Raw genomic sequence first — 288,358 nt, 5'->3', positions numbered from 1 at the left:
TTTAAATGGTCACATAGGACCCAACCTATTTTTGAACAACTGAATCTTTTCATTCTAAAGTCTCTGCCTTTTTTGCATGTATCTGCAGTTTTCTCTTTATAGTGTTCTTGACTAAGCAAAATTCAATACTCATACAGAGTACTGAAGTTGACATTGTAGGTCTTTGTTTCAAGAGGCCATTTGTGTTGTGACAGGCTAAGAGCAGACCACAGATACACTGTTGTTCTTACTGAAGATAGGCAAAACTAGGCCAAATCCTATAGAACTTACTGAAGCAAAACTCCAAGAGAAACTTTGCCCCAATTCGTCTAAGAACAGTCAGAAATGGAGTTTAGCAGTTCTATATTTTTCACAGTGTACTCTAAAAAGCCCACATCATCCTTTTTGCAGCCGCTGCTCATGCATGGTTCTAAAATGTCTAATTCGAATGTAATGCAAATGTAGCAACTCAACTAAAAATATACATCAGAAATTCCTTCAATATAAAGTTGCAATTAAATGTGAGATAAAACCTAGTAAATAGAAGATTCCCCACTAGCTGAAATTAAGCTAATTTGTGTTAACAATGAATGGTGAATAAGATGATCTGAAAAGTGCTCTGTGCCTTGTGAACTTAATCTGCAGCAGCAATTAGATCACATCAGTCTGCCTGAATCAGCAACATATCTATTTGTCAAAAGAATTAAATCATAAAATCCAGAGTCTTTTGTTACGTGTGTTTCCTTAGTCTTTTTCTAGTTCTAGATGCTCACATAAATGAGTAGCTGACTTTTCTAATTTCTTTCTTCTATTAGGAGGCAGCATTGCTTTGTAAGGTGTGCGCTAATCCACCCATGCGCATAAACTTTTTTTGGCAATACTTCCCCATTTCTTCTGCATTTTTCAAGAACTTTAACTTATTCAAAGAACACTCAGGCTATATATGGAGCACAGCATCCATAAGGCTTTTTTTTTTTTTACCTAATTTCTAGCAGGTGAGGTCCTGGGATTATGCCAATGATTATGTTTTGAGTCAGTATGTGAAACAGGATTAATAAAAGACTTTTGCTAAGCTTTAGTCACCGCTCTGTCTGTAAATATAAATGTTTTCCAGTGAGTGATTTAGATTAAGTTCAAGTTTATAAGCTTGACTCCTTTAATTGGGTTTCCTGCACCAGAAAAATAAATTAATCGTCATTACTTACCAGGAAGGTAATGTACCTGCAAATAGTAAGGTGATCCTGCAGAGAAAGTAACATAGACTTCTCTGGACATCAAAAACATGCAATAATATTTTACTTCTCCCTTGGTAGGGAATCAAAGAGAGCCTTGGGTACTCCAGTTCAAATCACATCACAGCTGAAGTGTCCAAAGAGAATCTAAAGTTTCAGATTCAACCACTGCTATGTAAAACAATGCCACAGGAACATTCCCGTGTCAAAAGCACAATTTTTATAGCAAACTGAATAGCTCTTTCAGGCAATGACCAATCAGTTCAAATATATACCTTATTCCAACTAAAACAGAGATCCACTGTATATCTGTTCACGGAGAGTACTTAGCCTAGACTCTAATCTCTAGAAATTGGCATAATTTGAAGGCACTCAAGAGAATAAACACTCAAATTACAGACTGTTAAAATAGGAAGTATAGAGGAGTTCTACTGGCACAGTTTGTTAGACTCTTCTCCAGTTACACTGCTGTCCAAATATAACTGCTTTGTGTATTAGTTTGAAAGGCACTAAGGGTCACGTTTTCTATGCATGAACTGAGATGAGGGCTGCAGATGTAACTTGCAAAAATAAAAAAGATGGGAAGCCTCAAGAGTATGCCCCCTAATCATGTCTGTGGAAAGCTCTTCTATGGGTATACCATGATGGCTACAGGGACAGAGCTGGCTTTACGTGGAGGAGGGGTAGAGATCAGATCTCTGTCTTCTATTGATGTCTTGAGCTGCTTCCTGCTTTTCCTCCTTTTACAGCCTAATGCCTCAGGAGATTACCCAAGTTATCCCTAAAAACAGTTCAGCTCCGGATGAAGGCAAAGCAGGGCGGAATAATGGTAGTGTCTCCTTCAGTCCCTAGGAAAGTTGAGCACACGCTTACTCCTTCTTTCTCTCTTCTATTGCAAGCAGAGGGTTTTCCAGACTGTGCAAAGCAGGATGAATATCAAAGCATCCCATGATTGATGGCTCTGTCCTCCAGTTTCCTGAGTTTTGCTCACAACTGAATAGGAAAATATTTATTCTCAGGGTCCTTGCTCTACAAAGCAACTGGAGTTTCTCTTTCCAAAACTCTTCTCAATCACTAGAGCAGGCTCAAGCAGTCTACAGAGCTGAGAGTATCAAGGTGAGGAGAGAAAATAAGTTGACTTTGAAGTTCTGTGTTTTCCCCAAGACAAGCAAGAAGGGAGAAGCCCAGTTTCTCACTAGCAAATGAGATCACATTCTTCAGTACTGTGTGTTTCTTAGAAGATTATTTCTATCTGTCTCTTAGGGTTTCCAAGGACTGATTTCACTGTGAGTGAGTTTACAACACCAGGAGTATCTTAGGAACCTACCCCCTGTGTTTAGACATCCAAATGCTGTGAAAAGAAGCTGTCCTGAGTCGTGAGAGCAAAAGATTTGACTTTGTGTACTTCAGCAGCAAAATGAAGAATCATCTCCATCTAAAAGTCCTTAATTTTCTCAAGTCTTCCTTAATGGCGTCCTTGATCCCTTTTGCCACAGGACATACGAGAACTCTAGTTTTAACTTATTGTGCTATCCTCTGGAAGGCTGAAAACAAGGGATATTTTTCCACAGTTACACCAATCTAATTGTGGACTTTCCTTAAAGACATTAAATTTTAGAACAACTTTTCAGTTAGCTGTTCTAAAAATAAATGAACTAAATCAAAGAACACATTAAAAAGTAAAACAAATTACTTCCTCAGAAAGCATAAGTTGTCTTTACATCAGTTTGAATTCACATCACAGGCTGTACAGAAAAAAGTACCTTTCTTGTGTAGATAGTATATCTGAACGTAAATATCAAGCAATGATAAAAAGTATATTTTACTTTTAAAACTTTGCAGTTTGAGGAAACCTCACTGAAAATGATTAAAGGCCTTGAACTTCGGTGTCTAGCAGTTTCTGATGGAAGTCCCATGGAAGGAAACAAACATGTCCCTGTCCTTGGGGTACCAGGGAGAGGAATTTATGGGTTGACTTTCCTTCACATAAAGCTGCACTCCCAATCCTCATGCCAAAATGTCTACTGCTACAAAAAGCTGTTTGAGTGGTGTTTCAGTAATTGTGAATAATTCAGGCCTGCACATTCACCTGGACTCCAGAGCAATTTGAGGCTTGGAACTGGGATATTAGAGCTAAAATAACACAAACGGAATGACACATGTGACCTTCCAAGATCTGGAAGCCTGCTGCCCTCCAGGTCTTTAGCTTATTCAGGAAATTATCTTTTTTATAATGTTGACATTCAGATACACAAATGGAAATTGGTAGTGTTTCTGGACCTGACACGGAACCCCATACAAAAGGGAGCAGCAGACTCAGAATGAAATTAAGTTCTGAAGGAAACAAGAATAATAATCTTGAATTTCATTTATTGTTCTTCTTTAAATCTTTGTTTGGCAATGTTTCTATGAAAAGATTGAAGTTTAGTGTTTCACACATATTTAACACCTGGTTAAACATCATGTAAACCCATGGCAGTGGCCAGATACACCTCATTAAGGAAAACTTGTTACTACTGTCCTAATTAAGTCTCAGACTTTTCTGTGTAGTATCATGAATTGATTCTCTAGAAGCTTTTTCAATAAAGCATCTGTTCCAATTAAGTGTGTCCAAATTAAGTGAAATACATTTTATTGAAATAACCACCTCCAGCTGTGATTCTTTATATAATTTGAAAATGTGTTTCTAATAATGCTGTTTGCAGGACAGCAGAGGGCAAATGTTTTTACAAAGTAAAACAAAAATATTGACACTGTAAAAGAGAATTGTTCTTGACACCTGTCAGTATTTGGTGTTGCAGCTGACATGTCCCCCTTGTTTTTGACTTACTTTATGTACTAACTAACTCACCAGCATCTTGGCAACGTTTTGACTTCATATCTTCTGCAGAGTGCTATAGGCCAAGTGTCTTTTACCCCCCTCCTTTAACCCCCAGAGGTCAGAAGTTCATTTGCATGGCTTTGGAGCAGCCTGCTTCAGTAACAATTCATGAAACAAGATTGTGTTAAACAAAGCAATGTTGATTATATTAGAAACTGGAGAGAAGAATTAAATTAAACAAAAGTTGAACAGAACAAACTTTCCTGTATCTGGCAACTGCACAAAGTCTAGCTCACCAGGTTACAATCTCATAGTTATTACTGATACGTTCAAGCACACTAGAAAAATGTTATCAGTGCTTGTCTGACCTTTCTTCTCATAATACGGTCCACAGATCTGTTACAACAGGAACTTCAGCCAGCAGCAGCTTCAGGGAAGAACAGCTCTGGCCGTCATGAACAGCAGGGAAATGTTTCACCTTTTGAAGCTCCCTTCAGCTGAGAAAACTCTCCCTTGTTAGGATAACTGAAATCAAATTTTTTTTTAAGTGGCAGGTTGTGTTAGATGTATTTTGAGGACACAAAAACCAAGCAACTGTTTCACTGACTAAAGAGCATGGCTAATTCTACGCAGTAATGGCAGCATTTCCAAGCCTTTGCATGGCAATTCCAGCTTTCTGCTAGATGTGTCAGAATATGTTATCCTTATGAACTGATTAAAGGAAATCTTTAGCTTAGCCCACACACACTTTTGCATTTCACTTTATGGAAGTTCTGCTGATCTGTCACTGGAAAAATATCTTCCTCAAAGGAGAGAAACGGAATTATTCTTTCAATACAGTAATTCAAAATTAGGTATATTGTATTTAAGTATGTCTTCTGCAGGCAGACTCCTGCCAAAAGGCGGGAAACTGCACAGGCTGAGCCTGGCTTACCAATGTGCAGAATTTGATGTACTAGTTGGTATGCGGTAGTCTTTAATAGAAAAGGCAAGGATACTCTGCCTTCAGATTGTCATTGCTTTTAAAATTGGACTTTGATGCTTCACCAAGAATTCAATATTCCTTGAATTTTTTTAGTTGGTGACTGCGAGAAAGTTTGAAAAAAAATTGGTTGTCAGAATTAAGAGCATAATAGTTAGTCTTATTGTAGAAATCTGTCAACTTCAGGTTCAAAAGCCTATCACATTAAAGAAAAAGCTGTCACTCAGAAGCATAAATCATGGATGGGAAGTGAGAGGGCACCCATTGCAGTGTTTAGTTCTGCATATGGCTCAGAGTCTGTTTGAAATTCTGCAAGTTTGGAGCGAGGTTGGTAGCCTAGGAAATTCTTTAATACTGACACATGAATGAAACTGTGCAGGACAGGGAAATCCACCTCTAACACAAGGATGCGTTCATGGGCTGTGTTCATGTTCATCTTGATTATTAAATCAAACTGTCACGTCCACTGGAGGAGCTGTGTTCCAGAGCCTGTTCTCAGAATCGAATTGCAGCAATCTCTTCAAAATGTCTTACTTCTCACATGTGCCAATTCTGAGAGCACACAATACACAACTAGAACTGACAGGAAATGACAGTCATGCAGAGAAAAGTGTGAGATGGATACACAAGTGTTTTGAAAGAGGAATGGAGGGCCAGAAGCAAGAGCAAGGAAGAGCAGGCATGACAGCCTTAAGACAGCTTGAAAGAAGGGAAGAAAGCCATGCAAACAATGTCAGACAGCGAGTAGGAAAGTGAAAACAGGGAGCAGAAACTATTCACTATATTTAGGGTAGGAAGGAGGGGTTCAAAGACAGTAGAACCAGGAACTAAAGACTAAAGAATGGGAGGGTTATGAAAGTGAAGTTAGAAGTGGTATAATAGAACACCACTGCAGAGAAAGTAGAGACAGCTAGGGGAGATGAGAGACTGAGGCAAACATCACTAAATATGAAAAATGGATAAGGAAGGGTGAGTTTACTAAAGGCTTGAATTAATTGTTGATGAAACAACAAAAAAATAGAAACAGGGAATGAGGAAAATATTTGGGGAATGATAAGGAAAAGAAGAGATATGAGGACATTGAGATGTAGGGAGGAAGTGTAGAAAATAAATTATACTCTAATGGAGACAAGGAGCATAGGCAAAAATAATTGCAAACTCAAAATAAGTCCCCAAAAAAATATTTTCTTGTCTTAAGTAGTCAAAGTAGGAGGAAAAGATGAGGTGATCCATTGTTCACATATTCTTTCCTTTTGCAAAAGACTCTACAGTGTTTGCAAATTACAGAAACAGCAGAGTAACTTTTGTTACCACGGTGCATGCCGCTGCAAAGCTAATCTTCTTCTGGATGCCCATGCTAATTCCTCCAGAGATGACCTTGTCATGCACATCTACATTGACAGATCAATATAAATGCATCCAAATGTATTAGAAAATTTCCATTTATCCTTCTAATCAGCTTTAGATTAGTCCTGTACCTGAAACGATTGACTATTGCTTTGCCTGAACCTTTCCACAGTAAATCACTCCTCCAGGAAACCATTCACTAAACTTTCCTAAATACACATCAGTATTAATTGGTGCATTCATATGAAGTAATAGAGACATAAGCACAACATAATCCTTGCTATGTAATGTAATCCTCAGCGTTACAGATGAAGAAGCTGACTTAGAAAGGCATTTGGGGACAAAGATTTTCTATTGTAGCCTAGAGATTTAGGCAGATGTCTGTACTGCTTCTGATTATGATTTTGCCATCAACTGGATTCCCCAGGAAAGTTACTTTGCATTTCAGGTTAGTGGGTGTATTTTGATTTCTACATATTTTATAGGAATGCTGCAAATCTTTCCTAAATAGTAGCTTTATCCTGGAACAAGATAAGAAAATGCAACTTTTAAGTTAAGTAAGAGTAATGTTAGAGGGAGTGTTTCTATAAAGAACTCTAAAGTTTCTATATATTCACTGCATATTCAAATCTCTCAAGCTCTCTCAATTGATTTTAACAGGCATTGAATTAGACTGAAAGTTAAAGCCTGACTGAAGCATTCAGTTAGATAAATATTATGTAATCCATGGACCACTGCATTCTCAACATTGTGATCAGGCCACAAAAAATGTAGCTTGAAACAGGTGCCAGACATTTTTTGAGAAAATCGGTGCAATTTCAGATCAGTTTAATGGAGCAGACATTTCTGCAGTTAACCAGCTGCTCACAAATGCCTATTTCACTCATCTTAACAAAATTGTTCAAATATTCATAGAGTTTTCTACTACTCGTACACAGAATGACACTTTCAAATGGTCATGCTTTGTATTTAATCCATTTGTTCTTCAGCTATGCAAACATGTGATACTCATTGCAGGATACTTATTATATAGGAGGCCACAAAATGTGCAGAAAACCTGCCTGGAACCTAATCTGTCCAAACACAGTAATATTGTCTATAAAAAGTAAGTTGTAAAATGACAAATGGAAGAAAATGACTATAAACTGTGTGTAAGTATATGAACTATAAATTGGGTTAGAGGGAAAACAGGCTCAAATTTCCCCTTCTCCTTACCAAGCTACACTGAACTCAGTGAGCTAACTGAAGGTAGATTTAAATAATTTAATTCCTAACTGAAGAATCATATCTTATTGTTATTCATTCTTTCTAGGCATGGAACACATTTTTTTTTTTCCCCACTAGACAGTTTAGTAAACCACAGAGTTATCCAGTTAGTGATCAAACCTTAATTAGATTACTTACATGCCAAAATAACCCTAGTCACTTGTGTGAACCACATTAACTTCAAATAATTTAGAAGGAAATCACAGGCACTGAAATTGGCTCTCTCTCTTGTGGATGGGAGAGCAGCTGTCTGTAAGATCACGGTAGTGCCAAGGATACTTTATGCTATGCAGATGGTTCCTTTCCATCTCAAGTCTGAAGATAGAGATGTGCTGAACAAGCCTTTTGTAACATTCCTGTTGAAAAGTTAATAGCCAAGAACCAAATCTGAAAAAAAAAAAAGAACAGTAGAATATTCCCCCTAAATATAAAAATCTGTTGATGGCCTTTAACAACAGCAACTAATTTGGTATTTCCTAAACAAGGACTTGATTGATGATATTTGGAAGGGATAATGTTTTTAAATGTTAGAACTGGAATGGAATTAAATCATTGTTGATTGTAGTGCGTGACTGCTCACACCAGTTATCATCCTTTGCTTGTCTGAAGATTAATACTCTGTATATATACTATGAGGGGAGAAAGTTGGAGCAAATTCCTTTCCAGCATTTTTTTCAGTTCAGTCAGACTTTTTTTTCCCCATTAAAAAAGTTCTATTCACAGCATTTTGTATGCAGCAACTGCAAGAAAATGAGTTGAAAAAACTTAGTCCACAACAAGTAGCACGTTTAGTCACAAAAATGTGAGCGGTGAAAGCCTGATCATGTGCAGCAGAAATTTTCCGTAGTGTCAGTCAGTACACAATGAGCAGGGCTACACACTCTCTTGTGGAGGTATTTTATAGTCAGACTGCATCACTGCAGCAAGCTTAGTGTACACCTCATGCAACAGAAACCTTTTAGGGATGGTTCCCTAAAGAGTAATAAAAAGGCCTGACAACAAGATGACCTTTCCCTGAGGAACTGAAAATAATCACCCCCTGAAGGCAGAAGGAGAATTTTTAACAGCAGTTCATACAGGTCAATTTTTGTCTTCTTTTCTGATGGACATTTACAGACAATTGTCGTTGTGTAGCACAAATACTTCCTATGGCTTAAAAATTAGACTTTTTTTTTTTTTCAGCAATGAGAAACACACCACAATCATGAAATGCCACTGCACATCTTGCCAGCAAAAACAAGGAAAGAAATGTTCTTTAGCATTCTGTATCAACAACTCTCTCTCTCTGTAAACTAATTTGTGCTTTGTTTAACATTAAAATCACAGTTGGCTTTAAACAAATAGGTGGCACAAAAGAAAGGCACTGGACCATTGGTAGGGAAAGCGGCAGAATGGAGTCTGAGGAGACTCCCTGTTCTTAGTAGTTACTCCACACCACTCTCATGTGTCAACCCACAGAGAAATTAATGGAGCCTGCAAACTGCAGGACTCCCAGGCATAAAGTCCTGCTGTTAGTACTTTATTTTACACATATTGAAGTGGTATCCTGATGGGTATTCTTAGTAAGTTAAAATGGGATAACAGTTATAATGTGAAAACAAAGTAGTCTCTGCTCCTCTACAACATGTAAACCTAACTATTTGGCATTGAATGGATATAAGCAAGTGATATAGAAATGGCAGGATTTCAGTTCTTTGTTTGCTTTGCTGGTCTTTCCCAGCATTTTGTGGATATCCATTTCGTATCAGTTATCCCTCCAGTATTATTTCTGAAGAGGGCATTGCTTCTGACAGATCTGCCTGTGTACTGCAAGCTGTCATCAAACTGCCAAAATTACTTCACTCTTTACTTGAGCCTTTCCCCACTCAACTTAGGAAGAATAAAGGCATCTGTGTTCTCATCTGCATACATACATATTGATTTTTTTTCATTATTTCTAACCATGAGGAATATTTTTTGGACTAGCTTTTAAAAAAAACCTCCTTTCTATCAGACCTTAGGGCAACCACAACTGTAGATATAAACTGAAAGACGCTAACTTTTTTTTTCACATTAAAACGTAATTTAATGCTAAAATTTTAATATATTTTTGTTTTAGATTAGCCTCTTAACATCTATATATCTCATAATTTTATTAAGCCTATAAGGCTTAGTACTTGCTGAGACTCCTGTCATTGATTTTACTCAGTAATTGTCATATGCATTCCCTTCAGACAACATGAAGCTCTTCTCAGGTAAGAAAAGGGCTCTGCTTTTAAAATTTAACAATATGCAAAGCAGTATCTTGTCATAGTATCAAAAAAAAAGTATGTAAACTGCTCCCCTTCTCAGTGCCATAACATAGGATCTCCTCTAACATTTCAAAAGTCACAAGAAGGGCTTTTCCCCAAAGCAAAAGGGACATGAGAAGCATCATCTCAAATTTATGAATAAGCACCTAACATATTTTGCATGTATTTTACAGAGTAGACCTCTAAGATAGACATAAATTTTGCTTCTTCTTATTGGCTGTGATCTAGGACTGTTAATGCCACTAGTAGCCAAACACTTAATTTCTGAGTACTACTTTGTAAAGTAGCACTTGTTTCTTTAATAGTACCATTTCTTGACCCAAACTGAAATTTTGTTTCTACTTCTTTTAAAAACATTTTGGCTCTATTCCTGTGGAAGGCTTTTTCAAGTGACTGCCTTGTGAGATGTGGTCAGTGTATTTAGTGCATTAATGAGCTGCATGCCCCAGGCTTTGTAGGCAGTTATTCAACTATGTAAATCTCTCAGTTTTCCATTTCCAAAATCATAAAAAAAATACCTGGAGAAGGCAACAATGGGGGTTGCTCCATATTTACACCATTTAGACAAGATAAGATTGCTTCTGGCTTTATTCTAGACTAAGTTTCTCCATGTGTAGGATAGCACATGGCAGGGTTGCACTCTTTAGAGGACAAGGTAAAAACATCTTTTTCTTATTTGCAATTTATGTTCATGTCTCATTGGCAAAATCCCATCTCTGTGATCTTACGCAACTACATATTTCTAGTGCTTATACTGCTGAATACTGGGTAGAGCCCTCACCAAATCAGTCATCTATAAAGATACTTGGCAATCACTAAAAATCAGAATAGAACCCCCAGAGGGTGAACATACTTCAATTTAGATTAATATTTCTTATTAAAAAACACATTCTTGTTCTATTTTGGTTTTCAGGATGCCAAAGAACATGTTCTGGGCATGATTTGTACTGAAAACCAGGGAAAATTCCACTTTTTCCTATCCCATAAACCTGCTAATCATTTATAGATAAGATCATTAGAACAAGCTCAAGTTAGAGTGCAGGATCTAAATCTTTGTCATTAGTCAACCACTTATGAAAATGTTTTTAAAAGCTCTGTAGTAAATAACATAATCAATTCTAGCAGTCTGTCCTTGTTTTCTTTATTTTTTTCTTTTAAAAATGGCCAGTGGGAAGAAAGGTTAATTAAAAGTCTATTATTTATAAGACATAAAACTACTTTCCCAATAATGCTTATCACACAAGAAATATTCCAGAAAGCTGATTTTTTGATAATTCTGTAAAAGTCAATTTGTTCAGAGCTCCCTGCAATTATCAGTCCCAATCTACAGAACAACAAAAATGATTAAGTAGCTAGAGAAACTTTGCTATGAAAAACTTAGTAACTTTTGCACAAGCAAGAGATATGGATATCTGCATGCATACACACGCACAAACACAGGCATAGTGAGAGGGGTGTCCAGCATTTGTGGTCTTATCCTGTGTTTGAGATAGATAGAAATCTCTGATTTAATTTATTGTGAGTACCAGCCTAAATTTTTGAAAGTGACTAATAAGCCGAATTCAAGGCACTAAGAAGATTTTGATTTTTAGAGGGAAGTTCAGTTTGAAAATTAAGCTATGACCTTTTTTTATCAGAGCCACCTTTTTGAAGTGCAAACACTTAAAATACATCTGACTCAGGTATTAAAATCCATGACTGAAAGCTCTGATGCATAAAGACCAGAATTTTGACGTAGCGCAGGAGACAAAAAAAACACTATGGGCACTTTGCTGCCATAGAGAATTAGCAAAATTAATTTTAACCATTAAAATGTTACAAATACAAAAATAATTTTTATTCAAAATACACCTAAAATGAAAATGTAACTCTAAAAACTCTTCTACCAGGAGTCCTTGCTTCATTTTAAAAGTAATAAAGATTATCTGAAAGATCTCTAGAGTAAGAAAAAAGGGAGTAGTTTTAACCAATCAGTACCTACACAATTCTCTTTTTCATCATATCTTGTTTCATACGTTTTCTGTCCGTTAAACAAAACTTATTCTGTCTTCCTATTTCTATTCAGCAGCCAAAATAAAAACAAAATCAGAACATACAAATCAAATAATATATAGCAAGTTTCCATTCTTCAATGAGAAGAAGCCAGGCCATTCTCCAGGCTAGACCACTCCTGACAGCATGTGGTGTGAAGGTCCAGCCCTATCTGCTGCTGCAAAATAAGAGCTCAACTGCCACAAAGAAATACTTGTTGTTGCCAGAGTCTTAGATATCTTAGTGAAAAAGGGGTTTACACGTATCTCCTGAGTCTTTATTCTTAAGTAGCTTGTTGCCTGCCTGGTCCAGCAATTCAGTGTCTGTTGTGGGTACCCAGTGCTACAAATGCTGTCTTCCCCCCAAGGCTGAGGGAGAAGCTTTCATTTTTCCTTCTTCCATACTAGTGGACAAAAGGCTTTTCACTTGAAGATACCTGATTAAGAATGGTATTAAGAGAAGTTTTGTTCAAAGAAGAGCATTCAGTGTCCTCCGAATACAGTAAAATTAGTGTAGCACTCAAAGTTAATTTTCACATAGTTCCTGAGTAAAAATGGTGTGCGGTTTGGAGGATTAAAGCCAAGTTCTGATCTCACTGATGTCAGATGAGATACCCCAGTGATGAATGTGGTTCTTGGCTTCCCAAGCAGCCGTCGAAGTCAATGTGTTTCTAATAAGATGGAGACTTGGTAGGGGCCAGGTGCTCTGTTAGTTTAAATTGTTAGAGTAGCAGGAGTTGTGCAGAAGGTTAGTAGATGGAAAATGTTTTCTGCCTTCCTTAAACTTGTACTCCTGGTCCAGAAATTCAGTTACTGCAGCCCAGCATTAGTACTGACTGAGCTTCTGACTGAGGCTTAATTTATAAGCCTTTTATATAACAGTAATAAAGCAAACACTTGATGTATATTTGCTAGAGAACTCAGTTTCAAATGTTTGATTTCTTACTTGTTTTGGTTTGGGGCAGAATTCTGCCTGTTTCCCACTAAGTAATTATTTTCCTTTTATTTTCAAAAGTACTTCAAAAGTACCTACTATTTACATAAATCTTTAGTTCAAAGGTAGTTGGTGCTCGTTAAATGTACTGGTGAACAAAATATTTAATGCAAGCTAAACACAAAACTTGTGACTGGATGATAATGCTGTAATGGAACAAAATGTAGTATTTCAAGATGAAAATTAAGTGAAGCTTCACACAGTCAGACCTGAGTAATTTCTGACCACGGAGCTGTAAAGAGAATGGCAAGAAGCAGGGCGATTTACTATTGTATTGATGACTATCCTCATGGAGAGAGCCTGGTCACATCTTGTAACCATTCCACACGCACATCTGGCAGCAGCATAGCACCCCAAGGACCATTGCTGGGGTGTCTGCAACATCAGCTTCCTGGCACTGGGTTCTTTTTCCAGAATAGAGAAGCTGCTCACCAATAGCTGGACTTCTTCAGGATATGCGGTGTGTGCGCTACTTGGCACAGCAGAGCGGGGTTTTTGTTTGGACAGCACCTGCAGCATTGCTCAGCACCTCCACCTCATCAGCTATCCTCCCCAGAAAGCAATGCTGTGCGTGTAAGCAGTGCTGTGGCCCTAAGTTGCTCCTCTTGGCTTCATAAATCCTGCACATTTTCAGGGACCTCGGAGAGAGAGATGGGGGAGAAAGCTGTGAGTATACGCATAGATAACACAAATTGAAAGAGTCTCCGTTACCAGTAAATTCTGTGTCTCTCCGAGTGCTTATTTATACATGTATTCACACAGTATGTGACTTAGGCAATACCTGTGTAGCTGGAAAAGTATTCTGGTGTCCTTTAAATTAATCAAGAAAGAAGGACTCTTTTTTTTCATGACAGAGCAGTCTTCTGCCTAGAAGTATCTATATTTGTGTAGTTCAGTTACAGAGAGGGTGGATCGGCAGCTTTACAATTTGCAGAAATTGAAACAACGTACAGAGAGGTCACTCGTACCATCTGAGCTGTAATGGACATTCAAATCATACTGTGCTGCCCTGCCTTGCTGATGCTTAACAGGTTTTAACATCCCCTGTGACTCACTAAGACAGTCTATGTCTGGAGATAACTGACCCTTTATGAGCCTTGAGACACAAATTTCAAAAGGCGTGAAAAATTTTGTGTGTTTTTCCTCCTGTCCGGATTTTTTTTTCTAAAAGAAATGGATTATCTATAACATGCAAGAGTAGTTTAGGCAGAAAAAAAATCATAGATTAATTTTTCAATTAGGATGGAAACAGGACTTTCTCTCAGAGGAACACCTAGGAAGAGTCTTAAGGATGATTTTTTTCAGGAAAAAAAAAAAGGCTATTTTCACTGAGATAAAGTATGGAGCTCCATAATGACCTGTCAGGGACAGATTCAGCTCCTCCAAGGACTGGGACTGCTATCTGGCAGAGACCTTCACTAACACATCAGTGAATTCCACTGTAGCAGAGCAAGAAAGGCTAGAGCAGCCTCTTATTGAGAGAACTGGTTTTCTTACTGCTGATGGCTCTGCTGTTCAGTCCCACTTAACCATGGGTTAAGTGGTTTCACGGCAAAAATGCACCAAATTGAACATGAGATCAAGTTGGCTTTGTAGGAAAATATAAATATAATCCTTTCTACTACTGTCAACTAGAGCATTTGCCATACGAGGTGCTCATGTGCTCTACATGTGAGAACTAACTAACCTCAGTGCCATCACGTATGAGATGCAGGTGAGCAGTGAGCAGTGCAGGTGGGGGACCTGAACAGAGAAGATCTGGACCAGAGTAAGCCATCTGTGTAATAGGAGAGGATGAGGAGGGTGAATGTTCTGACTACAAATTTTGGAAACTGTGCAGCAACCCTGCTCCTACGGCAGGGAGGAAGATCCCAATGTGTATGGGCTGCACAGCGTGAGTATAAAAACAGTCAACTTCTTGAAAAAGAGGAGGGAAAAAACAGTCTCACTTGTATGACAAATTGCCAGTGTCCACCTCATTAACACATACCTTGCTTTTCTTTTGTAGTCTATTTATATTTTACATGTTTTCATTTAAATGTATTTACTCACAGTTAGTTCTATATCATGAGGGAGAAATTAGCTCCCTTCTGAAACAGTTGGCTCTTATACCAGAGAGTAAAAAGATGGGCAAAAGCAGGAGCAATATGTATATCTTTTCCGGAGGGCTTAGTAACCTTTTCTGGTCCATGAGTGTTAACACTAAAAGCAAACAGACATTTATTTTGCACATGGTATATTGATGTCCTAAATTCCAGTTCAGTATACAAACTATAAGGCTGTTTTCTTCAGTGTGTTTCTGAGCGTAGAAAAAGTAGAAAATAATTTCTTTTTTTCAAATGATATACATCTTGAAAAGTCCTAGGAACAGCCAGCCCATGTAGTGAACGAACTGCATACGCCTTTTTTAAATTGAAAAATACAACAGTAATTCCCTACTCATCATAATCTCTTTTCTGCAATAATCAGTTTTTAGATATGGCTCACAGTGGGCATTCATGATATTAAACAAAGAAATTAAAATTACTTTATTTCTGTGTATCAAGTGGCTAGTTAGGGGCAGGGAGAATACAAAATCACAAGAAAAACAATTTAAAAAAGAGATCATTAATTAGTTTTACTCAGTAAAATACTATTTGCTTTGGCAACAGAATTTCTTTTAATATCTTAGAAGCATTTATGTATAACTAGATATTTTATTATGTCTGTATGTGAACATTATTATACACTGCTGTACACTTTGCAGTTCTTCTAATCTCATACTTGCATATAAATGCTAATGTATTTTAATGATTTGAAAACAAGTTAAAATATTGCTATTTCATGATTACGTACAACTGTAGACCTTTCAAATGTGTTTTTTTCCAGTACAACTTGGTACTCTGTAAGTGGAAGGCGTAACTATTTGGTCCATTGAACCAAACTTCTAAAAATCACAAAAAAAAAAAAAAAGGCAAAGCCTCATGAACAACACTGTTATTAACTTCCATTGAAAGCCATTTTATAGAATAGTATATTTTGCCTCTGGAAAAGGGTAACACGATTATAATTTAGGAGGAAAGAAGGCCTAAATCCAAAGGAACATATCTACTCAGATAAATTTTCTTACTCAGTATGTGATTATCACACTACCAACACATTACAAAATGGGACAAATTCAATTACCCTTCCTGGAGGAACTGGTATGAAATAAGGAAAGCCTTTCTAATGTAAATGTCCAAGAAACAAATCTTATAGAAAGCAATAGCCCTGTGCTGAATGGTATTGGAGAGGTTAGGGTGCCAAAGATTTCAGAAGTAGTTGATGTTGAAAAACAAGTGCGTCTGGAGATGTTGAAGGGAGAGGTCAGCTATAGGTTTCCAGATGGCTGAAAAAAAGAGCTGAATAGGGAGAATAAGAACTGGTGTCCTTGTAAGAGGCATCACCTGAATTAATCTATCACAAACCTTTGAAAATTCAAGTTTAGCTTGGAGAAGTTGTTTAGTTCAGGGCTATTTTCCACTTTATTTAAATTATTAAGCTACAAACTTCAGAGTTTACTCTTAGGTTTTCTCTAAATCACAGAAACTGCTGTATGTCAAGATCACACACATGCTCTTTGTTGAGGAAAACCAGTTGTCCATTTGCCCAGCTGATGCGAATAAGGTCAAGGGAGTTCAACACCTGCTTTAGAAAAACACGCTCAACAGTTCCCATGTTTTGCTACAACAGGTGCTGAACTCATCTAACCTTGGTCATGCTAGAAAGATAACTGTTTTCAGTGCTATCTGATGGGAGGAGTAAGCTCTGGTATGCTTATTAGCAATATTTGTACTGCGGTTACATCTTTGCATTCTTCTGGAAATGAATAGCTAATAGATTTGGTTAGGCAATTGAATATCTTCAAAGAGACTTCTTATGGCCTAAAACCTCTGTGTTACTTCGAGATGGGTGAATGAGGCTGATGCTTGTCTGTACTCATACTTGTGGAAAATGATTCCTAGAACTATCTAAGAACCTGAGCTGCCATATGAAACAACAAAAGGTGGATCTCAGTTTGTAGCATGATGCTCTAACCCGTAGTAGCACAGCACAATAAATTGCCTGGTCCCATAAAAAACAAGACATAAAAAAAAAGACAAAAAAATTTGCAAACAAGACCACTAAATTACAGTTAAGCACTGTTACAATCAAATAGCTCATGTACAAATTCATAAACACTTCAACTGGTGTTCTTAAATTTCCAGATATATTTACTTTACTCCTCTAAAGCACATTAAAGAAAAAGTGTTCTTTGTTGTCTGGGACTATTTGGAATCTTTAGCAGTTCACTTAACACATCATAATGTCTGTCATAGGCTTTCCTAAAACACCAGGGAAAAATGCATACCTCAGGAGAGGAATAAATCTCTTAAAAGGTATTAGTGTCATTAAGCAGGTCACCCGGTACAGGTGAAGTGCCTGTTAATATCAGTAGATTTTAGTCCTGATTCAGCAGAGTGCTTAAGCAAGTTCCACTAAAATCTGTAGGCAAACATACATGCAAGTTCTTATCTGAGACATTGTCTTTAATTGCTATTATGCTGGTTCTGGGGGATTTTGCCTTTCACTTCCTGGTGGAGAGTCAGCTTTACAGCATGTGACAGAGCCAGATGTCCAAAAATAAATTATATGTCTGTCTTTCAAGTTTATTGCTCTTCTTCTCCTGAGTTGTCTTGGTGTAAACTCATCCTATCCCAAACATACACGCTTGAGAGTTGTGTTCGAACTCGTGTATATCCTGTGATAAATCTGCAAGAAAGCAGAGCAATGAGTTTAATATTTTCAAGCCTGTGGATGTTCACACAGAATAAGAGAGAAGGGTTGAGGTTGGAGGGGGCCTCTGGCAACTGTTTAGTCCAGTCCTCCCTGCTTAGAGCAAGGTCAGCTAAACCAGGTTGCTCAGGGCCATGTCCCGTTGGGTTTTCAATTACCTCCAGGGATAGAGACTCCACAATCTGTGCTGGCAAGCTGTTCCAGTGTTATACCAGTCTTATAGTGAAAACAGCTTTTTCTTATGTTTAAATGGAGTTTCCTGTATTTCAATATATGTCCTCTTGTCCTTTCATGAGGCACTACTGAGAAGCCTGTCTCTGTCATCTTTGCTCCCCATCATCATATAGTTACACACACTGAGAAGATCCCCCTGAGCCATCTCTTCCTGAGGCTGAAGAATCCCAGCACTCTCAGCCTCTCCCCGTGTGTCACTGTCAGGAATTAAGATTAGGCTATTGCTGTCCTGTAAGAGGCTGACACTGTTTGCCTGAGGGACCTTGCCCTGGAAGAGGTGGCAGTCCTGCTGAGAAAGGTTTAAGTGAAAGCTTCTGGCATGCAAAGACCAGCTCTAAGGGGAAACAGCTATTATTTTTCTAAGGAGTGCTAATTTAAAGTATGGACTAAATCATCCTGGAAGAGGTGTTCTAGGAGTGGCCATGTGAGGCTGAATATATGATCTGTCTTTTATGGTATAATCTTATTCTGGTGTGTTTTTTTAAATTAAAGACAAACACCATGAAGATGGGGAACCAGTAATTTTCACATTGTAGGAGAGCACTAGAAGATTGAGCTGTCTTTCATATACATTACTGAAGACTGAAAGATTTCTTGCAAAATATGTCTGTTTCTGAAGCATTTCATTTCAGTACAAGCTTTGGAAACAAAGCAAAGGGAAGCAAGATTCATGCAGCACATAAAGCACAGCCCATCAAAACAACTGGCTTGTGTACTACTATTTTAGCTCCTAGTTTCAAGAGTCCAAAGGATATTTGCTATTCTGACTCTGAAAGCCCTTCACATGATTCTTACAGAGTGTAACATGAGTCTCCTGTCTCTGACATTCCCTGCCGAAGTCTTCCCTCACCAGTTGCAGACCTTTATTTGCTACTTTTCATTGCTAAATCTGTATCATATTGTGGAAATTTTGAAAACGGTGAGGTAATCTGGCTCTGTCATTACAGTTGAAATTAATTTGCCTGCCCAATACTACACTACAGTGTTATTTAAAGCCATGATAGGATGTGAAGTATGCTTCCTTTACCTTTCTGTGTTCTGGCTCCTCATGGACATGGCAGGAGAATTGCTGTTTCTGATGTCTCTGTAGATAAAAATAGCCTGACATAAAAGATGGATCCCAAAGGACTGAACAAACAAACTGAATGGTCAGAGGAGCTTACAGACCAGCTGTCACTACACACAGAAACCAGTGAAGGAGAAGGTATGTGAACTCTTTATTAGGCTGAAAAATTCTCATAGCTATTCAGGCAAGGAAATTCTTTCCCCTTTTTAATCCTAAAGATTAAATCATAACCACTTAAATGCAAGCATTTTATATTTTAGTCATTCCAGAAATGGTTGAAGGACACTTTTACTCTCATGCAAGTAGGGAATCCCTTCTAAGCCTGCAGGTATTTCAATTTATGGCTCTCACAGCACCTGAGAGCCTGTTCAGGTAGGAGGAGAGATGTTTCTGTGTGCTGAGTCACCCCTTTGCAGGGTATCCTCAAAGTGCTTTGTGTGCTGGAAGCGCTTCAGTCACATAAAGGACCTCATGCAGTTGCATGTTGCAGTTGCAGTTGAGGAATGTGCCTTTTGGTGGGCCTGTTTTCCAGCAAGACCTTGCAAAGTTGAGTGAGTGAGCAAAAAAAGTATCAAATCGGTGTCAGTGTAAAAAAAAAGTGAAGTCATTAATCTTGGGGAAAAATAGTCTAAACTGTGCTTGCTTATGGAATGCTGAACTTGAAACTGGCAGTTGCTCCTCAGGGAAGAGAGCTAGCAATCATCACCAGCAGTTCTCTGAAGTCATCAACTTAAGATACAATAGCAGTCAAAAGGCCAAAAAAAAAAGATCAAACTTCATCAGAAAGGGCGCTGAGAACATAACAGGAAGCATCATTTTGCTGCAATACAAAATTTCATATTCACATCTTGGGCACTGTATGCAGTTTGATCCTGACATTACAAGGAGTCATAGTGGAGTTAGAAAAGGTGCAAAGAAAGGCAAGAAAAATTATTAAAGACGTCAGGCAACTACATTAGAAGGAGAAACTAAATGGGCTAAATCTTCAATTTTGAGTGGAGAATGCTCAGTGAGAAATGTGAAGGCACTCAGTGAAGTGAATGCAGAGCTGCTAACTCACCAAATCCTTCAGGAATAAAACTAGATGTCACCCATTAAAATTAGTGGAAAATGAGTTTAAACAGGTAAAGGTATCTATTTTGTCACACAGTAGGCACTCAAGTTCTGAAATTTGTTGCCATGAATTTTGGAGGCAAATAGTTTCAGTAGAGGATAAAAGGAAATTCCTGTCCAATAATATGTTAAAGAAAATAAATAGGAATTCCTTAATCAATGACAGTGGGCACAGGAGGAGGAGTAGGGAGATAGTGGCTAAGAGTGCATGCTCTCCCTGAACGGCATCTCCTGCTGCCACAGGTGGAGACAGAATACTGGTCCAGCACAGTAGAGTATTTCTTATATTCTTATTTTCAACACTAGGCCCTAGTGAGATGTAATTTCCATCAGCTTCACAACCTCCTAGTCTCCTCCCTTTTCCACAGCCTCGTGTACAAGAGCCAGCTGGTCTGCAGCTTACAGAGCAGTAGATCGGGGTGACGGTGGTAGAGAGACTGCAACAACATGTAGTAAGTGCATGAGAACTTCAGGCAACATCTGGAGAGTGTGAAACATTGTCAAATGATTAAGTCATCTGCTCCATATCATGCTTGGCTGTTTAAGGACTTCTGTCAATGGAAAGCATTGAGAACATCAGGCTGATGGACAGTAATAATAAAAATTAGAAATTATTCATTCTGATTTCTTCTGTTCGCCTTTTGGCTCCTACTTCAGGACTTGTTGAGAGTAGGATTATGTGAGGCCATGAACAAGCTTAAAATCTGTGCCCTACTTAACCACTTCTGATTTTGAATGTGGGAAGGAAGTGGCCTAAATCTGACCCATCTAATATATGTAATATATTCCATGGCATGTAATGTTTTGATAGCTTAAGTAGATATATGAGCACCGAATTGGTAACTCATTCAAATCAAAATTGGTATGCCTCCTATCTAAGTATTGCAAGTTCTGGTTTTATTCAGATAATTGTGTTTATTTTTTCTTTTCCAACAAGATAATTGTGCATATTACTTCAGTCTCTGGTATGTGTTAGTCTTGTCCAGGTTTTTTCTAGTGCACTGTCATGAAATTTTAGATACAGATATCAGCTGTGTCGGTAATGGGGAATGTAGGTGCTAGACAGGAGCAGTGGGTTGAGAATCTATTTTTCCTGCCTCACAAAGACATTGTTTAGGTCAGGATTTTTTTTTCCCCCAGGTACAACACTACATGGACTGTGTGAACACATCGTAAATAGGCTGATCTTTGTAATGTGCCTGTTAGGAACATGTCCATTCTATAAATCAGGACCTAAGACACAGAGAAATTTGTGTTCTGTCAGAAGTCGTCAGCGGCAGAGAGAGAAGAAATAGCTCTGGTGTGCCTTAACCACAAAGCTGCTATAAATCAGTTGAAATGATGGGCGAGGGATCTAGTCTTTTGGTGAGTTTGACACAACTGCAGAGCACTTCAGGGATACAGTCTGAAGGAGAAAGATGAGTTTTATCTGCAATGTCTGATCTCCTCTAATAATGATAATATTTGGCATACATCAGATACTTTCCTTCCAACTATTTAAAGCCCATGCCTGTAGTATGGGTAAATGGTATAACAGGAATTCTACCACTGGGAACCTGCACAGATACAAGGGGAGAGAGGCTAGGTCAGTCATTAGGAAAGCTCTCAATAGATCCCAGAAGCTTGGACCTCCACTCATTTGCTTTAGTCACACGAAAATTTGCAACTTACTTTTTTCTTCAGTGCTCCTCTCCTCTTCCCTTTTTCTCTTTCTGCATTTATATCTCAACATTGTTTTTACTTTGTCCAGTAAATGACTAGTTGCTCTTGATCACTCAGCTCCTGAGTCTTAAACCATTTTGTGCCCCTGCAGAAGTTTTTTCTGACTCCTGAACCCACGCTTGTGGACTGCCTGTCTGGGAAAACTGTATTAGCACTCAAGAATGGGGTTCTCATACTTCACAGAGAGAGAACCAAGGGGATGAAGAGTGTCTCCCAATCATGCTTTATTCATGTGGAAGTCTGACAGGAAAATAGTTGCTGCCATTGCTCACAGACAATGAATTAACATCTTGGAAATAGTGCTTCCCGTATTCTTTCATCTTGTCCTCAAGTCTGAGATCAACATGAATCATGAGCAGATGTGCTTGCAACTAGTCTATACTCATACCAATCCATGTTCTGCAACAATGCTGTAGTGTCTAATTATTTTTGGAAGAAAAATTGCTACCTGAAAAATGTTGCATATATCTCTCCATAAATTATAGCTTTCTCTTTTAAAGGACCATCAGGATTACAGGTCAACAATTTACTGTGGAGATACCAAAGGCTAGGGAAGTGGACTGTTACCTCTGTCAGTTGCTACCTCGGTGGCTTAGTGAGAAGATAAAAGATACAGACATGATTTTGCAGTACTTGATCCCAAAACTTGAGTTCAGCTGCTTAAAGGAAGATATAGATATATTCTAGATATAGTCATTGTCTGCCGTTTGCTGGATCTCATTTCCTTGCCCTTTTTCTCCTGCCTTTTACCTATATTCTCTTCTTCTTTCCCATCTGTGTTACCTCTTTTCTGAGAATTTGATAGACAGTGCTAAGGAGGTCTTCTGAGAAGCCTGAGAAGGCAAGGCGAGGTTCAAGAACCATTCTGCAACATATTTAAAACACAGATGGGGAAGCCACTGAAGGATCCCTGGACTCATTTGGTTTTAGCTTTGAAAGCTCAGTTAAGCTAGTTGTTCTTCTGGGTTGCTAGAGGTCAAAGGAGCAACAAAAGTGATTAAAAGGATAAAAAATGAAAAATTACTTTTAAAAAACAGATGTTGGCATAGGTTTCTGGAAAAATCAATCTTGCTGTTTCTGAACCCCAAGAAAAGAGGAATGGTCGAAGGAATCTTGCTCATTCACAGGCTCTAATTATGAGTGCAATTTCATATTGATTGAATGGCTGAGATAGGGTTATGTGTGCCTGTTTCTCCCATTTAATGGCTTGTGTTAGACTGGTCTGTAAACAAGCTTCCCCTTAGCTTTACGTTTTTTCCCCCCATTCTAAGGGAATAATACAACTTATAGTGAGGTGGGTTGAGTTATTTTGGCAACAGGCTAACTGAGGTACAGAATAAATCTGGCCCTGCAGCCCGTAGGCACGTCAGCATAAATTGTAACCTGGAGTTCTGGAGGCTCAAAAAAGGTCCCCTTATTTTGCAAGCAATCAAATCCTTGTCTGCATTTTTGGACACAGTATTAATACAGGCATAAAGCTGAACAGTTCAAAGATCACAAATGAAGAGATGCAGTTGCAAAATTTCTTTTTTTCTGTCAACACAAAAATGAAGGAGTAGGTCTGGTGGGAACACATTGTACGTGCATAGAGTTGAAGTGAAATGCTTAGGCATACAAATACATTTCTCATGTATTTCAAATTTTATGCCCCTTACTGGAGGCTGTTGAAGTCTTTGATTAGGAAAGCCTGGAATGAAAGACAAGAAAACACAAACGGGACTGAAAATCCCCTGTGATATGATGCAAAACTGAAGAGGAAAAATTGTAAGTCAAGACAGAGAACATTCCCTTCTCTCTGAGGATTTCTGAAGGGATGAATGAGGAACAGTAATTAAGTGCCTAAGTCTGCTTCACTGTGCACTTGCTAGGTTATCCTTGTGTTTAGATGAGCATCCCTCTATAGCCACAAAACTACAGTAAACTGTGAAGTTGACATGCTCATCAGAAAATATATCAGAGCAATTTTTGTTACATCTGGAGAAAAGCAAAACACACTATCGTTAATATTAAATCTGTCCATCTTATTTCTACACAAGTTCTCTTTAGTTGCACAGGCTAGTCTAAAAGATCCTTCTACAACTTTCATACTTAGATTCTTGGTGTGTAAGTAATGAAGTCGTGTTAGTTGTTCACATTTTTAAGATGGTCAAAGACTCATTAAATAAGTAATATGTTCCTAATAACCTTTTTCTTTCATTGTCAATTTTGAAATTGTTTTGATGTTGTTATGAGGATTTTGCTTGTTTTCTCCTACCAATGTGAGATCTTATACTATTGCCCTCCTGACTTCAGCCTGACATAACTCACTCTACTGCAGCACCATCTACGAGGATAAAGATGTAGATGTTGAATATATGCATCCTGTTCAAAAATCAACAACTGGTCTCTATCTTTCCCTTAAAAAAAAACTTCAGAGATTCAGCACATTCTTGCATCAAAGGAAGGATTATTATTTGGAAAACATTCAAGCAGAAAACTATTTAGATAGAAGATAAAACAATGTGATCATAATGATTTTTTTAGAAGTCACAATATATAGCTGGTAATTAATCTGTATGGCTTTGTTTCTTTGGTTAGTCCTTCACATCAATAATTTGAGGTGACTGGGTCTGAATCCTTGCATTCATAGACTTCCAAATGAGCTACAGCAGCACATTCAAATGCCACAAGGAAACATATAGACCTACCCACATTGTCTGTGGGGCAGAGCATCATGCTGTCTTCGAGATCAGATTCCCTGTCTATCCAGATAACGAACCTGAAAACATGGCTCCAGGTACAATGGGATAGTGCCTAGTGGAGCATGCAAGCTCCTGTGTGCCTAAGCACCCAAAGTGTGTTAAAACAACACCAGCGTATCGAGGCAGGCTGGCTGCTGGCTGGCTCCAGGTGTCCACAAGTCACCTACCTCAGTTAGAGACAGGCAGGTTGATGCGTGTTCACAGCCACTCCCAAAACTGGTTTATAGAAGAGGTGCGAACAGAGCTGCTAGGGGTGATTAATTGCTGCCGCTTTTCAGTTTATCATTGACACAGTCTCCTGTGGCAGGGAACGGGGGAGCTACTGGGTAGCATGAAGAATGAAACTGATGTTATCAGAACCATGAGAAAAAATGAATAGATAAAGGAATAAGCACATAGCACCTGTGTTTTGTAACGATGAAAAGGGGGAATCATGCAGCATGAGGCCAGCTGGGGAGTTATAAAACTCAGTATGACAAGAGACATTGAGCATCTGTACAGGGAAGACTGACTTGCACTTGTATAGGTGTTTCACACCAGGAGATGCCAGTTCATTAAGATCACACTAAGAAAGGCACTCAGACTCTGTAAAGTATTGCTTAAAATGGCAGTTATTGGGATTAACTCTACAAAGAAGAGGATAGTAAGTGACAGGGGAGTTCAGCTTTGTCAAGCACATTCAACCTCGGCTGGGCAGGCCAGGAGTGAAGGGTGTTTTCTATGTGTCTCGAACATGTAGCAGTGTCATCTGAAAAGTCTTCAGTGCAACCACCCTGACCCACCTGTGCCCTTCTGCCCCTGCCTCTGGCATTGATTCTGCCATGGCTTGGCAGGGAGCAGACAAGGGAATTTTTCAAAGGCAACCTTATGTCATTCTCCTCAGTTTCACAGAAAAAGAAACATAATGTCCCTCTTTAAAAAAAGACACAGGCTGACTGAACTTCAATTCTTGGAAAAATATCAAAACAGGTACTTAAACAATGTATTTGTAATTACTAGAAGGCCACAGGGTAATAAATAAATAGCAGAATAAACTTATTAAGAACAAGTGACGTAGCACTCATCTAACTTCCCTCTGTAACACAGTAATTGACCATGTGGATACTGGAGAAATAGTAAATGACCTATCTTAATTTGGTCTTAGATGATGTAATCAACTTGAGGATATATGGTAAAGTAAATCTAATAACACGGTGAATGGAAGACTGATTAGAAGATTGTACTCAAAGGATAGTTATTAAAGTTACTCAGTCAAAAGACATGGTTGTAATAAGTGCATTTAGAAAAGTCTTTTCCTAAATTAGTATTTTCACCGTTTTCACTGGTAACGGAGATATTTTTTAATGGAAATGCTAAATTAATAAATAAATAAATAATATTTCAATAAGGATAAGCAGAAAGTAGTACACTCTGAAATACTTGCATGATTGAAAGATAGAGAACATCAGCCAGATGACCTTTCTTGGCAAAACAGTTAGGAGATTTAGTAGATCACAAACTGAATATAATGAAGGATGCATAAAAATGTGTATGACACACCTTGAAAATATGCATCATAACTCTCCCAGTTAGCTCTGGCAAGACCTCATCTAGAGCATTATGCTCAGGCTTGGGCAACTCATTTTAAGAAATCTATGAACCAGAGCAAAGCAGCAAAGATGATCAAAAGCCTAGAAAATCTGAACTCTGAGACTGAAAGGATGAGATTTGTTTAGTGTAGGGAAGAGAGAACTGAGGAGAGATGCGAGAGCAGTCTTTAAGTACATAGAGACTGCTGTGGAAAGGATATAAACAAATTGTTCTTCATGTTTATTGGAGATCAAGAGAAAATATAATGCGCTTAAACTGCAGTGCGGGAAATTCAGGTCAGACACTAGGAAAGACTTCTCAACTGTAAGATGATTAAACACTGGAATAGATCCCTCACCAGATACAACACTTCAGGGCCCTTTGATGCTCTTTCAGCCTTCTTACGTGGCATGAAGAACCTTCCCCCAGCAGTTCAATTTGGGAAATATTTTGTGTAAGTGGAAATGAGAAATGCTAGAAGGCAAGGTGTGGAGGCAAGCTCAGATTCTGGATTAGATTGTGAGAGCTGGGTCAGAGGAAAGTTTGTACAGAAAGGATAAGATGGTGTGAGCAGATGGGGTCACTTAGAGGTAGAGAAGAAAATGGACCTAAAACCAAACAAGGTTTTGGTAGGATGTGAGCCCCACTGTGACTCCAAGTAAGGAGAGTAGGTGGCCCACTATGCTTGATACTTAAGCAACTACCAGAGAAGCAAACTGAAACTGTAAATATAACAAAAATATTTTGACTTTTCTAATTTTGTGTCATTGCCCAAATAATGCAATCTAAATGTGACATAAAGCATTTAATAAAGGCATTTTCAAACACCCACCATTTGATTAGGTGGTTGTCAACAGTGCATTACATTGTCAAGGTCAATTGCGTTATGTTTCATGAACTTGTTTGATAGAAGAGCTGCAAAAAGATTTTATGCAGGAAATGGTGTTTTAAGAACAAAGCATAGGCTTTTGAAGAAATTCTTTCCTTTTGCTGTGCAGATTATATATGCTAGTCTACATGTATGTCAACTTGTATTTCTGAAAGATTAATCTCCCATTATCTTGTATGTTGTTGAGCCTCTTTGGGAATTCATTCTTTGTGCATTTGGCTGACAAAGCAATCTTTTCCTTCAGGGTTCAGTATTTTATGCTGCTTAGTGCTAACCACAGCTGTCCAAGGCCACATGGCAATTCTGGTTAAAAGAAAAATTAACTGAATTGCATTAGTGGAATATTTTAGGGACATTTGCAATAAAATCCTAAACTTCATAAACTTCCTGGGCAAGGTTGCTTTCTGCCTAATTATTTACAGTACACTAGTACCAACATACTATTTCACTTATAAAAGTGAACTGCTAATAGAATTCTAGACACAATTATAGTGGAAAGCTACAACTGTGGCTAAGTACAGCAGTTACAATGCTTTACTCAAGTCCAGCAAGTCCAAAGATCTTCCTCCTAGATGAACATAACCCTTCTCAAAATGTGTTTATATGACTAAAACAAAAAAAAAAAAGACAAAGTAATAGAAATGGAGTTGCAACCTAACTGATGATGTGAAGGTAAGTAACCTGTACTGTGAATATGTATTTAAAAGGTTGTATTGAATGTGTATTGATGTGTGATAACTGTACCTAGAAACTCCCTTCAAAAACCTGTCCTTGGCTAAGTGTGTTTGCACAGCAAGAATAAGTTTCTGCCTCAAAGGGTTTCTGAACTAAATAAATAAGAAAGAAAAGGGATGGAAGTATGCAGAGAAATGAGCATGTTGAAGATTTTGTAGCCAGGGAGTTGGGAATGCTTTTAGCATTATTTCTGAGTCCAGTGACTCAGTGAAGCACATTGCTTGAAGAAATCTAAGTTTCACGTACAAATGCTTCTTGAAGGTCTAACTGTGCCTAACTTGCTCATAGTATTTGTCTTGTTGATTTCAAAAGGCTACTCATATGAGTAAGGTGAAGGCAGTTTAGCCCTAGAGTTTTCTAGTCTCTCGTTTATTTAGGGTGCTTATATCCCTCCTTTATTTAATAGACAGATCTGTAGATCTTCCTCATAAAGATACCTCTTCCTCTTCTCCCTTTTCTTCTTCTTACTCCTCTTCTTCTTCTTCAAAAAGATACATACATACAGACATTGCTGTGCATGTTAAAAAACATCATGTCTTGATCTGAAGAGTGTTCCTGTATTAGTCATGGCTTTTTAAGGTAAGATCACCTTAAACTAATCTGTTCTGCCAAGGATTAATATATCTCCATTTCTTTTAATTAATGCATTGGTCTGTCAGTCACAAAGTGTGCATTAACCCTTTATATTCTCACAGCCCTGAAATTATGGCTTTGTTTCTGGGTTCTTTGATGGAATTGAACATGTAAGTCTTTGCTGTGCACAGTCATAGATTGTGAAAACCTCAGCAGAATTGTAAATATTTGTATTTTGCTGAAAATAAGGCCACTAAACAATGTCTGTGGTGACTCAAATTAAGTACTAAGAGATTCACCCATGAAGTTTTAGCACTTGTGCTTCTATAAAGCTTATATAATGCCATGGAAATCAAAGTGTAGGGCTCAAAACAATGCTTGTAGTGACCTGGAGAAGAGAGTCTGATAAAAAAAAAAATCCTTTTTTCTAATGTAAAATAATCAGTTGATCTAATGTAAAATATTGCCTCTCCCTACAAGCTCTGTTTTTCTATAGGGGTTGGGAGTTTTTTCCACAGCAAATGCATTAAAACAAAACAGTATTGGGATGGGTTTATCAATAATGGAAGTCCACAGATTTCACTGGCATTACACCTCAGAGGATAGTTAACCAATGACATCATAAAATGTGTGAATTTGGATCAGATCATCAATATAGGCAAGGCTGATATAAAATGACAGCTCTTTAATTGTGTATCTCCCCAGGGGGGTGAAATAAATATCTTCCAGTAATAATATATTAACTAGTGGGAACTACAAAGTACTTGTGAATTCAGACATGTATATATCTCTGTTAGATAGAAAGCCTATAAATCTTACAGACTCCGTTATGGGAGTCACAAAATTACTGATAAAAAATGAACATGTTTACTGAAAAAGAAACCATGTTTAGACTTCAGTTTCATAAATCCTGGTCATGACATTACTCATTCTCTCCTAGGAAGAATTATCCTGAATGCAGCATGCAGAAGTTTGATCAACCAAGTGACTGGGTTTGGAGCAGATTTACGAGGAAGTTTGCATCCCTTCAGTGAAGCACCTTGGAGGATGGTAAGAGCATGTCCAGTAGATATGCATCAATGCAGAGTCCAGTTCCTTTGTCTCTTAGATATGTGGCCAAGAAATATAGAATCATAGAATCATAGAATGATTAGAGTTGGAAGGGACCTTCAAAGGTCATCTGGTCCAACCACCCTGCAAGGAGCAGGGACATCCCCAACTAGATCACGTTGCTCAGAGCCTCATCCAGCCTGGCCTTGAACATTTCCAGGGATGGGGCATCCACCACCTCTCTGGGCAACCCCCAGTGTAGAACACTCTGGGCAGTGTTCTACAACGCTCAGTGTAAAAAATTTTTTCCTATTATTCAATCCAAATCTACCTCCCTCTATTTTAAAACCATTACCCCTTGTCCTATCACAACAGGCCCTACTGAACAGCCTCTCCCCATCTTTCTTGTAGGCCCCCTTGGGGTACTGGACGACTACTATCAGGTCTCCCCCGAGCCTCCTCTTCTCCAGTCTCCTCTCTCAGCCTGTCCTCATAGGAAAGGTGCTCCAGCCCTCTTATCATCTTTGTGGCCCTCCTCTGGACCCTCTCCAGCTGGTCCATGTTCTTCTTATGTTGGGGACTCCAGAACTGGACATAGTACTGGACACAGTACTCCAGGTGGGGTCTCACCAGGGCAGAGTAGAGGGGGAGAATCACCTCCCTCCACCTGCTGCCCACACTCCTCTTGGTGCCGCCCAGGTTGGGGTTGGCCTTCTGGGCCACAAGAGCACATTGCCATCTCATGTTGAGCTTCTCATCCGCCAGCACTCCCAAGTCCTTCTCCTCAGGGCTGCTCTTGATCCATTCTCCACCCAGCCTGTATTTGTGCCTGGGATTGCCACAACCCAGGTGCAGGACCTTGCACTTGGCCTGGTTGAACTTCATGAGGTTGGCACAGGCCCACCTCTCCAGCCTGTCAAGATCCCTCCGGATGGCATCCCTCCCTTCCAGCGTGTCGACGGCACCACACAGCTTGGTGAACTTGCTGAGGGTGCACTCTATCCCACTGTCCATGTCGCTGACAAAGATGTTGAACAGGGCCGGGCCCGACACGGACCCCTGAGGCACGCCACACTTACAGCATAGGAAACTAGCTGTACAGCATTTGACATCTTGGTCAGGAAGGTAGCTTTGAACGATCTTTGCAGCTTTTAGTGACACCTCAGAGGCCAGAGAAGTGTTTGGTTTGATTTAGACAGCACTGTCTGTAATTTCCTAAGCACTGCATGGCATTTAACCCCCTTTGAACTTATTTCTTCTGTCCTCAGAGTGCTTCTTGTGCTTGGAAAGAGGTCCTAAAGGAAAAAATTTATGGTTGCCTTTCTATATTGCTCAGGCAGTCCTCTCCTAGACAAACACAGACATTTTCATCTATTTATACCATTTGGCACTTTTGTTTGTTCTGAACCTTGCATTAGAAGACTTTATCTCCTAAACATAAGGTATTGACCACATTAAAAGACGTAGTGTTTTAACTAGATTGCATATACCAGCACAGTGTAAGAGGATATGATGGAGAATGATCATCTTTTTATGCAGTATTCCTAGAAATGTTTAAAGAAGCCTATGGAGAAGGTATTCTTTGTCCTTTTTTTTTTTTTTTTGCATTTCTGTATTAGTTTTATAAAATCGTGTTTGTTTTCTGTCTTTTTAAATTTTATGTCTTTTCCACAAGTACTTCCTCAACTCTGGGAAAAATATTTCCTGGGTGTAAGTTTTCAGGTTTGTTAGAACTGTGTGGAAATATACAAGGATGTTCCACTTGGCCTCATACAACAGTCCAAAAAGTTTAAATTTAATTGTGGTCTAAAACTAGAAATCATCTGAAAAAAAACCCCAACCTTACACAAAAGGGTGACTTACTGTTAGTATTGCATCCTGTCTTCCTAAATGCTTCTACAGCCCTGTGCTTTGCTCTCCCTCTCAGCTCGCCTATAATTCTCTGTCCTATAAAAGAGGGTTTTGCTGTCATTTTCCTGTGTTTTTTCTCTCCCTTCAGCTTTAAGCGCTGCATTGCAAGCTCCAGATCAGATCCCACTTTCACGTAGCACAGTGAGGGAATTATGGCTCCCCTCACCCTTTTCCATTCACTACAGTTTTATGAGCAGTGCTTTGTTTCAGGAGAGAAGCATACTGGGACCCACGCGCTGCTACTCTGCACCAAGTTTGGTCATTTCTACCTGGGCAAGTGGCACTGTGGCCTGATGGAGTTTTACAGACTTTATATCAGTGTTACTAACAATGCAAAGGGCAAAAGGCAAGGATAAGTTGGACCCTAGCACACTGAGTTCTCTTAGTTGTATAGCATGTGAGCACACCTAAATGTCAGATTCAAGAAATATATGACGCATTTTCACAGAATATGAGAATCCACCTTAGGCATGAAATGTCCTTTCTCTTCTTGTGTTTTGTAAAATAAGCCCCTTGCAAATGCAAATGGGATGGCAGTAAATAAGATAATTCAGCAAAACCTAATTCATAAAAATGAAAATGTACACTCTCTTCCCTCTGGCAATATATTCCAATGTTTAAATCAAGCTTCACGTTTCTTTTAAATTGTCTTTAAAATTGACTCAATGGAAAAGTTATTGCAAAGTTTGAAAATATCCTCTATCATATTATTTACGAACTCAAAATATTTTTCCAGGACCATATATTATTTCTAAGCTTGTTTCCCCAGGAGTCCCATTATGAAATGAGCTTTAAAGCTACAGTTGGAAGGTGAATTTAATACCAGTCATATAAAATACAGAGTTCCATTCCTGCAAACACATCTGCGTCTAACTTTAAGCCGATGAATATTTCTACTAACTCAGTGGAAGTACTCTCACTAAAGTTAAGTACATCTATTAAGTGTTTGGAGACCTGGATTGGAAAGTACCACAATAATAATCATAAGTAAATATTTGTACAGCCTTTCCTTTCTCTAAATGTTTAATTCTCTGAGCATCTTTAAGATTCCTAGCTAAGAAGTCTGTTTTGCAATATTAAAAGTTTTGGAGCAAACCCAAAAACTAGAACTCTGCAGACCTTGCCAATTTTGATTTACAAAGGCATCAGCAATTTCTGGGTACTCCAGTTCTGTTTTCTATCCCTGCAACTTAAGATTAGTGTGTTGTGTTCAACTTCATACAGACAAAGAAAATTTAGTAACTTCAGTTGCAGCATTATGAAATATAAATATGTTTGGTTTGGTTTTGATTAAAACCAGAAACAGGACAAATAGCTGCTTATTTGGAAATTCTTAAAGGTAGGTCAAATTTAGAAAAAATAAGTTTGTTTTGGAGAGGACAATGTTTCCAACTTGTCTAGGCTAGAAAACCAGACCTTGACTGAAAGCATTTAAATTCTTCTTTAGACAGAAATTTGCAGTTAAATAAGTGTAAACACAAATTGACACCTTTTTAAGTGTGTTTGTGAGCATAAGCCCACATTTCGGTTGTTATTGCCACACTTTGTTTCAAATATGGTCTATTTTTCTTATCTCTTCCTTAACTATACATTTCACAGGCACACAAACGTACTAGCAATTCTGCTTCCTAAGATTCATTTTAAGTCAAACTGTTGCATGTTACATGTTCAGTAGATTTAGAAGTAGATATTCTTTTTATATACATATATTCTATTCCATATTCTCTTGTGTTCTGTCTGTGCACATGTGGAGGCCACGGCCCATCAGCATTAGTTTCAGAGACTGCCGGAAGTTAAGAGTAGACTATAGAATAGGCTGTAGACTATAGACTATTTCAGTTGGAAGGGACCTACAACAATCATCTAGTCCAACTGCCTGACCACTTCAGTGCTGACCAAGTTAAAACATGTTCTTAAGGGCATTGTCCAAATGCCTTTTAAACACTGACAGGCTTGGGACATCAACCACCTCTCTAGGAAGCCTGTTCTAGCGTTTGACCACCCTCTCAGTAAAGAAATCATAGAATAGTTTGGGTTGGAAGGGACCTATAAAGGTCATCTAGTCCAACCTCCCAGTGAGCAGGGACATCTCCAACTAGATCAGGTTGCTCAGAGCCTCATCCAACCTGGCCTTGAATATCTTCAGGGATGGAGCATCTACCACCTCTCTAGGGAACCTGTTCCAGTGTTTCACTACTCTCATAGTGGGTTTTTTTTTCCTTATGTCTAGTCTAAATCTACCCTCTTTTAGTTTAAGACTAGTACTCCTTGTCCTATCACTACAGGGCCTGTTGAAAAGTTTCTCCCCATCTTTCTTATAGGCCCCCTTTAAGTACTGGAAGATCGCTATAAGCTTTCCCTGGAGCCTTCTCTTCTCCAGACTGAACAACCCCAACTCTCTCAGCCTGTCCTCATAGGAGAGATGCTCCAGCCCTCTCATCATCTTCATGGACCTCCTCTAGACTCACTCCAACAGGTCCATGTCCTTCGTATGTTGAGGGCTCCAGAGCTGGACGCAGTACTCTGGGTGGAGTCTCACAAGAGCAGAGTAGAGTGGCAGAATCACCTCCCTCGACCTGCTGGCCACGCTTCTTTTGATGCAGCCCAGGATACAACTGGCCTCTGGACTACAAGCGCACATTGACAGCCCGGTCCAGCTTTTCATCCACTAGTACCCTCAAGCCTTTCCGGGCAGGACTACACTCAGTCCCACAGCAGATGTGTGTAAAGCATCTACAGCCCAGCTTTTGAGGAAGAAAAACAGCCACTTTTCAACTAAATAAAATATATGAGAATTGAAAGCAAGTACAAGCTTGCCACTTTGGTCCCAGCTGCATTCATGGGTAGATCAGTGTCAGCTTCTGTAGAAAGTGCTTTGCAAATACTGAGGTGAAGCATATTTCAAAAGTGACTTAATAGAGGGTCCACAGTTCTGTAGAAATGTCCTTTCACATGCCACAGAGAGGTGTGTGAGTGAGGGTCTGTTGTTAACACAAAAGTGGTGAGAGAAATGTGTCATTTTGCACATTTTGGGGAGAGGGAAGCAGGGAAGCATGACTGTGCCAGATAAGCCAACTCCTTTTGGCTTCTTTTGAAAGTCATCCTGATGACACCAGGATGCATTCATATACATGTGGAGACAAGTGTGACTGTCAGTGAGTGGAAGTTAGCTGTACACACCTGGGCAGGATGCACTGACCAACACCAGGGACCAGAGATGTCATTATAATAGGAATTCCACCTCAGTTTAATTTGCTGAGTGTAACTGATGGACAAATACTAGGAAGCTATGGAATTTTAATGCAAAAATTACCCATTAAAGTTTGAATAGGCTTTGCAGTGTAAACTTGTGAACATTTACAGTATATCATTAGTTGTCTTTATTTTTAAGCAAACTTGCACTTCAGCTCTCCAAAAGATCTCAGAAGTGAATAATAATGCTGATATTTTAACTGACAGTAAGAAAGTTAAACAAAACCTAAGCACATAGGAAATACTGCATGGCTCCTATTATATGATTTCCACCAGCGATTAAATCAAATTCAACTGCCACATTCAGTGTCAGTTTGGATAAATCTACATATTACTGCATTCTTTAAAAAAAAAGTAAAAAACCAAATAAAACCACATCCCACAGTTACCACGATCTTGTGACAAAAATCCTGCATCTTGAAAGGTACTCCAAAAATAGAATGAATTGTCATAAAATACTTCTACTGGAATTCCCAGCCTCTTGAAGCATACAAATGCCAGTTAATTCCACATAGCCCTGACTCTCCTAGCACAACATTGTATAGAAATCTTCTTTCCCCTGGCACACCAGTGCTTCTCCCTGCCAGAGTTCTGCACACAAGTTGACACTGAGTCTGACAGAGAGGTTGTTTGAGATGATCTTTATCATTTCATCAGGCTTCTAGAAAGAATCTTACGTTTCTATTCCCATACACAGGGTTACAGTAGTAGAAAAAAAAAGGCGGGGGGGGGGAGAAAAAACAGCATGTAAATCAGGAGAAGACAAGGTTGCCAAAAGTTTCTTCTTCACTCCTCACCTTTTCCATGCTGAGTTGTATTAGACCCTGAGATTTATTTCCTTTCCAAAAATGAGAAATAGAGGACAAACACTCAGATACCTTGCATGGCAAAGACTTACAAAAAAAAAGCTGTCAATCCTGGGAAATAGCCAGGAAAATAGCCATGGAAATATAAGTTCTCGTAGTTTTATTTCTCATGATTGAACCCAATCTGCACTGGTAACAAATTCAATCAGCTCCCTTCCTTGGAGAAAAAAAAAGCTATCTTTTATCCATCTCTCAAATTAATCTTTGCCAAGAAAGTATACATAGCTCAAAAGTTAAACAAGATATTTTTGTTCCTAGCTACCCACAAAAGAACATCCTTCAATATTGTTTTGGAAATACTGCAGCACAATTAAGAAAGAGTGTAAATCATAGAAATAACATTTCCTGTAGCCTTTGAAATGTTCTAAAGTAGCTTCAAGTGAAAGCAAAGGCCTTTACTGCTGCTTAATGCCAAGTGAATATTCTTGTCCAAGAAAGCAATTTTTGATTAAGATCTCACAAAAAAAATGTTCTCTTGTGTTTCAAAGGCAGAAAATATTACAATGCTTGCATATATACTGTTTGAAGTGAAAAAGCATCCAGAAAGTAATACCCAGTAACTGCAAAGAGGACTTCATGACCTGCTCAGAAAGTAAAAGCTTTGGGCCAAGCTCTGATCCCAGTTGTCAAAATGATTTTAAAGTGGAAAGGAAATTCTGGGGCAAAGGAAGGCGAGTCATAAGAGAACAGAGAGAAGGATAGAAAGAGTTTTAATAATTAAGGGCCTCAAAAAGAAGATTCTTTATTTCAACTATAACAAAAATGTGGAAATCCAGCAAGCCTGCATTTTGTCCCCTCTCCACCCAGTCAGGTTGTCTGAAGGAGCACTTGAAGGGGGAGGAAATTGTTCAAAGATCCTTTTGTGGAGGACCTTGATCTCCCTGACAGAGAGTGCACACTGGCTCAGCTTATTAACACAGAAGCAAAACCATGTTTGCACTAAAGTCAATAGACAAATTCCCATTTAATTCCTTGACATTATCAAAGGTACTTCAGGAGTTTATCTCAAGATGTTTGGTAGACACACAAGTTTTCCATTCAGACTCTGGAAATTCTTTCTTCTCGTCTCAGCATTTGTTCTCAGAACTGGCTTAGGAGACATGTCTATCTCCTCTTTGATAATGAAGACTTATGAAATTCCACTGGAGCTCCACATACCTACTGATGGTATTCTCATTTCTGGTCTGCATATGTGGAAGTCTGAATCTTCTTGTCTGAGGTAAGGAGATAGTATGTGAGTAAATAGCTGCATTGGATCCACAGAAAGGATGAGATCAAAGGGCAGACATACTTTTTCATAATTAGAAGGTGCCTCCACATCATTACCCCATTTTTTTTTTAGCTCAGATAATTATGGAGACCAAAATAAACTCTGTGGATAAGAGGAGTTATTTCTGAAATTAAATTAAGTTTTCAATCTATGCAAGCTGATTACCAGTGGATAGACCTTCATTTGTTAGAAATGGAGGAAAGTGAGAAAATTAGGATAGACACAGTGTTTCCTTTACTGAATATTATGCTTTTTAATAGCATCATATCAACAAGCAATAAAATGGTCAAAGTTCCAATCTTAAAAGTCATCAGTATAGAAACAACATTAATGCCACAAGGATTCTTCAAATATATTTCTAGAAATGATCAGTTTAGTAAATACAAATGCTCTAATTTAAGTGCTCCAGTGCTGGAGCACTTGGAAGCTGGACAACTGAAACATCACTTAGAAAAATATTCGTAGCTAGATTCCAGACATTTTGAAATGCAATCTGTTCTGTACTTATATTTGTGTCCAAACATTGCAAACATTGCTGCATCTTTTGAAAGATGTATAAACTGTGTAAGATTAAGTTGGTTCAAATGGAGATGGCTCACAACCCTGTAATGAAATTACCATGTTAGACACTCTCTTTCAATGTCTTACAGTGAAGTATATTTATGCAAAATGGCACATTTCTTTTCCTAATTCTTGAAGAGGATAAGTGGGCTATCAGAAAAGGTAGACTTTATGCAGTCAATGCAAATATCAATAATCTTGTCAAGGTCTTCATTAATTTATTTTAAAGGAAACAAACATTTTCTCCTTAGAAGAAGGAGAGAAAACAGGAAACAATGACATCAAGTGGAGAGCATATAATATTGGTCAGATGGACTAATCTGATAAAGAAGAAAGTTCCCAGAAGCTCTTATTAACATCATTTTCAAGAAGGTTGTACTGAGTCAAAAATGCTTATTTAGTTTGGGCCTGATATAACTGATTAACTTTGATGGACTGACTCCTGATCAACACAGCTGTGACACTAAAATCCATCTCTATACTTCTAGTTATGCATCTGAGTACTGATGACATTTAAAAATGAAGAAGAAAAGTAGGAAACTACTTTTCAGTTAGTTTGACAAATGATAGCATAGTAGAGTCCTAAACTCTTAAAAAACCCTGTAGACATTCCTATGAAGGGTAGATAACACTTTTCTTCAGATGACGTAACTGCTGTGACATCTAGTGTCAGGAGATTTCGAAACATAACCAAACCTGAACACATCTGAAATGAGTATCAGGTCAGTTATGTCTTCTGAATAAAAATAGATCAATGAGAGAGCTCTGAAATTGATTCTGCAAAATATCAAACATTGTCAGTCTAATCTAGAAAAATCTTCAGGGACGGATTTAAATAAATTATTAGGGTCACTGAAATCAACAGGGCTGATCTAATAAGGGGCAGCATGCTCAGCACCTTGCAGTTTCATATCTCCAATGAGAAATATAAATGCAAAAGTCAGTCACTTTCTAATCCCACCACTCTTTCCTTCATCTTCTCATCTTCTGCTGTATCTGAGACAAAAGTGGCTGTAGGTGTGAGTGACATTCATAAGCAACACATCTTTTCTTTATCACTGTTTCCGACTCCAAGAAAACTGAGAAATGACAGTTGCTGCCCTAGAAATTCTGTTCTGTCACAGCCACTTTCCAATACAACCCAATTTTTCTGAGTGTGATCTACTGAAGTATCCAGTGCCAGTAGCTGCCTTTATACCTTCATGTGCTTTGCAGTGTAAGAATTATGTGGAAGCTGTATGGTCTGAGAATGGAAAACAGCCTGCTCAAATAGCTCTGTGCCACTTAACTCACTGTATGTGCGGTAACTCAGCTTACCTGTGTTCTTTGTCTCTTACTTTCTCTTAACATTTTCTTTGGCAATTTCAACCTGAAGTTGAGAGCCTCCCCGCCCAAAAAAAAAAGACAGAATAAATAAATCAATGACTGGATGAAAGATGTATTTATTGCGAGTGAGAGACTTTCTATGTTCAGGTAGTCCTCAGTCACTTTTTAAAAAAAAATCGTTAAGCCTAAATGCATCTTCTCTAGCTAAAGACTGACAGGGAATTGCTTTCTCACTGAAGATATGCTCTGCATGCTAAGTCAAACAGGAAAAGAGACCTGCATGGAAGTGTTATTTTTAGCATCTATAGTACAGCAGTGAAGCACAGTCATAGTCTTCAACCTTAAGACCCAAAAGCCTCTTTTCTCTTCTGGCTCTGCACAGCTTGGTTTCTTGCCTCTTCTTGCTCGCTGGACAGACGCAAAGGAGCTGATGAGAATATCATGACCCTTTGCAGCCAGCCCTTTGAACTTATCCCATAGCTAAGTCACTAGGCTTATATTGTCGTCATTATTATCAAGAGCTTTTTTTCATCTGGGAAGAAAAGGGCTGAATTTATCCTCAAAGTCTCCTCATAAGCACTGCTCTGTAGATTATTTTTCTATTTATCAGGAAAGCAGCATTACAGGAGATGATCCCACAAACCATGAAACTGTAATTTCTTATGACTGTTTATCATAGTGCGGTGTTTTCATAACAAGTTACTTCAACACTAGCCATTTGAAAAGAGTTGCTTTTGTACTCCCCTGGGGTACAGCTGTCTCACATCAGAAATGCTATTTTGTGAGAGGTTTCAGTTGCTCTGGCAACAGCATTTGACAAGTTCTTTCTGTGAGGCTCCAAAGAAGAGAAATTACTTGGAGGAGAGGTCCATGCCCTTCTCACTGATGCTCTGACTTTGCTGTACAAACAGTACCATATTTCTGAGAGCCGCCAGTAAATACATGTCAAAGAGTACATTCCCTGGCTGTCACAGGGTATTACACTGAAAGGAACTTATGAAATAAATATGCTGGTTAAGAGTTAACTGGTTCTGATTCTACCATACACAATACATGAAGAAACAAAACTACGTAGTTATGCATACTCTTGACGGAAAATGTCTCTTCAAAAATGGTGGTAATGGAGTTGCCAGGCTGACCATGTGTCTTTGTATGAACACCATCAGAGTTGAGAGCACACAGAATTTCAATAATAACAAGATTTTGGAGCAGTGATTTCATGCATGTTTATTGTTTATAATTTTTGCTATCAGAAAATATGATGTTTCTTGCCATTTTATTTCATGTTTTTTAGGCAAGATGACAGCTATGCATCTGTGTTGCAGTATGTAAATCCAATCTAATTTATTTGCTGTTTGGGTCAGACAGATGTTCCTTTCTACCAGTTACTCTTAGCTTTGGACAGTGTCTCTATAAAGTTGTTTCTTCTGTCATGATCATGCCACAGTAGATCCCTACAAATCACCTCTTTTTCTTTGGATTTTGGATTGTCAAAAATTGTTTATTTATGGAGCTTCTTGCTACTGAAATCGAGGGAGTTTCTGGAAAGAGGCCCTTGACTTAACCCCTTCACTTGCTGTGTGGTGTGCGAGTGCAGTCCTCAGTCTTCTACAAGAGCTGCCCAAAGACCTGCTGTGACAATCCTTAAAGCTTTTTTCTTACAGAAAGGTGAGATTGTCCCAAGATCATACAAAAGCTATTTTTTAAGTGACTGTACAAACTAGAGATTTCTCTTCTCAATCTTTCTTTGTACTTCATTTGCTGACAGAGTCAGGAAGCAGATATCTTAAGAAAACCCAAGCTCTCTGGGCTTGTAGGGTATGCACAAGATTCTGGTATCACCTAGTAAAGTCAGTGACAAGATTAAGGAATATGAGGTCAGCAGTATGCTCTTGTCTGACAGCACTAAGCTGCAAAATCAGTTCTTGACTGGATGGCAAATTTGGGATCATGAAAAAATCGGATAAGTAAGGAATCTATGGATGTCTGATATCTGTCAAGTCGACTCTACTTACACTGTCAACAGCTTTATGACAGAAAGTTAAATGTAGGATATAAGTAGCTACCATTTATCATTTTGTTTGGTGATGTTGCACAGAAGGAAAATATGATAAATGAGAGAGCAATTAGCAAAAATCCTTTGCCATTTTCAAAATCTGCTGCCTACCAGACTGTAGCTCCTGTCCCATGTAATCACACAGAAGCGTTTATTTGGGATTGAAACCAGGGTGATGCTATACCAGATGTTACAGTAATCCAGATCCTGCTTCCTAAGTAATGTGATGAAAGGGGTTTTTTTTCCCCTGTTCTTCTAGGATGAATTATTTTTTCTGACTTGCAGTAACATTTTCAAATTCTTTTTGCCACTGTCTTTTGGTGAAGTTTTTTCTTCTGCCTTTAAATTGAATTTTTACCATTCAGTGCTTTATGTCTCACAATAAAAAGTCATGTATCAGACATTTTTATAAAATGTGAGGTATATCCCCCAGAACTGAGACTGGCTTTAAAATACAATTACAATACAATATTATTAATGAGTTTCTGATTTTCTTTAAATGTTTTTTGCTATCAGCATTTAAAATTTGCATTGTAAGGATTTTCCCTCAAAACTGGAATGCTAGAAATTTTTCTTTTTTTTTTTTTTTTCTGTAATGAGAACATCTGCAATCTCTAAGTATCTTTATAGTAGCAGTTGAGACTCTCGGAACAACAACTATTGCAGGACTGTTAGAAATAATTAAGAATTGAGAGCGCTGATAATTGTCCTAATTTTATTAGTGCAGAAACCTTACAAGCAAGAAAAGAAGAGGTATAACATGGACTCTTCCTGTAAATTGGCATATAAATGAATGGCACATTCACAGTATGGTGATACACGTTAGTATGAAACCCTAACATAACTAATTCTAGCACTGCTGCTGTATAATCAAAGCAGTAAAAAAGCAGCAGAAAGGAGGCCCCAACAATGGGAAAAGGTTAGTGCTGACAATGTCTTATTGCATAGCAGCTGTAATCAGTGCTGGAAAGTGTTATATGCCTTCTACCAGTAGATTTTAGGAGGCATGTGTTATTGAAGATTATATTCGTAGCTCAGCAGTGGTTTCAACAGTGAATTTGTGACAATTGAAAGTCTCAAAGAGCATGGAATTTATGGCAGGCAAAAAGCAAGATTTGCCTATTCATAAACTTAATTAGATGTAAATTGAAGGCTCCCAACAAAGATTTTGACCCCACCCTGGGCTTCAGAAGCCCATCTCACGAAGGGTTGTGCAGACTGCTGCTGTGAAAAGTCAGGAGAAATGAGCTTCCTTTCAATGGGTTCAGGTCTTGCAAGGCCAGCAAGGATCTAATGAGATTTTTAGAAAGTCACTGACAAATCTAATGATACACCATGCTGAATGAAATAGAAGTGCTGCAGGAAAAAAAAATACCACATATATCATCTCCTCGTTATTCATACTGTATGTATACAAAGGGATGGAATTAAGGATTTATGGACAATATTGTTATTCCTTATGTCTGAGGCCATTGCAATGAAACTTCAATGTTCTTTTATATAATTTTCATCTACTTCTTACAGTTCTATGTAGTAAAGTACCTTCAATCTAATAACTGTTCTATCAATGTGGAAGTGGAACTGGAAATGATACAAGAGCAGACTTGTCTTTCATTGTTAGATTGCATATGCTCATAATGGTTGTTTAATTATTCCCCTTGCAATCTTATGTGTACAGGCAGAATAAAACTGTAGGAATGGTTATAACACTGACAGAAATATCAAAACAAACCCATGTATGTTGTTTGAATAAATCTTAATGATTATTTACATATCATGACACTGGAGTGACATTTTAAACTCATTAGGACTAACACTTCCTCTTTATAGATAGTCTTACAGAAATTCACAGGGACCATATGTATACAGAGCGTTTAAATTTGTCAGTAATCACAGTGAAAAGGAACAAATCCAGCTCAAGGGTTTCTTTCAGTTACCTGTTGGTCTCTTTCTCACAGACTATGGATTATCTTCTTCCCAAGATATTTCTTCTGGACTTTCATAGCCCTGTTAGCCCTGTGCAAGTGCTAGCTATATGTCTGCTCTATCACATGGCCAGAAACCAGAAACTTCCTCCAACATTATGAACAAACAAGTGGTGCAGGAGAGGCAAGTAGACCACCTAGGTTCCTTTAAAGCCCTCTGGGTCTCAAATGTTTTGTGTTATTTCATTTTTAAAGAATGCCTTTTCATCATGAATGATGGGCCTGATGACTGATAAAGACAAGAAAGTACCAAGAATACATATGAATTTACTTACTGTCAGCACTTCTAGGGATGCAAGTTTGAATAGAGCTGTATCAGGGTTGTTACTTTTTCTTCCCACATATATATTTTCTTTTTTTTTCTACCAAGGAAGTGGACAATGAGAAATGCATTGGTGGTTTATCAAATGAAACGTCTGAGTATATGCTTTGTACCTCTAACATATTTAAGCACACAATCATTCAAGTATTGAAAAATTTGCAGCTCTCTATTACAACAGAAGAACACAGTAAGGTCTCCTATTCGACTAACAAGTTAGAACTTGCTAATACATGTCCTTATGACATGAGTTCTTGTCAATTATTTTCTTGTTTCCATGTGCTGAACATAATAAGAAGTTTTGATCAAATCAGTCAGAAGATTCTAAATGCAGTTCTGATACTGAATGGAAACTCAGTCCCACTGAAAGTATTTTGACCTTGTATCTCCTCTGATTAAATACTGCAGTTTTCCACTATTTGAGGGAACAGATTACACAAACCTTTGCCGTAAACACAAATTTGTAGCATAAATTAGCTATTCCATTTTCAGTCTTAAAAAGGGAAGCACATTGAGGAATTTTGTCTGCTTTTCCAAAATGCTTTAAGCTTATGTTTCAGCTATTTTCTTATGTGGTTTCAGTCTCCTGGTGCTAATTAGAGCAATCTTGGATGCCATCTTAAAAAAAAAAAAAAGAAAGAAAGGCTGTTTTATGGTTTTCTTTCTGAATGTAGAATCAATAGCATTAAGAGAGAGTGCCTTTTTCCATGTGGCTGAGAGGATCTCATAATAAGTTGCTATGACTTGTAATTAAGGTTGATCCTTTTACTTCTTCCTTTAATATTTCCTCTTTTCTTTGCTTGCCTAGTAACGATCCTAGAAATGTGAATCACATCAATATCTTCTATCCTAGCAAATGGAATACCAATTCAGTTGCAGAATTTATCCTAGAGATCTCAAAGCAAAAGTGCATGTAGAAACTCTGGATGACATGTTTACAATATTTCAGAGCTACTGATAAATCATTCTGTTAGTCTCATAAAGCTGTAAATGTTCAAAATAAACAAGGCATTGATAAGACATTAATCTTCTCACCAACGCAATGCTTTCATATGTAGGAGAATTTATTTTGGAAAATAAAACCTGGAACAAGTTGCCCAGAGAAGCTGTGGATGCCCCATCCCTGGAAGTGTTCAAGGCTGGGTTGGATGGGGCTTTGAGGAACCTGGTCTAGTAGAGGGTGTCCCTGCCCATGGGAAACTAGATGATCTTTAGGGTCCCTTCCAACCCAAACCATTTTATGATTCTATAATTCTATGAAAATGTCACATTATCTGTAAATGGGTTAACTCTCCAGTTCCCTGAAGAAAAATTACTTGTATTCCATTAACAGAGTTTAAGCATTTTTCTTTTACCTAAATTTACTGTTTTCTCAAATATGCCGATTTTATTCCTTACTGTTCCTTTTCCCCCTGTATATGGAATTCCTTCCTTTTGTGTCAATATACCTTGTCTGCACCAGCTGGCAAAAAAAATTCTGAAGTTTGGATTTAGATTTAAGCTACATGACCCTGCAAATAAATGTGAACCCATTTACCAGCAAAATGGCTTTCCTCCCTGCTGTATTTTTAGTATTGGAATTTAATGAAGCCTTTGAACTTCATCTTGTTCTCTTTAAATGGTAGATTCTGATGTCTGCTTTCTCCAAAACAGGCCCTCATGCACAGAAAACAGCTGAACATCAGCAGCCCTCTTGGCCAGCTGTATAGCCTGTTCCTTCTCTCAGGACCTTGGGGAGAAACAGGTAGAAGGGCTTACAAAAAGAAGATGTTGCTTGCTTTAACAAGATTGCTCATTTTAATATCCTGAGGCTTCTAGCATCTCATCAAAGTATTAGGATATCCAAATAAATAGAGACCTAATAGAGTGCTCAGTTCAGCCAAATAAAACATAACCCTGTAACGCTGTTCTCAGGGAGTCTTTTCTGATGGGTGATAGACAACTGAGCATCACCAAAACTTCCACTCTGTCTTTCCCCTCTCTCCTCTATCTCCACTTCCAAATACTGGTTAACATCTTGCTCATATCCAGCATCAGTGTCAGCACCTCTTTTCATCAGTTTGTTCAGAAATGAGAGCAGATCCTTTCCTGAGCAAACCAATGGCAGGCATAGCACAAAACATTCAGCCCTGGCTTTTCACTTGGCACCATGATGCCCAATCCCACATCCCAATTTTGTTTTGGAAGGTATGAAGGAACTATTGGGAACAAACTAGCATTCAGCTAGCAAATCAAAACAAATTAAGGAAGTCAGTTATTCAGTATTGTAGATATTCTGACCAAAAATAGGTTTAGTGGTCACTCGCACTGTCTTCCCCGAATGCCTGTTGTTACTATTGTATGGTAATTAGTCCATGGACTGAGTAATAAGCCACATTCATTGCTCTCCTTTGTATTTTGGAATAAATATTTGTATGTCCTAAGACGTTATGTGTAGATGTTTAAAACTGTTCACACCAGCCTGCAGGAGGAATTTCAATCAGGATGAGTAACTAACTCGAGATCTTCAGGATGTTGCAGTTTTCCACATAAAAATTTACATTTTGCATGTGAAAAACACAGATTATTGGTTGATTGATATGAAATATTCTCTCTCAAGTGTAATTTTATCCTTATTTGAAGGCCATTTTACACCTCTAAAACAGCATCTTGGGAAGATATGGGGAATGGGGAGGAGGATAGGGCTCACCCCTCCATCCCCAGCACACAATCCATGCTGGAACGATCTAGGCATGGATCACTGGATTACCCCCAGCACTGCATGACTGTACTAGCATGCTGCAGCCACAAGGCTCAACTCCTCTCGTCTTTTCTTCCATTATTTCCTATCAGCCATTCCTGGCATATTCTGGCATAACATTTTTCCCCATCTTCTCTCAGTCTCCTCAGAGATCCCACCAAATTGCTATTCTGGGAATAGGAAGGGTGGTGGAGTTATGGCAGGAGAACAAAGAATGAAAACTAACAGGAAGAGAAAAAAAAAACCTCTGTACTTCCTCTCTTGCCCAAGAAATTTATGCCTGCAAAGTGTAAGGCAGTCATGGCTTAAATGGGATATGGGCTGTTAGAAACTGCAAGAGTTAGTTAGGTTGTCTTTTTTCTTCTCTCTCCCCACTTAACTCTAATTTAAGCAAGCCTGTGTGTAGTATTGTCTTTGGGAACAGCATCAGTTCTGGTGAGTTCCATAAGTGGAAAATAAGAAATGGGGGTATATGGAAACTTTGATGGTAAAAATGAGAAAGGACAAGAGTGACATTTGTGTTATTAACAGAATTCCTTTTCCCAAGGATTTGTCAGTAAAGAAGGAGGTGTTTGAAAAAAAGTTTCAAGTCTAGTCTCTTTAGCAGAGGTGTTTTGCAGCAATAGAAGTTCATGCAGTATTTACAGTGGACAGAAACTGTGAAAACAGTCTTGATCTCCAAACCCAAGTACCCTTTGGCATGTTTACTTATTAAAATTATCCAAGAGTATGAGCCTATTAGAGTTTGCTTCAGCAGCTCAGAGCTTCTGGGCCCAATGCTGGTTGATTTGTAATGGAAAAATGAAGATTAATATCACAGAGGTAAATAGCATTGCTTGGACTGGAAAAGAATATCGGAACCAAAGGCATCATACAAACTGTCTGAACTTTAGCTATGCTGCATATAGGCAGGAATTTCAAGAAGGAGGTCCAGAAAGCCTACTGCCTCAAAATATTTAATCTTCAAAGTACTTAGAGATCAGAAGTTACTCAGACACCTAAAGGTAGATACCATACATATTCGGAAGCAACCTAATCTGGGAATTTAGCTGTTATCTAGCTCTTCATGCTTCTTTACCTATGACCCCTCACAGACTGTATCTGAAAAATATGCTCAAAGGCTGCCTCCTACATCACATGTTCAGTTTCTAAGGAAAGGGCTGAGTTGCCAGGCTGTGCTGGGAACTTGAGGAGGAGTAGTGCCCCTTCACTTAGAGCAAGCAAGGAGAGCTGGCAATTTCGCCACTTTGTTTAAAGCACTCAGATAAAAAAAAAAAAAGAAGTCTGTGCCTCATAAAGGATGCAATTCACAGCACATATTTATTGGATGAAAGAGAAACAATTCAAGGAAGCTGGCACTAGAGCCCATATCTGCCCGCTTTTAGGGCTGAGCACCTCTAATACTACAGCCCTGGATCAACATTGTACTTTTCTTGTGGTCTTTCTGGCTTTGGGACTCTTGCATTCTCAGATACTCAACACAAAATAAAGGCAAGACTAAGATTTTTAGGAATTTGAATGCTCTGAGCAGAGATACTTTGGCTGCATAAGGCACTAGGAAAAGTGTGTGCAAGTGTGTGTGTGCGTGCCTGTGTGCCTGAGTGTGTGTGATATGGCTCGGGGATACAAGGAGTGAGACCACACACTGGAAGGGAGAGAAAAAGCAGCTTCAGCAGTCTGAACAGCTCTCCTGTGTAGGCTTGCGGGAAGCCTGGAGAGGTGACTCTTGGATTACGGTTCTGGCAGAAAGAGTCTTTAAGGGGTAAGTGAAGAAGCTGTCATAGGTTGCTTGATTTTTTTCCTCCAGTCAAAGAGGGAGGAGTTGTACATTCCTGTAAGTCAAGTTGTGTAAAAGATATGTGACTGAATCCATTACTAAGTTTTATTCCCAACTAGCAGATCTTAGGGGATCCTGATTTAACAGCTGCTTAGATTAAAACATGCTGGTAATAGCAGTAGCATGTTTTCCTCTCTACTCATGGGGAACATGAAGATATTTTTAAGAATGTTAATATTTTTGCGTTTCAGAGCTGTGCCTACTACCTCACTATTTCTGTCCCTTTTTTGTGATATTCAAATATACTATTATTGTATAAAACCAGACTTCAGTTATAGTCCACCATTTTGATCCTTTTGTTTTGAAATAACTCAGATAACTCTGAGTTGTCCTGCTCTCACATGAAGAAGACAGAGTGGCTTCCCATGTTAGTTGTACTTCAATAAAGCTTCATCAATTGACTCTAAGTTTGAAGTGAATCTTGCAAATCAGATTCATTGAGTTACTCAAAATTCATATAAGAAATAAGAGTTTGAGTCTCAGTTGACAAGCATAGACCATAACGATTTATGTTGCCTGCCTTTTCTCACAGTCAGTGGCTTGGCAGTTCACCCATTGTCAACAAAGAGGAAGAGAGGCTGACAGGGAGATGTACAACTGCAAGTCCTAAATAGTCTGAGAGGGGCTAAAAGCTCCCATTTGTTAAAGGGAGAAGGATGATGGGGAAGTCAGTCAGCTTTCTTTTGAAAGGAGGCAGGAGGCTCCTTTCATCCTTCTGAGGAAACCCTCTGACTTGCAAGAAAGAACCTATCTACAGAAACAAAGATGTCTCAAGCTTAAGAGAAATGAATGAACTGCAGGCTGGCTGCCCTGTTGTAGTAGTGCTGGCTCATGCAGAGACAAGAGAAGTAAGTACGTACCTTCTCTCTGACCTCAACATCCCAGGAGAACTGACATCTTTTAAGATGTAAATTTAATTTATATACAAATGATGCACACACAAACGCTGCTGGAAGTGAGACACTGCTCATGATTCACATTTCCTGCTGCATGAGCATCCAGATGAAATTTCTCCCCAGTCTCTGTCAGCAGTGGCCTGGGTCAGGCTTAGGCTCCGGCTCAGGTTTGGGCTTAGGCTCAGGCTCAGCTTCCACAGCAGTTCTTGGGGCTCATCCCATCAGCTCCCAGCATTGCAGGCTGTGCTCTGCATGACTGTAAAAAGCCAACATGGAATTTAACTGAATAAATAGTTTAGCAATGAATATTACAAAGTAAGCTTTTACTTGGTCTTTTTTTTTAAACATGGGATAGATGTTTTGCTGCCAGTTTGTGTGTTTATTTTCCAGTTGCCATAGAAAATAATTGACCTATTTTCTTCCAAGAATAAATATATTTATTCAAGCTCCCTAAAAAAAACAGGCAGCCAAGACTTGCACTGAGGCCCCACCCATGCTGTCTGCTGCTACAGCCCACAGCGGACAGATTAAGCTTTACCATTTTTAGTGAGGCTTTTGAACTGTTGGATGAAAATGTGTTTCTTACAGTACATTTATCCTGCTGACTCCTACTGTTTCAGACCAGAGATATGATTCTAATGAGAAGCCTCAGGAGATGTAAAATGTAAAGGCGGCAAGACATTCAGCAGCGTCATTGCTCCAGGCTCGTTGCTGTTTCCTCGTCATTTCTTTAAATCCTCCAAACCGATAACTAAGCCACCACCTTTCAGAATGTTTATCCTGGTCATTCCTTTTTTTTCTCCCTGCTCTGTATGTATAAGGGCTTCATCTAAAGCCCACTGAATTTACAGGAATAGTTGATGGCATCAAGATTTCAGTGCTAAGGAGATTATCCTTTGTTTCTGTATAATTTTCTTTCTTTTGCTTATGGATGTAAAACAGGGAGAGAGAAGCCTTTTGGAACTCCTTATGCAGCTCCCCGCTGAGAGCCAGGCCATTTGCTCCATTACCCTCTCCGTAACCCCAGAATATGTACTCAGACACTACTCCAGTCACTTTTGCCCCTCATACGAGTCCCTGAATATTAATCTCTGTGCATATTGTTCATGTTTGTGTACTGCTGTCCACTTGAAATAATTCTAAAATTATTTCTGTCGGATAACAGGCAGTGTTTCTATTTATATATCATGAATTTCTTTTTTTCATTGCCGCTAAGCACTGCACTGAATCTTTGAGAGTTTTATCTATTGCTTTGTCCAGTAACATTACTGTTCAGTGTTCAGTGGTGTACAAGGCAAGTGAGGCAGCCTTGTCATGACTGACAGGTCTGTAGCACTCCTGACTTATTTGTTGAAAATGTGGAAGCATGTGGTAAATGCAGCACAAGACACACAACATGAAAGAACAGCCTTGCAATTCTGATTTTATTTTATGTACCTGAATAGGTAATTGTTAGGAACAGCAATGTCTGCTTCCGCTGGTTTTTTTTTTATGCAAAAGCATCGGCATCTTCACATGCATCTACTAGACAGTAAAAAATATAACCCAGAAGGAGAACTAGGTAGAAAATTCCCCAGAATCATGGGTGCATCTGTGTTGTTAATTGGACCGTGTTTGAGCCAGACTTGCTCCTTTTCCTTGTATCGATGCAAGGCCTGACTTGTCAGTGGGGTCAGGCACATACTAGGGGAGAGAGTCTGGGCGTATCCCGCACCTGAGTGCCAGTTCAAGCGCCCGGCTCCATGAACACTTTGTTCCACCCGACGGGTACCCCTCTTCCATTAGGCTGACAGGGCCAGCCCCAGGCTGCTTTCTGAGCTCCAGGGATGCAGCTGGCATGCTGCAGCGTGCACTGCAGGTATGAGCACGTGCCATGCATCAGCTTCTCCTCTGCCCCACAGACCTCCATACGGTATGTACCGTGGGGACAGCTGTATGTGGTTCCTAAGCCTGTCCGTCACATCTGGACAGGGAAATCGCTGTAATCCACACATCTTGTCTCTTACAGAACATCATGTATGCTTTAAACCAATCCAGCTTATTTGTAAATTCCTTTTTAAAATATGCAAATAAACAAAAATGCTTTTTTAGTGCACATTACAATATTGTTTCAGATATTAAATTAAAATTGAACATAGCTGGAATTCCTAAGGTAAGTAAGACTGATGACCACTGGGAAAAGGAAAGGGAAATTATTATTTACTCAGTGTTGGCTGTAACACCAAGTTTAAAAACATTTTGATCTTGTGTCTTCCCTCAAGTTTACATGTGTGTGAGTTAAGTGATCTCAAAGATGCACACAAGTCTCACCATCCCAGTGTGACAAATTTCTTCGTGTTCTCCATGGATTGACAGTCAGATAAATAGAAGCAGTGTTTACTTTACCACTCAGCAGATCTTTCAAATATTATTACTGTGGCATATTTCCTTTGTTTTATTTTATTTCAAGTGGAATTCTATTTAAGGCTTTAGGTCACTGCTTTATGCCCTTGGGCCGGGTATAGATCTTTAACCAGGACACTGTAAATAAATGGTAGTGATTTTCATGCAGTTGCAGATCATGACAATGCTGTTGGGAACATTTTCTTTAAATGCCGTGTCACTTTCACCTACTGCCTTCAGGCCAGTGCATGACATGCAGTAAGTGTCAGGCGAAATGTCACATCTGGGAGGAAGAGCTTGTGTGAACGTTAAACTGGAATGTGGAAAAATGGTGTCACATACCCTGTAATCTAATATTGTTCTGCCTTAAAAGGGATGTTTTCTCTATGGAGATATGTGTTTAACCAAAATGACTTCTGCTTGAAGTTCAACAGAAACTAAACTTATCTGTTTATCCTCAGCTTTCTTGGGAAGCTCTTGCTACAGTGGTTCAATTCCAGGTCCTTGTATATTTTGTTGACGTGATAAGAGCCTTTAACAAATAAACTCAGAAAATTGAAAGAAGAAGAATTAAATTAATTTGTCTTATGGCATGAGAATAGCAACCTTCTCCTAAGACCTGAGAACAGCATTCTACCCATAAGACTCCAAGTCTTAGGAGAGTCCCTATTCTTGGAAGAATCCAGGTATAAGAATAGGGAAGGTATCCAGTTACGCTTCCCTGGTACCTACTCAGCTCAAGGATTTAAGAACTTATGATGCATTATGTGCAATGTCTCTTTTCTCTTTGTTTTGAATCTGTCACCTGTTAGGTCTACTTGATATCCATAGTTATCATACTAGAAAAGACTAGACAACTCCTATTCATCTTTCCTTTGCTACTTTCTGCAGAAGTCTTATCACAGCATCCATCCCTTGTTTTCTCGGCTGCATGCCATTCCTCAAAGGGAAGCCATTGTTCAGCTTCAGCAGTCTTTCTTGTCCTTCCCTTTATCTTTTCTATTTTCACTATAAACTTTTTGAGATGAGGCCACTGGAAGTGCACACAGTTTTCAAGTTCCGGGACCACTATAATTCCCAGCATTTTAGGAGCTTAATCGTTCATTAGTAAGGACTTACCTTTCAAAATCTCTTCCCTGAGTGACAGAAACTATTTCTGAGTCTAACATGTATATAGGATTGTTTCTCCCGCAGGCATTTATGCATTCAGTTTCATTTGTTGTTTTATTACTCCCTTAGCATCATAAGGATCTCTTGCAAATCTTCACAGTCAGCTTTCATTTTGATTACCATGAACAATACAGTATCATCAGCAAATTTTGCCATTTCACTGTTTAACCCCTTTTCCAGCTCACTCTCTAACAGTGCTTTTATCAGTTTAGCTGGAGTTGTCAGCGGTTTTGAATTCTTATATCTGACAAATTCATGAAATTCCATTCAGTTGGTATTGAGGTGGTTTTAAACAAGAAATTATACATGACAGTTAATGGTTCAGCTATTTCAGACTTGCATTCCTTTACAGCCCTGCTCTAAACAACATCTGGGTACAATGATTTGTTACTATTCACTTTGTTGATGGTTCCAGTTCCACTGACAATTCAGTCCATAACACATCCTCAGATTCACCCACCAAGAAGAAGGAGTCTGATGGAGAAATGCTCCTAAAGTCTCCATAGAGAGCACAGCTACAGAAAAAAATTGTTTACTGTTTCTGCTCTGACCTTATGTTCTCTGAGTGCTCCCTTTTATGCTTGGCCATCAATTGCCCTGTAAACTTTCTGGCTGGCTTTTTATTCCTCATCTGTTTGAAAAATACTTTATATGACATTTTATGTCTTTTTCAAGTTGTTCCTCAAACTCTTTTCCAACCTGTCTTCATATGCATTTATATTTAACCTGTCACTTTTTATATTATTTTCCATTTTTCTCCTTTCAACATAGCTTTAAATACTTGAAAGCTGTCTTCTTACTTCAAATATCTTCTATCAGCCTGATATTAAATCATGTCAATTGATTGCTTTGCGCTTCAGGTGGAGTCTGTGTGGCAGAAGTCCTGCCACCCTTCTGCACCTTTGATATCTTGTCTATAAATAGTCTTCATGTTAATTGCAAATATTTACTCTTTTAGTTGCTCCTTTTAGGTCTTTTTTTTTTTTTGTTAAGAGTTCTCATTTTTATATAGCTCTTTTTTTTTTTAATCAGCTACTACTGAAGTAGATTTTGGAAATGTGCTGCTCCCCAAAATTTTGGTTCCCTAGATTTTAAATCTAGACACGTAATAAATAGTCAGTGGATCATTTTCACCCACAGGGAGACTCCTGTTGACAAGTTTTTTTTTCTGACACTATGCCATGAACTATCTTGTCTGCTTGCCTCTCAGTATCTTGTCCTGTGAGATAAGCTGCATATATTAGAGTTTGGAGCTCCTCGGTCTTCTTTTTGCTAAGTAGCATTTGCTTTGTCCACCTTTTGGCTGATGAGAGCTAAAACTGTTGTTGTAGGGAGTTTGAATGACTAGCAGCAAAAAGCTTAAAATCAGTATGGAGACCAAACTGCTCATTGATACCCATTGTGATCTCTCTAGCACTGGCAGAACATTCACTGGTATCAAAGGGAGCACACATGATGATGCTGTTTTACCTCCAGAGCACCTATCTCTTATTTTCCATTCCAGAGCCTCTGTCATTGCTTTTGGGACCTTGCTGCTGCCTTCTCATTTGTCTGAATACCTGACCACAACAGTTTGTCTTTCTGTGCCTCTTTCAAATACGACGAGAGAATCTGCCTGTGCCCTACTTTCAACAAAGAGGTCATGCACCAAGTAATGCGTGGCCTAATTCAGATTGGATCCTCTGCATTGCAACTGCACTTTCTTCCACTGAAATATTCCCTTCCTGGAACTATTTAACTGGATCAACATTGAACTTGCCCTTTTATTTCTAGGGAGAAGGATAATTATGCAGCATCATCCTAGACTCTGAAATGAAACTGTCAGTCATGCAACAATGTCATCACACTACATTTGATAAATCAGTCACGGTAGTGTTCATATATGCCAGTGCATCAGCATCGCTACCTCTGCCCTCAAGCTGATCATCTTCTCTATGCACACTCTTTATCTGACCTCAGAATCAAGTCTCCTAAACTCAAATTTTCCACATGATCATATAGAAAAGGGCAGTAAACTATTGAAATACATAGAGAAAGAAGGATAAAAAATGGAAACTTTACTATAAACAGAGCAAGCTTGCTGCTTGAGAGTTAAGCAGTCATCCATACTCATCTTCTAAATTATTTAACTCACTGCTCTAATTCATTAGTTTCTTCCAGTATGAAAAAAAAAATGCACTTGTTTCCATGGTAATCCTCCGAATTTACATTGAACTAAATATCTAGATAGCCCCTGATATTTTATAGGGTTTTTAATCTGTTTAACCGAAACCTATAAAATCAAGTTTACCTTTGTTTTTCAAAGATATCCTTGAGGTTAGCACTGGGTCTATATACTGATGACAGCTACAACACAGTAGAAAAATGAATAAGGGAGGTTTAAATTGGTTTCATCAGGATATTGCAGCCACAGTAACCTAGACATAAACCAGCTGCGAGCTTCTCAGGCTAAAATAGCCCTGAGATGAATCAGTTTTAATAATACTTCTGGCTTGTGCGCCATTTTAACTGTATCTAAAAATCCTCCGGGTTTATTGAGTTCCAGAGATATTGTTATTATTCAAACAGTTTTATTTGCTTGAGTCCCATAAAACTTAAACAATAAGCTTCTCACATGCTATGTACTTTAGAGGCTCCTAAGTGATCCATAAAGAAGTTTGTGGCAAATCCTGTATCTCAGACCTGGGCAGATGGGCCCAAAGTATAGCTGTGAAGCTCAGACCTAATCTTACGTCTGTGTACAAAAGGCCAGAGAAAGAAAATTCTCATTCTCAACTGCTTCCTTCACTTCTGATTGAGGGGTGGGTCTGGAAGTGCCTGATCCATCAGAAGTTGTGCCGCTACCATACTTTACAAATGGTGCAAGGTAACCCCGTCTGCCCACTACTCAGTAAAGTTCACTTTAAGGTCAGTAAAGGTACGTATTTTCAAATCAACGCACCTACAGACCTGAGTCTAGGAGTGCTTGCTATTCTGTTTATTTATTGTCTCGAGTGACCAGAAGTATGCATATTTTAACAAGTTTCCTTAGCACATACTGGACTTTTATGGCTGTCACTGTGTTTAATGTTGCTTAAGAGAGGATTAAAAAGTTTTGGCACTGAATTTGCATTACCTCTCGTTTGCATTCAGTCTCGCTTTGAAGACAAATCCAAGTGTTTTCCAGGTGAAGTCTGATGGTACCAAATTCTCATTTGATATTTCCAGAATGCTTTGCCTCTCCCTTTATAGTGAACTTCTTATTTCCTTGGCAAGGAGGCAAATCACAAATAGCCCTGCAAAGCAACCCCTGTTACATTTTTATTTTTATTGAATCAAACACTTCTGAGGCCATTTTGGATCACGATCTTTGAATCTGAATTTACCAATCACCTGAAATTTAAAGAATTAAAATCTTATTGCTGGATCTTGGTGATCCAACAATATTGCCCACAGGCCTTTTTGAAACAGGGAACACTTTACATAATTCTGAAACTCTATTCAATGCAAACCAGCAAAATCTGAGAACCTCTGCAGATGCCTCCTGGTGAAGATCCCCCTTAGCAGTATTGGACGTATCTCTAACTGCTGGATATCTGGGGACGTGTCAGGTTAATCACAACATGTGAGTTGAATGCCAGCAAACTCCTATTAGTTTTGTCGTTTCCTACCTTACCGTATTTGCCTTCAACCAAGAGACATACATCCACAGATGTTGCTTTTACATTTGCAGAATGGGGGAGAAAGAGCGTGTAAACACCCTGATTTCTTGTTATTTGGCTCAAGGTAATCATCTTAACCTTCCTTTCCAAAGAAGTCATAAACACTTGAAGTTGATTGCATTTGAATGGATGATCTCACTATAAATGTATGCCTTTGGTGTTCCTCTTAGCATCTTGTGATTTTCCATTAAAGAAAGGGAAATTTGAAATGCAAATGGCAATTTAAAGTAGTGGCGAGACCCTTTGCAAAGTAGAAACTCATAGCCTGAGAAAGGTCCTTTTATGAAACTGGATTTGCTGTCTGGCATGACTGGATGATGACCTCATTGCTGTCACCGAACCAGAATGAAGACCTGACTGGTGCTGTTCAGGAATTTGAGGACAAAATGTAATGTTGTTGGAAAATGCTGTCAAAACCAAGATATTCTTTGGCAATAGTTTGGTTTCAACTAACTTTTCCCAAATCACAGTCATATTTCCTTTAAAAACTTGCCCAGTTTTCTGAAAATTCCTGTAGCGGGCTGTTTAGGAGTTAGTGTTTCCAAGGCCTAAAGCTCTGGCCAGATCTGGCAAAGCTTAAAATAAGTTGAATTGGAAGGAGTTGAAGACTCAGTTTACAGTTTGTGAACAGAAAGGTGGTTTGCAGAAGAGAGCACTTGACAAAATATTCAGAAGAAATCCTTCTAATTGGCTGCTGGCTTCACAGCCCTGCTTCTGGGCTACAGCAGCTGATGACAGCTTCTGCAGAGAGCAAGCAACTTCCATTGCTTGGCCCTTATGACAGAAGAAGACCAGAGCAGAAATAATACAGCATCTTGGGATCCATCCCGGCAGCCAACAGGACTGCGCCTCTCATTTCCTTCTCTGCAAAACCTCACTGTGAAAGGGGAAGGGCCAAACAGTACCTGGCTCTGCTCGGTGTCAGGAGGATGAGGACGTTGCCATTATAGACTTGGGAGGAGAGGAGAAGCACCTCAGACGACAGCTCTTCATAAATCTTGCTTCCACAGGTACAGGCCTGATTTGGTGCTTGAGAAATCAAACTCATTTTTGGACTGGGGATGAGCTAATGGCAGATTGGTGGTGGCCCCACGCAGATTTACTCCATGTTTACAGAACATGGAAAGCACGGGTGCCTCCTCTTCAAGGTAGCTGATGGTTAGTGGGCCCCAGGATTTCAAGCCCCCTGCCTGTCCAGCTGGAGGATTCCCTTCTTGCTGACCCTCGGGCTGTAACACCGAGCACAGGAGCACTGGGAGCCTCAGTTCACACAGGGACTCACAAGACTTCCCCTCTCCCCCTCCGGAGGAATGGGTGCCAAATGTAAACAATCCAGTTTTTAGGCTGCCTGAGCTGGGGTTAGGAGCCGGGAAGCCAGGACACAGACGGGGGCTTTTGAGTGTCCTAGGCTCTCTGCCAGAGAGTGGAGCACAGTGCCAGGCCGCAGGGCTGCGGCAGCAAACCTGCGGGGGGTCCCCAGGAGATAAGTCAGCTTCGTCGCCTTTTGAAAAAAAAAAAAACCAAAGCAAGAAGACTGGAGAAATCTGTGGGGGATGACAATGACTGTAGTTTCCATTCCAGATTAGAGGGGAAATCTTCCATGTTTCAGAGTACAAAAAACTAAGTTTTAGGCAATTCTAGCCACGATCTCAAGGCCTCAATCTATGCAACTGCTTAAGCATCTACAGACTGACAGGGGCAGAGCTAACTCCTTACTTGCTCCAGCCCTTCACTGGGGAATGTTTCTAATGCATATTCAGACTTTGGAAGACAAAGATCACACTACACCAGTATATCAGGACACTGACCTTCCTGCCTCTCTTGCTGTGACTGATCAATTGCAATATTGTCATTGACAGCTGCCTGTCTCTCATAAATGCTTCAAATAGCTGAATGTATCACATGAATTTAACCCTAAATAAAAAAAGCACTTCACCAACACTTTCTGTCATTGTTCTGTGGTAACCATAGGAGCAAGGCTAAGGAAATATTGCATCTCATATCTTCAGGAGAACCTGCCAGTCTTAATACTTTCTGCTCATGGTGGTGTTAAGTCCACAGATGCCAGGAGATTATCACCACATCCTTCTTCTGAGCCTCGCGTATGTGGAGCTCATGACAAGACGACATGGCAGAATCGTATCAAAAAAGACTGTGAGAGGCCATCAGAGCCTTGGACCCTCCAGTGATTACTTTAAAGCATTGTGGTGAGCAGGCTCCAGATTTCTTCTTCCTCTGACAGCAGCACCTCTTTCTGCCTCGCCAGTCCTGCAACAACCCCTCAGCCCTTGCTGGCAGGAGCTCAGCACAGCTCAGCTCCAGGCTGTGGTGGTGAGGTTAGTTTTGCCGTCCCTACAAGCAGGGCATGGTAGCCCTCACTGACAACTATGCTCTGTCTTGTGAAACCTGAAAAATTGGAGAAGTATTTGAGCGGATTGGGGATAATATGTACAATGGTCTGTCCAGAGGCTAAAAGTCATCCTGGCCTTTGCTTCCTCGGTCAGAGTGAAAGCTGTTGGTGAAACAGAAGGTTAGAAACCAGAGTTTTGAGCTATTGTTTGCCATAATAAATCTTTTCGAAATATTCAGTGAAGAAAGAACTTCCTTCTGGAGCACACGTTGTTTACAGGCCGAATTCCATGCTGAAGTTGATATTTATAGCTACTATGAATCTTTTAAAGGAGAATGGCCTCTAACTGCACTAAGGTATGAGCCTTTACTAACACAACACTTGCAGAGGTTGGACAAAATGTGTAGTAGCCATTTTTTTTTTATAGCCAACTCATTGCAAACAAAGAAATAGAAAAATAATTACACTCATGCTGATGCCAGCAATCACAATTATAGATTACACAAAAAAAAAGCAAATGAAGGAGTATCTTTTTCCTAGGGCAACCTCCTATTTGGCTGCTAGTTTTCTGATCATTGGCTGTTCATTAATCCGGCTTTTTTAAGAGTTTCATGTCCACGGGAGAATAAGCCACCTGACAGTTCCATTAACAGACGGAATAACAGTATGCATTATATGCGATTGATACGCACGTGTAGCCTTAATAGAGCATCAAGCCTATTTTGGCTGTATTTGTAGAGAGACAGTGACACCCAGTGGTTGCTAATAAATATGACAGACTGACCCGTAATTTATTTGCAGCACTGGATCAGATTATTAACTAGCTCATATGCATTCCAGGGTCAGAAAAGTTCCAGCGTATGCTGTTCATTGAAAAAAAAAATGTGCTTCAGTATCTGTTTCTATTTTATTTATTTTGTTGAAGCTCCTAAACTAAAATAGAAATACACAGCGCTAATCATACTAAGCAATGAACAATAAAAATGTCACACATCTCCATCTTTTTAGGTTACATGTTGTACTTTCTTCTGAAAAATTCCTTTAAGAAAAGAAAAACCTACACCTCTGGATTCTTCGAACTTCTCACAGTAACATGAAGTTAATGCAATATTTTCTTAGAGCCCTTGCTAAATAACATCCTATTGGCTTAAATACAATTGAAATAATTAACTGTTTTCATTTCTCACAAAACTTTGCTAATCAAGTCTTTAGAGGAAATATTCTCTATTTTGTCTTTAGGGCAGGAGATAGGATTGTTAACATTCAATTTGTTATTCTATCCTTATTTTACTGTTTTGGCTAGCAAAACTGCTCTTATAGTTTAAGAAGGTGTGAAGACCACTTCATATTTTCAAGAAGAAAGCTGATTTTTCTCTACCTCTAAAGTGTACATTGAAAATTTATTGTGGATTTTTGCAGGAGCCAGGTCAGACTTCAAAATGGAAACTCAGAGCCAGGTTTAATTTAAAAAAAAATTGCTGTTGCATCATTTTGACATAAATAAAGTTTCCTGCTTGAAATGAAGCAAATACTGAGGAGTGATTCCTGATCATTGATTGTTTATTTAGAGCAGCAGCTCAGAGCTAACTTCGATCTGAAATTTCTGTTGAATCTTTGCTGAAGAATAACCTCTTCACAGAGGTTATTCTTATGTTCTTAGGGTCAGCAGAAGCAGTATAACAGTTTAGGGGTGATGCTGTGCCAGGCACAGACTGGCATTGGTACACTGCAAAAGACAACACCGTGCAAGTTCTAGAGCCAGGGGAGGGGAAGGCGCAGTGAGGCCCAGGCTCACTGAAGATCCATCCCAGTGGAGCAGTGGAGCACGACTGCCTGTGAGTGTTGGCCCAAATGACTTATCCTGTTGCAAGTCTACCAGTGAAAATCCCTCAAGGTTGGGGAAAATATATGCTTTTGAGTTTACTAAAATGCTACAAGAGTCTAACCCTGACTGTTGTGGTATATTAGTATACTGACACATTTTCCAGACTGGCTTTAATGAAATACTTGGTTTTGTTCTAAAGTCTATGGAAAAACCTCCTAGTCATTCTTACTTCTTCTCATATGGTGCTGGAAAAGGTTTGCTTCCTGTGCATGTTCTCTCTCATCTTCTAATATATTGTTCAGAACAGGGGTTGTTTTGGGCTTATCTGTGACCTGACACGCTCTCTTGCCCTGAGGGCATGAGCCCCTGCCACAGTTTTCCAGTAAGACACAATTGCTACTAGCAGTGTTGAGCTAGGTGTGCTCCACATTTGTACCTTCAAACCTTCAATTGGAAGTGGTCTGGGGTAATTTTGAGTAGAGCATCTAAGGGATCTTGAGCTCCAGAGACATCCGTGTGCCATGAAGAAGGCCTAGAAGTAACTAGGTTTCTTTCTGGAAGTGCCTCCAGGTCAATGAGAATTCTCTCTGGGTACTGGGATATTCACAGGCTTGAAGAGGAACAACCCTTTGCTATTTTCCCTATTATATTTTTGTAATTTGGAGAATATTTTCTGAGTTTTAACACTGACAAACCTATTCATATTTTCAGTCATTTGTCAAGTTGCACAATTTGATCCAAATCTATGCTACTTTTTGAGGTCCTAGTCTTAAAAAAATTTGAGCAGTTGCAGCTCCCACAGAAGTAACCTGGTCATTCCTATATCCTGGTAAAAATTTAGTTAAATACATTTTGTTAAAAATCTCTTTGTATAAAAAGATGTCAGGGGAGATTCACAGGGAAAAAAGGAACAGAAGTAGAAAGGAGTAAAGTTAAAGGACAAAAGGAAAGCAAAAGCAGAAGAGTAAGTTTAAAGGATTGCTTGCCATATGTGAAGAAATGTCTCCTGTTAGCAATAGACTCAGTCTTATTTTCCTTCCACTGGAACCCATTATGTTTTCTCACAAGAGAACTAACACAATAAAGACATTAATGCTCTTCTTGCGTGCTAGCTAGTTATTAGAGACTCACAATAAGGAAGGTGATCAGAGAATACTTGTCACATGCCCAAACTACCCTAATTCATGGAAATTGCCACCTCAGTGCATCATATGAGGCAGGTCAAGCCTAGGGTGAAGCAAGCTTTCTGTGTAAGAATTTTAATTAGCAATGAGCACAATAAAATACATAAGCTGCTGAAAGTTAACAAGTGCTACTGTTTGAGATTTATGTTCAAATCCATGCTCTGTACTTCCCTTTCCTCACCGCCATAATGGATTAGCAGTATACTGGATAGTAATCAACAACTATTACAATCATCCTTCTAATCTTATTAGCAAACTTGTAAGAAGCATTAAGGACACATTTATACCACTTGTGGGAAACAGTCCAAATACAACGAACCAAAAGCTGCTTATCTACAAGCAAAAACAGCATTATATGACTGAAGGGGGCCAGGTTAATCAGAGCTATCAAGAGACTAATTCAGGTCCAGAGGGCTGGGAAGGCAGATTAAATGATCGTTCATACATCATTGAAAGCATACACTATACAGTATTGTAACAACAACAATGATCTTCTGTAGGGTGCAGTTTCCTGCTTTGTATATATCTATGTTTTGACATTTAAAGTATCTCATCAGCATCTTTTTATCCTAAGTTGTGAATGTGTAGCAATAGCATTATAACTCAGCTTGTTAATCATCAGATCTTTAGGAAGGAAGGGGATAGACTGTAAAAACAAACCTAAAATTGTTCATGTTTACAGGCAGCACTACTGTGCTTACTACAAGCACATATGAAATATAAAAGAATATGATCCAAGATATTTTGGAGGAAAACTGGGGAAAGCAATTGAGAATGTGAAAAATCAGCTTTATATATGCCTCAGGCTCCTTTTCTTTATAGGATGGAGAGGGGGACACTGCTTAATTTTTCACTTTTAAAATATTTTATAGAAGTACTGAAGTACATCCTTGTCTTTAAACTGGAGAGACATGGATTTGGCAGGTGGACCACTTGGTGGATAAGGAATTGGCTGGATGGCCGCACTCAAAAGAGTTGCAGTCAAAGGCTCGATGTCCAAGTGGAGACTGGTAACAAGTGGCATTCCTCTGGCGTTGGTATTGGGACTGAGCCCTGTTTAACACCTTTGTCAGCAACATGGACAGTGGGATAGAGTGCACCCTCAGCAAGTTTGCCAATGACACCAAGCTGTGGGATGCGGTCGACATGCTGGAGGGAAGGGATGCCATCCAGAGGGACCTTGACAGGCTGGAGAGGCGGGTCCATACAAATATCATTAGATTAGATATAAGGAAGAAATTTTTTGCAATGAGGGTGGTGGAACACTGGAACAGGTTGCCCAGAGAGGTGGTGGATGCTCCATCCCTGGAAACGTTCAAGGCCAGGTTGGACGGGGCTCTGAGCAAACTGATCTGGTTGGAGATGTCCCTGCTCCTTGCAGGGGGGTTGGACTAGATGGCCTTTGAAGGTCCCTTCCAACCCAAACTGTTCTATGAGTCTATGAAATGCGCTGGTTTCGTGAGAACAACAGCACACCAAAACGTAGGCTTGTTCACTAACTACACTATGGAACAATCAGGGTCTGGTCTTACTATGTCTTTATTGTAGTAGGACTGAGACTATCCACAGGCTATGACTGACTTTTTAGAACTGTCTTCCAAAGTAAGAACTTGTTTGTGGCTCATAATTGCAGAATAGCTCTTTTTTACATCTCTGTTTAATTCACAGTCACTTCTGTGACCCTCCCTTTTTTTTTTGTAGAGCTAATATGCTCTAATCATACGGTTGTTATTTTAGAGGTCTAACTTTTGATTGACGTATTCTGTCTCTGCAATAAATTTTCCTGTAGTGTATTATAGAGACGTAACTATACTAGCATTGCCCTGCCAGTAGGAAAAACTTCTCTGTGCTAGGTCAGACAACTATACTATCTAATTGATAAAAAAATCACCCTGGCAGAACATGTACTTGTTATCCATCAAGTTGCAGACTTTGTTACCTTTTTATTAAGAGCTTTCCCTAATCTACACAGTTAAACTTCAAAGCTAGTAAAAATGAGCTCATAGAAAGCACACACAGTTAAAGTGGACACTCCTTGAAACCATTTAAAGACTGAGAGGCATTATCTGGGGCTAATGCAAGGTGATCTCTCTCTTGCTTTCTTTTGATCTGTTTCTCCCAGAAGAGGATGTAATACTATTCTCACTCCCGTCTCACTAGCAGGCCAGGAGATCCAAATAACCCTAGAGCTGCTGATTCAATGTGTGGTTACAGAGAAGAGCATTTCTCAGATATGAAAGATGGTAAGTGAATGTCCACTGGGAAAACTCATTCTATTTAATAATGCCCCAGCTGAAACTGTTTTCTGCAGTTTGTCTTTGCACCATTAATAAGTCCAAGATCATCACAATCAAACATCCATCCAGTCACTTTAATCTCCTTTAAATAATTCAGTGTGGTTAGTACCTGACTTAATTTGCAGACTAACAATGATGCAGGCACCCCGTCCTGTTTGCTGCTGAAATCTACAGATACCAGCTTCCTGAGAGAGATCAGTGGCTGCATGAAGGGAGCCAGCCATCGCTTCTCACACAATTCATTGCCAAGTCCAAGTGCTGGAGGTTCTGCAGGTGTTCTTTCTCAAAAAAAAAAGTTGCCTATGAACATATATTTATTTATGCATTTATTTTTGCTTCAAGCCCTGATGAAGAGAATTATTCCTGTTCAGCATATTGAAGAATTGAGTCTTACTGAATTCAGTTGAACTTCTATGCTTAAAAAAAATACCACTTGTAGTATAAAAGGATTAAAACATGTGCTTGCATATTACTTTTTTTTTCCTATATAGAACCAGGAATGTAAAATATAATGAATCCTCAGTGGTGACAAGACAACTTTAAGACACATTTGCAAAACAGAAGCAGGGCAAAGATGCCTGAATACATGGGAGATTCTTTAGTGGTTTAAGCCCTGGATACTTCAACCTCCTGCTTCACAAAACTGTTACGTTTTTCTTATTATGATAGGAAAATATATATTTTACAGGATCAGAGAATTGTGGAAAAGTGGGACTAGATGGGACCTTAGAGTCTAAACATCTGTGGTGGGGCAGGATACTGATAAGCCTAAGCCATTCATGATACATATTTATCTTGCTCTTTGAAATTTTCTGTATTCTCCCTAGGTGCTATTTTACCTTCCCAGCCTTAGGAAGTTTCTGTCAATATGCAATCTAAATACTCTTTGTGGCAAATTTAGCTACTTTTTTCTCCAGTGGACAAAACTAATAGTTTACGATAATCTCTTTGTAGTAACGTTTAAAGAGTATAAAATGTTATTGTATCTTTTTCAGACTTCTCTCTCAACCAAACCAAAACTACTTACTTGTAAGTCATATTTCCCTAACCTCTAGCTGGTTTTGGTGCTCTCTCACAATTCTCTCTGTATATTTCTTAATTATGATACTGAGGCTGGGGACAAATTTGTTGCTCAGGACTCACTAGCATATGGGGTTTTTTTTGCAATAGCATAATATTTCTGCTCTTCCACAGAAGAGCTCTGATTCTTTCCTGCTACACAAGTAAATCTCCATTTTATATGCATGAAATTGATCTCTGGTTCCCCCCTACAGCTCTTTACATCTGTCTGCACCGAATTCCATACCATTGTTTTTGGACCACCTCTTAAATATATACAATTTTATTTGTGTTTTTATATTCCAACAGGGCTTGTAAGCCTTCCAGGCTCAATATCATCTGAAATTTTATAAGCATATCCTCCATCCTGTCATTTAAGCCATCAGTTAAAATATTGTTTTGAACAAGGAAGGACTTAATTGATTGTATCAGAACGTTCTCTCACTTTGTGAAACAATTATGATAACTTTTTAAAAGTAATTTTTCAACCACTTGTGCACCCATTTTATTTAGCTTCTTGTTAAGGATGTTGCATAGGATAGTGTTAAAACCTCATTTGAGTTATGATAGATCCAGACTTATCTTTTCACAATCATATTACCCTGTTCTCTGGAAAGCTTTGATGTGATTTGCTCACACTACCTTTTATCTCTAGATTTTAAGTGCTTACAAAATGTTTGTGTGATAATCTCTCTGAGAATATTTCTTGGTATCAATGTGAGGTTGGCTTGTCTATGAGTTCCTCTGTTCAAGGAAAAGATACTGGATTTTCCACTTTCCTGCCTCCACAAATTTTCAGAGACAGTTTTCTATGGTTCAATGATTCTTTCAGCTTGTTACATACTTAACATACTTGATACTTACTTACTTACATACTTACATACTCAATTGTTATTCTCCCTAAGTTCTGCTAACCTGACTTCATGTGGTTTAGTTAAATAATTTTTATTTATCCTTATTTGTACTAATGTGACCTTGTTAAAATTATTTTAGTAGGTACCTGATCAGAATGAATCTTTTTGGTAATAATTGAAACAAAAACAACTTTGAAAACTAGTTTTGCTTGCATCATCCCTTATTTGCTTTCCTGTTTTGTTTGTTTACAGAGCCATGTAGTAGTTAGATAAACTCTAACTAACTTCTCTTTTATACAACTTTATCCTTAGGATTTATAGAAAAGCTTTATATAAACTTTCCTTATTGCATTTTACATCTCTGCTAACTGAAACTCATTGTGAACCTAAGTGTTTCTAATTTTATCCTTATATGCTTTTTCCTTCTGTCATAAATTATATTCTGATTTTCAAAAAACACATATTCAGTTTGTGACACTACTGTTACTATTCTTACCTAGAATTTCCAACCGGCACTGGAAATACAGTAGTTGATTAGTTGGATTTCTTCAAATTCACTTAGTTCATCAGAGACTGATCTTACAATGCGGGTTATGCCATCCCCAATAGCTGCCACATGATTCATGTATAATAGGCATAGCTTTCTCAAATTCCTGGTACCTTCAGCTATGAATGAAATGGGGAAAAAAAAAAAACCAAACAGGTCCCATTGTTAGGTGATTGTTTTGATATGTTTATAATGTCTTGATCACAGCAAACAGCTAGACAGAATTAGATGTTTACTGCCTGGCATACTGCTACTATCTATATTTTGATGCCATGAAATATTTGATAAGTTTCATTTGAAAAAAAAATGATAAACACAGCCTCCTGTTCAGCTACTGCAGTGTGTAATCAATATGAACTGCCCCTCAGCCAAGAGAAAGTAACTCATAGAAGATCAGATACCATCTTCCTGTGGAACAAATCCAGGAGAAGCATTTTTTTACCATGCTGTCAAAGAGAGGATGGGTAGACATATGAATTGCCATCTCGATTTCAGTTACTGGATTGTGTGGCCCTAGCAAACATTATTTAAACTTTTCAACCTTGATATCCAGTAACTGACGTGGCAGAAAGTCAGCAAAAGGTCAGGGAAGGGAACTATATGACCTTTGCAACCTCCAGACTTGCAGTTCACGCAGATTGGCCAGTCCTGCGATCGGTATGTTAGATCTGTTTGACTACAGCATGCGTTACTAACTTGAAAGGAGAACTCTCATACTTTGTGACAATCAGAACACAGAACATATAAAGACTTCAATACAAATGTATAATAAACTACTTTCGTAGTGTAAGATATACGTGGATTCTTGTTTTTTACATTTTTATCATTAACGATAGTGAATGAGGCATAGGTTACTTATTTGGTTTTACTTTGAATGATATCAAGATACATTTGGATGGAAACGGCAATTAAGGTAATAGCATGCAAACCCAACATTTAAATTCATGTATTCATTACATAAAACTAAATAAAGATACCTTAAATAAAATTACTTGCTTTTAATAGATACAACTGAGAAAATAAAGTACACTTGTGATAACATGTAGCAGGTCAAATTAAAAGTCCATCTAGCTCAGTACCCCATTTCCAGCAGTGCTCTCTGTAAGATGTTCCACTCCTTGGGATCCTTCCCATTTCCATTACATTCTTTTGGAGATGGAATGCTAGAGCAGACCGTGGTATTAAGATACCACACGGCTTTATGGCTGGACACAGTGCCACAATAATGTTCTGTCTTTCATTTTCCATTTTCTGACAGTTCCTTTCATTTGCTTTTACTGAGCGTTGAGCAGATATTTTCACAGAGCTATCAATTTTAACCCCCGGCTCTCATTTGTAAATGATAATCACTGTCCTCATGTAAACAAAACAATGATTTTTAAGAGTAGCTTAACGTATACTGAATGGAAAATACTCTTTGCTTAAACAATCTTTTAAAAAAATCCTTAAAATACTCAAATATCAAGTGTAGAAGCACTGGTTATTGACATTAACCCTCTCTAAGCCAAAACTTAAATAGTGTGGATCTTCTAGAATCCAAAATAGTCTCCAGTATTACCAGTTTTACTTAGTAATAACCTCATAATTTGTAGCACACTAAACAGTATGTTAATAGTAGTAATTAATAATAATTGCTAGTGTACTAGATTACTACTTAATCATAAGTTCCAGAAAACTATTCTGGTTTTACAATGATGAAAGACTAATTTGAACTTACTCCTGTAAAAAGTATCTACTTAAATATTACAACTTTTCCAATTTTTTCCAGTAGTTTTTCTAAGCAAATACCACACAGGCTTTTTCTTTTTTGTTTAAAGAAATAGTTAAAATAAATAGCTGCAAATTCCCCACTACCAAAGGCATGTAAAGTTTCTTAAGAGAAAAAAAAAATATAGCAAAAGATCTCTGAATTTTATTCTTTACAAATATTCAAGAAGTAAGGTGGTGGTAAGAAAGCAAGCAGGTTACCCACATCAGCATGCTGTTAAATTGAAAAGACTCAGTAACCCCTAAGTGTCGTAGTGCTTGTGAAAAACTGACTCCATATTATCTGTAGGTTCCTTCTCTGCAAGTTTCCTCCTTGTGCAACTAGTTAATATCTTGCTTGCTTAAAGAGTATGTTGTGCAATATCTTTCTGTTGCCAGAAACATATGGAACTGTTTCTTGATGTAAAGCAAGTTCCAGTTCCGAATTATGTGAAATTTCATGATACAGCAGTTACCAAAAACCTACCCTTCAGTCCAGGGTTAATGGTCAAGTTAGTAAATATTTCTCCTCCCAGTAGAAATGAGTGTACTTTACAATGCATTTACTTCATTCACTCTTGAATGGTTTCATTGAAAGACAGTAACTTTAATTCATGAGTGAGATGTTCACTGCAGGACTCGGTGATATCTAGACTAAACCATGGAGTCTTGCTGCTCCAGGAAGCCAGGGCTCAGGGCTTTCCTCACTAATTAGAGCAGCACTGACTTAAGCAACTGGATAGAGCGAGGCAGCCCCAATGAGAACGTCTAACAGCCCTAGATGCAAATGCAAAAGTAATTTCAAAGTTTTATTTATACTATCAGCATAAAGATTTGCCAAATCTGATATTACTCTGAGACATTAGGAATAAAACTCCCCAGCAACTCTGCCTACTTCCCCCATCACAGCAGTTGGCTCCAGACTTCCCCCAATAAATTGATAGATGACTCTTAACATCAATGATTCTGACTTCCTTTTCTCACAGTAAATATTACAAAATGTTCCAGTAAATTACATACTGCATGATTCTTGTATTTCTGAAATTAAAATTAAACAGGAGCCCTTCCCAAGATAACCATTTGCAGATAGATTGTATTTATGTCTATATGACAAGGCATTTGTATTTGTATGCAGCACAGCTTTCTACCGTCTTTTAAAATACTTCCTTTCCCTTTTTCCTTTCCCTGACTATTATGCAGTAAGACAGAGGACAAGCAAATTGTCCCACTGGTGGCAGGAGAGAGGCCAGCACTTGTAACCAGTTAAGATACATGGAAGGGTGGTTATGTGCAAAATGCTACAAGACAACCTAAACATCAGCAGACCAACTGGAGCAACTTATGATGGCTCACATTTTCACACGTGGACTGGGCCTTAATCAAAGAACGTCATTTCTAAAGTGCACAGAAAGGGAAAAATGCACAACATGTTAAGAAATCTAGTAGCCGCATCTGAGTGAAACAGGTTACTGAACTGATTTTGAACCCTTTTTCAGAATCCCGCCCTGAACTGAAACCCTGGGCAAGGTCTGATGTGGCAAAAGCAGTGCTAGGGTGCCCTCCGCTGGCACAGCCCAGGCAGGGGACAACGGGTTGCTCGCTTGCAGAGTCTGAAGGGGAAGGGAAAGGGGCCGAAAGGAGAGGGGAGGACAGCCAAAACCTTAATATTTGAGCAAATGCTGAGAAAAATCTAGTGTGCCTGGATCAGGTATGTTTCTCGATCCTTCGCTGCTCTTGTATGACAGGGCATCAGGAGGAGCAGCTCTTGAAAACCTACTCACTGTTCTTATTTTCAGTAAGCACAGGCTGTCGCCTTCAGCATCTCTTCTATGTGAAATTCCAGTTGGATCTCAGCTGGTCAAAAAGTCTCTAGGAAAATAAATAATTAAAACGAGTTTCCTTCTATTATCAAAATTGTGTTTAAAAAGAAGACAGTGAATGATAATTAATGAAAATTGTCTATTGAAAGCAGAGAAATAGAATTAATGACTTGCCTGTGTTCATAGAGAGATCAGTCAGAATCATAGACAATGAAGAAAATATGGAAAATATTTCCAAATAGTTAATAAGATCTCTTCTTTGCTAGGCATGCTCACTAGTGTCACGAAATTGTCTTCTTCTTCACATGAACCTACATGTGTTTTCATTTTACTTAGAAAATTATACAGCACTGTCATAGTTCAGCCCTGATTGGGACCAGACTACGCAGTCTCTCTCTCTCGCTCCCCCCACCCTCCGAGAGAATAGGGGGAGATAATGTAAGAAAAATGGCTCGAGGTTTGAGATAAGGGCAGGAAGAAATCCTTAAAGTTACTGTCACGGGCAAAACAGACTCGAGTTGGGGAAAACTATTCATTTATTTCTAAAACTAGCAGGAGAATGAGACAGGGAACAAGATAACCTCCCCCCACCCCTCCCTCTTCCCGGGCTTAACATTATCTCTACCACCTTCCCCTCCCGAGGGGCACAGGGGGGAAGAGGGAATGGGGGTCGCAGTCAGTTCATCGCGCATTGTTTCACGCTGCTACTTCGTCATCAGGGGAAGAACTCCTCGCATTCCTCCCCTGCTCCATCATGGGGTCCCTCCCACGGGCCACAGTCCTTCCTGAAACTGCTCCGGTGTGGGTCATCTCTTCCATGGGGTGCAGTCCCTCCAGAACAGCTGCCCCAGCGGGCCCTCCACGGGCCACAGCCTCCTTCAGGCCTCCACCTGCTCCAGCATGGGGTCCTCCACGGGCTGCAGGTGGAGGGCCCCTTCGTGGACCTCCATGGGCTGCAGGGGGACAACCCGCTCCACCATGGTCTTCACCACAGGATGCAGGGGAATCTTGGCCAGGAGCCGCATTACTCCTCCCCCTCCTTCTTCACTGACCTTGGCGTCTGCAGCCGTTCCTCACAACAGGCTGGCAGACGCCTCTCAGGATCCTTTTTATATCTCATTCACATCTTATCCCCTTTCCACTTCTTGCAGCCAGGCCGGGCCAAGTTGGGCCCAGTCGGCCGCCCGGCGGGAGGCCAGAGGATGAGGCCTGCAAGGCCCACAGGGCTTGCGCCTCCCTCTCTCTGCCCCCGCTCAGCTGCTTCACATCTTCTCCCCTCTTTTTTTCTTTCCTGTTTTCCCCTTCTTAAATATGTTATCGCAGAGGCGTTATTACGGGACATTCTGCTACCAATTGGCTCGGCCTTGGCCAGCAGCGGGTCCACCCTAGGCCTGGCTGAGTCCACTGAACAAAGGGGAGCAACTTCTAGCAGTTTCCTACAGAAGCTACCACCTTAGGCCCCCCCTCATCAAACAAAACCAGAACAAGCACACGCATTAGCATTTAGTCTGGTGCATGAAGCCATGAAATGAGGAGAGAAAGAACCAGTCACCCAGCCTATCATGCAACCTCATTTGTCACTTGTCCCGTTTGGCACATTAATAAAATGAGCATTTATGACTCATCTTACTGCATAATATTCTGTCATTAATTATCATTGTCCCAATTTTTCTCCTGAAAGCTGATCCAGTGTGAAACTTCACTTCTCTCTGTCTCCTCCTGCCCTTTTATAGCACCCTGAGATTTATCTAACATTTCTTTCGCTCCTCATGTTTATCAAAATATACACAACTTGTCCCACACAACTTGTCCCTCCATGTCTTGTTCTAGCAGTGTATGTTGCTGCTTTTGTTAGGAGACAGGTACCAAACTAAAAGGTTTTGAGACCCAGCTTAAAAAAAAATTACAATAAAGCAAGTGACAGATTTGCCTTAAGTGCAAGCAATTCCTTGACATGGCATTCTTCATTGTTATCCCTACATGTAGTTAAATAAAAAGAATAATATAAATAAAAACAAGCAAACAATCAAAGAACCACAAACAAAGGAGCCTAAAGGAGTCTAGGCTCTACAGAGGGGTCTGGACAGGCTAGAAAAATGGGTTGAGGCCAATTGTATGAGGTTCAACAAGGCCAAGTGCTGGGTCCTGCACTTGGGTCATAACAACTCCATGCAATATACAAGATTGGGGAAGAGTAGTTGGAAAGCTGCCTGGCGGAAAAGGACCTGGGGGTGTTGGTTGACAACCGACTGAATATGACCAGGCAGTGTCTCCGTAGCCAAGAGGGTCAATAGCATCCTGGCTTGTATCAGGAACAGTGTGCCCAGCAGGTCTAGGGATGTGATTGTCCCCTTATACTCAGGACTGGTGAGGCCACACCTCGATTACTGTGTTCAATTTCAGGCCCCTCACTAAAAGAAAGACATTGAGGTGCTGGAGTGCATCCAGAGAAGAGCAACACAGCTGGTGAAGGGTCTAGAGAGCAAGTCTTATGAGGAGAGACGGAGGGAACTGGGATTGTTTAGTCTGAAGAAGAGGAGGCTGAGGAGAGAGCTCATCGCTCTTTACAACTACCTGAAAAGAGGCTGTAGGGAGGCAGATACTGGTCTCTTCTCCCAAGTAACTAGTGATAGGACAAGAGGAAATGGCCTCAGGTTGCCCCAGGGGAGGTTTAGATTGGATCTTAGGAAAAATTTCTTCACCAAAAAGGCTGTAAAGCACTGGGACAGGCTGCACAGGGAAGTGGTTGAGCCACCATCCCTGCAGGTATTTAAAAGATGTGTTGATGTAGAGCTTAGGGACATGGTTTAGCAGGTGGACTTGGCAGTGTTAGGTTAACGGTTGAACTCTATGATCTTAAGGACCTTTTCCACCCTAAACAATTCTATGATTCTATGATTACATGATTCTAAATTTGTCCAAAAAACAGATGTGTCTGGCATCCTACGGAGGGCATAGCTTCCAGAAGCATCCAAGATATCCCAGCAATAACAGCAAAAAGCACGATCATAACAGTGTAGGTAAATATAATCATAGAATCACAGAATGTTTTGAGTTGGAAGGGACTTATAACGATGATCAAGTCCAACTCCCTTCTCCTCGCAGGAATACCTACAAATAACCCATATGACTGAAAGCATCATCCAAAAGCTCCTTGAACTCTGACAGGCTGGCTGTAACAGAGTAAAGAAGAAGAGACATCAGAAATTGAAAGAAGTCTATTGCAACCATTTTGTAACAAACAAGTTCCACGTAATAGTTAAGAAAATGAGTTACTCTTACCAGATGTCTTGATTGCTCAACTTTTTAAAGCAGAAAGCAAATTACACAAATATCTATAGGGTTGTTTTGTATTATCAAGACAGTTTCAATTAAAAAGTAGGTTACATGTGATTATAGGTGATTTTTTTTTTTTCTGCTGCTGCAAGGAAACTGATAATCACTGTAAAATGCCCACAGAAAACCAGAACCCAAGTTATAGCTGATACAAATGCAAACTTCAGTTATGGTTGGATATGGCAAAGTAGGAACTTTCCAGTCATGCTCTCTCCTTAAATATCAGATTGGCTTTTACTTGTTCAAAATTATTTGAGATGGAACTCACAGTGATTTCCTTTAATGGGATATATATGGGAAAGGAGGTTCCTCCTCCAAATCAAACCACTGCTCTAATGCAATTTCTCATCCCATAACTTTTTCAGTTTAAAATACATACATATTTATACTCCATGGCATTTAATGAGTTCTATGCATTAAGTGGAATTAAATATATGCAGCATGAATACTAAATTTAAGGCTGTTTCCCTGAGATGTCAGGGGAAAAAAGTATCCTCTCAGAATAATGGTGTTGGTGTTCAGCAGGGAGCAGAGGGAAGGAGCTAACGGCTAAGCCTAAGCAGGGCTATCTGGGAGTTTTTCTGTTAAATCCAGTAGTCATTGAACACAAAAAGGGAGATCCTGGTTCCTGATGCTTCAAAGCATAGACCACAACCAGAGCCATTGTGCTTGTCCTTTTATTAAGACAGGGACTGGCAACAGCATCTCAATTGCATTATTTTACAGCTTCTTTACAACTACATAGGTCTCTCTGCAGGTCAAAAACATGCTTCACAGCACTATCATCAACGAGATCAAAATCAGTCCATTTAGTGATGCTTTGCACGTTATCAGACTTGATATTGGGAAGCATTTATTTACACGAGGGTGGTCAAACACTGGAACAGGCTTCCCGGAGAGGTGGTTGGTGCCCCAGGCCTGTCAGTGTTTAAGAGGCATTTGGACAACACCCTTAACAACATGTTTTAACTTGGTCAGCGCTGAAGTGGTCAGGCAGTTGGACTGGATGATTGTTGTAGGTCCCTTCCAAATGAAATAGTCTATTCTGTTCTGTTCTATTCTATTCATCACAGTTGCTGCTAGCAAGACTTAGTAAAGGGACTATCTTGGATGTAGCAGCTCAAACTGTGGTTGATATGCTAATGCATTTTAATTATGAACTAAAAAGGCAGCCATTCTGGAGTGTATGCAATGTGCTGCATTCTACGTCTGATTTGTGACTATGTCAGATTTCCTTCTACACAAGGGAATTGCAGGAGAGCAGTCCAGAAACCTCAGAACTGCAGGGGACTACCAAGGATACCACTAATATACAGGGAGTGGGCATAACTTAAAAAATACCATGAAAACTGCATATAGATATCAAGAAGGAGCAAATCCAAAAGAATGGGAGAGAAAAAAGGATGTAGGGTAACAGAATAAATTTAGGATTATATATGGAAAACAATTAGCAAAAGGGTTGCAGATGACCATGATGATATTGCAAGGTGGACCATACCAAATATTGCTGGATAGTAAAGATTGAGGCAAATCCTTCCAAACCAGCCAAAAGGCAGGATGCATTTTTTCATATCCATTATGGAAGCAAAATACTTGGGATGATGCTTTTATTCAATAAAAAAAAGAAAAAGCCAGAGTCCATAGTTATATTTGAAATGCTGAGTACTTGCCAGCAGATCTTTTGATACTGAACGTTCACAATACTGATTTTAGCAGTATGCAGGAAGCAGATTACATGGGTCGAGCAGCATATAGAAAGACATGAAGAAAATATCTCACTATGAAATAAGAAGCAGATTTACAATTAAACGTGGTAACAGGCAGATGTTAGGTGGAGGCAGGCAGACCACAGGCATTGGCCATGTGGATGAACAACTTGTAGAAGAAAACCAGGAAAACCGCTGCAGGTGGCGGTGGGGGGGTGACGCTGTGGTCCTAGGGTGCGGCAGCTGCCACATTTCTGCCGATGGGAGCCCGCAGATCAGCTCCGGGAGGCCAGGCCACACTCCGAAATCCGGCCCTGTGCCCCGAGCACTGCCCATCACGCCGAGGGCCCGTCTCCCACCGGAGCAGCCGGCAGGGACAGAGCTGCCCCGGCGCCTGCGAGGGGGCTGGTTCTCAGCGTCCGCAGGGTCTGGACAGCCGGCCTTCCACGGGAACCGCTTGCTGGACGAATACTATTTTTTAGGGGGGGTTGAAAAAAAGCGAATTTGCCGGGGCTACCTTTTGGCGTGGCATGCCAGCACCGCACCGACCCGGCACACACCGGTCACCCGCGGCGCTCGGAACGCGAAGAGCGCAGGGCAGTAGGAAGGGGCCGTTGGGGACCCATCCCTGGGCTGCGGCCCCAACTCCCAATTCCCAGCCCACCACCCCCGCCGCCGCGGACGGATGCGAACAGCACCGAGGGCAAAGCCGGCAGCGCCCGCCCCTGGGGGCGAGGAGGGAGGAAGCCGCCCGGCGGGCCGCAGCGGCCGTTGACCAGACGATGACGCAAGATCCGGGTGGCGGCGGTAGAGGAAGCGACAGGGACACCGCGACAGCAGCCGCCATAGACCTGCCATTGCCCCTCCCACCGGGCCAGTCATAGCTCGTCCAATCAGGAGGAGCTTTTATAGCGGAGTCGAAGTGACCTCACTCCTCGAGACAGAGCCGGAGAGCCAATCAGCCTTGGCCGTGCGGCGACCAATCACGGTGCGCCTTGCAAGCAGCCAATCGGAGAGGCGCTGTCGCTTGTTGTTGCCCTGTGACGCGGCTGCGCGGTGGGTGTTTCGTGCTGGCCGTCGCTGCCGTAGCTGGAGGGACGCGGCGAGGCCCCAGGCCCCGGTGCCCGCTCTGCTCTCGCTGCCCCCACCGGTCCCGCCGCCCCCGCGGAGGGCGGGGAGATGCAGCCCCCGGGCCCTCAGCAGCCGCCGCTCTACGCGCCCAGCAACGGGGACTTCACCTTTGTCTCCTCGGCAGACGCCGAAGGTGAGCGCGGGGCCGCGTTTGGGGCCGCTCTCCCTTTCCCGGGATGAAGGGCTCGGCCAGGCCCCGGGGGAGCGGGCAGCTCCGGCGCCGCTGAGGCGAGAGGCGCCTTCCTTGCCCTCCTCCTCCCCGCCCGCCCCCGGGGCTGGCGGCGTGGCTGGAGGCGGAGCGGCGTGGCTGAGGTGGCCGCGGCCCGAGGGCCAGGGTGCCGGGAGCGGCCCTTAACGCGGGTGGGAGCACACGCGTGGTGGAAGCACCAGCGTGGCAGAGCCAGCCGTGGTGCGCTGTTCGTCAGATTCTCTGAAAGCTGTAGCCGAGGTTGTGCCCAGAGACCTGATATAACCCGTGACAAGCGCTGTCACGGACCGCTGCTCTTCCCCAGGCTGCTGGAAGTGCAGCTTGGTGTCCGTTGAAGATGGCACTGTACGTTTGCGTTTGCTGTGGTCTCGGTCCCGTGTCTCATTGCAGCACAGTAACGAGGTGGGGGGAGGTGGAAAGAAGCCCTGTGTGTAGTTTAGGGAGTGAAATGCGGCCTGCTGCCTGGCTGCTGCACAAATAGCTGTGGTGTGCCAGCATGCCGTGAAAATGAACACAGAAGAGTCAACACTTGCTAAATTATGTTAATGGAGGATGACCTTTTGGGCTCTACCAATTTAAACAACAGGCATTCTGCTTTATGTATGTACTTACTTACTGATGTTGTTGTGGGTTGGGGTAGAGAATCGTGTACATCCTGACTCATGTGCCCTGCCCTGGTAAAGAATTATTGAAGTAGAAAACATACCATAGCATGACTGTTATTTGGTGAACCTCCCAGTCTGTCTGACAAAGAATGCTAATCAACAGGTACAATCTCAGCTGTGAGGGTTTTTTGTTGTTGAACTTTTGTTAGTTTTGTTTTTTTTTTTTTCTCTGCCTTGGCCTGAAAAAAGATTTATGTACCTCTGAATGGAAATTTCCTGGATTCTCCCTGGAAGCACTTGTTGAGCAATGCTGAACCCAGCCTGATACAGCCACCTTTCCAGAGGATGTGCTGAATTGGACTCAGCTCTGTGTTCTTTATCAACACAAGCAAAGCGTGATCTCATCCCTGTTCAAATGTAGTCCTGTCTGCAGAGTGCTGAACAGGCCTGCTCTAACAAACAAAACAAAAGCAAAGTTAAACAGCCCTGTATTTCTAAATCAAAGTAATACACAATACATTCTGTTTTCTATTTGTTTCACAAATCTTGATCCGTATGAAGAGTAAAAGTATAAGCTATTTTATTTTACCATCTTATTTCCATGAGAGGTAAGAGCTGTTTGTGGGAGAGAATGCTGGAAAAGTGTTCTCAGTTAAGTGGATAGATTTGGTGTAAAGAACAGACTGTTTTGGGGTTGGTGGTTTTGCCTCCTGTAGTGCCTTTTCAAAATTAAGAGCAAAAAATGTCTTGAAAGCTGGTTTTCCACTATGCCTCATTGAATTAAAGCATGTGAGACACCTCAGTGTTGCTTCTGCAGTGTTCTGCCTGAAACAGTAGCGGTGAAGGCACCCTAACTCTTACTGGCGAGCATCAGAATCCTCAGCGCTTGGCAGATTCTTCAGCGCTTGGTTGGCCTGCTGTTAACCATCTCATTCATAGCAGCCTGTAGAAAAGGGAGTGGCAATTTTTTTTCCCTTGGTTTCTGCAGCTTTGTCCCACCTGGGATGTCTTGTAAAATAGACTTAAGATCATGTTAATAGGTTTCATGATTAAAAAATGTGGGTTTTGGTATCCACCAATCATCAGATACTAAAAGGAGTCTTGAGAAATAAGACTTGCATGGAAGTTTCCCTGCCTCAGGATGGATTGTCAGGTGTCACTGTGAAAGGAGAAATAAATGGTTGGCTGGACTGTTGTATTTACTTGTTTGGAATAGCAAGAGCCTCTCCTTGCAAAGCAGTCTTTTGTTGTAGGATAAACAAATATTTTTATGACCAAAGGGTCCCAGTGACAACAGAAAACTGATGCCTGGGCATTGAGAATACACTTTTCTTTTTCCCTCCCTCTGTAAACAGCAGAAGGCAACTTTGCTTGTGTCTGGTGAGAACAGTGTACGTGTGCCGATACTTACAGGAGGAAAGAGGAATTCGTTCTTTAAGTTACAGTGATCTTTACAAGGATCCTGCACAGATGGTGTTCCAAGAATCAGAGTAACGGATCATTAACTCTCATGATTATGAAACGCTTGAAAAGCATTTATGGAGAAGCTTAAATTTAAGCTTGAGTGGCCTAGCAAGCTGATTTGGGGAGAAGAATTCTGTTAAATTAACTGCACGACTGAGTAATCAGTGAACACTTCAGACATGCTGGCTGAAGACTGTCATTGTACAATATTTTTTTCTAAAAACTACATTGCATTTTTATAGAAGATGTTGGAAATGTAATCTACAAATAAGGCCTGACTTGCCTCTGTGAGTATGTGTTTCAGAAATACTTGCTATAGCCAGGTGTTTTGGGAAATTTGTGCTTAGGAACTTTTTTTGTGTGAAGAAAACACAACAATGGAAACGCAAAGTAAGACTTTCTTTGTTGAAGTGAAAAGGTGTTGGATGAGAAAAGTTTTTGTGTCTCAATATATTTGTAATAAGATTTTTACAAAAAAAATTTACATGTTTCTGTTTAGATGTTTCCTTTTTAGCAAATAATGGAAATTCATCGTTTCCTAAGGGAATAATTATTCCCCTCTTCTGTATCTTTTCTTTCTTTAAGTTGCTTTGTATATTTTCAGTCACTGTTTTGTATCTTTCATCTGTATATAACTGAATACAATGAGAGAATAAAGTTAATATTTATTGTTGACTTTGACACAGTTAGAAGATACATAAATTGCTCTTTGTTTTGCTTAGTGCTGTGGCAGAACAAGATCATAGCATACTGGAGAGAACTCTTTGTATCTCTTCTTATTGGCTGGAGCCTAAGGATCTCTGATATACTATTTTTTTCTAACAGTTTCACCTCTATTAAAGGCAGGCTACAAATGAAAACATCAAATGTTTTGCTTTCACTAAAAATTGGACATAAAAGCAGAGAATGGTTTTGGCTGAAATAATGTCACTGTGCACGAATAGGCTCCAAAAGAGGTATAGTATGGTCAGCAAAAAAAAAAAATAAATAATCCACAACTTACAGTATGATGAGACTTTCGTTAGTTAACTCCTTTTATGCCTTTAAATGCTTAATGACAAAGTACAAATTGGAGCTTTTGTGTCATACTATAACACTGTCATCAAAACAAGAGTTTTGATGGAAGCTTAAACTTGGTAATTTGAGATACAAACCAGCATTGTTATTATTGCATTAAAACCAGAAGTACCCTTTCAAACTATCTATCTATTAAAGCATAATTTTATTCTATAACTTTGAATATTTCATGGTGATGACCAGCACACATAGCTTTGTATGTCTGTTGTTTATCTTGTGGTACTTTTGAAATCAAATGGCTTTTTGCAAGACATAAAAAGGCCTATCTTTCTCTCTCTTTTTCTCTAAGATCTTAGTGGCTCCATAGCAACTCCAGATGTTAAGCTAAATCTTGGAGGAGAATTCCTCAAAGAATCTTCTGCAACTACATTCCTAAGACAGAGAGGGTATGGATGGCTTCTGGAAGTGGAGGATGATGACCCAGAAGATAACAAGCCACTCCTGTATGTCCTGATTATTTTTTTGGCATCTATCTTTATTGGCTGTGTAGGAAAAATGAATGACTCGTGGTCCCTCTAATTGTCCCACAGCTGTGACTAGAATTCTGTTTGACACATTACTTGACCAATGAGTGCAAGAATGAAAACATTATTTTTCTCATTATGGATTTTATTTTTAGTGTAAAAGAGAGGTTTGTTATTCACTGTGGGGGAGGAAGGAAGGAGGAGGTAAAATCCAATTTTATTAATCTCTGTAAGTATAAAGCTTTTATTGCTTTTCTGCTCTTACCTGTTGATCCAGTAATGGTTTAAAAAACTTGGTTGTATTCTTTCTTTTGCACTGGTGCTGTGAGTTTTTTAATACTGTCAAAGAATTAGAGGCTGAGACAATCCTGTGAAAAGATTCCCGCTGAATAAGTCTAAGTAAATTCTGTCAGTTACTCTGAAATAAATGCATTGTGAATCATGCTTATTGCAGTGGGGATGCCAGAAGCAAGGTCGTGCAAACTTCATTATCTTTGATGCTATCTGTTATTATAAAGCTAGATTAAAAGAGCATTAGTGTTGAAAGACAAAAATGTCCTTAAAACTGAAAATTTCTGCATCCCTTGTTCTGTTCACAGAAACATGGTTGGCTGAAGAAAGTTTGTACCTTAAGGTTACTACACTGTGAGTCAGGCAGCCTGGGTCTTAGTCCCTGTTCTCCACTGAAGCAACTTCGTTCTCAGTGTTTTCCAGTGTGAATTAAAGATAATGATGCTTTTAAAAATGGAGTGAGCAAGAGAGTACTCTGGAGGAATCAAATGAGGATGTTGAGAGAGATGTCTGGAGAGCTTAATAATGAAACTACTACTTGAAAAGCACTTTAAATTAAAGTGTGCAGAAGTAGCTCCTTGTGTGAATGAGTCTGTTCTGTAAATTTCTAACTTTTAGTTAAGAAACAGAATGGTGTACTGAGGTGACAACATACAAATTCTCTCCTTTGTATAACTTTTTATACACAAAATCCGAGTTTGTAATTCAAAACAGCAAGGTGTTCTAAGCTGCTGATTGCTGGAAGTCAGGAGAACATGCCAGGGAAATGATCAGTTTGTGGCAAACAGGATGAATATAATAATCCTAACAGAGAAGACCTTAATCTGACTTTCATGTAGCAGTTTTTAGGCAGTTCTGATTACTGCCAGAACATGTGCTGTAATGAAGCCCTGTAACCTGAATCCAGGTAAGGATTTAAAGAATAGGAGCCAGCTAATGGAACTTCACCAAGACAGTACTACTATGCAAGGTTTTGGGGGGTTTTTTTGGGTTTTTTTTTTGTGTTTGGTTTTTTTTTTTTTTTTTTTTTTTTGATAGACTGGGACTTTTAGTTTGTTTCTCATTGGGCAGCCTTATTCCAGACACTTGTTTCCTGTTGCAGCTACGATAACCTCTTAGGGGAGGTAGCTGTCAGCTTCATGCGAAAGACGCTGTATTCACATGAGAAATTGTCAGAAGCCCGAGGCGATGACAAAGAATTATTTCCAGACAGGAAATATTTGTGTTATAGAACCTTCAGAGTAAAACATAATGCTGCATCATGTTTAGGTAAATGGAGGAGAATAGATGCTTCTAGTGTACTCTTTAGATTCGGAGATGAAGAACAATTGTTGTTATTTAGTCACAGGTTAATAATACCATTTTTTTCAAATACTATTTTGAAATAGTGTCAGTAATAGCAATCTTGAAATTGTCTTGAGAGATTCAGTGAGCAGTATTTAATTTTTTTTAAAGAGAAAATGTGGTGAATCGTGTCTTTGCATTTATTTCTTGTGTCAGCTTTTCTGAGGAAAAAGCCATAAATCAAAGCCTTGTACAAAATTTTCATAAATGGCCTTAGGATATAATTCTACATTTTTGTCCATTGTGCTCTTAAATGTGGAGCAGAGGTATATCAGCTAGGAAGTTTCTTGCCACTCTTCAGAACTCCTCAGTCCTGACTGCATAAGGAAAACACTGGCCTACAGTTTTGTTTTAAGGTTCCACACATAAACTTAAAGAAGTAGAATTACTGATTACTTGGAAAGTCTGCTTCCTTCCCCTTATGCTAGGACTATCAGGACAAGATGTACCAGTTAAGAGCCTCCAATGCAGAATAGTTTCTGGTCTATTTTTTAGCTGCTTACAGGTACGTTGTAGCAGGGAGGGGAGAAGGTAATTAAAGAAGAGCAAGATCTGTTGACAGAATTTATTGCTAGTTTAATTGGCTTTTATTTATTTTTTCCCATATTGGATATAAGCCAGTAATCAAACAATAAACTGGTCTGTTGAAAACAACTGTTGTTGAAGCAAGTTAAACCCGATGTTATTTAAAAAAATTGGTTTTTGAATGGTTTAGAATTAGTGAATGTAAAGGTATCCTTTCTTGCAGAACGTGAAATAAAATGTTTCCATAATGAGTGTGCTCATGGCAAACTGCTCAGCATAGGAATACACAGACATCCTACTTTTGTGTGTGCATGTCTTTGAGTTTTCAGTAGTTACAGTGGTACGAACGTGTCGTGTTCCTGCATGTCAGAAAAACAGATCTACTGTTTTAATATGGACTGTTAAAGTATGTTGTGTATGTTTTCTGTTCTGAGCCATATAATTGATTTTTGAGTAGTTAAATATATCTAACTGTGTCACACGGGTTACTGAAAGCGGGATGAAGGTGTGGTGTTGCGTTGTTGTGGACGAACTGTTCCTTTGCTAGTCGTGGCTTCAGAAAGCCTTATGGGTGACAGGAGACTTGCTCTACAAACCTCCTGTTTGCCCTCAAATTTATTTTTTCTTTTCTGTTTCATTACTGTGGTGAATAGTAATGCTCTCCTGCTTTACAATTTCAGGGAAGAACTCGACATTGATCTGAAGGATATTTACTACAAAATTCGATGTGTGTTGATGCCTATGCCATCTCTTGGGTTTAATAGGCAGGTAGTGAGAGACAATCCAGACTTTTGGGGTCCTCTGGCAGTTGTCCTCTTCTTCTCAATGATTTCATTATATGGACAATTTAAGGTAGGTATAAGCCTTCTGCCTAAAAATAAATCTAAACTAAATTTGGAGACATGATTGCTAAGCAATTTGCATTCTTCTGTAGGTAGAAAGTCTTTTCTTCATATACTAATGCGGGACGTGTCAAATGCTATTTCTCAAGTTAGTATGTAGAAAGACAGCAGTAAGGAATGTATTAAATAGCCCACGATGAGTGAATCATGATGAAATGTCAGGTTTGTTTTTATACAGTAAAACAAAGGAAAGATGTGGTTTCTAGAGGAAACGGATTGATGCTAATGGGTTTATAGTCATATTAGTGAATCTTTCAATTTTAATTGTGACCTTTTGTTAACGTGCTTTTTATTACTAAAAAATGTTAGTGAGGAACATTTGTTTGCATGCCATGAATTTTAATTTCCTGACAAATAAAGCTACTTGTTTAATTCATACCATGTCACCACTGTTATCTGGTATATTTAATCTTCGTTAGTGCCATTTGCTATGTTGTCCTCCCTGTTCAATTACAATCATATAACTTTCCTCTGGTCAGTAGGCTTTTTCCATAATTGCTTTTGAAGTCTAGGGTGCATAGCTATTCAGAGGCATTGTGCAGATTTAATTGGCCTCCATAACACAGTTAGCTTTTTTTCTTGATGTTCAGATTAAAATAGAGAAATGGTATCACTTGTAGTCACAATTTTGAATGTGAGCCTAGGTGATCCTGCTTCAGAAATCTTTATGACTATACGTGTAGTTACAGTTGTTTTAAATGCAACATAGTATAGCAATAAGCCATATGTAAAGTAACAACGTACTTCTGCAAGGATTTTTGTGAATGGTGAGATAAAATCATTCCCTTTGTGCCCTTAGGCTTCCATATGGTGTACCAAATGCTGACTAAGAACTTGCTCTTGCTGTCTTGTTTCTGAGACTTGGAGTAGAGTAGACCACTGTGTTACTCAGGTAGACCACTTAGCTGTCTCCTAGGCAAAGCAAGGACCATTCCTTGATCCCCTAACAGATAAAGTACCCTCTGCAGTTCCTGTACCTACTGTACGTGAACGGTAGGTCTAGCGTTTCTTAGGAGCAGTGGATTTACCATACAGATGCAAGAGTGTTGTATATGTGTGAGGAGGGAAAGCTAGTAGCTAGCAACAGGATGATGGACAGCAGGTAGACTAGAGGAACTGAATGGTGGGCTGTAAGCTGGAGAGAGGTGTGCATTCCTGCTCGAAGACTTTAGTCTAGTCCTCTTCTTTTAAACGGTGGAAAAAAGGAGGAAGTGAAATGAGGCCATGCACTATTTTCACAAAGAGCATAAAGCAGTTATTTATCTGAGTATTTTGAAGTGGTGCTGTGCTTTTTATCTGCTTTTAAATTGAAAGACAAAAGCATCCACTATTTGATTCTTCTGTGAATCTTGAACTTTTAATTAAGCAAAAAAACTTGGATTTATTACTAACTTCTTTTTTTAAATGCAGCTATTGTACATTTGGAAATGCAGGGACTGGACTGATAGTATTGTTTCCCTCTAAAAAATGTTTCAAAAGGGAGAGTTTAATTTCTAATCCTCCCAGTGCCTCAACTCCAAATTACTTTGAACGTTCTGTTAAGCTGGAGAATTATTTTTAAGATTTCTTCTTCAGTTTAAGAGCAGACTACTGAAAGAAGCAAGAAAAAATGACAGACTTTGTCCCAGGAGTCTGGGGTTATTTCTTATGTTGTGATCATCATCAAGTTCTACTGAGAGCTAAAGTCCTATGTCATCTTCTGAGCGTTCTCAGTTTGAGTAAAGTGGTGTCTTTATGGATGAAAGAAGTAGAACTCCAACTGCTTGTATTGGTTAGGCTGACTTGTAAAAACTATCTGAGCCCACCTTTTGTAATAGGTGGGATGTGAAGTCGTTTAGCTGGGGTGGTCTTAGCTTTAGTTTTAATTAAACCCTTCCTACTCTGACACACTGTTACAATACTTACAAAACACATTGCATGTGCGTTCCATGTTTGCCAAACTTACTGTTCTTGTGATTCTGTAAATGTAACCTCTGAATTTTATTTTCAAGTTGCATTGTGATACTAAGTAAAACTATTCTTGCTGCCATTCAGAATTCAGTTTTGCATAATAAAATCCTTGGCTGCAGTGAAAGTGATTCAAAGAACTGAGTTTTCGCTTCTCACAATGAAAATAACTAATAGAAATTAATTTATCTCTTTATCTCTTAAGGTTGTTTCTTGGATTATAACTATTTGGATATTTGGATCCTTGACAATTTTTTTACTGGCCAGGGTTCTTGGAGGAGAAGTAAGTATTCGAAAATAACATAGAGGGAGGTAACATAAAGTCACTTGGCTGCATTATTCAGTAGTAGTTGGGTTTTGTTGGTGCTTGGCATTGGACCTTGTAGCCAGCCAAGAATGGATGCAGTTGGTTAAGTGTAACATCTGCATTTCAGGTTCTTGGCCTCCAAAATAAAAACTAAAATACAGAGATGGTCAGCTAATCTTTCTGTCTGATGGGTGGCACGTGGGATGTGATAAACAATCTGGAAGTTTCTACTATGAATCCCAGGAACTCTAATAGATGCCTGTGATCCAGAACTGAAGTCCATTTTTTAGGGACAAGTGCTCTCAGTTTTCAGTCACTGAGCTAAATGGGACCCTTTCTCCGCCTTTGCACTGCTCTTGCACTGCCCTTTATTTAAACGTTTTTGTTTGTTTCTAATGGGGCTAACAGTGGTTGTATAATGTCCTTGTGGGTAGAGTTCCTAGCAGTGTTTGTTTTCATCCTTAGCCTAATGCAGTTCAAACCCATCTGTCGTAGTTCTGCCCCAATGGGGACCAGACTGCGCAGTTTCTCTCCCGCTCCCCCCACCCTCCGAGAGAACAGGGGGAGATGATACAAGAAAAACGGTGCGAGGTTTGAGATAAGGATACGGAGCAATCCCCAAAGTTACTGTTACGGGCAAAACAAACTCAACTTGGGGAAAAACTATTCATTTATTTCTAAAACTAGCAGGAGAATGAGACAGGGAACAAGATAACCTCCCCCCGACCCTTCCCTCTTCCCGGGCTTAACATTATCTCTACTACCTTCCCCCACCCTGAGCAGCACAGGGGGGAAGAGGGAATGGGGGTTGCAGTCAGTTCATCACGCATTGTTTCATGCCGCTGCTTTGTTGTCCGGGGAACAACTCCTCGCATTCCTCCCCTGCTCCATCGTGGGGTCCCTCCCACGGGCCACAGTCCTTCCTGAAACTGCTCCGGCGTGGGTCATCTCTTCCACGGGGTGCAGTCCCTCCAGAACAGCTACCCCAGTGAGCCCTCCATGGGCCACAGCCTCCTTCAGGCCTCCACCTACTCCAGCATGGGGTCCTCCCCGGGCTGCAGGTGGATCTCTGCTCCTCCGTGGACCTCCATGGGCTGCAGGGGGACAACCTGCTCCACCATGGTCGTCACCACAGGCTGCAGGGGAATCTTGGCCAGGAGCCGCATTACTTCTCCCGCTCCTTCTTCACTGACCTTGGCATCTGCAGCCATTCCTCACAACAGGCTGGCAGACGCCTCTCAGGATCCTCTTTACATCTCATTCACTTCTCATCTCCTCTCCACTTCTTGCAGCCGGGCCGGGCCGATTTGGGCCCAGTCGGCCGCCTGGCGGGAGGCCAGAGGGTGAGGCCTGCAAGGCCCACAGGGCTCGCGCCTCCCCCTCTCTGCCCCCGCTCAGCTGCTTCACATCTTTTTTTTTTTTCCTCCTGTTTTCCCCTTCTTAAATATGTTATTACAGAGGCATTATCACGGGACATTCTGCTACCGATTGGCTCGGCCTTGGCCGGTAGTGGGTCCACCCTAGGCCCGGCCGAGTCCACTGAACAAAGGGGAGCGACTTCTAGCAGTTTCCTGCAGAAGCTGCCACCTTAGGCCCCCCTCACCAAACAAAACCAGAACACCATCAAAGGATGAAAGTCAGTGCATGGCCAACTGAAATTCTGGCCTACATCCCTCCCTGCAGCTGCTTGCACCAGCAGGGTTGAAATAGCTGTTTGAGCTGTTTTCAAATTGAGTCACTAAGCAATTCAGGTGTCGAAAAAAAATGATTTACAGCAAGGCCCATAGACAGCTACAGTGGAACATTCAGGAGAGTAGGAACTTCTTTAAATGGCTCTGCAGCATAAAATGCATTGAAATGTGTCGTGAAGAACGAAATATTTAGTGATACTTGATTTTTATATTTTTACTATGCATCTTGCCTTAATGATGAACCAGTGTTGCAAGCTCCCTACATTATTTACATTTACTTTAATTCTTTTAGGTTTTCCTTTTAATCATAATTGCTAGAGTTTACTTGTGTGAACGCTGTTTTGAAAGAAAAAGCTTTTTTAATGTGATTGCATGGTTTTTCTGCATACCAGAATAATTCAGGTGCCCTTAAATCAATCTGGTTTGTGACTCAAAATGTGAAATTGTCAGAATGTATAAACTGGGGAGAAGGTATTGGTCAGCACAGTTCGCTGTAAAGGATCAATGGCCACAAGAGATTGCTTGGAAGATGGTCAGTTGTCTCGCCACTGTTTTTCCTGTTAAATCCAAGAAGCCTAGCTGGGCCCAGGAATATTTCAAACTGTGGTAGGGGAAAATCAGACATCTTAATTCCCATGAAGCTAAAAACAGTTATGGAAATAGTTTGAACAAATATGTTTAAGATAATCATAATAAATTTAAACTGGAAATTGGATGATTTCTGTGCCTGAGAGGGATCTAGGTCTTCCCCTGATGCCAAAAGCATTAATTTACTGTATGAATTTATTTATGTATAATGGATATGATTATGTTAATGCAGAAAATTATATCTTTGCTGCTTGTGACAGCCAGGACTACAGCTGATGACTGAGACATCTCTTCTAGTTCTGTGCTCCTGGGTATCATTTGAAGACTCCATGGAGAGTGGCAGTTGAGAACCACTTAAGGTGGAACACAAAATTGTGAGGGCTGGGTGAAATTACGTACTTCTTGGGAAGTGATATAATTATCATGTACAGTGGTTTAAAAAAAAAAAAAAGACAATGTATTTCCAGGACAACTGAATGATTAGTTACAAAATTCTAGAGAGTAGCATGCAAAAAGAATTTTCGTACTAGCAAGCATCCTGTAGCTGAATTTTCATTAATAGCGCTCTTTATAGCTCTTTTACTGTTTACTAAATTATTGCTTTTTATACTGTTATAACAAGATCAAATTTTGTTTGGTGGCAGAGTACTAAAAAGCTTGGGTTTATGTGCTTGACAATTGCAGGTTGCTTATGGCCAAGTTCTTGGTGTGATAGGATATTCCCTACTTCCCCTCATTGTCATAGCACCTGTACTTTTGGTGGTTGGATCGTTTGAAGTTGTTTCTACCCTAATAAAAGTAAGTTTGGTATCATCTATTGAGAATTATTTACAGTTATTTTTAAGTCACTTTCCTAACACTTCAGGTATTAATCTGCTTAGGACAACATAATGATGTGTCATAATACTCAGAACTACAGCGTGAGCTCTGTCATCCTTTTGATTAGTATGACGGACATGATTGCTACGTGAATTCTGTTTAAATGTTTCTTTTGAGTACTTGGGGATATATAGTGCTGTTGATATAACACCTGTTGTTACCAGGTTAGCTTCTGTTTCTGTTTTGCTGTGCTATAATAGTTGCATTAAAATAGTATCATTGTTTTGAGAATAGGATGCATAATTAAACCTCAGAATGAAGAATCTGAAAATAAGCTGTTCTATCCCTTCCCCCATCATCCAGTTTATTTTTAGTTACTGCAGCATGAACATGACATTAGTCATTGTTCTGAAACCTTCCCATAGAGGTAGCAGTACGAAACTCTCAATACCCTTTGCAGAGAAGACGGGTATTGTTCTGATTTTACAGATGTGGAATGTAAGGCATAAAGCAAGAAGAACTTGCCTGATACCACCTGCTGTTGTACACCTTTTATGAAACTAGCAAAGTTCCCCGATAGATCCCAGGACTACATAATATTCTTCAGCACTTCCAGTACTTTTCAAAACCCTTTTAGGTAGCTTTTGAAGTTATTGCTGAACCTTTTGGAAAGGTTGACTGAGAAAATTCTGTTACTAGCTAAGCTGTATGCTTTTTGAATTCTTGTTTTGTTGACTTGATTGATTTCTGTCCTTTTAGTTTACTGGTAAACAGTATAATTGACATTCAACTGAAGTGTATGATAAATAACAAAACTGCAGTTACTATTAAGTGATACAGTCAGAAACCAAATAATTAACTTGCCAGTTAACTAATATATAACTTGAAAATAAATAGATGTTAATGAAACCCCTCTTACTTGGTTACTACTAACAGTCTTGCATCAACATCAGGGTGAATCTGTGCAAGGTTCTTACCTTTGCATGATTAGTGTGAAAATGCAGGACAAGCCCTGTATGCCAAAACTACTTACGCTGTGACAAGTACTGCTTCTTATGGCTTGAGAGCTGTGTGCTTGGGGAAATATTTCACAGTCGTAAAGTTGGGGAACTTTCAGTGAAATAGTGAAATTGCAGTCAGTTATTTTCAGTTGCAATCAGCAACATACTCAAGTAATGAACCTTGACTGTTTTAATTGCTGCAATTTTCCTAATGTATCTTTGGGAATTCAGTCATGATCTTGTTTGTCCTTCTTGTCCATCCCTGCAGTTCAAGTTAGGCAGCAAAAACAGAAGTATGCAATCATCATATGCAAATTTTCTGTTGTTTTTTACAATGGCAGTTGAACAGGCCACATAATCCCATAAGGGGCTTCAGCTCCTCTGACAGAACTGTGGAAGGCTCTTTGCTGGGGTCCTGTTACATCTGCCATCTTTGGTCTTCTGTTTTGCAGAAGATTAGTGTTCTTGCATGCCACTCAGTTTTAAGTGTTTTTCCTTTTTTTATTAATATTCAGGGTGCTGCTAGAGGATGATAAAATTACCTTTTGCTATAACCTTGTTAGTTTGAGGTTTGAGTCAAGTTCACTGACCTCAAGACATCTTTTTTCTCTTTTTAAAGTATACATGCTAACTTCATATAGTATAGTGGATATTCATAGGTAATGTTACTTTCTACCAGGTTTTTAGACTGGTTCTTTCTTAACTTAGTACGAGATACAGGTTTTGATACAGATTGTATTTTGGCAGGCTTCTCACTGCACCTGAAAGGAATAGGAATGTGAGGTTCAGTTACCTTGAGGTGGGGGTACCATAATTAAAGAAAAGCTTATGAGCCAGACAAATCCTGAAATAAAACATGGTCATTTAACCCTCTAGAATATATTGTAGGAGGAAGAGTCAAGTATAGTAACTCTTCTGCTTAAAGAAAGGGAGGAGTTAATAGTTGGGGACAGTCAAGGTGGAAAGTAAAGTTATTAATCCAGTGTATGGTGTATGTAAGCTTACGGCTTGCTTTACAGTATCTGTATGTCTTATGTTAGAGAGAACTTACTGTTGATCCTTAGCTGCTCACTTCAGTAAAAATGTCTCAAATGAAAATAACATGCTTATTTGTTAAATATTTCTCTAAAATTAAGTGAAAATGCATATTATATTTTTTGTGTGTGTGTGTGGAGAGTTCTTCCTCTCAAAATTTGTTTTTCAGGAGATTCTTCTTAATTATATTGAGAGAAGAACTGATTTTTATCTTGGTATTTGGAGAGATTTTTTTTTTTGTGGTGTCAGCTAAGACTGTTCCTCTTCTTTTTCAGTTGTTTGGAGTCTTTTGGGCTGCATACAGTGCTGCATCATTACTAGTTGGAGAAGAATTCAAGACCAAGAAACCCCTTCTAATTTATCCAATATTTTTATTATACATTTATTTTCTGTCCTTGTATACAGGAGTGTGATCTAGTGCAAGATGTGGCCAGAAAACGTATTTTATTCACTTGCAGACTGATAACGCATAAGATTAAGGAGGCTGGAGATAATAGTTAAGTGACTGTTTTGTATCCAGTTGTCAAGATGTTTTAAGATCGAAGAGCATATTTGTGTATATTATTTAATAAAGCAATTGTAGCTATATAGATTTGTATCAAAGTTCTAGGTTTGTTTAAAACTCTTCAGATTTTAATGAACAAAATAAAAAGAACCTTGTGTTTTATAAGAAAGTGTAGCAAAACCACAATTCCATACCTGTGCCAAAAGCACGAGGACCAGATTACTATATTCGAGGAGAAAAATGAGAAGTTAACTGTTAACAATCTCAAAGTGCAATTTTTCTTTTGAGCATAAACACAGCTGGCTTTTTTGGCACAGCAAATTCTGTAGATAATATATATTTATGAAACAGTCCTGATTGTTCACAGAATAGTCTGTATAATCAAGACATGAATATACTACTTTTAATTTAGTGCCTCAATTACTTTGATTTGGCTATTGAGTTTTTATAAATTCCAATTTGTTTTCAAAACATGTATATACTGTGTATTTTGTATCTATGGCTTGTGTGTTGCGTAAATACTCCTTGGTTAAGGATGTATATTGGGTTTTTAAAAATTGAAGACACAAGTATTTGAAGTCTTCATTTACTATCTCTGACCAAAGGAGCAAGATATTTACTGTGTGACATAATTAATTAAAATGCATATTTACAGAATCAAATTATTTTACTTAAAAGTATAAATTTACAGAGAAATGGGTGAACACCTTTCTCAATGGTAGTGCTGGCTTAATGTTGGAGAAAAAAGATCTATCAAATTTGTGTGATCTTTAAACGATGTTATTTTATGATGACAAAATAAAAAATAATGCTTCCTAAACTATGTTTTACAACATCTTGCTCTGTCTTGCTTTTAATAGCATGGCATTTAACATGCATCTTTTTTTATTTTTTTTTTCTCTCCCCTCGACTCTCCACAGTGCTATTAATCCCTTGTAAAGAGAAATTTAAAGAGATTTGTAAGGCCAAATTCTCTCTCCACTAAAAAAGGCAGAACTGCAGCCTTAGTAATAATTACAGTCTTGCTAATTTTGACTATCCAAGGATTATGTAATAACATGATGACATGTTAAATATTTCCTGTGTACTATGTTGGTTGCTTATGTAATGGTCCTTACGGTAATGTGTCTTCACAAGGGAAGTCCACTGAAGTTCACTTTACATGGCATTTGCAACCTTCAGTATTTAGTATTGCAAAATGGATCTTTAGGTTTGTTTTGGTTTTTGTTTGTTTGTTTGTTTTGGCAACAACAAGAAAAAGCATTCTACAGGCTTTTTTTTTTTTTTTTTTTATGTTGCAAATAAAAATCAACCATGCCTGGGTAATAGGAAGGACTGTCTTTGATTTGAGGGACATAATCCCTTGTTAGAACTGTAGGTTTTCAGCTTTTTCGACTGTGTAGCTTGCTGTTTTAGTAACTTATTTTTACCACTCGTTACTGTTGCAAAATATATATTTAAATTCCAAATTACCACAAACCTTCAGCTTATTCAGTGTGCTTTTTCTGGCTGATACTTGTGTTGGTTTTAAACAGAACTACTTTAAGTTGATGCTGGACATAAATTGTAATGTAATCTTCTAGCTTTTAATACATTAAAGGATAAAAACTTAGTAGTGTGATCGACTTTTCACCTAATTTTTGAGTTCTGTAGAAGTTCTGGTGGAATTACTGCACTAAACCAATTACACCAGCAGCTTAGTACTTACCTGCAAATGTTTTGTGAGCATTCACACCACATTAAAAAAAAAACCAAAAAAAACCAACCCAAAAAACAACAACCATGCAATTACAGCATATAAAAAAAAGCATGTTAGCTTTGGAATCTTGCATGATAATCTGGTCTTAACTCTTTTTAATGACTTACATTTCTTTTTTAACAGGAACATCCAACTAGTATTAGAAAACTGAATCCAGACCCTGTAAATAGATGTTTAACTAACATCACAAACAGTGAGGTTACTAGGCTAGTCAGGGAGCTTTAAGCTTAGCTCCTCTTTGCATAGCTGTCCATAAGGGTCCTGTGCATCTGAAAGTACTATGCATATTCAAAGGATGCAAGAATGTTCTATTTAACCTCCAAATATTTTAATTTTTGCTATGCTAATATTCTGTGAAATTTATAGTTGCAATTTTAACTGTTCCTTTCCATAGACTTGGCACATGTGTAATATGCAATGTAGATAAGCACTTAACATAGTACATATTTTGTACACAATTGCAGATTTGCACCTTTTAATCTCAGTATCCCTAGGGTTACTTTTTGCATATGCTGTGCAAGAAATATGTACAAAGAGCTCTCACATTGTTCTGATAGTTTGTAATAACTTTGCATTCAACAAACTCATATTTTTAGATGAGGTATGTGTGTAAATACAAGATGTATTTTATTAAAATTTTGAATTAAACTTGTTTACAGAATGTATGAAGCTCATTTATATTTACTGAATTAAGACACATCTATATTCCCATACGTGTCATCAGTCTCAAGCTTTGAGGCTCTAAAGTTTTGGTGATAAGATATGTACTACTTCTGTCTCAAAAGAGGAAACTTGGAGCACATCCATCTAGTAAGAAGTTCCCTTTCCAAGATGCAACACCTCATTTCAAGGTAGAGACATAGGTATCGTACCTATCGAGACATGCTCTTCAGGTCATCTTCTGTAGAGAGCAGCTAGACACCTGCATGTCTTTCTCCCCTCTTCTACTTATCAGATACTCTGCTGCTTCTCAGAAAAATTATACCTACTTGAAAAGTATATAAAATCAATTGCTTTCATGTGGAAACGACGTACAGCTTCAGATCTGCTCTTAACTTTTGTCACTACCGTTACTGGTCTCTAATGTTTTGTTTGAAGTAGTGAAGGAAGCTTAAAAGCTGCTTATTTTGCTCTCATAACAACTTTGATTAGCCTGAGTGACATATGTGCCCATGTGGTTTTGGTTTTGTTTTGCCTTTTTTTTCTTGTCTCTTTACACAGACACTGTATTTTTTAAATCATTTTCCTGCTACAGCAGCCTCTGTTGAGTCCTTTTAATAAAAGTACTTTTCTGTAGGAAACCACATTATATTTGAAACTTCATTATATTTAAGACCATTGGGAGCCTAAAAGCTTTCTCAAATATTTTGTCAGAACATGTTATTTAGATAAAAGAATGCTTACAGGTAGTCTTGGCTATACAAGCTGTTATTCCAGTGGATGGTAAGAGAAAATCTCAACAATAGAAAAGGTTTTACTATACTCAGGTCCTTTTTGAAGCATGGTGAAGACTACTTCATAACAAAATGCTTTTGTAGGAAGAATGACTCCATTCCTGCTTTGAGGGGCTAAAAAAAAAAAGGGGGGGGGTGGGTCAGGCTGGAACCACGGTGTGTATTTACACAGGGACACAGAGACACCCACCCACACGGGAGGTGGGAGCCCCGGCCCCGGGGCGGCCAGGGCCCCCCGTCTCCAAGACCACCCGAGCTGATCCCGGGAGGAGCCGCAGCAGACCGGCGCTTTGACTTTGTCACTCGGTCCCCAGCTCGCCCGCTGACCACCCCCGGTTGTGCCCGCAGCCGTAACCACACCTCAGCGACCAGGGCCAGGGGAGGACGACGGCCGGCGGGCCGCGCTCAAGCCCCGGAAGAGACAGAGCCAGAATGGAGAAGTTACGCCGGCTCCCGAGGCAGAAACCGACGGCCCAGACCCCACTCCCCGCCGCCACCCGGGCCGCGCCGCCCGCGCCGTGCCAGGCAGCCCGGCCCCGCCCCTCCCCGCGCATGCGCACGACGCCCAGAGGGAAGGCGGGCGCCCCCCGCGCGTCTCCCACCCGCCGCCGCGCGCGCACGAACAGCGGCGGTGAGGGGGGGAGGAGGATGCGCGCGCGCAGCAGAGCCCCGCCCCCTCGTCCGTGCCCCCCTCCTCGTGACCAACGGCTGACAGCTCCCCCCCCCGCCATCCTTCCCAACGGTGTCAGGCCGGCCGTCGGTTCCGCATCCGGCGCGGTTGTGTCACTTCCTTCTCACGCTGGCGCTCTCCCTTTCCCCCTCTCCCCGGACCCGGATGGTGACTGGCGGCGGCGGCGGCTCCAGGGACTGTCAGTGAGCGGCTCCCCCCGGGCCTCTTGTCCTGAGGGCAGCGGCGGCAGCGGCCGGGAAGATGGCTGCGGCGGCCTCCTGCTCTTCGGCCGCGGCGGCTGGGCCCGGGCCCGGACCCGGACCCGGGCCGGTGTCGGCCGGGCCGGGTTCCTGCGAGTGGCTGCTGCTGCGGGACGGCTGCCTGCGCTGCGACGCCGACGGTCTCTGCAGCCTGTGCTACCACCCGGCGCTCAACGCCATCCTGGCCGTGACCGCCCGCGGCGCCATCAAAGTCATCGACGGCACCTCGGGGGCCACGCTGCAGGCGTCGGCACTCAACGGTGAGCGCAGGCCCCCCTCCCCACCCCGCGGCCTGCCGGGCCCCTCGGCCTCGGCCCGGGCGGCGGGGAGAGCGGGCCGCGGCGGCCCCCCGGGGCTGCTGCAGGGCACGATCGCGGCGCTGTGGGGCCCCTGGGGAGTCGGGGGCGGGCCGGAGGCTCGCCTGCAAACAGGTGTCGTGGCAAGCGAGGGGTTTCCGCGTGGGGAGGCTCGGGGAGGGGGAGAGGCCGGGCTTGGTTCAGGCCCTCGGTGCCGGGGGGTCCCCCTGGCTCTTCACTCCTTCTGGTTTTTCAAGCCTGAACGGTTCCTGCTCTTCGGGGCAGAGATACTCGTGTAGGCAGCACCGAGGCGTTTTCCTTCTGTAAAACGTATTGGCGTGGTTACTAAAAGATTAAATGGGGGTGGAAGGCTGTGATGTGTAGAGCCGTATTTTTTCATTTTAGTTTTTCAGATGTTCTTGTGGCTGACATAACATTGAACTTTCCAAATATTAGAAGTGGCATGTTATGCAGGATAGGCATTAGTTCTGGTTCTTACTGAGATGTGATACTGTAGTTATTTATTTATTGAGCCTTAATCTGGGCTTGTTAAGAAGGCTTATTTCTTAAAAATGTCATTTGTCTTAGAGCTCAGAATTATTTAAGATCAGAATCCTTCATAAAGTCGATGGTACATTTTTACATGTGTTTGCATGGCTCTTCAGGCTGCTGAATATGTTGACTGTCTCTGGGGCTAGTAACTGTATCCCTGCTATTATGTTGAGGAGGCATGATTATGTACTGACTTTGTGAAGGCTAAGACTGTAGTGTCTCCATAACTATGAAGCAACTTTCTTTGTTGCTCATTAGTGTTTTTACACTGTTAACAAGCTAGCTCTGTAGAAAAAAAAAAATCTATATGCCATTAACAGCTTTTGTTCCTTCTTCATTAATGGTTCTTCAATTGTGGTACTTGGCAGAATATTGGAGTGGGGAGTTAGGGAGCAGGATTATTTGGTATATCGTGAGACCAGCCCTTGGCATAGAAAGATAAACTTCTTACTAGTTGTGTGTTTCCGTGTTCAGGTTCTCCTTACAACTGTTGCTAATGGGATCTGGCTTTGCTGAGTGGTGATAGTGAAAGGTTGATGTTTGCCACCCGAACATGGCGTAGTAATGTCAAGAATTGTATGGAGATGCCGTAGTCTAGGTAACATGTCCACTTTCACCTTGAAAACCAGCAACTGTATTACAATGTCAAACTAAAGAGAACAGGACAAAAATCAGTGATTGCCTTTTGTAAGCTAAAGTTGGTACATTGTAAAATGTAAAGATGAAGTGTTTGGGGCGATAAAAATAAGTTTTGTGGAATTATTAACAAAGTGTCAGCTGCTTTTGTTGTTGATCACTTGTATTGAAAATGTGACTCTTGTGCGGTGTTTCCAACTTTGTTTGGAATTCAGATCCCTCTGTTTCTATTATTCCCTTTCTTTTACCATGCTGTCTCCTAGAGTACTTTTTTATTAATAACTTCACTTCTTACTTTTCATCAAGCTATTGCCAGAACTTGAGAGTTGTTTTTAAGTTGTGGATGAAGCCGGCATAAATCAAGGACTTAATTTGTGATTAGTTGTCTGTGTAAGAGATGTTTGACTCATAAACAGAAAAAGTAATGAACTGTAAATCAAAGCCTCAGCTGTTGTTTTACACTTTTCTGTGATAGAATCCTTGCAAGGAATTTGATTCAAAATGCTAATGGCAATTCTCCATTAAATAGTAACTATTTAAAAATAACTTATTGCTTTGCTTCTGTAAGGTACGTTCAGTCATGTGTACTTCCTTAAGTGTCAGTCTTCTCTGTGACAGCATGACTGTAAAAGATGGATTCTACTCCTCCTCACATGAAATAACAGAATTACTTGCAATCTACCCAAATTTTATCTGTGCAGTATAGCTGATGATTACATTCTTGGAAAAAAAAATATAACCTTATTTTAGTTTGAAGAACCTTTAAATGAATTTCCTTATGGATTCAGACCGGCATGCCTGTCAGAAATCTGGTTCATCTCAGCGGCTGGTGTCTGTTGGGGCTGTTAGCAACTGTGTTCACTCTTGGTCTCTCTCTCTTCAGACCTTCTTTGAGAAGTGGAGGGAATGGAATGCAACTGTTTTCCAATGTCTGCCCTCTCTGTACAGTGTGAGCTCTTTTTAATGCAGGATAGTAGTAGTTTGACACTCAGACCTCTATGGCAGGGCTCCCCTGCCCTAAATGACAGGTCAAAGGATATTGTTGCTTCAGGGACTTCTGGTGCCATAACTAAAAATAGAGTCCCTGGGAATTAAAACTGCTTCTCTTGGGAGATTGCTTGTCCTCTTTGATAATTGGGGTTGCAGGTCTTTTGCCCTGCCAAAAGATTTATGTCGGACAGAAATGCTGTTGCTCGTTACCCAAGTAAAAGCAAAACATAGCAGGCCTCTCTTTCGAGAAAGCAGAGCAAGAAAAAGGATCTCATGTCAATGGGGGGGGGGGGGGGGGGGGAGAAATGCCATCAAGCCTCAATGCTGCTTTTATTTGCAGTCAAGTTCACTGTGGCAATACATTTAGCTTTGAGCTCCTTCTCAGTGAAAAGATTGAACCTGTGGAATACTGAATCTGGCAGAGCAGTGGAGGCTGCCTTCTTTAGAATGTAAAGGCAGATTGCTTTCTTTGGTGTGTAAAAGAGCAAGATAAAAGATTGACAGCCAAAAGACAGTGCAGTTATAGATCAGGTCCAAACATTAGCATGCAGTCTCTTGTCTGCATGCTTCAGTTCCTCAAGTGAACATCATTGGTCTGATACATGTGATGATCTGGGGATTGTTTTTCTGAGCCCAAACTGTAGGAATCCAGTGAGGATTGTGGTTATTATTGTTGTACCACACTGAATTGTCATCAGATCTGTCTCTTGAAAGTGTGATCACCTTTAATCTGTTTCCTGTATGGGCACTGTAGGCCTATTTAAGAGGGACAGAGTGTGGTAGTCAATAAGAGCACCATTGGTAAGGGGAAAATCAGGTGATTCTTTAATATTAATCTTTGTCTTACCTGGTCATGAGGTTATTTTTATTCTACCAAGGCTGTTTCATGCCCACTACACATTTCAGAGAGCCAGACTTTGAGTGTAAGGACAATTCTTGTGATTACTGGATATTGTGCATTTCTATGTGTTTGCTATTAGTGATTAGTCAGGACTAGTTTTGAATCTGTCATGCAATTCTATCAAGTACTTTATTTTCAGTCTTAGACATTTAAGTATTTGTGAGTTTTTAGTTTCAAATTGAACACTGGTAGCCAAAGAGCATGAATGATCAGTCTTCAAATACAGCACTAAGGATGAGCTTTTCCTCTGCCTCAGAAAAACAAAACAAAAAAGCCAGACCAAAAAACCTCAGAAGAATCAAAACAAATTTTGGAAATAATCTTGAGGATTATTCCTAGAGATGTTTGATTTATCTGTTCCTTCTATCTACAAATAAAATAAGAAAACTGCTTGACTTGTGAGGGTGCTGTAATTCCCAGAGAAGCTTGGCCAGGAACACAATAAAAAACTAAAATGTACTCTCAGATGGACAGTGACCATCTTGAGTGGTTCTGTAGGTTTTTCTAGGTTAATTTGACATAGCAATAGCTTCAGAGCCTTGTTTGCTAAAATGCACAGTGTTTTCATATCTAAAACCTTCTAAATTATTATAAATGCCCTTTTTGATTACTATAAAACAGCAATCAAAATACAAACTTCTGATCCCATACAGGTTTGTTCATTGTACATATGTGCCAGTTCCTATAGGGGAAACAGAGACTCTGCATTATCACCAGAGGCCCTCAACCAGCAGAAGGATTTAAAAGGAAATAGATCCCAGCCCAGGAGGCTCACCTGTGCCAGCAACTTCGACACCATTCTCTATCTGTCAGCATTCCCTTTTGTGAAGTCCTGTTTGTCTTCAGCTGGATTACTTTGAATTATGGAGCCTTGGAAATCTGTCAAGGGATATCCAGTTCTGTTTCTTTTTGATTCCTTTCCATGTGATGCAAGAGGCAAAACAAGAAGTCTTAGAGGGAGCATACACTTCTTAGAATCTCTAGGAAAAAACTGTTGGGATACACTGGCATCCAGTTCTAGGCTTGAATTATTTGAAGACATCATCAGCAGTTTCAACTGTTTAAAGCTCACTATGGTAATACTGGTCAAGGTGTCTCCTTCATTCCTCAAAATTGGGGCGAGTTTCTTCATCTTCTTGACTCATAATTTCATTTGTTCAGTTATGAAACAAAAAATATTAATAATGAAGGCCATTGCTATTAATACAGAATTTTCTCCTTGTTTATTTTCTCATCACATGGGGAGTATTGTCAAACATCTAGCGATCTGCTACAGCCCGCCTTGTGTTTGAGTATACTTGGCTGGCAAAGCTAATCTGGGTCAAATGCTTCTCAAAGAGATTGTTCTATTGATTTATGTGATCTTAAGGTTATTAGTGAAGAGCCAGAAGCACTTGAAAAAGCAAAACAGGAGAATTGTTAGATTTGGGTTCAATGTTTTATACTAATAAATATTCTAGGCCGCTGTGTGCTCTCCATTTGTCTGCTGGCTTAATCAGAGTGTGTCAGATATCCCTTCTTACTTGCCATGCATCTTGCCAGACTGTTAATTGGTATTTCCGGGCTCTGTGGAAGAACATCTGGATTGTCTTCTGCAGAAGCTAAAATAGAGTGAAAATAGAGATCTCTTCTTTTCACATGCCTTTAAAGGGGTGTTTGCACTATGTTTATTGCAGGGATCCAGAAGTAACAACAAACAGCAATGCAGGCATATGTTATGTTGCCAGGCAAGATAGCACCGTGTTTTTCATTTTATTGACAGATCATTCATATCTGGACTGATGGATTGATGGCTAACATTGCAACAGTAGTGCTGTATTACTAAAGGTTGTAGTATGCTTTAGTGTCAGATAATCGGAAATTTTGTAGCCCTCTGCAAATGGACTTTGGAAAAGGTTTTCTGCAGGAAGAAAGAAGAAAAAATGCTTCTTACTGACCCAAAAAGGAAATACTGTGCTCTGTGTCAGGGATTTGAACTTTGTCTTCCTGCTCTATTCCATCTCACAGGTAGTTAAGGTATTTCTCATTGATATGAAGAATCCTCAGGAAAATACTGATTTTTCTAACCTCAGGGCTTGTTGTGGTCCAGCTTTGGTCAAGACAAATTTTAATATGCTTGTGTGATAAACCCTTTATCTCAGCTCCCAGTCATATTGCATACTGTGTTATATAAAATGTAGAAGAACCTTGGCAGAAATACATTCTGGTGGATATAATTGATTAGTTCAGGTCCAGAACATTATGAAAGAAAGCAGGTAAGTCTCTGTTGGACTCGAAGTAATGGAAACATGGATAAGGCTTTTGCTTGGGATTGCCCAGCCTAGTGATCTTTAGAAGCCTTGATCTTTTTACTACTCTGAACAGCATGGTGATCAGTGGTTTGGATCTAGTATACTGTCCTGTCCTATAATGTTACCTGGCTCAGTAGAACCCCTTTCTGAGTCTTTAGTTATATTTCTATAACAATATTTTTATGGTTGCTGTCGCATTGATATCCATAACTTGAGCTTAAGTGAAATAAAACATCTAGAATTTTATAAGACAGAGTATAAGAAAAAAGTGTCCTAGGCTGAAAATTCAACTCAGTTGTTTCTTTCAAACTTTTAGTGACAATTATGTCTGATTTTTTAGTATGGTGTTGATTTGTTATTCCACGTTTTCTTTCCAAGTTGCTTTCAAATCAGGGAACAAAGCTGTCCATCCTTGCTGTTATGAGGATTCTTTAATTCTCTTTGAACAGTATGACCTCTTTCAACAATATTTCTTAGACTGTCTTGGAGATAGAGATAAGGCTTACAACCATGTGGACTATTGGACAACTTTTGAGCGTATCAGTCTGTCTTAGGTCATGTTATGAGATAGCTTGTTGCATGTTGTCTGTTCCAGTGGGATCAGTAGCCACTTGCCTTTTTTTTTTTTTATTTTATTTTTAAATAAAAAATCTACATGTGGATCAGTTCACTTTCCTGATGGTTCTTAAGTGATGCCACAGTATTGCTTTCTACTGTCCTTTGAATAGTTAATGCTTTCTTAATTGCAATGACTGCCTGCGGTCACCAGATGAGTGCTTGTCACTGAAAGGATGTTTCAAGAAAGAACAGCTGTTGCCCTCCATTTGTGAAATACAGTTCTTCTATTTGTGAAATACATGTGGATACCAACACTTGCATATTTTTTTGGTTTCTGTGGAGCCAAATATTGGATTGTGTATTGGCCCAATTCTTTTGCTGCCTTATCTTTGGGAAAAATATCAAGGTTTAGTGAGGACCTGGTGCACACTGCTAGTCAAAAAGTAGATAGGAAGTCTGGTATTTGCAAAATATTTCGTTTTAAGATTTGCATGTATGTTAAGGACAAAGAGCATACCACAGGGAAGGATGATGCACGAGAAGTAGGGGAGAAAAAACAGCTTTTGTTTTACACCCTAGATTGAAAATGTAAACTAATATGCAAAATGTAAGTAATAACTTATCTGTCACATAAATGTAAACACTATTTTGTTTAAAATTTTCTTGAGGTATTTACTAGGGTTGTTCAGTGAGTATTTTATTGATAATTTTTTTAATGTGTAACTTAAGAGATGAGGGAATTTGCTTATCAGGTAAGTATTCTTGAAAATTAGTAGCATTAGTGAAAACACATATCCAGTCTCAAGTGCTGGTTAATGAAGGCTTGCATAGCATACAGTTTGTCAGCAATTGTTCGGTTCCCTGTACAGTTTGTGGAGGGGAAACTGCTTGATCCACTGCACTTCCCTAATCTGACTGTGTGTGAAGCAACTGGCTCATCTAAGCATTTGGCATTTGTAGAAGAGTTTGATAAACTCCATTTACTGGGTAACAGGCTACAGAGGCTCTATCGTGAAAAACTCCTTATGGAAAGAAGAGCTGGGAGGGTGGGGGATGGGCCTGAGAACTGTGGTGGAGTGGCTGGACGACAATGGGAAATGGGTTAGGGAAGTAGGAAGCTGGGCAGATGGCACTGAAGACTGGGAAGATAAGGAGTGTTTTATTGGAGAACAAGAAGGCATTATGGTTCTTGTGGAGAAATACTATGATAGACTTAGTTGACCTGTTTTCTACAGGATCTGAGATTTGTGTTGTCATGTCATGTAAATGATGACAAGCAACACTGCTCGATAAGACTTTTTTTAACAGTTGGGTTTTTTTCTGTTCTGTTTTCTATAGCTTTTGTAAGTCAGAATTAACAAGATCAGCATTTTTCAACAAGTGATCTTAGGTTCCCTCTCCATTCAGTACGGAGAATGGAAAAGTCCTTACTCTAAACTTTTGCAGAAACTTGCTTCCCATTACCTATAGAAGGAGCCTGGCAAGACCAGTCTTACAAGGCTTAAGTTATCTTTTCTGAATGTCCCCTTCTAGTGCCAGAACTAAAGTTAAACTTATATAGTCACTATGTTCAAATATTCCTATGCTGCAAATAGATGTCTTAAATATACAAGGTCCTTCAATTTTGCCACCTTCTCTAAAGAATTTAGAAAGGCATCCTGAAGAATAGTTTCACTTTTAAATATCACTTAAACATTAATAGATCCAGTCTGTTCTTCTTCAGCTTTCCTATGTAGAAGCAGTTATTAGGAGAACGGGAGAATCCATTTAATTAGTTTGAAGTGCTTACAAGAATTTAGTGGAGTTGGAGCCTGGTATACTGGATTCTGAACTGACTTGTATGCCAGAATGAGATTATGGAGTTGAGCTAGAAATATGAAATACTAGCTAAATGCTCAGTAGATGTCATATAAGCAATTACTAGAGAAGTTGTCAAGAACCCAGCTGAGAATGTAAGTCCATTTCAGTGCCTGTATGTGTGCAATTTTGATACTACCGTCTCAAAAGAGTATGGCAGAGCTAGGAACTTAAGGTGTGGGGTGGCTTATATATGTGAGCCAGAATTCAGCCTGAAAAGGATTATGATGGGGATGATTGGGAATGGGGAGGTAAGAGTAAGAGAGGTTTGCAAAGTTCTGAGTGTGTGAAAAACATAAATTGTGAGTCGATCATCTCTTTGTACTGCAGCTGAGAGCATCAAAAGACATAACTGTCAGAAATAGTAAAATACGGAGCTCCTGGCTACAGAACACTGTGGATGCTAAATGTTTGTGGAATTACAACAGCATTGGACAAACTGATGGAAGAATGACCATTATGTAAAAAGAAGCTCATTATGTAAAAAAAAAAAAACAACTTTTGGCTTAGAAGGTCCCTGAGCACAAATTAGCAGGGGCTGAGTGTGTTACAGGAAAGTACCATTGCATATATATCTTTTTTTAAATTCTTCACTAACCGCTTGGTTTAGATCACCTCTCTAGTGGACAAATTGTGAGGTTATGTGCATTTTCCTCTGATCCAGTATGGTTGCTTCTGTGTTCAGTGTTGTCTTTCCTTAAAAGTAGTGTCAAAAAGAGAAAAACAGGTAGTAAACTCAGCAGTCTAGTATAGCTGTTGAACTACTGCTGGAGTAATGGAAGACTGCTGTTAGATTTGCTCCTAAACCCTTTTTTTTCTGCAGACTAAATAAGCTGAGTTATCTTAGTCTTTCTTCAGGTGTTATATGCTCCAGCTCTCTAACAGTCTTCGTACCCCTTCGTGGGACTCTCATATGTGTGCTGGTATCTCAGATGGAGGACCGAAGCCAGATATGGTATTCTGGATGTGAGCTCAAAATTGCTGGGGAGAGGAGAATCCCCTGACCTACTGCCTGTGCGATCCCCTGTGTGGTAACAGTTCGTTGCTGCAAGGATGCACTGCTGCCTCTTGTTCAGCCTGTCCATCAGGATCCCCAAGTTCTTTCTGTCGGGTTGCCACCTAGACAGTTGGTCCCCAGCTTCTGTTGATGTATGGGGTTATATTCCACTCCAGGTGTAAGACCTTGCATTTGTCTTTGTTGAACTTCAGGAGATTTGTGTCAAGGCACTTCTCTGATTTTTTGAGATTCTTTTAAAAGGCAGCCCTGACATTTAATGCGTCAGTTGTCCTCAGTCACCTCCCGTTTGATGTCATCCACAGTCTTGCTAAAGGTGCTGTCTGTCACATCATTCAAGCCGTTGATGGACATAGTAAACCATATCAAGCTTTGCTGAATGCCAGTTGTAATGGCCTGCCAGGTTGATGTTGAATCATTAACTACTAACTTTGCACGTGACAGTCTAGCAAGTTTTTCACTTGCCTTGTAGCCCACCCATCTACTTTTGAGAACTTGCTGCTTCTCCCAGTGTGGTGTTTTGGAAGCTCCTTATAATATTGGGGCTTGGGGCAGGGGAAGCTAAACCATTTCCTGCCAGACAGTCTTGGCAGTTGAAAAAGTGCCATAACTGGAGATGTTTTCTCCTGTTAGAGAGACTGCAGGATACGTAATGGGTGGACTGAGATGCTCTTGGCACTTTAGTGACAGAAAGAGGAACTGATGGTAAAATTTCATCTGGCAAAGTTTCTTTGTTGTGAAATGCCGCGATAGGAATTGCTCTTGAAGAACGGGAACTTCCTGTTACTGAGCTGTGAAGTATTCCTTGCCTGTCTGTGGTTCTGGGTGGATACTGTATAATCTATCTGTCTGCAATATGTGAAAGACAACTTTCCTGAAAATTTTTAATCATAGTTTTTCACTTTGAGAAAAAATTTGAAGAAGACACTGTCCTCTGTGAGGTGTTTGCAGGAGAATTGCAGGGGCTTAAATTTTCACAATTTACCAGAGTTTGCAGGAAGGATTGTAGAATACCTTGTGAAATCTTTCTTAATTCGTTCTCGGGATAATGGTGCGAAGCTCTGTGAGCAGTTACATTCTGTATGGCCTACAAGGCAGCAGTGATGTTAGATATGTGGAGAACTGAAACAACATGAAGAGTGTGAACACAAAGGTCTTCCTGCTGATTTGATCTCAGTTTAAGTCTGTAGAGTAGAAGAGGACTCTCTGCCTGTGAAGTTAGTGAGATATGAACTGCCTTGATCTCCGTGGGTTTTTGTTTATGTTCTGAAACCTTTTCAGTGTTAATGTTAGCTTCTGTTAGTAGTTGCTTGATCAGACGGATCTAGTTAATATTCATGTGGCAGTCTCCGATGCTTTGGCCCAGATAACACATCTTCCTACTCTAATAGGGATTATTAAAACCAGCTATCATATAATGAAACTGATACTGAAACAATTCTGTCCTGTTTGTTGCTGAAGGAGAAGATAAACTATAGATCATGTCTTGTTCTTAATTAGTTAAATCCAGTTGTGGCGAAGAAGGGAGTTTGAAGGCACTTTGTGATGTTCAGCAGGGCATTTCTGCCTCCTTTAGCATTCTTGCTGTCTGGAGAACATTTTTGGTATTCATTCTTGTTTCAGCTCTGAATGTGTTTTTGCTTTATTCAGTCATTTTGGACTAATCTTCCAGGTGATGTGGCAGATGGAGTGTGTGTATATAGTGAAATATGAAAGAGAAAATGTTGCTTGTGTATAGCTAGTTTAAGGCCATCTACATAATTCGTCTAAAATAGCAACTTGAACTTGTTTTAATTCAATAGATTCCTTTCCATCCTTTCCTCAGGTCTGAGAATACTTTTGTTTTGGGAAAGGAGGGACCCATGGAGGGTCTTCATGGTGGCAGCAGAGTGCTTTGAGGTGATTTTTAGAGCAAATAAGGGACTAGGCCTGGACCTGGAACATAAAACTGTAGCAGTAGGAAAGATACTTGTCTCGCAACAAATGGGGACAGCTCATAGGTATGTTTTTCTAATCCCAGGTAGGTGTGAAAAATGTGGGAGAAGTAGCTGAGCAATGTTCTGGTGAGAAGCATTTTTTTCTCTAAAGGATCACATAGTTTTGCTGTCTGCTAACCTGTCTTGTGGAAGGAGAATTTCACACGGTATACTACCATGAGTGATAATATCTCCTAAATGTGAAACTTAACACTCACACTTAACAATAGTAAGGGAAAAACAAAAATTTAATTTTTAATTCTAACAGTAAATTTTAAGAACTTCTGCAGTTGTACCATTCCATTCTCTTGAGTTTTTTGGATTCTCTTGCCCTTAAACAGCTTGATGTTCAAATCTAATGATACAAAGTTAATAGGATAATAGGAAACTTTATCCATTTGTCTTCCCAGGGCTGCAGCATTTTGAAACGAGTACTGAGATATTGTTTGGATAGTCTAGTTTAAATTGGTAGTGCAAAACTTGGTATGTGTGCTTTGCTAAGCTGATGGGATTTCTGTTTCTCAAAAAATGTTACTTGAATTCTTAAGCTAAAAGACCTAGTCGCATTTATAGATCGAAGTTATGAATGTTCCTTTAAATGTTTGATTGGTCTTGGAGATCTTAGCATTATGGAATTAGTGCTGTGATGCATGTGTTTGCTGCTCTAACTTTATAGATGGAGATAAAAGTGTTAGTTTACTGTAATTTAGAAACTGTATGGGTTTTTTGCATGCTGTGCATTGGGGGCTTCTTGTCAAGAGAATTACTGACTTTGTGATATGTTTTAGTGCCATTCCTGACTAGCAGTTTTCAAGGTGAATTAACTTTTTGCAATATTTGAAAAGATCAAAAGTGTTACTATCAACATTAATCTGCCTCTCTTCATGATGGTGACCATACATATTCAGGTGACCATACATATTCAGCCACTTTCTGTTAAACTCTAAAGCTTTGAGGCTAAAGCTATCTATAGCAGAGAAATGGAGGCAAGCTTTTTCATTCTTCTACTTCTTGAAATGCAAGATTAACTGTCTACTTAGTTTGGTTCATCTTAACACCTGCAGACAAGGGGGCACAATAGATGCTGTTTAGACTGTTATGTGTTCTCCAGACAAGTTTGTTTTCTGTAATACTTTTTGTAGGTCAGATTTTGATCACAGGAAATTGCTGATCTCTGCTCTGTATTGTTTGAAACAAGGAAGGCGGAGTGGGAATGTTCCTTTTCTCAAATTCTTCATTTCTGCAATCTGATGTTTATTTGCTTTTGTTTTAAGTTTTCAGGTTGCTAGTTCTAAGGTTGCTATAGGTGACGTACAATAATGTACCATACTATTGGACTTCCACTTCTAGCATGCTAGCAGCCTGCCAGATTTCCTTGTGGGAACTGACAAAAGGCTTAATGACTTCTTTGTGAGTTGTTTTGTTTTTAGTCCTAGACAGATAAGCTGGAGATATTGGGAGAAGCTACGATCTGCTTGTGCAAGACTGAAAAGCAAAATTGTTTAAAACTTTGAATTACTATTTCCCCTTCCACCACCCAAAATAAATTACAGTTGAAGGAATTAGGGCTAAAATGAGAATAACAGTTGGGTTTTGACAGTCTGGCTTAAGTAATTTAGTGACTTTACGTGAAACTTTTGAACTATGATTTGTGAAGATGCAAATCACTACTTCTTGCTAGTAAATTTAGCCAGGCTGGACAGGCAGGACATAAAGTTGTGGTGCCACTAGTAGATTTTTCAAAGGATATTGGTTGGAATCCTTTGGCACGTTGTAAAACATTGAGATAGAAAGGACCCTTGTGCCAATGCTTTGAGGATGATTAAACTTTTCTAGGCATTTCTTTTGCAGTGGTGACTTCTTCTATAGTCATGACTTCTAAATTCTTTAATTTCCTGGTTCTCAGCCTACTCTTTTAATTATATGGCCAGCTGTGCGTGAACTATGATATAACTTGAGACTAGTTGTAGAACCATCTTGAAATGTGTTTTCTGAACTTCAAAATTAAACTCCTAAGTTTGCAAAATAGCTTGTCAACAGATCAGAGGCTACAGGAAGTGTACACCAGTCGGTTGCAGAATGTGTTTCCCAGGATATTGGGATGACCCTAAATATTGATTGGATCATTTACTTGAAGCTCCATCAACTTAAGCTAAGGGAGCTTGTTTTGTTTTTATGTGCTTCAAGCGAAATACAACTGGCAACTGTGAATAACTTCCTAGAGATAGTTTGACCAAAGTCTTTCTGTCAATGTGACCAACCAAAATATTAACCAGCACAGTGAGAACTACAGCTGTTAGGCAATATATTTCTCATGCTCTAGTTATAACTTTTTCTTTTGTTTCTTAACGGAGCAGAAATATTATGTTGATTAGGCATGCTACCTACCTTATTAGTAATCTTCATTGGCTTCTAAAAATTGTGACTGGTGACACAGAGGATATTATAGAATCATAGAATGTTTGGGTTGGAAGGGACTTTTAAAGGCCATCTAGTCCAACTCCCCTGCAAGTAGCAGGGACATCTCCAACCTAATCAGGTTGCTCAGAGCCCCGTCCAACCTGGCCTTGAATGTTTCCAGGGATGGGGCATCCACCACCTCTCTGGGCAACCTGTTCCAGTGTTCCACCACCCTCATCGTAAAAAATTCTTTCCTTATATCAAGTCTGAATCTATACTCTTTCAGTTTAAAACCATTACCCCTTGTCCTATCACAACAGGCCCTGCTAAAGAGTTTCTTCCCATAACTCTTTATTAGTTAGCCATTTGGTGGTGTAGACATGAGATTTCACTAACTTCACTACAGAACTGGTAAAATAAGAATGGTCTAGCCTGGAAAGCCACAAGGGCTGAGGCCCCTACAGGCTGTTGAACTCCTAAGTCATACCACATGAGCATACTGCTGTGCTTGACAGGAAGTAAGGAAGATGCAAAAGAAAGCGCCAGAAAAATGAGCTGATTTTCCCATTTTCTTTGGGAAGGAGGAGGAGAGAAGTGATGGCTTAAAGAAAGTGTCCTGTAGTGATTCATCACTTGGGTAACACTGAATAGACTACAAACACCATGTGAATCTGCTGAGGTTTCTAGCCTAGGGCATCAGATACCTTTCGGTTTATTTACATAGTAGTTTCCAATACCTTGTTGAAACTGAGACTTCTAAAGACTTTAAAACTTGTATTTGAATTTTTGTTGAAACTGTTATTTTTCTGGAGAATGGCTTACTTCCTTGTCTGCAGCTGTGATGTCTGTAGAAAGTCTAGTGTGAGGAACTCCAATGTATTTGCAAAAATACAGTTTGAAGCTAATTTATTTGCCATTCAGAGGATCCTTTTTTATTGAGCTAGGACTAATGACTTCACAATTATCAAGTGATTCCAGGGCTCTTGAAGTGTTTCTGACTGTTATAGCAATGATTACAACTGCAGTATATTTCATGCAGGCAAGGGCATAAAGGCATATGACCTATATTTTGAGAGTACATGAGTCATTGTTTCCAAAATTTTGGTGAGAAGGGCAGCTGACAGCTATTCTTGACCTGAGTTTTTGAGAGAGGATACCACAAACGCAATGTAGTCAGATTGATGTGCCCTATATTTGGAAAAGTTTTAATTTCCATTTAACTATATGAAAGTGTGAAGTAGCTGTCTATCTAGATTCTTTATCTGTATACTAGCTACCTAAATGGTGATTTTTAATTATGCATAATAAAAACGGTATCCAATGTCTGAGGAAAGAGGAGAACAGGGACAGGACTTGATTAATGCCAAATTTAATGAAACTCCTGTTCCTGTGCAACAATAAGAGGTCTATGTTGGTGGTTCAGTGATTTCAGCCTTGCCCTTTGGATAGCGTGTCCATATATCTGGACTTGTGCAAAGCAGTTGACACCGTCCTGCACAACATCCTTGTCTCTAAACTGGAGAGGCATGGATTTGATGGATGGACCACTCGGTGGATAAGGAGTTGGCTGGATGGTCGCACTCAAAGAGTGGTGGTCAACGGCTCAATGTCCATGTGGAGACCAGTGATGAGTAGCATTCCTCAGGGGTCAGTATTGGGACCAGCCCTGTTCAGCATCTTTGTCAGTGACATGGACAGTGGGGTAGAGTGCACCCTCAGCAAGTTCGCTGACAACACCAAGCTGTGTGATGCAGTTGACACACTGGAGGGAAGGAATGCAATCAGAGGGACCTTGGCATGCTGGAGAGGTGGGCCTGTGCAAACTTCATGAAGTTCAACAAGGCCAAATGCAAGGTCCTGCACATGGGTCAGGGCAATCCCAGGCACAAATACAGGCTGGGCAGAGAATGGATTGAGACCAGTCCTGAGGAGAAGGATTTGGGATGAGAAGCTCAACATGGGCAGGCAATGTGCACTTCCAGCCCAGAAGGCCAACTGCATCCTGGGCTGCATCAGAAGAGACACGGCCAGCAGGACGAGGGAGGTGATTCTGCCCCTCTATTCTGCTCTGGTGAGACCCCACCTGGAGTTCTGCGTCCAGCTCTGGAGCCCCCAACATAAGAAGGATGTGGACCTGTTGGAGTGAGTCCAGAGGAGGGCCACAAAAGTGATGAGAGGGCTGGAGCAGCTCTTCTATGAGGACAGACTGAGAGAGTTGGGGGCTGTGAAGCCTTCAGAGGAGAAGGCTCCGGGGACACCTTGTAGCAACCTTCCAAACTGAAAGGGTGCTTATAAGAGAGATGGGGAGAAACTGTTTAGCAGGGCCTGTTGTGCTAGGATGAGGGGTAATGGTTTTAAAATAGAGGAAGGTAGAATCAGACTGGATATAGGGAAAAATTTTTTTACTCTGAGGATGGTGAAACACTGGAACAGGTTGCCCAGAGAGGTGGTGGATGCCCCATCCCTGGAAACATTCGAGGCCAGGTTGGATGAGTCTCTGAGCAACCTGATCTAGTTGAAGATGTCCCTGCTCTTTGCAGGGTGGTTGGACCAGATGACCTTTATAGGTCCCTTCCAACCCAAACTATTCCATTATTCTAAACTTACAACGTACATAAAGCTTGCTTCTGTAGCAGCAGCTTACACTTTCCGTGAATTTAAAGCAATTTGCCTTCTACATAGATCGCATATTACATGGATTTAGTTTTACAATCCGTCAAGCCTTAGACACATAATAATGTCGAGTAATATTAAACATTTCTGGGGATAATATCCATTGCCACAACCTTTCCTTATTTACCTGCTGATGGCCACTTCTCTAACCTGTTACTGACATCACGTGTGTAGCACTGAGCAGGAGTAAGCTACCTTTAGTATCTCAAGGAACATGTGTAGCATTGGCACGTTGTGTACTTAGTTTTGAGAAGTTTGAGTATTGTTTTGCTTTATGAAATGATTTTAATCAACCTTAGTGGTAGTATAGCAATTTTGTCTTAATTTTCATGCTGATTTGTGCGATTTAATTCGTACTGTTGTTTGTCAGCTAACATCAAGTACATTGGGCATCTACATTAGGCCTTGAAACAGTAGTCTAGGCCTCCTGGCAGGAGCAGGACTTGAATGATGGTTTCCATTAGAGGAATAAAATGGTTGTTGTTGTTATTGACAAGATGTATGGATTTAGATTGTTTATTCTTAATACAGGAAGCATAAAAGTTTGGTGAAAATTGTAGTAGCTGAAATGCTAGGTTTTGATAATCTCAAAAAGTAAAGATTTTGTTTGAAGTCTTACATTACTTTCTGAAACAGACATTAAAGATCTTTTATAAAAGCTGTTTTCTAATCAGATGTTGCTTTTTGTCTTACCCTTTATAGCTAAACCAGGTGGACGGGTGAAATGTCAGTATATTTCTGCTGTGGATAAAGTGATCTTTGTGGACGATTATGCAGTAGGATGTAGGAAAGATCTCAATGGCATCTTACTGTTAGACACAGCTCTGCAAACGCCTGTTTCAAAACAAGATGATGTGGTTCAGCTTGAATTGCCAGTTACAGAGGTAAGATACGGAGGGCGGGGGGGGAGAAAGGAGTGTAAATAACTCAGCCAGAAATACTGAAACCCGATGTGTGACCCTGAGTTTCTAGTGTGATGTTAACAGCATGTAATGAGAAAATGTCATAGTTATTAGCTGTCATAGGGCAATAACTTTTTGCGGTTATCTGTATCTCAAACAAATAAGAGTTTACCTCATCAAGAGCATGTTATTTCAGACAAAATAAAGTCTTAGTGACCAGAAATAAGGACTTGTTTCCAGAACTTTATCAGTGCTTACATGTGGAATCTATATGCACTTCTAGAAGTCAGTCTGGGCTGCTAGGCATCCTTGAATTTTTTGCTTGTTTTAGGCTTTCATGGGGGAGGAAAGACAATTAAAATCAGCTAATATGGTGTTGCTACATGTGAAGAATTAATGCTAGAATCTAACTTTTCTAGCTAGGTCAGTTGGTCTAATGAAAGACTTCTTCCCTGCAAACCTGGCTTCCCTTTTGTGTTTAGACTCCCACAGCTGTAACATGACAGTATAACCAAGCATCCTGTATATCACTTGACGGGAATTTAAAGTATACATTTTTGCTTAGAGAGTAATGCTCAGGATTTTGTTGCATTGGTTTACCTTCAGCTAGCATAGCATTTATTAGGTGAGGTAGCATGTCCATTCTTATTTTCAAATGTTGTCTAATACAAGATAGCGAACTGTTGCTTCTGTTCTAAGCACTTGGTGATGAGGAGAGTAGCTTTCACCTTTGTTGTGGGCATGAGGTAAGAGATTTGGGAGTTAATCTGTACAACAATTTTAATTACAAGCGACATTAATTCTTTGTTTGGGAAAAGCATAGAGCATCTGCCAATGGTTATATTTAGATTAGTGCTTAAAGTTGAAAAAACAAAACTAGTCTACTAGATCCAGATTCTGAAAGCAATTTCTTTTTGCAAATTTGCAATTCACAAAGCACTCAGAGAAAAGAGCTCTTCCCACTCATCTCTGTGGGAAATAAATGTATACTGAATGATGCACCACCAACAAAAACTTATCCTGAGCATTGACTTAAAATATTTGTGTGCTCTTGGAAGAATAGGTGCTTATTATGAACCAAGAACATGTGCTATGTGTCAGGTTTTTTACTATTTGTCTTGAGTAGGAGTAACAGCATTAACATACTGCTTCATAGAAGTCTCGGAAGAGAGCTTTCCAGGTTCCTCAGGCTTGCTGCCACTGGCATAGTTTTTACATCCTTTGTGGGTAACTGCAAAATCTTGGTATGTGTGGCTTAGCGTGAAGAGACTGACAGATGTCAGCATTTCCTTTCTTAAGTTTTGCTGCCACTGATTTGCAGTCTCACATAGTTCAATACAAAATATACGTTTGTGTCAATTTTAGCTAAAGGTTCTTTGGTTCTAAAATGTTTACAGACTCTTATCTCAAGGTTAAAACGGAGCACTTCTCTGTTAAGGTCGTTCCTGTATCAAAAAAAAAGAAAAAGAAAAAATTATAGTTCAGTAGGAACAGATTTGTGGAGTTCATGGCCAAATCGGTGAGATGGGAGGAAAAACATTAGCAGTCTTAAGTTCTTACATTTAATTTTGAAGAGGAGGTACCCAGACCTCAGAAAATTTTAGTAAATATTAAGCAAATATCATACAAATGTGTTGGTCCACCTCTTTCATCATCGGAAAGTCAAGAACCTTTATCCGAGCCAGAGCCTTTATTTTTTGTTAGTCTCTAGAACCTCTCTTCAAATTTTTACACGTCATTTAAGTAGTCTTTTTATGTGATTTATCTGCTGGTAATGCAGTGCATCTTTATGCATTTCTAGTCGACAGCATTGACAAGTTATGATGCAGCCTCTGTGCTGTTCTTAGTTCCCTGTAGAACACTGTAGTTTGTGAACTTCTACAATCTATCTGTTGTTCTTCTGTCATCTGCAAGAGACTTGGGAAGTATGAGATGCCACAAGAATTGTAGTTGTTTTACTGAAATCAGAGAAATAGATACAGCCTTAGCTAGGGGACTGATTTCCCCAATTTCTCTCTTCCCCTGAGCTCCCCAAGGATATAACTAAGTGGCTGTTTGGCCTGTTCTGTTTGAAGCAGTTAGTGGCTGTTTAAAGGACTGGTTGGCCATTGCCGTTAGGAACTATTTCCCTGTGTTTGTGACTTGAAAGATTTCTTATAACATTTTTCAGATGTTAGCCCACCTAACAACAGCTATAGAATACTCTGTGCTTTGCACATAAAGCATACCAGTCAATCTTACCTGTTGACGTGAAGTTAGCAGACAGAGGGACAAGGCAGAAACAGATGGGACTTGGATGAAAAAAAGTCTATAAATGGATATTTATAGTGTTCTTTTCTAGATGCATTGTTTCTGAGTTTTAAAATTTTCTGGATTCTAAACTAGCCTGGTTTTTTTTCTGCCTCATTTTTCAGCTTCGTTTTACTAGCATTGTGTAAGTAATTTGTCTCTAATTTTGTTGCAACATTGTTTTTTCTCATTATAATTTACTTTTTTTTTTTTTCCCTAAGATACAAAACTACTCAAAAAAATGTCAGACTTTCTTCTTGCTCTCACTTTTTATCCTTGAAGCTGAATGAATCCTTTCAAAGGGAAAGCATGGGGCAATAGTTGTCTCACTTTTGCTTGGCTTTAACATATGTTCTGTTTTAATTGTTTATATGACTGACTTGTTTAACATTTGGTAATCCTGCCCTTGAGGGAGATTGTAGTAATTACTGTCATTATTGCTGAAGTTTATCCATTGATTGACCTACAAAGTAAAACTTAGGACTGCTTAGTCAACTTTGGATCTTTTCTGGGAATTATGCTGATATAATATATGATACTACAAATGGTATTTCCTGGAGTAATGAAACAAGTGTAGTTCTTGTCTTTACTTATTCAACGTGGATGCTAACTTTTCTTGCACATCTACATTTTAGGCTCAGCAGCTATTATCTGCTTGCATAGAAAAAGTAGATGTTTCTAGCACGGAGGGATATGACTTATTCATCACACAACTGAAGGATGGCTTAAAAAATACCTCACATGAAACAGCAGCAAATCATAAAGTTGCAAAGGTAACAATTTGTCTCTGTACTATCCAACATGGATTCACATGTCTAATCTGCTTGGGTACCATTAATGAAGCATACAAAATGCTTGACTTAGTGTGGTGGGTCATGTGTCCCTTAGTTTCTCTGTGTGAAGTTTCACGTGTTAAGAGAACAAACAAGGTTAGCTTCTTGCTGATAAACCCAACTAAGAAAACCAACTGAGCTTAAAATCTGTTTCCTTGCATTATGTCCATGTTGGTTTTGTGTGTCTGTTATTGTAGTATTTCTTGAAATCAAAAGGGTGCAAGATGTGTGTGTTTTTTCTTTTGACACTTTTGTGATTTTTTGTGGTTCAGATGTTAAAATTTTAAAATATAAACTGGAGACTTTTTTTTCTTAATTTAGTGGGCAACGGTTACGTTCCACCTTCCTCATCATGTTTTGAAGTCTGTCGCCAGTGCCATTGTAAATGAACTCAAGAAGATAAATCAAAATATTGCTGCCTTACCTGTAGCATCCTCTGTGATGGATAGGTTATCTTACCTCTTACCCAGCGCACGGCCAGAACTTGGTGTGGGACCTGGTCGATCTGTGGACAGGTATATTAAGAGAAAACAAGTGATGAATTTGACTCCTTAGTTACATCACAATAAGCTCCTAGATTAATTTATTTGCCAAAGGGATTAGTCCTATTCTGTACTTTTTTGCTCTTACACATACTGCTAATTAACTGTTTAATGCACAAGGCGCTGTACATATTACTAAACTTAAAGAAACCTCTATGGGTGCCACAAGACTGTTTTGTTTGGATTCTGACTTTAATGCCAGGCAAATTGAATTAACTTTGCTCTTAATCCCAACATACCCTTTCAGAAAGGTAACAATTGCAGCCTAAGTTTAGGTCCCTAGATGATATTGTCACACATTAATGTGATATATTTGTCTAGGCTTTACTCTTTATTGTATTTGATTATGGATTTTATCTGAACAGTCAGGTGCATATGACTAGTTAACTTAAGTTACTGACTTTACTAAACTAGTACTGAAATCTTTCTGAAACTGCAATGTTGAGATGTTCAGAAACAGCATAGCTTTAAGAGCATATGTACACCTCATTTGAACACAAAGAGAGAGCGCTCATCTACCAAAGACAAAGCATACGTACTATGCTGTATCATGAAGTCTGTTCCTTTTTCTTCATACAAGAAGGAGTTATGCTCATGTTTTGTGTTTTAGAAGTTTAGGAAGTAGTTACCTTTGCAGAGTTACATATATGCTACTTCTGAGCTCTCTAGTCACTTGCTATGTGTTTGGGTTCAGATAAAATTTTCCTCAGACTGTTGCCTCGTCTATTTCTGATCTGAGTGATAATGTGTACGCAAGCAAGTAACTCATTATTTTAACCTTCATAAGCTGAGACTTTTTAGAATACTGGTAAATCTTCTAAGTCTATAAATTAATTTCTTCATGAAAGTTTCTACACAAATATTAGTTTGTAAGCATATTGTTATTTCTGACAGCTCAAATAATTTAATAAAATTGATTTAATCTCTTACTTTTCCTCCACAAGCATCCAGGTCTACCTGTACCTCGCCATATTGTTTTTTTTTATTAGAGCTTTCTGAGATCTATCTCTTAGGATGGTATAGCGTCAAGTTAAGACAGCCCGTATGTAGCAAGAATAGTTTAGTTCCTCGACTGGAAATGTTTAATATATCCTTTCTTTTGTAAGACAGCAAAAATATCCTGAAACTGAGGGGCAGAAGCAAGAAGTGAGGCACTTTTCTATCTAGCAGCACTAGTTCTTGGGATGGTGCTGGAGAACAAACTTCTGTCAAGCCAAAACAAAAGCTAATAGTTGTTTATATACTATTTCAGATGAGGGACATGCACTGAGTGAAGGTGGAAAAGAGCAGCTTCTTTTCTCTGTAGAGTAGTTCGTATTTTGTGACTTTATAGTATAGTATGCAGTGAGTGATGAATATTGAGGGATTTGAACCATATGTTCAGTTAAGTCTAAAGTATAGTTTTGTAGTATTTTTGAATATACATGTTCGTATCTGTTCAACTAATAAAAACAAATTTTTGCAGCAGTTGTCATGTTAAAAAGGCCAACTCCCTAGCAGTTCTGTTGGGCTAGATTCTGCATCTTCCCTAAATGCAGAGTGGTTTTGGATATCTGATGCTTTTCTGCAGTTAGATCAGATAGGCTACCTGGAAGCTTATTTTATTAATCTTGCTTTTAAGGCCTGTAGGCTGTTGTATTGCTTTTAGTCTTTTGCTGAGGATAAACTTTAGGCAGCCAAATGAGAGAACTTTTTAACTTTTCTGTAATTGTTAATCATAATTTTAAGTATAAGTTACAGATAACTGTCAGTAGTATTTCTAACGGTTACTAAAGTATTGAAAAATATCTCATAAATAGTTTACTTTTTTAATTCTAAGTGACAGTTTTGAGTAATGTAGAATGCTTAATCTTTCTAGATCTTTGATGTATAGTGAAGCTAACAGACGGGAGACGTTCACTTCGTGGCCTCATGTGGGTTATAGGTGGGCACAGCCAGATCCTATGGCTCAAGCTGGGTTCTATCACCAGGTAAAAGGTTTAGTTGTTATTACTACTTCTTCCCTAGGTGAAGATTTGGGGAGGATGGGAAAAAGTCTGTCTCTCTTTTTTTTTTTTTTTTTCTTTTCTTTCTTTTTTTTTTTTTTTATGGATTCCTTCAATGATGCAGAAACCATCATGAAAAAGTTTGTCATTCAGATCTTTCATTTTTTTAAGTTTCAGGATTTTTCCATGCCTTGAGATTGCTACTTTTTTTATAGATTGCAGAAAATACTGTTCTGAACAGCATATAGAACAGTTTTAAGTATGAAATTGATCTGAGTTAAACAACGGGAATAAAGATGAAGTTGATTGTTACATGGAGTCTCTCTTTCTCCTTGTTAGATTGTTGAGTAAATATCCTTTTTATATTATTAGTAAAGCAAAAAAGGTAATAAGCTTGACATCAGAGTTCTCTAACCATACTTTCCTAGTGGGACTTAAACTGTATTGTGACAGACAATGGACCTAGATCACATTACTGAGTTATTAAGCTTGATGCGTAAATGCAACCTCAACATTTTATTCCACTACTTTTGCTTATTTCAGTTTTTCATTCTTTGAAATTATTTCTACTATTAAAAAAATTATGAGTGTGGATTTAGGTAACAATGGCTAGGCAGTGCATATCACTTGACATCAGTATTGTCTGCCTCATTATGACAACTGCAAAGCCTGATAGGTGCAAGTGGATAAAGTTTCTGGAGGATTTCTTAAGCTTGTTTAGGAAGAGAAATGCAGGGAATTCATATGTTAGAGTTGCATCTGCTTATTCCCAAGCATACCTTGCTGACTTGAAATGTGGTCATGAAAATGCTAAATTTTGAGAATGGAAATTTCCATTCTTTTTCCTCTGCCGCTTCAGCTAGTAACAATTGTTTTTTGCAGAGGAGTGATGTAGAATGCTTTATATTCCGGAAGATTGAAGGCATAATAGGAAATATTTGTTTATCCTGTGTTTTTCCAAGCATTCAGATGTAGAGTTATTCTGCTGAGGTTCTAAATTTTTTGAACTTTGTAAACTTTTTCCAAAGAGAAAAAAAGTCTTAGCAGTGATACTGAGTTCTGTTCTATGTCTGTGGTTTTTATCCAGTGGCATGCACAGATGTTGTTTCTGGATCTCTTCTATAGTAATGTGGTGTATCCTTTTCTTTTTTTAATGTGAAATACTGCCACTTTATAGTGTGTAATTTGTGGCCTTTTATAAATTTGATATGGTGCTTTGCTATGCCACTAGAGGAAGGAGAGCACTTAATGACCAGTTAGTGTTTTGTAGTACATAGCTATATAAATTTCAGGTGTTTCTTCTTGTTTTTATAGCCTGCTTCATCAGGAGATGACAGAGCCATGTGCTTTACCTGTAGTGTGTGTCTGGTATGCTGGGAGCCTACAGATGAACCCTGGTAAGTTTAATGATGTTTGGAGTAGACTTAATTTTGTGCTGAAGAGGTTAGAAATGTTTAGAGGATAAAAATAAACATTATCTCAATGGGATTTCTGGTGAGTTTAGGGAGCGTTGCGTACAAGAACGGATTTCCAGAATGATTCCATGGGACAAATCACAATATAATTCCCTGTATTATATCAAATTTCTGTATAATACTAGACCAAATAAACTGTGGTTGATCTTATTTCTTGATTCTGATATGCCATTTCATTTTGAATTGTTCCATGGCAAAGATGGCATGGCAACCTTCTGTAAGATTGTGACTAGAACACATCTTATCTTCATAGTTCTTGTCTCCTCCTTTCCCTTGTTAATTTCCAGACATTTTGTAGTAGTATAATTGCTCTTTGTCATGTCTCTGCCTTAGATATATGTTCAGATTAGAAGGGTTTTTTTTTTTTATGCTTCTTGGTCAGTGCATCATTAGGACCATTTTCAATTTTGATTTTTGTAAGTGGGGATGTACAACTAAAGACAGGACATTGCTTCATCTTATTAAGGTTACTTATAATAGTATCTCGTAACATTGGAATTCTAATGTATGTTCTGTAGAATTGAAGCAGTGCTTTCTTCATGAGGATGTGATGGACTACTACCTATAGAACTTTTTTCTTTTTTTTTTAATGAACTAATTATATTAAGAGCCCTGTGTATAGATTCCTCCATTTGAATATGAATACCTATTAAGTGATCATGGGCTTTAATAGTCTGCTATTGAGAAAGAGCAGGGAAAGCTCTGTTAGTAACTTCAGAACTCTTGTATGGTTGACTGCAGTGTGGTTTGAACAGTTCAGTTTCAGCTTCACTTCAAGGGCTGAGTTTATGTGATGTGTATATTTTTCACAATAAGAAACCAATGTTTGGTATGTTTGTTTTTAATAAAAAAAGGTCTGAACATGAGAGACATTCCCCAAACTGCCCATTTGTCAAGGGTGAGCACACTCAGAATGTACCTCTTTCAGTCACACTGGCAACAAGTCCAGCACAGTTTCCCTGCACAGATGGCACTGACAGAATAGCCTGCTTTGGATCTGGAAGTTGCCCTCACTTTCTAGCTGCTGCAACAAAACGAGGAAAGATCTGCATATGGGATGTTTCCAAACTTATGAAGGTACACAATATAAACAACCGGTTTTTATTAAGCATTTACTGATTAGGTATATCTCAATTTAAAAAAAGACTACTTCTGTTTTTTGTTGTTATTTTTCAGGTCCACTTAAAATTTGAGATCAATGCATATGATCCGGCCATTATGCAGCAACTTATGTTATCAGGAGAACAGAGCTCAGGGGTTGACTCAAGGAGACCAACACTGGCATGGCTAGAAGATTCATCTAGCTGCTCAGACATACCAAAATTAGAAGGAGACAGGTATGCCGATCTACACAATCAGAAATATGAAATGCTGCTGTGTAAGTGGTAAATGCCATTTAGTTAAGTCATGCTTTGTGAAACATAGGATTGGTAAGATTTCTTTTTTTTCACAGAGATATTATTTTTTTAAATTGCTGTGTGTCTGTACACAATTCAACACTTAAAATGTAATATCTAAATTTCTGTCTTTAAAGCCAGTTCCATTTTATTCCTACTGTTTCAGTTTCTCTGCTCTGCTAACAGAGAGATGCAAAATCTCCTTGCTGCCCTGTGCCAATGTTCCATAGGCAGAGAAAAAAAGAGAAAGGAATATAAGTTTTGGAACAGCTTTTCATTTTAGTTCTGCATTATGCGTTTCAGGTTTTGAAGTTAAAGGCTATTTGTGGACTTCTGGAACATGCTTTTCTCTGTTTCTTCGTAATTTCTGGTTATGTCATTCTGAAAATAAATTATGTGGATGTGCTAGGAATTGCTTTCATTTTGTACCTTTAACACATGCATACAGACTCTAAACAATTGGTCCTGTCACAAGCTTTTAGATAAGCTAGAGGGTATGCCAGTGCTTAGAAAGTGTCATGTAAGAAAAAGCAGCGTTCTTTCATTTATACTTCTTACAGTCTGTTACTGGAAACTCCATTCTCATATTACCAAAACTCAAACAAAATAGTGAATAACTGTTGGAAAACTCAGGACAAAAGGTGTTTGGAGAGGAAAGTAAGTCTTTAGTTTTAAGCTTAGTGCCATTCCTACAGTACCGCAGAGCAAATACGGAGCTTGCTCTTCTGAAGAAGGTATGTAGAAATATGGACAACATTAGAGTGTGGGGCCTAACAGCTGCTGAGACCTAGACTTTTACTGTAGCTTTAGAGCTGTAAACTCATTAAGAGTTAAAGAATTAAGCCAGTGTTGTAGTTCAGCCCCGATTGGACCAGACTACGCAGTCTCTCTCTCACTCCCCCCACCTTCTGAGAGAACAGGGAGAGAAAATATAAGGAAAAACGGCTCGAGGTTTGAGATAAGGACAGGGAGAAATCCTTAAAGTTACCGTCACGGGCAAAACAGACTCGACTTGGGGAAAACTATTCATTTATTACTACAAACAGCAGGATAATGAGACAGAGAACAAGATAACCTCCCCCCACCCCTCCCTCTTCCCAAGCTTAACATTATCTCTACTACCTTCCCCCGCCTGAGCGGCACAGGGGGGAAGAGGGAATGGGGGTTGCGGTCAGTTCATCATATGTTGTTCTACGCCGCTGCTTCATGGTCGGGGGAAGAACTCCTCACATTCCTCCCCTGCTCCAGCGTGGGGTCCCTCCCACGGGCCACAGTCCTTCCTGGAACTGCTCCGGCGTGGGTCATCTCTTCCACGGGTGCAGTCTCTCCAGAACAGCTGTCCCAGCGGGCCCTCCACGGGCCACAGCTGCCTTCAGGCATCCACCTCCCCCGGTACGGGGTCCTTCACGGGCTCCAAGTGGATCTCTGCCCCTCCGTGGACCTCCATGGGCTGCAGGGGGGCAACCTGCTCCACCATGGTCGTCACCACAGGCTGCAGGGAAATCTTGGCCAGGAGCCGCATTACTCCTCCCCCTCCTTCTGAACTGACCTTGGCGTCTGCAGCCGTTCCTCACAACAGGCTGGTAGATGTCTCTCAGGATCTTTTTTTACATCTTATTCACTTCTCATCTCCTTTCCACTTCTTGCAGCTGGGCTGGACCGAGTCGGGCCCAGTCGGCTGCCTGGCGAGAGGCCAGAGGGTGAGGCCTGCAAGGCCCATGAGGCCTGCGCCTCCCCCTCTGCGCCTCTGCCCCCGCTCAGCTTCTTCACATCTTCTCTCCTCCTTTTTTTTCTGTTTTCCCATTCTTAAATACGTTATCGCAGAGGCGTTATCACGAGACATTCTGCTACCAATCGGCTCGGCCTTGGCCAGCAGTGGGTCCGCCCTAGGCCTGGCCAAGTCCCCTGAACAAAGGGGAGCGACTTCTAGCAGTTTCCTACAGAAGCTACCACCTTAGGCCCCCCCCTACTAAACAAAACCACAACAGCCAGTTTTAAGAGCTGCTTAAAGAATAGTACAGTCAGTACAATCATGCTGCTCAGAACTAAGCATTTTTCACTTTGCTTAATCTATATGAAATTTACTATCACTTCCCCACTCAAGGGGAAGCTGGATGAGAATGAAAGTATTGAATTGTTGCTGTCTTGTCATGAAGTGAAGATTGATAAGGTTTGAGCCAAGAAAGATCTATTTCTTGTGCGTGAGGAGGAAGCATCCAGTTTATTGAAATTTGGTGATCCGACTACATACTGTGAGTTCTTATACCTAAATCTGCGAAGGCATTACTGTTCTTCCTGTGTGTAAAGAGCCTGCAATAGGGAAGTGTTTCTTATATTGGAAAAGCCAGATGCATAAAATCTTCATATATTCTTAGAACTACTGAAGGGCCTGTTTCTCTTGAAAAGGTATCTTGAACAGAATCTGCTTTTATGAAAAAATGATTTGTGATATTTTTAAAAGCAACACACTGTTCATACACCCTTTCTGTACTAGCTACAAAATCGCCTTGGTAGAACTGAAGATCAGTCTGGCAGCTTCACCTTTCAGAGACTATTTTGAGGAACTTAGAAGAAGATGTCATCAATTTTTAGAGGTTTTGTTTTGTTAGTTTTGTTTTTCTTGGAAAGATTGCTGAGAACTGACTTTCGTTTTCATTCCATTTATATCTGAATTGTTGGGAATACAATAGTAGAATGAGGCAAATGGAAAGCTAGTTTACTGGGTCAATGATGGAGTAAAAAAATCTTTATATTGTTAGTGTTTTTGACCAGCTTATCAATGTATGTACAATGCTGACTAAAAGAAATGCCAGGTTATAATAGACATTGTATTTTTTGTGATTTATAAAAAAAAAAAAGAATAAAAATAAGAATGTGGCTACAGCTTACATGATGTCATTCATGCTTTCCCCTCCCCACCCTGCCTCTGCTCCCAGTGATGACCTACTGGAGGATTCAGACAGTGAAGAGCATTCCAGATCAGAATCTGTAACAGGTAGGTTATATCTGATCCATGTAATAGTTTACAGGTCAGGAGGGAAATTGTTCTTCTCAGGCTTTTAAAAAAGCCCTGTCAAAACCAATAATATTATATTCACTGTATTAGAAAAAAAGGTAAAAGATTGACCTTGGAAGCTGTGCAAGTATTTAAGTCGCTGTTTGTGTGGTGGAGAGATTTCATATAGGAGAAAAGAAAAACTCTACTTTTATTGGTTAATAAATGTCTTATTTGACAACAAACATTGCTTATCTTGCTGTCGATTAAAACACACAAACCAAGTTAAAAGAACTTACTTAGAAAGGGAACAAATTACAGCTGTACAAAACCCTTTAAATTGAGGGGATTGCCAAGAGAGTTCCTGTATCATGAGTGTTTCCCTGTGGGTATGCACTTTGATAGATTATATCTCTTCCCAAATCAAGATTTCATATGGAAGCAGAACACTGCTGTGTGGTGTTCTGGTGTTATTTTCTTAGAGATTGAATCAGAAATTTTTACAAGAGGGAGGATTACATGCTTATTTTCCATAATGCAGTTTATATCTTGGAGTAAGGATCAGCAAGTGGGTAAAAAAGAACATGTGCGTACACACAAGGAAATAGACTTCACATGTAAAAAGGATAAAGTATTAGCAAAGGTGGTGCTCTGTCATTTACGCTTAAGTCACCTCTTAATCCGGATTTGTACGATGTTGTTTGTAATCTTTTAAATATCTGCATTACTTAGTTGAACTCTTCTGATTCGTTGTTATTCTTGCAGTACTGTTTAATTTGATCAGGCTATCTCTTAAGTTTTTTATAGGTTTTGTTTTATAATAGCTTGGAGTTCTTTCTATTAGGTGGTCTGTTACATGATGGGAAGTACCAAGTTTTAGAGTAAAATGACATATTTTTCAACTAAGATTGCAAAATGAATCTGCACAATTGCAGATTTTTTTATAGTACTCCATTGTCTAGGTAGGAAGGGGAATAATATATACCAGAACATGAACTGAGTTGATTAGATTAGTTGGATTTCAGTGTGGTGGTCTAGCCTAAGTAGAATAATTGGTAGAAAGATAATGCTGTTTACTGGGAGACTTGTTACAAAGGCTAATGTCCTGTTCTCTTTGCTTTTGTTGATAAAATTAGGGGAACCATTAGTCTGTATGGAAGGAATATTTCTGGGCTTCTTATTGTTTTTTGACTACCAGATCTTGAACATATGGAATGTTTTAACATATTGAAACTGTAGAGGAGTGACTTTTGCTTAATTATGAGGATAAGTCCATAATGTATGCAATAGGATTCCCTTTTTTTGAACCTATATTATGTTAAACATTTTTGTTTTAAAGGGCATACATCACAAAAAGAAACTATGGAAGTCAGCCTTGATATAACAGCTCTCAGCATTCTTCAGCAACCTGAAAAACTTCAGTGGGAAATTGTTGCAAATGTTCTTGAAGACACGGTTAAGGATCTAGAAGAACTTGGGGCAAATCCCTGTTTGGCCAACTGTAAGAGTGAGAAGATGAAGGAAAAACATCTCGAACAACACAATATTCCCTTTCCTTGTTTATTAGCTGGAGGTCTATTAACATACAAATCACCTGCTACCTCCCCTGTTAGCAGTAACTCTCAGAGGTCACTGGATGGCTTAAGTAGGACTCGAGGTGAGAGTGTCTCGGAACAGGGATCAACTGACAATGAATCCTGCACTAATTCAGAACTGAATTCCCCTCTGGTAAGGAGGACTTTACCTGTGTTGCTGCTATACAGCATTAAGGAGTCTGATGAAAAAGCAGGAAAACTCTTTTCACAGATGAACAATATTATGAGTAAAAGTATACATGATGATGGTTTCACAGTTCCACAGATCATTGAAATGGAACTGGACAGTCAGGAACAGTTGCTGTTACAGGATCCCCCTGTGACTTACATTCAGCAGTTTGCAGATGCTGCAGCCAACTTAACTTCTCCGGACTCGGACAAGTGGAGCTCTATGGTTCCCAAGCCTGGGACTTTGGTTCAGTGCCTGCGTCTGCCAAAGTTTGCAGAGGAGGAGAACCTGTGTGTAGATTCAATCACTCCTTGTGCAGATGGAGTTCATTTGTTAGTAGGACTGCGGACTTGTCCTGTCGAATCTCTGAGTGCAATAAATCAAGTAGAGGCCTTGAATAATTTAAATAAATTAAACTCGGCACTATGTAATAGAAGGAAGGGGGAACTAGAATCAAGCCTTGCTGTAGTGAATGGCACGAGTATTGATGTAATCCAACATGAGTCACCAGCAGATGTACCAACTCCTTTAATAATTCAGCCTGAACAGAGAAGTGTTAGTGGTGGATATCTCGTGCTTTATAAGATGAATTATGCTACTAGAATAGTTACTCTAGAGGAGGAACCGGTAAAAATCCAGCATATCAAAGACCCCCAAGACACAATTACCTCAATGATTTTGCTCCCGCCAGATATATTGGATAATCGAGAGGATGATTGTGAGGAGCCTATAGAGGAAATACAGTTAACTTCTAAAAATGGCAGTGGGAGAGAGAGAAGATCTGAGATCTCTACTCTTGGGCACCTGGTAATAACTACTCAGGGAGGATATGTAAAAATACTAGATCTTTCGAACTTTGAAATTCTGGCCAAAGTGGAGCCACCTAAAAAAGAGGGCACTGAGGAACCAGATACGTTTGTCTCTGTCATATACTGTTCGGGCACAGACAGATTATGTGCGTGCACCAAAGGTAAGACTTTTCTTTAAAATTTTATTTTTTGAATGCTTGGTTTGACTGTATTTGGATAATATATTAAGCAATGTTAGAATCTAAGTTCCAAAATAGTAATAGGCAAATAACATTGAATTTATGTGCAGTGTAATTCTGTTCTAGGAAGCATGGATTTTAGTTAGTTCTTAATTTTAAAGATAGATTTTGATCTCTAAAATGGGAATAACTCTTGGGTATGTCCAGTGTACTGGTAAATTTGCTCTTGTAGAGGCACAGATTTTCTTAGATCCAAAACAAATAAAAGTAATTCTTGTGTGTAATTATTTCTGTGCTAGAGATTTGAGTTTCAGAAAAATGTCTTCTGTCTGTAATCGGTGATATTCAAGAGGGTAGCAAAGATAATGCTTTTACACCTTATTCCAGTGGTCAGTTTATCTTCTTTCAGATAGGCCTGCTGGTTCTGCTTCAGCCTTTTGCAATTGGGATTACACGTTCTTGAGTATAAGAGCCAGATTATCCATGCAGGATTGTTAAAATCCTTTTCAAAATGAACACACACGTTTTGGGGGAAGGGGGCAAGTAGGAGAGGAGTATAACTCAAGTCCAAGCAACTGCTACTTTATAGAAGTCCCTAAACCGCCACACATCTCCCACTTCCTTATGCCATACTGGGGCAGTGGAAGCAGCTCTCTGGCTGTCATCCAGCTGAGTTCCTCCATGCACCAATGTCTCATTTCGTTCTCCTGCACTTGAATGCAGATCTGGTGGAAACGCTTAGCCTCTCAGAGGAGCTAAGTTGATGGGATGGTTCACGCATTACAAATTAACTCCCACTAGTGTCGTGTTGAACTTTATCTCTACTAGAAGAATTTAAATTCACACATTTCCTCCTTTCGTAGTGGTGGTGTGTTGATTACACAGTCCTCCCTATGAGTGGTTGTTAAACTCAAGTCAGGTTTACCTGTTATTTCCAACAGATAAAGTCAAGCTTACTGTAAAAATCTCATGTCTGTTAAGGGCCCTGTGTTTATCACTTACCTAGCAAGAGTTTTGTCAGTGGAGATTTTAGATTTGCTTTTTTAGTATGGATGAAAACATCACATGTTAGCAACTAGCATTTATGTTCGCAGGTTCCTGTTGGAAACATTCATGTCTACTAAATTGTTCTCTTTTAGTAAATGCTTTTGAGAAATTGTCTGTTATTTATTTGATAATGCATGCTTTTTCCTAGCTAAAATGGAACTCTAATTGAAAGATTAATTGCCTTTGAAAACTGTTAGTATATCATATGCATGTCATAATGTTTTTACCTATGCTTTGCTCATCAAACTGCAATCTCATTTATAAAAACTGAAACCTTGCTAAGGTTTTTTCCTGCAGAATTATACTATTATTAACTTCTTTCTTACATCAAATCTATTCTGTCTTTCTTGTGTTTTAAGATTAATGATAACAGTTAAAGGGCTAACTGTTACTGTGCGTGGTACTTTCCCGTCCAGTATTAGCATGTATGGTGATTATAGTCTTGTAGCATTTAGTATTACCCAAACCTGTTTTGGGACTTTGAATGTAAGATACAAAGGTCTGTTGAGTTCGGAACATTTATTTTGTGTGTGTAGGAGTATTTGTCTCTTCTAGATAACCACCACCTCTGTTACTGACTGGAGAATACTTCATCTTCCTCATCACACATCATTCTGCTTTTTCAGTAAATACCTCTGCGTTTTTTCCTCTCTGAGAGTCTTAGAATGTCCATCTAGTAATTTATAAATAGTTTTGCTATGGCTTTTTTTGTTCTGCTACTTTTAAGATGACCAGGATTTTATTTTTTTTCTTCTATAGTCCTGTAGGTATCTCTCTGCCCTCAAATTTCCTCTTTTGAATGGATACTCTGAGAACTCTTCCTTTTTTTTTTTTTTTTTTTTAATCCATTGATTATTCTTATCTTTCATTTACACCCGCGGCACCTTGGAACTTGATTTTCTGCTCTGCAACCAGATTAGAATGAACTTCAGAATTCATTGTTTTCATTGGCTAAATGTCTTTAGAAGCTTTCAATGTCTATTCCTTTTCTAACGTTTCAGTCATTTCTCCTGGTATAATGTTTCTCACTTTTGAGAAATTAAGCCCAAAGCCATCATAAATGTTTAGGAACCAATATCCATTAGAAGTCTGCATTTCAGGGTCTGATACTAGATAGGTCTGAAGCTTCGAAGTCCTAATCTTTATGCCTAAATATGAAGCTTTGTAAAGAATTACTTAATAGTAAATGTTTATAAAAACTGTACTGCATAAAATTCAGGAGTACTAAAAGAAAAAGTTAATTTAAAAGCTCAACTGTTAATATAACATTTTTTATCCTATATCTTACTTGAATAACTTGATGTAAGGAATAGGTTTTGCATAATTTTTGTTGTGTTCAATTGTAGTCATGCTTTAATCTTTCTGCTGTAAGTGGGTAAAATTTGCTTACTTATCTACTAGGTGACTGAAGATTTTTTTTTTTTATTTTTTTAAATTGTTGTTATTTTTTCTTAAATGTCATTTTCTTAGACTTCTTCCAAAATCACTTTGAGGTCTTTGCTCCTCTATAGTTACTTCTGTGTATGAGATGGTGCCTGCAGTCAAATAATCTTAGACAGATATGTGTTGAAAGTAGAAAAGCTGTATTCACTGGTGTGTTCAACGTTAGTCCTTCTCACAAGTAGCTTCTAGTGCAAAGACCTAAGTGAAAATGTTAAGTAGAAGATGTGGAACCTACATGCACTGGAAGTGCTTGGATGTTGTTGGAAAACTGTTCAAGAATATAATCCAAGCAGTAGATTCTTTCCTGTTTACTTGCATGGATGGTGGGAGTAGGCAAAGTGGTACTTCACTCTCTGAAAGCTTTGGATGCAGAATGACCTTTTTCTTCTGCTGCTTCTGCTTGTTGACATTATTTTAACTGGTAGATCATATAATTTTTCCCATAGCTGCTTTTAAGATATAACTGAAAAGAAATCTCTGTGTGAATAGGTGTTTCGGGTTTTCAGTGGCTTTATATAAGGATGTTTTAGACCTGCGTTTGACATCATCCATCCTTGTGAGTTGGGAATAATTATTCTTTTCCCACTTCAAAATGTTATTTCTTGGTGTCAATTTCAATTGCTTCTCAGTTTCTGCAAGGTTTACCTGGAGTTGACCCCTGGGGGGAAGCATGCAAGTATGTTCTTGATTCCAGTTCTGGTAGGCAAACATAGTGGACTTTAATCCCTTTGTGTTTGGCTTTCTTCCCTTCCCCTTGGCCAAGGTAGATGATAGTTAATATTCCTCTTGGTATGCTTTGTGTGTTATCATATGGGAGTTTTAAATGTTTTGTCTTGAGTCATTAATATTAAACAGTTTAAATTCTGCTTTTGTAGCATCCAGAACAAGTAAATTCTTTATTATAAAACTATCCAGTAGGCTGACAGGTATTGTTTTTGAATAGGGTTACAGCTGTAGGGAGATCTTTTGATGATGTTTAAAGCCTATTATCTGGTGTTTAAGAGGATGAGATATAGTTCGTTTTGAATGCATAAATTTCCAGAGCTACAGTTGTCACAACCTTCTTTGTATCTCAGTTTTCATCTAATTATATTTATTTTTTTAATTTACAGTTCTACCAAAAATTACTGAAGAAAATTATGTGAAGTGTGTGTTCTACTTCTTCTTTTGTTGGGCTTGTTTCGGATTTTTTCCTTAGTTTAGCTACTTAGCTGTGTTTGCCATTCGGACAGTTTTGTTGAACTTTGCTTTAGAATATGGAACGAGGTGGAAAAATGGCCATATCTGCAATGTTCCTTTTTTATTTAACATAAAGGTGGAAACCTCTGCTTGTATTTTATTTTGGCAGTTTTGAAAATTCTACATACTTGTGTTTCTGGGAGTATTCTTTTAAAAGATCATTAAGAATTGCCAATTTTCTGTCTTTCACTGCTAGTGATGTTCTCCCTTGTCAAGTTGCAGGCTTCAGTGTCTGAAACTCTAAATAAGTATTACTGAGCAGGAACATGAGGTGGCATTTCAAACAAATACTACAAGAAGTGGCAATGTTCATGGTGTTGTGATGAAGCAGGTACTTCCCTGCCAGACTGTCTGATTGAGTAGGTGTTAAAATCTGTATGATCTTGAGTGCTCGAGTTCCTTCTAGAGATTGAAGCATTCCTAGATTGTGCTCACCTGAAATTCACGATCTAGTTCTTTCAGAAATCTAGTTTTTAAATGTCTGTGTTGAATGAAGGTTTTACAGTAAATAATATCCCTATTGAGTCCTGTTGAAAATGCTAGTATTTGTTTTTGCATTACATCTAGCAAAAAATTTCTCAACAGAAAGTCAATTTGATTTTTAAGAAGTGGTTCTTCAGTAGTTCCCTAAATTAATTTAGTTATATTTTCAGTTTAATTGTTGTTTGGAAGTAGTTTGAGGAAAAACAGGGAGGAAAAAATAAGTTTTTCTACTTGTTTTCATCTTAAGAAAGAAGAACTGTAGTACTTTTTCTTTCTAGTGGTTCTTTTTTTCTGCTTATATTGCTTTAGAGCCAACAGACAAAAAGGCACAGCTCCAACTGAAGTTCCATAATCAGCTTCTTATACATAGCGATTCCTAGATCATGTTGGATCAGTTCTTTTCTATATTGTCTGTTTCTGAATTAGTCAGAGTTGGAAGCTGTAAAAAAAAACAACAAACGCTGAATGTAACCCATCATGTACATTTTTATCTTACTGATTGTTTTACACTTTCATTTATGAGCACTTTTTTCTTTAGGTGTCTGTTTTGTCATTATTCTTTTTTTTTTTTAATGTTCTTTTCTGCAGTGTTACATTATAACAAGAGTTTCTCTAGTCACTCCCCTTTGTTAGAGAAAGTGGTTTTTTTCAGACTGGAGTTTGATAAGTTGAAAGTTGAGTTGCTAATATTTCTTATTGCAAGCCTGGCAGAACCGGATGACACTTTCATATATTTGAGAATTGTTTCCCCAAATCTTGTACCTTTCAATTATAACAGATTTCTTCCTCTTGAGTTTTATATAGTGTATTAATTACTCTCTGTAGCTTTTTTTCTGGTTTTGTTTGGGTATCTTATTTTATCTCTTCTGTGTCATTAAGCCTTGTCAGACTTGTATACATTGTATATATTTGATGTTCAGGAATCAACTTAGTGGTTTCAATTTTCTGCCTTCCTAGGCAATGGAGTCTAATGGGATTGAGGAGAGGTCGAGTTTTTTCCACATCTGATTTAATGCTGGAAGTGGTACTGAAAAATCATCTTCAACTTGGGATCAATTACACTTTCCCATTCAGAAGTAGAGTGCTGATCAGCCTGTTCTCAAAGATGGAGACTGAATGGCCTACTCACAAAATTTCTTCTACTACATGCTATCCTTGATGATGTTGGTTTTTTTTTTCCTAGTATTTAGCCTGTATCATCTTTGCTGATTGGACTCATTACTATCCTTTATGAACATAGCAAAGAGATTCCTTCAGAAAAGGAGGAGAATACAGAGTTTATTTAGGTATTATCCTCCAACCACTTATTTTCTTAAGCTGAATATCTCCAATCCTTTTAAACTTTCCTCTGGAGCTTTGGAAGAAGAAAACCCCTTACTTGCTCTTCCCAAAGGACCTGCTCAAGTCGGTCCACATGATTCTTGATGAGATATCCAAAACTAGGCCCAGTAATCATGGAGATGTCTTTAAATGGAACAGAATTCCTTAGCAGCTCTGCAGTCTGTACATACCATGTGTGCGTATACACAGTGGGATGTTTACACTTTTCAGCAGGAAATTGAATCAGGTTTATCTTCTGACTCACAAGTGCCTCTTGTACGGAACTGCTGGCTAGCTGACTTTTCTTCATCCCGTAATAGTGCATTTAATTATTTCTTGGTAGGTGTAGTAACTTTCACTTGTCTCTATTCAATTGCATTCTATTTTTTCATAAGCTGGGATGGAATTTTACAGCTGAAGTCTTCAAGAATAGTATAAATTCTCTTGGAGTGAAGTTTTGGGAAGCTTTCTTGAGGACATTTTTCCGTTGTTCTGAACTAGTATGTTTAGAGCTAACCCTTTATCTACAGCCCAGTGGTGAGACGAAGAGGACTGTAAGTCAGTTATGGATAGTATCCTGTGGTATGGCTTTGTTTTCTTAATTCTTTTAACTGTTCATGTATTGTTCAACTATGTCCTTGTGTTGTGATTTGCTATCAACAATTCTTCCAGACTCCTGCCAGAGTGCAGGATTTGTTCACAATACTGAATATTTCACCAAATTGGCTTTGACTACCGTGGTCTAGCCTCTGACATGTTCTCTAACTTGTGCTAGTGCTGCTCTCCTGGAACGGATGACTGTTTTGCCAGAAGGAAGTTTGGAGTTTACTTGGATGGATTTATGATTCTTATGGTCTGTTTGTATAACCCACCAGGTTCTTGAGTCCAAGCAAATAACGAATTTTAAATATAATTCAGAATTACATTAACAGTGTTTCGAATGTGCTACCTGTTATTTTCGAGACGTGTAATTACGCAGCTTTCCAATTATTCTCCTTTGTGATCACTGAGTCAGTGTCAATTTTCATATCTTCTTGGTAGTGCAACAGAAGCATTTATCTCCTCTGTCAAAGTGATGTAAGCAGAGAAGTCTTCAGAAAAACTACTTAAAATGTTTCCTACCTGGCTAGAATTAGAAAGCACCAGATGAGTCACTGTTTCAGCCTAGTAGTGTGTACCATGAGCCAGTAGTAGCACCAAAAAAAAAAAAGGCAAACAGCATTAACTTTTACACAGGGTTGTCTTTTGGGTTTTTTGGGGTTTCGTTGTTGTTGGTTTGGGTTTTTTTTGTTGTTGTTATTGGCTTTTTTTTTTTTTTTTCCTGGCACTCAACTATAGGAACTATGGTATCTTTGAAACAAATAATTCAGCATGCATCGTCAGAAGATTATCTTTGGATGTTCTAGGAGGACAAAGGCCTCTTGTGATACAGAAGCAAAGCCATCTGACAGGGTTTTGGAAAGCATGCATAGGCAGTAATAATTTTACAGACTAATACTGTGTAACTAAAGTTAATTATAAACTTATTTACAGAAGCTTTTTAAAAACAAATATGAGACAGTGAGATATTTCAAATTTAGCACAGAATTTTTATTGGAAAAGTGCTAGAGTCTTTCAGGAATGCAGGGATTGTGACTCTGTTCCTCTTGTAGTATGGATAAAATTGTAAGGGTTTTCTTGTTTTACTGATATTAATTAGTGACAGAAACAGAGAAACTTGATTTGAGTACCAAGGTCTTGTTTCTTTAAAACCAAATGCTACCCACCATCTACAGAATAATTGAGACCTTGGCATAACTTTCCCTTAGAAAAACCCACAACTTTCTGAAGTTCTTCAGCATTTCTCCTGCTGGGAGCCATAAAAATTGCAGATGATGCAAATCAGTATGTTGGATTCCATTGCATGAGGGTGTATTTTATTTCCAGAGTGGGAGATTATCTGATTTTGATTGTCGAGATCATTCTGATCATTTATCTTTGAGCAGTAAACAGAACGGGAAACAAACTCAGATTTGGTTTATTACGGAATGAAACTGTCAAGATCTGTGTTTTCTAATGTGTCCCTAATTTTCTTTGTGGAATATTGCTCATTTGTGAGCTGATTAATTTCAAGGAAACTCATTATAAGTGTTATTTGCTAGAACCACTTTGTTTCCTGTCCAGTCCTGGGATCTACTTGGGCTGTACTGTTTTGCACCATGGGTGGGTGGGCTGGGGCTGAAAGAGGGGCGGTACAGGCTTCTGAGTGACTGAATCTCAGTGAGAAGGGCCCCACCAACAAACAGCTTAATGGTTTAATGGAATAGTTGTTTTAATAATATGGAATAAAAAGAGGAATGTAGATAGTGAGAGAATCTGACATCCTGTCAGACGCTGGGAGCCCTGCTTTTGTGCAATATCACCCAGACCCCAGGTGGATTTTCCCGCAGCATACTGTGCGGATCCTGTCCAAGGAGAGGTTCTTCCTTTTGGTCATTTGAGCTATTATTTTCCTCTTTTTATTCTGTCTTGTTAAAACAGCTGTTTTATTAAGCCATTTGTTGTCAGACCTTTCTTACTGAGATCCAGAGAAAAAACCCTGTACCACCTCTCTCTATGCCTCTCATGCATCTTCTCCCTGTGCCTTTCACAGGCTTGCCCTCTGCCTCGCTGTGCCTCTACTCTGTTTCATTCCCCTCACAGTGCAGAACATGGACCTGCTGGTTATGTTTTTATCTTGGGTTTTTATTACATGTATTATCTCAAGTTTGTTTGATTTGAATTACCTGGATAATTTGCATAACAGAGTTTGTCATAGCATTAGTCAGGTACTGAAGGACAGTCTGTAATCAATTTTCAGAAAAATGATGGAAGGCATACCCTAGGAGTTTCCCCTCCGTTTAAATCCTGCTAATTAGGGTTTTTGTAACTTCTGAAACTGTTAACAACCCTTCCTCTCCCCGCCACCTTATGTAAAATTGAGCATTCCTTCTCAGTGACTTTTCTGTAAATGACAGAATTCACCTATGTATCTCTGTACTGGTGAACAGTGGGCAACTTCCTTGAATCATTTCAAGCTTCCATCAAAACACTGTCTGTTGAAAATTTTGGACTTGCTCTTCTGACTTTTGACCTGATCAGTGTTGTAATTCCAGGTTTAATAAAATAATGTGAAGAGCTCTTTAGTTAGGGGAGTTCAGTGGGGAAGTGATTTTTGAATTCTCAAATATTGAAGTTTAAAAGAAAGTTTATGCAACCTGTACAGATGAGATAGTGTAGGCCTTTAATTGATGTGATGGAATATTTTATGTTTAGAAGCATGATCTAGATTATGGACAGTGTCATAAAAGTTACAATTTTGAGTTTCTATTGAGGTTTCCTTAGTAAATTACCTTCTAACCTCCCTCCCCCCTAATTTATTTTTTTTCCTCCCTTTGATGCCGCTCACAATTGAAGTCAGTATTTTTATAGTTCTGTTTTGCATGTGAAAAAATTTGTAGTGAAAGCAAAATGAGTATTCCTGTGTAGTCTTACTGGTTTCAGGTCCTACATAATTACTGTAATAATTGTGTAGCACTTCAACTGCAAGCCTATCTTGTGAGTTGAGTGTAGCTGTATGCCTGTCTAAACTTTCCTCTTTTGTTGTCTGTCATGATTTTAGGTGGAGAACTTCATTTCCTTCAGATTGGAGGGACCTGTGATGACATAGATGAAACCGATATACTTGTAGATGGATCCCTTTCCAAAAGCGTAGAACAGTCATCAGAAGGCACCAAGCCCTTATCTAACCCTTCTAGTCCAGGCATTACAGGTAAATCGCACAAGTTTAAACGTATCGTAAGTAAAAATGCTTTTGTAATTTATGAAAGTTGCATGTTTAGGTAATTTTGAGTTTTTTTATAGCATACTGTTTTACACTCTTTTGTTGCCTGAAGTTGGAGTTTTGTAGTTGCTGTATGTCTATCAGTGGTTGTGTACAAACATAACACTTTGACAGTACCTAGTTAAAAAAACAAACAAAAAAACAAACCACACAACTTTTCTATGACGGATTGTTTTTCCAATCTCTACGTGTTATTTTAAATGTGGCAGGCAGGGAAAACCAGGTAATTGTGCAGACACTGAGTTTCCCTTGTAGTTTAAATAACCTTGAGCTCTTTATTTGGAATTAAAATAATATGTTCATTATGTAAAATGGCCTTAAAATTTCATGCAGAAGCTGTGTGGCTCTACTTAGTAGAACTGTACAAAACATGTATTCAGCAGGTGTTGCACACAGTGAAACTGATGCTCTCAATACTTGAAGCAGTGCAGATGCTGTCGATAAATTAAGTTTACTATGTGAACTCTTGCATTTTTGCTTTCAGCAGTTTGTCTAGGTTGAACTATGCTCAAATTCTGCTGTCACTTACCTGCTGATTTCCTTCCTGGAAAGGTTGTCTGCTCTTGGACAGCAAGAAATAATTGTTTTTAATTGTCCATATTCCATTTTCACCCAAGACGTCATATTTAGATCTTGTCTTTGCTGCTCATATACCAGTCCTGCCACCCGTCTGCTGCCTTTTGTAGTATCCTGGCCTACTTAGATAAAATAAGGAGTTGGGTGACAGGGTTCTTCCTTTTGTAGTCAGGTAGGAGAACAACTTGAGAGGGTCCTCCTGCTTGTAAGGGACAACAGTGAGTATGCAGGTTATGGGAGCTCCTGTGTGGGCCTCTCAATGTTTTTCTTAGCCCTCATCAAAGATGCGTTACGATCAATAACTTGCTACTGAAACTTAACAACAAATCTAATTTCACTAAGCCTGAGGAAGATTTGAGTCGTGCTGAGGTTTTTATACTGTGTGTGTGTGTGTATATATATATAGTCTTGCTTTGAGTTTTAAAGGGAATTGTGTATGAGAGCTGTGAAACTATCATTACCTGCGATTGTTGAAGATAGAGACACAAAGCATAATTATTTTAGTTGGATTGGAGTTTGGAGGTTTTGGTCATGTCTATTGGGACAGAAATAGGGATATACTGGGAATAGATGACCTAGAATGTAAAATACAAGAACAAACAATATAAAGCATGAAGATAAAGCATTGATACAGTGGAAGTAAACCATTCAGAGAAGTTATGTTAATTTTGTGTGTGCCTGTGTGTGGTGGAGGGTGTCTTTTCCTGCCCCTACAGAGGGCAAAAAAAGCTGGGAGAGGACTGAGTGGCAGTACAGGGACCTTTTTGGATCGTGACATCTTTGTTGTCAACAGCCTACTTGCTGTCTTTCTCCCCAAACCCCTGCTTGCTGCCGGCCTTGTAAACACTTTCAGTTGTGCTGTTTGTATGACTGCTGATTTTACTCCACAAGAGGCGATCAAAAGAGGAAAGAAAAGATGCTTTTTGTCCTAAGATTATCTGTAAGCATCAGTACAGCAGTTGCTGTCATCTTCTCTGCTTTGAGGACTGAATTTCTCCTGCTTCTCCTCTTTTTCACCAAAGGAGCCATTCCTGAAGTTCGAAAACTGCTAGGTAATAAACCATTGTACATATGTGAGGGAAAGAAGTCTGTGGCTTTCTTCTGCACCTTTCTCCTTCTGCTAATGGCAAATAAAGCAATAAAAAGAATATGAATATCCAGGACATAGATGTGCTTCAATAGATGCATTCCCTGTACAGTAGCTTATTAGAAGATTTAAGTAACTTCCAATCAAATGGTAACTTTGACTAATCTGATGAATCAAATTGATGATCCTTACTGTTTAAGTTCTGCCAGTACTGTAATGGACAATTTTTTTTTTTTTTTTTTCTCTTGTTCTCCTCCCCATCCAGCCTTCAGTATAGCCTTGAATATGGCTTATTGGAACAAGAAAGGAATTTACTTATGTATAGATTTCAAAGTAGCTGTATCTTTAGATTATGCACAAGCTGCAGGTCCTCCTTTAAGTAGTCATATGATACAGAGTGTAGTATTGCTTGGTCTTGGTCTGTAATGGTTTCCGAAGAGTTGCTGGATACACACTAATGATCAGATAAATTGAGTATTGTTTTGCTGTGGCATCAAACTGAGCCACTGAAAGCTGAGAGAGAAGCTTAGTAGTCATAGGAAGCCAGTGCTGAAATGAGCGGGCTGAGGAGAAGAGTTGAAACCAAATGATGATTGAAGAGCTCTTAGTCTCAACCATCTACCTTAAGGATACTAAAGTCAATAATACTGGATTCTTAGCATATAATGTGGAAATGTTTGCTAGGACTGTGCAAACATTTTCGAAGTAATGAAGCTGTCAGCAGATGTATGGATCATAATCAAACGTTGCCCCCAACTTTTACAACATCAGCGTTGCTTCTCTTTTAGACAAAGTACTCAACTGCAGAAAAAAAAACCAAACATTTTCTTCCATTTTTGCCTTAGCATGTTTTTCAGACAGAGACATGGCTCAACAGAAAGCTTTCTGTTCGGGGAAATGAGCTCCTAGGTGGATCTGACTGAGCATAAAGTCATGGTCTATACATCTCGTTCACAGCTGATAGCAGGCAGCCGTGGGGTGTTTTTATGACATCACTGTGTTGTCTGAAACTGTAGCTAAAAGATGCTGTAATCAGAATAGAAACCACACGAACACGCACAAGCCTCTGTCCATATATTGTTCTGCATCTTACTAGCTCTGAGGGAGCCTGTAAGGGGGTAGTATAAATTCAAAAGTCAGCTCTTCATTGTGGAAGTGTTTGTGCCTCTACTGGGATTTCAAATTTCTAATCTCTTCAGCATTTTCCTGCCTTCTAGACTGAAAAGGAGAAATCATAGTTGTTGCAATTAATTTTTTTGCTTGACTGTGGGTGTCTCATCTTGAGCTTCTCCCCTTTTCCGGAAGAATTGTTTGCCTTTGTGCTCTCAAGCTGGAGGATGTAATACTGTTGTAATTCTGGTTTCAACCTGGCTTGCTTTGCAAGACAGTCTCTATGTTCAGACTTCACGGGAGGGGATGGTATTTGTGTTGGTGTATTTAATTATTTTTTTTTTTTACCCCCTGGGCTGGTGACAGAAAGAGTCAGGTAGCAATCTTTCTCCTTTTGAAACCATCGTTTCTTTACAAGTAACAGATTTTGTCCAAAATGCATTTTTAAGAAAAAATGCTCAAAATGTAAGAAAATTGACATCATGCTTGTCTTATTTTCCCTCAGGCATTCAAATTTTTTTTTTATCTCAGGAAACCTGATTATTTTCAGAGTTCCTTTGTAATGTTTCTTTAGGTGCTTTTCTCCCTGGGATATTTTAATTTTCAGCACTTCTTCAATTAATATGCTTGTTTCCTCAGGACAAGACTTGAATATGAAGACAAGAAGACAAAACACTTATCTAAGCTCAGTGTCTTTTAAGTGCATTTCATAAAGCATGTTTGCTTTTAACTTACCTCTCTTTTAAGCTAAACTGGGAGCCTTTGAAAACAATCTAGTATTCCACCATAAAACAAGTTTATATTGATAGGCAGGTGCCAAAATAATGTTTTAAACAGTGATACAAATGCTACAATTGCATAGAAATTCCATATATCTGTTTTCATTAAATGTAAAACTTTCAGGTTTTTTATCTGAGTCAATAGAGACATTAAAAAATGTTTTGATCAACTTTATACAATCCAAGTATAGTGGCTAATTACTTTTTCCTCGTGGTTCTGGTTGAATCCCAGCGAGCATGCTCAGAGCTTTCAGTACTCAGAAAATTTATTCCAAATGAGCTGTCTTCAAAGGATACTGGCTTCAAGGCTAGGGGTTTTTATTGTGTGTGATTTTTTTATTGGTGGTGGTGGTTTTTTGGTCGGTGTGTTGTTTGTTGTTTGTTTTTTTTTTTTTTTAAGAAACCTCATATAACATTTACCTATTTTTTCCTGTAGCAGTTTGGATCTATTTCAAACTGTTTATAGGATGTTCTGGAAAGAAATCTGTATAGTAATTAATGCACGTTTTTTAATTACTCAGGAGTTGATCTTTTGGTGGACCAGCCATTTTCTCTTGAAACACTGACATCCCTAGTGGAACTGACCCGTTTTGAGACCTTGACACCGCGGTTTTCAGCCACTGTCCCTCCCTGTTGGGTCGAAGTCCAGCAAGAGCAGCAGCAAAGGCGGCATCCTCAGCATTTGCACCAGCAGCACCATGGGGATGCAGCTCAGCATACTCGAACTTGGAAGCTACAGACAGACAGGTAGGTAGGGTAACAGTGCAAAAAGAAGCATATGTGCGTTGCTTAACTAGTTTGTATAGCTGCTTTAATCACAAATTTAATGCAATTTAATTGTTTTTAAGTAGTGTGCAAGTTTAAGAATGTGTGCTTTCAAAGATAATAATCCCTATTTGGTAATTTGCGTTATAGGTCTTTGTGAGATTGACAGAGTTGTTTTAGTGGACCTTGAAACAATTGAAAAGTCAAGTTTTGAATTTGTGTATTTTTGTTTGCCAAATATTGCTATTTGATTATATAAATAGGCAAGCACATTTGCCAGAGTTACAGATATTCTTGATTGTTTCTATAAGAGTCTGGTTCACCCTTCTTATGGATACATACATCCTTAGTACGTTTTTAAATCGGAAAATGCAAGCTGCAGGTGCTGGTCTGGCTAATTAGTTGTCCTAAATGAAATCGTATTGTAATTTATTTTAAAATGTGAAGATAGAATACGGATTTATATTGGTTCATGTCAAGTTAAATCTTTATACACGAGACATTTACTTAAGCTGGTATAGAGCCCTAGTTATGCTAAAATTTAGGCAATGTTTTCATGGAAATGAGCTGCACGGACATGGTGTGTGTAGCACTACTTAGTTTCTTACATACAGCGTGAGAACTTGCAATACCTCTGGAGTCCTAAAGACTGGAACAGCAGTATTGCCATGTCCTTAAAGAGTTGCCTTAAACCCACCTGAAGTAGCTTTGTATAGATTTTCTGAAAAATGCTTGAAGAAACAAAGCATAAGTTGTGTTGTGTGTTTTATTAAGGGACATGCATAATAAGGCAATACAAGATCTTTTGGGTCAGGCTGTCGCACATCTGTCCCACTGATGTATAAATTTTTCATAGTAATATACAATCTAAATCGCCATACAGTGGAAACAATGAAATAGCCAGAGGATACCGGGGAGCTAGAGATCATATGTGAGGAAAAGAAGATTGTTGTTTAAATAAGTGAAAGCTGGCATGTGATAATGAAGCATTCCAGGTGGGAAAACTGGTCTGGAATGTAATAGTTGCAAGTATTTCGAGGACTGACACCTAACACAAACTGAATTTGCCTTAATTAAATGCTCATAAGCTGTGGTTAAAAACTTGCAGTGCATTAATAGGCTTTAAAACCTATATTTATCTTGTGGTTTTGCTTTGTGTAAGTAAAATATTCTGTGTGTAAGAAGTGCAAAGGAGGTGGTTCCTTGCAAAATCACCTCCAGTTAAAACTATTGATTATCCAGTGTGTTCAGCAACAGTTGAAAAGTAAAAAGTTACCAATATGAAGATATAAGCGTTGAAGGTAATAGCTGTTAATTGAATGTTTATAGGTGGAACATTAGTTTATGGATATTACTTTCATTAGAGGAAAAGAATTACACCTGCTGCAAAGTAAAAAAGGAATTTAAAGAGGTGAAGTTAAAAGTTTTGATTTAGTACTAGAAATCTTTGACAGCTGCCCATGAAGAAACTTATTAAATTACAGTCACTTTGTTCATAGGATAGAATATGCAATCTTAAGTTTGAGAGCAACAATAGCTCTTAATTAGAAGTTACCTAGGAAGAAACTCTTTGTTTTCTGGATTATTTTGTTAGTCCTTAATAGGAGGTTCCTTTTATCTCCTCTTTGAGTGTCTCATACTGATTACTATCAAGATACACGATTACAGGGTTAGATGGATGAGTAATGCAATTTGATATGGTAATTCTTTTGTTTCTCAAGTAGATAGAAGGAGGTGATCCTTTAAATATATTTTAGGGAATTGCATTATATTACACTTGTGCTCTTTCAATGCCACTTTGTTATTTTAAAAAGGCTGTATAACAAAGAAAACAGAAAAAGCAGAGTCTGGTTTATCTTATGAATTATCTAAATATCAGTATTTCCCATTCAGTGGTAATTTGACTGAAATGTTAGATTGGGTTAATCCTTTTTTTTTTTTTTTTTTAAGTACATGAATTCCTAGGGTGTGTTCATAAAACAGTGACATCTGAGTTTCCTGACTTGTTCTCAAATTTATATAGGAAATATTTGATATATTAATCTTATGGAGACATATTTGAAAATATGTGAAAGAAGGAAGAGCTAGGTCCTGATGCACTTTCTGGTGTTTAGGTTCTGGAAATGGATCTGCAGCTCAAAGTAGTGGAAGATCAAATGTTGATGAGATGTTCTAGAAAAGGAATGAAGTAGTGTGTTGGGAAATATTTTGTATGTGTGTGAATGATAGTATATTTGCATTTAGTACAGTCTTGATTGTGTATTCTTCTTTAAAAAGATGCTATAGATTTAGAAGAGTTTCAAAGGTGAGAAAAGTTGCTAAAAACTTGATTATCAGAGAAAAGTGATATTTAGGATGGATAAGCTAAAATACTGAGAAAGTAATAAAGGAATAAATGAATTTTTTTTCTTCTTTGAAACTTTACACACAAGTAAAGAGGATATGCTTAAACAGAGCTATGAGAAATTTAAAAACTGTGTTCAAAGGGGAGTTTTTCACTCATCACAGAAATAGATTGTGAAGTTCATCACCACAGGTATAAGATCATCTCTTCATTGTTGGATTAATGCAAGACCTTCTTGGAGGATCATTATTCCATGCATTCCTGTTGAGAGATACTCAAAACTTCCTTTGAGGCATGTGCTGCTGAATTCTGTCAAAAATAGGTTTCTGGAGTAGACAAATAACAGTATGCAACATACTTGACTACAAAAGACTACTGCAGACAAACTGATTTATTACTCATTTCTGGTTTTATACCAGATATTTAACTTAAACAAGGTGAGCAGAATATTGCTTAGCCTTTCAGAAGGCTTAGTGCTTTTAATTATCTCATTCAGTCCATGCTTTGTATATGGGATATCTCCGTAAAAAATGCAAAGAATTAAATATAATTGTACCAATCCTTAATATATTTTAAAACTATTTTCTGCACAATACTCGATGTATAGCATATTATGTGATTTAAAATACCTTTTTGTAGTTTAGATATTAGAAAAAGCATCTAACCAATATTTATAGCAGCATACTCGGTTTCTTAGTGTTCTTAGTTATACAATTAAATACTCACAGGCTATTGAAGTTATTGTATTTTTAAAAATTATCTACTGATAAAATGAGAAGATCAGGAAGTCCGGTTATTTTTAAAATGTATACAAATGTGATGATTGATGCGTGATTACTTCTATTTTAATTACTCTTTGGTTTGAACTTTTTTGCAAACCTTAGTGTATCAAACTATGGAACTATAATTGAGGGGTACTTATTATCTCAAGTTTACACTTTCAGTGTAAACCAAGGGTGACTTCAAAAGGGAAATATGACTCATTAAAAGAAAACTGCACCCATTTTGCACAGCACAGGCTTCTGAATGTGCACCTGGTAAGAAGCACTTCTCATCCTATGTAAATTACGAAATGTATTTTAAAAAATAATTTGAAACTAGTATTTTGAGTCTCCTGGATGTGGCTGTTGAACCACTGGAAAGTAACATTGCTTAACACTTAGGAATGGAGAAGACCAACTGAAGAGATTGAGGTAGTTACTATCATGCTTACAAACACTTCACTGACTGGTAGATCCTTTTTTTTGTGATTCTTTTTTTTTCATTCATTTTTTTCTAGAAATTAGTAACTGGTATTTATAGTAATATGGTAACAGTACTGTAATGAAGGTAACAGGGAATCTTTTCATTGCTACTTTTATCTGAACATTGATTTTACCTCTCTTGTTAATTGGATTTTAACGTGTTCCTCACAAAATTAATGTGGTCAACTGCAAGTTGAAAGACTTTTACTTCAGAAATATATGTGGATGTCAGCTAATGCAAAATGAGTTTTTTTCTTGTTAAAGAAAATATGCGTAGATGGGTGCACTGGGTAGTGCTGCCTGTTTGATCTGAATTTTCTCCTAACACTAGGTCATTGTCCTCTTTTTTTGCTGACAGCAACAGCTGGGATGAGCATGTCTTTGAACTGGTTCTACCAAAAGCTTGTATGGTTGGACATGTGGACTTCAAATTTGTTTTGAATTCAAACATCACAAACATTCCCCAGATTCAAGTGACTTTACTGAAAAATAAAGCTCCAGGCTTAGGGAAAGTCAATGGTAAGAAAGAGCTTAAGTTATCTTTCCAGAATATTATTTGTTTTCTCAAAATCATTATTCTCTGCGATGTATATTAGAAGAATGACTTGAAATTGTGTAAATATTTTGGTTTTACTTATTTCTGGTATATTCTGTTTCTCAGAGTCATAATCTGTTTTCACTTACCCTATTTGAATGTAAATTGGGGAAACAAACTGGGTAAACAGTTTCAAAATCCTGGATTTTATACAAATAAAAGTGCATAGCTTAAAAAGGCTGAACTGAATTATTATTCTGTACTGCTTAAATCCTACAGTAATTTAAAAAATATGTACATTTGTAAATCATCTTGGGGATTGACTGATTAAACAAATTATGCTCTCTTCAGTTCTTGATATATTTTTAAAAATACGTGTAAATTATTCCAAGTCACAGGAGGAAATTATTTGCCAGTACCTCTTGGATGCCTAAGAGAAAGTAGCAAGCCTTTTTTTGATGGCAGTAGATAAAACCTGGCTTCCTTGGGAATTCTCTCATCATCTGAGTCACGAACTAAGCTATATGAAAGCTGCAGTATGATTTCACCTTTTGTTCCTTGCAGCTTTGACAGGGTAGACACAAGTTATGAATGCTCTTGCCTTGGGAAGACTCCTGGCTGGACCCTGCATCTTACTAGCTCTGAGAGAGCCTGTGAGGGGGTAGTATAAATTGAAAAGTCAGCTCTTTGATGTGGAAGTGTTTGTGCCTCTGTTGGGATTTTCCTGTGGTGAGAGTATTCATTGCGTGTCCTGCTGCCCTGTCTGCTAGGGATGGGAGGTGTTACACGCAGCACTTCCTTTTGCTGAGACATTGATTGGTTATCTTTATCTGACCACCTCTTTTTGAAAAGCTTCTAGGAACTCAGTATTTCAGAGAAATCTTGCTGTCGGATATTGTTAAATTGACTGTTGGGGAGAACAGTAAGCATGATTATAAAAGCTCTCTCTTTTTTTTTTTTTTCTTTTCCTGGTTTGTTGGTTTTTTTTTTGGAATGCTAAGTAAGAGCACCCCAGTTAAACAAGGGTAACAGAGCTGTAAATTTTCAAAAGGAATACAGGCATACTAAATGTCATTGACTTGCTTTTATACAACTTCTCACTCTGTAGCATCCCCCGGTGTTTAATGAGAAAAAAAAATGTGCTGGAAATGCTCCTTAAAGAAATCTTATAAACTTTATTATCCAATAGTAAAATATTCTAGCATAGTAATGTTCTTGGAGAAAAGCATATTCTTTTAGAATACAGGATGGTTTATGTTTTAACAGAAGTGCTAGCTGTGACTGCAGGACAGCAGCCAACAGGTGTTCTTGCAGGTTCTTTCTGTGTTTAGCACTTGAAGTAAAACCTTAATTTTAACATGTAGCAGAATTTGGTTCTATCAAAGCAAAAAACAGGACAGATAGTCCATGTTGCTCTTCTGAATAGAACTTGCTTTGTTTTCAGCGTTAATTTTAGAATTCAGTCCATTTGCAGATCTGTATCTCAGGGTTAACCTGAAAATCTTCACGTGTGAAACAAAACAGTAGAAGAAATGATAAACTTGTTTCCTTAATATTTCCGTTTGAAATATTGATGAGCAAACAGTTCCATGAGTTGGTAATTCTTTGAAGACATTTGATTGGGCTGTGAAATAGATTGACAGAGCTTTCTGTGGCTACTTTACAGTGCAGCATACTGATCACAGGACATGACAAGAGCTCTTCCAGAAAGTGGCATTTCACTTCCTTACATGCAATGCAGTGGAATTTGCTTTTTTTCTTTTGTGGATGGGGTGGGGAAAGCATGGAGCGGAGGGCCAGGGTATACACAGGCATTCTGGAAAGGGCTGGGGGATGTGAGACGGCATGGGAGGCAATGTTGGCAAGGTCTTTTTTTTTTCTTTTTGATTTTGTAGAGTTGGGGAGCCTCAACTAACCAACATCCTCTCAAATCTTATAGCACTGCAGTTGTTTCCTACCCTTTTAAAATTTCTTGGGTTTTGGAAAAGGACCTTCGTGACATTTGCCTTTTTCCTCTGTGCTATTGTGTGAAGTAATAGGGCACTAATGGTTTCGTTAGAAGGGAAGGCAAACCTAGATAATTTGTATCTCTGCTGGATATTAACCAAAATGTTCCAATCCCAGGGAAAAGTAATACTCAGGATTATTTGTGACTCTTGAAAATGTATTAAATCTTCAGTCTGAAATTCAGTTAACTCCCCACCCCGCCTTCTCTCCCTCCGTAGGGTGAGAAAGTAACTGAAATTTTAGGATGATGAGACCTAAGGAACATCTGTAGGGAAGAGTTTATTCAGTCATTTTCTGTATGATGAGAACCCTGGAACCAGTTAAATGTGTAGTGTGTAATAATGGGAAGGCCAGAGGCATAATTCTTCTGCTTTGGAACTAATGTTTTTGATCTGGCAGTTAATTTGCTGTATATGCTACTTGTTCATTTGCTAGCATGTCCTCTTCATCTATGATTAATGAGAACCATTTAATTAAAAAAAGAGCTGTACTTAAGTATTATCAAAAATTATGTCTGGTGTTCAGCAGGAGCAATCTAGCTATTTTCAGTTTAAATTATCAAATTTTCAATACTGGAGTCTAATTACTTAGGAATAATCTGCAGTTGATTACTAGGAGAAAATAATTTGAGCAATGTTTAAACAAAGCAGGCTGTTCACAGGTCATTCAAATAAATATGTTTTTTTAAACTATTTGCTACAATTTCAGTTGCAATCCTAATGTGAAAAACATGTCTGCATTAGAAATAGCGTTTTGGGTAGAAAGCTGATATATTTGCTATGAAAACTGCTGCTTCTGTTTTCTGTGTGCCTTAAGCAGTGTTTATGAAATCTTGCTAATATTTTTATTTTCAGAAGCAGCAGTAGATAGACAGATCACATTTCCTTTATCTCCAGCTCATAATATTGAAGTGGAGAGAAATGGAAAACAAGGACTAGTTGAATTCAATGAAGAAATGCAGTATATGGATGTAGAGGAACCACAATGTAAGTTTCATTGGTCTTGTTATACTTTGTTTAAAATATGAAGTTGCTTTTTTATTTTTTTAATGATACATTGGAATTTCTCTGCAAAAATTTCTCAGCCATTTAAAATAAAACTTAATTTCTCAGTCCTGTTCAATGTTGCCCGTCTCACTCGTACTAGAGAAAAGTACTGGAGAATTTCGGTGCTTAAAAGCAGATTAGTATTTATTGGAATTTAGAAATAAAGTAGACTGATATGGCACCTTTCTAGCTTAAACTCTTACCCTGTTCCAACAGTATTTTACTTGGTGTCCTTAGAATTTTTCTTTGAATACCTGGCTTTTCTAGAGATTGCTGCTGTAAACAAAGAAAATTAATCAACAGCTAGTAAAGAATTCATAACTAGTCACGTTAACTTTCAGCCATATCAGACTTGCTGTGTCTGTTTTTATAACCTTTTTTGTTAACCAGTGCTCCTCCACAAAATCTGTTAGGCTCTGAAAGGCAATCAGATTGGATCTGAGTGAGGAGAGCTACAGACCAAAAATTGGTAGTCGAAGTGAATCAGTTCCAGAACTATGATTCTTTTTCTTGGTCCTTTCAGTAGTCTTACTCTATACTTTCTTTTCTTTCATGGGATCAGGATTATCTAGAGCATGTCTTTAAAGGTCCCTTCCAACCCAAACCGTTCTGTGATTTTGTGACTCCAAGAAAGGTGTTGCAAAGGACGGAGGAGGGGATCAAAGTGGTGATAAAAGAAAAAGTGCTGGAAGGAAAAGGTGTTTGCTGAGAAGGAAGCAGAAGGTGGTGTGGAGGGTAATTTCAGTGTACCACAGGAGAAACAAATCAGTGTCTTCCCCCACCCCTTCCCAGTTCTGCCCAGCTTCAGAAAAGACCCAGTGAGAGTTGTGGATCAAAATATATTGGTTCATCTTTTTATCAGTTGTGTATTTTGTGGCTCTGAGACTGTCAGCATATATATTTTCAGTTATATTATATGGACAATGACTTGAAAACTGCCATTTACCTTTGTTGATTTCACTGGAAAATGCCTAGAAGTGAAGCTTAAGTAACTGTTTATATGTACAGTTTGTATGTATTTAGTGATCTGTTGGTTTTTTTTTTTTTTCAAAGCTATGCAAATGACCAGATTTTGTGACTTAATGGTGAATAATTCGGGTCCATATTACTCATGGTTTTTTTTTAAGGTCTTAGATTGTGTCCCTTTCTGGAGGAACATAAGGAAGATATACTTTGTGGTCCAGTATGGCTGGCTACTGGACTTGATCTATCAGGACATGCTGGAATGTTGACATTAACAAGTCCAAAGCTTGTTAAAGGTAAACCAGTTTATTATGCTGTTCACATGAAGTACGCGTGTCATACTTCTGTAGAAGTATGAAGAAGCACATGTCATACTTCTGTAGTCAGACTTCAGTTTGTATTTATTTTCACATTGACAAATTTTGCTGTATAACACAGCAAAGAGTTACCTTTTCAAACTGATGCTAAAGTACTGTAATTAATGTAGTTGAGTTCTGCTTGTACGCTGCATCTATGAGGTTGAAATCTGTTTACAACTTGCCCTAGTAAACTATGCAAATTCTCTCCCTGCCCAACTCCATCCCTGTCCCCTTTTTTCTCCCACTTTCAGGCATGGCTGGTGGGAAGTACCGCTCATTTCTAATTCATGTTAAAGCAGTGAATGACAGAGGAACAGAAGAAATCTGCAATGGTGGCATTAGACCAGTTGTTAGAATACCATCTCTAAAACCTCAGACTAACAAGGGCCATTCCCTTGCTTCATTGTTGGCAAAAGTTGCAGCAGGCAAGGTAACGAATAGCCAAGAAAGATATCTGTGTTAAAGTTGTAGAATTGGTATGATTTGTGTAATTTGAAACTGAAACAGCTGTTAGGAGAAGTAAGATCAGTTAAAAATTTGCTTTTTTTGAAGAGTTGACACTATGTTAACCAGGAATCAGAGTTCAACATCTCTAAGTTGTTTCGTCTGTGCAAATTTAGTTGAAAAGGTCTGTTCTGCCATTGCCCTATTCTGAGCACTCGTTTTTGAAACTTCTGTTTCTGTAAGTGTTTTCAGTACCTGATACACCTCGTTCTCTTATGAAGATTTGTATATGTGTGTATTTTACTGATGTGATTGTTGTAGTTGTGAGATTGGATGATGTGATGTACATCTTGTGGGAATTATTAGAGTGGGTAAGACATAAAAAGTTACAGAACATTGTTAAATTTGATGTTCTGTGTTAAAGCAATTAGTGAATAAAAGTAGTCCATTTTCGTACAAGGCTCAAGCTGAGTGAGAACTTGAGCATTTCACTGAACAAGGTATACAAATGAAGCAGTCAAAACCAAAGTAATTTATGAAACCTTTTTTTTTTCCCCAAAAAAAAAAATCAGGAAAAGCCATCTAGCAAAATTGAAGCCAGTAATTCTTCAAGAAAATCAGATAATCTGAGAGGCTGTGACTTACTTCAAGAAGTCTCTGTAACAATTCGAAGATTTAAAAAAACTTCCATTTCAAAGGAAAGGTTAGTAGATGTTTTTTTTAAGTCTAAAAAAATATGAACCACCGTTTCAAGTTGTTATTTCACAAATGTATTTTATATGGAAAATCCTGTAAACTGTGAGTTCGAGGACACTGTGCTGTGCCAGTCATGGTAGAATAACACCATGCATGAAATTGTATGTTGGGTGACTTTTGCCTGACTTTAAAAGGCAAATGTAAATACGTTTTCTTGGTAAATGAGATTAATTATTTGGACAGATTTTTTTTAGAGGAAGCATCTTTCCATTCTATTTCCACATGTCTTGTTTCTCACAGCAGAGAGTATATTATTTGTCAAAAAGTTTAGAATCAAATTTAATTAACGAATTGTTACTCAAAATACCGATTAGTCTCTGTAGATTGATACTACAGACCTAAATACAAATACAGTATTTAATTTGTGTTACCAACTGCCACCCCACGATGGTGGCACTAGCTTTAGTGGGCTTGAAGAGGTCAAACAGGCTGCAAAGACTAGATTCACATTCATCTAGGCATCTTTTTTTTCACCAGTCCTAAGACAGGATACAAAGTTGGAGGGACATTTTGATGGGAGAATGGCCATATTGGATAATTCTGGTTTTTGTTTCCCTCCCCTCCTCCCTAGAGTTCAACGATGTGCCATGTTACAGTTTTCAGAGTTCCATGAGAAGCTGCTTACCACTCTTTGCAGGAAGACAGATGATGGTCTGACTACAGAACACGCTCAGAGTCTTGTACTAGACACGCTTTGTTGGCTGGCAGGAGTGTATTCAAATGGACCTGGCAGGTAAGAGAGAAATGGTATTCAAATTTAGCATGGCTATTTCGCAGTATCAGCTCTGTAAAATAATAAAGTTTTGTATGACTCTTTAAAGTATGCAACTTGTTTTTACAGCTCGAAGGAAGGAAACGACAGCTTGCTTTCTAAAACACGTAAATGTGTCTCTGATATAATACGTGTTTGCTTCTTTGAAGCTGGGCGGAGCATAGCTCACAAATGTGCACGATTTCTTGCCCTATGCATCAGGTCAGTGCTAATTATTTATATATATTTCTATATATTTCTATTTTATATATTTGGGGGTTTTGCGTGCAGTCTGAATTGTATATACATTTGGTATTGTTTAACATTGAAATTATAAAGAAACAAGATCTGGAAGATCTTCTGTTAAGGAAAAATGTGTTAGGATATGACTGCAAAGAACATCAGGCTTTCAACTTCATCTTCTGGAGGAGATTTCATGTTTCATTCGTACTTCATTAAAAGTTAAAGTGTTTGTGTGTTTCTTTGTAGCAATGGCAGGTGTGACCCAAGTCAGCAGGGGTTTGGATCAGTTCTTCTAAAAGCTTTACTTGACAATATGCCTCTTTTGCCTGCTGCTGCAACAGGTGGTATGTATACTGTGTTTCTTAGCATAAAAATACCCAGTGCATTTGTTGTTTGGCATGTTTGTTGGACTTTCTTGTGAGATAAGAATTAGTTAATTGTTCAGTGGGTACAAACAACTACTTGGAGTGGTCTGGTCAGGTGGTATCCAAGTATAAAGTATGCATTTGTAGATGATGAAATTTTAAGCAAATTAGCTTGCTTAAAACAGAGTGCTAAGGCACTGACATTTTTGGGAGAGCTCAATTAAGTTTTGCAAGAATTTTCAAAGGTGTTGAGCAACCACAGATTCTGTTGGCATAAGTGAGAGTCAAGATTGTCTTCAACAAGGAGTCTTGCAGGAAAATCAGTTGGCAGTCCAACATGCTTGTTACGCTACCACTCAGGTAGAAACATTTAAGAAGCTGCTATTGAGTGTATGGAATGTGCGGGGAGAGGAGGATGAGAAACTTGAAGTTTGTGTTTCCATAGAGAACCACTGCACTCTGGTCCCAGAACTGATCTATAAGGAAAGAGCGCCTCCAGCAAAAATGGAATAAGGAGACAGGAGCCAAAAACAGAGGATAAGGGGAGAAGAAGAGTTGAATCTAGAATAGAACTTGGCTCGGAAGGGATTGGAACCCCTAGCTTATCACCTTAGTGTATCAAGAGCATTTTGATTGTTGTGCTTAGTAGAAGCAGTGAGCAGAAACTATGAAAGTCGTATGTGCAAAGCTGTCTCTTGGGAACCTTTTTTTTCTTCAGTTATGAATTAGCTGATAAGAGAATTTGAAGTACTTGTGGAAACTAATGATTACAGAATGATTCTAACTTGAAGTCTCAAAAAAGAGGAGGGGGAGAATGCTTCCTAGTCTGTGTTCAGTAACCATTAGGTACTTCATTGATTATGTTTCGTGGAAAACTCACATCATGTCTCACTTGAAATTAATTTTTTTTTTTTTTTTGTGCAGGATCTGTGTATTGGTATTTTGTATTACTGAATTATGTAAAGGATGAAGATTTGGCAGGATGCAGTACAGCTTGCGCGTCGTTGCTGACTGCTGTGTCCCGACAGTTGCAGGATCGCCTAACACCTATGGAAGCATTACTTCAAACAAGGTACTAAGAAATGTGGTTGTTGTAAACTTAATAAAGACAAACATACAGGCTGTCTAACGCCATCCTCTGGTGTTCTGAAAAATGTTGGCTGTTTAAAAAAAGATACATTTTGCAGACGTTGCTTACTTTTTTCCCTTCCCTCTCCCTGAGTCATATTTTATCATATCTATGTGCATTTGTTTTTCAAAGTTTCTAGTATTGTTTTTTTTCTTTTTGGTCATTGTTCCCAGGTACAATAGCATAACTTTTGGTACTCAAATAAGAGCAGATGTCTACTTAAAGGATCCACACGTTTGTTGTCTTAAGGCAGAGTAGTACGTTTTACTATCATATGCCACAATAAAGCAAGAAGAACTTGTAAGGATAAGGCGAGATGGATGTGTTATGTGACTTGTAGTTTAGAGAACAACAACAACAAAAAAAAGGTGTTTCAGAATATTTTAGGCTGTCCTACAACAAAGCAGGTTGGTTTGTCTCTAGCAAATCTGACTAATTTCTTCAGCCTGTTGTTGAAAGCACCTGATTAAAGTAGTGGTGGAATTTAATTATTCTAAATATTGTAAGCTAATGCATGGCTTAATTATTCTTATCATTAAAACTTGAACTGTGTCCTTTTGCGTATGTCTAACCTGAATTCTCGCAGCTAAAGCCTTTTAACGTTTGTGTCCTGTCCACCTTGGCAATAAAGAGCAGATTATTTAATTCTTAACAAATTTTGGATACCTAGAGGGTCTTTGTATCTTGATCGTACTCTTCAGATCTGTAGGCATTCTTAAAGAATTTCCTTGAGCTGTTTTCTTTCGTCCTCATCTTCCTTGAATTGTAGTACACAAAATTGTGAACTTTATTCCAGTTGAGATCTCTGCTGAGTGAAGTAGAAGAGGTATTTCACATAGTTTATGTTCATTACTGTACAGATGAATAGGGTTATGTTTTTTAATGCGACATTGTTGATTCATTAATTATTTTGTGTTGATTTAACTTCTGTATCCTTCTCTGAAGAGTGTTGCTAATGCAGATTAAAACTATGAACTTGATCATTCCTGCTGAAGCATCAGCAAAAGTCACTGTGCTTTCTGAAATAAATCTGGGTTGGGCAGAATATATTTATCTCTCCATAATACATTCAAATTGTGATCCTGTTCTACAAAGCTCTTGTAACCCATTTTTAATTTTTATCACTTGCTTACTTAATAAATGAAACTTTTCGCATAAATCGTGCAAGTAATCAGTGTTAATGCTGAGCTGACCTAATTTATTGAGTTTGTAAATCTGAGGTCTAAAAGAGGCTGTGAAGGTACCCTACTGAATTTTGTCTGACGATTTTTGTGTATTTCAGTAACTACTTTACAGTAGGATGTTGTCTTGCTTTGTTTAAGAAAAAAGATCATGCAGCAAACACAAGTTTTGCTAGATGTGCAGCCTGCACTGTTTCTGTGTAGTACATGCTTGTAGAGAGCAACCTAGATTCATCTGGTGTGTGTTGTTTCTAGTATAAAGTTGGCGCCTTAAACTTGCTGCCTTGTAGGTGCTTATAAGTAAGTTGGTTGGGGAATGTATGTGAAATAGGTTGATCTGTAATTCTCAGATTGTCTTTCTTTTTTTTCTTTTTTTTTTTGTTTAAGATCAGTAGCAATTATGCAATTACTGCCCTTTTGCGTAACATGATTTTCTCAGTAGTGACAGTCTTGGTATTGTGTTGCAAAAAACACTGAGCCAACGTGGAAGCATTTTAACATTCAGTGGAGTCTAGAACCTGTTATACCTCGTTGCTGGTATTGTAGTATTTGTGTAGATATTTATCCTTTTCATCAAATTTATCCTACTTCATCAAAAAATACATTTATAATACTCCAGCCTTCTCAGCATTACCTGTTGTGGGCTTACCTCACCTGCTAAAGAACAGAGAAGCCTCTCAGAGGCAGAGGGCAAAGGGAGTGGAGGAACTTCCTGCTGCTGCTGGTGTGTTCATGGAAATATTTTGTATTTGTTCTGGCTCTTGCCTGAAGTGTTACATGTTTCTCACTTCTGTACCTTCACAGATTTTTTCTATTCTTGCTTGTAATTTGGCTCAATTTCCTTTTTTTTTTTTTCCTCCTGTCAGTTGCTGGTAATAGGTATTGGTATGAAAAATAAAACCCACTGATTTTGTTATTACTTTGAATCTTCCTTTTTCTTGGCTTATAAAACCCTAATTGGTATGCAACCACCTTGTTACCTGAGTGATTGTATTTTTTTTTTCCCCTTGCAGTACTGCCAGAGTAGGAGTAATGAGATTTTCTTCTGTTGAGATATTTAAAGTACTGACAAGCGTTGATTATTATCCCTCACAGCATTTCCTTTTTTCTTCTTACTTTAGCTGGAAGAGCAGTACTGTATTTTTATTGACTTCAGGTGAATGTCTGGTTTACCATATGCAGGCATGGGTATTGCTATGGCTAATTGTCTAAGGCTTGTAGTTCTGGTTTCCATCTCTGAGTGTGACTATCATCTTTCCAGGACAGTATTACATCTTCAAAACTGTTTAGTAATGGAGTTGCTTATTTAGTATTATAAGCTGTTTGAAAAGGTCGGCTAATAAATGACTTGGATGACATACTAGTAAATGGTAATTTCTAAGATATGTTAGTCAAATGAAAAGAGTAGTTTGCAATCCTAATGATGAAATGCCTGTTCTTTTTCTGCAAGTAATTTTACATAAATTCTTATTGTTTAAATAGTTTGCTTGTCTTATTCTGTTTGCAGATATGGATTATATAGTTCGCCTTTTGATCCAGTTCTGTTTGATTTGGAAATAAGTGGCTCTTCTTGTAAAAATGTATACAACAGCAGCATTGGAGTACAGTCAGATGAAATTGATTTGTCTGATGTTCTGTCAGGTACGTATGTTTAACAGTAATCTACTGTGGCAGAATTGGTAATTCTCTCTATTACACTGTTCTCTCTTAGTGAAGATGTGGTTTTATACTTTCCATCTGTTTTATGCCTGTACATAATGAAGTCCAAGTTATTCTCTTGCTTCATGAGAAGCCCTTAGGGCAAGAAAAAAGCCTCTTTCTGTAATCTGTTCTTTTCTTGTTGTATGTAGAAGATCTAAGAAAAGGCTAGAGATTAAACTGAGAGGCTGCTATCATTCCCTGGGTCACAGTCATCTAGGAAGCATCTGCCCCTTCTGTAGAGCAGCTTCCTTGAGATATGTTGTTATTCATTTAGACTAGCAACCATCTCAAAGGCAGAGAAACCTAAATGGATTTTTCTGAAGTTGGGAAGCTGCCATATGGCTCTCTTCTACTTCAATATTACAGATTTAGTGATATATTTTTTTGTTTCAATGGCATTAAAATACCTTGAAAGCATATTTGTATCTATTGTCTCAGGTTATTTCATAAGAGAGTCTTTAGCCTGTGGAATGTCCTAAGAATGAGAGTTTTTACCTGTCAGGAAATTATTTTCATAGCAAGCATATTCATCAGTCATAGTGACTCTTTTCCTTTTCTTGTATGCTCTTGTCCTTCTCCTCCCTACTTTCAACACTGAATTGTTTAGTATACTGAATAATAGTCTATTTTTTATATTAACTTGATGTATGATCTTAGTCACTCTGTTATTTTATTTCTCTTCCTTTCCAGGAACATCAATGTATTTTTGCAAGCTAATTTTCTGACAGTATAGAAAGAATAGAGTATCTATATATAATTTATGTCTGGAATTAAGAAGGTTACGCTATGCTTCTGCTGTCACATTTCATAGTTGGACTTACTAGGATACTCTGTTCAGTTTTGGCAACATTATCAATTTTAAATTACACTTCCATTTATATTGTGGATATGATAGTGTTAAGGTGTTTGTTCCACAACATGAAGGAATCAAATATGTGGATTATATTTGGTTGTCCCTTTTGACTCTTCATGACTTGAAATGTCACTGTCAAGAAAACATTAGCTGATTGTGCAGATGTTTATTTATCTTTCAGGAAATGGGAAAATAAGTAGCTGTGCAGCTGCTGAAGGTAGTTTTACTTCCCTTACTGGACTTCTGGAAGTTGAACCTCTGCACTTTACCTGTGTTTCAACAAGTGATGGAACTAGAATAGAAAGGGACGATGCAAGTACGTTTACTGGTATATACAATTTTTCATTTTTTCTACTTAGCGTAGTTCCACAATATAATATTTTTAATTGGACCTAATGAGCACTGTTTGACAAATTTACTGCCTGTAGTTTTATAAAAGTTGTAGTGGTTTTTTTGTTTTTTTGTTTTTTTTTTTTAATAGTTACTATATGTGAAGTTAAACTTCTTAAAGCTTAACAAACAAACTGGATTCCAAATTTATGAATTGGAATCAGTTTGTTTCTGTCAGAGAGTACAGCATACAAGCTTGCTTGCAGCATTATTCCAGGGCATTAGGTGACTCTTCTGTAATGAAAATATTGCAGTATGAGTGTGCATAGTCTATAAACGATATACTTGGTAATTCAATATGATGTTACTTTGTAGTGAGAAGTGGCTAAAAGGAGATATTTATCTTCTTTTTATATTGCTCTTAACAATTAGTAAGGAATTAAATTAAATATATGCTTTATTGGTTTTTTTTCTACATACATGTTTTTGGGGTGTTTTTGTTTGTTTCATGCCAGTGAGTACCTTTGGGGTTACCCCAGCAGTTGGTGGCCTCTCTTCTGGAACGGTTGGGGAAGCCTCGACGGCACTGAGTTCAGCAGCCCAGGTAGCTTTGCAGTCTCTCTCTCATGCAATGGCTTCAGCCGAGCAACAGCTCCAGGTGCTGCAAGAGAAACAGCAGCAGCTTTTGAAGCTTCAGCAACAGGTTGGAGGCTATTTGGCTATTTTTTAATGCTGTCTCTAAACTTCAAAAGCTGAGAAAATAGTTGCAGAGCTAGTCACCTTCTCTTTTTTTTTTTTTTTCTTCTTCCCCCCCCCCCCCCCCGAGTATTTGAAGAAGGAACAGCTCTTGACTGGGAATCACTCTTATTAAACAAAATTCTGAGAGTGTCTCCCATGCTGCTTTGGTCTTTCAGACTTGTTTTTTGTGTATTTTGAGGGTGGGTTGGGAGTTTGTAATCCACACTAAGTCTTGATACGTAAGTGTATCAGTCTGAAATGGAGAAAGTCCACTGAAATGAAAAGCACAATTGCCGACACAGGGAAGTACCAGTAATAAAACCATTGTCAGTATGAAGCTTGGCTGTGTTGACTGTACTTTGCTGTTCAGTTGTAGGCTTTTTATTCTTTTTTGATTGCTCCAATTAATTACTTAATTACTCATTTTTCTCAACAAGTGAGGTCAAATTGAATAGAGTTTCATTCTTCAGCTTATATTTGGACATCTAACATGCCTGTGTTGAAGGTAGCTTGGATTTATTAACTCTAGTTTTATAATGAAAGTTACACTTGTAGTTCAGTACTGCTACTGTGTTCGCAAGCAGTGTTATTTGCTACATACACTGCTTTCATTTTCCCCACAGAAAGCTAAGCTGGAGGCAAAACTGCATCAGACAACAGCAGCGGCAGCAGCAGCAGCATCAGCAGTTGGTCCTGTTCACAACTCTGTGCCTTCTAATCCAGTAGCAGCCCCAGGGTTCTTCATCCATCCTTCAGATGTCATTCCACCCACACCAAAAACAACTCCTCTCTTCATGACTCCGCCTTTGACTCCACCTAATGAGGCAGTTTCTGCTGTTATTAATGCAGAGCTTGCTCAGCTTTTCCCTGGTTCTGTCATTGATCCCCCAACTGTTAACCTTGCTGCACATAACAAAAATACAAGCAAATCGAGAATGGTAATTATTTTTGTTTGCTTTTCTTTTAGAAACAAGATACCATAAGCCTTATCAGGATCTAATTTGTACTTGAGTGCTAGTAAATATCTTTATTCAGATGAGATGTGAAAACTGTATCACTAAATTTAGATCATATGAAAAGGAAGACTTGTGAAAGTAAGATAGAGTTGTTATACTACCTCAAATGGTTTCTTTTAATTGGAGCTAGCTTAACTGTGTAAAGAGTTATTAATCCTTTTAATTTAGTAGTTATATTTTGATGGTTCATGCTCAAATTTAAGTGTAGTGATGTGTTGTCAAAACTGTACATCTTTAAATCACAAGAGGTTTTCTTACCGTCTTTTCTTACCGTAAAGAACTTCTTATTATAAATGCATAGATTTTAGTGACTTAATTTTACTAATGTTTTCCCACTCCTCAGAATCCACTTGGATCCGGTCTTGCTCTTGCAATATCTCACGCTTCACATTTTCTTCAACCTCCGCCTCATCAGTCAATTATTATAGAGCGAATGCACTCAGGTAAAACCAGAAATCCTAATAATAATTTTGACACATTTTCTGAAAAGAAGTATAATATTTACCAGGCTCTTAAGTAAGTCGCTTAGCCTCCTTCTCACTTCGCTTTCCAAAGACAAAAGGTATTTCTTAGTCAGCGTTTCTGTTGAATCTGGAAGTTCAAGCGCCAGCATTCAGTTATGTTTGTAAAATTGAAAAATCTTGTGGGAGCCAGGGGAGTATGTTGGGTCTCGATAGAGCACCTATTCTGAAACAGTGCATAAGAGGCATGGTAACATAAATTAAGTTGAAGCCAAAATTTTCTTTTCAGCGGGTGCATGTTGTAGTAAGAGATTCTGAGATTGTGTAGCTATGTTTTAACCTTAAATATATACCTTTTGAACAATATGTGAACAATAACTTAATTGTTTGAGAAGTAGCATCTCTTCACTGGTTAGCACACACAGGTGTTTTAGGCAATCCTGTATTTTTCCCCTAGGAGCAAGAAGATTTGTGACATTAGATTTTGGAAGACCTATATTGCTGACGGATGTATTGATTCCCACTTGTGGAGATTTGGCTTCCTTGTCAATTGACATCTGGACTTTAGGAGAAGAAGTAGATGGAAGGCGACTGGTAGTGGCTACTGACATTAGCACACATTCACTTATTTTACATGACTTGTTGCCACCCCCAGTTTGCAGGTTTATGAAGGTAAAAGGAGATAAACTGCATCTTCTTTGTTTTAAACTTGGGATCTTTGTTAGTATGGGAACCTTCTCTTCCCTTCAGACCAAGCTTCATTCAGTTGGCTATAAATATTTTAGGTTGTTTTTTTTTTCCTGTTTTGATATGATTCTGTTACAGTATAGTTGTGTTCTCTTTCAGATCACTGTTATTGGTCGATATGGTAGCACAAATGCCAGAGCAAAAATCCCGTTAGGATTTTATTATGGCCATACCTATATCTTGCCGTTTGAAAATGAGCTGAAATTAATGCATGATCCCCTCAGAGGAGAAGGTGAAGCTGCAAATCAGCCAGAAATTGACCAACATTTGGCAATGATGGTTGCGCTGCAAGAAGATATACAATGCAGGTTAGAAGAAAAGCATATGTGTACTTACTAGTTATTTTAGCTGAAAACACTGGGATATCATAATGTTATAGATGGCTGTTTTTCTTGCCGTGATGTTATTTGAACAAAAAAACCACTGGCTTTGTTGTAGAGCTGTTACAGTGAATAGCAGTAACAGACTACCCTGTATTGTTTTTCTCAGTATCTGTTTTAACAGTGCATTCAACATGGACCAGAAGTTGTCTTCTGACAGGATGACTGTCAAATGTATTGCTGTTTAATAATGTCTATTGATTTGTGTGTTGGAATGTTTCACTTCAGGTACAATTTGGCCTGTCATCGGTTAGAAATCCTTCTGCAGAGTATTGACCTACCACCACTCAATAGTGCTAACAATGCCCAGTACTTTTTACGAAAGCCAGACAAGGCAGTAGAAGAGGATAGCAGAGTATTTTCTGCTTACCAGGACTGCATTCAGCTGCAGCTTCAACTCAACTTGGCTCACCATGCTGTTCAGAGGCTCAGAGTAGCTTTAGGTGCAAGCAGGAAGACACTCAAGGAGCAATCTGATCCAAAAGAGTTGATTCAGATGTCATCCACAGAACAATTACGCACCATCATTAGATACTTACTGGATACTTTGCTTAGTTTGCTTCATTCTTCCAATGGTTAGTACTTTTTCCGGTTTTGATATTTTTGTCGTATTTATAGAAACAATTTGCAGATGTTTCTATTTCTTGATCTGTGCTTTCCCCACTATAAAGCTTTTAAACTATGTTCAGATATCTTTTTACCATTATTTTAGTAGTTGATAACATACAGTGTAAAGTTTCACCAGTGGCACCAAGCTGACCCAAGCACTTCCTGCTCCCAAATAGGCTAGGAGGGGAGGTCGAGGTTCTTCTCCCTTTTCCCTAGTCCTGGTTGCATATTCCTTTTTTCAGATACTGATCTGATCCATGTGGGCTGAGTCAGTTTCCCAAAGTAACAAAAGACTTCCCAAGCAGAACTACTCTTGTTATTTTCATAGGTAGATTTAGCTTGTGGAAGGATCTGTGAGCATTTAAGCCTTTGCAACTCTGGGGATGCAGCTAGAAGTGGGGAGGGAAAGTAGAAACTGCTTCTATGAGGCAGGGAGGAAAAAAGTTGTAAAACCAGTATCTCTACTCTGTTAATTTTCTTTTTCATATCAAGGAAGGGGTTTTATTTCCTAAACTTGTCATTGAAAGAGTTCTTGGACACTTGAAATTGAAAAGTCCTGAGTAGGAGTGGTGTGGGTTTTTTGTTTGTTTGTTTTTTGTTTGTGGTGTTTTGTTTTGGGTTTGTTTTTTTTTTTAATAAAGGCTGACATGATGTTGATTTGGTTTTGACCAAATGGCCTGGTCTTTAAAAGGGATCCTAGCAAATTACCATCTCCTCATGTACTCCCTCCTCCCCTGTGCCAGCTAGTCAATCATAGTAGTTTTTAAAACTTCCTGCAAACTTCTTCCTCTTATGTTTTCAGGCCATTGTCATCTTAAATATAATTGCTTATTCTCTTTTCGTAAAAGGGCACTCCGTTCCTGTGGTTTTGCAAAGTACTTTTCATGCTCAAGCTTGTGAAGAATTATTTAAACACCTCTGTATCAGTGGAACCCCAAAGATACGATTGCATACTGGTCTTCTGCTTGTTCAGCTCTGTGGAGGAGAAAGATGGTGGGGTCAATTTCTCTCAAATGTTCTGCAAGAGTTATACAATTCAGAGCAGCTTCTCATATTCCCACAAGACAGGTAAGGTGTAAGTCGATATTGATATATTACCTGTGGATCACTTAAATACTTTAATTGTTCATAACTTAACATCGGAATTGACAAAATGTCACTGAAGGAAATTTATCCATCTATTCCATTGATTTAAGAAATAGTCCCTAAAAAGCACTACAAATGCTAAATGTCTGATTGGAATTATTTATTGCATCTATTTGGTGCTTGCACCACAATAAGTTGCTGTTTTTCCTTACTTGGAGATCTTTGCATATCTAGCAGGATTGCTGCCCAGTGTCAAAAATCACTTTCTCCTTTATCATGCTTTAATGCACCCTCATCGTAGAGCTGTTCTTCTAATGCATTTGGAAGTAGGAGTGAGACTGGAAAGCACACTATTAGCATTTAATAGAAAAAAATTCTCTGAGATAAGAGCAAACAAGCATAAACTTGAGCAATGAGTGTTAGACATGTGGATTGTTTCAGGTTTCTGAACTTTAGTTTTGAACATCTGATATTTTAAACATTAGTTTTTTATTTTAATCAAACATATTTGCTGTTTTGTGGCTTTCTGCCTTCTTTGGACAGCAACATTTAAATTTTCATTACTTTAAAAAAGGGAATTAATTCAAGGATAAAAGAATAAATGAATTGAGTTCTCTATTCCTGCACATCAATATATCATATGTAATAGGAAAAGAAACGGATAAAATCTCCTTTCAGATGTGCAAAGTGGAACGCTCTGCTGACCTCTTGAGGGTGAAAGAGAAAATGTTCACCATAAAATACTGAATTATCATTACAACAATATAACTTGAAATCCAGTTCACTTGCTGGCTCGCGGAACTGCTCTCTGTAGCAATCTGCTTATCTCAGATGAAAGCCTAGGGGAATATTGTTCTACAAGGGGTGTTTCAGAATATTACTGGATCTGAAAAAGAAATAAAATCCTAAATATGTAAATTTTGTTTTTAGGGTCTTCATGTTGCTTTCTTGCATTGGCCAAAGATCGCTTAGCAACAGTGGTGTTTTAGAAAGTTTACTTAATCTTCTGGATAACCTGCTGTCACCACTGCAACCTCATTTACCTGTGCACAGAAGAACTGAAGGTAGCCCTCTAACTTGGGAAACTATTTTCATATTTATTATAAGCTAGAAAACTGAGAGACTAGCTCACAATTTTCGGTATATTAAGAAATTGCGTGTTTACTATATTTCCAAAACACAGTTGTCTTTTAAAATGTGTGAAACTTCTTGTTCTTTAGGTGCTAAAAGAGATTCCTCTATCTACTCTCCTGTTTAAACCTGAGAGAAGTCTATTTGGTTGCTTTTAATTCAGCGAGGAAGCTTTAAAGTTTTTTAAAAATGGTGGGAACATCCGATGTGTACACAGCTCTAGTGACTTTAGTGAATTACTTTGGAATTCAGCATTTTGGAAAGTGCCCCTGTTTGCTCCTGACATCCTTTCTAAGTTTCAGGCTTTTGAGGTGAAATACAGTTATGAAGACAAGTTTGTTAAATGTATCTGCATGGTTTCTGGAAACTACGTGGGATTTTTTGTAATCACCAGGAGTTTTAAGGTTTTTTTTGACCCCCCCAAAAATTACTGAAATTTAGTTCTCCAAATTTGGTTTTCTTTGAGTGCTTTTGTAACTACCCTAAGGTTTAAGAAAATGCTTGCTTTTGAAAACATCAAACTCTAGGCTACTCTAGGTTACATACACGTAGCAGAGCATTGTAGAACGATAGGTTGTTTAAAATTCTTAGCATTGTGAAGTTGGTAAATGCCAGCTGAGACTCTGTCCTTACTTTTTACCTTGTCTCCTGATGTAAACAAGCCTACAGCTGGTGTCAGAAGCTGTACTGTTGCTTCCCATTGGTCTGCCATGTACTTTCTCTATCTTGGCCATATCCTGCTGTAGTCTCTAACAAGTTTGAGGCAAACCCAAGCTTACATCTCCTCTACCTCTGTTTGCACTCTCCCCACAGCTGCCAATTCCTTTCATAGCTCTTCCTTACTAGTTGTCCTCACGGAGGACTTTAGGAAGCAGAAGTAACTGATACTTCAGAGCTTTATTTGCTGGTCTTCCAGCTTCCTTCCTCCTGGACAGTACAGGTGAGTACTAGGGCATTACTATGTGTGGTGGAAGCATCAGGTATGGCAGAAGAAATTCCTGTTTGAGAACTATCACGCATAATTGAGGGTCAAAGAGGTGAAAACTTACTGGGGAGAAAGTCAGAAAGCAAAGGACAATCAGAACAAGAGGTGAGTGTTGTGGGTAGAGAGAAGTTGTAAACTTTGAAGCAGAGGGGAAAAAAGGAATAAGCAAAAGACACTTGGATGGGAGGGAGAGAAGCTGAAAATCTTGGAGTTGTTAAGAGATAAAAGGAAAAAAAAATGCACTTGTTTAAAACAGAAGTATGAGAAGGTACATTCTTCACTCTGGAGCAGGTTCCTTTCTTTTTGTTCTGCCAACTAAAAAGGTGTGTAGTGAGCACCAGTGCTACTTATTTCTCTTCTTGCAATTGAGTCTGCAGTTCCTGTTCAGGTCCTGTTATGGGGAGGCCTCCTGTTCCTTGGCCTGCTTGAGGTGGGCTGCTTTCTGCCAGTGTGGACAGGAAACTGGAGTTAACAGTCAGGGCCTGCATCCTATTGCTTGGGCTGCCAGGAGCTACACGTGCTTTTGGATGAGTTGTTTCTATGCCTTAGTTTTCTTGTTTGATCTGGAATTGCTAATAGCTTGAGTTCATTAAAGCTTTTTTGAGGTCAGTGCATGAAAAGTGTAGTTAAATGTAGCTCAGCACAGTCGCAGATACGAAAATATACGTGTAACCTCTAGTACTAATGACTTTGCTGTATTGATAGTATGTAAAGGTATGCCATTTGCATAATTACTTAATTAAGTGGTCATTAATTGTAGGTTTCTGGTCTTTATTGAGCACTCGCTTTAGAACTGTTCATTTAGATTTGCTCATGCACACAAGGATTTTTCTTTCATGATGTGTAAGATGTGGGTTTTTTTCCCTTTTGCCAGTACAAAAATACTGCATTTAATGTGTGAGACTGAAATAGACAACAGCCAGTCATTAGTGCCGCCAGCATGGTTCATCTTGTCTGAATTCAGTCTTGGCTTTCCTGCATCTTACTCAAATGGCTACATGAAAATACACTAACAAAGGAGTAAAAATGAAGATACTTGGGTGCATGATTATAATTGTCTTATTGGAGTCCTGATTGATGGAGGAATTTCACAGTATGGAATTTGAGACATCTAATTTATGTGCTTTAATGCAAGCAGCTGTCATTCTGCGTTTGATATTTAGGAAATTTAGACATACAATTTTTGACTTTTTTTTTTTTTAACCACTTAATTTTTAACTTTAACAGTGGAGGTGAAGCTTTTAACTTCTGACTTCTTAGACTAAGAACTGTGATATTTTCTCTTGCACCTGAGTTTTATACTGAATGTTTGATTTCTTCCGTCATTTATGAGTGCTCAATCTTATCCTCATTTAAAAAAAAAGAGGAGGGGGGCAGTGGAATCTTTGTGACCTAGTGAAATGTGTGCCATCTAATGCTTTTTGATTTCTTCAAAACTAGTTTGTTACTGCTTCAAAACTTTATTAAGGCACTCAAATCTATTTATTTTGAAGGAGTTTTAGACATTCCCATGATCAGCTGGGTTGTAATGCTGGTGTCCAGACTGCTGGATTACGTAGCTACTGTTGAAGATGAAGCAGCCACAGCCAAGAAGCCTCTGAATGGAAAAGAAAGGGAACGATTTTTGACAGGTATGTAACACTTACTATCAAAACTTGCTTCTGTGGATATTGGTTTGGGAGCTGTTCAAATGCTTAAAATATATTTTCAATTCGCTTGAAAAAGGAGTTTTTAAAAAACAAATATTGTGACCATTTTATTTGCATTGTTGTGAGCTTCATGTCCCCTTCTCCTTAGAAGTATTAATTCTTTTTTTTTTTTTTTTTTTTTTTTTTTAAGTGAAAAATACAGGATTGATTTTCTTTTCTAAAAGGTCTGTACATTATCCTGTGACTCCAGGACCTGGCACCATGTTGAGACAGTTTATATTGTGAGAAAGGGCAACAGTATGAATCATAGAATGGTTTGGGTTGGAAGGGACCTTTAAAGATCATCTACTTCCAACCCCCCGTTCCTGGGCAGGGTCACTTTCCACTAGACCAGGTTGCTCAAAGCCCCATCCAGCCTGGCCTTGAGCACTTCCAGGGATGGGACATCCACAGCTTCTCTGGGCAGCCTGTTCCAGTGCTTCACCACCCTCACAGTAAAGAATTTTTTCCTTGTACCTAGTCTAAATCTACCATCTTTCAGTTTAAAGCCATTACCCCTTGTCCTATCACTACAGGCCCTGGTCAAAATTCCCTCTTCAGCTTCATAAGTGCTTTGGTGTTTGCCGTGGTGTCTGTATCCAGTCCAATATTTTTAAATGCTTTTTTTTTGTCTGTTTATTATTATTAAAGTTGTTTAACTATTAACTGTTTTCTTTGAACGTCTTCTCTAAAAATTAAAACTGTAAAGCTGAGTTAAGACAATTTTGCTTACTTCCTTATATGTTTCAAAAGCAATGAAAACAAGATGGTACTACTGCATTTTAATATAACACAGAGATATTACCGTCAGTGATGACAGTTGCATAACACTGAGAGAGCTGTATTTTCTTGTTTCTTTAGTATTCAGTGTATGGAGATGCTAACCATTGCTGCAATGTAAATGCTTTTCTCTGGAGTTAAGTGAGGTTTAATAACATGGATTAATATCTCCTTTTTTTTTTTTCTATTTCCATTAGGAAACCAGTGGAGCTTTATTAATAATAGCCTTCACACTCAGAGCCTGAGCAGATCTACTAAAGGCAACAGTAGCCTCGATAGACTGTATTCCCGGAAGATCAGAAAACAGCTTGTGCATCATAAACAGGTGACTTCCAGCACGGTAGTGGCTATTTTCACAGAAGTATATCTCATTTATAGTAGATGTCATTTCTTGAAAGAACAACTTTGGCCTTGGGATTCATTCAGCCTTGCTTTTGCGTAGGTCTGATTCTGTAGCTAAGGGCTGCCTAACTTCTTTGGCATTCATCTCAAACTGTGGGGCATGGGATCTGCTGGAAGAACAAATGTTGGAGTGTGCTGTTGCACTATGTGGTCCATATTGGACAATAAATCTAATTTACTTTCTAGATAAATCTAAGTATACCTGAGTCCAAGCACCTAAGCTGTAATTTAAAAGTTGCTAATTCTTAAGACACAAAATTTTAGTTTCTAAATGCAACCATGCAGGTTTTATGACCCTGGGCATGTATGTCTTGAGCTCCTTTTAAGAATACTATTTCTTCTCAAACTTCATCTGTTCTGGATCTGCTAGTAGCCCCCTACAGTGTCGTAGTTAAAATTGTATATAAACTGTATTTTGAAAGCTCAAGTTATAATTTGAACTGAAGATTACTATCATATGAACATACTGATCCTTTTAACATCTTATTGCTTAAATTTTCATTTTTTCCTAATAACATTTTCTTTTAGCAATTAAACTTATTAAAAGCAAAACAGAAGGCTTTGGTGGAACAGATGGAAAAAGAGAAAATACAAAGCAACAAAGGATCATCATACAAACTTTTAGTAGAACAGGCAAAACTAAAGCAGGCTACTTCAAAGGTATGATGCTCTGAACACGGTGACTGACTTCTTGTCCTTTGTGTGAAAAGACCTGTTCCTGCAAAGTAATTTTTGTCCTATGTTGACCCTTATTTTAAAAAGTTGTTTCATCATAACTGCTATCAAGTATATTTTGATGCTGAAAACAGCAGCCATCTGGAAAGCTCTTGCAACTATGAAAAATAGCTTAGCCTTCTACGGGGGTCTTCTAGGTAGTCACGGCCAAAATCACTAATAATCTTGCAGCTTTGGAAATGCCAGTTTTATCTTAAACTTTGTGTAGCATCCACCAATAGAAATGTAAAATATTATTTTATGTGGCTAACTTTTATGCATTATACTCTTCTGGATCCTCTCCTGGTTGAGTAATCATAAAATAATCATTCCAATGACTGTCTCACTGAACTAATCAATAAAACTTTTGATAAAGTTTTCTGAGCTTTCTCAGAATCTTCTTAGCTTTCTGAAAGTACTTGTCATGTAAGTTGTGGTATCTTGCAGTATGCCACAGATACTGAGAGTGGATGTGGTAGATAAAGAATTATTTTGATTATGAGATGAGGTACTGAAATTTAGGGATATCTGGAGATGGTAACATGGACTTTGCAGAGAACACAAAAAAAAATGTGTAAATCTTTCTAGCTACTAAGTTTAAGTATATCTTTAAATATTTACTCTTTAGTTCCAGAAGTACTGATGTCTGTCAGGATGATTGAAAGTAGGTCTGTGGAAAAAGATTATAGAATGTTGGACCTTACTGGCAATCTAAAAGGAAATCTTAAAACGACTTCCAGTAATTATGAAAAAAAAACCTGCCTCACAAAATTTGAACAACAGTATAAAAATAAAGCCCTAAGTTTTCACTAACTCTTCTTGTCATGAGCTGCTCTTTCCTGCACTATCTTCTGCTTTATTCCAACAGGTTATATCAAAGGGGCTACTCCACTGGTGGTCCCCTTGAGACATCTTTAAATGAGTCACTGGCTGAAGTATCCTGTCCAGCTGTTTCACTTTATAGCAGACATGTTGCATCAAAAAAGCATGTTGAACTAAAGAGTTTTTCCCTTGCAGTATCTTAACATCTAGTTGTGGTATTACTGTACACTTGATAGTTGCATTTCATGCAATTTTTACTGCTTCACCTACTAATCACTTTCAGTTATGACAAGCTGTGAGTAACTTAAAACATTTATTGCATTTAGGAGAAAGCTGAAATCTTTGTGTTAGTCAGTAGTTGTTTCTCTGGTGTACTTCAGTGAGAATTTAAGTGAGAATATAAGAGATGTTTGTGTTACCTAATTTTAGACTGCTTGTGTAGCTCATACGAAGAACTGAGCTGCTAAATGTGTGCCCTTGGTGGATGGGAGGATTAATAAAAGCACCTTCTTTCCTCCATTGAATTTGTAGACCCTTTGTCAAAAAGGTTGTGGTTTAGAGCCCTGGTCAAGTGTCAGACTAGTTCAGTTTATGGTGGCTAATGGCTGCTTTGTACCCTCGAAGAATTAAGAAAGTTAGAAATTATTGATGATTTATCTAATGTGAAGAACTGAGAAGTCGGCATTCTTGTAAGGGTAAATCTCCATGTTAGCTATTTTTATATGCAGTTTGCTTCATGATAACCATAGCTTTATATGCAGGTGTGGAAATATGAAAGAAACTTCTAAAATACATATTCTCAATATGTTTTATGGCAAACATAAAGGCTTAATTGGCACTTGTGTGGAACTGGATAATTTTATTATGAGGCTATCACCTGAGATAACATGCTGCCAAAACAAATTTCTGCCAGTAAAGCCTTAATTCTATTCCAGATTCTCCAGATTCTCATATATTCTTAGACTCTCTTTTTTTTTTTTTTTTTTTTTTTTTTTTTAAATTTTACAGTTACTGTTATTACTGTCTCAGATTTTCACTGGGAAAAGATTTAGAGGTTAGTTTTAAAATGTGACTGTTGTTTCAAACGTTATTTCTGCAGCACTTCAAGGACTTAATACGCTTACGTCGGACTGCAGAATGGCCTCGTTCTACTTTAGATACAGAAGTATCAGCAACAAAGGAAACTCCAGAAATTGAACCACTTCCATTTACACTGGCACATGAACGTTGTATTTCTGTAGTGCAGAAGCTGGCACTCTTTCTCTTGTCCATGGACTTTACTTGTCATGCAGATTTACTTCTATTTGTTTGTAAGGTAAACAGATTGTGAAACATCACTCTGTAGTTGCAATGGAGACTGCATTTAAGTTAGTTTTACGTGACTGCTTTTTTCTGCTGGCTTGATGGTAAAAATTAGCTGCAGCATTAAAATTTCTGGTAATTTCTGGAGAGGTATTTTTTCTGATCTGTCATCTTCTGTGTAACTTACTATATGATGGCCTCAAAATTGCAGAGAAGTAACTTTAAAGAAATATTTTCATATAATTACACTTGTAAAATTTTAAAATTTAAGATAGTAAAAAATACCCGATTTACTTGTAAGCAAAATCTAATAATCATAGAAATTAAAACTATTACATATTTTTATAGTGTTAAATATGAACAGGCTTATATTTCTTTTTTTCTGTAGGTTCTTGCTAGAATTGCAAATGCTACAAGACCAACAATTCACTTATGTGAGATTGTAAATGAGACTCAATTGGAAAGATTATTGCTGCTTCTCGTTGGAACTGACTTTAACAGAGGAGATATCTCTTGGGGAGGAGCATGGGCTCAGTATTCTCTGACTTGTATGCTGCAGGATATTCTAGCAGGTTTGCTTTAAGTTTATATTTTTCAGAATGTACATTACACTTAAAACTTTCTTCCTTTAATGCTTTAAGATTTTTAATTATTATGCTAGACTGTTGACACTATTAAGATAGTTTTAAAAAAAAATAATAAAATTGAGATTATTATGTACAAAATGCAATTTAAAATTGTAATTACAGTAAATCTTGAATTAGTGATTTGCACATTGAAAAGCTAATATTTATATGACCTTGATTATTTGAAAATTATTCAGAAATCCTCCTCTTAAAGAAGTAGCCCTTAGAGAATTTAGAGTGTAGAAGAAGAAAAACAGGCAGTTGGCATAGACACTGGGATGTTAATTTGTAACTGGAATAAAGCTTGAAATGGAGTTGTCTGCTTAATCCAATACGTAGGAGAGTTGTTGGCACCTATAGCAGCTGAAGCTATGGAAGAAAGTGCTCTGGGAGAAGATGCTGGAGCTTCAGCTGTGGATTCTGATGATGCTCTCCAGCAGTCCACAGTTCAGTTAGTAGAAACAATAGATGAGCCTTTGACACATGATGTCACAGGTAAATTATTCCGTGATCTTAATGTGTACATGTATACTGAAAAAAAGTAAAAAACCCTTTGCTGTTACTCCTCTATCAAAATATCAGTGAAAGATTTTTGGTGATAGGATAATTAGTTTCTGAAAATAGAAACAGAATATGAGCAATTCTTCAACTCGGTTTTGCATCTGATCAGTAAAAAAAGGTTAATTTTCTGATTATTTAAAAAAGGCAACTTGATTATGCTCATTAACTTCTTCCACTAAGAACTGTAATATTAAAAGCCTTAAAATTATCCATTAAGTGTATGATATATCCATGTTTGATAGTTTGTACTTGGTAGCATTAACACACTTTTAATCATTCAAAGGTGCTCCACCTCTGTCATCTTTGGAAAAAGATAAGGACATTGACCTTGAATTACTGCAAGACCTGATGGAAGTTGATATCGATCCTTTGGATATTGATTTGGAAAAAGATCCTCTTGCAGCCAAAGTCTTCAAGGTATGACACACCTGAGTTTTCAGGATAAACTTCACATGTGAAATAGTAAAATCGTTTCTTACAGCACTTCATTAGTGGTATTTGGTGTCTTAGACCTGCTTTTAGCTTTTTATAAAGATTTAATGTAGAATGACGGGAAAGAATGTAAAGATTGTATTCTCATCTCAGATGTATTCATATCTCAGTTGATCACAAAATATTTTACTTTTGCATGAAGATATCTGTATAAAAAAGAGGTTATAAGTTTACTCGTACTTTAGTACATGTTAAGGACACCAAAAGCATAATATTAAAGAAAAATAAGATCTAGTCTCATCCTTTTTTGTTAAGAATAGAATGCCATTTGCTTCTGCAATTGATCGTATGAGTTAGTACTGCTAGTATTGTGTTTAAAAAAAAAAAAGCCAGCTGTAGCTAGTGCTCGAACCAGCTTCAGAGTATGAGGAGAACCAGCTAACTTCAAAACTTATTTCACTGTGGGACAAGAAAGTTATTAAATGCTTTCATACTTAATATGGAAGCTAAACCTATCAGAGATAGTGAAATTACATTTAGATGTAATAATATATTCTCAAGGTTTATTAAAAAAACAAAAATACTTTGATTATGAAGAATCACAACTGTTCATAACAAAACGTGGAGTCTCTTTTCTTTGTCCATAAGGATTGCACTTTCATTTGGAGTTTTCTTGCTCCTCTCACTATTGATTTAAACCTCCAGCCTAAACCTAAATGGTCTTTCTCACCACTTGTTCAAATAACACAAAATTTTCTTTTTTTTTTTTTTTTCTATATTCTCTCATATGTCCTTCCACTAATTACCTATCATGTAAATATTTTTGTTTCTTTAAATCTCACTGTACCAATAATTCCACATGGTACCTGATTTTTATGTTACTGATGTTTCCCTCCATCTTCATCCTGCTGTCATTTCATGTGGCGGTACTCCTTCCAGCCCACTTCACCCGCAGGTATCTTCATGATTTTATTGCCTGATTGGATGTCCTCTAAAAACAGCTATCAAAACACTTCTTCATTCTTAATCCTTAAGATTTGCTTCTGTATCTCTAAAATGACAATGGATATTGGATCTTGCCATTAAAAAGGCAGGCATACACAAATTGCCTTCATACAGTATTACATTACTATTTTTTTTTCTTGTGATCCATATGCTTTCTTAGTGTCACAAATTATGGCACCTCAGTAGAGATTATTCAACTCTTTCTCTTGCAGAGCCCAGTACAAATAATCCCTGAGCCTCACTGAGGCTTCAAGGTGCTTTAATAGTACATTGAATAGTATAGTGTTCTGTCTTGATAAGTAACTTCTCAAAATATCTGTGTGATACTCCATTTCCAAATTTACTGTATGGTAGAAATGTGTGAATAAAAATGGGTGATAACATTTTCAAATTGGCTTCTTGAATCTTTGAGACAGCTAACTACATTGCTGGATTTTGACAGTCTCTAAGGATTCAGTAACTTAAACTGCAATAAAAACTGAAGCAAAATTTTCTTACAGCTGTTGGATCCAGTCTTCTGGTTTTAATTTTTTGTAACTTCAGTGTTTGTTGTTAGTCATTACAAACATTATTTTTATACTTCAGCAGTCTAAAGTGTTGCTGTTTTTTTTTTTTTTTTGTTATTTTGTTTGTTTTTTAAGCCTATAAGCAGCACTTGGTACGATTACTGGGGTGCCGATTATGGCACTTATAATTACAATCCTTACATTGGAGGTGTTGGAATTCCAGTTGCAAAACCACCGGTAACTACAGAGAAAAATGGATCACAAACTGTGAGCGTATCGGTCTCTCAAGGTATGCAGCAAACTAAAGTTCTGTTCAGGGTCTCTTTTCTGTGATGCTGTGTACTTGACACTTTTGCATATCAAATTATTTTAACAATCTCTATGTATATTAAGTGGAAAGAATTAAATTTTATATATGCCACAGTTTTTCTGTGGTAACTGAGAGAATATTATGTGAAGTTTATATTTAAAACAGCCTAGCATAGCAGAAAATCTTATTTTCTAACATTTTTGGACATACACTTGTAGCCAGATGTTTGGGGTTTTTTTATAGGCATTCCTGTTTTCTCAGGAAATTTTGGAAGCTCTTTTCTAGTTGGCTGATATTTTGTATAGTTGGCTCTACCATAATGAATGAGGTGGCACACTTGTTTAGTTTGGAGGAGTACTACTGAACTAGGATGATAGATCGTTCCCCTGCTACACTGGGGAAAAACAGCTTTTTGGGTCTTGAGCTATTACCTTAGGAAAAATAGGATTAAACATATGAAGATTTAGTGATGTGTGATATTGAAGTGACTGTGAAAAGAAATATGTGTGTGTTTCACACAAATTTAGTGTTTTATTAATTATGTAGTTCATGTCTATAGAGTCTTATGTTCAGTTCAGAGCACAAGTTTCTGCATTCTAATTCCATAATACATAAAAGTGAATCTTCCTGCTAGTGATACTGATATTTTTTTTCAGTTTTATGTGTACTATATAGCTATATTGGTTGCACAGGAAGTTAGAGTAACTAATGATATCTCTTTGATATAATTCAGTTTTACCCTGTTTGTTGCCTTGTGTAGCTTTAGATGCACGTCTAGAAGTTGGACTTGAACAGCAGGCTGAGCTGATGCTGAAAATGATGTCCACCCTGGAGGCTGATTCCATTCTACAAGCATTAACAAACACATCACCTACATGTAACTACATGTTGTGAAATCATTATTTTCACATAATGACCATGATGCTTTGAAATTTATACTAATTTTTTCTGTGGTCACTTAGCAGCTTAGAAAAAGTTGTATTTCACTTGAAATTTCCTGTTAGACCAAGCTTTAGAGATATTTATTTATTCATATTTTTTAATTATGTATGTACGTATATTTCAGACATTTTGTGAAACTGGTCAAATACGTAGGATTTGTTTTACAGTGCATTATACTACAATGGAGGAATTGTTTTCATTTTCCTATCTAACTGCAAGTAAAGGTTAAATTTCCTGGTTTTGTGAATCTCCATTCTTGCATTCATCGTGAAATTTCAGCTGTTTGAAAGCTGCTTTGCCCTTGACAGTTTTACCTACTCAGTGATGAAAATGAAAATATTTGAATACAGTTTTGAACTCAGCTGTTCAGTAAGCTTTATGTTATAAAAACAATATGTCGGTTTACTTCTGAGCATATTTCCAGTGAGTTGCACTGTGCATCTTGTGAAGATGTACTGCTTTGTAGTTCTCCAGGTACCTGAATATGCATGCAGTCATCAGTTGAATATCTGTTGATAGAGTAGGTTTAGTGACATCCTCAGCCTTTATTGTCTGAAAGTTTGTCATTGGTTGCAATAGTTTTACCATAATGCGTTAAACAGATGTTCCAATTGTTTGTCGTACCATTGTGTTCTCTAGACACTCCTGTAACATATGTTTAACAAGAACTGTGTAAATATACTTGTGTGGGCTTACTTTCCAGTTTTGTGAAGATAGAGATGTGATATTCAAGTAAGTGTACCAGTATGGTAGTCAGTAGTCTGACTCAGCTGAACATTGAAGATGTTCTTGTAAATTATAATATAAATGTCTTTCCCTTAAGTATAAAATGCAAAGAAGTAAATATGAAATTACTTTTAGCAGCTCTTACAAAATAATTCATGAGGGAATGGTGTTTCTTGTTTTATTTTTTAGTAACCCAGTCTCCTAGTGGAACAGATGATTCATTGCTAAGAGGATTACATGCTGCTAACCAAAATGCCCAGCTGGTTGTCCAGTTGTCATCTATACCTATGCTGAGCACATGCTTCAACAAACTCTTTTCCATGCTACAAGTCCACCATGTTCAGGTATAGAATTATGAACTTTGAAATATTTCGATAGTATTTCTCTCTAAATTTGAAAGTTGTGTTCCTATATATTGCTTGCTACTCAGGACGCAAGTAGCCTGTTATGCTACGTGCTTATGAAGCTGTCATGGACACCAGTGCCAGTAATGTAATAGACAAGCTGCTGACATTTCTTGTTACAGTTAAAAAGTGGGTATACATTTTTGTATTTAAAAAACAAATTCATAGGTTGACTGAATGGTAGTTGCTAGCTTATTAGTGAAGAGTGTCACTAAGTGTGCCATCTCCATCTGTGGAAGTTTTGGAAACCCAGCTGGATAAACCCCCAAGCAACCCAGTCTGACATCTTTTACCCTTCGATAACTTTCAGCCTGAATTATCCAATGATCCTAAATGTTAAAATTAAGTGTGCTTTTTGAAAGTCTTTCGTTTAGCAATGAGCATTTTAGCAACACTTTTCTTGATACATACAAAGGAATGCCGTGTGTGCTATAGATGAGTGATTAGGTGCCTGCCTGCCTGTATATATTTTAACTGGGTGACTGCCTCCATCCCTCAGTTGTTCTTTAAATATTTCATCTAAAATATCGATATATTTGTGGTGTAAAAGATCTTGATGCTTCCCCAGAATATCTAAATTGTTATTTTCCTTGAGGGACTTATTCCAAGTGCATCAGTGTCTCTCTGATAGTAAAGGAGATTTCCCAGTAATTAAATTGGCCTTTTGAGTAATTTCACTTGACTGGTAAACGTCACTTGATTATACTAAGACATTCCAAAACCTTACATGCAAACCAGTGTTAGAGGTGTAAGGTTATGATACAGACGTTTCTGACTGGTGTGTAAAGCTGCTTTTTTTTAACATAAGTTTGAAGAAACTTCTTAAGAGAAACGTAACTGATTTAGAATAAATCAATTCTATAAACATAGCGGAAGTATTTGCTAGTTATTCTGAATTTTCCTTGAATATTATGTTTATCAGAATCTTCAAATCCAGTAAAGAAGGGGGTGGGGAGAGTGTGTTATCAGTGAAATAGTAGCAGCTGAGAATGTAAGTAAGGCTTTCAAAATTGAAACAGGTAATCTTTTATGCTGTGGAGTTCGGGAAAAACACTTGAGTTTGGTCTGGCAGTGGTTTTATTCCCCCTCCTTTTTTTTTTTTTTTTTCTTTTCAGCTTGAATCACTTTTACAGTTATGGCTCACATTAAGCCTGAATTCCAACTCCTCTGGAAGTAAAGATACTGGCGCTGATATTTTCCTTTATAATGCTAACCGAATACCTGTTATTTCCTTGAACCAAGGTAAAATACATTAGAGACAGGAAACTTAATTTTCAGGAAGTGTAAGATAAGATTCTTTTTTTTTAAAGTACTCGAATTATGCTAATAAGCAAAAAGTATTACAGTAAGTATTCTTTGTAAGATCAGTATTGGGATGATGTCTATGTTCTTATTAAAGAGCTCTTGGGCTCATTGTCTTCTTAACATGAAAAATGTGTAGCTAGTGTGTAACTGAGAGATGATTCCTTGAATTTGCGTAATCTCCTCAGAAATTAAATTGTAAAATTTGTGGTTCTTAATGCATCATTACTCCCAAGATTACTTCAAAAATATGCTTCTTAGACTTAGGTGAACTGTACACCTGTATGCACTTGTCTGACAAATTTCTTCTCCTTGTATGCCATCGTATGACCCCTTTATTATCAAAGGGGTCAGCGGAGGGAGGAAGCCTCATTACTTTTTGTCTAAGACAAGACATGTCAAATTATTTTTTTTTCTGTAATATGTTATACTGTATCATGTAGAAAATCTATGGTGTCTTGGGGTAATAGTCCAAAACATTAATGCCTGCTATGAGGAACCTGTTACGCTGACTTCCATGACAGTGTTTTGAAACCCATTTCTTTGCATTGTTTTTTCTGAGATGTCAGGGTCTGGGCACTGTAGAAAGTTCTGTGGGCTAGTTCCTGTGAAGTGTTGGTGAGACTTCTTTTCCTCATTTCCTGGAACAATTGTTGTCAAAACAAAGTAAATGCCACAAACAATAATATTACTAATAATATTAATAACAATAATAAATAGAGTACCTTACAGTAAAAATAAGAAATTTATAGTAATACCCTGAAGATTAAAGCTTGGAAAAACATGTTTTTCTTGACAGCTTCAGTAACTAGCTTCCTGTCAGTTCTGGCATGGTATCCTAATACCTTACTCCGGACATGGTGCCTTGTGCTTCATAGCCTAACTCTCATGACAAATATGCAGCTTAATGGTAAGTTTTGAGAAGTTTTTTGTGTTACCTGTTTGTGACATACAAATGAATGTTGATTCCCATCTGAAAGACTACCAGAGCTTCTCTTTTGTCATGTAAGTGCTTTTGTTGGTTCTCCATAACTTCAGGCTTTTCAAGAATGGATTCCTTGAATTGCTTGAACCATGGGAAACTGAAACCCTAGTGGTAAAAAAAAATGTCTTCTTAAGTAGGTTGGCAATGTGTGCTAAAAATGAATTTTAGGACTAGCTAATGATCCTTGGGAATTAGCTTTGTGCTACGGAAAAGATAGCAGAAAGGAAGGATTAAGGTGCTATGTGAGAGATTCATGTTTTTCTGACGCAGTCGGAATATTTTCATAAATATGCAGACACTAGTCATCGCTTATGTTAAGTGGTCTGAAAATAAGCCCCCAGAAGCTGAATCTGTTAAAAAAGAAATCCAACCTTTTCATTTGCCTACATACACCAGATTATCTCACATTCTGTATATTGCGCTGTAACACACTAGAAATAATCTCACTTTGTGAATGAGATTTTGCCACAAGACTGGTAGAAATTAAAGAATGTAATTTGTAAATGAAGAGATTAAGCTTCTAAATGGCTTGCTATTAGAGGACAGTTGTCATGAGAAATGCAGTGGTGGCCTTGTGCTCAAGGCTAAAGAAGATATCAAATGGTAAGACTTGGAGAAAGAAATCTTTTAAAACCTACATGTTAGACCAAGTCAGAGCTCCTTTAAGGTCTGTTTGCACTCCAAGCATATGATAAAGACGGTAATTACAGAAGGAAGAAGCACAGAGCCACCTGAAGATCACACTTCTATGAAGCAATTCGTCATCCTGTGATGACACAGCTATTCTCCATAGTTTTTCTCAAAGATGCTTATGAATCTTTTTTTCATATATGCCATTTCAAATCATTGTCCTTGGGATGCACTTTTTTCTTCTGGTTTTCACTTTCTGTCCCTTTTCTGTGGTGTTATTTTTCTAAACCATGGGATCTCAAAGCCTCCTCAGGGAACCTCCTTCTTAAGTTTGCTTTATTTAGTTGAAATGCATTATTGCTGTTTCATACGTATGCTCACATTCAGCCATTGCATTTTCCCCAGTCGGTCATTTAAAAAGAAGAAAGGAAAGGGTGGGAAAAGAAAAAGGGAGAGAAGGGGCAGTGCTTTTTCATACACACCCATCCATTCTAGATATATGAGTCTTGCCTTATTTGCATTTTACAAGGAGTCTCTTTGAACCCACTTCTGAACTATTATACTCTGAGGATTATGGTTTTGATCACCATTTCTTCAACAGATCCATGAATCGGAAGATCTTGTCATGAGAAATGAAGTGGTTCTAGAGATCTCATCCTGATACTATTTTTCAAAGCTGTTTCTTAGTGATTTTTCCAAAACCTCAGATCTCTCCAGTAGTAATCAAGGCTTTATAGCTGAGTTTTTTTCCCCACCTGAGTATAGGGCAGATTGGTTTTGGAAACTGTCCTATGTTGGGATTTTATGGGCAACCACTGTCAGGGCAGGTCACTTCATGATCAGTTCATGGTCAGAAAATCTGATTTCATTATGCCATTATGTGCTGATAAATTTCTTCAGAATGAGATCTCAGACTGTTTGATTTCTGTGTTTCAGAAACTCTTATCTGAGGAGTGCAAGATATTTTTCCGGGGTAAACTCAATACCCCCACCATTTCTTTTCAGAACAGTGACCTTAATTGGTTACAGGATTCAGGGACAAATTTTGCAAGAATGGTGTTTAAAATCAGTATTTGATGGGTGTCATCTAAAACAATTTGGTGTCATGTGAAACAAGGTGGATAGAAGCAAATCTACAATTACATGAGTCTAAGAAAAATTTCTGAGCTACAGTTGCTCTAAAGTAAACAGCTGTCAACTGTCAGATCATTCTCATAGTGCATTTACTCACCTGTTCCTTTAGCAAAAACTATTTGTGCTCTCCTCATATGCCCTTTTCCTTACTTGTTATTGTTGTCACCAGAAATACTGTTTGAGAGCAATGTTTTGAGCATAAACACTACCTGACAGAGCAGATAATGTAGATGCATCCTGAAGTCTGAGTTAAAATATCAAACAAAACATGTCAGACTACGAATATAATGTATAAATTAAAAAGTGTGGTTTTATATTGTAGTGGTATTTTCAGCTGTTAAATAGAAAATATCAAAATAAAATAACGTAGGAAGCAATGAAAATGTATTTGTTCACTTGCGACATCAACCCTATCATGAAACACTAGAAGAACTGTGGAGCCTTCTAGTCCTGGAAGGAAATGAGTTGAGGATTAGCATGTGGACTTGGCTACGGCTTGTCAAGAGGACATGGGCTGGGACTGTCAGTTCCAGGGAAGTTCTAGCATAACATTTGCTTTTATTAAGGTGCAAAGTCTTCATAAATAGCAAGATTTAATTAAGTAGTTACAGTACAAACCTTGCAAGTGAAGGTGAACACAGCAGAAAGAAGCTGGAATTTTAAAAGTAATGTTACCTTCAAAGAAATACCAAGTGAACAAATTAAATGACTAGAAGCTACACTGTAAGTGTGCCCTGTTCAGAAAAATCCAAGCATACATGTTCTAAAAGCTGTAGTTTCAGTGGAGAGTTTTAGTGTTTTGTTGGTTTGGGGGTTTTTGGTAGTGGTTTTTTTGTTTGTTTTGTTTTTTTTTTAAAAAAGAGAACATTGAATAGCTTTGTTGCTTGGCATGGTGATCATTATAGACTTCATAGGTGATTAAAGGTCTCTCAACACAAAGAAATACTTTCTGTCTATGAAGGTACCATTCAGGAATGCAGGAAAGCACAAAAGTATGTCCCTTTTTCAAATACAAATAGAAACATCTGAGGTGCTCTGTACACTTACTTTAAAATTAGTTTGGGTACTGAGTACTTTTGGACAAACTCAGGTGACCTCTGAAAGTCAACAATGGAAAGCTGTGGAAAACTATGACAAACAGAATAACCAAATTCAGATTAACTTCTCATTTTAAATTAGTTATGTCAGCTGCAGTTGAATGTAATTTCAGTAATAGTGATTTGGCTTAAATGTTAAAATAATTTACAAGTATAACTTTAAAAAAAAAACGAGAGGCAGTAATATAACAGGTCTAAGTATACATGCAAGAGCTATGAGCTTAGCAAGTTAGTTTTGTTAGTGACCTGTCACTTTCGTTTTTAACTTGTATCATGATGTACTCAGAAACAACTTCCTAAAACAACCAAGTGACTCCCACCCCTAACAACCTACATACCTAGTTTTCTTAGAGGGAAAATCATTGTATTGTAATCTGTGAGGTTGTGTGCTTACTTTTTAAAGACTTGTCCCCTACCCTAGCCTTTTCATCTTTTGCACTGTCAAATGTAAACTACAGCAGGCTTATTTTCTACAATGCAATGGAACTGGAATGCTGTGGGATACTTTCTTGCTTTTATTTAACTCCAGCTTTTGCCATGCCACCAGTTGTAGCTGTACAGGCTATTCCACTATTAATGTTGATAAATCAATGCAAAATGGTTTGTATAGCTGTACAAGACTTACTATCAGCATTCATTTTCTGCATTCATCTAAAGCAAGAAGTCTGTTTATTGTTTGAAAATAAAATGGCATTTGATGAGGGGAAAACTTACTGTGAATTACCTTCTCCTTCCATCTTCCCACAAGGATTTACTGTCACAGCAAGTGTCTTTCGAATGCTATTTTTATTTCATTATTCTGAAAGCTTTTCAGCTGAGATGAAAGCAGTCAGGGTTTAATTCTGGTTTTGACGGAGACATTTCCCTCCTGACTGGGATCTTTAGTTTAACTTTCCTTAGATTAAGGAAATTATTGTCAATGATGAAGACTCTGATAAACAGAGTAACTATTAAGTAGTTCAGGATATATCACTTCTACAAAATGAAGCTCCACTTTCAGGAATACTGCCTTAGCAAGCTTGGAACACTGAGGGTGGGGGTTTATATCTGTACTTGTTGGAAAACTATACATCCAAATTGTAGTCCTGATTAAGCAGCTTTCAGTAGCTGATTTTGCTGAGAATATTTACAAGTCATGAAATAAGTATAAGGGATATGCAAGGTAAATGTTTGATTTACATGTAATGCTTAAGATTACAGATTTAATTTTTATGTCTTTATTTTTAAGCTGGTCCAAGCAGTGCCATTGGAGCTCAGGAAAGTACTGCCCAATTGTTGGTGTCAGATCCAAACCTCGTTCATGTGTTAGTGAAATTTCTTTCCGGCACTAATCCTCATGGAACAAATCAACACAGTCCTCAGGTAACTGGCAATTAAAATAAGAGAATAACTCCTTGTAATAGAATTTCAGTACACTTGGCATGTGTATGTGTGTTATACCCTTGACTTGTTTCCCGTTTTTTTGGTTATAGTCTTTGTTGGTTCTGATCAGCAACTGTAGGGAAGGTCATGTTGGTGATAAACTCTTTAGTAGTGATTGTATGCTTTTACAGCTCTCTGGAGGCTTGCCACAGGGAGAGAATGCCATGCAATATGTCAGTGAATGTGTTCCATGCTAGCATTCCTTAGCTGGCATGCATGAGAAAAGCAAAAGGGTTCAGTTAGTTTCCTGAAATTTTATTGAGTTAGGATAAAAATGCCTGCCAGTGAAGATAAAGTTTAAATATCTAATAATTCCAGAATTTGAAATTAGGGTGTTTTTTTTTTTGCCTGTTCCTGAATTTGTGTGGTGTTTACTGTTTCTCCTAATTTAAACTAATGATTTTTTTTGCTTTTTGCAGTCTTTGAAACATCTGTGAACGGTGATTTTAAAAAGCACAAGTTAACTTAATTGTATGTGATATTATACAAGAGTTTCAGAAACACTTAATTTAGGAGACAGAAAACATCTACTAATTCAACTATTTTCCAGAAAATTTTTCAGAAAATACATAGTTCAGGATGTCATTGTGCAGTGCCATTAATTTAAAGCACTTATGTAAATGTGTAGTTTGTGAAAAAACATTCAGATTAGAAATGTATTCTGTGTGAAGCGTAGTTTGCATTGATTAAAAGTCTCAAGCTGCAAAACAAGTCTTAGGCAAAGAACTGAATTACTTGCTTTTTGCTTATTGATAGTAATAGAAAAATACGTAATATAAATCGATGTGGAATAGTTTTCCTGTGAAAACTCTGTAAAATTTTTCAGAAAGCAAGTTAAGCTACATAACACTTCTCTGTTCTTAGAAAGTGTTCTTCTTAGATATGGCTTAGTGTTCTCAAAGACATTTCAGTTTATATAATACTTATTAAAATGCCTTATAGGTTGGGCCAACAGCGACGCAAGCTATGCAAGAATTTCTTACTCGATTACAAGTGCACCTTTCCTCAACTTGTCCTCAGATGTTCAGTGAATTTTTATTGAAATTAATACATATACTTTCAACAGAAAGGTAAATCTTAACTTTTTTCTTTTTTTTTTTTTTTACTTTCATGCCACCTTGTCTTTAAATCTGTGCAAGTATAAATAGCAATTAAGATGTGTATGTCCCACTTTCTCAAACTGTCAAGTTATATAAGGATGGAGCTCTTCAGTGCTGCTGTAGCACTACTGGCAGGATCTGGGCTGCTTCTGGCATGTGGAAGAGTGTGTCTGGATTCCACACACAACCGTCTGTGTGTGAGGAACAGTGAATAGAAGCACTTAAACACTTGTTTGGAGTGATTTTATCTAGAGCTAAGATACAGGCATTACTAAAGTAATCCCTAAAATAAGGTTGTTGTTGATGAGCTTACCTATTAGAAAGAGAAAAAAGTGTTCTGAGAGACCTGAATTAATGAAAGATTATACAAATTATTTGTAGATGGTGAAAATATTATGGATGGCTTTTATAGCATGGTAGGATGAAATATGAGATTGCATAATACTGTTTATGCAATGTGCATATTTATTGCTTTAGTTTTTTTTTCTCTGCTCCTCACCCAGTAGTGGAAAATGTCCTCTGCCCCACTCTCCTCCTGGGTACTATTGCTACCTTGTCTCTCCACTAGTGTAGAGAAGTGCTGCTGGCTAGAGGAGAGACAGGAACTTATGGCTTCTCTTTTACAGCTCTTCAAGGCTAGATCGATGGGCACAAGACAGTGTGTACAGCAGTACACTGGAAATCTGCCAATCATTTGGTCTCAAGTATATTAGAAATTATCATTTATTTCTGGTATTGATGTTCTGGCCATTTCCAGACAAAGGCTTTGTATAATTAGGGATGAGCTTCCTCAGTTTCTGGCTTCCCAGTAGGTGGCACTTTGGTGTTATCTATTATTTAATCATACACAAAATGGTTTTTAAGACATTTTACTATAGTAACTTAAATTGGATGAGTGGTGTTTACTAGGTTACATAGATGATCAATCACTTGTACGAGAAATGATGTAATACAATAAAATAATTAATTGACAGTGAATGTTAGAATGCGTGTGTGTGTGCCATAATTTATTTGAAGTAATCTAATGAGACCACTGAAAGGCTAGTTTTTGAAATGTGTTAGATTTTTTCTTTTTTTGAGATAAACCAAAAGTGGGACTGAAATGTCATAAAATGGAAGCAAGGCACCAGAAAAGGGTTTAGATGGTTATTTCTAAAACCTCAAGTAGTTACTGAATTATACCGTGTCTGATTAAAATGTAAGATTGATTGTGGGGAAAAAAAAAGCAGTATTTTACTGTTAGAACTGATTAAATGCCAAATATTTTCTTCAAGGCTATTTTTATAAACTGTTTAATTCTGTAATTCATTTAAAAAGTTATAGTAAGATTAATCAATGCCAAAAGATACAGAGAAATGTATCAAAAATCAGTAACTAACACTTCAAGAATTAGCACTGGTTTTATTTTAAATATACTGATTCAAAAGGTTCATTTTGTAGTCAATCAGTAAACGTGTAAAAGCAATTAGGAAAATAACCTTATCCTGAAAAGGGATCCTGCAAGCAATCAACCTACAAGCACTAACCTGTTACAGTTTGAGTACCTTCTCATGGACTTACATACAGTTACTATTTAGATGGCTAAAACATATGCAACTTTTCACCCACAACTGAACAGGACTGTATTCCAAGCCTATATCTACAAAATTAAGTGAATGATTAAAAAAACCCAGATGGATCCTAGACTTTTTCAAAGAAAACTTTAATCCTTAGTGGTATCAGGAAAATGAGAGCATGAGCAAGTTCTACAGGCTGTGTAATGACCAATATATTAAAATGTTATGAATGCTCGACTCGTGAAATATCAGATTGTGCTTCAACATGCAATTCTGAAAATGGGTGGATTTTTATTTGTTGGAAGTTTGGTGTGCTTTTTGATTCTTAAAATTCAAGCAAAAAAACCCACAAACAAACAAACCTATTTAACTTGTTAATATCGAACAATGAAATATATATTTTTTTTTCTTTGTTTTTCTTTCAGAGGTGCTTTCCAGACAGGCCAGGGACCCTTGGATGCACAAGTGAAACTCTTGGAATTTACCCTGGAACAGAATTTTGAAGTCGTATCAGTTAGCACTATTTCTGCAGTGATTGAGTCTATAACCTTCCTTGTGCATCATTACATTACATGTTCAGACAAAGTGGTGTCTCGCAGCGGCTCAGACAGCTCTGTGGGTGCTCGAGCATGTTTTGGAGGGCTTTTTGCTAATATTATCCGTCCAGGTGACGCTAAAGCAGTTTGTGGAGAAATGACAAGGGATCAACTTATGTTTGATTTGTTAAAGCTAGTGAACATTTTAGTTCAACTGCCACTTTCCACTAACCGAGAATATAGTGCCCGTGTTCCAGTAGCAAGCAGTACTACAGACAGTGTGTCTGATGAAGAAAAGGTTTCAGGAGGCAAAGATGGCAATGGAAGCAACCCTAACACTCAAGGATCAACTGCATATGTAGCAGACTTGGTGTTAGCCAACCAACAAATTATGAGCCAGATTTTGTCTGCACTTGGCCAGTGTAACAGCAGCGCTATGGCAATGATTATTGGTAGGTATTTTGTAAATAAAATGGAGGATGTTTTGGGGTGGTGAAACACTTAAAACTTCTACAAAGTCATTGAAGTGTTTTAAAATTTAGTGTAGATAGGAAAGAATGTGTCATAGAAATGACAGGAAAAAAGATGTGTAAGAAGTGAAAGGAGGGACAAGTATGTGGAAAAAAAAAAACTAACACAAAGTGGGAGACAGTAATTAAAAACAAACAGGCATGCATTTGACCTTTGAATTTGCTCGGAGTGGTTAGTGTTGAAAGAGGCCTCTGGAGATTGTCTAGTCCAATGTCCCTGCACATAGGAGGGTCAGCTCAGAGCCTGCCTCGGAGAGCAGGTATCTCAGTACCTTGTCCAGTTGGACTTTTAACTCCCCAAGGGTGGAAACTCTACAATTGCCCTGGGCAACTTGTTGCAACATTCCTAAAGTAGGAAAGCTTTTCTCTTATATTTAAATGGAATTTCCTGTATTTCAGTCTGTGCTCATTGCACGCCTATATGCGTGGATTAGGGTTTATCTTCAGTTTGTTCTATAGACATGTTATCTCAGTTGTTCTCTATGTATTGCATTATTTTCCCTTTTTTAAAAATAGTTTCTGAGAAATACAAGTTACAATTGTGGCCCTTGCACAGAATACATAAACTTTTCTATGCCTCTGTTTTACCAGAAATCTCATTAACATCATATGCTGGGAGTTCCAGTCATGTATTTGTGGGTGGGATCTTCCTACTACAAACAAGTGAGGAAGCTGATGATAATTTAAACAGTTTCTCTTTGTCAGACATGTACCTAAGGTGCATTTTCTCAGAGACTATCTTTGTGACTTGCTTGTGAGCTGTGATGATAGCATAGAGTTTATTTGCACAAATTAAACCACTGGCTGAAATACCATTAATTTTTCTGCATGTGCAAAGCTGGAAAAAAAATTTGGAGGAGGATATAGGCACTGCATTTCAGGCATAATAGGTGTAAAATGTTGTTCTCTTTAAAGTGATTCTCTTGTTTCAAAAAAGGTATCTGACATTTTTTGTGCTAGTCTCTTTTAAGCAGATATGAAACTGTTAACCAATGCTATTACCAGAAAACAGTCTACTTATCAGATGAGAGCACGTGAATGTAGACCAGTGGTTCATTTTGGCATAAAAGCAATTGAGGAAAAAGTAGTAATCTCCAGTAGTCAAATTAAACAGCAGGCAGGATTTGACAAGCCTGGATCGCGCTGTTGGAACTTTCCCGAAATTAATTGCAGAAGGTCTCCTCCTTTACTCTGAGTAGTTGGTGTCATATCGCAAATACACTATGAACACTGAAAGTAGTTTGTTCTGGGAATTATGGTTTATTCTGAGTATATGTTTCTTCAGAGTGAAATTCAAATATTCTTCTCAATTTTCATGTCTTTCTAAACCACAGATTTCTGTCTGGTGGTTGTTTCGCATTTCTTAAAAGGCCATTTGGAAAGATAGTGTTGTTTCAAATGTTTTTCATTGAATTCAGGATACTGAGCCAGCTGATCCCTTCGTGGATTGTTCCTCCAAAGGTCTTTTAATATAGGATATTGAAACTAATTTGTATGTGTAATTTGGGAAGATGTAACACAGCTCTTTGGGGTTGTAGTTCCTTCATGAAAAACCGTATTAAGCTCTCTCCAGATAATTTCTATGAACAAAAGATTTCTCAAAGATTGCAGCCAAGGTTATATATGATCCAAAAATCAGTCATCAGCATATAGTAGTAAACATGTAGTAGCTAATGCAGAATGCTAGCTACCCAGAAAAGATAAACAAGATAACATCTGCAGATGGGTACTGATAAGTAGTGGCTCTGGTGTCAAAATCAGTGCTAATAATGTTAATTTACTGCACCTGGCAAGCCAGTGGGTCAGAACGAGGATGGCCTTGAGTAATTCACTTGCCACATGAAGTTAAAACATTTTGTTGGATTTTTTTAATTACCATTTTGTCTATTTATTTCATTAGGTTTTTATGCTTTTTCATTGACAGACTATGAAAATCATACAAATAACAGTATTTCCCCTCCTATCCTACCTTCTGCTCACCTCAAAGTCTTCACAGCAAACCCCCCTTAGCTGGCTTCAGCTCAATCGTTCATTCCATTTAATTTTTCTAGACTGTGCAGAGGCTGTCTTAAGACTTTTTTTTTTTTTCTATGTCCATGCATCCAGTACTTATCAATATTTTCTTTCTTGATAAGTTGAAGGTGATTAAAGTACTATGGTTTTCAGTTCTCTGCCGGAATATTTCTCTAATGCATGTTCCAAAGATCACTTGAACACGCTATTTTTTATTATTATTATATTATTTATTTATTATTATTATTATTATAACTCCAGTTTCTCCAAATGGAATGGGATTATTTCATTCATTCGCTCGACTCAAACCTAAAACCACCTTTAAAAACTCTTCCAGATTGATGTCATATGCTTTGTAAGACATGCTTTGTATTTACAGAGGTAATCTCTGCCTTGGGAAGACTATTCTTCTGCTTTTCATCCTCAGTTTCAGCAATGTGTAATCAATATTGCTGAATACTGATAGTCAGTAAATTCTCATTAATAAATCCTGAGCTGTAACACTGAGGAGAATTTCAGGAGAGGTATTTCTGGTAGAAATATACATATTAAATGAGTTTGGGGTTTTTTTGGGTGCACAAGTGCACTTCTATTATTATCTGAAAAAAATCTTAAATACTTGTTTGTTGCTTCTGGCTCAGAGTGATTCCAGTCTTTTTTGTTCTTATTCTGTTTCCTTCACTGATTACAGTCATTTGTATGGTCTTACCTAAAATTGGATTCAAATTCCCTGCCTTCCTGGAGCAAGTGTTCCTATTTATACTGTAAAGAAGGCAGTATGTATCTGGGAACACTAATAGTAATTTATATTATCCTGAAAACTGACCCATTTGTAGTTTGTAAAATCCATGTGAACATTTAACTGATAAGACATTTAAATATTCTTGAGTTCTCCTATGTGCTGTAATGGTTTTTTAGGTCTCAGCTTCTGACCTTTGAACTGCTTCTGTTTTCACTAAGGTGCAAGTGGCTTACATCTCACTAAACATGAAAACTTTCATGGTGGCTTAGATGCAATATCAGTTGGAGATGGGCTGTTTACTATCCTGACAACGCTTAGTAAAAAAGCAACAACAGTGCAAGTGATGCTTCAGCCAATTCTTACCTACATGGCCTGCGGCTACATGGGAAGACAGGTAAGTTCCCTTATGTCTGCTGTTCTCCAAGGGAATTACAGGTTGGTTATTACTGTAACCTATAATAAGGTCAGAAAATGGAACTAGTACTTAGTAAAAGAAATGTTAACTTTTTTCCAACATCACTTCACTTCAGTGCTGAAGTTAGGAAGCCTTCCTCAGTTGCCTAGGTTAAAGGGAGAGAGGGAGTTTCTGTAAGGACATATTGACATTCCTGTAAATGTTCCTGGCAATACACTTTAAAATGGATTGAATGTTTTATTATGTTCAGTATTTTCAGGTGGGAAACACAATTACTGGGCTCGTATTAGTGGATATTTTAAATATTCAATATTCTTATTTTCCTTCAGCTGCTTACCCCTTGTAGTTTGATCTTTACCTTACTGCAAAGACTTCTCCTATGTAGGAGAGAACTATATGGGGCATGATATTGCTATTTTGTGGTAGAGAGGTCAACTATGGTGGTGTTTCCTTGCTTGGATTTTTGTCTGCTAAAAAGGGAGACTACTCCATATTCCTGTCATACTAATTTTGCATGAAACTGTATTTCTTAACTTTTTCTTCTAGGGTTCTCTTGCTACTTGTCAGTTATCTGAGCCACTGCTGTGGTTCATTTTACGAGTGTTGGATACAAGTGAGGCACTGAAGGCTTTCCACGATATGGGTAAGAGTGTCTTTTCTTTAGCTGCATCAAGTAAAAGATCTACTGTAGATTTTTTGGCACTAAGAGAAGGAATACAGATACGTTGTCTGGAGAAGCAAATTTACTAAATAGGCCTGTGCTTGCTTAGAATCTGTTGCATGCTTCTGAACAGTGTTATGGGTTTCTTCCCCCTTGCCCACGTTATATACACAGGTGGCGTTCAGCTTATTTGTAACAACATGGTAACGAGCACAAGAGCTATTGTTAACACAGCAAGAAGTATGGTTTCAACTATTATGAAATTTCTTGATTCTGGTCCCACCAAAGCAACAGACAGCAGTTTGAAAGCTAGAGTGCTAGCTTCTGAGCCTGATAATGCAGAAGGAATTCACAATTTTGCACCTTTGGGTAAGTAATACTTCTCTTAGGTTAACATCCACTGGTCATTTGAATCTTTGTCGAGTTCTTAACAAAGAATATTGTGATAGTGTCAAATGTTGCAATACTGTTAAATCCTCGAAAAAGAGAGGATGCTCATGTTTCGAGATGATGTTGAGCAAGGAGGTTAGCCCCTCTTCCACAGGTAAAAAGACCTTATGTGGATAGGGGAAAGACGGAAAGGTCATGCATCAAGGTGGGCATGTTCCTTCTCCTCTAGGTCAGGGAATAGCCAATTCCAACCCACTATCTGTCATAGACATGCTAAGACTCACTGACTTCACTTAAGGCACATCGGATTTGATGGAGCTGTTACAGAAGCATAGCAAAGTTGGATGACATAGAATGAGCCTGAGCTAGGTTAAACAGAGCAGAACCTGGAGCATCGGACTGATATTGCTGATGCTGCGCTTAGACCTGCACTTAGTTGCCCTGATGTTGCCTACATGAACATTTGTTAGAATTGCAGTGCTGTTTTTGATATCAATGCAATAGCTACCACTTAGCTAAAATGCATGTGTTTTAAGATGCAGATGTACTCTAATATCTTACAAAGGCTCTTTTTCACTGCTAGTGTCCTGTCAGTGTTTTCTGTTGCTGCCCACTAGCCCATGAATGTATTCATGTGGTGTGTCTCACTGCCAAGAGGGGAGAAATAAAGGATTCTTTTTAAAATTTCTGGAAAAATTGTTGGACAAGAGAGAAATCCATTCAGTCCTGTCTTTCAAATTTAAGAGTGTCATAAATAAAGGAGTTTTTATTGGATTTTTTTTGTCTGTATTTTGGTTTTTGGATTTTGTTTTTAACCAAAAGGGTTTATTTGGCAGAACAGGGGTCCATTAGAAATATTCTACCTTGCTCTTCACAAATTCGTAGAAGGTAAAATGAAGAATCCTGCAAGTATTGGTACTTGATCACTTCAAGTAGTAATAATCCTAAGCATATATTGTGATGAATTTTTGCATGCCTGATCTCCCAATTTGCGAAGTCCTGCAGTTCTTGAAGTTCTGTTATGAGTTTATGAGTGCATCTATCTTGATATTTTACTTTCAGTCAGGAGCGTGCTTTTGAAATTAACCTTCTGGTTGTCCTCACTAACTACACTCTGATTCTCATAATGTAGTGTTCTCTGAGAGACGAACTCAATTCATTTGGGATTGAAGTCCACTGAAATGTGTGCAGGAATTAATCTCTAGCTGCTCCTAGGCATTCAGTCATGGGGCCATGCTAAAGCTACTTTAAAATATCTCAAGTACCTCTAGTTTGAACAGCACAAATCTGGTCTTGTTATACTACTTACTATACTACTTGCTAAAGGAGACATAGCCTAGATCTTCCTACTTCATTCTTAACTCATGAAAAGATCAGAAAAATAAGCAGCTGCTGTGGTCAAGTTTTTTTATTCTGGTCTCTTTTTTAGAAACAGATTTTCATGTGAAACAAACCTTTTTCTCTTAAAAAAAAAAAAAGAAAAGGTTTGCAGATTTTGGTTATAAAGTTGTTTAAGTTATCATTGTTATATTTAAACATTTAAAGCCTTAATTATGTTAACTGTGAATTAGCTGAGTTCAAGTTCTAGCATACTGTTCAACTTGCAACTTTTTGGTTGGTTTGTTTTTATAATGAACTCTTGATAGAAAGTTTAGGATTTTGGTAGGAAGCATCCCCCTAGCAAATTTTCAAGCACATGCATATGCACGCAGGTATGTAAAGTGCCTATTTTAAAACAGTTTAAGGGTAAAAGAAAAATATCTCAGCGGTTGTCATTATTACATATACAATGTTATCAATAAACCAAAACAGGTGAAATAAAAAAAAATAGTGTTTTCCATAGTTCAGGTTGTAAATTAATCTAAGGGTTTTTTTATTAATAAACATTAGTAATCAATGTTAATGGTGCTGTTTTTGAAGGTTCAATCACCTCAAGCAGTCCCACTGCCCAGCCTGCTGAGGTGCTGTTACAGGCTACTCCTCCTCACAGACGAGCTCGGTCTGCCGCGTGGTCGTACATATTTTTACCTGAGGAAGCTTGGTGTGACCTCACGATTCACCTTCCCGCCGCCGTGCTGCTGAAGGAGATCCACATCCAGCCTCACCTGGCCTCTCTGGCAAGTAAGTAGATTCACTGACATTGATGCCAGTTTGAAAATTTGAAGGTTAGGATGTGGAAATAATACAAAGAATATAGTCAGAGGAACAAAAGTGAACACGTTGTTTGAAGAATGCTTGCAAAATAAGTTGAAATGCTTGCTAATTCTGCTTTCCTTGAGAATGGAAGGCTCTGCCACTGCTTGATTTCTTCTAGCTTAGTACGTGTCTTGTGGCATTAATGTTGAATATGCCCAAAAAAGCGTCAAACTTCTCAAAACTTCCCCTAGGGAGAATGCAATACTGGTCAGGGATCTTCAGGCAAAATGGTTTTATACGGTAGTTGGAATAAAGCATGAAATTTTCAGCTCTTACCGCTGTAGCCCTGATAGGGAAAGATGTGGCATTTATACTAACAAGACTTTTCTTTGTCTTAAGCCTTTGAAATAAACTGTGTGCACCATGTATCAAAATGCTGATGCATTTTAACATATACCATCGCACAAGTCAAGTACTCCCGTTGCAGTTCTGTAGTAGTGTTTGCTTAAGATCATTTCCATCATCTTGTTCTGTATCTTAAACAAGGATGCATGTTTAACACTTAAAAATCAAACCCGTACAGGTTTTTGAATAGTATTAAACCTCCTTATCTTACTTACTCTGTAGCTTGCCCTTCATCAGTATCTGTTGAAATAAGTGCAGATGGGGTCAATATGTTACCTTTGTCAACTCCTGTTATCACAAGCGGTCTCACCTATATAAAAATCCAACTGGTAAAAGCTGAAGTTGCCTCTGCTGTCTGCCTTCGTCTCCATCGTCCTCGAGATGCCAGTACACTAGGCCTCTCTCAGATCAAACTGTTAGGCCTCACAGCCTTCGGAAACACCTCGTCTGCAACTGTCAACAATCCGTTCCTTCCCTCTGAGGATCAAGTCTCTAAAACAAGGTAAACTTCTAGTATTAATGGCCAGAGACGTGATCGTGCCAGTTCATGCTTTTGTCCTTTTTAATGATATTTTCTGTTCCGAGTCAGATCTTTCAGGAGCAAACTGTATTCATGAGTACCTGTTTTTGTAGTTGAATTTGAACGTTTGCAGAATCTGTTTCAAGTATCTTAGAAAAGTTGCCCTTTTTTTTTTTTTTTTTTACAGAAGGCAAATATAAGCAGTACTTCTCTTTTTTTCTTTTTTCTCTTTTTTTTTCTTTTTTTTTTTTTGTAGCATGCTTAATCTGCATATGTGTTTCAGCTGTGTTTCATCTCCACAATGATGAAAGAATACAAAGGACAGGAAAGCATTTACAGTTGCATTCTGTGTGCTTAATGGGTAGGCAGTTGTCAAAAAACAGAAGTAGCAGCATCTTTATTATCCCCACTGAAGTCAGTGGAGTTATATAAGTATTGGAGCAGGAATAGAAATAGGACAGTGAGATGTATTGTGGAAGTCATATCTACTATTACTGTTTGCAAACATTTGTGAAATAGGAACTGAATGTTGTTGTGATTCTTGCATATCAGCAACACTTCTTTTCAAAAGCTTTTATTTGGTTAGGTGGCCTCTTGAGTTTTGTACTCGTTTTTAAAATTAAAAAAAATAAACCCCTAAGGATTTTTTTTTTTTTTTTTAAGTGTTAAAGTTTTCCAGCTTTGAATTTATGGGTGAATTTTTGAAATTTCCTGGTTCTGAAATTTAGCTTACTAAATTATAAAAATTTGTTACTTGGGAGTATTTCATCTTTGAACCTTAATGTTTGTGAATTTGAGAAAAAAGAGCGTGCGGAAGTTCTAAAAACCTTTCTTCTTTTGCTGAGAAAAAATTTTGAGAGTAAGTAAATTTAGAGAACATGAATCCTGTCAAGTGTATATTTGATAAAAGCTGTATAACTTAAATTGGTCTTTGATCTTCAATAGCAGTGAAACAAATTTTCATAGCCAAATTATACTATTGCTTTTTAATTCAGAAAAGGTTATCTTAAAGTCACACAAAAACACTATCTAAAGAAGGAAGGTGGGGTACATTCTTCGTGTCTTGAAATGTTTTACTGTGACTTTCAGCTTAGTTTCATAAGTATCTCAATATAGTAATGGTAGTCGTATGATAGACAGATTTGGATATAATTTGGTTTTAGACCTAATTGGTAGGTTTAAATCTTTCCTAAATGATAAATATTTAAGAGTAAATAATTCCTAAAATAAGTATAAACTTCATTTAAGGTCTGCATGCAAGTTTGCCCTTTTTTTGAATTGTGGGAGATAAGGTTAGCTGTGAGAATAAGTTAACCTGTTAGTTTAGAACTTGGCAGTGAAATGATGCCATCTATCTCATATGCAACTTAAATTACCGTCTTGTTCATAATGCTTGTTTAAACAGCATTGTAGTACATTTTTAATAAATAAAGTCTAGTTAATGTGTTTCTAAATTGATTCAATTACAATAGGTTTACTTTTCAATATTTGTTATTAGAAGGAATACTGAATGATATTAAAGAATGAGAGACAGTCTCCCCACTTCCTTCCCCCTATATACACACCTTCTCCTCCACCTTCCCCTCAACAGATTGGCCCCATTGGAAGAAACATAAATGTGAATCAAGAAATCTTGAGAAACTTCAGTAATAAAACTTGCAGGCTCTTAAAGTCTTCCTACCCACAAACCCTACTTTTCTTAGAACGTTAAGCCAGTGATTACAACAGCATCATTAATGTGTATTACATTGTGGTCTTAAATTCAGTCATTTTAATTTGCTTTTCTCAGATGATGTCTGATCATGTCACAGCAGTTTTCTACAATACTTGTCCTAGAATCTAATACAGGTAGTTACATTATAGATGAAAAATAAAATAATAAGAAAATGATACATTAGCTAATTTTCATGTTTTCCTTTTCAGTATTGGATGGTTAAGATTATTACACCACTGCCTCACTCACATAAGTGATTTAGAAGGAATGATGGCTAGTGCTGCAGCACCCACTGCTAACCTGTTGCAGACCTGTGCTGCTTTGCTAATGTCACCTTACTGTGGTATGCATTCTCCAAACATTGAAGCTGTGCTTGTAAAAATTGGGCTTCAGTCCACCAGAATAGGCCTAAAATTGATTGACATTCTTCTAAGGAACTGCTCAGCATCAGGGAGTGATCCTGCAGGTGAGTGCAATGTTTTTCTTTTCAGTTGTTGCTTTAAAATGCTGCTTGTGTAAATGTATTAATATAGTGTACTTAAATGTTATTCTCTCTGGTTCTGAATTGGGCGCAACTTGCCATTGCACTGTTATGCTTCTAAGTATCTTAATCTTTGTGTGTGGGTAGTTTCACAACAGTAAAGCAGTGCAACTAGCATTGTTTTGATTTTTGTATAGAATAATTACCTGAATGCTTTGGAGAAACAAGAGTAGGACATGCAATATACTGTAAGCACATCTTACTTTAGAGGCTATGTCTAGATGTTTTAAAATAAAGAGCATCCATGAATAGTATTGTCGTAGTTTAGCCCTGCTCAGAATCAGACTACACAGTCTCTCTCTGGCTCCCCTGCCCTCTGAGGGAATAGGGAGAGATAATATAAGAAAAAAAAGGCTCAAGGTTTGAGATAGGGACCAGGAGAGGTCATTGAAGTTACCATTATGGGCAAAACAGACTTGACTTGGGGAAAACTATTTATTGTTATTAATAAAATCAAAGCAGGATAATGAGAAAGAGAACAAAAGCAACTTCCTCCCACCTTTCCCTCTTCCTGGGCTTAACTTCATCTCAGTTATCTCTACCTCCTCCCCACCCTGCGAAATGGCACAGGGGGGAAGAGGGAATGGGGGTTACAGTCAGTTCATCACTTGTCGCTTTACGCTGATCCTTCCTCCTCGGGGGAGGAACTCCTCACATTCCTCCCCTGCTCCAGCGTGGGGTCCCTCCCACGGGCCACAGTCCTTCGTGAAACTGCTCTGGCGTGGGTCATTTTTCCACGGGGTGCAGTCCCTCACGAACTGGCTGCCCCAGTGCACAATTTAGAGATAATAGTGTGTATAAGAATTGCATCCTTACATTAATGGCAAAACTCAATTCAGTGTTAATGTTGCGCTTCTATAATAATTTCATTAGTGCTTTAAAAAAATACGTCTATTATTTCCCCTTCTCCTTTTCTTTTTTTAATGCGACAAGATCTGAATAGCCCTTTACTGTTTGGAAGATTAAATGGTCTCTCTTCTGACTCCACAATAGACATTCTTTATCAGCTTGGAACAACTCAAGACCCTGGAACAAAAGATAGGTAATGCTATTTGGATTCTCACATGGAAGTGTATACAAAATTAATCTGCTAAATAGTGACTTGATGTTACTGCACAAAACTAGACTTCTAAAAGTCTGAGTGTTATGAGATATCCTGAAAGTGCAGAAATATAAAAAAGCTTTCCAGCTTTCCCTTCTAGCTCCTTGCATTCTTTGCAGAGAATGCTACCCCTCTTTTTTGCCTCTTATAAATATGATAAAACTTTTAGTGTTCAACTGACTTTTCTCTCAAATACTCAGATACCTGCTATGATTTCTTTCTGTGTAGAAAGAAAGCTTACATTTGGTTTTCCAAGATAAGTGTTTTTAATTAATTTTTCCCCTGATAGTGATTGAAGTCTTGAGAAAACAGAGTTTGAGCTCACTCTTGAACTTTGCTTCAAAGTAAGAGATAAATGTATAATTCAGATTACTAAAAGACAGCAAGCTAATTTGTTTCTGAGTGTTTCTTTAACCTTTTATAATGTACTACATCATGTTGCCTTCCAGAATTCAAGCACTGCTGAAATGGGTTAGCGATTCTGCGAGAGTTGCAGCTATGAAGAAAAGTGGCCGGGTCAGCTACATTTGTCCAAACAGCTCAACAAGAGAATATGGTCTCTTGATGCCGTCTCCTTCCCATTTGCATTGCGTAGCAGCAATTTTGTGGCATAGTTATGAATTGCTTGTTGAATATGATTTACCAGCGTTGCTGGACAGAGAGCTCTTTGAGTAAGTAAAGCAAAGTTTTGCACCGCATGCTATTTATAACTACATTATTTTGTTCACTGAAATGATACAGCTTGAAGTGTACTCACTGTGAAATAGTAGTGGAAATTGCCATCCTTAAAGCTAGTTGATAGGCTGAATGCTTAAAGATATCTAAACAGGTAGTTTTAGTTCTAAAGACAAAGCTGCAATTCACTTACTCCAGATATAATTGTGTTTAAAAACAAAAATCCAAAACAAAGCAGCAAGTCCATATACTTGCACATATTTGAACAGTAAACTGTTGCATGTTTTTGTTTGTGGGTTTCTTTAGTGGATAACTTCTTTCAATTTGTTGTTGAAATTGAGTGTTTGCAGTAATTTTCACAGTACCTACAAATCATTGTTTTAATTAGATTTGTGTTATAATAAGCATTATTTTATTACTCATAGTATGCAGTATCTGTAATTGGTGGCTAAGAGGTAGGGGAAGATTTGGTTTTTGTGGAGTCACCAGTTTTGTTCTGACCATAGTCTAATTTGAAAGGAACAAAGCGTAAAATCTTGAGTGAATCTTGAACTATGGATTTGCTGGATGTTGCTTGATTCTAAAGAAAAGTTCACCCTAAACACCAAATGTATACTTTTAGTGACTCCAGATTGAAAATATATGAGCTAACATTCCTAATTTATGTGGCTTAACCGTCTCTTCAGTTTAAACTAAATGAAAAAGAGAAGCCACATAGCTTTGTTTAATGTGAATTATAGAAATAAAGCCATTAAATTCCTGTGTCTAGTTAAGCATCTTTACTTTTTACCATTCAATAAAATTCCAGTTAATGAAAGGAACTTTGATAGCACATGATTTTTTTGTTGCCCTTAGGAAAAATTCATACTTTCTGCTATCTTACTGTCTTTAGGCACAGTCAAAAATTCAGACACTGGGAAATGTACAAGTTGGACTTATTGGTACAAGTGTGGAGAACTCTTCTATATATGCAACATAATGGTCTTTAGATACATGACTACAAGCTTTTCCAAGGACACTTGGGTGATACTGTCATATAAATAATTGTTAATTCAAAATGAGACTCTTCATTTTGGAAATCAATTTAAGGATTTTAAATTGCAGGTCAATTAGTCCTTTCAGGAATACTTTTAAACAGAAATACATTTTCAGGATGGATTTTAACAATTTTAACATTTGAAAAATAAGAACTCTAATAAAAATAGACTTCCTGAAATGGATAGCCCATTTAGATTTATACTAAGATGAAAGTGGATTTCACAACTGAATTTCTTGTCTTTTGGAGGAGAGTATGTTGTTTTCATTATAGGACAAAATGATGAAATACTAATAAAACTATTGTACCTAGTTTGAGTATGTATGTTACAATATAGCCCTGTTACTCTACGTCCTGCCAAATAAAACTATAATTCATATCAGCCAGCATCTGGAGCAAATTATAAAATACATTTTTAATAAATATAGAAGGGTTGTTGTCAGACTTATAAGGGAAAATAATTCTTCTAATAAAAATAGCTTCTCATGTGTATTCTTCATCCTCTTTGATATTTTAATTTTTGAAATATTATCATTGATTCTAGCTATATTTCCTGATTTCTCCTTCATACGATATTTTACTTTTCTCTTGGATATGTTTTCCCATCATGCCCATTTTCAATTTCAATATTTCTGCTTTGGCTAATGAATACTAATTTATTCCTTAGTTATTTTTTAGTATGCAGTTGGAAAAGTATCTTATTTTTCATAGAACATGAACTTACCCAGAAAACTTTGACAGAAGGATTGTGTAAATACAGACTTGGAGAAGATTTTAGATGTGCCTATATTTTATGTGGACTTTGGGAAATTGTGACTGAAAGTTACAGATCATTTAGTCACTGAGATGACTTTTTAATGTGAGTTTTTTATCAGCCATTCACTAGACTGATGGTAAAACTAACTTTTTGTTAGGCCCGTGTTCTGTTACACACAAGGAGTCTTAGAGTCCCTTAGACTAAACATAGAAGGGGAAAGCAATCCTTGTCTTCAAATGGGAATGTAATCTATGATGGTACATCTGAACTTACTTAGAAATCTAACATTGAAGTGGCACAAAGTGTGCTTTCACCTGTGTATGTAAAGGTTAAGATAATATAACTTACGTATGGTGTCATGGTATTGTGAATGCAGTTCAGAAACTGGGTTGTTGATGTTTTAATATGTCATGTACTTTGAACAAGTCTGTATGAAGAAATTATTATTTTGCTATTTACAAATACCACTGCTGAAATTTAGGCTGAATAGGAGCTGAATCAGCTTTTGCCTTCATGTGCCTTGGATTAGCATTCATACATAGTATTTGAATGGAAGGGAGTTCAAAATTAGGTGGGATTTTAGTATATCTGAGGAATAGTTCTGTTGTTAACTTCTGTCCTCAGTTCAGATTGATTAAGGATAGCGAAGATAACATCATTCAACCAACAGCATCGTTGCTGCTGCTTTTTTTTTTTTTCTTGCAACATCTTTAGGTACAATTCTAATAAAACAATTTAAAAAAAAAATTTGGAAACATGTTAAAATACTTTCAGTTCTTACAAAGGATTAAGAGATCTTTATATAAATGGGTGTATACGCATGTGTGTGATTCTAGTAGCTGCAGCTTGGAGAGTTGAAACACAAAGAGGTTGTAGTTGGCTCAAAAATGCGTACATTATGTGACAACGGTCAAAAGACTGAAATCCTGTCTTTCGTGTGCAGCATGCCAGAGAAGTTGGCTTATTTCTATTTTAAATACAATAAAATGAAAGAAATTTAAACAAAGGGTTGAGGAATGCCTTATGGGCATGCTGAAAACTGTGATCCAAACAAGGCTTTCAAGCTCAGCTCAGTGTGTTTTACAACAGCTTCTATAATGGTTAATCATAAATGTAGAAAAATGTTTTATGAACCGGTGAAGAAAAGGGACTATGAGTGGCAAGCTATGTGTTGACATGATTTTCTGTCTTCTGCAGGTCACTGTTTAACTGGTCCATGTCTCTTCCCTGCAACATGGTTTTGAAGAAAGCTGTTGATAGTTTGCTTTGCTCAATGTGCCACATCCACCCAAATTATTTTTCCTTACTCATGGGATGGATGGGTATCACTCCTCCTCCAATGCAGTGTCAAAATAGACTGTCCATGACTGATGACAGCAAAAAGCAGGACCTTAGTTCGTCTTTAACAGATGACTCTAAAAACGCACAAGCCCCTCTTGCACTAACAGAGTCTCACTTGGCTACTCTTGCTGCCTCATCTCAGTCTCCTGAAGCTATCAAGCAACTATTGGACTCAGGTTTGCCTTCGCTTCTTGTAAGAAGTCTTGCTAGTTTTTGCTTTAACCATACTTCTAGCTCTGACTGCGCTGCACAATCAATGGATATCACCCAGGACAGGCTCAGGAGGCATCATGTACCACAGCACTTTAATAAAATGCCTATCACGGCAGACCTGGTTGCTCCCGTTCTCAGGTTTTTGACAGAAGTTGGCAACAGCCACATGATGAAGGATTGGTTGGGTGGCTCTGAAGTCAATCCATTGTGGACAGCACTTTTATTTCTGTTGTGCCATTCTGGTGCTACTTCTGGAGGACACAATGTGACGGCACAACAGACCAGTGCAAGATCTAGCTTGCTTTCTTCAACTGTAACAACGGGGTTGACCACTCAGCAGCGGACAGCAATTGAAAATGCAACAGTTGCTTTCTTCTTACAGTGCATTTCTTGCCATCCTAATAACCAGAGGCTTATGGCACAGGTGAGAGAGAAAAAGAAATAAAAGTTTTCATTTCTTTATTACTAACTGCAGCCAACTTTTAAAACTTTTTACTTGTTTTAGCTTTCTTTAAAATAACTTTTTTCTTTTTGTAAGCTGTCATTGACTGGAAAGGTTTGTATTAAAATTGGTAGTTTTTTGGTCTGACTTGGAAGGGTATAAAAATGTTTCGACATGGCCACCCAGTCCTATGTATAGATTTGTATTCCTTTTAGTTTAGACAAAGAAACTTTAGACCAAAATCCAAAATACTATATTTAATTGGATAGGTTGAACTCTTCTGAAATGGAATTTAGAAATTAAGCTTCATACACATCTTTTATATTAGTAACTTAGGGAGATTTCCTGGTAAATTTGCTTGTGCAACCATAGAATCAATGAAGTTTGGGTTGGAAGGGACCTTTAAAGGTCATCAACCATATACCCTGTGCAATCTGTGACCAAGGAAATATGGGCTATTGCAGAATATGGCTTTGCATTTGGCATTCTGGTACAAATTCAGCTGTTTTCCTCACATTGATTATTCTTGCAGTGTAGTTGAATAAAAGTATAATTTAAAAAATGTTTTTCTACATTAAGAATGACAGTGCACCAGGAACAGGTAAACTTCAGTTAAAAAAACAGTGCAGTTCTCTGTTAATAGCCAGTAGTAATACTGCATTATGGAGTGGGATATTTCTGCGTTAGGAATTTGAAAGCTATTTTTCTAAATACTTTGTCTTCAGTTTTTTATCTTTTTGAGTAGTCTGTGTGTTTACAATTACTTTGCTGTAGTCAATGTTTTAATTTAACCTTTTTTTATTAAAAAAAAAAACTTATTTGCTGCTAGTGTTTTCTTTAATGGTGCTCTTTTTTATCTGGTTTGAATGATAACTGGGAGGTAGATCTTACGCACTGCCTATTATGGCTGTGTAGAACTGTATTTTAGAGACCTAAATATAGAAATATTTTAAATCTGATGTCATGTTGCATTCCCAGGTTCTCTGTGAATTGTTCCAGTCCTCTCCTCAGCGTGGGAACCTCCCAACCTCTGGAAATATTTCAGGATTTATTAGGAGGCTTTTTTTGCAGCTGATGCTAGAGGATGAGAAAGTGACTTTGTTTCTTCAGTCCCCGTGTCCAGTAAGGATTTTTGATAACTGTATGGTGAATATGGAATAGATTTAGCCTTAAAAAAAAAAAATTAAAAAAAATCTGAGTATATTCAACTTTGAAATGTCAGGTGGCAACTTTTCCTATAGTACACACTGTGGAATTTTGGAAAGAAATATGTTGGTGAATTGTAACTCAGCAGTTTAAAAGACAATTTAAGACACTGTTGTAAAACAAAGCCATCTTATTGAAAATATACTGCTTCAGAAAGAACTGATGACTGAAATTTATTTTATGTAAGACTTGTTAGTAATATTCTTACGCATTAGCTGCAAATCTAGATACAAGTTCTAGTCCTTCCAGCAGTTTCATTGAGGCACAGTCGTAGTTTTGATGCTTCAAAATTGGCAGAGATCCTTCAGCATTAGCCAAAACACCATGAATAAATTTCAGTGACAAATACTTGACTTATGCTTTTATACTTCCACATGCTTCACCATAACACAGAATTATAATGACTGAAGTGCTATGCTCCCAACTGAAGACTGAATAAAGAAATAAAGGAAAAAATAGAAGTTATTAAAAAAATCTGATACTCCCATACAAGGAAAAATTATTTTCTGCTTTGGTTTCGTGGCTGTTCTTGCTGCATCTCAGAAGTAAAGTACTACATGAGATACATAACAGGGAAACTGACTCAGATAGTGTAAAATGGAAAAGGAGGAACAAATACAGGTTTAACACAAACATTTAAATGTTTTGTTCAAACCTGGCTGAGGTGAATTATTAACAGATTTTTACAGAATGCTACTAGTTATGTAAAAGCAGAAAAAATATCTTGAAAAGAAGTTGTCAGTTTCTTCTATTAAAAACACCAGTAAACAATCTGTCTGTTATTCCTGAGAAGATGATTCTAACATCCAGAGAGAAACCTTGAAAAATAGTGTGGATGTGCAGCATATACTTCTAGTATATCCAACAACATAACCTTTCAAAGATTGAATCCCCATTTTTGTCTCTTAAGTTCTTGCCAAACCTGTATTTTATAAGGTAAATTCTGATTGTCATCAAGTATTAAATTTATTTGATAATATTGCAAAGCAATAAATTGGTTCTGTATGTGAATATGATGATAGGAGGAAGGGGACCACTGGCACTCTCATTGCAGAAACGTCTGTAGAAAGTTACTGCAAGCAGAGAGTGATAGAAAATCTGAACAGAGTTCAGGCTAAAATATTTAAAATATGATATGTTAAAATATTTGAAATGTTTTAGCTAGTAACAACTTAGTTACCCATGATAATAGCAAAAAGTAGATATTAAATCTAGAATAAACATCATCTTCAAGTCCGGGCAGTAGAGAAATGACATCTTTCTCTACTCCAAGTATATTGTGGTTTTCCTAAGTTAATTTCAGAATTAAGTTTTAATTTCCTAAATAATTGCAAGTCTCAGACACTCAATTTTTCTCTCACATACAGCTATATAAAATTATTGTATTTTTAAAAACAAATATGGTATCATATGTTTCTGATCCTAAAAATATCCTAGGCTTTTGAAGCAAATTATTTTGAGTTAAAAATTTAGGCATCCTAATTTGATGCATTTTTACTGTATACCTCCAAAGGTGAAGGATATCTCAGTTTTCTTTTTAGTGCACAAAAGATGTAACTTTATTTTGCTGAGGTGAGTTTATAAGATTTTAGCATTTTAACTTATTTCTGAGTGTTAAAGTAGTGTTAAATGTTGTCTGTTTTTCCTTTCAGCTGTACAAAGGTAGAATTAATGCTACTAGTCATGTAATCCAACATCCAATGTATGGAGCTGGACACAAATTTCGTACTCTTCATTTGCCTGTCTCAACAACTCTAGCAGAGGTTCTTGATCGCGTGTCAGGCAAGTTTGCAATAGTTCATGGGGGTATTTTAAGATAGTTTCAAAAAAAATTAAAAAAAAAATCCACATAAATCAAGTTTGTCTAAGATACATATTTACAGTGTTCGTCGGTAATTGCTGAATATGAAACAATGGTTTAAGCTGTAAGCTTTTGCTTATGACTTATATTTTCTATGTAAAATACACTTTTACTGGTCAAATAGTATTTTTTCCTTCTATAAAACCCATGTGGTGAAGGTGGGGGTTTTGTTTTGTTCTTTTGTTATTTGGCTGGAGGTCTGTTGGTTGGTTGTTTTGGGTTTTTTTTGTTTGCTTTTTGGTATTAATGTGTTCTCAAAGCTCTCACTGGATATATACAAGACCATACAAATGATGCTGCAAATATCAGTCTTTAAGATGCCCTGTCTTTCATCCAGTCACTTAAATTTTCCCAAATTATGTCAGTTAAATGTCCTGGAACTTAAAATTTAATCTCAAGATGGCGATGAAATAGTGTTGCTATGAAAAGAGCATTAATGAAGACTCCATCTAATTTCTGTGGTTATGCATTTGCCTATTATATAAACATTTGACATTGCTTACTAAATGGAGATTGAAAACTATAATTTACTTTTAGAGATGAATTTTGAAATTATGTACAGTGAGAGGATAACGTTAAAGCATGAATTTATTTGTCCATTTTTTTAAAGTTCAGTACCTGCAGTTATCCTACTTGAATATGCATGGAGAGATGAACCCTTCTGTACGGGACTCTGTTGACCAGGCCTCCACAGACCATAGTACAAATTTTGACACCGGAATAGTAGATGTATTAATCTTAAAATGAATCCTACCTTGATCTTTAGTGTTTATTTAATACTTTAGAACATAGAGTTCTATGTTAAAGATTAGCTTTATTTTTTTTTAAATGTAGTTAAAGAGTGGAATTCGTACTAAAGGTGTCATGTCCATGCCAGAGCTCTCTAGGTAAAACCAGGCAAGATGCAAGTTAATTCTCCTTAGGTAAGAAATAGAGCAAAATTTGTTAGGTCATGTTATGTCAAAAATCAGTTTTAAGCATGTCAAATTGACAAAAAATAAATAAATTTTTTAAAATTTTTAAAAGTAAGAAAAGGAAAAAAAGCCCAGCACTTCCTCTTTACTCTTAAGATGTGGTTGTCGGTAATACCAAAGAAAAGTCAAAGAGCATCACAGCAATTATGATTTTACAGATGTGTACTGAATTGTGTGCACTTAGCTGCACGCATATCTGACTAGTATGTATGTTCTTATATGTAGATATATTTGTGTGTATATTTTGGAACTCTTTGTAGATCATCTTTAATTTCTGAAGCAAATCTTCGTGGAGTTCAGAGGAACTATTGCATTTTTTTTATATCTACTGAAGGTCTTTACATCGAAATTGTTAATAAATTCATTAGAGCAATAAGTATGTTACCTAGGAAGTTGATAGAAGTACTGTAAAGATATTTGGCAGAGTACTGGATAGAACAAGATGTGCTTTGGGATTTAATTAAGAAATAGCGAAGCCTAGAAAAATGCTTGATGCTTATTTATTAGGGAATAGTTTACTATTTCTGATGGAATTCTATATTCATTTATTGTCCAGACATGTTCATGTGTGGAATATGACCAAAGTCTTTTAGATCCTTGTGCAGTTTATGGTCAGATTTACTATAATGGGTGGGGTGGTCCCTGCGTATGAGGTAGGAATCAGTTGTTGAGCAGTGGCATAAACTGTACTGAATGGCTGCCGTAGTAGTATATTGCGGTCAACTTGATAGCCAGTGCTAATAGGGACTGGGGAGGGGAACATGATGATGTGGTGTACTGCAGTGCCTGTAATCGACACTGATCAAATGCTGACTGTGTAGGACACCATAACTTTGGATTTTGCTACAAAATTGTTATTCCTCAGCTTAACTCTCATTTTAAATTGGAAGAATTAATTCTGGAAAAGTTCAAGTTCTTATATGTTTCCATCCCTCATCTAATGTGATTTCTGATTGTATTGAAAGTTTTGTGGTACTTGTATATCATTTCGTTAAGTCCATAGTTAGGACATAGTAAAGATGACTTGAATATATGAGGAGTAAACTGTGTATTTGGGATGACAGGGAGAGAGAAGAGATGGATTGGGTGTGGAAAGGAAGAAAACACTGCCACCACTGCAACAGTGGGAAGTTGTGAAGATCCTATGTAGGGGCTGTTCCTTGGCTTAACTTCTTTTTTTTCTCAACTATGCTGTTAGTGTCTCAAATTGGTCATGTCATACTTTCTGCAAAAATAAATCAGAATAAGCATGTTAATTTCATACTTTTTCTCCCAGCCTTTAAAAAAAGGGAGGGGCGGGGAGCATCTAAAATCCTTGCTAAATCTGCTGCTCACATCACTTCATCTGCTTATCGCTGCAGATAGGATTGTTTAGGATGAGAACCAGTTGTTTTGTATTTCATTCACCTTAGTCTTAAGCTACTGGTCTTAGCTGATCAGGAAAATTGAACAACAAATCTGAGTATTACCTGAGTAAATACCATTACTTAAGCATCCTTAATAATTTTATTAATGACCTTTACATTTTTCAGCAGTAAATGGGTATTCAGTCCATAGGACCAAAGTAGAGCAACTCTAAAGTTTAATAATAATAATAATCAGAATTTTTTTTAAAACCAACCTCTAGTCTAAAATATATAATTTTAAAAAATATTTTTATATATACAGTGCATGTGTGAATGTTGGGTCCTGAGTAGCAGCAGTTGCACACTCTCTATATTCTTTATGTTTACACTACTGTCTAACACAGACATAACCAATGTCTTCAGGCACAAATTGTAATATATTTTCAAGCAGGTCAACCGTATCTCTTTCAGCACCTCGCCCACTGGTGGTGTAACTGTTAAAGGTAGCTGGATGGTACTTGTAGGTTTTGAGTCTGTGGTTATAGCTTAAGGCTGCTGTGGCTATGTGAAAACAAGTTACTGCTCAGAAGGAATTAGAGAATTATTTGGCCTTTTTGGGGCCAGTGTTGTACCTGACAAGGTGTGAAATGATCCACTGTCACCAGTAATCAAAGATTTAATAGTTGTTTGGTGGTATCTGTGATCTGCACTAATGATTGAAGCAAAGTGGTTTAACTGCAGTAATCTAATGTTCACTTAGGCAAACGGCACAAGGTTGGGATGTGTAATGTACTTTACACATCTTCCAGTTTCAAGGAAACAATCATACTGGCCAGTTTGGAAGTTGAACCTGTATATAACACTAGGTACCCAATCCTAAATACAACAATTTGTTTAAATAAGTCTACAGGTGTCCTTAAAAAAAGTTTTATATTGTTTTTGTTGGGGTTTTTTGGTGTTTTGATGAGGTTTTTTGGTGTTTTGTTTTTATTGGTGGGGAGGTTTTTTGTTTTTATTTGTTTTGTTTCATCTCATTTTTGGTTGTTTGCAGTGGTGTTTTAACATGAATACACTTGACTCATCAGGTAAAGATTTTAAGTTGTTACAGTTTTAAATCCTCAGAGAACAGGTTTTTCGGGGAAGAAGGGACCAGAATTACCATGATAGCTTAGTTCATAGGTGCTTACAAGACTATTACTGCCTGGGATGGAACTCTAAGCCACTAAAATCATTGAGAATAACGTTGTTAACAGCCTAGAAACTGTAACAAAATCAACTTGATATCTTGAAATGCCTTTTTCTCCTCTTATTTTTCCCTCTATAGATACACCCAGTATCACAGCTAAGCTAATTAATGAACAGAAGGAAGATAAAGAAAAAAAGAACTATGAAGAGAAAGAAAAAGTTAAAGCAGAAAATGGATTTCAGGACAGTTACAGTGTTGTTGTTGCTTCTGGTATGTTTTTTTTTCTCCCTTTCATCTTCGGAAAAATGGATCTTTCTGGTATGGGGGGGACAGGGGAATCATATCTACCAACAATTCTTTTTGTTACTAATCATGGTTAGAAAAACTGTAGAGCCCAATTAATCTAACTGGCTATTAGGCAGCAAAGATTGTTTCCTGGTAGAAGTGCTGCCTCTAGCAGATGGTATATTTTGACAAACTTATACCTAAATGTATGTGTCAGTGATAATGTTGTGGATGCTGTTGCTAGTGCATTTTACAGGACTTTGTAGACACATACCTGAAGCTTAGATTATATGGCAATATATTAGTATTTGTGTACTATTATTGTGGTATTACTACCTCTACCTTTTTGCAGTGGCTGGTGCATCAGAGTTTGATCACCTACTCCCACAATATGTTTTGGAAATAAAAGGATCCCTATACTTTGCATAACAACTGGTGGTACTCTGCTAAAAACTGTCAAATGGAGATGTAAGCATGAAACCATGTTATTCCACTTGGAAACCACACATACAGGATTTTCTTCCAAAGCATTCGCCTTCTAAAAACTAATGTGAAGATCCTTCTGAAGTAATTCATGTAAACCCTTCTTGAAAACTGCTGTGAAGGTTATAGATTGAACATAGCGATTTAGCAACGCTAGTAGAAGATTATAGTTAGATGGTGGCTGTGGAGATCATTAGTCAAAAGTTCTGCTGTGTGTGTGAGAGAGATTAGTGAACTTCAAACTACCCTTTTCCCATGTAGCTTTCTGCCTTCATTGAGCTACCTCAATTTCATTTACACTTCATGAAGCATGAAGAAGAGATGCTGATTTCCTTTGACTTCTGGCACCAATATTTCTTAAACTTTTTATTTCAGACTTTTAGATGTAGATATAACTCTCAACTCAAGTATTGAATAGGACAGCAGTTTCATGGATCTTCGTATATATTTAAAGCAACATGACTGATTATTTACAGCATCTTTATCTGGAAGGATATTTGCAGTAGGTGCCACTTAAACAGGGTAAACATGTTTTCCTAAGATCTAAAATATTAATAGGTCCAAGTGAAGGGTTAAAATATGAATGAAGAATCTGGGAAGATATAAAGCAATATACCAGGGCATAGCATAATCAACCCTGTCTCATACCAGTTGCTTCTCTGCTTGGTATAGCCCATTCCCTATTTAGAAAGAAGCAGACTTAAGTTTTTCATTCTTGCTTGTATTTTTTCCAGTTACTTAAAACAATTTAAATGTAAGCTTAATTCATTTGCATTTGTTTTTTCTACCTGTTTGTGAAATCTTTTCTGCTTTTGTCTTTATCTTTTAATATATTCTGGTGTTTTTTAGTGTTCTCTGAGGCTCATGTAAGCCAGTATTTAACTTGTTTCCTACTGGTAAAATTAAGAGAGAGTAGAGATGGTATTTTGGGCCTGATTTTCCTGAGATAAGCTAGCTTAGTATACTGAGATTATTGGAGAATGTGTTGCACATTATAGCTGCTCCTACTAATCAGCTGATACCAGAGTGTATTATAGCATTTCAGGTATGGATGTTGTTAGTTTTCCAGCTGCTCTTGGCTGATTATGAGGCAGTAGTTGTATGAATCTTCGTATATTAACCTGCTGACTTTTTTACTTGTTCTGTCACCTGCGTAGAAGGGTACATAACAGTAGTATAATTTCACTGTTCCACAAGTCAACTTAAGCTGTCCCAAAATACATCTGTCTTGCTGTATAAGCTCAGTAAGCTTTTATGTTCTTATTCTACCTTTTAATTGTAATCTAGTGCTTACTTTAAAGGTTTTGACCTAGGCAACTTTAAAAGCACTTTCAAAGACACCTTTCATCACGTGTGCTCCATCACGTCAGTGCTCCAGCTGAAGTCACATTCGTAGGTTGTTATCTATTGTTTGCCTGCTGAAATGTCTGTTAGACAATTTTTGCCTTTCTTGCTTTTAATTGAAGAAATAACCTGAAACTTTTACCATAGGGCCCATTGCTAGACAGACTCTTTAATTAAGTTTAAGAGCAGAATCAGAATATTTTTTTACCTTTTTTTTTATGAGTAATATGGTCTAGTACAGTTACAGTTTGGTTTATATTGGGGGCTTGGGAGGATGCACAGCCTTGTAACTGTAAAAATAATGGGATTATATCCAAATATATTTTATACATTAATACTATTCTGATACTTAATTTGCCAGTTCTGAAAAGTTTGAGTTTTTTGCTATCATTGAAGATATTGAATACATTGCATCTTGGCTAGCTGAGGTTAATAAATACCAGAATAACTTTGAATTTTTCACTCCTGTACTAGGTTTGAAATCTCAGTCAAAAAGAGCTGTTTCATCCACTCCTCCACGTCCACCATCAAGGCGAGGAAGAGTGATGGCGGATAAAGTAGGTACCTCTTCCTCAGGAGGAGAATCTTCCAGCAAGACCATTAGTGTTCCAGTCTTTCACCTATACCATAAACTTCTACCAGGTAGCTTTAATAACTGTTTTTAAACTTCAAAATTACGGTCTTTTTCAGTGGCTGATACATCATTAGAAAGTAGATGTAATGCTAATGGACATCTTTGTCTTTTTATTCAGCATCTTGAAGTGTAGAGTCCTTGTGGGTTGGGTAACAACTTCCAGCTGGAAGTGAAGCATTGTGACATCAAGAGGCTTGACAAAAAATAAGAATTATGCTGATCTTCCGTGAAGTTTAGTTCCTTATTCCTAAACAAATTCTCAAAAACTTTTCCAGTTTCACTCAGAAATAAAAGGGGAGTGGGTTTGTAAGGTGACTGACATTTTCTTTGACCTGCAAGGCAGAATTAAACTGGTATTTGTGCCCTGTTATTTAATGTTCTGAGAGGGCAGCTAGCTTGCATTGCTTTCTGGAAGGCTGACTTGTCAGCTCAGGCATATTCTTGCATTCCATAATACTTGTGTTTTCAAAAAATGCAGGTCTTAAGCAGTTAGTCATGTTTTACGTATAGGAGATATGGACTCACATTTTATCAGGTATCTGGACAAAGCTGGTGGCAATGTTGTAGTTGGGGCATAGAGAGATCTCTCTCCTATAGCGAGATTGGTGTGACAGGAATTCTTAACCTTAAATCATACATAAAGAACAGGATCCTCTGGCAAGTATTAGAGGGATCGTATACTTGGGTTAAAATATCTGAAATTGGTACAGTTAATGCTACTATTTTGGAAAGAAGGTCAAAACTCAGTGCCTGTTTCAATATCTAACTGGTAAAGATTGGCTATCTACTAATGGTAGTGTAGAGCATTCCATATTTGTGATCTGGCTGATCACACGTCTTATGCAACAGCCAGTTGTTATAAAAAAGGCCATGGAAAGCAGAACCAGTGACTGAAAAAAAAGGGCGGAAAACTTCTTCACTTGCACAATAGCAAGACATTTTTAATTTTAATTTCTTAAGACACCATCTTTCATTGAAGAAACAGATTGCTACTGAAGACCTTCCTGGAACTTGTGTTACTTAATTAAGTACCGTCAAGATTAAATGGGTTTGCTAAGTGTGTTATATGACCCAACTCAAAAACGTTCCACATTGTATGGAAGTCTGCTTGTTATCAGGGAAAAATTGTTCTGCCTTGGGAGTAACTTGTAATTTCAGAGAAGAACATATTCTTCGTAAATGAAAGAGTGGCCAAAATCTTGATTTCAGTAATCAGTTTGGTCTGTATTGCATGTGCATTTCAAGTTTGCATTACTGCTGAGAAAAGCATTCCTGACTGTCCCATTCTTTTTTTTTCTTGCTGAGTTGTGTCCCGACACAAGAGTAGTGAGCTGTGCTTGGGCCTAATAGGACTCAAAAAGAATTGCAAGTTTCTTTGTTTTCCACTTTTTTCCCCTTCAGCCATTTTACGTTATGGTCACACACTTTTATGCCACCATGGTTCAAACGTGATGCAGGGATGGGGTTTAATACTAGGGGAAAGGCTTAAAATGCACGTCAAACTACAGCCTCAACCATTTGTTAAGTATGCCAAGTGCTTGGACTCTCAACATAGAGCTGGCTTAGGGAATGTTGCTATGGTTCTTTGATAGTTGGTTCCAAACTGATGGAGCCCCTTTTCCCAAGAGAACAAATGTCAAAATTAAAGCCTTAGTCTGGAGACAGATAATACTTAGTCTAGTTGGTGTCTGTGGTACAAGTAATGAATAGCACCTGGACATGTATGTTAAAAAAACCCAATCATAATTTTCCTCTCTGACTCTACGCTATTGTTGTTTAGGCCAACCATTACCAGCTGAAATGACGCTTGCCCAGCTTCTGACTCTGCTGTATGACCATAAACTCCCTCAAGGATACCGATCAATAGATTTGACAGTTAAGCTTGGTTCCAAAGTCATTTCAGATGCAAGCTTATCAAAAACAGACTCATTTAAACGTCTTCACACAGAAAAAGGTGAGTGTTCTTACTTTTTTTTTTATGTCTTCCTTTTAAAAATGCTTTTATTTTGGACAAAAATGGCTTTGATTTTCCTGGTAAGAAACAGCAGTTTTCTATATTTTCTTGGGTGTCAGCCATTCTCTACATGTGCTAAACTTTGTGATAAGGAAAAAGTTCATTGCCTGTCTTTAGGTTGCATCTACTAGATGCACCAAAATGATTGTTCTGCTTTCACTTTTCTTTCTTCTTTGTAGTGTTCTATATGATATGATTATATAGAATCATAGAATGTTTGGGTTGGAAGGGACCTTTAAAGGTCATCCAGTCCAACTCCCCTGAAGTGAGCAGGGACATCTTTGACTAGATCAGGTTGCTTAGAGCTTCATCCAACCTGGCCTTGAATGCTTCCAGGGATGGGGCATCTACCACCTCGCTGGGCAACCTATTCCAGTGTTCTACCACCCGCATTGTAAAAAATTTTTTTCCTAATATCTAATCTAAATCTACCTCCCTCTATTTTGAAATCGTTGCCCCTTGTCCTGTCACAACAGGTCCTACTGAAGAGTGTCTCCCCATCTTTCCTGTAGGCCCCCTTGAGGTACTGGAGTACTGGAATATGATTGTATAGATACCATGTATTTTATTTCTGACATGTATACCACTTTTCTGTAGTAAGTGTTTGTGCTGATAACCAGGGCAGATTAAGTAATGCAGGAGTTCTTTGAAACCTTATGAGTTATAAAACCTGTGAAAATTTTTGTTGTGGCAACTTGGATACTTAAATGCTTCTTTAAAAATGGGAGTTATCCTCAAGCCCATCTAAGCAGGTCTTGTAACTCTAGCTTTTAAAAACATTATTTTTAAGATTTTCTAAATTGGTCTGTTTATTGCTGAGGTTTTCTCTAATTGCTTGGTATCTACTTACTCATAGTGCTGGGGAAAGGAAGGAGGAGCTGTATCACAGGAATCGGTTTTGAAATATTTGGTATCATTCCTTTAGGGAAGGACTTAGAGGAATGGGAGCTTGAAATTAAGCTGAGGTGATCTGGTGATCACCAGCTTGCTGACACAGCATGGAATTACAAAATTAATCATTCAACTAATTTGAGAGAGGCTTCTTGTAAAAACTGTTGTCTTTAGACAGTCTCCTTCTAAAAGAAATTATAAGAAACAGAGAGAATTGTTGAGGGGAAAAAAGTCTGGTTTCTTACTATCTGGTCTGAGCTAAGTATTTTGTGACTCCGTGTGATGGCTGGATATAAAGATCTCTCACAGTATTGAGAGGCCTTTCTCTTTCAAATAATGTTTTTATTTTGCTGTTTATTTAAATTCTAAACATAAAATAAATGTTTTTCTATTTGAATGAAACTCAAAAATCATTAGAGGAGGTTCAGTTTAGTAGTGTTGCATGTGAAAACATGATGGTCCTCTTTGAACTTTTATTAAGTTATTAAGTTACTAGGCTTCTTTTTTTAAACTTGAGACTACTACTTTTGAAAATTTGAATTTGTCATTACAAATCCATTCATCTATGGTGCTATACAGTAAAATATTAGTAACATTCATGTGTCTCACAATCGCCACTCATCAGTTACGAGGTTTAGTGCTACTGATTTTTTGTTACTAGATATTAGTATCTGTAGAAATCATTCTTACATATCAGTATTTCCTTACTTGCTACTTAAAGTAGACTTTTTTTATCTGTGGTGGATAGATTTTATAGCTTCACATGGTATCTCTAGAGCTGCATTTACTACTATTGTCCTTGAGGAAAAGTGTCATTTATATTTTTTTTCTGTTTGCTTCAATGCCTTTGAGATCAGCAGTTTTACATAGCTGAAGTGCATGACTTCACTGAAAACTTGCAGAACATCCATGGAGGTGAAATTATTTAAATTGGATTATAAGATGATTAACTAAAGCAAGTACTGGAGAAGCATACTTAAGTGTAACTCCTTGCAACAGTATTTAAGATATGAAAGGATTATATTGAGTGCATTATATTTGCACTCATAGTAAAAGTACCTATATGCTATATGTCTGTATGCTTACTCACTGACAACATATTGCTCAACTGTCTTTTGCAGGGAAGCATCTGGCCTTAGTGAATTTTTTTATTAATTCTGAATGTCTGTGTGTGTCTATTTCTTGTTTTCCTTCTTTGGGAAGGCTTATAGTTTTTTACACTGTAAAACAGTGTAAAATAGAGGGGTGAGTCTTCCTTCAAAATCTTTATTTTGAAATTTTCTTTATCAAGGAAATCTAACCTTTTTTGTGCTCTGCTCAATTCATGTCATCGCAAGCAATTGAACTGTAAATCATGCTCAGCGTAGCATGGTGGAGTCCTCCACATGTCTGACAGCAGGTGGTCCCTCGCTGAGACCAGCATGTTTGCGGACATCCTCACCCACTATCTGTGGTGTACTTTCACAGAAGTGGTTTCTGTCCATATCCTTATGAACAGTAGATGTCAAAGCCATATGTACTCAAAGTGTTGTTGTGTTTGGGCTCTTTCTTACAAGGATTATCCTGCTTTGGAAGTGTATGTGACCTTTTCTATTTCTCATAATCCTTCGGGCTGAATTAAAGAGAACTGATGTACATGCTCCTGCATATCCCTGATTTGAGCTTAGTAAATCTAATACTTTGATCACGTTGCTCTGTAGCTATGTGTACCTCCCACAAGATGTCCTTGTAACCTGTGCTTCTTTTAAAAGTTGAGATTTAGGATGTGGAAAGACCTGCTGTTTCCTATTCCCTTTCATAGTAGGGAAGAACAGGTCTTAAAAGATAAAGTATTTGTCGTTAAAAGTTAAAAAAAAAAAAGGTTAGTTTTAGTAGCTGCATGCATTGTGCTTTCATGTGCTTCTGTGTTTTTGAAAGTATATAATAAATGACAGCATGTGTCCATACAAACATTTTAAGTATAATAGTGGATTTTCAGCTGAGCGTCAGACTGCTCACATACTGAGACCACTTGGTCTTTGCTGCTCTTTGAAGTGGGTATGCTGTGAAGGCTTTGAGGACCACTGTGTTATAAAATTTAACAACATAATCTTCAATACAGATTCTTTAGCTGAAATAAGTTGAATATTCGCTGTGAAGTTTGCCTCTGGCAATGAACGGAGGGTTAATTTTTGGCAAAATGAATTGTGGTAGGGTTCTGTATATACAGTTTGTATGCATCATTGCATAAAATGATTGGGGTTTATGTCTATTGTAGACGGTATTACAATGCTTAGTCATAAACTGGGAGGATGGAGGCTAGTAGAATGTTAAAGATAGAGATCTTGATCTTTTTTTATGGGGAATAGAATTAAATTTCACAGCTTTGTCAGGGGGATATTTTGACACCTCACAGAGAGGAGATACAAGAATGGTAGTTGTGGTAAGTGATAGGTGATAGGACTTTATGGATAGTGAGTTAAACAATGGGAGAGGGGAAACAAAAAAGTCTTGTTCAGCATTTTTGAGGAAAAAGCAAGACTACTTTAAGGCTGTCTTTCCTTTCTTCAATTATGAACTCTTTATCAGAGTAACGAACCTACTCTTACCTCTTAGATGAAAAACAGTGTTAAAAATGTCATACTTCCAAAGTTAACAAAATTTTGAAGGCATATATCAAATTCTAGTAAAACATAAAATTCTAATAATTAACATGTAACCCTTTACAAATAATCACAAGTTATGACATGGATCTGCCATCGCTGGCAAAAGGTACTACGAATACTTTTATTTTGATACTTTTGTACTCGTTCATTTCAAGTTCTTGATTCAGGTTTTGCTTAAGAAAAAGCTACTTTTGAAATATACTTTTAAGTGAGAATGAAGAAATAAACACAATATTGATGATGATGTATTAATTTCTTTTCCCCCTATGTTTTTGTAGAACATGTAGATTTACTGGGGCCTTGCCCTGAAGATGAAGCCATCAGTCCTGGGGATGAGTGTATGGATGCGGTGCTAGATGAATCACTTCTTGAAACCTGTCCCATTCAGTCTCCGCTGCAAGTTTTTGCAGGAATGGGTGGATTGGCCCTCATTGCAGAGAGACTCCCTATGCTTTATCCCGATGTAATTCAGCAAGTGAGTGAAAAAATCAGTGTAGAAAAACCTGCTGAGAGTGGTTTGTTTGTTTAACGGCAGTATTTTCCTCATATTTCTCTGTGGTTCAGTTTGAGATCTCAGTTATGTGAGCAAGCCGCTTTAAAGTAAGCGAGTGCATAACTCTGCAGCCCAGTCCAGCTATACGTGCTGCCTCAATGTACATACTATAGGCTGCTTGGGTCTCCGTGTCCTTCTGGAACAAATGCACAGATTCAGTGTTGCTGCTTGCCTTGCTTCTGTTAGTTCATAAAATATCTTGGAGGGTGCAGTAACATGAAGTTGCTGATGTACTATAAAGCCATACTTGCTTATCATTGAATTGCACATGTAAATGTACCCTCAGAGGCTTTTTTATGATTAAGTGAAATTCAGTTTTCAAAGCAGATTATAGAATTTTATTTTAGCTTTATTATTTTAAATAATAAATAACTGTAAAATCTAAATTCTCTTTGTAATCATAAATTATATATCTAAAATAAAATTATATAATAAATAATATATGATATTTATTTGTATACTTATTATTATAATTATGTATAAAATTTAACTGGAGGTGCTGATATGCTTTTCAAAAGTGTCAATAGTGACATTAGTGTGGAATTACTCCTTTGGCTGCTGTTCTAGGTACACAGTCTTTATTTAAAAGTGAATAAATAACCTATGAATTATTCAAATTCTATTTGGCCATATTTTTGAAAATTTTGACTGATATCCTTAAGAGGAAAATTGTGAATATTTATTCCCTTTGAAATTAAGTTATCTTGAGTTAAGGGTGCTGTTCAGCACCCTGACTGCAAAACTATGGCAGGAATAGGAGACCTGTAGTGAGACCAGGTAATTAGTATGAATCCTTTGTAAATAGTTCTGTGAAGATGTGTTAGACGTCTAGTATCAAGCTTGTCCAAAACTTAAAAGTTAAGGAAATGTGTTCACATAAGCAATTACTGTATTTTAAAATCCAAGAGAGATAACGTGCACTCTGTGTTGAAGAAGACTGATTAATGGAATTCAGCAACAGATGAAAGGCAGCCTATGACCATGGGAAATTTCATCTTTTTTTCTTTTTTTTTATAGTCCTAGGAAGTTATTTTCTTTTCACAATTTTTTTTTTTTTTGCTTGAGATATAAGTTTGTATTCAAATACTGAATAAGAATTCTGTGATCCATAAAAACAGTGAATTAAGTACAATAGTATCAAATAGAAGACTCAGAGTGAAGACTGATGAATTCTCCAAACTCTTCATTCATTAATTTTACTTTTATATTTCTCTAAGTCACTGGTACTTTTGATTCTGTAAACTCTATATTTTAAGATTTCCCTAATTATGCTCTTAATGTGTAGATGATTGGAATAAATGCAGCTAAACATGGCTTTAAATTTTAATTTGGAATTCAGTATTCTGAATCTTCAAGGGCTTTTCAGATTCATGTTTTCCAGTTTAGATCAGTCTGGTGATAAATACTAAAATTTTAAATATGATTACATCAGTTCTTCTGAATAACATAAAAGCTTGAAGCTTCTGTGATTTTTAATTATGAGAGGGACCTGGGTGTCATACCTTCGTTTTAACTGAGTGTGTGACTGTTTCCTATCCCTTAAACTCTGATTCTCGTCATAATGCCTGGCTGCACTGTTAGTTCACAAAATAGAACTACAGACTGTTGTGTGAGGGCATAATAGTAATAAAGCCTGCCAAATCAATCGAAGCCTGAAAGGAGCATCTGAGTTGCTACAAGACTGCTAATATACCCAAATTTCTTCCTAGTTTTTAAAAGTATTATGATTAATTGTTCTCCTTTTTTCAATATGTAACTAAAAACTAAACATTTGCATTCATACTGTTTAATGTTAAAAATAAAGGGGCTATTTTTTACTTACCAGTTTGATACATAAACTAATCATCGTATTGTTTATTACTGAATTCATGTCTCCTATGCCTCTAGATTTTAAGCAACATGCTTTTAACTGAGGATTTTAGGTTGACAAAATGCAGTTGCTTGCTTGTGTAGGTGGGACTTTCTAGAACTGTACTGAAAATGCAACAAGTATGCACTTTTTAGCCATTTAACCTGGTCCCCATATCTGTAAATGGTAGTGATGTGACTTTTTAATAGTGTCCTGTATTAAGATCATATGTCCTTTAGATCTTAACTTTAATAAATTTCTTGCCTAGGTCATTGACTGAATGAATACCAGATTTTTTTGTTGTTTTTTTTAAGGTGAGCACTCCAGTGGTTACATCGACCACACAGGAAAAACAGAAGGACAGTGATCAGTTTGAATGGGTTACCATTGAACAATCAGGGGAGCTGGTGTATGAAGCACCAGAAACAATTGCTGCAGAACCTCCACCGATCAAGTCAACGGTTCAGACTATGTCTCCCATACCCGCGCATTCCCTGGCTGCCTTTGGTTTATTTCTTCGTCTCCCGGGCTATGCTGAGGTGCTGCTAAAAGAACGGAAACATGCTCAGTGTCTGTTGAGATTGGTGTTGGGAGTTACAGATGATGGTGAAGGAAGTATGTGCTGCAATTACTATGTTTCTTTGTAGACCACTACTAGTTCATGTTACTTAAATTTATTTACGCTGTAATGCTTTTAGCAGGAAGTTAGAATTGATTTGTGCAGAACTGTGTTGCTAGCATCTTTGATAGTCTGTTGTCTCCAAATATTAAATTCTTTCTGGCAAAGTTTTGTCACAATCATCAGTATTCAAGTGTTCTCATCTAGATGTCAGAGTAATTGTAAAATAACTGCTGATAAGACTTGCGGTGACACTGTCAAGATGACAGTGCGCTCAGACAGAACAAGCTGCGTAGCTGGGTATACTCAATTAATTGAGAAAACATCATATAATTCTGCAACCAAATGCAGAATAATATGGAAGAGAGCATAGCTACAGCAGATGTAGAACAAACTGTTGAATAATACTGTTTTAGAAAAGGAGAGAAAGATCTGAAGATCATAGTGATCAAATTAGCTGAGTGGGAGCTCTATCTTGGTGGTGTGAGTTCAGTGAATGAACAGACGAGCTGAGAGACCATTCGTAGTCAGTGTCTTTGCAGCCAAACCTGGAATTCTGCATATAGTCCTAATATTTATACTTTTTAGTGTTTTGAAAAACTGGAAGAGTGTATGTGAAGGATGTTTTAGTACTTTAAGACATATCCTTTCATTATGACTTTTTGAATGCTAGTTTTTCTATGCAGCAATCAACTGAAGTTAGTCTCTCTTCAGCAGCCGATAAAGTGGTGGACAACGTGTAGCTTATAGGACTGACAGAAACGAAGAGCCTTGTTTACCCTCCCTTCTGCTTGTTTACCCTCCGTTTTTATTTTTCATGTATTTAGGTACAGGACAGGAGACAAGAATAAACTGGATAACAAAAATTCAGTCTGGCTGCTTACTCCCATCTAATTTGAATAGTAATTAACTGAAGGACTATATGCAGTCCCTCAGATTTTTATGTCCTTGAGTGGTTCCAGTCCCTTGCTATTGCAAACAATTTTATATCTTTCTTTTTCTTTTAATAAAGAGATCAACTCAAACCCTTAAAATTTGGGTTGCTTTCTTTTGCTTATGTGTGCATCCACTATTGCTGTTGGAATACAGTTCCAGAACATAATTTTCCTGATAGGTAGGGGCTGCTTTAATTTTCAGCCTAAATTTATTCATGTCCAGTTTATGCCCATTTATCATTGTGCCAGCATTGTTCCTCATAATAAACAGATCTTCTTTCTCCTATGCATTTGTTGACAAGAATTGTATTCCCTCTTAGCCTTTGTTTTTGCTGGACTAAACAGCTTCTCCATTCCCCAAGCCAAACATCTAATTTCAGCTCTTTAGAAAATGTGGGATCAGTTGTACACAGTAATCCACATTAGTTGTCTGTATAAAGCATTAATATTTTCCTTTTCTGTTAGAAATGCAGCTTTTCATACTTTCATGCACTAGAATCTCTGTACTTTCTCACATAATATGAAGAGCTGCACTTACAAATCCATGGTTTATAGACAAAACATGGATTCATTTGTCTGCGAACGTAAATCATGGGCAAATGTTTAGATTTTTCTCTCTCTCTCTCTCTCTTTTTTTTTTTTTTTTTTTTTTTTTTTGTCTCCTTATCATTTGGCTACACATGCAGTTCTGAAATTCTGTCAGATGGGCTTTTTTCCAGGGGTGTTCAGTTTTATTTATGAAGCTCTCAGTCAGAGGACTTTTGCTTCCTTCTTGTATTGTCTTTACAGAGAGTATCAGATAGATATGAATTAACTTGTGTGAGTATGCATGTGTGTGTGTAGATACATATACACACAAATATAGACATTCATATTTGTAATGTATTTCAGTTTACACATCTGGGTGATGATATAGCTGATAAACCCTAAGAATGAGGCAGAAAGTAATATAAATATACTTAAAATAAGAAGCAAACTTCTGAACAGAGTTGGATGTTTTGAAGTATTTCCAGTTGTCAGATATCTCTATTTGCATATGTACTGGGGAAGGAATGTGCAATGCATTGTTAAATACAGAAAAAATTGAGACAGTTTCCCAACTCTGAGTACATTGTATTAATAAGTCACTCCATTATTTGAAATATGGCTTTTAAAAGAAGTAAATTTTACTCATAATGCAAAAGGATTAAAAATTTTAAATAATTCTACTATAAAATTCAGGCATGCTGCTCATCTAATTAAAATTATGTTAGTATTTCACCATGTATTCTATTTGAATAGCATCACAGCTCAGATGGTGTCAGTGACTTAATTCCCACATTGACTATGAAAATAAAATCCTGCAGCATGATAAACTACAGCTCCTTTTCAACTGAGCTGCTATTAGCTGACCATGTGCATTCTTTAAGTTGCTGTCGGTGGAATATTTTTAAGTGTATATATCTATATTACTCTGAACCACCTTAGTTTTCTTCATTTAGAAATACAACCCGAAGTGTAGTCATATACAGAAGTATACTCACTATTATTCACAAACTAAGTTTTCTCCCTGAAAATAGCAAATCAGATTTTATAACTTTGGTTCTTAACCAAATTCGTAAAGGAAATGAAGAAACATTCTTCTACACTCTTCCCCTGCTGAAATTTTTTTGTGAAGAGAAACCTAATAATAGATAGTTTACTATATGTGAATGCTTAAGTCTTTAGTATATTTGTATATGTGAATGCTTAAGTCTTTATATATATTTGTATATGTATTGAACTATTGAAAGAAAATGTGATTTTGATATTTTTCTTCTTCACTCTAGGTCATATCCTGCAGTCTCCTTCAGCAAACGTCCTTCCAACTCTGCCTTTCCATGTGTTGCGTAGTTTGTTCAGCACTACACCGTTGACTACTGACGACGGAGTACTGCTTAGGCGGATGGCACTGGAGATTGGGGCTATACATCTTATCCTTGCTTGTCTGTCTGCTTTAAGCCACCATGCACCTAGAGTGCCCAACTCTAGTCCCAATCAGGCAGAGGTAAGTTTAGCAGCAGAAAAATTAGTGCTAAGAAGCAGTAAGAGTTTTAACGGTAGGAGAGAAAATAATCTCCATGCTGTCATTATAGTCTAATTTCTGCAGAGTTGGCATTTGAATGAAGAGCAAAAATAATTATCAAGTACTTGATTAAGTAATTGTCCTTGCATGTTGCAAATAAACATAGTAATCATGAAATTTAACCAACAAAGAAGACGTCATGAAGCATTAAGGTGTAATCAGTTTCTTTTGCAGGACCTTCTTTTTCAGTGCCTGAGAAGCATAGTGCTCAATAGATGGTGGTTCTTTAATCCTCATTAGATAGCCTGAGCTCATTACCTGATTTAGCATTCATCATCTAAAGTACTGGCTGCAAATTATTTCCTCTTAAATGCTTCACAAACGTAAATGAGTTGCGAAAATTAATGAATTAATGCAGTGATTTTTTTTTTTTTTTATCCCCTTTTTACTGATGGGGAAATGAGATCCAAAGACAAAAATTTTCCATAGTGTTCAGGATCCCAAGTGGATCTCCAAAATTCAACTTTTTTGAGGTACTTAGTGTGTTATATAACCATCTATTCAGAATATATATCTCCTGATTTTTTTTAGGATTATGATTTGCCATTTCTACATAACATACCAATTGTCTATAAAAGTGTTTAAAAAAAAAAATAATGACTTGTCCTCTTTAGCATCTTTGTGGCAGCGGCTTGCATGAAAAGTTCCTGGTGGCTAAATATGGCTATGTAGATGCAAAGTGTAGAGCTGTCTACATTTTAGCAGCTCTGATACTGATGAGAGGTTGAGCAAGGAAGATTAGGCTGTGCATGAGAATAATTCACTTTAATGGCTAGTCAAATTTAAGGAGAAGCTGAGACATTCTGCTCCTAATGAAGTATCAGGCTGCTGACACATTAACTCCTTAGCATTATTGCACTTTTGGAGGGAAAGGGCAACCGTTAATTTTTATGTCTGCTTCAGTTCTACCATGACCCCTTAAACAGCTTGCCTTTTTCTAATTCATATCTATCAGGTGATAGATGGTAACTTGAAACTAGAGATCCATCAGGCTTGCGGCAAGGCTTGTTTTTCTCGGGCCAGACGTTCCCTTAAGTGCTTTAAGTCAGTGCTCATGACAGCCCTCTTGAGCATGAACAGCATGTTCATGAGTGATGTAATGAGTAATGTCTACATGAGAATAACCACACAGCTATTTCATCACCGAGATGCATTGCATTCCCAATGTAAAAGTTAAATGGTGATTCCAGACTACTGTCAGTATGGTGCTGCGTAAGCGATAACCTTTTTTTATTGCAGTCTGTTCATACATAATTTCTTTTCCTTCAAGTATAATCCTGAACAAAGTCGCTGAAGAAGATCAGAACAGAAGACGAAACTTTTCAGAGCCATAAATGAAATATTACAAATTGAAGTTGGGCACCTACTCATGTGACCTGATTTCCAGTAAGGCTAGTTGTCACTGAGTTGCTCTAATAAAAGTAGTAAATGTTCATCGCTTCAGAAAATCAGGTCACTTGTTTAGAGTGCTGAATAGGTAATTAAGAAAGCATTAGTTAAAAAATGCTTATCAGAATTTTGTCTGCCTCCGTTTCGCCGAAGATCTGGTAAACTTTCAGAATTAACGTAAGTGCTTAAATAGTTTCATTAAAGCTAAGCAATATAATATTGGAGTTATGTTAGTAAAATGCAGTGGTGTAGATCACTGGAAGATGTACAAGCACCTTTGGGGAAAGTGCCCTCTCTTGGAACATTGTAAGGACAAGGTATTTCCACCCTATTATCTGGAGAGGAAATAGTGTGTATTTTAGTAACCCAGAGATCATACATCAGAGCTATACATGTAACTTGCCACATGCCTCTTGCCATTTTGGAGCGTTTATTCAAAATCAGCACATGCTTGAGAATCTTAACGTTTCAATTGTGTTCCTTTGATGACAGTTCTACTTCCATTTGCTTCATCTAATTATGTTATTAAACTTGACTAGGTGTTAAACAGTAATAATTACAGAGCTGTGATGTCTAGTATGATATTGATTAACTAGCATTTGAATACCTTTGATCACTTAAGCAGTGACACTGTCTTAAAAGAGAACAGAAATGGGCTTACGGAAGAAACACTTGCAACAATTTACTGCTGACCTGTACTGGAACTCCATGTATGTGACAGAGTCTTTCCTATCTAAAGCTTTGCATTCCCCTCAATCTAAATTATGTCTTTATTAAGTTAATAAATTGGGATTGCTTTCTTTTGCAGAACAAAGGTTTTCTAAAGATTTGGTTCATAAGATGAAAAATGTGAGAATATTGTGACCTTTTTTTTTTTTTTTTTTTTTTTTTTTCAATTTAGCCACAGGTGTCAAGTACACACAACAGTGCATCAACAGAAGAGCAGCAGTTGTACTGGGCTAAGGGTACAGGCTTTGGAACAGGCTCCACAGCTTCAGGATGGGATGTTGAACAAGCTTTGACTAAGCAAAGGCTAGAAGAAGAGCATGTGACCTGCCTTCTACAGGTGTGTAATAATGAAATTTAGGTTAATGATAAGTATTTGGAACATTAGAACCTGGATAATAAAAATCGAGCTTGTATTTTTTCGGTCATATAGCACAGTAATTATATTATTTTGGGGAAAAAATTTGTTCACAACCATCTGTCTACATGAAAAATGACATAGATCATATTTTGAGTTAGGCTGTTTTCAAATATCAGTACACTGCTGCATAGAAAAGACCTGAGTGGATAAGCCTGGGTGACAGTACTGAATAAAGAATGGACCAAGAAGCATTCCAGTTTATTTCCTTGGAGTTGTCATATACTCTGTGGATATAGCTGCGCATTCAGTCAAAAGTCAAGACTGTCCATTAAAGGAGGAGGATGCGGGAATAGACGTTTTGTGTGCCAAATAATCTTTTCTATTCATTTATCGCATATTTTAGCTCTAGTTTAAAGAAATGCTCATGGTTTTTAACTGATGTCCATGAATGCCTTATGACACTATAACAATCTCACTCAGACATACTATAAAATCATGAATATTAAAATCATGAGAATTAAATGACAGTAGTAAATAACAAGTAAACATCCAGATCTTCATAAAACTGTGCCTTCTAGATGCCTTGTGCTAAGGAGAAGAAAATCCTGCATAATTAGGCTTTTCAGTCCATTTTGAAATGCGACCAACCTTTGTTATCTTAGGTCAGTGTAGGGAAAATGAGATTCTATCTAGACATCAAAAATTTCTTTCACAGAACTGTCAGCTCAAATGCATTAGCTAGGGTGGAGCACAAAGGAGATGAAATTCTGAAAATTTCCGTGCCCTGAGTGATGAAGATACTATTTTTATATAAGCAGTTATTCCAGACACTGTAGATCACAAGGCACAAGTATCACATCCCTTGCAACAGCAAAACAAATAAAATCTGAAACAATTTTCCTAAGCAAGAAAGAGGAAAATCACCTGAATTGCTCTTGGCGAAGCTTCTAAGCAGTATTCTGTATTTTTTACCATGCAGAGGTTTAGCTGCAACTGTCATAAGTCGTGAGGTAAGGATACTTTTGCTTTGGACAGTCAGCATTGTAGGAAGAAGTAGAAGATGCTTCAGCAGTCAGTTGTACAGCAGGCCTTGCCTGGTCCCTTCTCTAGAAAGGTTGTTTAGAAAAAGTACAGAGTGCTTGTAAGATGCTGCAGCAGAATACCATGGGTAATGGGATTAGAGCAAAGAGGGAGAATGAAAGAAAGGAGGAGAGGCTAAAAAGGTGAATAGAGCTCTTGAGACTTCAAATAATACAGCCTTTCGAGACTTGCAGTTACTTGATTTGAGAGTATAACTGTACTAATCAGACGCATGGAAGTGTAATAGGTTGTACATGTACAACATAGTAATGGCCTGTGAACTCAGCAAGAGCTACCCTTGGGACGAACAGTTGTGCAGTCATGAGGCGACTCCCCTGCGTCAGTGAGGGGAAAGCTGCTTTTTGTTTACTGAAGCAAGAGGTGTGCTCACTGTCATGCTCACCATAAGTAGTTTCTTCACCTGTAAATGCTGAAGTCCCATGCAAAAGGAAGTTACAAGTGTTTTAAAAACGTCTGCAGTTAGATTAAAAAAAAAAAAAATTCTTGCTGGTGGATGTTCTGAAGTGAATACTGATCAGCTGCATGTCTCAGTGGCAAACTCCTGCTTTGAGTAACTCCAGCAGTTTTGTCAAAATTAATATTAACTGATCTCTTAAAGTCATTCAGAATTATAATAGCTATTTAATTTTAGCATTAGCCAGAGTTGGAATCATAATCTTATAACTGTATAGAATTTCTTCTGAGAGATCTTTGGGACCGTTGAAATAAATACCAGTACTGAATTAGCAAAATAGCTGGTGAAATATTATGGTGTCTTCCTTAAGGAATAAAGTCAAAGTTCTTTTGCCTAAAGTAATCAGGTTTGATTAAATATTTTTTGTGTATTTCAGGTTCTTGCCAGTTACATAAATCCTGCAGGGAGTACATCAAATGGAGAAACCCAAACTAGCCATGAGGGGAGAGGACAAAACAGCAGTGCTCTTCCATCTGTTCTCCTAGAGCTACTCAGTCAATCTTGCCTCATCCCAGCAATGTCCTCATACCTCCGCAACGATTCAGGTAATGTGCCCTTGTCTCCTTCTAAATTAAAGTTGGCTTACTTCTGTCAAGTAAGTTTTTATATAAATAGTAGGTAGTTCTGGCTACTCTCAGTATGTTGGCCAATTTAGAATTGTACTAATGGAACATTCACTTGAGCCTTAGAAAACAAAATTATAGTGTTCATTTAAATGTTAATTTGTTGTAAGAGTTTAAACTCTGTTATAATGTGTTGGGTTTTTTTTAATTTGAAATTTAATTCTTAAACTGTTGAAATTAACAGGAAAATAGTATATCCATCTGAAAAGTTTATATTTTAGTTTTTCTGTATAAGGTACATGGAGAGAGAGAGTACTTTATACAATACCACGAATCTTACTGTGAAGAAAAATGTTAACTTTGTGAGGAAATTGATCAGATGTATGCATGAATTTGGTAAATGTTGCATCTACTAGAGCAATTATTTTTTACTTTGATCGGAGCTTTTTCTGCTTTATTTAGGAAATATAAAAATAAGCCTCTTATCAACACTGCAAAATATTTCAAATCTGTGGGAACAATGAAATTGTTGTGGGGGTTTTTTTTAAGAGAAAAACAAATTAGTTTTATGTTATCATCCCATTTCTCATAATTTTAAAACAAAGATGATTTGATAGTTTCATCCAGTATGTTGTACCTTGCTGTGAAAAACATTTCAGTTGTACATGGTGATGTCAAGCAGTATGAGCTAGGCAAATGCCTGTGTGAAACTACGGGCAAAACCAGCAGACTGGGTTTGTGACTTATGTTCAGTCTCACTAGATGACATGCTTTAGTATGAAGATATTGATAAGCATTTTTTCTTTCAGATCACTGTCATCCTGAAGTTTTTAAACACTGTCTTAGTCTTAGGTTGAATTTTTTTTCAGTTGTTTCTAAGCATGGTTTTAATCCCTAAGTAGCCGAAGGAGTTGTTCAAAATCTGGACCCTTATTTTGCTTGCCCTATTTTTAGAGTAACTGCTGAAGGTCTTGTCACATTACTGTAGTTCTTCTAAGGCCGGCTATAGGGTGTAGTGATGTGAATTTCTTGAAACAATGTCGTAGCTTCTTGTTGAATTACACAGTATATCTTTTCTCCAGGGTAAAAGAAAAATCATCTATGTCTTAGGTATTTACAAAGCTACATAGGACTAAAATAAGAACGTGGCTCTTTTAATCTGTGTTAACTAGGGCGTTACATAATCTTGTATGATGGAATGGAAGTAGTTCAAAAAGTCTGCTGGGACCTTATAGTAAAAATAGAAATATGAAGATGTTTCACTCGCCAGTCCGCAGTTTGACACCTCTCCCTGATTTTGCAATGAATTTGTTGATTCTATTTTGCATATATTACAGTGAGGAAAATGAACTCTGTAGCTTGTACACTCGATTCATTATTGCAAATGAAAATTTAATGTAAAGCAATAAAGTAAATTATGAAGTAAAGGGATAAAGTAATCTTTTTAACAGATACTCATAAATTCTTCTTTGTTGAGGCAAAAAGGAAGTCACTGAAAGACCTGGCCAAAATGCTGTGTTATCTAAAGGATGAAGCTGTTGGTTCTAAGTTATAGATGAATCATAGTTGTTGAAATTGCTTTTTGCTGTTTTCAGTAGAAGAACGTATCTGTCTGTCTAAGTCACCTTTAACTGGGGAAGAACAGTCAGATACTGATAGAAGAGATGAGATATGTGGCTGGTGGAGAGAAGTTCAGACTAGTTTGACTTTCAGGGACCATTTGTTTTCCCACAGTACAAAGAAAAGGCAAAGTTTCAGTTGGAAATGTTAATTTTAAGTATGTTTTCCACGACTGGACTACTGTTATTTGTGGTTGGCAGTGCATGTTCATATGTTGTGCTTGTGAAATAAAAACTAGTAAAGGGTGAACAAAGGAGACAGTTCCTGCTTTTTTGTAAATGGATCTGTAGCTCTTAATGTAGCAGCATTGTTATGCTTAATACATTGATCCAAGCAACGATCTTGAATGCTTCTTGCTCTATTTGTTCAAAATTCTATACATAAAACTATAATTAACAATGTTCTTCTGGATTAAAAAAAAATAGCCTTGCAGGCTTATATCAGTCAAGCTTGTCTTTGAAAATGTAATAGGATATCGGTATGAGAAGGAAATGTGCAAAAAGACGTGATTTCTGGAAATAATGTCTTCTCTTCAGGAATATTTGAGTCAGATGCATTTAGTTTGAAAGGAGTCCCTGAAAATAGTTTGTCTTAGTGATAGCCAGGTGTAATTCCAATGCAGTGTATTACTCTTCTGTTCAGAAGCAGATGTAATTCTCATGTTAATGAGTCTGAGTTGCAGGTGGTGCTGGCACTCTCGGTGTTGCTAACAGAGTGTCAGGAGACATAGGTGACACCCTGGCTTTTGCAAGAGAAACAGAGGTTGAGAAGCTCTGCAGCTATGTTAAGCTCTGGTACAATGCTCATAAGGCTGGAAAATTCCCTTCTCCAATGGGGCTGAATGCCTACTCGAGGGGCAGGAAAGGGAACAGCTTTATTAGTAACACTCATGAACATGATCATCTAGTTTTCAGACCAGTGTACTTTCTGCTATCAAAATGTACTTCCATGTGGAAGAAGCAGGTAACTGTATTCTTCCTGTAACACATTGGACTGAGAAATTAGGACACTGCATACAGAATGCTAATAGAGTGTTCCTGAGTTCTGGCACCCCAGCCAGGTACAAGCTGTGCCCAGCACAATGCTGACAAAAAATCACAATCTTCAGCAACTCTAACTTTCTCAGACTTGAATGGATGCTGGTGGTACCAGTTAAAGGTTACACTTATGCTGGAGGTATTCCTGTACTAGATTTTTGGTTTTGCTGTATCAGTTGCAATAGCAGTGATCTTTGCATATTACGTCTGCCATATGCATAAAATTATGTATGAAGAAGTTTCTGTAAAGAAATATAATATGAAGTGAAGCTGATGGGTTTGCTGTTTTCCTTTATTGCATGGTAGGCTGATACCACTGTGGTGATAGAAGACAGTAAGTATTTTGGTATTGGTGAGAATTTTGTATTTGGTTTCAGCAGGTTCAGTTAGCTACAGGTATGATACATCCTGCTTGCAAAGTTGTTTTGGCAAAATTCTTGAACAGTTCCAGTGTCAGAACATAAAATTGGCCTTTGTCACAATTAGAAATTTATCTAGGTGTTCTTGTTGCTTAATATGTTTTGCCATCCCTGCTCAATTTGCCCAAAACATACATTGGACTACATTAATATCTAGATTGTTCTAGATAAGAGGAATTTTGGTTAGATAAGGAGTGCTCACATATAATTTAATCTTGTAGAAACCTCACCTTGGAGCAGATCTTTCCAATCCAGTTTGCTCTGACACATTCTGCAGCTTCATCTGCATCAGAGCAAGGTGATTGTGCAGTTCTTGAGAATTGTGAACTGACCACTTTCATTAATTTCCATAATTGTTTGGTTTTTTTTTTTTTAGAGAAAGAAGGTTTGTCTGTCTATGAAGGACTTTCCTTATCATGCAAGACAGATCATAGTTCTAGTCACAAGGAGCAATGGCTACTGTAATCCTCACCCTATTTCTTGATCATATTTTCCTGTGGTTTTTTTGTATCTTGGTATGGCATTACTGTGGCTTCTATTATCTTTCATTTTATAAATGAAAAAAAAAATCTTTGTAACACAGTGAGAGGTATTTTTTTAACATTTATTTTTATTCCTAAGTACTTAATTCATGTTTACATTGGTAAAATTCATGTTATTCTTAACTTCTCTATCATGGAACATCTAGCGTCTCTTAATTGCTGAGCATTTATGCACATTTCACGCCAAAAATCTGCCTAGTAAAACCTTTTCACTGTTGTCTTGTATACAGCGCATTTCATTTGAAAGAATTACTGCTTTCAAATATGTGAACATTTCTCTCTTTGAACAAAATGCACAGCAATAAATTTTGTGCCATGCCACAAGAGGTTCCCAGCAAACATGTGACTGCAGGCTCTAACTAGAGTATGTGGCTGTCTTGAAGGTCTAGGAAAAGGACCTGGGGAACTGGTTGACAGCTGACTGTACATGAGCCAGCAGTGTGCCCAGGTGGCCAAGAAGGCCAACAGCATTCTGGCTTGCATCAGGAACAGTGTGGCCAGCAGGAGTGATTGTGCCCCTGTACTCGACACTGGTGAGGCTGAGCCTTGAAAACTGCATGCGGTTTTGGGCCCCTCAGTACAAGAAGGATGTTGAGTTGCTGGAGCGTGTCCAGAGAAGGGCAACAAAGTTGCTGAGGGGTCTGGAGCACAAGTCTTCTGAGGAGCAGCTGGGGGAACTGGGATTGTTTAGTCTGGAGAAGAGAAGGCTGAGGGGAGACCTAATTGCTCTCTACAGCTACCTGAAAGGAGGTTGTAGGGAGGTGGGTGTTGATCTCTTCTCCCAAGTAACTTGTGATAGGACGAGAGGAAATAGCCTCAGGTTGAGGCAGGGAAGGTTTAGATTGGACATTAAGAAAAATTTATTTACTGAAAGAGTGGTCAAGCGTTGAAACAGGCTGCCCAGGGAAGTGGTGGAGTCACCATCCCTGGAGATGTTCAAAGAACGTGTAGATGTGGCACTTTGGGACATGGTTTAGTGGACATGGTGGTGTTAGGTTGACAGTTGGACTTGATGATCTTGGAGGTCTCTTCCAACCTTAAAGATTCTATGATTCTGATTTTGCTGATAAAAGAGTTACTTGACTCATAGGCCTCAGTTTATGAAGGCTAATACAAGCTAGTATTTACAAGTGGGAGACAAGAAAGCAGTAGTAATAGAAGTCTTTGTAGCTAGCAAGGTTTATAGAGAGAAGGCAGTGGTAAGGGAATAATGCAATAGAATGAAAATCAAATTACTTTTAGGACAGGGACTGTATATTTCGTTACAGGCTTGGACAGTTAAAAGCCCAGTGGAGCTGGGATTTATCACTGATACTACAATACTAGGGAGACTCTTCTTGTTTTAAAATGTAGTTGTACTAGTTTGTCCCTAAACTAATATCTAGCAAACCCTGAGATTAATTAATCTGGTTTAAAGTTGAAGAGTGACAGGTTTGGTACCACCTCTTCCTTGGAAGACAGATCTCATAGCAAGTTGCAGGATTCTGCCTGAACTCTCTTTGCTTCAATTCCTAGGCTTACAGGAAGCAGATTATTCTGTCATTTTAGCTGGGGTTTTCTTGCAGCCCTTTTTTCACATGCACCCCTCTTAGCCACACTTCCTTCTTTGGTGGACAAAGACTCCGTGTGATGTGATCAGCATAGCTTGTGGTGGTACATTAGCTCAGTCTTTCTTGGGTTTGACTGCTGAGAAGAGTAGATGCAATTCTATATGAGGGCTTTAGTGAAAGGATTGTGTTTACTGACTGGCATGTTCCACTACATAAGAGTCCAGTATTTGCTTTTAATGTACTTTCATATTTTACCAAGTGGTGTCGCACTGTGGACTTGAAGGTTCATTAACAATTGTGCTGCTTCGTCCCACTGCCAAATACCTCATTGTGGACTTTATTTAGTAAGTACTATGGACAAATCTGTTGAAGGTGAACGCACGGAATTATTTTTCTGCCTCTTTTGATACAGTTTGTATCAAAGTTAGTTGAGTCCATGAAAGTCATGCTTTTCAAACCTCACCTCCTTACCTCAGAGCTTCAACTAAAGCTGCCTGCTCAAGTTAGAGTATTTCTTTTCTGTTAATCATACTTATTCTCAAGGCATTATATGGTCTTGCTTTGATCTTTGCAAAGTAGTCCAGTTCCACTGGACAGAGTAGGCTGAGTACTTTAGGAAGCTTGTGTTCCCTTATGGGTCTCTGAAGTTGGTACGCTGAGCTCATTCAGCTAACAGCACTACATCTTTATTCATTTGTTGCTGAAGGTGTGGAGGTACTACTGCAGTGTAAAGGTTGAATCATCATGAAATTCTGCTTTTCTCTAGACTATTGACTTTCACTGTGTCTAATATGAGGTAGTGCTGTTAAGATAGTTTTTGTTGTTAAGATTCATATGCATATATTGGATTAAACATAAAAGCACCAGCGATGTATATTTCAGCTCGTTTAACTGAAGTTAGACTTAGGTCCGCATGAGTATAGAGCACAAGTATTACCGGTTAGGAGCAGATATCAGACTTCTGGTTCAAAACAAAATGTAACTCGTATGCTGGGGCAGTCTCTAATGATAATATAACCCTGTGATTTCCTTCAAAGAGTCAAAGCCTTTTGCTATAAGCAAAATTAGAAGTACAATGACAGTTTAGATAGACAGTATATAATTACCAAAATTAAAAATTCTACTATTTTTCATTAGTGTCAATGAACTCATTAATTAGTAAAAGAATGAGGCTGAACCTTTGCCATATTTAGCTATAATTTGGGGATTGCTTTTTATCTGTTTTGCTGTTGAAGTGTTTACAAAAATGATGCAGTATCTCACTCTGCTGCTGGGGTACTAGTTGATTCACAGTTTCAAGAACAGAGGTATGTACTGATATGACATGAAATAAAACTGTTTGTTTCACAGAATTGACAAGTTTTAAATAACCTCTGGATCAAAATAAACAGCAGTAATTTCTACCTGAATTTCATATTTCTGTTCAGTTCTCAGATTCTTGTAACCTCTGATTTTAAGACCCATCTCAAATATCCTTGTATTACGAGATTAACACAATAATATCCTTAAGTATGTTGATGTAAGAAATACGTCAAAAAATATAATAATGCATTGGCTCTATTCTGTAGTCTTAAATAAACATGAATAACCTGCATAATATCTGCAGAATGTAGCATACTTCTGCAGAATGCTTTGGTGCTTCATATATTGAAAATGAGTGTACAATACTAGAGATTTGCTGTAGACTATAGATAGTGAATAAATTTTCTTGCCTGCACATGACATGTTTCCTTCCAGAACAGCCTCAGCTCTTTTGACATTTCTTCTGGATAAGCCAGCATTGACTCAGAGTGGCAAAACCAGAATATACCATTTTGCACCTCATTTGTCTATAAATCAGTGCGTTACAGCATAGTTTCTGCAACTGATTGAAATATTGTTGCCAAAATCATTCTGTTCTAGGTCCCTGACCTTCTTTTATGCATGTGCTTGTTTCAGAGTGACTTCCAAAGGCTCAGTTGGTTTAGCAGTTATGAAGCTTTATAGAATAAGCTATCACCTATACAAGAGATGTATTTCTTTGCTTGTCATTTTATGGAAGGACTAGATGTAGCTTTGCAGCCTGGGAGAAAGAACTGAGCTGATTTTTCAGAAATGCAAGTCCTCTATTGTCCCTCTGTAGCACATGTAATACTAAGAATACTGTTTATTAAAATCAGCATTTCCTTTATTTTTGGTGTTGTTTTGCTACTGTGGTTTTAATCCTAAGCTCTCAAAAGTAGCTTTTCTGTTAGAAGATGTATGGAGATATATTTATGTATGTAAAAGCTTCTATGATCTCAGACAATCTGTAGTTTTGAATCTAATTCAAAGACATAGATAGGTTTAACTTAAAGTATGGAAACAGTTTAATCAATTTTGGTAGCCTAATTGCATATTCCACGAGGCATGTATGAGAGCTGCAATTCTGCGCCTTAATCGCAAGTGGTACAAAAAGGGAAAATGTCTTCAGGACCTGGCCCAGAAAGAGAGATTACACTCTTCTGGGCAAAGATATTAAACCCGTTTTCCATGCAACACCATGGAACATGTGATATATTTTATTTTACTTGAAAATAAACATCAGGATGAAAACATTGAAGTTGTATTTGACTGATGTTAAACACCTTCTAAAAATGGTGATGTAGAAAATGTAACTTAAGGTTTTTTTCATTTGGAGAATATGTATTAGTGTGTCATTGTAATTATTACTATTTCTTAAAAGAAGTGCTGAAACTGTTCTTTATTCTTCCACACCACTTTAAAGGTTTTTTAATTAGAAAAGCACATCGTCAGTAAAGCATGATGATTTCAAATACAGATTCAGTAAAGGCAAGAAAATCTAACCTTTTTTCAGCTTTCCACAAGACTAACAAAAATGCTGCAGAATATAGTCAATAGTTAAAATTTTATTTATTGTATTACAATTTTTGGTATAACAGTGTTCCTGTTTCCACACTTATTATACATTAGTGTAAGTTATAAGCCTAAATTATGATGATCTAAAAATAAAACGCTTTTGTCTGTTTTCTGGTCTCAGCTATGAAGAGATATATTGCACAAAACCATAGAAAGCATCATGGGACTTGCTTATGTGTATTTATATATTTAATTAATCTCTTTCCATGTTCTAAATATTTTCAGTGTCTGCTTACATTTCTTGTGTCTTGCACGTTTGCTGGCAATAGAACAGTACCATCTCTGGTTCTGCTATTTGGATTTCATCTGTTATCAATGAGAAGTTGAATATCATCTGCCTTCATTTGCGTAATTTAGCACCCTAGCTGGGCTCACAGATATGTTTAGCAGTCATTGATGCAGCGCCCTTAGACAGACACTTTGCTTTGGAATGTTTTTGATAATCTCTTCCAACAGCGGGTTTTTTTTCTTTAAATTTAGAAATCATTCTTACCATCGCTGGTCTTTGCACTGTGTGCTGTGCAATTGATGTTCAAAAATATCATCAAAGTGTAGTGTAGATGTACACAAAAACAATAACAAATAAATTGAGTACAGTTCCAATAATCCCAAGCAGTGCTAAAATAGATTCTTCTTTTTCCTCTTTCTCCTCTTGCCTTTTTACATCTTCCAGTGTTGTGATAGCAGATGTCCCCATTTTTCCTGCAAATACCTTCACCAGTATTCTGGCAGCTAGCTAGAAGAAAGAAAGCAAATGGTAAATCTGGTCTGACAAACATGCAAGCTCTGATCTTTTAAAAAAGAATTCTGTACTTCTCCTTACACAATATTGCTTAATGCTGTGTTTATTAAGTCACATTCATCTTTTGTTTTTGTTTTTTTATGAATACATTCATGCTAGAAGTAATTGTTCTGTAGATACAGATTTGATAGAAGGAGTGAAAAATAGCTTGATGCTGCAAGCCGATTCATATGCCTTATTATAAAAGAAATTCAAAATTTGTCTTTAGCCAGCTAATTTGTTTCCTGACGAAAAATCAAATTGATGAAAGCAGGTATGCAAGCATTGTCAAATACTCTGAAATGCCTGGGGAAATTATGTGAATTTTCGGCTGTTGTTAAATACTTAACTGTCACAGTGTAAAACCAGTTGAAAATATTCATGTCTGCTGTTTTCGAACACGGAAAATATGCCTCCTTAATACAGTATCACAGTCTTCTTTTTTTAACCAGTGAGCCCTAAGTAGGCAGTTGCAGGTGAGATCTTATCCTTTTACTTGTTTAATAGATTAGCTTTTGACATCCATGTAACAGTAAACATTTAATGGAAAATGTCTGTCTCTTCAAATATAAAGGTTGTTGCTATTATATATGCTTATTATTGCAGTATGCCAAAGGAGAGTAGTACTTTTATAGTAACAAAATTCTATGCAATGTAAGAACTTGAGATAGATATTTACAGGTGCGTGTATGATTTATTACCTTTTTTTGTTGCAAAAGTGAGGTTGACAGGTTGTCTTTATTACTTAGCTGGTCTTGTACTCTTAATTTACAGGCAAATATCCTCTAGAAACATATTCCCTGTGAAATTATGTTCATTGATGGCTGAGATGTTGCTATTATATGTAATCTGCTATGTTGTTTTAGCCTTATTGTTCAGAAATTTCTAACCTTAAACCAGAATTTGATTGGGATTTCTACTAGTTCAGATAACCCCAATTTACTGAAAATTTGCAGTCACATTTTATAGTGCAGTAGCATTTTTCTCTCCTGGCAAACATCCTTAATCATTGGAGATAAACGTATTTCTGCTGTGAGTCTAATTAAAACCATCAGCTCAGAGCATATCTCACAGAAAGGTAAAAGAAGACGATGTTGCTTACCCTACATTGCATCAGGAATAAGATGTCATCAGACATGCTTCTTACTCGTCGATTCAGTGGCGAACCAGGCTTTTATCTTCATGAAGGAGCTGCTCTCCTCACTCAGACAGACCAGATAGAATCATGAACAGTTCCTTGATGAAGTTGATTGGTGAGGATAATACTGTTACAGAATCTTCCAAATGACTGGCCTTCTCTCTCGGTAATCCACTAAAGCAAGTGTAGTCGAAAAGCAGTAAAACCCCTTCTGGTAATGATCCTCACTGTTGACTAATTCTCTTTAAAATTTAGGATTTTTTTCCTTAGATGATGCAGAGCAATAAAATGCATGCTGTTCGGTTTTTGCCTTTAAAAAAAAAAAAAAAGAAACCACAAAAAAAAAACCAAACAAAAAAATGAACAGCTCCTGGTTTTATTCAGTTATACTTAGTTATATATTAAGACTTCAGAAAAACCCAGCCTTTGATTTACTCTTTGTGGCAGCCGTCTGAAGAGGCTTTCTCACGTTGACATGCTGTAATTCCAAATGCAGCGAACTACATGCAGCCACGCTATGTAATTTTAGTCCAGCCTGAAAAAGGATGGAAAGTCGTCTGCTTTTCTGGCAATAGTGTGAACGCTGTCACACACCTGCCTTCAGAGCCTCTGGAAAGAAATCCAAGGTATTCTTCAGAGCATTGCATAACTTAGCCAGGCAGATCTGAAGAGGGGAGTGACAGTGGCTTCAGTTGCACACTGTGGTGAGCTGTGACATTGATTAAACATGCACTTGGCACTTGCTGAATAACGAAGGAGCTACGAGCCACCCTTGCAGACAGCGAGTTGCATAACAATGTGCGATGGCTCTGCTGTTTCATTGTCAGGCCCGGCACATTTTAATCCTGTACCAACAGAGAAAGCGTGTGGGGTAAAGAGGAGCAGAGTTAAGTGTACTTCGGGGTTTTCTGAGGAAGCACTGCATGACAAATGGTGACATTAAGGCATTCAAGCTGAAACAGTGTTTCTGCCTTTTGTCTTTTTATGCTTTGTTTGACAGGCGATTGTTTTTATGGGAAATACTGCTTCTAACGCTTTTCCTCTTTCTATTCTCCACCCAAAGAATGCAGGTGAATGTGTAATAAGTGAAAACACAGACTTAAAGAAAAATATTCCTGTTCTGATTTCAAAGGAAACAGTAACTCAATTTTTTGCTGGGTAAATCAGAGAGGTATTTTTTTTTTGTCTGCCCTATTGGAAAGAGGGGGGAGCTCTGCGCTTCTTCCCAATCTCTTCAGATAAAAAGCAACAATTCTAATAACCTCTGCAGGTTGCTGTTTCAAATAATTTTATTCAGTCACTTCCTTCTATGAAGGCTACGAGTGCAATGTATTTTTGTTGGTATAGCATAGCTTCTTGATATGAAAGCAAATCTATTTTAAATACATTGGAAAACTTATTTTTAAAATACTTGCAATATCAAGCAGTTCAGAATTCGAGAGTACAAAAAGCTTATGCATATGAAAAATTAAAAGATGATTAATTACATTGAATTCAAACAGTAGGAATGTAACTGGAAACCTTCATCACTTTCCAGAATAGCATATTTTAGAAATTACAAGGCATTGTTTGAAATTCAGTTTTCAATAACCTTTTTTTGTGAGAAAACAAAAGAAAGTAAAATCATTGCTCTAAATATTTCCATTTGCAAATTAATTTACTTATATGTTAAATTTTTGTTAGTTAGAAACTAACTAACATTTGTTAGTTTCTTGGTAATGGACAAAACAGCATATTTTTTATGGGTATTATTTTAATGGTAAGTACCGTGAATTGTATGGTACTTGTGCATGATTTGCCCTTCATCCTGAAAGTAAGGTTGCCTCTGTGAAATTGTTTGACTCTAGAAGAATTAAGTAATTAGGCTAGATTTCTCTAGCATAGCTTCCTTAAAATATATTCGTGTGTATGGACTTTCCGTTTAAGCTCTTCCCTTATTCTGAGAAGGCTACTGCAACTTCATCTGTGCCTGGAATTGTTTTCTGTCTATGTATTTTCAACATATTTGTGTATTTATGTAGATCCATTCAGAGAACACAAAGATGTGTATTCTCACCATTCACGTTACTGTGAGCACCTAGCAATAACTGAATTTTCAAGCCCTTGTCCTGTGTTAACACTCGCATGTTAAAAATCAAACCCTTTCCTTTATGAAAGGAAGGAAATTGTGCAATGTGTATCTTTAAATAAAAGATTAATGGTGTATTTGGAGGATAGGAATCTGTCACCTTATCAACACAACCAGGTCATCAGAAGAATTTCTTGCTATATTATATATATAGGTATAAATAGTGACAATAAAGTAAATTCAGCAGCTCCACTGCGAATAACCAGCAGTGTTATGCATAATATATGTGCATAGAGAGCAGCAAAAGATTCACAAAATATCTCTTTGCCTGGTTATTGCCATGGTTGAGGTCTCATAGTGGTCTGTCATTTAGATAGTTGTGATACAACTGGCACTTCAGTGGCTAAGCTGAACCCAGAGAAACAAATCTCTCTGGGCTCCCTCTGTATGCATTCAAGGGGGAGCGACACCTCCGCACACCATGATTGAGATCCAGCATTTGCCATGGACCTTGGTTTGATAGCATTTCTCCCCTCCTGTCCTTCCCTTGTATTGATATGTGTGTCTGTGCGGACGTGCCCTGAACTGGTTTGGAAAACAGACCCAGGCAAAAATAGATCTCTAGCACAGAGCAACAAGAGGGATGAGGCAGTAGCTGCTTAAGCTGTCAGCATTGGCAATGAGTTGCTGTTTGGGGGTGGGGGTGGGGGGGAAGGAAAAGGTTGTCAGGCTTAACATTTCTCAATTATAGGAAACTTGAGGAATTCATCCATGTTGAGTGGAAGCTGGTATTTAGAAATAACTTCCTTATAGCTACAATGCATCTTCGGTATGAAGAGAAATTTCATGTGCGATTTCTCACGTTCCTCCCATGAGTGAAGTGAGTAATGTAGGTTGATTTGAAAAGGCCTTGATTTATCCATAATATTTGATATTTGGAAAGATGGGGAGATATTTTACATTTTGTGCAAAGTAACGTTAGAGTCTAGGGGTATGTCTTATAAAAGTAATAAACCCACCTGTTTAGGGGTGAATATTACATGGTTACATAGTATTTGGGTTTGGACACCGGTATCCAAAAATGTCCTGCATTTAATTCTGTTACTTTGGCCAAGGCAGAGCTTTCAAGCATTTAGTAAGACTTTGGCAACTCCCTGGTAATTTACATACCATTCCAAGAGCAAAACAAATTTGGTTGATTAGAGGTCATTCTGTTCGTTACCGCTGATGTTTGAGCAATTGTACTGCATGGGAATAGACCTTAGGCAATACAAATGTATGTCATATTTTAAAGATATTCATACCTCAAGAGGGAGTTGCCAGGCTATCTTGTAAAAACTCAGTGATATAAATTCAGCAATTTACAATCTTGATCCTTAGATTATCATTATCCTGCTATAGGCCACTGCTATGAGTAATGTGGTACACCCATAACATCTCATTTACAAAAGGAACAAGTGCTCTTAACCAAAGTGTAAGTTTAACTCATGTATTTTTATTGATTTATGTAGTTTTGATTTTCATGTACTCTTGAGATTATTCTGTATGCTGTATGTTTCATTAAAATAGCATCTTTTGAGTCAGATAGTTTGGTCTTATAGAGAGCGTATGCCCTGAAGGAGATTGCAAGTTAAAGCAGAGTATAAAGGAAGATTTGAAGGAGAAAATGGAAAGAAAAATGAAGAGCTGTTTAGACTTTAAAAATCTATTTAGGTTAAAATGCTGTAATGAAATCCAAAAGATCATTCATACATCAGTTGTCCATTAAAACTATTTTCCCTTGTAGTTGTTCTGCATTTTCTCCAAGATGCAGGAAACTGCTTGAAATGTAGTAGCACGTGCGTCCTGTAGGTGATGCATTCCTAGTTTTCTTCTCTTCTCTGACGACCTCCACGAACTTCTCTTTTATGAGATCTGACACTTTTTCAGTTAAATTGCAGAACAACAGAGCAAAGCTATATCTGTTAGGAGATGCAATAGTATGCACAAATTAAGATTAACTGGTTTGCTTAGCTTAAACCAGAAGTGGATATCTGTGTTCCTTCATGCTTCCTGAGACTTTTTCTTTTTTTTTGTCTTTTGGTTTTTTTTTTTTCACCCCTCTCTCCCGAGAGCTAAACACAGCTGCTATTTTCTTTGTGGGAGCTGTTAGCCTATTTTTCATTATATAGATTGATATGTGATGCCCTTGAGTTAGCAGTGATGGGCATGGCCAGTTTTACTAATGTTTCAAAGTATTTTTTTTTTTTTTTACTCTTCTGTTGAAAAAGAGGAAAAACTCAGATCCTTCGTTTGTGGTAACACAAGTTACTTGTAGATTTCATACTGTTCTCATTCACATCTCTTTAATATGTTTCATCTCAGCATTTATTTGATGATTTTGACACTCCAGATGTGTCTACTTCTTTTTTTCCTTTTGATTGAGGAACTTCAGTGCCCTTTTACTATTGTCTGATTTTGTAACTTAGTTACTGACCCAGAATATCCTTGGAAAACTCCAGAATCATCTCATAACTAACTCCAGAAGTTCCTCTAGTTTGTTACCACGTGTCAGTCTTTACTTACCATAAATTTACTTGCTCCAGTCTCTCACACTTGCTTAAAAATAGTTCTGTGTTAAGAAATTAATTAAACGGATACAGAGTAGTAGTGGTTCTTCTGCCATACCCTTTTCAGCACCAGATTCTCTTAGCACCAGTCAAGATTAGCCACTGCTTTATTGTCTGTGAATATGGTAAGAATGCACACAAGTATTTTGTCAAAAAAAGGGGTAAGTTTGACAGTTGAGTAATAGTTTAGGAAGAAGTGGAAGCCCCCAAGGAGCTCAGCTCTGGAGCCCCCAACATAAGAAGGATGTGGACCAGTTGGAGAGAGGCCAGAGGAGGGCCACAGAGAGGCTGAAGCACCTCTACTGTGAGGACAGGTTGAGAGAGTTGGGGCTGTTCAGCCTGGAGAAGAGGAGGCTCCGGGGAGAACTTATTGCAGCCTTTCAGTGCTTCAAGGGGGCCTACAGGAAGGCCAAGGACAAGGGGTAATGGTTTTAATCTAAAAGAAGGTAGCTATAGACTAGATAACAGGAAGAAATTTTTTACGATGAGAGTGGTGGAGCACCGGAACAGGTTGCCCAGAGAGGTGGTGGCTGCCCCATCCGTGGAGATGTTCAAGGTCAGGCTGGACAGGCCTCTGAGCAACCTGATCTAGTCAAAGATGTCCCTGCTCCTTGCAGGGGGGTTGGATTAGATGACCTTTAAAGGTCCCTTCCAACCCTAACAATTCTATGATTCTAAGAATTGAGTCTACCTGCCTTTGGAGGGTATTGAGTGACATGTCCCATACGGGTTTTGAGAGAACTATTTTAAAGACTCTCTTGAACAACTGAGGCAGTTCAGAAGTTGGTGACTGATTAATGTTCCTGATTTAGAGGTGAGAATTTCAGCTCCAACTGTGTGTGGTGACCATCTGGATATGGTGGAAGGGAATGATGGAAAAAAGGTGAGAGACTTTTTTCTTTTCTTCATTCTTTAGTCTCACATGGGACATCAGGCAATCTTCATTTTTCTCTTCACTGGTGTCAAAAAGAATCTCTTGTATGGCTATTGTACTTTTAAAAAGCAGCTTGTAATTTTTTGAATGCTTCTGTCATGATTCAGTGCTGTTCTCTGCAGCTCAACAGGTTTTTTGTCAAAGACAACAGGTATCTGGGACTATTTCTTCACATTGGTTTGAGTGTAGGCTGGAGGACTTTCAAGTACCAGGTTTTTGAGCTGTCATGCTGGTAAATCTTTGTTGTATTAGAGGAGTCCATTAAGTGAATACTGAGTCCTTACTGGACAAGCAAAAGGAAGCAAAGTAGTGGGAACTCATCCTAGTCCAGCAGGGTGGCTCTCGGAGAACACCAGTAGTGAAACAAGTTCCTCTTTCTCCAAAGCCTTTAAAGCATCTCACCTTGGGAGAAAAAATAAATCTTGTTCATATGAGTTTCCAGATGGCTGATCTTAAAAAAACCAAAACAAACAAACCTAGAATCCCAGCACCTTTTGCCACATTTCTTTCCTCTGATTTCCCATCTTTAGTTGGAAATGGTTTTAGAATAATAGAATTAAACCTCTTATTTTCTGTTGCAAAAGAATATGAATATATGCTTATTATATTTTCAAGCATTTAAAATAGACTATTTCCTAGTATATAGTGCTTTTGGAGTAGAACTTTAATAAAAGAATTTTTTTTAATATCAAAAGAGATTATCCATTTGAGTGGTTAATAACATAAAAGATTTATGAAAGAAAAAATTGTAAATTTGTACTTCCAGCTCAACTGTGGTGCAGAAATTTGTTGTAATTTATAGGGTGCAATTATGAAGTATGTATTCAAACATCATGGCATTGAAATCTTTGAGAATTAAAAACCTCGTTGTTAAGAGGAACAAAGCAGCTTATATTTGGGTTGTAACTGGGTACTAGATTCCCTGGCAGATAACGCACTTAGTCCTTTGAAGTAAGTAAACTTCAATCTTTAAAGAGCTAATGGAGATATTTGTTTCAACAAATTATTATTTTGCAAAGATCACTGAGAGACTATAACTTCATCATTATCTGTTTCTGTACTGCATGTTGTTTTATAAGGCTTTCAAACTTAAATCCATTAACTGGAGAGCTCTTCGTTGATTTACACAGCTGGTGGTGGATTTTGCAGCTGCATGTGCAGAGCATACTTCAGACTAGCTTGCAACCTCTGGCCCCATCCACTTGATCACAGTGAAGTAAAGTGCATGTTAGATTTCCTAGAAGGAAAGGAGTTTTGTGGGAAGGATAGTGAAAAAATTACCGGTTGAGAAGTAGGAGGGGTAAAGGTTAAATTTCAATGGGACTTCTTACATCTCAGCTTATTTTTCCTTCTCCTCCTTCTCACCCACATATTCTTTGTCCTGGTGTCTACATAATACAGAGTATTTTTCAGAAAAACAGTACTCTACAATCAAGAGTGGAGTAAGGTTTTTTGGTTTGTTTTTGAGCCTTTAATCACAAAAATTTTTCCAAAGGGTGGCTTAAGATGCTTTATAGGACAGTCCTGAAAACAAAAGTAAACAAGGTTTCTTTCTCATGTGGAGACAGCTATGAAGTTCTGGACCTCTGTGGTTATAGCATAGTACAACTGCCTTGAAAGCATGAGAAACAGACTGCTTATGGATCTGTATCTACCTGCCAAGAACCTGTTGGTTGTTTTGTTTTTTTTTTTCCCGCTTTGGATCTACTTAGACATCATTCTTCTTGTACTAAGATGAGATATACTTTTTTGACAGATTTTGATGCCTTGCACTCCACTGTGTAATATGTTTTATGTAAAAGGAAACTAAGCTACAATGTTTACATTCCTGCCTCCCACAGATGTATTACCTTTTTTAATAAGCTTTCATGAGAAACGCAGTTAGATGCTGATCCTTGATACAAGGATGTGTAGAAGCTAACAAATCATACATGTAATGCAGCTGGTGTTCGTTGCATTCGTGAAGTTAGTTACTGTATGTTTAATTTGGATTATTCACTTGAGAAATAAAAAGTAGAGGCTGTTGTCTTCAAAAGTGTTTGGTTTTGACCATAGTGTTCTGTGAAATTCTCTCTGCCAAAAGACTGTTACCATCTTGTGATAGTGGTTTAATATACAGACAAGAGTACACGTCACTGAAGTGACTGTTCAGGGCACATGGCAGTAAAGCTTTTGCCTTGTTTAAAGTGGAGAGAGCCTATCCTTAAGCTTTGCTGTTCCATTTATCTCTCTGCTAAAGCCTGTAAGCGTTTCATCCAGGAATTCCTTTTTAATTGGAAGCTAACATTGGTAGCTGTGTCCCTGCTGGGAGTCTGTAAGTACGAGACTGGTTTTCCCTCTGAGGGTAATTGGTAAAGACATTCAGCAGACCCTTTAAAATTTGAGACACTAAATTGCATCTTTCAAAATTTCCAGAGTAAATATTACTGGGCCTCCCATTTTTTCTTATTTTACTTCAGTCAGACAGTACATCTCAAGTGGTTTCGTTTAGACTTGGTAATCATTGTCGGGAATATGAGTGCTGAGTGTCTGGAATAGATTGCTGTGCAGCCCCACATGCTACAAATATTGACAGATTTTACTGGAGGCATTAAGAATTAATTTTTAAAATTATGTCTCTTATTACCAACATACTAAGTCCTTTTTGAGAAGAGAATATGACCTCAGAGGAGAATTTGACCCCATACTTGCTGTCCTACAGTTCCATATTATATCACAGAAATGTACGATCCACTTCCTTTTTTTAACTCTCATGCCTTCCTGGTCCTTGTTGCTAAAGATACAGTAGCTGCTTACGGGGCACAAGTTTTATTGATATGCACAAGAGACTCCTGAAAGGACTGCAAGTAATGTGTTTTCAATTTTTTTTTGTCTTTTTCCGTATTAGTAGCTTTGTTAATTAGCAGCAGCGCAATTGGATAAGCTGCTGAAATTTTCTTGAGGAAACAAACTAGTAATCCTTTTCTTCCTGTTCATGTACAGAGTGGATTGCCAAGGTTAGTTTTAGATGTTTTTACTTTATGTGAGAAAAAGCTCGGTGTACTTTCAGAGAAACATTTTGTCAACTGAGACCTGTAGCTCAGCATGCATTTGAAGAGGAACGTACTAGAACATTGAGGTGAAAGTGGGCTTTCATTTTCAGAAGTTGGAAGTCTCATGTTTGGTGAAGTGGCAGGTCTTCATTCTTCCGGGCAGTAACAGTCTCACTTGTATTTTATTTCTTTTTATTCTTGATTTCTCTTCCATTTTTTAAAACAAAATATTGTTAAAGGTATCTGGCATTTCCCATACTCATATGCAAACACTTTAATAGTGTTTCCTTTCTTATTATGCTCTAGGGGTAGTCACAGGATTGCATACAAGTCAAAGGAAATGGATCTCTCTGGCTGAAGTTAATTTCTGGTAGATTATTTACCACATAGGTATGTGCACTCTAAGGCACTTTCAATATGCAATGAGTGCAAGGGGTTACCTTCCATTTAACTTAGACTCAGGGAGGCTATTAGGCTGGAATTTTTCTGCTCAGTCTGCACTATGTGTATTTACCAAAAGCCCATCTTGGTATTTAAACCAACTGTTCTCTAGAAAATACGCTAAAGTGATCAAGGTTCTGATTTGCATATCCACAGGGGCTATGCCATCTTGGCCATGCAAAATAATTAGATATTTAAGGCAGAATGAGATTTTTAGGTATTCTCCTTTCTGTCCCCTGAGGTCATGATCTTGTAGGTGTGCTCACGCATATGGAAAGTTTGCCGTAAAGCACAGGAACGGCATGTCCTTTCATTCCAGTAACAAAGTTGGTGTCCTCTGCTGACAGTTAGAACAGAAGACCTGAGTCTTGGCTTTTTTCCATCTGCTGAAGTAATGGTTTTAAAAAACCCCACAACTTCATTATCTAATTTTGAACTTCCACATTGATTTTTGCAGCATGTGCAATGAAATGGCAGGTTTCCATCTTATTTTCAATTCCCGTCTTATTCTAAAATACTAGTGACTGTTTTATGGGCTGGAAGGGGTAACACTTAGCCTGAGCACCGTTTCAGGGTGGCTGCTTGCCCACTCCTTTGCCAAAAATAGTGAAATCACTATTCCCTCTTCCAGTGCAGCGATGATGAAAGACAGATTAACTTCTTTTAAAATCCTCCTTCGTGTTCTTAGTGCAGCAATACCTTTCCTTTCTCCTCTGTGGAGTGCCTGCACTTGAGATGCTTAACAGGAGGTGGTGGGCAAGTTTGCACCTGACTTGTTTGGGTTTTATTTTTGCTTTTTGAAGAAAGGTTTTGTGTCCACAATATTTAAATCTTGTGGTTTTTTCTCTTGTTTTCTTGGCTAGGTGGAAGATTAATTTGACACTTCTAGCTTACCTTTAATATTAGATTTATTTCATTACATCTACCTCAAATAGAAATTATTGCACCTTTTTATGTTATTAAATGCCATAGTAAGGACTTGCATTAATAATTAAGTTTTTTTCATACCCTGACCAGGCAAAAAACTTTATTCTCTGGCAATTTCTGAATGCCTTTCTTTATATATATCTTGTGTCTTTTTTATATCTTTCTTTTATCTATGCCTTTCTTTATATCATTATGTCTTTATTGAATAATATGGAGCAATCCTGTAGCTTTAAATTTGATGCTTCCTTATACTTGTTTCCTAGATTTGGATACAAACATGATTTGGTCATAGCTTTATGCTTTAATTGTGTTTCTCCATATCTTGTTGCTTTCAAAGAACTGATAATGTGTAAAAACAGTCATCTTTCAGAGGAGAGATTCCTAAAAGTTGCGAAGGGGTTGGATCCTGTGGTAGTACGGACTTTCTCTGTGCAGTACTCTGCTCTCATCCTTTCCACATCAATGCCTACTGGCTGGGACATTTTTTAAAACAAACAAAACCAATGAATACAGAATTTTTAATTTTTAGTTTTCATTAATTATTCTTAGAATCATAGAATGGTTAGGGTTGGAAGGGACCTTCAAAGGCCATCCAGTCCAACTCCCTGCAAGGAGCAGGGACATCTCCAAACAGATCAGGTTGCTCAGAGCCTCATCCAGCCTGGCCTTGAATGTTTCCAGAGATGGGGCATCCACCACCTCTCTGGGCAACCTGTTTCAGTGTTCTACAACTCGCATTGTAAAAAATTTTTTCCTAATATCTAATCTAAATCTACCTCACTCTATTTTAAAAGTATTATCCCTCGTCCTATCGCAACAGGCCCTACTGAACAGCCTTTCCCCATCTTTCTTGTAGGCCCCCTTGAGGTACTGGAAGACCGCTATAAGGTCTCCCCGGAGCCTCCTCTTCTCCAGGCTGAACAGCCCCAACTCTCTCAGCCTGTCCTCATAAGAGAGGTGCTCCAGCCCTTAATGATTTATTCCCCACCCCTGATGTTAGATGGCTCTAAAGCCACCAAGTGTCATCATATCATTACCTGACCACATCTTCAGGATTATTTGGAGCACTTTTGAAGGCAGAGAGCAATCTCTCTAATGCATTCCATTATCAGTGACTAGAGTTTGGCCTGGAAATAGTAGTATCTCTGGAACGGGGGATGACACATGTTTTTAGTAGTCACTTATGCTTCAAAAGCTCAGTTTGGTTTTTATGGAATTTTTTTTTTATTATTATCAGTTTGGTTTCCTTTCCTATCCTATGAAATAATGCCTTGTACTTTTTCTGGCAAAGGATTTTTCTGGGTTTATGAATACATTTGTTACAAGTTCTTAAGTAAGTAATTTTGTTTGACTTTACTTGTAAACCAAACTTTCCTGAAATTACATAGCTTCACCAAAATCAAATATTCTTTTAAAATAAGCAAACCAGAAATAGCTAAGAGCAGTGATCTGCTCCCTTGAGCCTTATTACTACACTAACTCCAGATGACTGACCAGTTAACTTGAGCAATGCCTTTCGCCTCTGTAATTAAAATGTGCAGGTTTCCTTTTGTATTGCAGTTAAACTGTTATTTTTTTCCAAGTTTACCAGAAGGCACTTAGAAGAACAGCAATGCCAAGAAGACAGACCAATTACAGCCCATTACATTATCACAAATAGTGGACAATAACAGATGCCTCTGGGAGAACGTAGGGATGGGGCTGATGTACAGATGCTGCCCTGGTATTGCTTGTATATGGCCAAGGGAGTTGTCTCCTCATTTATTAGTCTTGGATGGCCTGTTCTTACATGAATTTATTCAATTACTTTTGAACCTGTAACAATATGTACTGCCCCAACATTTAATGCTAAGCTGTTTCAAAGCATAACAGTGATGAGTGGTGTATGTTTTTACAAGTGGCATTATTTCTTCTAATGGTGCACCTAGTGCTTTGAATGTATTGATGAGTCTAATTCTATTCACTTTTTTACCAGTTATAATTTTTTTTTAAAAAGTTGTCGTGCACTTAATTTGTCACTGAGGCGGCAAAGTCTTAGTTTATTTCATTTTAGATAGTACAGCAGCTCCTTCTGTAGCTTGGGTTATTCAGTCGCCTTTCTCTTGCCTCTTTTTCAGTTCTGTCCTATCTCTTTGAGAAAGGGGAAAAACCACACGTAGTGTTGAAGCGGTACTAATGATTGAATGCAGTCTCATTAAGTAATTTCTAATTTCTCTTCACCTTTTCTAGCGTTTGAGATGATGGGGTTTTTTAACTGCTAATGGCCTTAGTGCTGACATCACAAGAGCAAAATTTTAAAGCTTTATCTAATAATAATAATCACTTTGGTGCCTGACACTGTATGCGCTGCATTCAGAGGCCCACCCTTCTTGCATTGTTTTACTGCTCTGACACAGGATTTGTAACTCATGACCTGTAACAGGGCTTAACCCTTCCTTCTCCCTTTGCCTGTTGCATCATGCAAAGGGAGTAGCTTTTTCTTGTGACATTTTTTGTGATACTCAGAATGGTGCTGTGAAAACACTCGTCTTATTCCTATAAAGAAAAGTGAAGAAAAAGTCTAGCTAATTAAATTATTACAAGAGGACAATATTTAGAAAGCTTTTGTTTTATTTTTACCCGAAGGCTTACGTTTTCTTCAAGAGATCTGATTTTGAAATACTCTGTAGGCAATCTTTTTTTTTCTGTCCAAGCGGAGCAGAACACAGGGTGTTAATTAGGCCTATTATAAAAGAGGCTTGCCCTGGGTTGATTCCGAAACAGAAAATCAAGAGGCAGCAGAGCGTGACGTATTTGGAACTGACACTATTGCCTGCAGCGTGAACTGCATTCATAGATCATATGTTTGCAAAGATGCAGAAAAGGAGGGCTAAGGAACGGCTCCGGTTTTAAAACTGTTAGTAAAAGGATGCGTGCCCTGTTGGAAAGACACCGTGTCTCACTCCTGTTTGGCAGTATCTGTGGCTACAAGACTGTGTCTGAAGGTTTTAATTAAAAATACAAAGTGAGTGTTTCCTTTGTGTGTTTTTTTTGACCACCAGTGTTTGTAGCTACTGAGAGTCTTTAATATGATAATAAGATCCTGAAGTCTTTAATTTAATCATGGCTGTGGGTTTTAGGTTTGTGAACAACATACTGAGGCATCAAAACTATGTCCTCAGTAATTACTAAGTGTGCTTTAGAAATGATGTAATAATGACAGAATTTTAAGATCTATTTATTCAGAGGTTAAAAAAGGTAAAAATAAAATAAAGAAAAATGTAGTGGCAGGTGTGTGCAGTGCTGCAGTCGTTATCTTAACATTGGACTTAAACTTTTTAGCAAGTAGCATGGTAATGGGAATGTCTTATTTTACCTTTAGCTTCTTAAATTGATAAGACCAATGTCCTTTAAACTTTATTACTGTAAAAGAAAAAGTAGTGTCTTGGAATACAAAGATGTTTTCTTGAGGTTTTTGCAGGGAAGGTTTGGATATGCTGTAGTAAATTCTGAGCATTTGTGCATGGTGTGCATAGAACAGTTTTATAATATAACTGTTCTACATAACTGTCAGTGGTTTCTTTCACATTGCTGAAAACAGAGGCAGGATTGGATGGCTGCTTCTGGATGAACGCTAAACAAAATACAGTCATTCATCTTTCCAGGAAGATACAAAGTCTCATTGAAATAGGAGAAAAATAGATCCATAACAAAATAAGAAATGAGACTTGAAAGCATCTCTTGGGTGACTGGAGACTCTACCCCATGCAAGAAGGAGGTCTCTTGGAATACAAGATGAGAGTGTAATTAAAAAATTAGAATTCAACTTCATTTTTTATTATAGAGGACAATTTGTTCAAGTTTTAACCTGTCCCCACCCCTCTACCCCCCCGCCCCCCGGATCTGTTAAATATGAGCCACACTTGTAGCCGTTTGCAAGATTTCTTTGTTTGTTTAAATTTACATTTCCTGGTTTTAGATGTGCATTCTCTCCAGAATGCCTTTTTCTTTTCAGTTATTTCCTTTTAATTATCAATTCATGACCATCCCTCTCATGTTTGCAGTGGCAGATCTCTTTGAGAAAACAAATAAAAGGGCTGTAATTTGGAAGAGTTTCCAGTGGTGCCTTCTGCTCTGTGGCTGCCAGAACATCCTTCTTTCCTTCAACAAAGGCAGAAAGTCAGTCATGTATATTGGCCAGAAGTAAAAAGAAATTGCACATGAGAAAAAAATAGTCATAATGAGCCTCTAAAATAACTGAAATTCAAGAAGCCATTGAATGATGCGATTTTAGTAAATGAGAAATTATGTACAGGAGATAAATTGAAAGCATATATGTACAGCTTTTCTTGTAGCACAGAAGCAAGGAGGGTATGCTTATATATGTACATTTAAAATACACATTTATATGTATTTTTATTATTTATTATATTTTTATATATACACATTTAAAACTGGCAAAGGTGTTTGATTTTTTTTCCTCAAGTGTCTGTTTTGTTTTATTTTACATCAAGTTCATAGGCTCCTTTGGGGTAGGAATTCCTAATTTGATCACAGTGAGAACCACAGTGGGAAGGCACTCATATGAGATACAAGTAAAGCAGAACTTTTCATCATTTTCTTATGAATTATTCTTCTCTATTTATTTCTTTAATCTGCTGTAAAGTGTGAAATTTTTTTTGTGTAATGGATATGCTGTATTAATAGTTCCCTTTATTTTAAAATAAATGTGGATATTCTCTGTTATATGTTTTAAATATCCTTTGCAATGGCAGTAAGTTTTATAATCTTATTCATAGCCAGTTAAGTTGTACTGAGGATGTTAAATGAATTGCAAAAATAATTCATTGCTGTTCAGTGCTGTCTATTTAATGGGCCATTAGGCCTGGCTATTCTTTGTTTGAATATTGTATAATGGTAAAAGAAAGCAAAGGAGTATTAGACTCAGTTGGGCCATTATCTTCTTACAGATATGTATGCAATTTAAGGTGATACCTTGATCCTGTGAAACTACCTGCCCTCATATGCTTTTTCATTATATTAAAGTTGTAATCGCATATGGGTAGTCTTAGGTCTTTTTAAGAAATCCGTCTACACCGGTGATGAATAAATAGCTGTGTGGAAAGCAATTGAAATGTTTTGAAATCACAGACACAATCTTTGAATGTTAATCAGTTGTTTCCCAGGAATAAGTAGGTTGTGTCTGAAAGTTTTCAAAAATGTCATCAGTGCCTTAATATCTTGTGACCTTTAGGCATTTGTGAAAGACTGCTGTTTTCAAAAGACAGGATGCTCAGCAGTTTCTGAAAGTCAGGATTTCTTAAAATAACTTCAGTCAGATTCCTCTTCCATCCACCACCCCCCCTGAATCGGACTGCTTGTTATTAGCATATGAGGGAGATCTGGTTTTGTGAAAAGTCTATTTTTTACCTATTTAGCCTTCTGTGTCTTTCTGAATTGCAAATAGTGTGGCAAGAGACTAACTGAATTGTAGGTGATTCCAGTAAAACTTCACCTTTATTACCCAAAGGAATCGGAGGGAGGGATAAGACCTTATCCTACTAAACCATAAGATGTTTTCCCGATGTTTGCCGTCTCTACTTATCTTAATGACCTTGCTGGGATTTCTGCTTTTCGTAAATGCAACAGAATAAATTTAGACCTGAGACACTTTTTTCATGTGAGTTGTGGGTATATATGCGTGCTGCCTACAGTGAATTTCCTTGCTGATTACTGAAGACAATAAGGCATTGGCCTGGTCTTTCGATATGCCCGCTCATCCTTCTAGAACTCATAATTCCTGCAATTAATAAAACAAAGGTAATAAAGGTGCCGCTGTTACTAGCCTTTAAATCAGCTGTCTGTGGTAGCACTGGGATTCCAGCCTTCAAGAGCACTGCTGTCGTCATCTCGCCACCCACCCCGTAGTGGTCTTGCTCTGCTGCTCTCTGTCGCCTCCCAGCCCCGCTCCCTCGCCCGGGGCTGTCACAGCTGCCTCCCGGCCGCTGGCAAGGGGCTGCTCTACAGGTCTCCTGCAGCTGGCTGCTCGTGCTCCAGGTTCAGCGGCGGTTTTTAGCTTGTGCTCTGCTTCATGCTCCACTGTTTGAACTGGTTAACTACTGGTATAGCCAAAAGGTGAGACCTTGATGTGTATTTACTGAATGCAAGTTGAGAAGCGTGTAGGAGGCTCACAGGGGAAGCAGACTGGGTCAGGCAGTGCAAAAGCCACGTTCCAGGCACTGGTTTTGGAGCCTTTTCTGAGACAACGCTGTTGTTGCCAGCTGACCCTGTTTAAGGCAGACAAGGAAGCAGGATAAAAACTGAGTGCAGATCCCGACTCTGAGTCTAGTAACAAGACAATTTAATCTGTACCTCTCTTTTGACTTATGTGTGCAGCATTGAGTAGTAATTTGAAGAAATGCTCAGGAAACATAGCAAACGTTCAGACAGTCCCTCAGGCAGTGGTTCTGTTTGAGAGTCAGAGCTCAAACAGGGGGAGCTTCTGAACTGGTCCCCGGCACTGGAGGTTGGACCTTCCTCAGCAATTCACTGTTCCACAGAACTGGAGAACACCGACAGCACCAAAATGGAAAGATGTGAAGGACCCCACAGTCTGTGTGCGTCTAATAGCAAGGATGGCCCAGGCGTACTCGGTGTGGGAGTCTGAGGGCACCAGACCCAACTGTTTGGAAGAGAGATTTGTCATTATTTAATAACATTTTTGACTTTGGGATAACAGAGATTCCTGGATAATAGATCCATCTGTCATTTTTACAAAGCCAAGAATTATAATCTCCCGTTTTCATTTTCTTAGGAATGCTATATATGTGCAGTTTGGTTTGCCTATGTGCATGCCCATGTAAATCAAATGTCCTTAGGGCCTTCCTATACAATTGAAGCACCTATATAAACAAATTCTGGCATATTTAAGATATGCTAATGCTATTCAAATTATAGCTCTGCTATGAGCAGAAGTATTTGTTTCTGTTTTGTGATGTACTGGATATCCTTTCCAACACAAGAAGCTACCTTATTTAATTCAAGTAAAACGTTATCCTACACCTGTGTTGCCCAATTCAGTAAGGCAGAAAAAAATTTAGTCTATTCCCAAGGAATAGCATACTTCAAAGAAAACACAGTACATTACTTTTAACTCTTATTCTTTATTGAAGTTTTTATTTGCTTAAAATCCAAATTGTTGGCATCTTAGGTGGTAAGAGGCATCTTAGGTGGTGTATGTGAGGATGAGAGTCCAAAGGTTCCATTGCTTCTGTTTGGAAATAGGATTTGTTAATTTGCAGATTCGTATTTTATCTTTTTCTTTGTGTTTTTAGTATTTTAATTCATTTCCTTTAAGGGACTTTGTTACAGGATCTAAATACATTTTTTTTTCAAAGCTGTATCATTTATATTTCTGAAATACTCTCCCCAAATATATACATAATGGTATCTGAAGGGAAGACATCGATCATAAATCCCAAGTACCTAAATATGCTGCAAGCACTAAAAGCAGTAAAGATGGCAGTCTGAGTGGTACAGGGTGAACACAGAGGCCCTAGTTTGAACGCTGCTGGACCTGCTAAGCTTCTGTCAGCCCAGAAGGGTGCTGTTAGGACATCTGTAGATGCAGCTGGCCACACCAGGAGGGGATGGCCAGGTAAGCAAACAGTAGGTCTGGGCCAGGAGGGTTATTTTACAAAGGAGTGTCTTATAGTCCCAGTGGCTTAAATATAGTGCCTTAAAAATTGAGCATTATCCAATTTGGAATGTTTAAATGCTCAAGTCTTCTTAACCTGTTTTAGAAACCAGAGCTGTATCTGGAGAAAGCATATACTGTAGTCGATTTGGCATCTTCTTTAAATTGAAAGCAAAATAGGCACAAGGAGTAGATGAACTGCCAAATGAAGGGAATAAACAGTCATTTGCCAATTTTGACTTCTTTGCAGCAAGTTTTTCTGATACCTATCCAGATACCCAGTCTTGATAAACATTTTTAGGATTTCGATTGGAGATGGGAGAGAGTTCTGGCATTTTGGTCAGACAAGCACGCTTTCATGGGTCATAATCCATAGTATAATAAAAGCCTTGGTCAAAAATAGTGTAGGACACATAATGATATCAAGAAATAGAGTTTAGAAGAGCCTCGCATTAAGGTAAAGGAAATTGTTATTTGCTTCCTAAAAGACAGTTTAAATTGAAGCCAAGCGAATGCATTCATTTGTTTCACATGGGAACAATTGCAAAGCAGTGCAAGTTAGTTGAATCTGATAAAACCAGGAATTCTCTCCTATCTTTCTGAAAAACATTCCCATTTAAAGTTATGTCAGTTCAGTTTCCCTCACGACAGTAATTTGGAATTTAACTATCCATTTAGCAAAGGAGAGGGCAAGGAAGCATTGAAGCATTTGAAATTATATATTCTAGCATCATGAATATTTCATTGTTAAAATAAATAAATAAAAGCTTCCCAGAAGTGAAATGCTGTGGTTATCTAAGAGGTCGTATTCCTCCTTCACTCACTATCTTCATAATAAACAGCTATTGATTAACCTGAGGAGGTGCTTGATCTTTAGCACTACAGGTGGGAGATGGTTTCTAGTGAGGGCTACACTATGGGGATTTATGATCTCTCTCTCTTTTGCCCTGCTTTCCCCTCCCCTTTTACTTTTTCCCTTTTTTTTTTTTTTTAATTCACACATCATCAAGTCTATTTGTGTTTATTTTAAGGCCATTTTACACATTGTGGGGATTTTTCTGTGGGCAATTATTGTTCACTAGAGAGTGAGCATCAGGAATGGAGAGAGATATATATTTTTTTAAAAATATAAAATGTAACAATCAACAGATAATTGAAACTGGTTTTCTTAATGCCTAATGGTTAAATTCAATGTCTTTTGCTTTAAATATATGGAATATTTTGACACAGGATATTTCTAGAGCCCTGACAGATTGATTCTTTGTTTCAGTAAATTTTCTTTATGTTCAACACAACAGAACTTCACGTAGTTAAGAGTTTGTGCCACTGTAGTAGATTCAAAATATGCATAGCAAGCTGTTGATGAAAGAACTCTTAGTAGAGTTAAATCCAACTTTAAATCTGGATAGCCCGGCTGGTTGAATTTTGCTTGGCTATTTATGCTGTCCCATTGTGCAGTGTTCAGAGCTAAGGGTTTGATGATGGGAGGTGAAAGTTTGTGATAGGCTTTAGCTTGGAGGGTGAGATGTGCTAAATGAGACATTGAAGCGTTGTGCTATGCTTTGTTCTGTCCTAATGCGAGTTGTCAGGGGCTTTTTGTTTGTTGGGTTTTTTTTTCTGGAAAAAGCATAAATTTATTGTATCATAAACTCAATCATTTGTAAATACTGTGAACTAGAGCAATTTTTTTCTGCAGTTAGGTTAAAAATAGCATGTCCTAGGGACAGAGGAAGCAGCTGTGTTAAAGTATCCGCGTATTGCTACATTTTCAGGATTTCTGTTAATGATGTCAAGACAGTTGAAATTACATCCATTACATATTTGTCCAAGCAAGTGGAAAATAAAAATAAACAATGTTCTGCTGGGGAATCCATTAGAATTGTGTGGCTCTGCCTGTCTTTCGTAGTCAGAGGAGCTGATATCTGTTACTCTACCTGCAGTTATTTCTGTAATACATCACAGTGAGCAGCACTAAGACAGTGAGGTTTGCCTACCGAATATATATTCTTACTCGTCTTTACTGTTTTGTGGTTCATATGTATGCAGATAAAATTTGCATTTCTTTAGAGCCTTTGCATGCTCTGAAGAATGCATAATAGTTTTTAAAATGATACTTTCTCCTTGGAAAGAAGCAAAGCTAGACTTCTTAGTAGATAACTTCATTTATTTCATGACCATAAATATTCTGTAGTAATGCAGACAAATTTTTCCAAAGGAGAAGATAACTATAAGTAAAGTGGGTGATATGAAAGTATTTCATTATTAATGCTTATGCTATTAGAATCAGCAAATGCTACCCGCCTACACTATAGGTTACAATTTTTCCTCCATAGATATTTGTTTGCAATTACTGTCAGCACACAACTTGAGCCAGGGTTGTGTATTAAGCTAGTGGAAATGCGGTAATCCTTTTCTGTACTTTGTTAGCACTTTTGTCCTGTTCTGTCTTTTGCCAACCTTTGTTTTTGAGGTATCATATCCATTGTTTTCTGTATAAGTCCATTAAAACATAACTTATAAATTGGTATTATAAAATACTGTATTTCATCGTTAAATGTCATTAATATTTTAATACTTACAGTGTCTGTACTAACAGTGGAAGAGTCTTCTTACATTTTAGTAATTTTTGTAAACTGTTTTTCTCTCTTAGTTTTGGATATGGCCCGGCACGTTCCCCTTTATCGAGCCCTGCTAGAATTACTCCGTGCTATTGCATCCTGCACATCGATGGTACCTTTACTGCTTCCTCTCTCGGGAGAAAATAGTGAAGAGGAGGAAGAACAGTTGGAGTCACAGGCTTCTGTTGGGACTTTGTTGGCTAAAATGAAGACCTGTGTAGATACCTATACCAACCGACTGAGGTAATCGCTTTTATCATACCTAACCTTCCTTTAGGCATTGTTTTGCACTTATATACTATGAATATAGAAGTGAAAGAAGATTCATTTTTGTATTTTTATCTGATTGGGTGCTCAGTTTTGTCCTCGGGAAGAGGATTGCTGCTCAAGAATCTGTGAGTTTCAAATCTTTCTTAAATTTCTTTCCCTCTTCAATGAAGTGAATCTTTTGTTTGCAGGACTGTGCATTTCCTGCTGTCAGTCTGAAGGCAGGAGCATTCCTCGGGAGCTGTTGAACAAGCCCATTCTGTAAAGAATGGGATGGAGGAGGACCAAACCAAATGATAGTTTTTACGAGAAATGTCCCAACTGTCTCCTGTATGCTTCTGTGCTGCTTTACCCATTGAGTAAGGACCAAGTTCCTCAATGGATTCTCTGTCGAAGGCTAACTGGTTAGGAGAGAATCCTTCGGCTTCTGTCAGGAAGAATAAGGTTCAAGAGGCAATAGATTTGGGAGTTATTATTTACGGTGAGAACCCTAGCAGTATAGAGGTGATGGAAAATTTTTTACTAGTGGTATCTGTTGGTGCTACATATTATAAGTATGTTTGCATGCATTGATGGTTTTACGGCAGTTAGTTCGTCCATTAACACAGGTGTCAGAGGTGAGCTGGTATGCTAAAGATTACGTGAAGTTACAAACCAGTGCCCTGGAGCCATCCATGCTGGGCTTTGGGATCTTCCAGGCTCCTCTGTGAAACTCTGTGTTTGACAGTTCTTCTCAAACACTTGCAGTCTGGCAGAGCAATTAGCAAACAAATGGAAAAGTATCTGAATGTCCCATGTCAGCTGGGATGCCATCGGGCTGTGTAAGCATTGCAGTATAATGCTGTATGAGCTTGTTCTGCACACCTTCTAGAGTTCAGCTGGCTTTTTAAGGAAACGCACACAGAGAAAGCATGAATGACAGTTTCTTTCAGTAACCATGGACCAGCCTCTAGGCACCTCTGTTTGTAAAATGGTTATAAAGGCGATAATATGCACAGATTCTCTTCCATGGAATGTGTGAGACCAGTCTAATTGTTAGCTCTTTCTTCCTTGATTATTTTGGTGTAGTCCACAGTCACAAGACATTTTTACTTTATCAAACCTGCTGTTATTGTCCTGTTATCCTCACCCCACCCCAGCTGGTTGGGCCATAGATGTTGGAGAAGAATAAAATGTAGACTGGCAGTCTTTTTTCTCATTCTACTCAGTAACAACCAGTACCCGTACTGCTAAATCAGTTTCCTTCTAAGTATTCTCCTTTTGACAAATCAAAATTGAACATTTTTTATTAATACAATGCACCTTTGTATTATTTTAACAGCCAAAACTACTTATTTTTACCTTCCTGTTGTTTATTTTGCCTTTTCTGACTGTTCCTAAGGTCAGACCATCTTCTTGGAGCACTTCTGAGTGATTCACACAGTGTTACTTTATGATTGCTTTCATCATGCAAACTGTGAAGCAAAACTGTGGCTTCTCATTTTCAGAAATGCCACTATCACTGAGGTCTGACTGTCACCTTCTGTGAAATGTTGTACCTCTGAGTATGGCTCACAAGTCTGAGAGAGTTTGTTTTTTAGTCATTTGTCCAATTAAGTTTGTGCTACATGTGGTTGCTGTTTGAAGGGACAGCCACCGGAGTAGCACACACAGGAGGAGGGAGCCCTGGCATGCCTCCCAATACCTCCAGCCTCCGGGAGGTGCTGTAGTTGGCACAGATTTCACAACCAACGTTCCATCTCTCTTTGTGTTCGACCATTCTGGTTTCCAGAACTGAGGATTTGGGAAGGGATTAATGGCCGAATCATCTTTTTCTACCCTGACTGAGGGATTTGGAAAAGCAAATGCCGCAATACAGTTTTTAATTTCTTTCTTTTAACAATTTTCTGCTTCCAGCAGTTAATCAGGTTTTTTGATTCCGTGTACTTGCTTCCAATTTAAAGATGCCTTGTTAGGAAATAATACCCATCCTTCCCTGCAAAATTTAGTGCTGTCCCCAAGCATATGCTGAAACATAATGAAAAGAAGGTAAATATAATGTCAGGAAAAAGCACATGTAGAATGTTCCTCCTCCAACTATATAAACTGAAAATATTTACCAACCAATATGTGAGAGATTTTCTGAGCATGAATCCCATTACTGGAAACTCTTTCTAGTAATTCCTGATGGACTGGACTTTACCCATGAATTTCTCTAATCCTTTTTGACTGATATTGCTAGTCTTACATATTAAGCATGTAATGTACCTGTGGTGGGATTTTTCTTGCTGACTTAATGCAAAAGAAACAGAATTAGGAAGTACAAATAACAGTTCTTTATGTTGGATACCTATCTAAAAATGTCGGCCTGTGCTTGCTAGCAATATTATGTAGATCATAGTATATATAATCTTAAAATAGAAAAGAAAATTTCTTTGGCTTCCGTGTAATCCATTTCCAGTATAGATGTATGTATAAAATTCTCCACCACAACTCCTTTTTTTTTGTGATCTCATAATCTGGTAGCCTCAGATTTAATGGACATGGAAACCTGTATCTTCTTGTGTCAATTCTTCAGGTTGAAGTCTAAAAAGGTTTTTTGTGTGTATGAGAATGACACATGACTACTAGTCATAAGCTCTTCTTAATTTGGTAAAATAAAATACAGTATGACTAGTTCTTCAGTGTCAGCTTAGAATCTGAAAACTAAGAATTCTGGAAGCACAATCAGTATTTTTTTCATAATCGATGACTTTGATAAAAATACCACGGTTGATTAGTTCCATTATCTGTATAATTTTCCTGTATTTGATGTATCAGCACAAAAAGAGATCTTGTCTTTCACTGATTGGTTTGAGCATAATACTGTTTGTCTTTAAAGCAGTATATAGACAAAGATGAAAACACCAACAGCCTGAACAGCCTGGAGTCATTGGGGTGGAAGGTTTTAATTCTCAGCGTTTTAGATGAAGGTTTGCCAGCAATATAAGCAAGTGTTGGTATGAAATTCTTGAATGGGACAATCTGCTGCGCCTTTTAGGTCAAATGACAGAACAACACCGTAATTATGGGATCTACTTTCAGAGACAAAACTTTCTTTATCTGAACAGCAGTTCTACTTGCATGTCTACCAAATGTCGTCTCAGTGTTGGAGCGAGAGTTTCCACTTGGATCCAGAATTTGAAGGGAAACATTTTTGGGTTTGGATTCCTGGTAGCATTTGATTTCATTTACTTTCAAAGGTTGTAATAGTCTATTGGAAAATTCTGGGTAATGGAGAAGACATTTAGGTATAATGAGATGATTTCTCCTGACTGTTTGTTTGGAGAGTGGTCAGGCTTGTGTAATGGGTTGCCACAAGAGCTGAATTTGAGACATTTGTTTGCTGTGACGGCTGAGCTCTCTGCTGCAGAGAACTGCTGTTGTGCACCAAAGCAGGCTCATCTGAACAGCCATCTAGTGCTAGGTGAGCTTCATGGCAAATTGTTAAATTTGGCAAAATAAGCTGATGGCTTATTTGTGTAATGTGGAGTATAGCAAGCCTGTATTTAAATTTCCTAACTGCTTTCCCTTTCCACATACCCCAGCCACCCCCATGATAGCTGCTTGAGGGAGATCTGAATTCTGTCCTCTTCACACTTCTGTCCCTTGTCACGCTGCTACTAAGGGTTAATCTTGCCGGTTCCAAGGCTGACTAAACATATCAGCCCTGCCTGTCACATTGTTGTCATGGCCTTGGATGATCTTCTGTTGCATGGGGATGCTAGAATACAACCAGGTGGGCCTGAAGCATTTTCCCTGCAATGGCTTTTCATTGTCTTCACTGTTATTTTGCAGAACTTCTATATGAAACAGTGCATTTTGCAAACAATTTTTTTTTCCTTTATAATTGGGTCCCAAGAAATGGGACCTAATTTGTTTTAATTTATTTTTCTTTAAAATACAAAAAAAACAGTCGTTTTCTTTTGCTGCACTCTCAAGCTCATGTTTAGAGCTGATGGTTGGCTGCAGGGAGCAGTCCTGCAGCCTTTGCTGGTTTGGGATACTTCAGCAGAGTGTCTCTAAATGCAGTGCTCAAAGCCCCAAGGAGGAGTATGCGGAGCCCTCTCAGAGAAGGTTGCCAGCTTTCACCAGTGTTTATTTGCAAAGGCACATTCCTTTACTTGTTTTGCCTGATTTCAGGAGATTGGTTTGAGAATCTGTGAATTACTGGAAGGAATGAGCACTTCTGCTTGATAGCTGTGGAAACCTATAGGAGGTGGGAGACCATGAGGGCTCAGTGATACCACAGTTGCTAGCCTATGGCAGTTCTATCCCAAGACAGTGGGCATCAATGTAAAACTGAGCTGAATTCTGCTATGAGCACTGTCTCTGTAGTGCAGAGGGGCTGAATGGCTCACTGCCTTTACTTTGTGAATGCTTTGGTAAGAGTGTCATTCTGTATTGTCACGTTTACCTCTAAGTATCAGGCACGGGTGAATAAGTATTAGCATTGACTTTAAAAATTAAAGTTGCCTTGGGAGTGTATCATTCATTATTCATTTAGCACAGCGTGAAGAGAAGGCTGTCATCTTCTAGCACAAGCTAAATTAATGGCTTAAATTATTAGCATGTACACTGCTGTCTCTTCCAGCAAAGATATTCGTGACTGTCATTCCTTTAAATATGAGTTGACACGATTTGGTCTGTTTTTTTCTTCAGTGGTTGAAAAACTGTATGGGGAAGTTTGTAAGTCTAAATTAAATATCTGGCTCCTCCTCCACTCTGAAAATTGTAATGTTTAGATAAAGGTTTGGCCTGTATTAAATAACTGCATTAAAATTTGCTTCACAAGCAGAATCTTGGCAGAAAGAAATGTACAGTATAATGTAGACATTTTAATGTTTTCTAAAAATAGAGACAATGTACAGCAAAATATCCATATGGATATATATATGATCTTAGTTTATTACTTATGAGTATTACTGGTTCTCATGTTTCTTTGGAATACCACTGAAAAACCTAAATACAGCTCAGGAGTTTGGTAAGACTTAGTTGATATGCATACATAAATTTATATGCAGGCTGCTAGAGTGCAGAGAAGGAGCTCAGTGCTCTTACTGGCTTTATCACTTTAATTTTGGTATTTCATCTCCTCATTTATATGCATTTGGGAGAGCCTTATAATTCCCAGCAATTCCCTCTCTCGATCTGGGACTCTTCTTGTCCCTCTGAAACGCTTGTGTGTCACACACAGCTTGGACCGAGCTCGCTGTGGCTCTGAATCTAGGCAGGAGTGCAGCAGCAGTATGAAAGTGGAGGGGACACCGAGAAGGGAGATGTTTTCTCAACTGAGAATTGGGTTTGCCTACATTATACATGCTCCCAAATGGTAGAATAGTCACCACACTGGCTTTACATGTGCACACAAAGTAGTACTGTGTGTTTCAGATCCTACTAAGAAATGGATTTGGGGACTGAAAAATAATCTTTGGCATTGCTGTAATTTTGCACTGCTCTGAAAGTCCTGCTTCCCACCTCCAAGACCAAACCTAACAAAGCCTATTAAAGTATTTATTACCCAGGATCCATACAGCAGGCTGATAGGCCAAGCCAGGCTTACAGAGGCCACAAGAGTCTTTGACCTTTACTTCTCCAAGTGTTGTAAGATTCATCTATGCATAAGGTATACTTAAAACCCATTCAACTTTTTCACAGGGCTTTGAATTACATTTCTGTCTCTCCCCTTTTATAACCATGTAGTTTAGGAAACTATAGAGACTTGTAGATTTTCCAGACCAGGGTGTGTTGTTACCTCAGGGAGATGGGTATATGGACCAGCTGCATACCTCCATCTGCAGTTCCAGAGCTGTTTCACAGGAGATTTTAATCTTACAGTGTATCTAATCTAATTTTCTTTACATTGCATTTATTCAATAGTCATTATAAACTATATTGTAAGGATATGATTTTAGAAAGGGCTGCTGTGGACTTCTAATGTAAAAGAAATATTAAATCAAGTGTAATAGCTCATGTCTGCAATGAAATTCGGTTGTATCTCAGATGGCTAGGGCTGACAAAACTGTGTGAACTTTGTAAATTATAATCAGTATGAAAATATATACCACTGGGGAACTTTTGACAGAGTTCTCCATCTAGGGTCTAGGGAATTACTTGATTTACCATATGTGGATTGTAAATAAACTGAGAAGCTGTAAAGTATTGTTAAATATCTCGAAAAAAATGATATGTAACACTAGATATGCAAAGAAGGTCACGTAGCAACATCTTATGAACTGTGTAGGATTAATCGCACTAAGTTGGTATTCTTATTTAGACAGCAAAAGATTTGAATCTAACAAGGGTAGGAAGACGAAATGAGGGAAGAAAAAATGGAGGTCGTTATTAATAGGAGTCTTACAAGTTAGGGCAGTATCAGTTGGATTTTTCCCCAAAGAGAGAAAAAAAATCACCATAACCATTAGAATATACAAGCATGGCTTGTGTGAGGAAACTAAATGTTGATAAGGCAGTAGGTCTGATTTGGGCGTTTTGTGAATGCCAGCTAGCTTACGCTCACTAAGAAAGTGACTGACATCCACAATTAGGCAGAATCAAGGTCAGATATGAGAACTGGTTTCTTCTTGGCATCCAACGTGGAATCACTCCTGCACTTTGCTTCCTAAACTGCTTTTACTGTTTAAATTGCCATTTTAATTTGCAGTACATTGATTATAAACATCCAATGTAATATAGACTCCTTCTATATTTGTAAGACTTCTTAAATTGTATTGCATTAAGTTGTTTATTGAAATAAAAGATCTTAACTTTTATAGCCTAGAAGAGAACTTCAGAGACACAAAGTTCATTTTTGACCCACTCTCTTGTGATGCCTAGGCTGCAGTTCAAAGACATGCTGCGTGGATTTTTACTAGAGGTTTCCTAGTGTTTTACCATTGGTGTATTTTAAATAATTGCTATCATCTATTGTGTAGTAGGAAGAGTACTTTAGTACTTCTTTAGGTCTTCATTTTGCACAAGGATGTGCATGGGTAGGTGAAATGCACGTTCACATCATGATCTTTGTTACATTGATTTTGCGAGCTTTTCTAATACTTCTTGAAAATGTGCAAACATAAGGTCAGCATGCAGTGTAACAATGAAAAGTACTGAATGGTTGAAGCAGAAACTAGTGTATGAGTATCACTGGCTTTGTGTTCATGTTTTACTCTTCGTACCAGATATACTTCTGTTTGCCAAATCAAGACTGTATGTTCAGTATCGTCACAGTTGATTGCTGCTTTCAGTTATTAACCTGGAGATAGAGACATTCCATTTCAGACGACTTGTTTTAATCCTGATCCTTTAATCTTTGGTATTTTTCCCTATTGACAAATACGCTGAGTACTGTATGACTAGTAGAAAAATATTCCCTCATGCTGTATCCTATGTCTTTGCCCAAAACAGGTCTAAAAAAGACAAAGCTAAAGCAGGAGTAAAACCAGATACTTCTGATCAAGAACCAGAGGGACTGACGCTTTTGGTACCAGACATCCAGAAGACTGCGGAGATCGTTTATGCTGCTACCACCAGTTTGCGCCAAGCAAACCAAGGTAAAATAGAAATACTTTTATGAATACTGTATAGTGTTTATTTGTAATACATTCATTAACAGATAACTTATAAATTAGCTTTAAAGACAGAAAAAATACTTCCCTCCTGCTCCCAGCCACTGACTACATTTTTAAAGGCAGTTGGAACTTTGTGGTAGTCTTAAATGTTTTGATCAGGAAACAAAATAATTCGAGTAAGGTAAAGTACCTCTCACGACTTCCAGTAAAATTATGTAGGGTTTTTTTTCCATTGGCAGAAGAAAATATACATGATCTTTAATAGTAAAGCCTTCGCTGTTAAAACTAAATCTTATTAATTAGATTAACTCTTTAACTAGATGAATGCAGAACAAAAATCTAAATCATGGGTTGAACCTGCAGACATTCAAAGGACCATCTGGTTGTCTAGTAAAGAAAAGCAAAGATTAAGTAGCTTCATCAGGGGAGTGGATTTTAAAAAGATGTGTATAATCAGCTCCTGATTTTAGAGAGTGCATGAAGAATACATGCGTGAATGTCCAGCCACGCAAGCGTATGTCATACTTCCTATTTTAAATTAAAAAAAATAAAATTAGAAGGAATATTATTTATAGCAGCAGCAGTCATGAAATTATTTCTGAGTTGAGATTATGACTTTTATTTACTTTGAGCTCTTCAGATAATGAAATAAATGGTAGTGAGAAAAAGAGATAGATATGTATATCGTGAGTGATCCCCAGTTATGTGACTTCTCTGCAAACAATGTAACCATAACATGTCATTTCAAGTTAAATAATCCCCAAGTGCTTGCTGTACTTGTCTCAGAATTACATGGTTAACTACAAATAATCATCACATTTTATGTAACAGAAAAGAAGATGGCTGAATACTCCAAAAAGGCTGCTGTGAAGCCCAAGCCTTTGTCTGTTTTAAGGTCTCTTGAAGAAAAGTATGTGGCTGTCATGAAAAAACTCCAGTTTGGTAGGTTGAGAAGTGTGAATATTTATGTTTTAGAAAGCAGATGCCTAAGAAATATGTAATCTGTTGCATTGAATCCCTAATTATTTTTAAAAGCTACCAACTTTTTTACGTATGTGACCACTGATACTTTTCACATACGGAAAAATACCTATATTTTCAGGTTACAAACTAATGCTCTCTTTGAACTAATAAGAAATGTTTTAAGCGTACACTAGATTAATTCAAGGGACCAGATGAATTCAATGATGCTGTTTGTGTTTTCATTCCAGTAATGGTTTATGACTCTTTCAGTCCTCAAATTATATTGAAATGTTAGTAGATTTTTTTAAAGCTCACATATGACTGTATATATATGTTTGTTAATGTAGCTTTTATTTTTAAATGGAACACAATTCAGCTCAAAATGTCTTTTAAAATGAAACCATAGTAAACTTCATTGTGTCCTTTCATGGAGTGCAATATGTTGTATTTGGAAAATGTGATGGGAATTGGCTGTAAAGGGAACAGGTTAAAAAAAATCATAAAGAACAAATAGCATCTCATCAAAAAAGAGCTATAAAATTACTGCAAAAACATATTCTATGAGTATTTTTTGAGTTGCAGTGACAGCATTCACAATCACACTTCCTTGCTGTAAGAGATTTTCCCCACAAATGTTTGTGGAATGTTTGCCAACAATAGGAGGTAGCGAAGTTTGTAATGGTAGCTTTTCACCCTGGCAGCCATGCTGCAGATTTTGCATAGTAAGTGATTAAAGAAACTAGCTTCACTGTAATTTTTTATAATTCTTTAATAACATTGCAGCCACCACACCAGTAAATACTGTTGGCACTCCGCTTCACACTCATTCCTTTATTAGCACTATTACGTATTCCTAAGTATCATTATATTCCTAGTCTGGAGCAGCCGGTAGCTTCCCAAATCAGAAGTGGTGTACATCTGACAAGTTGCATATGAAAGCTTGTTAATTTGCTGCAGAAATTAATTCGACCCAGGGCTGTTAATGCTTGCTTTCTGTGATCAGTATTAACTCAGAAAATATGGAGTTTTTTGCTTTAGTGTAATGCAAACTAAACTTCCTGATTTTAATACTCAGAATCTGTATCCAAGACTAATCTGTTATTAACTTTGCTGTTTCCTGATGCATTAAAATTTTCTTCTCTTCTAGATACATTTGAAATGGTTTCTGAGGATGATGACGGAAAATTGGTTTTTAAAGTAAATTACCACTACATGTCTCAGGTAAAAAATGCAAGTGATGCCAACAGTGCGGCCAGAGCCCGACGTCTTGCTCAAGAAGCTGTGACTCTTTCAACATCACTGCCTCTCTCATCTTCATCCAGCGTTTTTGTACGTTGTGATGAAGAGCGGCTTGACATTATGAAGGTATAGTAGCAAAGTTGTGAGGTTTTTTTCCTCTCTTTCAGCTTGGAATATAAATGTTTAAGAATATGCCTTAAATCTTAAGAAAGAAACAGAAGTATTTAATGTGTACTTTAATTGCTGTCCAAACTTTAATGTAAGTAGTAGTATTTTAGAGTCTGATCCTGATTTCTCAGTAACTTGGTGGGGGGCAGGGAGAGTCCATCTACGCCAGGAGTGCTCTATTAGCCAAGGAGACTTCACAGGACAAGGTTCATGCTTCTTCAGCTATTGGTGAGGCACTGGAACAGGCTGTCCAGAGAAGCTGTGGGTGGCCCGTCCGTGGATGCATTCAAGGCCAGGTGGATGGGGCTCTGAGCAACCTGGTCTAGTGGAAAGTGTCCCTGCCTGGGGATTGGAACTTTAGGGTCACTTCCAGCCAAAACTATTCTATGATTATGGTCAAAGTGTATTTAGCGTACAACCATTTAAGTCAATTAAAAGCAGTGGGTATGGAGTAGTACACTGAATATCTGCGGACCTGAAGTTTGAATTAAAAATCTATGAATAGCATCCAGTAGGGGGTAGAAATGAACATTAGCAGAGGTTCAGTTACCCAGAGTATCAAGATGAACAGACTAACAGCCTGCGTATGATTATGATGTCTAATGGTATTTTCTGATAAGTAGCATATGGAAATAAAATGCTTCATATAAATTATAAAAATCTCAACTATGAGACAAATATAAGGGTTTTTTTTAAAAAAACTGTTTTCTTTTTTTTTTTTTTTTTTTGCAATTGTAGGTTCTCATTACTGGTCCTGCAGACACCCCTTATGCAAATGGTTGCTTTGAATTTGATGTGTATTTTCCACAAGACTATCCTAATTCCCCTCCACTTGTGAATCTGGAAACAACTGGAGGCCACAGCGTGAGATTTAATCCAAACCTCTACAATGATGGCAAGGTGGGTCAACTTTGTTCTTGTGTACAGGTGTAACAAGGAAGTGAAATGGATGAAACTTTTTTTGCTTTTGCAGTCAAATTATGAGCCGCTCCTAGCATACTGGAGGAAGCTGTTTCGTTAAAACTGGTCTTCAAACTGAAATGAAGTATGATTTAACAGTTTCAAATGGGAATGATCTCCTTTCTGAATAGTCTCAGGAGATTATTTTTTTTAAAGCCTTTATGAGTTGGATTGGACCAAAAGCAAGTAATTTTGACCAAGAAAAATGTTCTTCCACCTTCTTTGCTAAATTAACTAGGCAGAAATCTATTTTGGCTAGCTGAAATATCCAGGGCCCTTTCCATGGACAAAGTATGCTTCATATCAGCTGCAATTGAATGTGCTTGCCAAGCGCCCTGTCTCTTTTTCCATGCAAAAGTGCTTTTTCTTGAGGGAAGATACTTTCCTTAACCTCAATATCCTTTGTAAAAGGAAATGTAAGTCTAAAATATGGACTTAATGACAGTTTTCTCAAAAACAGTAAACCTTTTGGAAATAATATTAAAAGTTAAAATAAACAAGCTTTCCCCTTTCCATCCCCCCAGCTCCTTGGTATGTTGTGGCTCATTCTAAAGGCTCCAAGAAGCTAACAAAAAGTCAAGTGCATATCAGGGAGATGCAACTTCTATTTATATTAAAAATCAGCACACATGAAATTCTCTGCAGAGCTATAGAGATGGCTATATGTATGTCTCCACCAAAGCACAGACCCACAAAATAGCTTTGGCTCTAGCACTGTGGCACTCCTTTAGCTTTTTTTGTGTGTTACATTTAATCTATAGGCTAACATTTTTCCCTTATTCCACTGTCATTTATGGGTTCCCTATGCTGCCTATTTTCATAAGCTGTAATATTTCTTTCCAGTACTAGACACGGGTTTTTCTCTTAATATGGACAGAGGATGTAATTCATCTCCTTTTTTCTTTGTCTAGCATTAAGTAGTGGCAAATACTCGCCTCTAAATTTCTTCTGTTTATTTTGTCTCTTTGCATTCCCTATCTTTGATTGTTCCATTTTGTGATAAGGTTCAAGAACTCCACAGACAACCCTGAAGTCCAGATTGGTCATAAAAGTTAAGGAGTATTTTCAATTCCTTGATAGTCTGCCTGACAGAAGCCACCTTCCATGTGCTTAAGCAGAATGATTGCTTTTAAAAACCACAACAGTAAATGTTAGAACAGTATTTAAAGAGGAAAGCAAAGAATCAGATCATACTCATGATTCATTTTTGGAGCCACTGGGATCCATAGGTTTTTCTCAAACAAAAGTAATCTACTTTGCCTCGTTGATTTATTAACATGCTGTTCTTGCTTATCTACCTTTTATCTGCTTTCATTTAAAATTTGTTTCACAAGAAACAAGAAATTCTTTTAGAATGCAGTTATACAAAAGTTTATTAATAAATTAAATGTAATGTTAACATTCTCTTCTGCCCAAGCAGAACAATTTTATCATATTTGTCTGTGGTATTAATAATGTCACCTTTTCAGGTGTGTTTAAGCATACTTAACACATGGCATGGGAGGCCAGAAGAGAAATGGAATCCCCAAACATCAAGTTTTTTGCAGGTGAGCATTTCTCCTTTCTCTTCAGTAGGTGTCATTTAGAAGTAGTAAGTGGTCTGTCAGTCCTAAGGATTCTTTTTCTAGTGCTTTTAAACCAGAATTTTCTTAAATAAGCATAAATGAGACAAAAGTCCAGAAAATGTCCTTGGAACACTAGAAATGAAACACTATGGTAGACAAGTTCTTGAAGGTGCTCTTTCCAACAAATATTTCCATTGGTTTTGTCTTGAAGAGTGTCTCTTCATGTGGGCAGCTCATTCCTGCACTGCCAGGACTTTGCTTGGATGATTTCAAATATTTTACTTTAAAAAAAAAAAAAAAGAAGTTTGGAAGATGGCATCACCTCTTGGAACTCATGTAATGTCTCTATCCCAAGCTATTTATAGTAAAGACAATAAAGGCTCCACATCATGAGAGATGAAAAAATGAAGTATACTAGTGCGAACTGTAAAAGTAATCTAAAAGTAAGCTTAATAAAATAAAGCTGAAGGGAGTTAAAGTGTTAGGTATACTGTGTTCAGTAGCAATTAGTGTTAAATTAGACCAGAATTTATTAGGACATACAGACCTTATAATTTTGAGCTTTATGTCATGCATAAATGCACTGACTAATAAGCCCATACATTAAAGTAAAGCTTGCAATGGCTTATTTCCTGTGCTGCTCTCTGAATTTATTCCTTCCTTGGAGTAATTACTACGTAGCACAAGGTACATTTTCTGTTCCAAATCCTAAAAGACTGTACAGTTTCTCTTTCAGGATAGTAGAGTTAGAACCCTTCAGCATAACAGATTTCAGTTTGGGAATTGGCCTTGGAGAGCTGGTTGACCACTCTCCTAAAAGTTTGAGATTGGTCTGTTCCAGTGTGTGTAAGTCAAGCAAGAGAGGCAGAAAGCTGGTGTGGGTAAACAAGGAACTCCTGCCTAAGCTCAACTGCAAAAAGAAAGTGTACAGAGGATGGAAGGAAGGGATGGGCTCCTTGTTAGAAATCAAGATACTGGCCAGGCATTCAGGAGAGAAATTAGGAAAACCAAAGCTCAGCTGGTGTTGAAAATGGCAAGGGATATAAAGAGGAACAAGATGGGCTTCTTACAAGTATGGTGGCAGCAAAAGACCTCATTTTCCTTAGGCTTTCCTGCAGCTCAGTGGGGCAGGGAACCTACTGACAAGGCCATAGAAAAGGCAGAGGTCATCTCTGCCTCACTCTTTAGGGGTAAGGTTTGCTTTCCTGTGTCCCTGAGGCTAGAAGGGTCTGTCAGAATGAGGAATTACCCACAGTAGAGGAAACAGTATTCAAGCTGATTGAACCCACATGTTCATGGAACCAAATCTCATGCATCCAGGGGTGCCGAGGGAGCCAGGCAATGTCACTGCAGAGCCACTAGCTCTCCTCTTTGAAAGGTCAGAACAATGAAGGGAGCTTCCTGGCCACTCTGACACCCAGCTTCAAGATGTACAAGAAGGAGGATCTGGGGAGCTGCAGGCTGGCCAGCAACACCAAAGTCCTTGGGAAGATTACGGAGTAAATCCTCCTGGAAGCTGTTTTCAAGTACATGAAAGACAAGAAAGTGATTGAGAACAGCCAGTGTGGATTTCCAGGGAGTGAAGAGCATCTGCCTAACCTGCTTGCCTACTACAGTGAGGTGACTGGCACTGCATAAAGGGAGAGCAGTGGATGTAGCTTGCTTTGACTTCAGCAAGACCTCTGATGCAGTCTCCCTCAGTACCCTTGTAGCCAAATCGGTGAGGTATGGATTATAAGTGGCTGGAAAAAGTGGCTGAACCAATGGCAAAGAGATCTTACTGCTGTCTTCAGTACCTCAATGGGGAAGCTATAGAGAAGATGGAACCAGACACCTCTTAAAGATGCAGAGCACTAGGATAAGTACCAATTGACACAAGATGGGGCATGGGAAATTTTTATTAAATATTAGGAAAAATTTTTGCACTATGACAGTGATCAAACACTGGGACAGGTGTCCAAGAGAGACTGTGGAATTTCCATCCCTGGAGGTTAATGTTCCCTCCCCCTTCAAGGGACAAGTAGGATTTGGAGATCTAAGTTGTGGTTCCTTACGTAGTGTCACATTCCCAAGATAAAACCTCTTAATCAAGAGATGGACTGAAATTTTGGGCTGTAAGTATATAAAATCAGTGTAGAAAGGTACAAGTATTATGAGGTCTTATTTCACTGAAGTTTTTTCTTTTTTTTAGATTAAAATGTTGGATTTGATTGTTACAAATTTCATACAGCATCTAAGTTTCAAATTTTGAAGGTTTTTTAGGGTTTTATTTTGCAAACAGTAAAAAAAAAACTGTTTAAAAAAGTCCTCCCCCTTACTGGGAATAAAACACTTCATAGCTTTTAAATGGAAAACAGCTGTAGGACTAAATAAATTGCTTGGAAAGAACTAAGCAGTACATGTTTTTTCTGGCTCAAAGATTAAACTATTGTCAGACCACTCAAAATACTTGAGAAATTAACTTTTATAACCCAAATGAAACCGATAGATCAGTTTAGAGTTTCTCAGTAATTGCAATTATAATTCAAAATAACAACTGGTTACTAAGGCCAAGAAAGTACAATACTGCATAGTATCAAATTTCTCAACCATAGCTGTTTAAATATATATATATATATATATATATATAAAAAATATAAAATTTTAAAAACAAACCCCAGCTTCTTCCAGACACATGTAAAGGCCACGGATCACCAAAATCTGAAGCGCTGGACCTGAAGTACCCTACCTTGGCTTAGCACATCTGCATTAATAGTCTGCCTTTTTAGTGTCATTAGTGGCCATTTTCTTGCTGGGACCTGATTTGAGACACATTCTGTATATTTTAATGCATTTATCCATATTTTAATTTTTAAGCATAAAACAAAGTAGCCATGGCTGCTCCTAGTTGAATGCATGGCAGGCATGAGAGACAATGTGATGGTGCACACAATACCGTGTAACGGCAGCTAGCTGGAACACCTGCCTGGGAAACAGAAAAACTTGTTAATTTTCCTTCTCAGCCCAACAGGGGATGGTAGTTCACATTTCCCACTGTACAACCACGTGCTGTATCCGTCAGGACAAAGACTTAGCTGCCCTAGACTGCCCTTCCGTGCTATAGTTAAAGCACAGCAACCACAGCTACAAACAGAAAGTGTCACGGCACCAAAAGGAATAAGGGTGTGTTTCTGTGAGATGATGGTGGGACTGAGATTAATCTGGGTCGTTGAACTGATTCTTGGGCTGTTGCTTTCATACAAGTTACTGGTTTGGCATTGTGTCCATGGAGTGAGTGCACATCACAGAGAGTGTGGAAGGCTGGAATGCTTTTGTGCTGGCATAGCTACAAGAGAAACTCCAAGAGAATGCCACAGTTAAGCACTGAGCACAACTACCTGCTTGTTGGGGCGCTGCCCTGGGAAGGAACCAAAGTCTTGAATTGTCGCTGCCACAGTATCTATCTGACGTGAGCTGCATGTTCCAAGAAAAAGGAGGACTGTTGTCTTCCATATTCAACTGGGCTGCTGAATTAGGGGATGGCTCCAAGCTTGAAATTATATCTAGGCTGGGAGGAGAGTCAGCTCCAGAAGCAGCTGCCCTGACACTTCCGATCTGCTGCAGTGGATGTCTTGCATCTAAGTATGCCAGGTGCTGGAAATGCCATTCTTTGGCATGTAACATATCATCAATTTTACAATATTTGAGGAAATATAAGTGTTCAAATTATCTTTTTTTAATTCTGTACAGTTCTGGAACTAGGTTTCTGTCACAGAATTGTAATCCCTACAATTCTTGCTGGACTTGGTCCTAAGTACATTAAAAAACCTATCCTTCATTTTAAAATGGAAAAAAAAAGTCAATTATGTCTTTCTACCTATATAATAACATTTTTGCAGTGAGATAATTTTTATTAAGTACAACGACTTGACAGGGATGAATATTCTAATACTGGAAAAATTAGCAAGCTATCAAATAATGAATATGGAATACTTATACATTTGGATTCCTAAGTGCCCTATGTATCTATTAAATTATTTGGTTTATATTAGGAATATTTGAGTATATCTTTAGATGCCTTGTATGTATTCCCTCATGTACTTGATAATAAAATTGAAAGGGGGAAAATTGTCATTTCTTTATCACTGAATAGCTGGTGCTTTGTTGATATACTACTGAAAACATTTTTTTCCTATCTTAAGAGAAATACTGAGGTTTTTTTTTTAATGGCATATGATAGTGTTGTATGTAAAATCTGAAACTAAAGGGCTAAAAACATACATAAATCAATTTAATGCATTTTAAATAAAAAATGGGAGAGCATAAATACCAAGATGAATTTCAGTAGTTTGTTGCTTTGTTCCTTTTCCATCTAGTTCAGAATTAGAAGAATTAGTAAGCTCAGCCACAGGAAAAGTTCAAGAATTGTTGACTGAGAACTCAACAAATACACTTTCTTTCACAAAAGGGTGCAGACATCTCTTCCTTTAAACATTTCCTTTTAGTTATTTGTATTTTTGTTATTTTTTAACTTATATTTGTCATTGTCTCATTTGTAGGCCACAGTTGTAGGACTTAGGGTTTTTATGTGTAGTAACAGTTTCGGTTTGAAAGCGCGGACATTCCCTACTTGCAAGTGGCCTGTATTACAAATGACACTACTTTGCCATAGAAGTGGTTTTGCATATAACCTAAGCAAAGCTATGTATATTTGTAAAAACAAGTGGGTGGCACAATTTTAATACTTAGTTTCTTCTCTCAACAGGTGTTAGTGTCTGTCCAATCTCTAATCCTGGTAGCAGAACCATATTTTAATGAACCGGGTTATGAACGATCACGAGGTACCCCGAGTGGTACCCAGAGCTCCAGAGAATATGATGGAAATATTCGACAGGCAACAGTCAAGTGGGCAATGCTTGAACAAATCAGAAATCCATCGCCGTGTTTTAAGGAGGTAGGTTTTATGAAACACAGTAAATATCTTGTTTATGTATTTATCTTGTTCAAGTGGTAAGAATAATGCAAATATTTTGAAACTTCATTCATGAGATGTCCAGTTTAGCCTCCTCTTTATATCCAAGGGGTACTTGACTCTAGAGACTGAAGTGAATAAGGATGTACCTGACTTCACAGAGTGCTTTCTGGGAAAAGGGAATGCACACAAATGGGCACTGACCTGTAAGGAGGCTTGGTGCACAGTTTGATAAAACACGGTTCATACCGCTTGGCTCATTCTTAATGCCAGGTGGTACCTTTTACATCCCATGTGGAAACAGTTGATCAGCCCTGCAAATGGGTGTTTGTTAGTCAGCAGAGCTAACAGGAAGTATTTTTCCAAGAAACATGAATTTGAAGCAAGTATTAGGACGCACTTTGGATACACCAAACCAATGCAAATTGGAAAAATGCTTTTAAACAATTACTAGTCTGAATGTTATTTATGGAAAGATCCACAAAGCATCTGTGCTAAACTAGAAAGCTGTGCCTTTGAAAACAGCTGTCTTGATGCTGATAAAAGTAATACTAACCTTCATGCATTCACACAATCTTAAACTTAGTTGAAAGAAATCAAATTTGTTTACATTCCTGAAAATAGACTAACTCACGCATGGCATCATACAATAATTTAGTTGTTAGGGACTTCTCAGTGTCTCTAGTCCAACTCCTTTCTCAGAGTAGGTCAGTTAGATCTCAGGGACTTGAACATATATGGTAAAGGATTCAAGAAAAAAAAAAGAGTGGAGGATACACTAAGAGAATCTGTATGAATATTAATACAAAATAGTTGGTCAAACATGAGTCACCTTGTGGTACTACCAGCAAATACTTCGAGAAAAACACATTTTACTCTAAACTACTAAAACTGTCACCACTTCTAAATTGAGCTGTGGAACCATCCTGTAGCGTCACTTGTGCTTTCAGTGGTCTGCATAAAATGCTGAAAAAGCACAAGTATTTTAGGATTATGCACATTGCTAAGTGTGGCATCTGAGTGAGAAGGTAGTCTCCTTGCTGTCCATAAGAACGTCTTTTGGAATGCAAAAACCTGTTTCTATTAAAATGACTCTGTTTTGTCAACTAAGAAACCATAGACATTTCACCTGCATGACAAGTTAAATATTTTATCCACATGCAGGTGGAAAAGGATGTGCAGTGTACTATAGTGTCTTGAATTAATGAAGAAAAACATGGTGGTTGTTCTAAATTACCTCTTAAATGTTTTACTCAATAAGTTGAAGACCATGGTAAAGATAATATTGTGACACATAATCAAATAACCTCTGCTAATAGGTCCTTTCTTTCTAGCTAAATGTACCAATTTCACTTCTGCAAAAAATGTTCTCAAATTACAGTAAGTTTAAATTAATGGAAGATCGCAGAAGGTGGTGGGCTCCCTGACAATAACACTCTATCTTTCTTTTCACATATACAGAAATTAAGGATATGCAATATTACAGTAGTTGGTTAAAGAATCCTAGTTTGGTTTTAGTTCTTCAAAAGAATCTCAGTGATATTGTGCTTACTCTGCAGCTTAGCTTTTCTACTACTTGTATGAAAAAGGCAGCTTTTGTAAGCTGACATCCTGCCCTTCTTTGGGAAGGTAAAGTAATGCGGTGTCTCCAAATGGTGGTGTTTTAATGGAAAACTAGTCATTCTGTGAGAACAGGTGACTTATGCGCAGCACATTGTTACCAAAAGGCAACTGTTGAAGACACTACAATGACTAGCTTTCCAAAAGCGGTGTGTAGCTAGGACTGAGTTAAGCTAAGCCACACATACCACGTAAATGAAAAGCAGCATTAAGAGGTGTATAGCAGTTTGCAGAGGTATCTTGAACATCTGAAACTCCTTTCTGTTACCTGGGAACAGACAAGAGTTTTGCTGTACAGAAGAGAACGGGACAACACTTAAAAGCTTTGCATCCAAATTGTTTTGTTCTGGTTTAGGTAACTGCAGTTTTCCTCATTTCCCAAGATACAATTTTCTATTTTTGCCTGTGGTGGGGCCTTTAGGACAGTATGATGAAATCCTCAAGATTCTGAGAAGTAGTTTGAAGCTACAATCACCTGCTTCTGTAGGGAGAAGTTTGAGGCTGAGATAGCTTGCTTTTCTGTTAAAAACACAACCATACAAGCTTAAGCTTGGGGTCCCACCCAGTGCCTTATCAACTTGTGCAACATGACAACTCCCTTTCTGCTTCTCCGAATACATATTCCCTATCATTGTGTAATGTGGCATGTATCTTTCCTTACATATCAAAAAATGGGACTTGTGCACTGGAAAAGGATTACATTTTTCTCTGATGCAATAGCTGAATTTTGGAAGAACACTGGATTCTGTCTGCAGCCCCATCCAAATTAAAATGCGTCTGTTGTGTAAATTATCAGAGCACGTCCCTGAGGGACTAGGTTGTTGTTAAGACCTCTGGTTTTTGTAGGGCTGTGTTTGTAGGGAACAAGGCATCCTGAAAAACCGAGGTCTGAGAAAGATACATCCTTCAGCTCATAAGATCTTTTGTCTTCCCAAATCTGAGCTGTCTTCCCTTCAGTGTTTTAAATGACAGGTAGGCTCAGGAGATCTAAACTGCCACAGTCTTTGGGAGTTCTTCCAAGCTCCATTATGGATATAAGGAATGCATCCAGAATTGAAGTCAATTATGCTTTCAATGTGCAGTTTTTCTTTAGACAGATCGCTAGATTCTCTAACCTCTAGAGGGAAATATGATTTTATCAATTATGTTACAATATTGCCAAGAACTCTCTGTGCTCAATAAAAGTTCTTTGATTTTATTGTTTCTTTCACCAGGCAGAGTTTTAGCAAACTGTTAAAGACAAAGCCAACACTAAGCAGAGTTTCACAACTTTCAATTGGTTGTTTTTTAGAAACCCAAATCTGTACAGAAATATCAAAATTACTGTGTGATCAAATACTGGTTCCCACCCAAACTGTGGGCAGCTCAACTACTATTGCCGGGGAATTCCAGTGTCCCCAGAGGTGCCCCCTCTGCCTAGGGAATGTGACTGCGGTTGTACCTCTCCCAGACCAGCTGGTATGATCCTCCTCTACGCAGAAGCATGTTATGTTCCTGTGCTCACACTGTTGACAGTGTTTCTGCTTACCCGTTTTCTGTTCAGGCAGCAAGTGGTTAGTGACAGGGGAAGACATGGTGCATACACTTCCTACCTATCCTTTTTAAATGAAATAGGACTGTGAGACCAACAATAAAAACCTTAATATTGTATCTGTGTAGCCCTGCCCCTATGCAAAAGTGAATGTCCATACATAGTGCCTGCATAGTAAGATCATCTTTGAACTGGAGAACATCTAATGTTCCACTATCACTTTTTCCTTTCCATGGTGTGATACTGTATTTCTGGCACTCATTTACCCTTCACTCAGATAACATGAGTGAATGCTAAAGTGGCAGACTGCACATAAATCGTAGGTTCATACAGACTGGAAGACACATCCAGGCCAACATCCTCCTTAAAAGAGAATCAGCTGAATTCAGACCAGGTTGCTCAGGGCTTTTTCCAGTTGGATCTTGGAAACCTCCAAGGACAGTAATTCCATCATTTATCTGCAGCCTGGTTCAATGCTGAATTATCTTCATACTGATTTTTTTTTTCCTTTTATCAGTTAGACTCATAGGGGTCTTGCAAATTTTGTATTGTTTAAGTATAGGGTTCTTAGAAAACAATGAACACTGTACATTCATTTGGAATATTTTCTTGCAGGTCATCCACAAACATTTTTACTTGAAAAGAGTGGAGATCATGGCTCAGTGTGAGGAATGGATAGCAGACATACAGCAGTACAGCAGTGACAAACGGGTAGGCAGGACCATGTCCCATCATGCAGCAGCTCTAAAGGTGAGACTTGTTTTATAATTTTATGTTCTTTAATCCAAAGATGACAAATGGCAATTAAATTGTTCAGCAGCTGAGTTTTACAATAATAATAGAAAACCCCAGCAACTTTAAAACATGTAAACAAACCTAAGTTTCCCAGCTGTCAAGAGACAGAGTTTATGTGCACTCCACTTTCTCAGTATTTGTTGCTACAACTTGAATTTCCTTTAGCACCTGTCCTCCCTATTTTTCTGTAAATACTTATGTAAGATACAGAGAGTGTATTTTGTTCTAAGGGTGGGTGGGAGTTTGATACAGTTCTGCTACAACCAATTCCTTTCCAGAAAATAAAATTTTGAATAGATAGCGCAGTTATTAAGCTGTGGTCTACTACAATTAGTTTTACCCTGTGTTAAACTTTTATCAACAGTTATAACCATTATAGTGTTTTCTTCCTTTCTAGCCAAGCACTATCATTTGTGTATTTTGTGTTCACACAGACAACAGGCTTTTTTTTTTTTTTGCCTTGCCCCTGAGAAGCACAAAAAAAATTTTTAAGGCTTCTTTTTTTCTATTGCTAGACTTGCATTCGTTCCGTGTGACTGGTCTTCACAATGAAGCTGCCTTTAGTTATGATGATCCATGTACAAATCTCTGTATATCTGTCTGTAACAGATCTCATCAAGACCAGGAACTCTTTATAACTCAACGTTTTGACTGTATGACCTACCTGATCACAGAATACAGATATGACTCAACTGCAAGACAAACAGCGTAGCATTTATATCAATGCACGTGTTTGCTGCAGTTCTTTATTGCCTTTCGTTTGTCCCTAGCACCACTTGCTAAGTATTCTGTCACTACAAGGAAAGTACCAGTCCTTGAGTACGGGGGAAAAGTTTGTCCAGTCATTGAAGCGGTACACTGACATCTTTTCTACTTTCTCCTTTTTTTGCCTTATGTTGTCTAACATTGAGAAAAGTGTTGTTTTAACTGTGGCCTTCCACACTGACTGCTTTCTGTATATTCAGCGTCATACAGCACAGCTGCGGGAAGAACTTCTAAAACTCCCCTGTCCTGAAGGATTGGATCCAGACGCTGATGACTCCCCAGAAAAATGCAGTGCCACAACAAGCTCAGAAGAGACCATGTTGCACGAACAGGTTAAACCCAGCAGCAGTAAAGATATCCCTACTGATTTCAAGTTATGAGTTGCATTGACATGGACTTTCTAGACACAAAGGCTTTGAAGCACAAGCCAAATATGTCAATATTTGTATGTAAGAAGCTAATTATGTAATAGGTAATGAAATTGAAACTATACTATGCCCTTAAGGATATACAGTTTAATTCAAGATGATCTTTTATTTACCTGTACAAGAGTGTAAACTTTTTTGTGCTTTTATTTTTCAATGTGAGAACCACTGATTGGTATGTTTAAAAAGTTATGTATACAAGAAATGGATAAATCACTGATATATAAGGGAAACTACCTTAGGAAAGAATGTTTACTGAATGTTTATTATTTTTTTTTACTTGTAGAGTGAGGGCGGTTGTAACAAAGAATATATATTGGTCATTCTTACAGCTACTATTTAAAGTCAGAAAATTTTCACTGAATTTGATAGATTTTACGTTTGGCCATATATTCATGCTCATATTTGATTCTAAAGAAAACCTCCTGTATACTTCAATAAACGTTAAATGGACATGATCCCTCTTTTATGATTTACTGGTACATTTTTTAAATAAACTGCCATAAAATAAGTTCTAGCTGAAGACTTGCACTTGTATGACTGAATTCATTACAGTCAACATATTTAATTTTATGCTTACTAATTCTAAAATGCAGGTGAAATAAATGCACATGGTTTTACCTCATGCCAAAATTTGGACTTCTGAATTCATCTTTCATTTGGCTATTTTATGCAAACTAACAGTATTCTAAATTTTGTAAGGGCTGTTCTGGAACAAAGTCTTTTCTCTGTTGAAATGTCTGATTTTTACATAATCAGCTGTACTCTGAGTACTGACAGAGGCTAATGACGTGCCAGGCAGGGCTCTAATGTTCTGTAGTTCCTACTGTACAGACTTATTTCCAATTTTATATTTGCAACCACAGATCCCTAACCAAAAAGGGTACGGGATTTGCTTGATTTAATAACCAAGTCTGGCTTTTAACATAACATGCATTACTATCGCTGTTCTTAATTTTTGAGCAGTCCTTGAAGGACTAAAGAGTTCTTACTGGTATTACCTCAGACTAATGATCTGTTGTATTATAATACTATAAATCAGGCAAAAACAAAGGGTTTTTGTTTTCTGTTTGTTTATACGTATCACGCTGGAAGTTTTTTCACTTTTTGTTTTACAATGTATTATTTCTAATCATTAAAAATGGCACCAACTGAGGTTGTGTTCTTATGCTGATGGTTAACAGACTTTGATAGTTCTGACCAAAGTACAATTTTTGTGTTATACTGATACGTTGTGTTAATCCAAGGCCTGTCCTGATTGTACGTCCCTCTCAATCTACCAACTTAGGCACGTCTGCGTTACTTCAGGGGATCCTTCATCAAAAAGCAAAACAAGCGGCTCTGTGCCAGAGCTGCTGGTAAATACATGAAGCAAAGAGTTTATGCGACATATTCAAAGTGTTAGGACTTCATCAGTGTTAAACAGCACTGCATTTCCCTGGATGAGTATTTCCTTACCTTCTATGACTGTACAAAATGACTGTGATACTCTTGTAAAGGCTCCAAAAGCAAAATTACCCGCTGACTTCCAACTATATTTAAGTTCAGTGGTTTCCATTAGAGCTCTTCATTTAGCGCTTAAACTGTCTGCCTACAGGAGTATCATCTTTTTATAAAAGCCTGGCACTTGTACCAAAATCAAATGTATCAGACCTGAAGATCTTCCTTAAGCGTGAAGACTTTTTTTACCATTAAAAAACAACACTGAAATAAAAAGTACTTAACTTGCATTGATTTGACATTAAGAGGGTGGCTGACACGATTGTACCTTTTTCTCTAGTGTGTACTTTGTGGTATCATAGCAATGCTAATGTGAAGTCACTGCTGCTTAATTAAGCAGATGTAAACAGCTGCATGGGATATTAAACTCTAATTTGTACCCACATACCAATTATCATTTTTTTGCTCGAGCCTGAGCTAGAACAGTATTGTACCAAATTAATGCAGAGATTCGGTCCTTAATAACTCAAACCTATGTTACAGTCTAGTAAGTAAACTTTGAACCTGGCAACAGATACAAGATGCAGTATTTAGATAGAACACACAAGGTAGCTATGTTACTGGGCAGCAAAATCACAGAAAACCATATGAGGTGTGTAGACAACTGCGTATTTTTTAACCAGTTCCCCTCATCTTTTACCATTTTATCAAACTGAATAGAAACCTGTGTAGATAAATCTCAGTGGGTTTTTTTTTTAAGTCCTGGGTTTTAACTGTTATGCTGTTTTTGTAGAAAAAGCTAAAAATCAACAAATTCTTTTGAAAAGCACAAAAGGTTGCAAACTGCTAATTAGACCATTCTAGAATTTTACCCCATGGTTTTTGGTACTGCCTTTGGCCCAAGATTCCCCAGTGACCCATTGCCACACAGTGTAGAGCGGGATGTTAGGAGCCATTGGAATCGCTCTAGCCACTGCCAAAGGAAGAGCACACCACATAGTAAGTGAATAGTCTTTCCTGGTGCTTCACAGACAGTAATGCTGAGCTTTTCTGACTGATTCAATCTACGCTATCTGTGGAGGAGGGAACAGCTCAGCAATCGATGGGACCTTGTGCTCCATGAGAGCAAACCACTTGTTATAGTGATTGCTGTGCATAAACAACTGTTCTGCATTGCAGCTGTAGACACGGTACTCCTCGAACACAGACAGGAACGATACCTCTGCAAGATTTGGTGGTTTCCTCTGGAATTTCCTTTGGGTAAAAGATGTACATAAATGTATGGATTAATGCTGCTCGGTAATCCTACCACTGCTATACTGGAAAAAAACAGAGGACAATCTAGAAATAAAGAAGAAAACTTGAAACATAAGAACCCTGTGAACAACTTCAAATTTTGCTCCAGTGATTACATGTTAGGTACCAGCAGAATAACGTACCTGTGACTATAGATTGACTGGGTCTATAGCAGCCTGTTGGGCTTTCTTACTGCTTCACTTCTCTAAATCTTTGACATAATAGAGATTGTGCGCCTCTGCTGGCCTGTTGAGGAGGTTTCCTTGCAGCAGGTACAATCATGCCAACACAGATAAGGCACTGGGCCACTGAGAGCTTCTAGGGAGCTTCAGCGTGGGTCTGTCATCAGCACTGTGGCTGGATGATGATCTGTCAAGCAACCGTAGAGCTTGACATCTTTACTTAAAAAAAAAGAAAGCTCCCTTACAATACAGGAAATAAATGTACTACACTACTTACGATGGTTTTAACCTCTGCTTGGTCTATCAAGTAAGGCATTCAGTTTCTAGTAGTAATCACATTGTTAAAAAGCATTACTACAAAACAGTACTTTTTCCATGCAACTGTGTAATCCTATACATAGGATGTTTACTAGGGGAGCTTTCCTTCCCCAAAATGTTTCTGGTGTTACATAAACAAATGTTCTGGTTTACATCCTGAGGCAAACAATTTGATAAACAACCAACCATATTATTAATTTACCTTGTTTACTCATAAATATCTGAACACAAATCCAGCTGGCCTACATTTAAGCCAGGACTATGCTCCTGTGAAGGAGAATTATTTAGGCTGAGGTTTTTAGTTGGAGTTTCTCAGGCATGGTGTCTTCATTATTTCCCTCCCTGCTTTTGTATTAGTGTGGTTTAGAAGTGTTCTTTCCTTGTTTCCTTATTTCTCCAGAAGCCAGTCACCATCATGTGGACTCACTTCTCTGGACTGTCAACTCTGTAGTTGGAAAACAGAAATTAGAAGCATTTTTTTCAATGGAAAGAAGACACAAATTTATACTGATCTTACCATAAGGAATAAGTATAATGTACAACAGCTATTTCAGATATATGTTCTCAATTAATGTTTTTACTATGCATATACACACATACATACACATGTACATATTTATATATGTATAAATGCATCAGGTCTGACAGTTGTCTTTTTGAAAAACAGTGTTCTGAGCTTTATTTTTCCCTCTCCTTTTTCATCACTAGGTGGAATGTGCAGGAGTTTATATCAGAAGATGAGCTTTCCAAAGTACAGTAAGCTGGATGGGTATAAAAGTAAGTTCCACAATTACTAAAATAAATCACAGGTGAAAACATTCCATTTTTCAGAGATTTTGTTGTTGCTGTTGTTTTACTCTCCTAGAATGTGAATGCAGAAAATACAATATCTACCCAGTGAATTACTACAGTAGAGCTCTAAAATAATCTCACCACCGCCTGTTTTTAATAAAGGCTTAGAGAAAACAAATCCCAAAACACAATGCTCCGTCTTGATTGACAGAGTTCTGCATATTGTGACCTGTCCTCTCTGCAGGCTGCAATCTCTTCTGTGCTTCTTGCCTCAGAAGCAACTTTCTGGCTCTTGAAAAGTGATAACCTGATTCACTTAGTTCTCCAGCTGTATTAATGCGCCTTATCCTTTACATTAAGAGTGCTTATAATATCTATATCATTTAATAATACAATATCATTCTCAAATGTCTAGATTCTAGATAATATTAATGCTAGAGTTGGTAACATTTCTGTAATTCAGATAGGAAAAATTTGTTTTTAAGATTGTTTAGTTACAGGTCCAGAAAGGAAAGGAGGTTCTTTATCAGTCAGAAACGATGCATGGCGTGTGGCAGCCCTGCTTCTGATGGGAAGATAGCTGAGTTAATCTTGAGAACCAGTGCAAGCAGAGCCCTAAGAAGGAAAAAAAAAAAATCTCTTGGGAGTAAAAAAAGGCATGTTATTGTCACCTCAAAGACTTTTACAAGTGAGGTAACTGTGGTGAGACTTGCACATAACAGAAGTTGTTAAACCTTGAGAGTAATGCCCAAAATTACACTTAAACCAAATATAAGTATGTATTTGCAAAAATAACAAGCAGGCTGATCTACTAAGGTTGCTAGAGGAATGAGTCAGACATGGTTTCACATGAGGAACCGTATCACATCTCACTGCATTTAAAAACCTGCAGTCACTTTCCTGTTGCCACTGTTGTGCTCCATACTTCCAGCTTAGCTACATCCTGCATTTTTATTCCTGCGCCTCCGTCATTGTTCTCTTCTGCACCTGCTGACCCATATCCACAGACGTGCACAAAGCCTTTAGTAGTTCATAAACTCTTTGCATAAAGCTCTATGGCTAGAAAGCAACCGCATCCCAGTACCCCAAGAGCAACATATGAACCTATCTTTAAAAAAAAAAAAACAACCAGAAAATCAAAGCAAATTGAAATCTCATAATAAAAAAAAATAACTTTGCTGACATTAAAGACTGCCTCTGTTGCTTTGTTAAGCATTTTCACATTTACCCAGACAGCAAATGGGAAAAACAAAAATGCTGGGGGGGGCGGGGTGGGGGCGATGCACATCCCAGCCTCCGTCCTGGCTATAGCTACAGTTCAGGCTGTCCTGGAAATCTTGCAAATGTTTGCTGGCACCATACCGTGGCAATGGTTCAAGAGGAGACAGAGGTGACACGGCAGATCAAAAACTAATAGCCAACAGCAGGATTGCTGGAAAGGAAATGGTATGTCTGCCAACAGGACCCATCCTCTCAACTACCAAGTTGTGACTGGGCAAATCTCAACTGGATTTGGAGGCAGACTCAAACAGTGGAACTTGGTTTGATACATGAAATTCAGAGGGGCTGGCCTCCAGCCCAGCAGCAGGCACAAGAGAAATCACGCGACCATCTGACTGGCTGAATTTTGCCGTAGCGTGTGGGATTCTGGATAAATCCCAGAGCATTACAAAAGCCCTAAACTAGGGAAAAAAAAATTTCTTCCAGATTCAACTCAACACATCTCCCATCTGCCTCATGGTCACTAAAGGCAAGAGTGTGCAGGCAGGTCACACAGGCACTGGAGCACCTGCTGTCGTACAGCACCCTGGGAGGCCGAAACACTGACAGCATGAGGGGTCTAACAGAGACCGCCTGATCCATGTGACAGAACAGGAAGACACAGGTGGAAATTACATCCAAGTGATGATTTAGCTCAATACAGATTTCAATCTAGTTTAAAAAATCAAAACAAAAGAAAAACCCAGAAACCAACACTACAAATATACGCTCAGTCACAAACGATTGCTGTTGATGACAGCAAATGGAAACTGAAGCAGAGGTACTCCGGAGTACAAAATATCCTTCTGTATCTTCACTGCCCACTGATGTGTTAAACCTCCTTCCGCTCTTCTCCAGCAGATCCTTCAAGAAAATCATTCATGTTAGAAAACAAGTAGCCAGGTGAACAAACGACACACAGCAGGGAACTGAACATCAATAACCGGTATTAGAGGAGAAGCCAAGCTATTTAAACAAAGAATAGGAGAACAACAGTACATGGTTCCTGATAAACAACTGCGTAATTCAGGTAAGATGGTTCTATCTTCAAGAGCTCTCAAGAGTCTACTGCTAGCAGAAATCAACGAAGGAGAGTGCTGAAATTTCAAGACTGCCTATAGAGAATAGCAGTAGAATGCTAAATTCAATGTATGCCTAATGCAAGGCATGGATTAATCATCTGAATAAAAATAACACAGTTAAAATACTTGTTGTGATACTGCTGTCTTCCTAAAAATGTTAGTATGACTTGCGTAAGTATATTTTTAATTACTACTTTAAATACACTTTTGCTTTTACTTGCAAATGTGTTTTCAGGCACAGAATCCAACAGCAAGTGATTTTCCACTGCCGAGTGTGCCCTCACAGGCATTATCCAGTCAGTGTCGCTAAGGACAAACCATGACTGTAAATTCATCCAGCTTTCATTTTCCCCTGACGGTTCATTTTCCACATTGCAACGCACTGACCTCCTATGCATCACAGCTCCACCGAGGCAACAGAGCAGTACTCTGTGCCCCAGCATTCATCGTAGGCTGCGATTAAGCGTCCTACTGGTCAGAATCGGGGGGTCCCTCAGCAAAGCGAGCTTGATCTGTCCTACAGAAATTATTCGCTGTTCATTCCCAAGTATTGCATCCTGTGAGTGATGCAAAGTTTCCATGCAGATTAAATTGCCAGCTGCGTTCACCTCAACCTTTGCCTTCTTTTTATCAGACTGAATTTGTTCCATAAGCCCTCTGGAAAAAAATGCCACTATTTACATTTTTCCTAAATTTAAGTATTTCCATAGTTGAGCCACTTTTGCCTTAATGGCCTTTGGGTTTTATTCAGCTAGCATATGTAAAGAAAATATTTCAGAGTTCTTATTTGGCGTCATCTCAGCTTAGCTTAGGCCTTTGTCTATTACTTGTTATTTATACGACCTCTAAGGAAAAAGACAGCTCTCTACGAAGCTACAGGAAACGTTCCAAGTGTCATTTTAAGGCACGTATCAGAAAAGATGATTTGTTCTTTGCTTTCTTGTTAAAATACTGTTTCGCCATTCGTGCGACTGTTCTGTATACTGGAGTCCTCTGCCCAAAGTCAGTTGTATCACAGAATCACAGAAATGCTGACCAGGAGGGACAGCTGGAGACGATCACCCTGTACCCTGCTCTTCCCCAACCTGAACATCTAGCTCCCTCGACGACTACGACTGCTCATGGGATATGTGCTCTAGGTCCCCTGCCATCACAGCAGTTCAGACTCTGTGCGTCAAGCGAATCGCTTTCTCCCTTTTGTCTCTGGCTCCAGTTGTGCAGTGATGTTACCATGGATACCCTGCGTTTATAGCACACTTCTGTTACAAGACACCATTTGTACATTTTAATTTACTCAAAACCAAAACCATTTTACAACAGGGGAGGAAAATAAGGAGGAAAACTGAGCACAGGTCATGTTTCACTTTAAAAAAGCCAGCCACTTTCAGTTTCTCTCATACTTGCAGTAAACTCATTAATCATCATAAACTCATTTTGTCTAAAAGCAGAGGTAATATATTTTTCCATGTAAATCACTTCATTGCCATGACAGAATGATGTCAGAGAATCTAAATAGGTGATCTAATAAATTTTCTTTTTGGAACATTGTTTAGCATTAAAGGTTACAGGAGGGGGAGGGGAGAAGGCAGGCCATGATTGATGTCAGCTGCTGGAAGAAAAATTTTGTTTTAATTTTCATAAAATAGACCTAAATTCTATATTGACACCGACACACTTTTACAGACTGAGAAAATATACACATAACCTAATACTGGAGCAGTAAGAACCCAAGACCTTTCTAGAATAAAAATCTAGCTACAGCTACTAGTAAGATTTTTCTGAAATTTGTAAAAGACAATTTGCATGCTGTAGAATTTCATTCCTCTTTTTGAGGACAATTTTTTGAGCAATAATTCAGCACTTCATGTTCACTATACCTACATGTTCATGTACATATAGCTGAACATACAAATTCTCTTAACTGAAATTAGCTTTGCATCGCATTTGGCTACGTGCAGAACAATTCTCAAACAATGAAACAGTAGTGCAGGAGAGAAACAGAATTTTATTTCTCCCCCCAAAAGCAACCAACCTTGCCTGAATTGCAGTCTATACCTTAACCAAAAAGCAACTATTTACTGAAATCCTACAACAGCACGGTAGAACAGATATACACACACACACACACACACACATATATATATATGGCATCACAGAAAATCAAAGGACTGTGACAAACCCTGGAAGTCAAAGCTGTTCCTCCCTGTTTCTCTGTATAAGATCTCTCCAATCTGAACTTCAGAAGAAATTACTGACTTCGGTTTGATTCAAACCATTTTTTTTTTCTATCTATTTTCTTTATTTTTTTTCCTTTGGGGGAAACAGATGAAAAACAAACTGGGGAAAAGAGACCAAACACTATGTTTCACATAGCTTTAATCCCTACTCCTTACTGCAGCAGTGGGTATACTCAGTAACCGCAGCCCCGCTGGGTAAGGCGTAGCAATTCCTTTTCCATACAGTTGATCCATCAGAGGTGCCACAGCCCACACAGACCAGCTGCAATGAAAGAAGCAAGTCCCCTTTAAAACAGCTGGTTCATATCCAGATAAACCAGAAAGCTGGATGCCCCCTCAGCGTTTATTCAGCTCTCAAAATGGATTTCACAGCCTCTAACAAGCACCATGGCTGCAGGGCTGTAGCACCGTCAGCTTCTTGATCAGCTCCTTTAAAGCCAGCTTTTTGCACGTAAGACTTTCACATCTTCATTTACAAATCAGACACCTCAAAGAAACAAATACCATCTTGCAGAACACCTAGTCTGGGCAAAAGAGAACTAACACTAAAAATATGAATGGGTTAATTATTTCTTTTTTTTAATGTTCAAATTTTACTTCAACATCTGACTCCAGAGGAGAAGCAATTTTGTCAGAGCAGTTCATACCTGTAAAACAGCTAAGCAGGCTTGATAGTTAACACAGATGTTTTAATCATCCATTTCATCCTGAAGCACAGCACAGAGCCACGCGCGATAGCATGACTTGATCTCACAGATCACTGCCGTGGGAATGGCCACGGTCCCTTTCTCCTTGCCTCAGCTCCAGTGCTCATCTGACCACTGCCATCACTGCAACAGGGTGATCCCTAACCTGATGGAAAGAGGAACGTGTCGGGAACTGAGTCCTGCCCAGGGAAGGATCTCCTAGGTATCAGAGCAACCTCCAAGAATGGGGCAGGGCAGCATGGATGGAGGGAAGGTAGAGAGGCAGGGTGGTGAGCCCTCCCATTTTCAGAGGCAAGGAGCTGTTTGGGCAGCTCAGCTGCTTCTGCAAGTGCAGCTGCAGCTCCTCTACCTTGGCAATTTTTAAACTTACCCTATAACTCTCAGTTTCCTTCTCTGTAAAAAAAAAAAAAAGTAAAATTTTTAAGGTCTATTTATAGATTCTAATAGATTCTTAAAGTCATTTGATTCATTGCAACAGGCCAGTTTCTTGGCGCATTCAACCTAATCCCTTCACCACTGATGTTTATTAATTTTTATTATTAAGCTTGATGAGCTCACCAGTTTTATATTCCTCTAGATGTGCTCTGAAATACATTTTGGGGGTAAGACATATCATTAACACACCCTTGCACCAGGGTAACCTTAGTACATCATCCAGGAAATAAAAAAAAAAAAACAAAAAACAATGCATCCATCACCAGTGAAGTACCCTCCTGAATACAGAGAGAAAACAAACAGAAATCTTTCTTATCCCATAAGTCTGCATACTATTTGGGAACCCTTCAGCCTCTCACATGACACTTCAAAATAAAAACCAACCACCTCATGGCCAATAAATATTTTTCCCCCTCTTTCTGTTCTTATCCTTCATAAAAAGA

General features: G+C 37.9%; 2 protein-coding genes and 1 long non-coding RNA gene across 7 annotated transcripts; 2 read left to right on the top strand and 1 right to left on the bottom strand.

Annotated features, from left to right (window-relative positions):
* The first annotated feature begins 75,472 nt into the window (after window positions 1-75,472).
* Window positions 75,473-92,738, top strand: YIPF4 (Yip1 domain family member 4). Of its 3 annotated transcripts, XR_015258022.1 has the most exons (7): window positions 75,474-75,688; window positions 79,199-79,352; window positions 82,214-82,385; window positions 84,588-84,665; window positions 87,653-87,766; window positions 89,536-89,647; window positions 90,099-90,227. XR_015258022.1 is itself a non-coding variant. In XM_086743672.1 (6 exons), exons 1-6 carry the CDS (start codon window positions 75,604-75,606, stop codon window positions 88,343-88,345), a joined length of 672 nt encoding a protein of 223 aa, XP_086599798.1. In that variant the 5' UTR covers window positions 75,473-75,603; the 3' UTR covers window positions 88,346-89,526. The 3 variants fall into 3 exon arrangements, 2 of the variants coding, with proteins under 2 accessions (XP_086599798.1, XP_086599797.1); XM_086743672.1 differs by lacking the exons at window positions 89,536-89,647; window positions 90,099-90,227 and adding an exon at window positions 88,277-89,526 and having other exon boundaries at window positions 75,473-75,688; XM_086743671.1 differs by lacking the exon at window positions 89,536-89,647 and having other exon boundaries at window positions 75,475-75,688; window positions 90,099-92,738.
* A 1,600-nt stretch (window positions 92,739-94,338) lies between these two features.
* Window positions 94,339-280,051, top strand: BIRC6 (baculoviral IAP repeat containing 6). 3 transcript variants are annotated; one of them, XM_086743675.1, is made up of 74 exons: window positions 94,339-94,731; window positions 111,319-111,500; window positions 114,443-114,580; window positions 114,962-115,155; window positions 117,041-117,152; window positions 118,482-118,564; window positions 119,497-119,719; window positions 119,819-119,979; window positions 122,976-123,034; window positions 124,374-125,768; window positions 134,959-135,108; window positions 139,254-139,479; window positions 143,444-143,604; window positions 146,524-146,613; window positions 147,801-147,932; window positions 148,247-148,425; window positions 149,012-149,142; window positions 149,767-149,928; window positions 150,037-150,168; window positions 150,436-150,533; window positions 151,479-151,626; window positions 154,372-154,505; window positions 155,600-155,746; window positions 156,264-156,451; window positions 157,110-157,424; window positions 157,846-157,945; window positions 158,421-158,635; window positions 158,810-159,018; window positions 159,319-159,665; window positions 160,548-160,767; window positions 161,716-161,849; window positions 164,395-164,532; window positions 165,567-165,694; window positions 166,300-166,431; window positions 168,407-168,622; window positions 168,998-169,181; window positions 169,575-169,730; window positions 170,080-170,213; window positions 171,875-172,028; window positions 172,810-172,926; window positions 173,907-174,061; window positions 175,237-175,363; window positions 176,223-176,333; window positions 180,498-180,631; window positions 181,634-181,761; window positions 183,773-184,335; window positions 187,387-187,562; window positions 188,130-188,226; window positions 188,419-188,613; window positions 190,555-190,755; window positions 191,398-191,677; window positions 193,619-193,875; window positions 194,884-194,992; window positions 195,502-195,723; window positions 198,718-199,498; window positions 200,495-200,638; window positions 202,375-202,504; window positions 206,228-206,359; window positions 208,676-208,843; window positions 210,616-210,789; window positions 214,664-214,860; window positions 217,102-217,402; window positions 220,150-220,367; window positions 222,736-222,900; window positions 224,853-225,021; window positions 255,361-255,571; window positions 263,021-263,166; window positions 264,016-264,126; window positions 265,295-265,512; window positions 266,293-266,454; window positions 267,984-268,061; window positions 272,824-273,012; window positions 276,797-276,931; window positions 277,942-280,051. In XM_086743675.1, exons 1-74 carry the CDS (start codon window positions 94,473-94,475, stop codon window positions 278,119-278,121), a joined length of 14,547 nt encoding a protein of 4,848 aa, XP_086599801.1. In that variant the 5' UTR covers window positions 94,339-94,472; the 3' UTR covers window positions 278,122-280,051. The 3 variants fall into 3 exon arrangements, with proteins under 3 accessions (XP_086599801.1, XP_086599800.1, XP_086599799.1); XM_086743674.1 differs by having other exon boundaries at window positions 94,348-94,731; window positions 155,600-155,734; XM_086743673.1 differs by having other exon boundaries at window positions 94,348-94,731; window positions 146,482-146,613.
* On the bottom strand, window positions 233,076-235,874 carry LOC147601345 (uncharacterized). Its single transcript, XR_015258216.1, has 2 exons — window positions 234,989-235,874; window positions 233,076-233,841 (listed from the first exon to the last, which is right to left on the bottom strand). It is a non-coding gene; the product is annotated as an uncharacterized LOC147601345 (long non-coding RNA).
* Window positions 280,052-288,358: the final 8,307 nt, after the last annotated feature.

This window comes from Chlamydotis macqueenii, chromosome 3, assembly GCF_036417535.1.
Source record: "Chlamydotis macqueenii isolate bChlMac1 chromosome 3, bChlMac1.mat, whole genome shotgun sequence".
Classification (NCBI taxonomy): domain Eukaryota; kingdom Metazoa; phylum Chordata; class Aves; order Otidiformes; family Otididae; genus Chlamydotis; species Chlamydotis macqueenii.
This window is presented reverse-complemented; position numbering and strand designations above follow the sequence as displayed.

Excerpts from the sequence above, each read along its gene's own strand:
- YIPF4 (XM_086743671.1), top strand. The coding sequence starts at position 75,604 with ATGCAGCCCCCGGGCCCTCAGCAGCCGCCGCTCTACGCGCCCAGCAAC. Across the intron at positions 79,353-82,213 it reads GAAGATAACAAGCCACTCCT|GGAAGAACTCGACATTGATC; the intron begins GTATGTCCTGAT and ends TTACAATTTCAG. Across the intron at positions 82,386-84,587 it reads CATTATATGGACAATTTAAG|GTTGTTTCTTGGATTATAAC; the intron begins GTAGGTATAAGC and ends TTATCTCTTAAG.
- BIRC6 (XM_086743673.1), top strand. The coding sequence starts at position 94,473 with ATGGCTGCGGCGGCCTCCTGCTCTTCGGCCGCGGCGGCTGGGCCCGGG. Across the intron at positions 147,933-148,246 it reads AAGTCCAAAGCTTGTTAAAG|GCATGGCTGGTGGGAAGTAC; the intron begins GTAAACCAGTTT and ends TCCCACTTTCAG. Across the intron at positions 157,946-158,420 it reads TATAGAGCGAATGCACTCAG|GAGCAAGAAGATTTGTGACA; the intron begins GTAAAACCAGAA and ends TTTTTCCCCTAG.